Source organism: Pinus tabuliformis, chromosome J, assembly GCF_031772625.1.
Source record: "Pinus tabuliformis cultivar Carrire ecotype Pingquan chromosome J, CPIR1, whole genome shotgun sequence".
Classification (NCBI taxonomy): Eukaryota; Viridiplantae; Streptophyta; class Pinopsida; order Pinales; family Pinaceae; genus Pinus; species Pinus tabuliformis.
Window position 1 is genome coordinate 1,573,282,485 of NC_142295.1, and position 288,358 is coordinate 1,573,570,842.

General features: G+C 38.6%; 1 protein-coding gene across 1 annotated transcript; it reads left to right on the top strand.

The window, feature by feature from the left end:
- Positions 1 to 81,791: 81,791 nt before the first annotated feature.
- Positions 81,792 to 231,085, top strand: LOC149233497 (uncharacterized). The gene is made up of 17 exons (XM_089376752.1): positions 81,792 to 82,010; positions 104,186 to 104,288; positions 162,533 to 162,602; positions 162,748 to 162,786; positions 162,917 to 163,034; positions 163,159 to 163,216; positions 163,532 to 163,596; positions 163,744 to 163,750; positions 163,875 to 163,935; positions 164,503 to 164,562; positions 164,687 to 164,706; positions 164,806 to 164,871; positions 210,062 to 210,229; positions 210,386 to 210,643; positions 211,091 to 211,303; positions 230,531 to 230,826; positions 230,930 to 231,085. The coding sequence occupies exons 1-17, from the start codon at positions 81,892 to 81,894 to the stop codon at positions 231,075 to 231,077; spliced, it is 1,869 nt and encodes a 622-aa protein (XP_089232878.1). The 5' UTR covers positions 81,792 to 81,891; the 3' UTR covers positions 231,078 to 231,085.
- Positions 231,086 to 288,358: the final 57,273 nt, after the last annotated feature.

A 288,358-nucleotide genomic window follows, 5' to 3' on the forward strand; every position in this document is an offset into this window, starting at 1 on the left:
AATTGGACGACTGTCATACAATTGATTGAACAACAATTTTTTTTTATTGATTTCGTTGTGCAAATGATTGAACGATTGACATTCAATCAATTGAACAACACCTTGTATTTTTTTATTTTTATTTTTATTTTGCTGACTGAGCCACACCTTTTAAGCACCAAATTGTGAATTTTTCTCACTTTTTATCTTGATCATTATGCCATTTCCTTCTTATTTTGTATTGTAAATAAGCACCATTTGCATTTGTGCCTCTTTTAAACAAAAATGGTAATAACAGTATCATTATGACTTCTAAAACCCTTTTGTTGGTTATCTTTATTCATCAAGCTAATACAGTGTATCCTTATAACGGTTGTCTGAACATATTTTCTTGTGGACATATCATGAAATGATTCATTACCTTTAATCTGTGATGGCTTATGTTTATACTTCCCAATGGATAAAACTCATTAATATAATGTTAAGGGGATAAGAGTATAATACTTCCATTGGCATTTTCTTACTTCTTACACCATTCCTGACTCTTAAGGAGAAAATGAGCCTCCCTTTTTCTACAAGAAAGATTTCAAAAGAAAAATAAAATAGCAAAATGCTTAAAACGTTGTCTAAAGAGTATAGAGGGTCTCATCACAAGCCAACCTACCATGCTCATAAGAATGTAACAGGTGACATTCCTATTTGGCTACCAAACCAAGGTAATGACCTTCTTGATAATTAATTTGTCAAAAGAACAGGGGGTCTCATCACGAGCCAACATGATCATCCTTGTTATACTTTGGTGAGTGGCACTATGGTTATCTGGTCACCATGCCAACATAGTGGTCTCTTTGTGACAAAAGAAAGAAAAATTAAACTGTAGAAAGGACTCTGGCTCATTTGGGAGGGTTAAAAAGAAACCCTATCGAGGCTATGAATGCTTGCTGGCAGTAGTGGCTCTGCTATGGTATTGAAGTATTATCTTATATTTCCATATGACATCTACCTCTTATCACCTATGACTGTGTTTCTAACAAAAATTTCCATTTGGGAGCACTTTTACAAGCCACATAGCATGGTAATTTTAATCTATATTTATCATATTCCATACATCCGAGCATTAAATGATAGTCATTAAACATAAACCACCAATTACGTTGATGTGATTAATTCCGATCACGATACAATGTTTGACATAATGACTTAATATTGCCGTTTTTATTTTGATTTGGCTAATTCACATCTGACAGTGGATATCGCTTAAATGCATTACTGATTTGCGTGCTGCATTTTTTAGATTGGTTGCCGACATTTATTTCACATTGGTTTATTTGCCTGTCTTCCATGTGCCGAAAGGACGTGGATGCCCTTTTCTCGTTGGGGGGGGATGGCCTACATATGGATGGCACATATTCCAGTTATGGATAACTATGTGACAATCATTCGGATTACCTCCGGAGTACGAATTGCATGATGTGCAGGAATGTGTAATAATTAGTAGAAAATTCTGATTGGTCGAAGAATGGAAACCATTATGGCAGGCATGCGAACATATGATTTTGCATTAAGTATGGCTGATAGGATGAACGACTTAACTAAAAACAATAATAATTATCCAAGTAGCGTCATTTCCTTTATAGTTGTTGTGATATACATTGTTGTTGTGTTGCATTACAGGGGAAAAACACAGTTGTATATAGAAGAACCAGACTCAATTGCAGCAGCTATGGGTGGAAGAGAAATTCGGAGTGAGCCTCCAATACTGATGGTGTCAGATCAAGCCCACGAAATCCTTGAATGTGTTGGCTAGTTGCAGTATTTAAACAGACTGCAGGGATTCCATGAAGAGCTAACGCTGGAATTTCTGCAAAATCTACAGAACGGTAGTATAGTGGTCAAAGGCATAAGCATGGTGGTTTCAGAAGAAGTCCTGGCCGAAGTCACCTGACTTTTGACAGAAGGGGAGAAACGGGCAGACAGATGCGTCCTTTTATACTACACAATTGAAGCCTTCCAGGACCCAAGTGAGCGGCTGGTACGAACAGGGAAAGGAATTCATCCTTCAACGTTGTAGCAGCCGTGGCAAGGGCTAGTGGTCATCGTCCAAAGATATATCACCTGCGATGGTTGGCATGATGTGGTAAAGCCTCGACAAATGAAACTCCTAACCATTTTAAAGTAAATAATTTTAGCTAATTTACCATTTTATCTAAATTCCTTGTTACATGATGTTGCTTGACGGGTAAGGACAGCCAAGGACCCACATAGTGTAGTCAGACATCATGGGTTAATTAAGTTAATCATCACAAATAGATTGGCACAGCAACAATTAACATGGGACAGTATCATAAATCCTGCCTTGGATCCACCCTCGGAAAATGAGGAAACAGAGCAGTAAGGGCCAAGAACCCCAGGCCCAAAGAAAATATTGAAATAAAAGATCCCTGCTACACCCCTAGAATCAGCTAAGCGTAGACGCTTGGTGAGAGTAAGAGCCCAACGGCACATTCCAATCCAAGCAGAGGAAGTTGGACCATCCCGCACACCTCCTCTCAGCCCTCAAGACCCTCCTTTGCAAGACTCTAAGGAGGAAGTGGCAAGGGTTTTGGGAAACATGGGAATGTTTACCGAAGGCAGGGAACAGCCAGAGAACACTGAAGAGCAGAACTATACCCCTGATCAGTCGATCCCTGCTGACAATTCCGGTCATGAACAAACCCAGCCATGCACTGATGCCATGGAGGAGCAGAGAGAGTCAATTCCTGATATGGAAACACCCCTCAAAGCCGAGGAACACAAAGAAACGGCCAACAGAAAGGAAACTCAAGCCGTAGGCACTGGTCCAGTGGACCCCCTAGCAGAAAGAAACCCTGAAGGTGAAAACTTGAGGGATGCCAATCAACCAAGTGATATTCCCTTTTCAAAGTCCACTGTGGATGAGGCCTACCAAGAAGAAGACCACGAGAATGATTAATGCTCAAGAGATACCATTTCATTGGGGTCTCCTAAACACGAAATGAATAATAATTATAAGTTGGAAGGAGAAATCCCACCAAAAAACATAGTTCCAATTGGGAACAATCCCGATGATGACATAGTGTAGCCTGTACAAGTAGCAGAAGGCAATGCAGCCCCAGATGGAAGCCCTAGAGTAGAAGATCCCTACAAAGCTAAGCTTAAAAAGGTGCTCAGAAAATACAGAAAATAGAAGCAGGTAATCAGGCAGTTGAAATATTGGCTAAAAGAAGCAACCAGAACAAGGAAATTGAAAGAAAGAAATGGAAAATGCAGGGACACAAACAGAACAATGTTCTGCGAAGGATGCTAAGACTCGGACAGAGTTTCTTGAGGTTTTCCGAAAAGAATCCCAGACTGAACCAGTTATCAGAGAAGATACTGCCATACAAACTAAGGAGCCCTGTATCTTTTCACAGGGAACTCAAATAGCCTACCCCACTGCGGACATTGCTATCCAGACTGATATTGAAGAAAATGTTCAAGTTGTAATTCCGGAAGCAGTTGAAGCTGCTATGTAGACTGACCCTGAGGAGACCCAAGATGCAGAAGTCCAAACAGATGAAACGCCTCTTTACACCCCCTTGGTTAGAGAAGTTGTTATTAGAAAATTAAAGAATGAGCTTTTAATAGTTCAACAAGAACTAGCTCAGCACAAGGAAAAGGTGGTCCCTTTTCACAAACACCAAGGGCTAAAGAAGAAGTTCGAGGCACTTACCAGGATAGAAGATGAGACTTTTTCTCAATACAAGGCTGAGAAAAATAAGGTTGAAAATTTAGAGGGACAATTGCAGAAAGCCATAGAACAAATGGAGACTATCTGTTCTCTCTCTTCAAACACTCTATCTTGTCGAGGTCCCATCACCAATTATGCTTTATTTCTTATGGAGAAATATCTCCTCTTAAAAGTTAAGTATGGTAAACTGGTAGAAATTAAAACCACTCCTGATTTTGTTAAGTGTTTCAGAGAACACGATGAGAAGGTTCAACACCTCCTTTGTGATCTCTATATGCATAGTTTTGTTTTAGAGGATCACAGGGATAGCCACCCTGCCCCTTCCATAAGGGACATTCAATTTCAAGTGTTCCTTTCCTTTGCTGCTAATCAACTAAAATGGGCCAAGGCTTACAACACATTCAAAAGGCATGAGTATGGCATTGACCTATGGGTCAGAGGAGAACCTACACAGCCACTACTCCTATCTGTACAACATAAGAAGTTTATGAAAAAAGATGGTGTCGTAGGAAAATTGGGGCTAATCCATACTGATATCATTCAGGCCAGAAAGGAATACTTCCAGGATATTAAAGAAGAAGCCTTGGCTGCATCAAGGCAAATATGGGAAGTTTCTAGTAACACTGTGAGGGGCCGAGAGCCATTCGGATACCATAACTTCCAAGCTGCCTCTTCCCATTTTTATAAATATAGCAATATTATTTTAACAATGGGACCATACTGGATAGGATGCCGCTACAGAACCCCAATCATATGGTACCCTCTTGATCAATACCGTAGTGATTATAACTTAAAAGATCATGAGGCAACCCAGGCTTTCGTTGTCCTCAAGAAAAAGAATGGTTTTATGAATTACAGGGAGGAAGTATACCCTGCTTATTCTTTCACGCAGTTGCATTTTAACTATACTCTTGCACGAGGACGTGCAACAGGGTAAGGTGGGGAATATGTTGCAACAAGAAAAAGGTATGGTTTCTCTTCATTTAATGCTTCATTTATCATTCATCCTTATAAGATTATCTCCATTTATAGAATAAAATGAGGAAAATATCAGTTAAAGTTGGAAGAAACTATTTGGTGATAGAATAGGCGAATTTAGTACAAAAAACTAATTCTTTGCTATCTTTCTATGCAGAGATGTGATTCAACAAAAGTTGTTCAGTTGGCAGGACAACACGAGACCATAAAGGGGAAAATCCAAGGCGTTTGGGGCAGACAAGGAAGCGGAAGATGAGTTCGAATACTCCTGTTTTATTGTATGATCATATTTTATATTGTGAAATCCTCAGGATCTCCTAATATTGAGGATTCGCTTCTATCCAAGTTTCTCTTTTATGTTATATAGGGCCGAAAGGCAACTAGATAGAAGTTCAGACTTTTAATGTGTAATTATTCTTTTTGAAGCAAAAAATATTGTTAATTCAGTGACTCTGTCAGTTGTTACTTTGAATTTAATGAAAGAAGGTTGCATTTTATACATCTCTATATTATGAGTTTTTATTAAGCAGAGGCTTCTGGCAACTCTGGGCTCAGTGACAAGAAGTTCCACTGCTTCTTTGTGTTATATTTTTACATTCCGTATTTGCAATTGATTTAATGTTTAGTTATTTCAATTATCTTGAAGATTTGTGACATTGATTTATACTACTATTCACTTATATTTATATTGAAGCTATGAGATATACTTAAGTAGCGCCTTGATTAGAATGAGTGAATGCATGTTTGATTGTTGTTCAATTGAATAGATGTTATCATAGATCTTGATAGACAAGACTGATTAACTTCTATGGATTGCAACATATAATATTTACCATTTATGAATCCTTTATTGTCGTTGTTGTTCACTTATCGGTTGTTGTTCAATTAACAAATTGTTGATTGATGTTCATTTACTATTGTTGTTCTTTTTTCTTTTGTTGAAACAAGAGTAGTGCCTTCTATATCATTAAGCCAACAAGAATTTACATAGAATACAAAAGTCCAACTAACACCATGGACCTCGGCCAAAAAGGCTTACCGCCTAAAAAATAGACCTTCAACCTAGCAGAGAATGCCACTTAACTCTAGCAAATACGTACAAAGAAAGCGCCTAGTGGGCGGAAAAACAAAGGATAACACAAGCACACCAAACTTGCCTTAAGAACCACAACCTTCCAAACCCCCGAGCCATCCATCGGACGAGAGAGAATCGCCCTACGGAGTCAAACGAAGTTTAATGGTCCCGCCTGCCAAACAATACAGTCATTCCCAACTGTAGATCTACTCCACCAGATCCAACAATCGTGAGCCATATCGCGCAGCACTAGGTTCCCGAATAATAGCGCTCGAGGAGGGCGGTTTACATTTTCTATCTCCTGCCACGTGTAGCATCCCCAATGGAATCGCTCCCAAAACACTAACACCACTTTCTGCTTAAGTGATGTGCAATCTCTAGAAAACCACCAGTACAACTGATTTCCTTTCCGCCAAAGAAAAAGAGGAAAATGCGGTCGCCGGAAAAGCCATGTTTTCCATCCCACTCATTCATTTGTCTATATCTGTAATAAAACTCTGGATTGCTATGAGTCTCTCTACAGTGCTGCCACCTGGGGAACTATGGAAACTTGTTAACGATAACAAAGGTTTTCTGAGGCCGACTTCTGAAAACCTGACTGAGGAACAAAGGTGAAGCTTTCTGCGTTGTAGTCATTGTGTACACTCCTCCTTTGCTCTGTTACCAAATATGTCCATATCCTCTGCAGCTTGCTCGCTACAGAGAGCCTTTAGTCTACCATGAGGTAGCTCCTGCCACTTCCTCCATGCATTGCCTTCCGTGCAACTCTCTCCTTGGTTAGCCAGGATATCCGCCAGCTTATTGGCTTTTCTTCACACGTGGTTGAAACTAATTGTGCGAAGACCTAAGAGATGACTTTGAATTCTTTGGAAAACCCTGATGAGCCTCCAATTTTTTGAAACTTTCTCTAGTTTAGTTCCACAGCTAATTCTTTTCACCGAATTGATGGCTAACTCTAAGTCTGCTTCAATAATAACATTTAAGCGATTGTCCTGCTTCAGAAACTCTAAGCCTTGTTCCAAGGCCATTAATTCTGCCATGTTGTTGGTGGCTTTGCCTAAATGACCATGGAAGATAAAGATGATGATTCGTTCTTCGTCCCTTAAAACTCCTCCAAAACCAGCAATTCCCAGGTTCATTTACTATTGTTGTTCAATTGAGTAATGCAGATTGATTTGTTGCTTTATTTGATTAAGTGTGATTAGTCTCAAGCTTATTTGAATGATTCTCAGTGTAATTCTCATTTGCATTCAGTTCCAATTGGTTTCGGAATAAGTTGTATGGAATTACATAGTGTTTTGTGAGCATTCCTTTCATAAATAGTTCTTTGCAAAGTTGTTTGAATTGAATTGAAGAATTAGCCTTTAATGATTGCAACGATTCATCATTAGATAACCTCTAGCTTCATTGCACATATTGCGTTGGCACTCTTGAAATAGAAAGACTTACCTTGGGTTGACAAACTAATGTAGGGATTAAGATTGCCTATAAAAAGACATCTTAGTGAGCCAACATATGTAAGAATATTTTAGTTCTTTGATATTAATGGAATGAATTTTTATTTCTCCTGCATCTCTTTGTTTCTGTGTATATTTGTATATTGTTGTGTTCCTTCATAAGTCTGGATTAGTGGTATCAAAGAAGTTTTCTCTTTCTTTTCTTTTCTTTGCATATCCCCAACAAAGTAAAAGTATAAGGAGTTAGGGCTCGAACTAGTTGAAGCTTTGCAAGACTAGTCTCACAAACCTTGATAGCCTCCCATGGTGAAAGAAAAGAAAGATGAGGGGGCAGAAGATCCTTTCAAAATATTGCTCGAGGAAGCCCTCTAGCAACAAAGGAATTCTATTATAGATAAATTTTCCCAAATCCTTCGATGGCTACCCGTGGGCAACACATCTTTATCCAACAACCACTCTGGAGGTCACTCCTTTTAAGATACAAGTTAACTTTGACACTCCCATATTCGAAGGACAGATAGATGAAAATGTCATAGATAGATGGTTAAATATGTTGGAAGGATATTTTCAGTTCATGACTTTTCTAATCGGGAAAATATTACTTTTGCACTCGTAAAATCCGCCCAACATGTCAAGTACTGGTGGGAAACCTACTGTGAACAAAAGGATGAGAGAGAATCATCACTGTTTTTAGCCGCAGCCACTTGGAATTATTTCTAAGACGCTATCAAGGGACAATATTACCCTATAAGGAGCTATGCAAATAAATACATAAAGTGGATCACGTTGCGACAGGGAAGGGACCGAGATGTGTCGAAGTTCATGAATGTTTTCCATACCCTTCACATGAAGCTAGGAATCAAGGATTCTGAGCGAAATTTGCTACTCATGTACTGTGACTATCTACACAAGTACATTCAAGAGGAGATGGAGTTCTTATAGATCTCCTCGCTTAGCGTCGCCTATCAATACACTGTCAAGATGAAACAAAAATTTAAACAGAAGAAGCGCTACTTTGAATCTGCAAATCCGAAGTAAGGGAAAGGTGCCTCCAAACCACAGAACAAAGGACAAATCCAAGGTGGGGCAAACCAAGACAACCCACCAAAGCCACAAGCAAAGAAGAACACCATGAAAACAAAGAAGGACACAAGGAAATGGTGTGAGTTCCATAAGAGCCCCACTCACAACATAAGTGAGTGTCAAGCCAAGCAGTCACTAGTGGCCCAGTTGAAGACTTTTCAATCATATGTGTTTTCTGACTCTGAGTCGGAAACTGAAAAGTGGAATGAAAAAGGGAAGCATATTATCGATGTGGAACCTAGTGGCACCATTTCCACCACGAAGTTCCAGAAGGATGAGCCCGAAGATCCAAAGGAGGGGGAGAAGCTCTTCCACTCACATATGTGGATAAAGGGTTCTCCACTGCAATTCATTGTTGATAGCGAGAGCCAAAAGAACCTCATTTCAGTAGAGGTTGTGAAGCAGCTGGGCCTACCGGCCACAACACACCCATAGTCGTACACCACCGGGTGGCTTCTCCAAGGGCGAGATTTCTGCGTCAACCAACAGTTTTAGTTTCCCTATAGCATCAAGCCCTTCACAAATGAGGTATTATGTGATGTTTCTCCTTTTTATGCTTGTGATGTTTTATTAGGCCAACCATGCTTGTGGAAGTTGCATGCCGCGTAAGAGTCTAGGTCTCACACTGGTATTAATACCTTGGGTAATAAGTTTTATAGGATACTAAAGGTACACTACCTATAGTTGTTTCTTTGATCACTGTGAAGCAATGGAGTAAGATCATTTCCCAAACCAGGAAATTTGTTTTCCTTATGATTCATTCTTATGGAAAGAAGAAGATTGTGGCCACACACTCTAGACATGACTCCTTCGCATGGAAGCAACATATGGATAAGGTTGTAGAGGAGTACAGGGACATCTTCATCTCACCCATAGGGGTACCTCTACACTATTAAGCCAAGCACTCAATTGATCTGACCCTAGGCGTGCCACTACTCAATGGAATGATCTATCGATACTCTGTTCTGGAGAACAATGAAATCAAGAGCCATATTTAGGAGCTTTTTTAGAAATGGCACATCAAGCCAAGTTCGTCACCCTGCGTGAGCTTGATCATGTTGGTAATGAAGAGGACGGGACCTGGAGACTCTATATCGACTATCTGGTGTTGAACAAGATCATTATTTGGAATAGGTATCAAATCCCATAGATTGATGACCTTCTCGACTGGCTCAAAGGGGAAAAATATTTCAACAAGATTTACTTGAAGTTCGGTTATCACTAGGTAACAATCAAACCATTGAATGTGTGGAATATTGCCTTCAAATCTATGGAGGGCCTTTTCGAATGGCTAGTTATGCCTTTCAGGTTGATGAATGCCCCCGCAAAATTCATGAGGATGATGGACAACATCTTCCGACCCTTCACCAATTCATTTGTGGTTGTGTATTTCACTTAGATTATGATATTCAACCATAGTTTGGAAGAACACATCCACCATATTCGATAGGTCTTCCAAACCCTGTGGCAACACAAGTTGTTTGCCAATTTCGAGAAATGCACTTTTGGTATGACCCAGGTTTGATATTTGGGGTACATCATTGATGAGAGGGGTGTGCATGTGGACCCAACAAAGATACAAGTCATTCGAGATCGGTCAGCCACAACCAATCTAACAAAGCTCCATAACTTTCTAGGTGTTGCCAACTTCTATTGTAGGTTCCTGTTGGGGTTCCCTCACATAACTTGGCCTTTGAGTCAATTTACCAAGGGAGGAGTGAAAGTAAAGTTCTTTTGGTATGAATCCAAATAGAAGGCATTTTCCAAGTTGAATCATTTCCTCTACTCTACACCAGTTCTCACATTTCCATACCTATCGCAACCATTTGAGATCAAGACAGATGCCTCCGACTATGCTATTCATGTAGTTCTTACTCAGCAGGGGTATCCAGTGACATATCACAGTGAGACACTTTCAGACACAATATGAAAGTATCCCACTTATGACAAATAGATGTATTCCATTATGAAGGCCTGCAGAAAATGGAATCATTACATTCTGGCGAAGGAAATGATCATCCACACATACCACTAACCCCTGTATTTGATGCAGACACAAGGGAAGTTGCAAAACAATTTCCACCAGAAATGGTCCACATACCTGCAAAATATCCACTTGAACATTAAGTACAACAAGGGAAGCACTAACAATGTTGCAAACTGCCTCAGCTGACCATCAGTCATGGCCCTGATCACTGTGCTCAACCCTTGTGGGAATGAGACTACAAGGTAGTCACAAGCGATCCAGAATTTGGAAACACATACCAAACACTCCTGAAAGGGAAGAAAGTTCCAAATTTTCACCTCCAAGATGCACTGTTATGCCACTTGGGACACCTTTTTCTTCCTTCAAGTGAGCGTGCCAATATTATTTGGGAGGCACATTATAGTCGGTTCATTGGACATTTCAGGGTAGCGAAAATAGCGGCACTAATACAAAAGTATTTTTATTAGCTGAACCTTCGATGGGATGTTGGGAAGTAGATCATATCTTGCACTATATGCGTCACTGCCAAACCGACAATCAAGAAGAAAGGCCTATGTACTCCTCTTCCTACTCTTAATTGGCCTTGGAAATCGATCTCCATGGATTTCATGTTGGGCCTCCCTTCTACTAAGCATGGAAACGACTGTATTTTAGTGGTTGTCGACAAATTCTCTAAGATGGTCATTCTAGCGATCTGCAAGAAGAATATCATAGTAGAAGCCATTGCTAAGCTCTTCTTTGAACGAGTGTGGTTACATTTTTGGATCCTATAGTCCATTATCATAGATTGGGACAACGGGTTCCTAAGTACATTTTGGTCAATTCTTTGGTTGATGTTGGATACCAAGCTCACTAAGTCCACGACTTTCCACCCCCAAACTAATGGCCAAATAGAGGTTGTCAACAGGATGATCATACACATTCTTTGTATGTACAAATCGAATCATGCATCCACATGGGATGAAATCCTCCCCTATGTCCAACACAACTAAAACATAGCTCTCCATAGCTCAACTAGCCACAACCCCTTTCAGGTGGAGTTGGGATTCCAACCACTATGTCCCATTGATGTGGCCATACCATTTGCAACTACTCGAGAAGATTGGGCTCATGCCCAGTCTGAAGCTGACAAGGATAACAACTTCATTGAGCTCATTTAGTACATCCTCCATCATGTCCATGACATATTGGACAAATCCAATGCTAAGTACAAGTAGTGTCATGATCAAAATCAGGTGCCACAGAAGTTTCAGGTGGGCGAGAAAGTTTGGTTACATTTGCAGAAGGAGTGCCTCACTGGGCCCTAACGCAAGCTTAGCCCTCTCCGATATGGGCCTTACACCATCACTAAGGCTGTAGGGGAGAATTATTTTGATCTCAACATTACACCATTCCTTGGCCTACACCCAGTGTTCAATGTTGACCGCCTTCGAGCATAGTTTCTACCATTACTAGACACATCAAACATTGCAGAACATTTCACACCAACAAAGTTAAAACCTGACTGCATGGAATATGCCACAACTAATCAGATCATGGACACGCAAATTAAGAACACTCATTAGTAGAATATCCAACTGTATTTTTTTGTCAAAGTTGGCCAAATCTTGCACGAAGGCAAGTGACTCGCCAGGGACCAAGTTCAACAGAAGTTTCCCCATCTCATGGAGGCACTCAACGCAATGGGGACCATTGCTTCCAAATGGGGGAGGATTGATCTAGGTAGATATTGGTGGCCACCCGCCTATCCCACTTGGAACCCCACTATTATTTCTTTTCATTTTTCTTAATTGTAGCACAAATTACTATTTTTGGAAGTTTTTTGGGTCCTAAACTTCTGGAGTCATTTTAAGGGACTAAATGACATTTTTAGGGAAACAGAGAGACCAAAAAAGTTTTAAACAAGTTTCCTTGCTTTTTTTGGCCTTCTCTTAGAGATCTTTGAAACAAGGTATTATGATAGCCAAACAAAGATCGTATGCCAAAGTTATGACCCCAGGAATTCAATGTATCAATTTACTCAAACGAGGCCCACAATTTTGGCGCTTCATCTCCTAGGGTTAGATTTTTCGATTTTATGGTTTTCCATTATTTCTGAATAATAAATAGACCTTTAAGTATCATTTTAACATAGTTTAGAGGCATTTATTCATCACTTCTCTTCTCATAGATAATCTACCATCGCCCGAGCTAGTTTATTTCCATTTTTGTATGTAAGCATATTTCAGTTCTTTGATATTAATGAAATGAAGTTTTATTTTTGTTGCACCTCTATGTTTATGTGTATATTTGTATATTATTTTTGTGTTCCTGCATAAGTCTAGATCACTTTTACATGTTTTTTTTGACATGGTATGGATGAGCTAATGTAATGTTGATGTAAAAGTTCTCAAACACCTAAAAGATTAAGTCTTGACATTCCAGATTCAGCATGAATTTGCCAAAGTTGAACTCTTCTAAGATTCCACGCAACTTCTAAAAGGTAGGAAGCGTGATGTTTTTCAACCCTTGGAGGGCTTCTACTATCAGTTGCAATACCTCCCCCATGATATAATTATTGTAAGGCAATAGTGGCGATGTTAAAGTTACGATATTGCTAAGAAAAGAAGAGACTATGAACCTAACCTCCTCACAAGTATGTTCCCAAAATTTGGGTTGTATTGGCGCAAGAATGTATTGCTTGAGAGCCTAATTGAGTTTCTATTCTGGCTAGCCCACCGTGGATAGTGTAGAATTCCTGCAGAAACTCCAATAGATCTAGAATTCTAGTTGAATTAAACACAAGTAATTTGTTTGTATTCAAGGGAGGAGAGAAAGAATTTGCTCCATAAAATCAATGTATTAAATTAATGAACAATAGTAATACATGAGAAACCAAACCTCTAATCCCAAAGGGAGGTGGTTATATAGAAATTGCTGAATCTAGAAAACTCGGAAAAAACTAGTAAAAAACTAGAAAAGGCTAAGAAAAGCTAAAGGGAGGCCTAAAATAGCAGCAATGACTCAAGACAACCTATGCCAACTATTAGCCACGAGGAAAGCATGAGGAGGGGCACATTTCCCAAGGAAGGAAACTTTAAAACATGCTAAAATGGTCCGGGACCAAATCCCTTGATTTTAAGGGGGAATCTTCATGTGGGACACCAATCCTCAAATAACTCAAGTGGATGAGGTGTGGTTAGGTGTGAACATGAACTTAGATGTCTAAATGGTTTAGGAAAGTGGTTCGACCAATATTTCCATAATATTAATCCTTTAAAGGAAAAAAAAAGGGAAAGTTGGTCCACCAAGCTAGTTTACCAAAAACCAAGTGTGAACATGATTTTTAGTGCATGTGACTAAGTCAAGGATACTTAGGCTAAAAAATAAATGTAGATGTTAGGATTATATTCCAACACTCATCGTTCATCCTAACTCACTTATCTAAACTAAGTCCCGGCCAACATTCCATGTTAGGTACTCAAGTACAATGAATAAAAGATCCTCATAAAATGAAGAAAGAGGGAAAACCTCGTGGGAACCCCCCCCCCCCCCCCCCCCCAAAAGAGGAAAAAAGGGCTAAGTGGCCAGAAGGGCCTAATCAACTATCTCCACCACTCCAAGCATAGCTCTCAATTCTGAAAATTTCTTTTGAATGAAAGACTTGGTGAAGATGTCTGCAACCTACTGCTCAGTGGGGCAGTATTGTAGTGATATGACTCAGTCACGGATCAGGTCGCGGATGTAATGCATGTGAATATCAATGTGCTTGGTCCTCTGCCTTTGAACTAGATTAACCGATATCTGAATGGACCCCTGATTATCACAAAATATGACAATCGGAAGTGGATACTGAATACCAAACTCGGAGAGAATCCCCTGCAACCAAACAACCTGTGTAGCTTCATTCACTACACCTGTATACTCTGCCTCGGCTATAGATAAAGAAATCATGGATTGCTTCTTGCCAGATCAGAGAAAAGGCCCTAAACCAAATCTGAAAACATAACTAGAGGTGGACTGGTGGTCTGTACCATCGCCAGCCTAATCAGAATCTATGTACCCAATCAGTGAAAGTGGGCAATCTGTAGCATAAAAGATACCAAAACTAGAAGTACCTTTCACATATCTAAGGATTCTCTTTGCAGCTTTCCAGTGAAGCTCATGGGGCTCCTGCATATATCTGTAACAAACTCCTATTGCAAAAGATATATCAGGTCGAGTGTGAGTAAGATACAACAAACTCCCAGCCAACTATGGATACAGTGTACTGCCCACCAAAGGTGTGGTACCCACATCCTCAAATCTGATCCCCGAAAGAAAGGTAGATGTTGCTAGCTTGCATTCTGTCATTTGAAAGTAGACAAGTAGATATGATGCATACTTAGACTGTGCCATCTTGATCCCTGAAGTAGACTGAGAAACTTCAAGACCAAGAAAGTAGTGCAACAGTCCCAAATCTGTTGTGGAAAATCGATTATTCAATGCTGATTTTGTCAAATCAATAGCTGAGGTAAGGTTCCTTGTCATCAGTAAATCATCTATATAAAGTAATATTAGCAAAGGGGAATCATCACATTGCAGAAAATAGACATTCAGATCAGATTTTCATCGAATGAATCCAATGGAAGGCAGGAAAGCTTCCATCTTTGCATACGAGGCTCTGGGAGCCTGTTTTAGGCCATACAAATATTTCTTTAATCTGCAAACGAGGTAAGAGTTCTGAATGTATCCCTGTAGCTGCTCCATATATATCTCCTCGTTGAGATCTCCATGAAGAAATGCATTGTTCACATCCATGTGATGAACTGCCCATCTGTGAGAAGCAACAATGGCTAAAACTAATCGAATGGAGTCTAGTTTTGCAACAGGTGCAAATGTCTCTATGTAGTCTATGCCATGTACCTGTGAGTATCATTTTGCAAGAAGTCAAGCTTTGTACTTGCTGATCTCACCATCTACAGCAATCTTTTTTCGATAGATCCATCAGCATCGAACAAGCTTTCTTCCTTTCGGAAGTGGAACCAAGTCCCATGTGTTGTTTTCCATGAGAGCAGAGTACTCTTCATCCATGGTAGCCTCCCAAAGCGGGTTTCCAATAGCCTCAGAGTGTGACTATGGATCTGAACCAAGTGTCATATAGCAATGTATGGGAATCAATGGTTCGGTGGCATCCAGGGATTGAGGAGTCCCAAAAAACTGTGATCTAGTCCTTCTCGCATCTGTAAGATCACCGACTAGTTCACCCGCATCTTGCAGGGTTTTCTCTGCCCAAGCTGGAAGCTGAGTTGGAGTAGCCATGACCTGCTCCTCATCCTATAAATTAGACCCAAGAGGCTTCTCTGATGGCTACTCTGAAGTGGTCGAAGAATTTTCGAACTCCTCCTCATTAGTGGCAACAAGTGGTTCCTCGGCAGGGTCTACTGAAAAATCATGCAGTGATTCTTCTTCAAACTTCACACTTCGAGCTACAAGGTACTTTTCAGTGTGAGAGTCCAAAAATCTATATTCTTTGACACTGTCAGGATATCCAACAAAGATACATTCAACACTTTGAGGCTCCAAAGAATTCCTCTTATCTGTCGAAATGTGAGCCCATGCCCGTGAACCAAAAATGTGAAAGTGCGACACTTTCGGTTTCTTACCAGTCCAACATTCAAATGGAGTGGTGCCTTTGAGTGCTTTGTGAGGAATCCAGTTTTGAATGTATGCTGCACAATTAATGGCTTCAACCCATAGCTTAGGAGCTAATGATTTGGACTGTAGCATACAATTGGCCATCTCTTTTAATGACTGGTTTTTCCTCTCCGTGACACCATTCTGCTATGGTGTATATGGAACTGTGTGTTGTAGCTATATACCTGCATCAGTACAAAGTTGCTGCATATCTTTGTTGACATACTCCCCCCATTATTAGTATGGAGTATCTTAATCTTACACCCAGACTCATTCTCAGCAAGTGCTTTAAATTTTATAAGGCATTCAAATACTTCCTATTTTAATTTCAGAAAAAAAACCCAAGTAAAGTGAGAGAAATCATCTATGAAGGTGAGTACATATCGAGCCTTATTGATTGAAGGCTGCGGGAATGGGCCCATGATGTCACTGTGAATCAGCCCAAGAGGTGAAGAAGCTCTCTGTGCCTTCCCTTTGTCAAACTTTTTCTCTGGATGCTTGCCAAGAATGCATCCTTGACATACACTGCTTGTGAATTTAATAGCGGGCAATCCTTCTACCATGTTTTCCTTGCTGAGTTGATGCAAGTACTTATAGTTTAGATGGCCAAATATTTCATGCCATAACCTGATGATATCATTAGATTGTGACAGAAATACAGTGCTAATAGATTTAGGAACAAAGTGGGAGAAGAAATACAAACAAGAATTGTGATCTGCAATTCCATGTGCAAGCTGTGAGCCCGTGGAAATGTCGGTAATCACTACAGAGTCCGGAGTGAACTCCACCTTCCTTCCAGAGCCGGAATGAGTGATCTGATATATCAAGAGAAGATTTGCGGACAGCGAGGGAACATGAAGCACATTTGTGAAGCAGCCCCCTTTAAGGTCTACAATTCCTTCTCTGCACACCTTTGCGGGTGTGGCATCTCCCAAGTAAATTGGGGATCTAGTGCTTTCTTCGATGGAGGAAAATTCATCTCTTGATGCAGCCATATGGTTCGATGCACCTGAATCAAGGATCCAAGTTGATGGAGTGGATGTTGTTATGCTCCTATACCAATAGGTGTCATATTTCATGATTGACTTGATGAGCTCTTTAATATGTTCATACCTTTCCTTGTTGCAAAGGTTTTTCATATTTTCAAAAAATCAAAAAATTTAAAAAATGTAAAGAGGGTATACCCTAAAAGAAAAATCAAAGGGTAAAAAGAATAAAATGGTCAAAAAATGAGAAAAATTAACCCCAAACAAAATAGACTAGGAAAGTGTGCAAGTCTAAATGCCACTACTTTTTCATTTTCTATAATAAGCAATTGTGTGCAACTTGTTACACTTATGCCTCAATTGATGAAGAGTCAAACTGTTTAAACTTGGCTCATTCATTTTCCAATTTCATGTTGTAGAAATAGAGAATAAATATCTGGCCAAACAATGTAATCTTAGCAGATAAGTAGATAAGTAGAGTAAATAAAGGAGCTCAATAGTTTAATCTGAGCCCTTGGATGTAATAAGGTTAGACTTAGATAGATTTCCATATGTAAAAGAAGAAGTGTGATAAGGGTTTGCCAATCTAAGTGCACCCTAATAAAGAAGAAAAAATGTCAGGGTAAAGTAGGTAGGGTAGGTAGATGATGTTGCAGAATGATACTTGTGATGAAAATGCTTCTAAATGTGTTGATCTTTACTTTTCTCACCAGTGCAAGGCATACATTACACTTGATGCAGTTTAAGCAAGGCAAGGTTAAATAACTAACTTCCATTCATATTTTTCCCTAAATATTTCACTAATTCCCCCTAAAAGTATTAAGGAATTTGAAAATCAAAGGGGCTCAAAGCATTTCTCTGACTTCTGGAGGGACTGGACCCTCAACCCAATGATCTAAAAGCCTAAGTACTCAAAAATCATCCATCCATCATTCATTTCATTTCATAAAGTTTTTCTAAGTAAAAAACCTATTTTAATTAAGAAATGCATAATATCGCTTGGAAACCCCTTTTCCCACTTTAGCCTAAGTTTTAAATGTAAATGTCTAACATTTTAACTTGGCGCTTATCATTTGGTTTCATATTAACTTTAACAATTATTATATAAATCCCAATAAATTTACCCATTTCCCGTATTATGTAATTATATTAAAAACCCCCACATTTTATATAATTCCCACCCCGATAGTCTATAACCATTATATAGTATAAAAAGGGATTAATAAACTTATCCGGAGTTTATTAATAACCTACCCCGTCGCGCAATACAGGATTAATTAACCCTTTAGGTTAATTAATAACTATCCCCGCCGTTCATAAATCACCCCGATATACTTATTAACTTATGTAATGTATCGGGCCCCGCTGTATAACTCCCTGCCGTCTCCAAAGCCCGTCAATCGTCTGATCATCACTTTCCTATCCGACAGTCGACGGCGATATCGCGACCGCCCTTCCCACCTCGTTTTAACCCGCGATCGCCCGGCGATTTTCTGTCATACCCGAAGCCACGCGTCGCCCGCTCCATATGCTCACTCACCCTCCGTTCAAAATTGCCTAGCCCTAAAAAGCGGTGCAACGCTTACCGCTTACCACCCTTCCACATAACGACAACACGTCCCATCACGCTGACGTCATCTGCCTAATAAATGAAAAAAGACCTGCCAAACCGAATTTCGTTAAATAAACGATAAAATGTCATTTTCGCTGAAGTTTTTTGTGTCCAAGCTCCCATGCAAAGTAATGACTAAATCCACTGCACCAGCTTTTCAGCCCACCACCCGACCAGAAAGACTACAACAACGAGCTCTGCAGTCATCATTCAACCTGCAATTATACAGTTTTCCTCCTAATCCAAGTATTTATCCATTTCACCCTGCAAACCTGCAATTTCAGTTTTTCACTGAGAATTCTACCAGCGAAAGCCAAAATCCAAGTTAAAGACAGTCTGTAATTACCAGAAAGACCCTAAAACTGTTGTTTAGTCCATTTTTTCCACAGAAAACTAGAATTCCAGTTTGAATACACAAGAACCAAACATGGAAACGCCCATAGCCCTAAATGTTGCGCCCATAAAGACTTAGATTATCTACCCCTGGCCGACAAAGATTTCCAAATAAAATATTTATCTAGTGATAGGAACAATCTTCAGGCCTTCTTCCAAGTCAGGGATAGCTATCTAAACAATTCTGATATTTTTGGACTGTGGGAATCTAATCTTCCCATGTATTTCCTCCCCTCAGTCCATGTTTTCCCATAAATAATTCATCATTGCTGTGCTAACTATGACCCTGTCCATAGAGCAGTTATGTCCCCATCCCAAACTGTCCTTTTTCCCATAACTGCTAAGTCCATTAATGAAATGATACAGTTCCACTCCACTCAGCCCCTTGCTCCTCTTTCCATGGGTTATCTACTTGAAAAAGCATCTCAATTGCCCACATCAGAGATAAGCCGTATTGCTCAGACCTTCATGCTACCAAAGCACCAACCTAAAGGCCCACCTCCTTATCTGTAGACTTTTTTCACTGACACTGGCAGACTCATTGTTGAAATGATATCCCTGATCATGGGATTCAATTCCAGTGAATATGTTGATGATATCACCTTACTTTTACTATCAATATTTACTCCAAGACAGCCCTCGCTGTCAGATATGACTATGCCACTTTCATTGCCAACAAAATCCATCATCAATTCATAAATTTGGAGAGGGAAGGAGTCTTCAAATATACATCTTTTATATACCATCTTTTGTTGTATCATCAGTCAGACAGCTTTTCTTTCCCCATCAGGAAATTGGACTCAAAAGGAAATCGAAGGTCTGTGATTTTTTGGAGTTCCATCTTTCATAATACCAGTGAGTCCCCTTATACTTATAATGAGTTCATTGACTAGTTTGTACATCCAGCAACCACTTTATTGATAGGAGTTTCCCCTCCTAGGATCACTGGTGATATGAAGAAGATTCTGCAGCTCTCTAAATAGTACAGGATAGGTGACTGGTACCTGTATCAAAATCACACAGAAATCAGAATGTATGGATGTGAACTTTGCCATTTTAAGTTACCTAAATATGTGCCCATGAGATTATTTTCACTAGAATATTTTAGACAGCTTATAAATGCAGACTTAGTCCATTTTTGTAGCACAAAGAAAAAGGCTCAGCTAAGAATCAAGAACCAGTTAGGCCCTTTTATCATCAATTCTAGAGATGCATGGCAAGAAGCTGAAAAGATTTTAGAAGACCACCTTAGATTGAAGAAAAGTTTCTAGTGGGTGCCATATGACCCAAATAGTTTCATATGTGACAAAAGGACAAAAAATAGTCTATTAGTTTATATATATCATAGGATCCCAGAAATTGAATAGTTTGCAAATCATGATGAATGGGTAGAAGGGACCCTAATAGAAGAGATTAGTGAGCAGGAAAAGATGGAAATTGCTATGAAAGATCTTGAGAAAGCCCTTGACCTGGACTCTTTTGGACAGGTATCATTCAAGCTGCCTCAACAATCAGAAATTGGTACATCTTCTGCCAGAACTTCTCAACAGCCTGCACAAGAAACCAGCATACCAGTTACAGGAACTTCCAAAGGCAAAGAAGTAGAGACCACAGAGTAGCCTACAATGACTGATCAGCCTGGAAAGACCAAAGAACAGAGTCATGTACAGATTCCTCCAGCCCAAACTAAAGCAGCAGAAATTCCAGCATTGCAAACTCCTCTAAATGAGGAAAGAAACAAAAAGAGGGACAGAGAAACCACCACACCTATCAGTGGGCCTACAGAACAACCTAGAGCAAAGAGACAAAGATTGAATCCTCTTTCAAAAGAGGAAATCATTGAAGAAACCATAGACAGCCATAGAGAAGAAAGAGCAGTGAGCCAGCAAACTCCCCCATTGGGAGAAACCTCACCTAGCTCACAAAGGCAGGAACTAGAAAGACAGCACAGTGTAGAAGTATCATCCACCAGGCCACAAAGCAAACAAGCCTCAGACATTAAGAAGACATTTACAAAGATAAAAGCCAGGAATGATCCAGTAAGGCTTCAAATTTATAATCAGTATCTGAAGATGGCCCCCTCAAACCAGCAAAGATTGATGTCAGCTTATGATATTAAAGAAGGCAAAATGTTAATGAGTTATTTTAAGCCAAAGGTGCAACAACCTCAGTCAGCAGCAGATTACATCAGAACAAATTTGGAGGTCCTAGCCAAAGATATTCATCCTATGGACCAGATTGAACTTCACAAGCAAACTGGGGAAATGGTCTATTCCACACTGGCTAACAAAGCAATGATGGCCCACAAGCTACAAAATTCCTTGGATAATACAGCTGCTCAACTTCACTTGGAAAAAGCCTCTTCCCTAGCCAAGGATAATAGAATAAAATCATTAGAAGAGATCATCATTGGATTGGGACATGATCCCAAAGATGCTAAAGGCATACAGGCTCTGATCAAGAAGAAAGAAGAGGACATTGCTGCCCTGAGGAAACAGCTGAAGCTACCTCCTTCAAGGCATCCTCAGACAACAGAAGTTATACAACAGAAATCAGAAGAAGATATGATGGACCTGCTCCTGAAACTTAATGAAAGATTGAATGATACAGAGCAGGCATTAGAGAAAGCACTGAAGGAAAAGCAGGGAGAGTCGACCTCCCAGCCTCCTGAAGTAATTCCCATAGTCTCAACAGCAGTCCCTTTTGTACTTGGAACAGCATTGGCTCCAAACATCCCAACAGGCATAGCAGAGGTGATTACAAGTACATCAACAGCAGGAACAACATGAGGCAGCAGCACTAGTTTAAGCACAGAAGAGCTCATCAAGGCCATGGAAGAAATGAAATTAAAAGTTATAGAATTAAAACAAGCAAAAGAACAATTGGCTAATATAGAAAAGAAGTATGATGCCTCAAAAATAAGTGTTGCAGAAAAAACCAGGGAGATTAAAGCCTTAGAAAGGAAAGTTAAAACATTAGAACAAGAGCTCACTTTTGACAAGCCCCTGGCAGAGATCAAGAAAATCCTTTGGGCCAACATCATTCAATCTATAAATGATGTGTGGGCATCTATCCAAGTGATTTATGAACAGATTGATTTAGTGAAAGCAGCACATGGAGAAATTCAACAGACAAGAGCACAGTTAGGACAAATGCCTGAACAAGCCAACAGGCTTATACATTTCTTGAATACCAAAAATAGGGAACAACTGGAAGCACTTGGCATCCCAGATAGGACAGACACTATTTTGGAAATCAAAAGGGTGCTAACTAAAAGAACTTTGATGTAGAATCTAGAGAGAAGATGTCAAGATATGCAGGTGGAAATCAATTCTTTTATGGAGAAGTTCACAGTTTTACAGAATAAAGGGCTACCAAGTCCTTTGGTCATCAATGACAGGTTAATGAAGCACATTGATTATGTAGATAAATTGAATAAGTATGCAGGAGATCAAGCTAGTTCATCAACAAGTGCTTTAGGAATAAAAACACTTCCCACAAGCCAAGTTCTCTATGATAGCTTGGAGAACTTATTCTATATTGAACATGAGGTAAAGCACTTGTTTCAACTCCAGCCTAATTTTGTCAAATATACAGAAACTGATGAGACTCTGAGGAAACTTCAGAAACACAGATTTCCAAAACAAAAATGGTGGGAAGACATATTGAAAATTTGTAAATTTACTGTTGGTAAAATGTAAATTTTGGACTTTTACCATAGCAAGATGAACAAAGATGAAGAGGGGTCAAACAGGTCGAAGTGTATCAAAACAGGTGAAAAGTATTGGTCAAAACAAAGAAGCCAGCACAGAGTTACTAAAAGGATAGTAGCAAGCCAAATAAAAGGGCCTGCCTCCAGCACATTCAGCGAGAATAGGAACAACACAACAACAGTTCACTTTCCTCCTATCTTCGAGACTAGTTGTCTCTATTTTTGTGTAAAAATAATTAGTCATCACTAGAATATATCTCACTCTGTTATGAGATATTTTTGTAAATATTTTTTGTATAAATACCCCCTCAATTGGAGTATTGAGGGTGGATTCTCAGACATTGCTGTAACATTGACTATTTTGGAATAAAAGTGTTGTTGGACCAACTTTGTGGCTTGCTGGGTGAAGAATTGGAGCTAAGGACTTTTCTCAGAATTCCTGAATCAAACACCAAATCAATAAGTTCATCTATACCTTGTGTTTTAAAGTTTTTCTTGTTTAAAATATCATCTATGTTTCATATCCGAATGATGATGAAAAAGAATAACTCAGAATTTTCTTAATTGCACTCTGTTTTCAATCGTTATCATTCTCAATGTTTTCTTCTGAACTAGTATAAACAGTGAATTCTTGATTGCTCCTGTTTCCTAGTTTATTCATCTTAATCATTTAGTAAAGAATTCTTAATTGCTCTTTACTGAGGGTTAGTCATATTCTGCTCTTTAAAGTATCTTAAAGGATTCTTAGTTGCCCTTTAACCCTTTAAGCCCATTCCATCTTTCATTCTTTAATTGTTCCTTGTTTGACTACCTTGCTCTGTTAAACCATCCTTTGTGAAGAAACCAAGTCCAGTTAAGCCATTTTCCTTGACTCCATCAGCCCAATGGACTAAGCTACTCAGTCTTACCCCTTTGCTATTGAATCTCACCACCCAAACTCAAACAAAACCCCCCAAACTTTACATCTAGCCTAATATCTTTTAAAAACCAAGCTAAACCATAAAGAGAGAGCCCTCTCTGAGTACAGATTGGCTAGAATCTGTACTTAAAAGTTGGTTTGTGGTTACCTCAGACCCCTTTCCTCTTCCCAACAACTTCTGGGAAAATCTGAGTGATAACAGATGTGACAGACATTAAATCATGACCATCTCATTCTCTCCCTCTGCCATCTCCCATTCTGTAATCATCCTTCTTCTTTGCATTTTCAGGCACGGTGAGATTGTGCTACTGCAATTGCTTAGCCAGCTCATCGATTTTTTTCATCATGCAATTTTCTTCAAGATGAAAACCTTTGGAACAGTAGCTACAAAGTGTTCTTTCCTTATTCTTATTACCCTTAGGCAAAGAAGAGCTCTATGAATATTGTATGGGTCTCTCCTTCTTCGATTCATTAAATTTACCCTTCCCTTTTTACTTGTCTCTTCCACTGCTCTTTGGAGCATCAGTAGCCGCAAGTGCTTGGTTCTTCGAACACTTGATGGCACCCATTTGAACTAAATTAGCTTGGTCATGAGTCAATGCTGCAATGAAGTCATTCAATGGAGGAATTTTCCATTTTTCCTGAGTCAATTAAGATGCTTGAAAAGACGATACAAATATGGAATATTCAGGGCCTAATTTCGAGAGAATCGAAAGGATGAGTTGATCTTCCTCTTTCTTGACTCCACATGCATCAAGTTCAATGAGGAGGGATTTAAACTTGGTGAAGTATTCTTGCATGTTGTTGAAATGATTTGGACCGAGGCATATGATTTCATTCTCCAAATGATGCACTCTCATTTCATCCTGCTTACCGAATAGTCCTTCCAATGTGGTCCAGACCACATCGGGAGTAGTGGCTCCGTTGACATAAAAGAGGAGTTCTCTGGAAATTCATAGGCATATCAGCCCAATTTCTTCATCTAATTTATTGAAATACTTGATCTTCTCTGCTGCAGAAGTCGATTCAGTCTTCGTTCCCATTGTTACCTATAAAGCCCTTTGCTTCGAAGGAGCAAAGTGATCTCTGTCTTCCATTCGAAGTAATTGAAAGGATTTAGAATGAGTTTTGTGGGCTGAGAGAGATGATCCATTGCTGCTTGCTGCACCTCCTGATGATCTATACTTGCAAATAAAACCGTGTACAATCCACTAGATTCGAACTAGCTCCGATACCATGTAGAATTCCTACAGAAACTCCGATAGATCTAGAATTCTAGTTAAATTAAACACAAGTAATTTTCTGATATTCAAGAGAGGAGAGAAAGAATTTTCTCCATAAAATAAATGTATTAAATTAATGAACAATAGTAATACATGAGCAACCAAACCTCTAATCCCAAAGGGAGGTGGTTATATAGAAATTTCCGAATCTAGAAAACTAGGAAAAAACTAGTAAAAAACTAGAAAAGGCTAAGAAAAGCTAAAGGGAGGCCTAAAATAGCAACAATGACTCAAGAAAACCTATGAAAACTATCAGCCACGAGGAAAGCATGAGGAGGGGCACATTTCCCAAGGAAGGCAACTTTAAAACATGCTAAAATGGTCCGAGGGACCAAATCCCTTGATTTAAGGGGGAATCTTCATGTGGGGCGCCAATCCTCAAATAACTCAAGTGGATGAGGTGTGTTTAGGTGTGAACATGCACTTAGATGTCTAAATGTTTTAGGAAAGTGGTTGGACCAATATTTCCATAATATTAAGCCTTTAAAGGCAAAAAACAAGGGAAAGTTGGTCCACCGAGCTAGTTTACCAAAAACCAAGTGTGAACATGATTTTTTTGTACATGTGGCTAAGTCAAGGATACTTAGTCTAAAAAATAAACGTAGATGTTAGGATTATATTCCAAAAGATAGACATGTGTCTAATTCCTCCAAGTTACAAAGGTCTATGACTGAATTTGTTCATTGTATCTCAGATCCAAGTTTGAAGATCTTAGCCTCTCTTCCTTGTCCTTTAGTCACTTCCCATGGGTGTTTCTGTTGCAGAATGGCATAAACACTTTTGGAGAAAGGTTTGCTACCTTGACCTTTATTTGGGTCCAAGGAGGTATTGGTACGAAAGCGACCACATAGTTTCTCTTTTTCATCATGATTTTTTTGGTTGTTTTCTAGGATCTCTTCAAGACCCATTGTCCCATGCACAATAATATTATGATAGCCCTTAGGAAAAACACACTAGATCTTTTGCCCCACAAATAAAATCCTACCAAAATATTTCACCACATATTTCTCCAACAAAGTTTCAACACACTGATTTTTGTTTCTTAACCCCTATATATATTATTACATATTATATGTGAAAAAATCAACCTATGTGAAAGATCAACCCCTTTATATTAAACATTTATAGCTCCCAAAAATAAACCCCTCATCATCAATACTTTCCCCCACCTAAAGAGATGTTCAACCTCCAAGTACAATTCATTCTCCCTCCCAGATAGGAACAACTTTTTATTAAATGGTGGAGGGTTACAAAATAAACAAAGCAATATTTTATGGGCATTGTTCAAGCATTACCCAGCTCCAAGTTACAATGATAAAGGCTTGACGACTTGAATTTCTCCATTATCCTTGTATGTTAAAAAGAAGGCTCACGGTCTTAGAATTTTGTCCACAATAATCATGATCCCTTAGTGAAATCCTACATAGCTTTGAATATACTCCAAGTCCTCCTGCAATCATCCTTTGCCAAATATGAAACATGTGCTTCAAGAGGCAATATACAGATCAGATTGCAATATGAATTCTGGCCTATACAAGTTGTCTCATCCTCCATATCCTTCAGATTTAAATAGGAACACAATAAAATACAAATATAACCATAAATACAGAGATGCAGCAGAAATAATACTTCATTTCATTAATGTAAAATACTCAAATATTCTTACAAACAGAAATGGAAATAAGCCAGCTAGGGCGATGGTAGCTTATCTCTAAGAAGAGATGTGGCAGCTACATGCCTCTGAATTGTGTTACAATGAGGCTCAAAGACCTATTTATTGTTGAGAAACAATGGAAAACCCTAAACACCCAAAAACCTAACCCTAGAATATGAAACTCCAAATTGTGGGCCCCATTTGGGTAAATTGGTACATCAACTTCCCGGGGTCGTAACTTTGGCACCCGACCTTCGTTTGACGCGTACAATAGCTTGTTAGAAAGGTTTATCTGAGCACTACAACTTTAAAAAGAGAAAAGTCAGTCCATGGACCCATGTTGCTCCAAGATTTCCCAAAAAACGTTGTTTAGGGCCTCAAAACTGCTCCAAAAGTTCAGGACCCAAAAAACTGCTAAAAATAGTAAACTGTGCTACCATTTAGGAAATTGAAAAACTGAAAGAGACAGTTGTGGGGGTCCAAGTTGGATAGGTGGGTGCCCACCAACATCCACCTGGATCATTCCTCCCCCCTTAGGAAGCAATTGTCCCCATTGCGTTGAGTTCCTCCATCAAATGAGGAAACTTCTACTGAACTTGGTCCGTGGTGAGTTGTTCTGCAACCTCTGATGTAACCAGTAATGGTGGGAAGCATGGTCGAGGGTGGTCCATATTGAAAACTCGGTGTAAGTGAAGGAATGGAGGAATGTTGTGCTCCAAATCATTGTTTCCCACAACCTTGGTAATGGCATAAGGACCATGTCAGAGTGGTCTGAGCTTTTGATGGGCTCTTGTAAGGCGTTCTTTCTGCAAATGCAACCAGAATTTGTCGCCCACTTGAAACTTGTGTGGTACGACTATGGGTGAGGAGAAGTTGTTCTTGTGTTCTGTCATGACCATATCCCTTTGTTGTTGCTGCTGCATGGAGGAACCCTTCGCGGGGGTCATGGATGAGGTGACGATCTTCCCCTTACCTTGGGAGCGAAGCAGACATAAAATACATTTCCTTGTTTGGGAGATGATCTTACTGCCTTTCTTAGCAGAGATCCAAGAGGTGGCAGTAGGTGGGCTACCTTTGGTATCCTATATAATGATTACATAAGGAAATAATAACAGAGAGAGGCCTTGACTCATACACAACATGTCGCCTCCACAAGTATGGTTGGCCTAATAATACATCACAAACATCCAGAGGTGCAACATCACACAATACCTCGTCTGTGAAGGGTTTGATGCTGTAGGGAAGGAGGCACTGCTAGCGAACTCCGAGATCTCATCCTTGGTGAAGCCACCTGATAATGTACGACTGTGGGTGTGGTGTATTCGGTAGGCCCAACCACTTCATGACCTCTGCTAGAATGAGTTTCTTTTAGCTGCCACTGTCGACAATGAATTGCAGTGGCGAACCCTTCACCCACATCTATGAGTGGAAAAGACGCTCCCCCTCCTCTGGATCTTCAGGCTCATTCTTCTGGACCTTGGAGGTGGTAATAGTGGCGTTGGGTTCCGCATCAATGATCTGCTTCCCTTTGCGATTCCCCTTGTCGGGTTCTGACTCAGGGTCGAAGCATGCATCTGATTATGAAGCCTTCAACTCAGCCACCAACGACTGCTTGGTCCAACACTCACTTGTGTTGTGAGTGGGGCTCTTATGGAACTCACACCACTTTCTTGTGTCCTTCTTTGACTTTGTGGTGTTGTTCTTTTCTTGCAGCTTCGACAGGTTGTCTTGGGTTGCCCCGTCTTGGCTTTGTCCTTGGTTCTGTGATTTGGGGAAGCCTTTCCCTTGCTTCAGATTCACAGATCCAAAGTCTCGCTTCTTCTATTTAAACTTCTGCTCGATTTTGACATCGTATCGGTACACTGTGCCGAGTGAGGACATTTTCAGGAACTCCATCTCTTCTTGGATGTACTTGTGTAGGTAGTCGTGGTATTTGAGTACCAAATGTAGCTCAGTATCCTTGATACCCAACTGTGTGCGAAGGGTATGAAAAATGTTTGTGAACTCCGGCACATCTTGGTCCCTTCCCTGCCGCAGCATGGTCCACTTTATGTATTTGTCCTCATAGCTTTTGACAAGGTAGTACTTCTCCTTGATGGCATCCCAAAATGAATTCCAAGTCGATGCGGCTGAAAATAGTGAGCCCGTACTTTCATCCTTCTACTCGTAGTAGGTTTCCTACCAGTCCTTGACGTGGGGGTCTGCTTTGAGAAGAGCGAAAATAATCTTTTTCTAACTAGAAAAATCATGAACAGAAAAATACCCATCTAGCAAATTTAACCATTTATATATGGCATCTGCGTCTATTTGACCCTCAAATATGGGGATTTCAAAATTAACTTGTACCTGAAAGGGTGTGGCGTTTTCAGAGTAGCTGTTGGAAGCTAATGCGTCGCATCTGGGTAGCTGCTGAAGGATCTGGGCAAAGCTACCCATCATCGCATTCCTTTGTCGCTCGAGGGCTTCTTCAAGCAAGATTTTGATAGGATCTCCTGCCCCCTTGTCTTTCTTTTCATCCGCCATGAGAGGCGTCGGGATTTACGATTCTGGTCTTGCAAAGTTTCGACCAGTTCTAGCCCTAACTCCTTATATCCTGACCTCATTGGGGACATGCAAAGAAAAAAGAGAAAGAGCAGACCGCTCTGATACTACTGATCCAGATTTAAACAAGAATGCCATAAAATATAGATATAACCATAAATACAGAGATGCAGTGGAAATAATACCCATTTCATTAATGTAAAATATTGAAATATGCTTACAAACGGAAATTGAAATAAGCGAGCTAGGGCGATGGTATCTTATCTCTAAGAAGAGATGTGGCAGCTATATGCCTCTGAACTGTGTTACAATGAGGATCAAGGGCCTATTTGTTGTTGAGAACAATGGGAAACCCTAAACATCCAAAAACCTAACCCTAGAAGATGAAACACCAAATTGTGGGCCGGGTTTGGGTAAATTGGTACATCAACTTCCCGGGGTCGTAACTTTGGCACCCGATCTCCATTTGACACGTACAATAGCTCGTTAAAAATATCTATCCGAGCACTACAACCTTGGGAAGAGAAAAATCAATCCATGGACCCATGTTTCTCCCAGATTTCCCAAAAAACGTTGTTTAGGGCCTCAAAACTGCTCTGGAAGTTCAAGACTCGAAAAACTGCTAAAAATAGTAAACTGTGCTACAATTTAGGAAACTGGAAAAATGAAAGAGACAGTTGTGGGGGTCCAAGTGGGATAGGTGGGTGCCCACCAACATCGACCTGGATCATTCCTCCCCCCTTAGGAAGCAATGGTCCCCATTGCGTTGAGTTCCTCCATCAGATGAGGAAAATTCTACTGAACTTGGTTCGTGGTGAATTGTTCTCCAACCTCTGATGTAACCAGTAATGGTGGGAAGCATGGTCGAGGGTGGTCCATATTGAACACTCGGTGTAAGTGAAGGAATGGAGGAATATTGTGCTCCAAATCATTGTTTCACACAACCTTGGTAATGGCGTAAGGACCATGTCAAAGTGGTCTGAGCTTCTGATGGGCTCTTGTAAGGCATTATTTCTGCAGATGCAACCTGACTTTGTCACCCACATGAAACTTGTGTGGTACCCATATGGGTGAGGAGATGTTTTTCCTGTGTTCTGTCATGACCATATCCCTTTGTTGTTGTTGCTGCGTGGAGGAACCCTTCGCGGGGGTCGTGGATGTGGCAACAATCTGCCCCTTACTTTGGGAGCGAACCAGACAGAAAATAAAATCCCTAGTCTAGGAGATGATCTTACTACCTTTCTTAGCAGAGATCCAAGAGGTGGTGGTAGGTGGGGCTACCTCTGGTATCCTCTATAATGAATTACACAAGGAAATAATAACAGAGATAGGCCTTGACCCATACACAGCATGTCGCCTCCACAAGTATGGTTGACCTAATAATACATCACAAACATCGAGAGGTGAAACATCACATAATACCTCATCTGTGAAGGGTTTGATGTTGTAAGGAAGGCATCACTGCTGGCGAACTCGGAGATCTCGTCCTTGGTGAAGCCATTGATACTGTACGGTTGCAGGTGTGGTATAGTCGGTAGGCCCAACCGCTTCATGACCTCTGATGAAATGAGGTTCTTTTGGCTGCCACTGTCGATAATGAATTGTAGCGGTGAACCCTTCACCCACATCTGTGAGTGGAAAAGACACTCCCCCTCCTCTAGATCTTTGGTCTCATTCTTTTGGCCTTGGTGGTGGCAATAGTGGCGTTGGGCTCCGCGTCAATGATCTGCTTCCCTTTGCCATTCCTCTTGTCGGGTTTTTATTCAGGGTCAGAACATGCATCTGATTCTGAAGCCTTCAACTCAGCCATGAACGACTGCTTGGTCTGACACTCACTTGTGTTGTGAGTGGGGCTCTTATGGAACTCACACCAATTTCCTGTGTCCTTCTTTGACTTCGTGGTGTTGTGCTTTTCTGGCAGCTTCGATGTGTTGTCTTGGATTGCCCCATATTGGATTTGTCCTTGGTTCTGTGATTTGGGGAAGCCTTTCCCTTGCTTTGGATTCGCATATCCAAAGTCTCGCTTCTTCTGTTTAAACTTCTGCTCAATTTTGATAGTGTATTGGTACATTGTGCTAAGTGAGGAGATTTTTAGGAACTCCATCTCTTCCTAGATGTACCTGTGTAGGCAGCCGCAGTATTTGAGTACCAAATGTAGTTCAAAATCCTTGATACCCAACAGTGTGCGAAGGGTATGAAAAATATTTGTGAACTCCGGCACATCTTGGTCCCTTCCCTACCACAACATGGTCCACTTTATGTATTTGTCCTCATAGCTTTTGACAGGGTAGTACTTCTCCTTGATGGCATCCCGAAATGAATTCCAAGTGGGTGCAGCTGAAAATAGTGAGCACGTACTTTCATCCTTCTGCTCACATTAGGTTTCCCACCAATCCTTTATGTGGGGGGCTGCTTTAAGAAGAGCGAAAATAATCTTTTCCCTATTGGAAAAATCAGGAACAGAAAAATACCCATCTAGCATATTTAACCATTTATCTACGGCATCTGCATTTATTTGACCCTCGAAGATGGGGATTTCAAAATTAACTTGTACCTTAAAGGGTGTGGCATTTCTAGAGTAGCTATTGGAATTTGATGAGTCGCCTCTGGGTAGCCGCTAAAGGATCTGTGCAAACCTGCCCATCATCGCGTTCCTTTTTCGCTCGAGGGCTTCTTCGAGCAAGATTTTGATAGGATCTCCTACCCCCTCGTCTTTCTCTTCATCCACCATGAGAGGCTGTCAGGATTTGCGAGTCTGGTCTTGCAAAGGTTCGATCAGTTCCAACCCTAACTCCTTATATCCCAACCTCGTTGGGGACATGCAAAGAAAAACAGAGAAAGAGCATACCGCTCTAATACCACTAATCCGGATTTAAACAGGAATGCAATAAAATACAGATATAACCATAAATACAGAGATGCAATGGAAATAATACTCATTTCATTAATGTAAAATACTGAAATATGCTTACAAATAGAAATGGAAATAAGAGAGCTAGGGTGATGGTAGCTTATCTGTAAGAAGAGATGTGGTGACTACATGCCTCTGAACTATGTTACAGTGAGGATCAAAGGCCTATTTGTTGTTGAGAAACAATGGAAAATCCTAAACATCCGAAAACCTAACCCTAGAAGATGAAATGCCAAACTGTGGGCCCGTTTGGGTAAATTGGTACATCAACTTCATAGGGTCATAACTTTGGCACCCGATCTGCGTTTGACACGTACAATAGCTCGTTAGAAATATCTATTTGAGCACTAAAAACGTCGTTGCTCCCAGATTTCCCGAAAAACGTCGTTGCTCCCAGATTTCCCAAAAAACGTCGTTTAGGGCCTGAAAACTGCTCCGGAAGTTTAGGACCCAAAAAACTGCTAAAAATAGTAAACTGTGCTACAATTTAGGAAACTGAAAAACTGAAAGAGACAGTTGTGGGGGTCCAAGTGGGATAGGTGGGTGGCCACCAACATCCACCTGGATCACCATACTTTTGAGATATTAGCCTCACTGTCAATTAATTGTTAGTTAGGTGTCACAGACCTTTCAGTTTTACTTGAGTTCTACTCCATAGGTGTCGAGTTTTACTTTAGTCATTTATTATTGATGTTTACAATGTAATCTATTTAGCCATTTTGAATATTGAGAAGAGGAATATCAGATCCAATTTTCGGTTTCATTCTTTGTCATGGTATTAGAGCTTAGACTGTGTAAGACTCTTTGAGAGAGAAGTAAGACTCTTTAAGAGAGCAACAGAGATAGAGTGAAGTCTGCATAAGACTCCCTAAGAGAGTAGCAATGTGAGCAAGGTGAGAGAAGTGATTGAATCTTGTCGAAGCGTAGAGATAAAAAATATGTAAAGGATAACAAGAGAGTTTTTTCGTGAAGGGTATCCAAACCAAAGTACCCTATAACCTTTAAGGTAACGTTATTAACACATACATAAGTTCCCATATCTGCGTTAGTCTGAAGCGTTACTAATGTTTAACAGTCAAAAGAGAGCTTGCATTAGTCGATAATACTTGCACCATTTCCGACCTCACGCTCCATGGTAACGATGCATAATGCTTTATAGTAATTTATGGCAAAGGTACAAGACAAAATGCTCTAGTTTTTTTTTTATTCAAAAGTCAAACTTCATGAGTTTTAAGAAAGGTTTTTGAGTCATTTAAAAATACGTTTGTTTGTTTAATGATTTTTTTTTGGAAATGTATGATTTAAAAGAAGGGAGGTTGCTTTGTTATATTTTAAAAGGGTATTAAAAAGAGGCTTTGTTATAAACAAAATTTAAAGTTTTTTTTTAAATAAAAAATTAGAATGGAAAAGCATATTATTTTTTTTAAGTTTTGAAAGGAGATTTAAAAGAAAAGGTGCACATTTTTCATTCAAAGGAATGGCATCCTCTAGAGCTTTGCCATAGACCCCGACTCTGCTTACCAAACATTATGAGTTTTGGTTTTTGAGAATGAAGACGTTTTCGTAAGCCCAAGAGTGTTGGGATACACTTTAGACTGCTTATGTAGAGTCAACTCAAGAAGCATGGATGGCCATGTCCAATAATCAGAGGAATATTGCTATTGAACTCGGAAAGAAAGAACACAAAGCCAAATGTTGGATAAAAACTCAATCAATGACTCTATTTTTGAAAAGATAACTCACACATCCACCACATGAAGCTTGGGAAATCTTGAAAGTTTTGTATCAAGGTAATGATACAATGAAGACAGTGAAATTACAGACATTGAGATCATAGTTCGAAACCCTAAAGATGAATAACACAGAAAATGTGGATCAGTTCGTGACTAGAGTTATGGGAATGGTCAATCAAATCAAGCTCATCGGTTTAACCATTTCAGATCAAAAAATTGTTCAAAAAGTACTTTGAAGTTTGCCAGAGAAATACGACATGATTGTAATAGCCATTCTGGAATCCAAAGATTTTACAACTTTCTCAGTAGAACAGTTGATTGGATCACTTCTAGCACGTGAAACAAGGCTTAACTTGGCAGAAGATTCCATGGAACAAGATTTCAAAGCACAACCTTATTTTGGAAGAGGCAGAGGTAGAGCTAGAGGTAGAGGATATAGAGGCGGCAACAAACGAGGCAGGGACTGAAGCAGAGGCAGATCAGAACATCGTTGTTAGAAAATTATATATTACAGAGCAATGGAACACATACAATATTGCAGAAATATAAACACAGAAACGCATAAAACAAGAGAGACACAGATATATGTGGTTCACCCAGTTTGGGCTACGTCCACAGAGAAACAACCAATCCTTCCTTTTATATTATCCAGCAAATTGAAGAGACACAACCTACAACAGATCCGCTGTAACACCCTCTTCGCTCTCAATCTCCTCTCTCTTTCTCACTCAGAATACCGATCTACATAGACACAATACAATTCCCTTATATATAGTTAGGGGTTGCCTTCTAGGGCAAAAGAACCCTAAATTAAACATAACTTCTATCATCATATCTATGCCTAATGAATGGCCCAGATTGACTAGAAATTACTATACCTTTACAAGGAAATTTTACATCTATTCTTAGCTTCGGGGGCGCTGCCCCCGAAACCCCCCGCCAGGGGGGGCTCCCCAAAGGTCGCGGTCGCCCCCCCTGGACCCCCCCTGCAGCAAATATTTTACGGGCAGCGTTGCCGCCCCTATTTCAAATTTGGGTCCAATGTGGCAATACCTTTGAATACAAAAGATAGTCAGGCTCCACACCCAACAATCTACCACTTGGAGACTGATTATAGCAACTCCACTACTGCTTCATTTGCTGGACAATGACTCCTCTTTGGACCTGGCTGTTTCTCATCTTTTTCATTATACTTGAAGACCAATTGAAAATGATCATATTCTTAGTTTCTCCCTGGTTACAACTTTTGTTAGCATATCTACAGGATTCTGGCTAGTGTGTATCTTTTCCAGCTTCAACTCTCCATCTTCCAACATTGATCGTATGAAATGGTACTTGAGTTGTATGTGTTTAGTCCTAGAATGAAATGTTGAGTTCTTTGCAAGATGAATGGCACTTTAGCTATCACTGTATAACGTGCCCATATCATGCTCCTTACCCAATTCACCCATGAACCTTTGTAACCAAATCATTTCTTTACTAGCCTCTGTAGCAGCAGCATACTCTGCTTCTGTTGTTGAAAGTGCAACAACACTTTGGATTTTTGAAACCCAACTAATAGTTGTTCCACCTACAGTAAATACATATCCTGTAGTGCTCCTCCTATTATCTCTGTCACCTGCCATATCTGCATCAACATATCCCTGTAGAGAAATGTTTGAACCACCAAAGCATAATGCTTGATTTGTGGTACCTTTCAAATATATGAGAATCCATTTCACTGCCATCCAATGTTCCTTTCCTGGATTGTTCATGTACCTACTTACAACTCCCATTGCATGTGCAATATCAGGCCTTGTGCAGACCATTGCATACATTAAGCTTCGAACTGCTTATGCATATGGAACTTTAGACATATAATCCATGTCTTCTTGGGTCTTTGGGCACATTTCCTTACTAAGTTTAAAATGGCTAGAAAAAGGTGTACTAACTGGTTTTGCATTGTGCATATTAAATCTTTTCAACACCTTTTGTATGTACTCATTCTGAGACAATGTTAATTTGCGATTTTTCCTGTCTCTAGTTATTCTCGTACCAAGGATTTGTTTTGCAACTCCCAAATCCTTCATTGCAAATGAATTTTCCAATCTTCTTTTGAGCACATTTATTTCCTGCATGTTAGACCCTGCAACAAGCATGTCATCTACATACAATAACAATATAATATAGCTGCCATCATTTTGCTTTTTCAGATAGACATAATGATCAGAGTGACATCTAGTATAACCTTGTTCAGACATAAACTTGTCAAATTTTAGATACCACTGCCTTAGAGTCTGTTTTAAGCCATACAAGCTCTTCTTCAACCTGCACACTAGTTTCTCCTTCCCTTTTACCTCGTATCCTTGTTTCTACTACATATATATCTCTTCCTCCAAATCCCCATGGAGAAAGGATGTCTTTACATCTAACTGCTCAAGATGCAAATCTTCAGCTGCTACTAGACTTAGAATAGTTCTGATTAAAGTCAATTTAACAACAGGAGAAAATATTTCATCAAAATCAATACCTTTCTTCTGTGCAAACCCCTTCACCACAAGTCTAGCTTTGTACCTCTGTTTTCCTCCATCTTCTTCCTTCGACCTGTAAACCCATTTATTCTGCAATGTAGTTTTACCTGCAGGCAACCTGACTAGTCCCAAGTCTGGTTATGCATTAAGGAGTCCATCTCTTCTTCCATGGCTAGCTCCCACTTCTTCCTACTTTCAACCTGCATTGCTTCTTCATAACATTCGGGTTCACTAGAATCATTCAACAATAAATAATATAATGAAGGAGAGTATCGTTCAGGGGGTCTACTTGTCCTGGTAGATATTCTAACACCACTTTTAGGTGTTTGGGGTGCCTGTTGCTGTTTTGGTGGTTGTTGTTGTTGTGGTTGTTGATTATTATTATTTTCAGGCACCTTTACTTTTTCAGTGATCTCATCAAGAACTGTGTATTCCTTGTTTTCATTTTCATGTTTCTTTTCCTGCAACTGATTCTTATACAAGACCTTTTCATTGAATATAACATCTCTTCTCCTAATGATTTTGTGATTTTCATAATCATATAAGCGATAACCAAAATAATTAACACCATATCCAATAAAGGTACATTTCTTTGATTTTGCCTCAAGCTTTGTTCTATTTTCTTTATTAATATGGACAAAGGCCTCACAACCAAAAGGCTTTAAAAAATAGGAGTTTACCTTTTTACCTGTCCATGCTTCCTCTAGAACACCACCATCCAATGAACTTGAAGGCCCTCTGTTTATTAGATAAATAGCAGTATCTACAGCCTCTGCCCAAAATTGTAAAGGCAATCCTGCATGCAATCTCATGCACCTTGCACGCTCCATGATTGTTCTGTTCATCCTTTCTGACACACCATTTTCTTGTGGTGTTCTTAGAACTATCTTCTCTCTGCGAATTCCATGCTCTGAATAGTACTTATCAAACTCGCTGCTACAATATTCACCTCCATTGTCTGATCTGAGACACTTCAATTTCTTTCCTGTCTCAATCTCAACCAAATCTTTCTATTTCTTGAAAGTATCAAATACATCAGATTTATTCTTAATACAATAAATCCAAGTTTTTCTAGTTGCATCATCAATAAAAGTAACATAATAACGAGAGCCACTGAGAGATGATACCTGAGCAGGTCCCCATACATCTGTATGCACAAGCTCTAATTTTTCGCTCTTCTTTTCTTTCCCAACTCTAAGAAATCTGACTCTCTTCTGTTTTCCATAAATGCAATTCTCACAGAAGTCCAAATCAACATTCTTCAAACCCGGCAACAATTCCTTGAGTGAAGGATCTTCATCCCCTTCTCACTCATGTGTCCGAGCCTATGATGCCATAATGTTGCATCTGCTCCTTTGGAAGTTAAAGCATTAACAGAGTTAGAAATACCATTGCATAAATACAATGTACCAACCTTTTCGCCTTTTGCTATTACCAAGGCTCCTTTGGTGACCTTCCAAGCTTTATCTATGAAAGTTGTCACACAACCTTCACCGCCTAACTGCCCTGTTGAAATCAGATTTTTCTTCAGATCTGGAACATGCCTTACCTCCTTTAGTAGCCATTGGTTTCCATTCTATTGTTTTACAAGAACCTTACCCATTCCAACAATTTTACAGGGTTTATCATCACCCAAACGGACTTGTCCAAAATCTCCTTGAACATAGTCATGAAAGTATTTCTTATCAGGTGTGGCATGGAATGAGGCCCCTGAATCTACCACCCAGGAATCAGTAATATTTTTGAAAGAAAGAATCAAAGCATCTTGTAACACCTCACCTGTCACATTTGCTTCATGATTGTTTTCTTGTTGTGCATCTCCTTCTTTTCCCTTTCGAGATCTACAGTCTTTCTTTAGGTGTCCTTTCTTTCCGCATTTCCAGCAAACTATCCCCGATCTGGACTTGGATCTGTCTTTCCTTGATTTACTACAATATCCTGAGCTCTTTCCTCTTTCCATTTTTCTTCCCCTAGACTCTGCACTCAAAACATTACCCAATGTCTCACCGGAGCTTTTCCATCGCATTTCCTCGCTAAGGATAGCACTGACAACATCATCAAACTTTAAAGTACTAAATTCAGAAATAGAGTTACTAATGGCCATTACTAAACCATTCCAACTCTCTGGCAATGAGCACAAGAATAACAGAGCTCTAACTTCATCATCAAAGTTTATCCCTACAGAACTTAACTGACTTGTAACAGTATTAAAATCATTTAAATGGTCTACAACAGATCCACCTTCCGACATCTTCATATTAAATAAAAGCTTCATAAGAAATACCTTATTTGAGGCCGAGGGTTTTTCATATAGTTTCGCCAATGCCTTAATCAAACCCTCCATCGTTCTTTCCTTCGAAATGTTGAAGGTGACTGACATTGTGAGGCACAACTGTACTGTTCCGAGTGCCTTTCTATTGAGAAGGTTCCATTCTTCATCTATCATGCCCGTTGGAATCTTTGTTTTTCTGCCCAATGGTAGGTACAGATCTTTCTGATACAGATAATCCATCTGCATCTTCCACAGCGAGAAGTTTTGGCCGTTAAATTTCTCGACCCTAAACTTATCATCTTCCGCTATTGCTCCCACTCAAACCAGGAATCCTTTTCTCTTGCGAGTTTGTCAGCCAAAAAGACCTTTGGCTCTGATGCTAGTTGTTAGAAAATTATATATTACGGAGCAATGGAACACATAAAATATTATAGAAATATAAACACAAAAACGCATAAAACAAGAGAGACACAGATATACATGGTTCACCCAGTTTGGGCTACGTCCACGGAGAAACAACCAGTCCTTCCTTTTATATTATCTAGAAAACTGAAGAGACACAACCTATAGTAGATCCGCTGTAACACCCTATTCGCTCTCAATCTCCTCTCTCTTTCTCACTCAGAATACAGATCTACATAGATGCAATACAATTCCCTCATATATAGTGAGGGGTTGCCTTCTAGGGAAAAAAAACCCTAAATTAAACATAACTTCTATCGTCAGATCTCCGCCTAATGAACGGCCCAGATTGACTAGAAATTACTATACTTTTACAAGGCAATTTTACATCTATTCTTAGCTTCAGGGGCGCTGCCCCCGAAACCCCCCGCCAGGGGGGGGCTCCCCAAAGGTCGCAGCCACCCCCCCCCCCTCTGGACCCCCCCTGCAGCGAATATTTTACGGGTGGCGTTGCCGCCCCATTTCGAACTGGGGTCCAATGTGGAAATAACTTTGAATACATAAGATAATCAGGTTCCACACACAACAATCATCATGCAGCAGATTAGTGGAGACCTCCACAAAACCAATCTCATAGAAGCAGACCATGGAACATATCTAATGTCCAATGTTATTACTGCAAGAAATTTGGGAATTATGAACATGAATGCAGAAAGAAACAGTTAGAGCAACACAGAGGCATTGTCCATCTCTCCAACAATAAAGGAGAATCCTCTGAAACAATGTTCCTTTCATGCCATCTTTCTGAAGAACCTCACAACAAGGATCTTTGGTTGTTGGATAGTGGCTGCGACAATCATATGATAGGTAAGCAAAATCTGATTTCTTATCTTGATGCTTCCATAACATAAAAAATTATTCTTGGAGATCGTGCTTGCATTAAAGTTGAAGGAAAAGGTAAACATAGTTACCTCAAAACGCGTACTTGAGCCCAAAAACCACAAAAAAACAAAAAACAAAAAACAAAACATTATAAAAAACCCTAAAATAAAAAGTGATGATTCTGCATCACCATTTTTTCTTCGGAGTAAATTTTCAATATTTTTTTAAAATAACGTTTAAAAATAAATAAATAAATAAATTTTGTTTGGTGCAAAAAACACCTTGAAATCGAAAAGTGTTGATGCTGGAATAATGTTTTCTTTTGTTTTTTTTTTTTCAGGATACATTTTCAACATTTTTTAATAATGACCTGTAAAATAAAATATCATGACTATGAAAAGCTTTCAATTTCCAACAATTTTCGAGCATGATATTAAAGTAAAATATCACGTCTTTGAAAAGCCTTTAAATTTTAATGATTTTTAAGCATGACATTAAATTTAAAATATCACTTCTTTGAAAACCTTAAAATTCCAACAATTTTCAAGCATGGTGCTAAGAAAAAAATGCTTATAACTATTTTCAATTATAACATTAAAGCTAAAATATCATGATTTAGAAAAACATTAAAATCTTGACAATTTTTCAACCATGGAATTAAAACTAAAGATTATGATTACAAAACAATCTTAAGTTTTCAAAATATTTCAAGCATGGCATTATGGAAAAATCTTACGACTAAGAAAACTTTAAAAATGAACACTTGAATGAAAGAGTTATTATACCAAGAGTAATTTTTATTAAATGCTAAATGTATGGTGATTTTAAAATCTTAGCCTAAAACAACTTGATACATTGCAAAAAAAAAAAAAACAACAACAACTATCAAATTGACACACAGTGTAGGTGAGCTCAACCCATTGTAATGAAAACTTAAAGACCAACCATGAAATTAACACATTGTGGGGCAAAATCGATTCATTATAACGAAAAATTTAAAATCAACTATCAAATTACATATAATGGGATCGGGTTGTTAGACAAGCATCCACACGGACCCTATATATGTATGAAAGATACATAAGAAAACAAAAATTCAAATATTGAAAAAAAATATATAAAAAATACAAAAATACAAAAGAAAACAAAAATCGAAATATTGAAAAAAATAATAATAATAATAATAATAACAAGAAGTAATAAAACATAAAAAAACATGACAAAAAATTCAGATATAAAAAATATATAGAAATGCAAAAATTCAAATATTGAAAAAAAACACAAAAATACAAAAGAAAACAAAACTTCAAATATTGAAAAAAAAAAAATTTAATAATAACAATAATAAAACATAAAAAACATGACAAAAAAATCAAAGATAAAAATATATAGAAATAACATAAAAAGAAAACTATAAAATGTAAAAAATATTAACCATACCATGTAAAACTTAAAAATAAATAAAAATAAAAATAAAAAAGAAGAAGAGTAAAATAAAATAAAAACCGAATAAAAAAATAAAAAATAACAAAAATAAAAAAAAAGTTACAAAAAAAATAAATAAAAATAAAAATAAAAATTCCCCGACCACCCAGAGTGCCAACCGGCCAGGGGTAGCAAGGGGATCGATTCATGACAAAAAATAAATCAAATATCAAAATATATATAAAAATTTAAAAAAACGAAAACAAACCATAAAAGAAAAAAATTATAATTAACTTGTAAAAATGAAAATTTTAAATAATAAATAAATAAATAAAACAAAAAGTAAAATATAAAATTAATATATATATATATATATATATATATATATATATAATTTAAGAAAAAATTAAAAAATTAAAAAAAAAATTAAAAAAAAAACATCATTTAAAAAAATTTAAATAATTACCCAAAAAAGATTAAATAAAAAAAATTAAAATTAAATATATATATATATATATATAATAAAAAAAGAAAAGTTAAGAAATATTTAAATTTTAAAAAATATATATATTAAAATTTAAATTTTATATATATAAAAAAAAAGCACCCCCTCCCTCCACACCACCTCACCCCACCACCTTCCTCCCGCTCCCCACCCCGCCTCACTCCCCCTCTCTCCATGCCCGCCCTCTCTTATCCTCCCCACTCCAGCCCCCCCTCCCACGCTCCTTGTCCACCCTCTCCATCCCCCCCTCCGACACTCCCCGTCCACCCTCTCCATCCCCCCCTCCTCTCCCCACCCGAACCTCGCCAACCCCTTTGCTCCCCCCGTCCCCTCCCCACTCGGTCCTCCCTGCCTGCCCGCCCGGGCCCCTAGCCAGCGGCCAAAGGGTCACAGGCCGATTCTAGGAATGAGCCCACGGCCCTTTGGTCATGCTAGCTAGGGGCCTAAGTGAGCGGGGAGGCCGAGTGCGCCGAGGAGCGGGGGGAGGGAAGGGGGGGGGGAGGGAAGGGGTGAGCGAGGATGGGGTGGGAAAGGGAGAGGGGGAGAGAGCGGGTGGGTGGACAGCGAGGGAGGGGGGCTGAGGTGGGGTGGGTAGCGGAGAGTGGCGAAGGTGGGGTCATGTGGGGAGGCAGGGGGAGCGAGGGGGGTGGCGAAGAGGAAGGAGGTGGTTGGGTGCGGTGAAGGGAGCGGGTGCAATTTTTTATTTATTTATTTTTATATATTTTTTTCATTTTTATTTTTTTTTATTTTTTATTATATTTTTAGTTTTTTATTTTTATAATTTGTTTTTTGTTATAAGTTTTTAATTTGTTTTTTAACTTTAATTTTTAATTTAATTTATTTTTTTTTAATTTTAAATTTTAATTGTTTAGATTTTTCTTTTTTCATTTTAATTTAATTTTTTTTATTTTTATTTAATTTATCATTTTCTTTTCATGTTTTTTTTATAATTTTTTTTTTTATATGATTTTGTCTATTTTCTTTTAATTTTATTTTATGATAGTTTTAGATTTTTATAATTTCAATTTTATTTTTTATTTTTTATTTTTTTTATTTAAATTATTTAATTTAAATATTTTAATTTTTTTTATTGATTTTTTTTTATTTTAATTTTTTTCTCAATTTTTTTTTTAATTTTAATTTTTTTGGTAATTATTTTAATTTTTTTTAATGAGGTTTTCATTTTTTATTTGTTTTTTTAACTTAATAAAGTGGTTTTAGCATTTTTTTGTTTCATTTGTTTTTCTTATATATATGTATATATTTTTTATTTTATTTATTTATTGATATTTTTTAACTTATTTTTTGTGTTTTTCTATTGATTTTTTAATTCATTTTTTATCTAATTTTTACAAGTTAATTTTAGTTTATTTTTTTAGCATTTTTATAGTTTTTTTTTCCTTTATTATAATTTTTTTGTCATGTTTTTCTACTTTTATTTTATGTTTTATTACCAACATGAAAATCACCAATGTTTAAAAAAATGTATCCACACTTAATACATTAGAAAATTTAAAGTGTAAAAAATAAGCCCTCTAAACAAAAAGAGTTGATGCTCATCAACACTTTTCAAAATCAAAATGAAAATCACTAACAAAAAAAATGTTAACACTTGATACATAAAAAAATTTAAGTGTCAAAAATAAGCCCTCTAAAAAAAGATGATGCTGCATCAACACTTTTCAAAATCACCATGAAAATCACTAACATTTAAAAAAATTGTTCATACTTGATACATAAAAAAAGTTAAAGTGCTAAAAATATGCTCCAAAAAAAAGATGTATTCTGAATCACCATTTTTCAAAATCGAGTAATTTTTTGCTACCTCAAAAAAACAGATACTAGATAATTTTCTCGTTTGATTGGTAACTATGTTGGTATTGTCCCTATTCTTACTAAACATAATCAACATAAATAAATTCCTCATGTTTATTATGTTCCAAATATGAAGCATAACCTCATTAATGTAGGACAACTGATGGAATATTGTTATGATGTAATATTTCAAGGAAACACATGTTATATCTATGACAAACCTCCCAATAGATGACTAATAGAAAAGGTTGAAAAAACCTTGTATGTTTCCTTTGACTCTTAGAAGTTGAAATCTCTCACAGGCTTTTGTCCACAATGTGTCAAGAATAGATGAGTCTCAGCTATGGAATTCTAGATATGGCCACATACCATTCAAGAGTCTAAGTCAGCTTCAAAAACAACCAATCATCATTGGTCTCCCTACTATGAATGAAAAGGACTGTAATTGTGAAATTTGTATTTTGTCCAAGCATAAAAGAGACAAATTTCCTACATCTTCCTCTAGAGCAAAAGAGCCTTTAGAGCTTGTCCATACATATATATGTGGCCCAATGAAGACACAATCTATTAGTGGTAGTATTTATTTTCTGGCATTCGTTGATGATTATAGCAGGAAGACATGGGCGTATTTTCTCAAAAACAAATCAGATACATTCTCAAGATTCATAAAATTCAAAGCAGAAAAATAAAAGAAGAGCGGAAAGCCTTTGAAAGTAGTCAGATCTAAGAGAGGAGGAGAGTACAACTCCAATGACTTCAAAGCCTTTTGTCAAAAACTAGAAATCATAATGCAGAACATAGCAAGATATACTCCACAACATAATGGAGTAGCCGAAAGGAAAAATCAGTCAATCTTGAACATGGCCAGATATATGCTTCATGAGAAGATGTTGTCAAACAGTTATTGGGCTAAAACAGTTTTGACAGCAATGTATGTTCTCAACAGATCTCCAACAACCACTCTCCAAGGTACAATACCTCAAGAAGAATGGGATGGTAAAATGGTAAATGTATCTCTTTAGAATTTTTGGATCAGTAACATTTTCACACATTCCTAAGAAATTAAGAAAGAAGCTTGATGATAGGAGTGAAACATGTATTTTCGTAGGCTATAGTGAGTAGTTAGAGGCCAACAAAATTTATAATCGAGTTACAAAGAAGTTTGTTTGAAGCAGAGATGTAATTTTTTTTTTTAAATAAATCTTGGTCTGATCAAGTTGATGAAGCTTCAAATCAATCTTTTTATCCACCACAGCCACCAAGATTGCAGGTTGAAAAATATGCATACCATTTTTAAAATGGTACGTCTTCAAGTAGTGAGTCCACCAGTTATTCAACATCTTCAGAAGATAATTAGAAAACAATAAGCGTGAGAGAAATATACGAGCAAGATCATGAGTTTGACCACCATAATATGTTTGCATTTCTTTCATGTCAACCAAGTCATTTTGAAGTAGTTAAAGAAAAGCATTGGGTAGGTGCAATGAACCAAGAAATTTCCGCCATGAAGAAGAATGAGACTTGGGAATTTGCTGATCTCCCAAGAGATAAAACCAAAATTGGTGTAAAATGGGTATATAAGACCAAGTTGAATGAAAAAGGAGAGATTGAGAAACATAAGGCAAGGCTCTATGGTGAAACCTTTGCTCCAGTAGCAAGGTTAGACACTGTCAAAACCATTTTGTTGACAATAGATCAACATAAATGGAATGTCTATCAGCTTGATGGAAAATATTCCTTCCTAAATGGTGTATTGCAGGAAGAAGTATAAGTAGAGAAGCCTCCTGGTTTTGAAGTTCTATGACAGGAGCATAAGGTATACAGATTCAAGAAAGCCTTGTATGGTTTGAAACAAGCTCCAAGAGCTTGGTATAGTCGCATTGACATCTATTTCATCAAAAGTGGTTTTTACAGAATAAATCATGAGCCAACTTTGTATACCAAAATGCATGAAGGTAAAATTCTTATTGTATGCCTTTATGTAGATAATCTTCTTTATACGGGAAATATGATGTTAGAAGATTTCAAAGAAGTGATGCAAAAAGAGTTTGATAGAGTCATGAAATACTTCTTAGGCATTGGAATTCACCAATGTGCTAATGGAATTTTTGTTGGTCAACAAAAATATGCCACTGATATCATCCAAAAGTTTAGAATGAACAATTGAAAACCTGCAGATACACCAATTTCTCAAGGCACAAAAATGAGCAAAGAAGATGTAGCACCACTAGTTGATTCCACATTGTATAAAAGTCTAGTTGGTAGCTTGTTATATCTCACTTCAACTAGACCTGATATTATGTTTGCAGCAAGTTTTGTCTCCAGGTTTATGCAGTCACCTAAGATTTCTCATTGGAAGGTTGCAAAAAGGATCTTAAGGTATATTGCAGGGACAATAGACTATGGTTTGTTCTATACACATTCTGAAAATTGTTCACTTTCAAGTTATATAGAAATCAATTATGCTGGGAGTTTAGAAGATCACAAAATCACCTCAGGGTATGCTTTTTCATATTGTAACCAATTTGATTTCATGGGCATCCAAGAAACAGTCAATCATTTCAATATCTTCTGCAGAGGCAGAATATGTAGTAGCAAATGCAGGAGCTTGTCAAGCTCTGTGGTTGAGAAGATTATTGAAAGATATTTCAAATATTCAAAAGGGGGCAACTCCAATATACTGGGATAATAGTTCAACAATTTCTTTATAAAAAAAATCATGCTTTCTAAAAAAAGAGCAAGCACATTAACACTCGTTTTCATTTCATCCATGAGCTTGTTAATGATGGGGACATAGTACTTTCTTTTTGTGGTTCCAAATATCAACTAGCATATATTTTCACAAAGCCATTGGGCAAGAATGTATTCGAATTTCAAAGAGAACAATTAGGCATTGTAAGTGTCACTACATGTAACAGTTGAGATTAGGAGGGGATGTTGAGATATTAATCTCACTATCAGTTAGTTGTCATCACATTTGATTATGTTGTCTGCTAGGTGTCATAGACAGTTCAATTTTACTTGAGTTCTACTCCATAGGTGTCGAGTTTTACTTCAATCATTTATTATTGATGTTTACAATGTAATCTATTTAGCCATTTTGAATATTGAGAAGAGCAATATCTGCTCCACTTTTCGGTTTCATTCTTTTTCACATATAATTAAGTGCTGAAGCAATTTGGTCAATTCCTCTTATCTATAGAAAAAATCAACACACTCGTTTAGTCTTTGACTTTTTCTAGAGATGATGATATAGCCCTAGTGAATGCGACCTCAAATAATAGAAATAACTCTCTCCCTTTTTTGCACTAATAATTTAATGAATCCAGCTCATGGATTCGACCACCATTAGAGAACTTTATTAGGGAATTGGCCTCAAAATAAATCAGAGAACTGGTTCTTGGACTCATCCTACACAAGGATATGAAATCCATCCTTTAAGGCATAGAAATGTGTCCAAAATTGCTCAGATTCAGCTTGCAGGTAGTGGCTTGGTCAACAATGTGGCCTCCTCTTTTAATATTCAAGTTTTGGAAATTCCTCTTGATCACCCTCTCTCCTAACTCAGAGAAAATATACCAACTTGGCCCTTGGGGTAGAATAAATAATGCTGCTTGTAAATAGCTCTTGGCCCCGAGAGACCTAATATTGGATTGGAAAGGAAACACTCTAGAATTTTCCTCTCTAATCTTCTACTCAATCTCCTTGAAGGATTTTGGCACTTGACCCTTGGTATTGAAGAGGTAGACCTTCAAATCTTAAGGTGAATACATACAATCACTCTAGGAGAGCTCAATATTCTCTAAAGATCAATTGTTGGAGAAACAAGATTCAACCCAATGGTGTTTCCTGAATCTGCTTAGTGAAGAATCATATCAAGAAGATACACACGGCTTCCTCTCTGTAATGTAATCCACATTTCAAACCAATACTGAATGACCACTTCTGAGCTTGAGATAGTAAGGTACAACGAAGCAAATAATTGGCCTCCGTGAGAATTGAAGTGCAGGAAATGATTATGAAACAGATACATGAGGGATTCGACCCTTCCCTTGTAGACATAGATGGGGTTGGATGATTCGATTCCTCTTGGATTGATTAGTTTACTCCAGTGACAAAATTGCAACCCAGTGGATATTATATTTGGAATCAATCTATTTGCCTCGAAGTAATGGATTCTCTCGGGTTGGGCAATAATCTAGTTTAGAAGTTACAGTCAGTGCACAAGGCTTTCGACCCCTAGAATCATTGACAATACACAAATCATATTGACCTTGTAAACCCACTACTAATGCATCATGAATTCATCCTTCTATAACCTGCTCTCTGACTATTGGGATTGATGTAGAATATGGAAATTTGGCTTTTGAAAACCCTCAATCCACAACTCCTAGCATACACGGTTGATCACAATGTAGGTCGCTCAATTTGATACCACTGGGTGGCAAATGATAGTCCTCGACGTCTCTTTATTTGTATTGCTTCCAATCAGAAGTTTCGTCCTTGAACAATTCTGCTCCAACAAGAAATCGATTCCTCAATCCTGACAATTTCCCCTCACAGAAAATATTTTCACTCGGTTGTGGGATTCCTCGTTTGTTGATGTGGATCTCTATTTAACGCCACAATCACATTTGTTAATTTACATCCAAACCGTGGCGTATCCAGTGCCAACGTGGGCCCTCAGTCCTATAGTCCCGATCTACGATTGAGATCAACCCCAGAATTCAACGACGATTCACAGCGCTGGTATGACTCAGTTAGCCTTGATCCGACAATGCCACAACTAACTTATTTTCCCAATCTCCACACAGTCGTATCAACCCGGATATTTGGCTTAATCAGGTAGTTTTGGGACTTTGCAGTTGCTACATTTTGCTGCATGTAAGATGCCTGGACCTGCGCCCATAACGCCCCACAACGAACACGTCCCTCGTTGTTTATTTCATCGATTAGTCGCTAGGTTGGATGCATCACCCTTTTCGGCCCAATACCTAGAGGGATTTTCCCTCTTGAGAATAGAGATGCTCTGGGTTTTGTTTTTAATAAAATTTGTCCCCTTTAAAAATTAGAGCATGCTAAATATAAATAATAATTGGACCAGAGCAACATTTTTCCCTAAAAATAAATATTTATTGTATAACACACTATGGGGTTTCTTCAAAATCCCCTGCAAAACAATAAACCTCGACAGAATAATAAACCAATTAAGGTGATTATAGAAAAGCACCAAAATTGTTGAGATTTTAGCTAGGGTGATTTTGAAAAATAAACGAACTTACACCCTCAATCTTCTTCCAAATTTTAGCGAGGTGATTATGAAAAATAACTGAACCTAAACGCTCAATCTTCTTCCAAATTGATATAGAATAAACCTAGAGGCTGGCAAGATGCACAACTATGATACCATTGTAAAATCTCAAATGTTAAAATTTTTAACATATCTAGCACACTTTAGTGTTCTAATTAAAGTAAACTTTCAACAAGAATATGAACTCAAAGGGATCAGAAAACACAACCACTTTATTTAATTAATAACTGTAAACAATACATGCGAGACTAACATAGACACCCTTGTCTATGACATGCAAGGCTGCTCATCAACAGACTCTATCAACTGAAGCACACTTGTGGACCTTAAATGGATCCACCAAACAAACTAGAACTAGATAGATAGACCACTGAGGATGATCCAAATACCTAGCTCATATCCCTTTTATAGGCTTAATGGACTCTCTGGAAACCTTATTTTAATGTTTTCCCAAAACCAAGGGAGATACCATAGGCACATATCATGGGCAATTACCACGTAAATACCATGGGCAAATTCCATCCATTTTGACTATATCATGAAAGGGGAATATTACACAGAATTAAGCAATCTTGGGAAATAATGAAAATAATTGGACTAAAATGGACATGCAATTATGTCAGTGGGAATAAAAGAAACATAAATAGAGCTGAATACTAGAGGCGTAATAAAAGAAACATAAATAGAGATTAATACTAGAGGTAAAGTAGGAAACGATTATTGTGTGATAAGGACAACTTGTTAAAGCTAATAATTTTGCTAAGAGCTAAGTTGGTATGTTTGTGAAAAATTTTCATTGTTGTTTTCTGTATCAATTCTTTATACGTTGATGTAGAAATAGCAGTTGTCTATAATGCGATTTTTTGGAAGCTTTTCAGGTAGGTTTTTCTGGTCAAAATCCGGTAGCAATTTATTGGAATCGCAAGTTTGATAGCTAGTTTCTACACAATCAAAGCGTCCCATGGGTTTTCCAGGGTGCTGAATCCAAATATACAGTTAAAAAACTATTTTAACTACAATAAATCAAGATTTAACCTCAATTTCTTCTGCCGGATTCCATCACCGGAATCTCCAAAAAATCACATTATAAACAACTCCGTAGAAATATACTAACTAAACACGCTGTTTTCCAACCTGAAACAAGGATATTACTAAAGCAGGGCTTTCTCGTAATATAAAAATTACCTCCGCACACACATTTCGAGTTGGAACCTCCAACATAAAACAACGACATTACGAAAGCTGGCCTTTTTCTTATGTAAAATATATGTGTACACACATTCCGAGTTAGAATCGTTGACTAAAAACAAAAATCATTACGTCAATAACTTAAAAAACATATCCCAAACACAAAAGTCTTTACGTCAACGAGTGATTTGCATAAACAAGTGCCACGTGCCATCGATATAGAATTAAGTATACTGTGAACGTGCTGTTTTCCATAATGTTGAAAGCCTCAGTTTTGTGGAGTGTTAATTTCCCATACAAACGACGTGGTGAGAAGCATGTCATCGACCACGTAATTCAGATGATGTCACATTAATCCATTTCTCATCCAAATACACGCTTCTCCAATGTCGACGGCATTTAAGCCTCAAGGTGGCTTTTAAAATAGCCCTCCACATTTTCTACCTCCATTCAATATGAAGTGGTTGGTTGAATACCTTGTTATTGACCATGACGTGAATGACTGATTTGCATAACGAAGTGCCATGTGCGTCAAATCTCCATTTTATATTGATGTAGAATTAAAGTAATACTGTGAACGTGCAGTTACATATTGATACAAAAACTCATTACGTCAATGACTGATTTGTATAAAAAAGTGCATCAAATCTCTATCTTATATTGATGTAGAATTAACTATAGTGTGAACGTGCTGTTTTCCATAATGGTGAAGGCCTCGGTTTCTGTGGGGTATTAATTTCCTAAACAACGTCACTTGCAGCGGTGAGAAGTCATTGAGCACGTAATTCACATGACATCACATTAATCTTTTTTCTGTCTAAATACTTGTTTCTCTATTCTCGATGGCATTTAAGCTTCCAAAAGGTAGTTTTCAAATATTATTTTACATTTTCTATAGTTTGAGTGAGCCTAATGGTTAAGAGCATGTATTTCTTCTTAAAAGGTCATATATTCAAAAACAAAGGGATAGATTATGTATGCTTTATAGACTTAATAGTCAAATCACTGCTAGGAGGTAGGTCCCTTGTTCCACAAACAAAGAATCTCATACACCAATAATTAAAATTGGATAATAATAATTAAAATATCTTTCATCATTCAATATCTTAAAATTGGATAATAATAATTGAAATATCTTTCATCATTTTAATATAATATAGCTCATTGAATGCCTATTATTGTTGACAATTATTTACACAATAATAAAATGTAGCTCAAAGCCATATCTTTCATCATTCAATATAATAAATTAGATAATAATAATTAAAATATCTTTTATCATTCAATGTGACGTGGGTCCTTGAATGCCTATTATTATTGACAATTATTTGCATAATAATAAAATGTAGCTCAAACCATTTTTCCCTTTAAACTAAAGCTTTCAATGATATATATATATATAAAACTTGAAATCACCTTATATTTTATATATTATTAGTCCCTACCATTTTGGCACTCCAAGAACTATAGTAATCAGTTGAGTTTTGCTATTACTCATAAAAAAAATGAATCTTTGATTGTTTTAAGTCAAAGTGTTATTGATATTTATTGACTTTTTATTTTTAAGCAAAATTCATAACCAAAGTTTCAGTTTACCATATTTGATTCATAACCAAAGTTTTCGTTTTACCATCTTATTTGGCCTCTTCCCTAGGTCATAGGCGAACATTGGTATTATGATAAGAGAAAAATATTTAATTACATTCCTATGATGTGAAATAATGCTAGCATTACTTCACTAACATTTGATGTTAGTTATAAACATTTCACATTGCTTGATTTATTATGCCTTTCATGCTTGACATCTAACATCTGGGTTTTGTGACACTTTAGGTACCTATATGGTCACAGTCTCCCACGTCGTTCGCCTACACTTTTGATTGAGGTTATCCCAACGTTGCCTTGAGGGAGGCACTCTTCTTGCTCCAGGGGAAGCAAACCATTTAGGACTTGATATGCATAGAACTAGCTTGCTTATTCCACTTAAGACCTTACCTCAACCCGCAACTAAAGTGATTGTATGGTCCTAGATGCAAGCAACATTCAAACCCCAAAAATCCACAGAGACTCAGAGGTTGCCTCCCTCCTTTCTTATTCCTATTTCATATTATATTATGAGCCAACCAGACCACCATTCCTCCCTTACTTCTTTGATATGTAATATTATGAGCCTACACATGAGGAATACTATTTCTTCCTAGCCTCATCCTATATATATTCCTCCTATACTCCTACCTATATCTACTATGAGTAATAAATTGTTTCAAAGGGGTAGGGAGGTAGCCACTCTAGTCAATTATTTCAAGATGGAATAAAGGAGAAAAACAAACTTGCATAGCATGAATGACCTTGCTTTTGGAGAACTAATTAAAGGAGCTAAAGGTACCTAACTTGTCTTCTGGTTCCCTAACATTACATTTAAACCCAAACTTTAGGATCAAACACCTTCACTTGCACTTCCAACGAAGAGGAAGCTCGCGGCATCTAAGAAGTTTTCAATCAATGAGTTGACCCCGGATAAATATGTATTTTTTATAGCTTATCTGCCCTAGCCCCTTCGTTGGGAAACACCCCAAAAAACAAGGGTACCTAGTCATGGATCTAGAACGGGCTATGGTTCTTCAATTATAATTAGGAAGGGGTGCTACTCGGTAAGATGGTGGTGTTATTGCCTTTGTTGTAGCTACCCCTTATACTTGTACTCTTGTTGTTGGTAGTGGTGATGCTTCAGGTGTCGTAATATTTGTTTTTTTTATCTTTTGTATAACAACATAAAGTAAAGGTGTTAAGGTAGCATATGCACCACCTAGATATGGCACTACTTAAACTGCAACCTCAATGGCTTAAGCAATTGGTGTATATGTCCTTGCTTCCTCTGATTTCTCCACTACTACTGGTTATATTTATAGGTATTGATCGATCTAGAGCTAATAGTTTTTCGGTTAGATCAAGGGCTTCTATACATGTTCCTTACACTTTAGCTATGGATACTGTATTTCATTTGGATAATCCTGAGATTATGGCTTTGTCTCTATAGTCTTAGTTATATATGCTTCTCTAGGATCTGCATCATCAGCTGGTAAAACTAGGTAAACTAGCTATGTTACTCATACTCGTGCATCAGATACAAAATAACTTCGTGCTTAGCTGACCAACTTTACTCTCGAAAGTGTATCCACTACCCACACACCTAAGCTGTTAATGAAAGCCTAGCTCGTTCTACCCTGTAGAAGGTGTGGCTACTCTTTTTTGAATTTGAACCTATAATTGCTCCTACTTCTTTAGTTCGTGCTCACAATCCATCTCAATTATTAATATGTACTTTTGCATCTCGCCTCAATGGTGGATGATTTCAAACCATGCAAGGGGAAGCATGCACCTTGTCAAACATGCATGATAGATCTTATGGTAGACTGGACAAGTGGTCACGAGATGGGCTGGTCACGAGATGGGCCCATAAATTTATTTAATGTTTAATTAAATTAAATAATACAAAATTATTGATTAATTGTTTTTTAACACCAAGCATAGAGCATGATGTATGTATCACATGTGGAGCATGGAACATGTATTACATGTGTTACTTCCAAGGGAATATCTGGAGGTTACACTGCTTGTATCATTTTCTCCTTTTCTAAAAGCGATTAGTTACTCATGATGGGAGATGCAAACCTGGTCAAGGATTTATTTTTCTGCTTATCTGACACTGTTCAAGTGTCTCAATTAAAATTTGCGAATTTCGCGCTCAGATATGCTTGGGGAGAATGTAGGATCTCTGGATTTTTATATTTGATTACAATGTGGAATTTAATGTAAACAAAAAGATTTAGCAAGTTTACCTTTTACCATTTTTCAGAATTTGTTAATGAGATTTCCTCGCAAGCTTACCTTTTACCAATTTTCAGAATTTTTTAATGAGATTTCCTCTTTGCCACTTTTGTTGATAATATGCATATGAAATTTACATTTTTGGATGACAAAACCGATTCTTATGGGCATCGTCTCACTTGTAATGAAAATTATAAAGATTCCCATTTCTAAGATTTGTGTACCAGAAGAAATAGCCTATACGATGCTTCCCTGTGAGAAGAATGTCTCAGGTTCTAGTGGTAGCGATAATTGTTCCAAACAGGTAAACACTGCAATTATAGATCATGTTGTCTAGTATTTTTCAGTGTATTCAATATTTTAAATGCAGTTAGGGATCGTGTTGTCCATTTGATATGAATTCCAGATATTTATGTTACATTGATAATTTTTCCTTGCCCTCTTGATTCAAGGGTAAGTATCCTCTGGTCTCCCTAACCGGTATGACCCAGCTCCACATCTTCATCTTTACATTGGCGGTTCTCCATGTGTTATTTAGTATCCTAACAATCGCCCTAGCAAGAGCAAAAGTAAGTGCAACCAGAGATATATTGATTTTTTTCGATATGATTTGGTTTAAATTATGGCTTAAATTCTATTTGCTTGGGTATATTCATGTATTAAATTGGTGGTTCTCAATGTGTTATTTATTATCCTAAAAATCGCCCTAGCAAGAGAAAAAGTAAGTGCAACATGAGATATACTGATTTTGTCCAATATGAATCAGTTTAAATTATGGCTTGAATTCTATTTGCTTGGGTATATTCATGTATTACATTGGAATTTCTCAATGTGCTATTTAGTATCCTAACAATCACCCTAGCAAGAGAAAAAGTAAGTGCAACAAGAGATATATTGATTTTCCCCAATATGATTCAGTTTAAGTTATGGCTTAAATTCTATTTTCTTGGGTATATTCATGTATTCGAATCATGTTTGGCTTAAACATTTACGTCATTCTCATACTTATATGATGTGTTGGAAATCATGGGATAAGGAGATATAAACATTAGATTATCATTTTTCATATGGTAAGTTGTTCATTGTTGTTAGTTTTTCCATGCATAGAAATCCATCCTAGCAGTTGTTTGCGTATTTAATTGTTATACTTAGACAACAAGTCAATTTATTGGTTGACAACTAGTTGGTACAACAGATAACTAATTCTTTCTAGCATGAGTTGGGGGTTAACAGCAGTTAGAATTAATTCATGAATGAAATACATATTTTGAATTTTGAAGCTCTAAAAGGGATTAGTGAAGGAGGCCAGATTTTGGGGGAGAGTTCATTGAGTAGTCATCTTCATCAATGCAACCTTGTCTTTCTTTTCTTCCATTCTTGCTTTCATTGTTTCCTCCACATTGTAGAGTTCCCATTATGCACCCATGTTTTTTCTCACCATCATGATGGAGACAAAATTTTGGTCAATACAAAATAGGGTTTAATTATGCCATATGCTCTAGCTCTTCAAATCTATTGGTTGAATAGATTTTCTTTTGGACAATGGTATGGATAGCCTAAGTGCCATTACTTCGATGTTATTCACTTGTGGCACATGTCCATCTCTTCTTTCAACTTTCATAGTTTACTATTTAATGAACTGAAATCTCTCCCATATTATTAAACTTAAACTTTTTTGTGTCCTTATTTCCTTGCGCACACATCAAGGGAAACTATTTCATGTGTTGTCGCTCCTACTAACCACAAATATTTTCTAAGAATTCAAAGAGAATGAACACTAGGGACATCCCCTTGTGACTGGAACAACAACAATCCACAAAGAGGAATTAACAATGACTTTATCCCAATTACTTATAGTGGTTTCTAGGTTTATATATGAGAGATAACAGGTGTGTGGTTTCTAGGTTTAGATATAAGAGATAACAGGTGTATGGTCATAGAGAAGCATTAGGAGCATTGAAACCCACATAGGATGTAGAAGAGAACAAATTTCTAATCCAATCAACCATGCTTTGCAGACAATATATGTGTTAACATAAATTTACATTTCCTTTTGTTTATCTTTCATGTATATTCCATCTATATAATTAACATACAAAAATAGGATATAATCCATATCCATAAGCATGCAGAAATATCAATATAAAGTATAAATTTATAATCATCTCAGAATTATTAAAGCAAGATAAACATAATACCTCCTGATACTCTCGATATGGGTCATCCTGGTCTTGGAACTCCTGATCTTGGAGCTCTAATCCTGTCAATTCCACCTTTATTTTTCGTCCTTTCTCAACAGGATTTTCATAAGCGTCCAGCACCTTGTTAACAACCAAAGAACTAAAATAAAAAAATTGCAAATTACAAATAAAATTGCAGGATACTATTCAAGTCTGAAAAATATCCCAAAGGGTGATCTATGTTATAGTTTTCATCTTACTTAATAGAAAAGGGGAAACTAAAATATTTTAAAACGTGTATGCTTTGGTAAGAACTATCGCTTAAAAAATTATCCATCATATATAGACTAAACTTGCAAACATTTACGAAAACCCACATCTCTCTAAAACTATCAAAATATAATCCATCATATATAGACTAAACTTGCAAATCTTCACGAAAACTCACTTCTCTCTAACACTAAGGGAGAGATGTCTAATATTGTGCAAGGACCAGTAATTGTTATACTATCGGTCCCATCAAGCCACCATAAATTAAGAGATGTGTAACAAATATTTAAACAAAAATAAATAACATTAAGTATAAATATCTTTTAATTTCTGTCCAAAATTTCCCAAAACATTAGCTAGACCCACAATTATCTATAAATAGTATTTTAAGTATCAACGGTACAAATCTTCTTTTCCCAACTAGAAAACAAATAAGACCAGAAATCCTTCCAAAATGGTCTGTTCCAAAAGTACAAAGTAGTAGTCACTTCAACCCCCACTAATTTGAACTGGAGCTATGTATCCAAAATGCATATTCATACATGCACATACTAAATTTGACATATGCCATCTATAAATACTGTTTTAATCAACATTTAAACCCACTGTGTCTAATAAATGACACCCAACCCATTAAATTTCCCATTAAAATAAATCAAAGAAATGGATCAACAATAACGAATTCCCAGCCATTGGATCACATCCAAATCAATCCAAATCACACATGCGAAATGAAGCCATTGCAATCCATGTCAATCCTTGCCACCAATTAAATTCAAGTGCAAAAAATATAAAAGAAGTTCAACCACTGCTGAAGTTGCATGTTTAGCATTCGAACTATTCACCATCCTTGGAGACAAACCATCGCAGACCATTTCACAGTATATCCAGGTCATTTATTTCAGTTTCTGCACATTTTTCTTACAGTTTTGTTTTCATTTCTCAATCAAAAAAAATTTCACAGTATATTGAGATTATTTATTTCAGTTTTTTGCACAATTTAATTAATTTTTGAAAACCTTTTTTCCACAACACATGCCTTAAGTTTGTCAATAAACTCATTTTCTACATTAGTGGGAAATCCAGTTATATAATTCAAGGTCTTACATAGTCCCACTAGCAGCAAATCCATATCCTATTGAAGAACCAATTGACTCAGGATGTGTATGAAGCAACTAGAGCACAGTAAGCTAGGATAGTAGCATAGGCAACGGTTAAAACAATACAGTTAATCTAGTCCCAGAAGCATCCTCACCACTTTGATATTAACCACCTCCCTTACTTTCTTATTCAAATACCTTAAATGGATGAGATGATAGATGAGATGAGAGTCTATAATATTAAAACAGTTGGAATTTTCTTGCCATAGAACTAAGTGAGTGCATGGACTCTTTTTGGATGGGAAGACCTTACTTTCACTCCACAACTAAGAGTTTTGAGTGTGAACTACAAACATCTACTCTCAAGATTTCGTTTGTAAACCCATTTAGAATGAACCAAGTTTCATCCATTCAGAAGAGGAACGAAATCCATGTGAAATCAAAGGATACAAAATTGTGACAATCTAGGGATTACAAAACAATTAGATGATGGAGACAACATGATTCTCAACCAATATAATATAATTAGATAAGATCCCATATAATGAGAACAATTTATCAGCCACATTATCAAGAAAATGGAGCTCACAATGGGGATAAATAAATTAAAGGAGAAAATAGACTCCTAATTATCAATTTAACATAAAGCAAACTTAGGCCAATTTGAATTAGAAAAAGTATTTCACTGAGAAGAATTGAGTTACAACATTAACTTTGAGAAGATGGATTTGGAGCATGTCTAAAGAAGCAAAAATTGTCTAGTAGATCAACTAGTAATAATTATAAGAGAAAACAATTATTAGTATCCTATGGAGAAATGTAGTGGAGGAAGAAAGAGTAAACCTCTTTTCCAGTAAGGAGTATTTTCTTTATTGTTAACAAGAACAGTAGAGTGAAACCAAAATCTATTAAGATGGGTATCATCAACTCTAGACTAGTATTGTAGCGGCTACAACCACCCTCCAAAATTTTTCCAGCTTTGTTTTGGATCCTCCCTACCAACCTTCACAGCACCATGTCTTACTTCATCAAGTACACAAGCTTCAGTGATTTTCTTGCAAAAAGACAACATGTCCATCAAAGCTTGTTGCATTCCCCTCACAAGTTGATTCTACGGACTTGGTCCAGCTGCAGGTTGAGAAGATCCCTCAAGAAATTGTGCAATTCTGGAGGGTAGCTATCCTTCCCTCCATAAATTGTGCAATTATGTCTGACAGCTTGCTACGCTCCAAAATTGCGCAAATATACTAGTCAAGCTTCATCCAAAAAATTGCAATTCCTCCTAGCAAGGCTGCTCAGCCCAGGAATTGCGCAATCATGGGCAGCACTTAGCTGCTCTACCCTGAAATTCTGCAAATCTCCTGGGCAACAAGCCTAGCTCCCTCCTAGAAATGTGATTTTTTCCCAGCAGTTAAGCAGGCTCTTGCATGTGTAGTTGGTTTGACCAGTTCCACCTGGGACCAAAGAAACTTGACTTGCATTCATGGGCTGCTTTTTCCCGGAATAGAAAAAGCAACATGCAAATGCATCCCTAGATTTTAGGGAGCTATTTTTAGTAGTCGGAGGTTACATGCAAAGATCGTTTTAGAATATTTCCTCCAAGTTTCGCTTTTTCCTAGATTTGTGGCATGTGCATCATGAGCTTCAAACTTATTTATTCGACGCATCAAAGCTCATTTCTTCACATCGATTTTGGATCTCTGACATTCCACAGCACATCCAGGACTCTTTGACACATCCAGTAAAGCTATTCACGGGTAAGTGGTATTAACTTGTCTTTTGCAGCATTTCTATCACTTTTTGTATTTTCACTTGTGTGGGTGTTGTTTGCTTGATTTATTTGAACACTTGTTGTCGTTTACATGCATACTAGCTTGTACTAGCCTCATTTCATTTTTCGTTAGCATCTCATTGTTGTCACATGCATGAAACTGTTTTGCATGAACGGTCGTAGATTCAGCGACTTGCTTCACCCACATGCATGTTGTTCTGTTTTCTAAATCTTTCATTCACTGTTTTCATGCACGGTCATTTTACTTTGCTTACACTCAGTATCACCATGCATTCACAATCACATTTTATTTCAGTTTCCCATCGACGGGTCTGGGCAGCCTTGGCCCGGACTCTGCCTCACCAAGACAACATTACGCAATCTTGAGAAGGAAGGCTCTGTCTTCCTCTCAAGAAATGTGCATTTCTACCTGGGATCTATCCTCCAGGCTTGCTTTACGCAATTATGAGGGATAGTGATTACTGACTCAGAAAATTTCGCAATGTAGTCACTAAGCCTGCAACCACTGGTAGCTGAAATTGTGCATTGCGCAATTCTAGTAGCCAGCAGGCTAGCCTGGATTGTGCATTGTACAAATCCAGCAGCCAACCGGCCTCCCCAGACAACCCAAACTAACTTTTGTGTAGTTTTGGTAGCCAATGAGCAAGCCTCCGCAAAAGAAATTGCGTAATCTTTTCCAGTCAATCCCCAAGTATGTTGCATGTCTTTCCTCAGGTTTTCTTTGGTTTTTGCTGACAGATTTCTAGTTGTGCATGTCGCTTTGTCTCCAGACCTTGCAGGTGTTCATCCACCTCTTAGCAGTTCAAGATCAATGGCATCCAAGAGAGCAGGATCAAAGGACACTGACGAAAGTGCAATTGGAGCAGTAGTTGAGTGAGAGTCCACAAGTCTACCGATCTATAAAGTTGAGCGAGTGTCTGCAAGTCTACTGATCTATAAAGATAGCAAGTTGATTCTAGACAAGGACATCAAGCTGAAATGGCAAGAGGTTAACGATGCATTTGCAGGCACATTTTGGGAAGACCTCGAAGACCGCCAGGTGTATGTGAACATTCACAAGTTCGGCTTGTATCGGATTGCATGCATTTATCCTGTGTTCCCATGCGCGGACATGATACATTGGATTGTCTCACACAATGATCCTGAGATGATGACATCTTCGAAATGAGGTATTATGATAGCCAAACAAAGATCGTATGCCAAAGTTACGACCCCGGGAATTCGATGTACCAATTTACTCAAACGAGGCCCACAATTTTAGTGCTTCATCTCCTAGGGTTAGGTTTTTGGATGTTTAGGGTTTTCCATTATTTCTGAATAATAAATAGGCCTTTAAGCCTCATTTTAACATAGTTCAGGGGCATGTAGTCATCACATCTCTTCTCAGAGACAAGCTATCATCGCCCGAGCTAGTTTATTTCCATTTTTTATGTAAGCATATTTCAGTTTTTTGATATTAATGAAATGAAGTTTTATTTCTACTGCACCTCTATGTTTACGTGTATATTTGTATATTGTTGTGTTCCTGCATAAGTCTGGATCACTTTTGCATGCTTTTTTTGACATGGTATGGATGAGCTAATGTAATACTGATGTAAAAGTTCTTGAACACCTGAAAGATTAAGTCGTCACATTCCAAATTCAGCATGAATGTGCCAATGTTGAACTCTGACATGAGTTCTAACATTCTATGCAGCTTCTGAAAGGTAGGAAGCATGATATGGGCTTCTACTATCAACTGCAATATCTCCCTCATGATATCATTATTGTAAGGCAATAGTGGTGATGTTAAATTTATGATCTTGCTAAGACAAGAAGAAACTATGAACCTAACCTCTTCACAAGGATGTTCCCAAAATTTGGATGGCTTGAGAGCCCAATTGAGTTTCTATTATGGTTGGCCCACCCTGGATAGACATGTTTCTAATTCCTCTAGCTTACGAAGGTATATGACTGAATTCATTCATTGTAGCTCGGATCCAAGTTTGAAGATCTTAGCCTCTGTTCCTTGTCCTTTTGTCACTTCCCATGGGTGTTTTTGTTGCAGAATGGAATAGACAATTTTGGAGAAAGGTTTGCTACCTTGACCTTTATTTCGGTCCAAGTAGGTATTTCTATGAAAGTGACCACATAGTTTCTCTTGTTCATCATGATTTTTTTGGTTGTTTTCTAGGATCTCTTCAAGACCCATCATCCCATGTGAAACAATATTATGATAGTTCTTAGGAAAAACACACTAGATCTTTTGCCCCACAAATAAAATCCCACCAAAATATTTCACCACATATTTCTCCAATGACGTTTCAACACATTGATTTTTTTTTAACCCCTATATATATTGTTACATATTATATGTGAAAAATCAACCTATGTGAAAGATTGACCCCTTTATATTAAACCCTTATATCTCCCAAAAATAAACCCCTCATCATCAATACTTTCCCCCACCTAAAGAGATGTTCAACCTCCAAGTACAATTCGTTCTCCCTACCGGATAGGAACAACTTGTTATTAAATGGCAGAGGGTTAAAAAATAAGCAAAGTAATATTTTATGGGCATTGTCCAAGCATTACCCAACTCCAAGTAAATATTATAAAAGCTTGACGACTTGAATTTCTCCATTATTGATCCAGGTGGATATTGGTGGCCACCCATCAATTCCACTTGGACTCCCACCATTGTTTCTTTTAGTTTTTCAGTTTCCTTAATTGTAGCACAATTTACTATTTTTAGCAGTTTTTCGGGTCTTAAACTTCCGGAGCCATTTTGAGGCCCTGAACGACGTCTTTTGCAATCTACTGCCAGAAACTGTAGATAAGTCATTTTGTTGATGTAATCATCAAATAGATATTTCCAACGGGATATCATGCGTGTCAAACGGAGATAATATGACCAAGTCATGACCCTGTGACCTTGGTTGCCCAACTAACCCCAACGGGGCCCATAAACTCTTGGTTTTACATCTCCTCGGGTTAGGGTTTAGGTTTTTTAGGGTTTTCTCATATTATTCAATATTGAAAAGGCCCTTGAGCCTCATTGTAGCATAATTCAGAGGCATGTAGCTGCCACATCTCTTCTCAGAGATAAGCTACCATTGCCCGAGCTAGTTTATTTCCATTTCTATTTGTAAGCATATTTCAGTATTTTACATTAATGAAATGAAGTATTATTTATGTTGCATCTCTATATTTATGGTTATCTCTGTAATTTGTTGCGTTCCTATTTAAATCTAGATCAGTGGTATCAGAGCGGTCTTCTCTTTCTCTGTTTTTCTTTGCATGTCCCCAACGAGTTCAGGATATAAGGAGTTAGGGCTTGAACATGTAGAACCTTTACAAGACCAACGTCGCAAATCTCGACGGCCTCCCATGACTGATGAAAAGAAAGATGAGGGGGTAGGAGATCTTGTCAAAATCTTTCTTGAAGAAGCCCTCGGCGACAAAGGAACACGATGATGTACAACTTTGCCCAGTTCCTTCAGCGGCTACCCAGGGGCGACACATCTAATAGCTACTCTGCAAACACCACACCCTTTAAGGTACAAGTTAACTTTGAAATCCCCATATTCGAGGGTCAAATAGATGCAGACACCGTAGATAAATGGTTGAATATGCTAGAAGGATATTTTTATGTTCATGATTTTTCCAACTGAGAAAGGATCACTTTTTCTCTTCTCAAAGCCGCCCCCCACGTTAAGGATTGGTGGGAAACCTATTGTGAACAGAAGGATGAAAATATGAACTCACTGTTTTCAGCTGCTCCCACTTGGAATTCATTCCGGGACACCATCAAGGAGCAGTACTACCTTGTCGGGAGCTATGAGGATAGATACATAAAGTGGACCACGTTGCGGCAGGGAAGGGACCAAGATGTGCCGAAGTTTAAAAATGTCTTTCATACCCTTCACACAAAGTTGGGTATCAAGGATTCTGAGAAACATTTGGTACTCAAATACTACGGCTGCCTACACAAGTACATCCAGGATGAGATGGAGTTCCTGGACATCTCCTCGCTCGACACGGCATACCGTATGCTGTTAAGATCGAGCAGAAGTTTAAATAAAAGAAGCGAGACTTTGGATCTGTGAATCTAAAGAACAAAGGACAAAGCCTAGGCAGGGTGACCCAATATAACCTGTTGAAGCCACAAGAAAAGAATAACACCACGAAGTCAAATAAAGACATAAGAAAGTGGTGTGAGTTCGACAAGAGCCCTACTCACAGCACAAGTGAGTGTCAGGCCAAGCAGTCGTTGGTGGATGAGTTGAAGGTTTCAGAATCAGATGCCTGTTCCGACACTGAGTCAGAACCCGATAAGAGGAATGACAAAGGGAAGCAAATCATTGATGCAGAGACCAGTGCCACTGTTTCCACTGCTAAGATCAAGAAGAATGAGCCCGAAGATCAAGAGGAGGGGAAGCCTCTTTTCCACTCACAGATGTGGGTGAAAGGTTCATTGTTGCAATTCATTGTTGACAGTGGGAGCCAAAAGAAACTTATTTCAATAGAGGTCATGAAGAAGCTAGGACTACTGACCATGCCACACCTGTAGATGTACAACAATAGGTGGCTTCACCAAGGACGAGATCTCCGAGTCCGCCAGCACTTTCGCCTTCCCTACAGCATCAAGCCCTTTAGAGGCATGTAGCCGCCACATCTCTTCTTAGAGATAAGCTACCATCACCCCAGCTAGTTTATTTCCATTTCTATTTGTAAGCATATTTTAGTATTTTACATTAATGAAATGAAGTATTATTTATGTTGCATCTCTGTATTTATGGTTATCTTTGTAATTTGTTGCGTTCCTATTTAAATTCGGATCAATTATCCTTGTATGTTAACAGGAAGTCCCGCGGCCCTAGAATTTTCTCCACAACAATCATGATCCCTCAGTGAACTCATACATAGCCTTGAATACACTCCAAGTCCTCTTGCAATTGTCCTTTTCCAAATCTGAAACACGTGCTTTAAGAGGAAATATACAAGATCAGATTGCAATATGAATTATGGCCTATACAAGTTGTCTCATCCTCCATACTGTTGAAATAATAATCTCATTGTCAGTTAGTTGTTAGTCAGGTGTCATCACATTTTATTCTATTGTCTGCTAGGTGTCATAGACATTTCATTTTACTTGAGTTCTACTCCATAGGTGTTGATTTTTACTTCAGTCATTTATTATTGATGTTTACAATGTAATCTATTTAGCCATTTTGAATATTGAGAAGAGAAATCTCTGCTCCACTTTTCGGTTTCATTCTTTGTCATGGTATCAAAGCTTAGACTGCGTAAGACTCTTTGAGAGAGCAACAGTGATAGAGTGAAGTTTGCATAAGACTCCCTGAGAGAGTAGCAATGTGAGCAAGGTGAGAGAAGTGTTTGAATCTCGTTGAAGCGAAGAGATCAAAAGTCTACAAAGGATAACAAGAGAGTTTTTGCGTGAAGGGTAGACAAAAGAAAGTACCCTATAGCCTTGAAGTTAGTGCCATTAAATCGTACACAAGTCACCATATCTGCATTAGTCCAAAGCATTACTAACGCTCAATAGTTAAAAGAGAGTTCGTGTTAGTCAATATAATTACATTGTTTCCGATCTCATGCTCCATGGTAACAATGCGCAGTGAGTTATAGTAATTTACGCCAAAGGTACAAGACAAAACGCTCCGTTTTTTTTTTTTATTCAAAAATAAAACTTCACGAGTTTTAAGAAAGGTTCATGAGTCATTTAAAAATATGTTTGTTTGTTTAATATATATTTTTTTGGAAACGTATGATTTAAAAAATGGATGTTGCTTTGTTATATTTTAAAAGGGTATTAAAAACAGCCATTGTTATTAATAAAAAAAAAAAAAAAAAAAAAAAAAAAACTTGGAAAGGAAAAGCAATTTAAAAAAAAAAAAAGTTTCAAAAGGAGATTTAAAAGAAAAGGCACACATTTTTCATTCAAAGAAATGGCTTCCTCCAACACTTTTCCATAGACCTCGACTCTGCTTGGCAAAAATTATGAGTTTTGGTTTTTGAGAATGAAGATGTTTCTGCAAGCCCAAGAGTGTTGGGATACACTTCAGACTGCCTATGTAGAGCCGACTCAAGAAGCATGGGTGGCCATGTCTAATAATCAGAGGAATGCAACTATTGAACTCAGAAAGAAAGAACATAGAGCCAAATGTTGGATACAAAACTCAGTCGATGACTCTATTTTCGACAAGATAACTGGTGCATCCACAACACATGAAGCTTGGGAAATCTTGAAAGTTGCATATCAAGGTAATGATACAATGAAGAAAATGAAATTATAGACATTGAGATCATAGTTCGAAACCCTAAAGATGGATGACACATAAAATGTGGATCAGTTCATGACTAGAGTCGTGGGAATAGTCAATCAAATCAAGCTCATCGGTGAAACCATTTCAGATCAAAAAATTGTTCAGAAAGTCCTTTGAAGTCTGCCTAAGAAATATGACATGATTGTAATAGCCATTCTGGAATCCAAAGATTTTACAACTTTCTCAGTAGAACAGTTGACTGGATCTCTTCTAGAACACGAAACAAGACTTAACTTGGCAGAAGATTCCATGGAATAAGATTTCAAAGCACAACATTCTTTTGGCAGAGGCAGAGGCAAAGGATATAGAGGCGGCAACAAGTGAGGTAGGGGCTGAAGTAGAGGCAGATCATAACATCATCATGCAGCAGAGTAGTGGAGACCTCCACAAAACCAATCTCATAGAAGCAAACCATGGAACAAATCTAATGTTCAATGTTATTACTGCAAGAAATTTGGGCATTATGAACATGAATGCAGAAAGAAACAATCATATCAACATAGAGACAATGCCCATGTCTTGAACAGTGAAGGAGAATCCTCTGAAACAATGTTCCTTTCATGCCATCTTTATGAAGACCCTCACAACAAGGATCTTTGGTTGTTGGATAGTGGTTGCAGCAATCATATGATAGGGTTGGGGTAGAGTGGGTAGGGGAGGACGGGGGTTAGGTGGGGCGGAGAGCGGGGGTGGGGAGCGAGAGGGGGGTGGTGGAGAATTTTTTTTTAATTTTTATTTTTTAATAGATATATAGTTATTATATATATATATATATATATATATATATATATATATATATATATATATATATATATATATATATTAAATAAGGTTGCCCCTGTTAGGATATTCCGACACATAGGATATAGTTAAGTTCAACTTGGTCTAGTGTAGAGTTAGGTATAGAGTTAGGTAAAGTTTGTTTCTTTACCATTGTACATTTTGTAACTTACAATCCGACGGTCACGATATGTAGTGATTCGACGGTTCATTCTCTCCTCGGTATTACCGACACTTGATCCGTGGCTTGACACCCGATTGGTCCATGAGTTCTATTTAAAGCGCATGGAGGGTCATTGTTCATGTAATCCGTGCATGAGAGAAGCTTATGTAAATTTTCATTCTTTGATTAATAAATTGCCTGTAGTAGCCACGTTGGCGCAGGCCGTGGACTATTTCCCTCTTTGAGGGTTTTAACCACGTCAAAAATACTAGTGTATTGATCTGTGATCTGGTTGTGAGCGGTGTCCTTTTGGTGTTCTTTCTGAGGAACTTACCCTGTAAATTCCTACATGGTATCAGAGCTATTTGAGGGCCGCGTCCGTTGGTGATCCAAATCTGAAGCCGGTAGAACTGCATCCGACTGTCGTTTCCTAGATCTGCTGTTTCTGACTGCTTTCGGGCCGAGAGGACTGCTCTTTTGCGTTCGGAGCATCTGTTCCAGTGAGGAACCCCTTTCGTTTCACGCGAAAAGGTTTCTCGTAGCCCTAGCTGCGTCATTTTTCAGATCGGGAGGTATACAGTGTTTATTTGCAGTTTACTGTTATTTTCTCTCTGCTTATTTCGGTTTCGGTTTATTTAGCCTTTTTTTAACCGGATCTATACCTTTCATTTCTGCGTATGCTCTTTGCCCTGCGACTCTGTGCGATCTGGGCAAATCAGAAACAGAAAGGAAGGATTTTTCTCATGCGTATGCTCTTTTCCCTGCACCTTAGTGTGATCTCGGAAAATCAGAAACATTGAGAAAAATATTTAGTTTTTCGGCTAAAGCTAACTTTGAGCCGCAAGGTTCATTTTTTTCAATATATCTAGTTTTTTGGCTAAAGCTAACTTCGAGCCACAAGGTTCGTTTTTCTTTGCATATTCGTGTTGTGTTTTGTGTTTTGTAGGGAAAAAGAGCTTTCTCAAGGCAAGCACGCAAACCAAGGCCTCTCTCTCTCTCTCTCTCTCTCTCAAATTTTTTGTATAGATCAATTGGTTCAAAGCTATTTTAAGAGAGTAGAGGTCTTGGGTTCAAGTCTCCGTTTTTTTTAAAACAGCCTAATTTTTCGAGATCTATCCATTGGAACACTTACTTTCAGCATCTTCAGCTTCAGTTAAAAAAAAAAAAATGGAAAGTCCATGCCAAGTCATTCTTGACAGCACTAACTACTTCCAATGGATAGCCTACATGGAAGATTTACTTAGAAGTAAAGGTCTCTACAGAATAGCCACAGACCAAGAGAAGAAACCAAAAGATGAAGACAAGGCTGCAAAATGGGAAAATAGACAAGATCAAGCACGTGGTTTGATAGGGATGTCTATTTCTCCTGATCTTAGATTCCATATTGCAGAACTTGAGACTCCTCATGAAGCATTGGAAAAACTCACTAAAGTTTTTGGGATTAAAAATGAAATTAGAGCCCATCAACTTGAAAATGAGTTTCTTACATTGGATCCTAATAATTTTTCTTGCATTGAAGATTTCTTGTCCAATTTCAAGACCCTTAGATATCTTTTGGAAAGTGTTAAGGTTAAGAAAGAAGATAGTAACCTTATTTATTCCATCCTTACTAAGTTGGGACCAGCCTACTCTGTATTTGTTTCCACCTTCCATTCTACAAGGGAAGCTTTCATTTGTCAAGGAAAAGACTACAAGGCCCCTTCCTTTGACTCTTTTTGTGATTCTTTAATAAGAGAACAAGAAAAACTCTTACACCTTGGTCTTCTTAATCTTGGAAACTCTTCCACGAAAGCGTTAGCCGCCCAGCAGCAACCAAATTCAAAGAATCCTAAGAAGTCATATCCTCAAAAGAATGGTCCTAAACCAACTCAGCCTCAAAATGAAAGATCATTTCAGCAAAATGATAAGACCAATAAAAACAAATGGAAGAAGACTGATAGACATTGTAACTTTTGTAATCGAGATGGCCACTTAGAATCTAAATGCTTTAAGAAGATGGAAGCCTTGGAAGCCGCAATGAAGAAACATAACATCCATGTGGAGCATACTTCAACTTCAACTTCCGGAATGGCACTTTCTGCATGTCGTTGTCAATCATCTCAGTCTGGTTATGCATTAAATGTATCTTCTTCCTCTCCTTCTCATGAGTGGCTCATTGATTCTGGAGCCTCTTATCACATGGCCAAAAACCAAGCCATGTTTTCTTCTTTAAATGATTGTAACACCAAAAATATATATGTTGGTGATGATAGATCTCTTAATGTTGTAGGGACTGGAACTGTTCATCTAGACAATGGTCAGTTTAATGATGTATTATGTGTTCCAACCTTATCCTGCAACCTTCTATCTGTATATCAGATAACTCATTCAGGTGAAGGTAAAATTGTTGAATTTTCACCTCATGATGTTGTAATCAAGGATCTAAGAGATCCTAAACAGATTCTAGCTACTGGTATTGCTGATGATTCCACAAGGTTGTATAAGTTTCACAACTTTGGGTCATCAAATCTTCCCTCAGTATTTGTTGCTCATAATGATGAAGTGAGCAAACTTTGGCATGAGCGATTTGGTCACTTAAACTATCGCTCCCTTCAGCATCTATGTAAAGAAAATATGGTGACAGGTCTTCCTATGGTATCTTGCAGAGATGGTGTTTGTTCCGGATGTGTACTCGGAAAACATCATCGGGACAGTTTTGACAAACGTGCCTCTTGGCACGCCTCAGCCCCTTTACAGCTTGTGCACAGTGATTTATGTGGTCCACTTCCTGTTGCTTCATTCTCTGGTTGCAAGTATTTCTTAACTTTCATTGATGATTTCTCCAGACGCACTTGGGTATACTTCTTAAAACTCAAGAGCGAAGTATTTAACACTTTTTTGGCCTTCAAAGCCTTTGTTGAAAAACAATCTGGACATCAAATTCCTAAGAACTGATAATGGTGAAGAATATGTTAAAAACACATTCATCAACTTTTGCACCGAAAATGGGATTCAAATGCAACATACTGTTCCATACACTCCACAACAAAATGGTGTAGCTGAAAGGAAAAATCGCACCTTAAAGGAAATGGCTAATTGTATGCTGCAATCTAAAGGACTCAGTCTTAGTTTTTGGGCCGAAGCAATTAATTGTGCAAATTATATAATCAATCGCACTCCTACTAAGGTTCTAGCGAATATCACTCCAGAAGAAGCTTGGAGTTCCATTAAACCAGATGTAAGTCACTTTCGTGTTTTTGGAAGTGAAGCATGGGCCCATATTCCAGATGAAAAGCATAAAGCTTTAGAACCTAAGAGTGAGAAATGTACTTTTGTTGGATATTCTAAAGATGTAAAAGGTTATAGACTTATTCCATTTAAGTCCAAAAATGTTATCATTAGAAGAGATGTAAAATTTGATGAAAATAAATCGGCCTGCGAGCCTAGTCCGGCGGATGTGCCACCTCTTCCTATCTCTTCTACTTTTGAAAACATTTCTTCTTCAGATGATGAAAGTGAGGATGATAATCCTCCCCCACCTTCTCAGGATCCTCAACTTCCAAGATGGGTCCGTGCTACTCGGGATGCAGCAGGTGATCTTGCCGGTGATCCTACAGATCAGGACGTACACGTTCTCAGTTTGAAAGAGCCTCTTCTTTACTGGCTCAAGCTCCAGTAAATCATGATCCTGACACTTTTGCAGAAGCTTCAGGCCATCCACATTGGGAAGCAGCTATGAATGAAGAATATCATTCATTTTGGCAAATGATACATGGGATCTTGTTCCTCTACCAAAGGGACGCAAACTTGTTAGATGTAAATGGGTTTACAGAACCAAGTATGGACCAGATGGGAAAGTTGATAAACATAAAGCTCGTCTTGTTGCTAAGGGCTTTTCACAGGTTGAAGGCATTGACTACACTGAAACCTTCTCCCCTGTTGCCAAAATGAACTCTATCCGCCTTGTTCTTTCCCTTGCTGCCTCTTTAAAATGGGAAGTCCATCAGATGGATGTTAAATCTGCCTTCTTGCATGGGGACTTGCAGGAATAAATCTATATGGAACAACCCATTGGCTTCATCCAAACAGACTCCAGCCTTTTATGTCGACTTAAGAAATCTCTTTATGGTCTCAAGCAAGCTCCTCAGGCTTAGTATGCCAAAATGGATAGCTTTCTTTTAGAATCTGGATTTTCTAGGTGTCATTCTGACAATACTGTCTACACCAAGAAAGTGGGAAACTCTCTTATCATCCTTGTTCTTTATGTTGATGATCTTATTCTTACTGGTAGTGATCCCAACCTTATCAACCATGTGAAGTCCAGCCTTAAAAAGAAATTTGAAATGACAGACTTAGGACACTTACACTATTTTCTCGGTCTTCAAGTCTTGCAATCCAAGGAGGGTATTTCCCTTTCCCAGTCCAAGTATGCTTGTGATATTCTTCGTCATTTTCACATGGAAGACTGTAAGCCAGCCCCTTCTCCCTTTCAGTCTGGAGTCAAACTTTCAGTCTCTTGTACTTCTCCTGAAGTTGATGCTACCTTATATCGTCAACTTGTAGGAAAACTCTTGTATTTAACCCATACTCGTCCTGACCTTTCCTTTGTTGTTGGTCTTGTTGCTCGTTTTATGCAAAACCCCCGTGAAAGTCATTGGAAAGCAGCTAAAAGAATACTTCGTTATGTTCGAGGTACAGTACAGTTTGGGATTCATTACATTGCCAAAGCAGCTCCTCTATTAGTTGGTTTCACTGATTCTGATTGGGCTGGTGACCCTGATGATCGAAAGTCTACTGCCGGTTATGTCTTCACTCTTGGTTCAGGACCTATTACATGGGCTTGTAAGAAACAGGCTGCCATTTCTCTTTCGTCAGCAGAAGCAGAGTATCGTGGTGCCGTGGAAGCTAGTAAGGAAGCCTTGTGGCTTCGTCAGATCCTATCAGAGTTTGTCTTTGAGCAGCAGCATCCAACCACACTTTGGTGTGATAATCAAAGTGCCATTTAGCTATGCAAAGATCCAGTCCAGCATCAGCGTAGCAAACACATTGAACTACACATGCACTTCATCAGAAAGCTCATTCATGACCATGTTCTTGAAGTGCAATATTGTTCAACAGATGATCAGGTTGCAGACATCTTCACAAAGGCTCTCACAGAGGTGAAGTTCACTAAACTTCGATATATGCTTGGAGTTCAGGAAGTTGTCACTAAGGGGGGATAGGCTCTAGTGCCTCCTTCCTTCTCCTATTGTGTCATATTTGTAAATCCTTCAATCCTATCCCAAGTTGTTCTTAAGGGGGGATGTTAGGATATTCCGACACATAGGATATAGTTAAGTTCAACTTGGTCTAGTGTAGAGTTAGGTATAGAGTTAGGTAAAGTGTGTTTCTTTACCGTTGTACATTTTGTAACTTACAATCCGACGGTCACGATATGTAGTGATCTGACGGTTCATTCTCTCCTCGGTATTACCGACACTTGATCCGTGGCTTGACACCCGATTGGTCCATGAGTTCTATTTAAAGCGCATGGAGGGTCATTGTTCGGGTAATCCGTGCATGAGAGAAGCTTATGTAAATTTTCATTCTTTGATTAATAAATTGCCTGTAGTAGCCACGTTGGCGCAGGCCATGGACTGTTTCCCTCTTTGAGGGTTTTAACCACGTCAAAAATACTGGTGTATTGATCTGTGATCTGGTTGTGAGCGGTGTCCTTTTGGTGTTCTTTCTGAGGAACTTACCCTGTAAATTCCTACAGCCCCCTCTCCCCTACCCTATTTGGCATTTACATAAACAAGCTTGAAGGTTATTTAGAGGAAGTAGGATGTGCTGGCACGTTCTTAGCTGGGATAATCATCATCCTTCTTCTCTATGCTGACGATATTTTTCTTCTCGCAAGGTGCCCATCTGATCTTGATAAGCAACTTAGGCTTCTTAAGGATTTCTGCTCTACCATGGGTATGACTGTTAACACTAACAAAACAAAAATTATGATTATCAAATCCAAGAAGGACACTTACACTAATTTTATGTATGACAATAATAACTTGGAGGAAGTGTATTCTTACAATTACCTAGGAATTGACATTCATCACAAGCTCAACTGGAACTATAGCATTGAGAAAAGGATTAATGGGGGGTGGAAAGCTTATTTTGGTCTTGAAAATAATTGTAAAACGGCAAACCTCGTAATGTGGGATAAAAATAAGTTCCTCTTTGAAACTTTAGTCACTCTTGTTGTCTTATATGGATGTGAGGTCTGGGGTTGCAGCATCTCTAGAGAATCTTGGAGAAAGATTGAGCAATCCAGAAGCGTTTTATAACGTATAACTTGAAAATTAAAAGCAATACACCCTATCCTATTCTCCTTATAGAAGTAGGTCTTTCCTCTATCGAGAGCCTAGCTATGACTAGGCTTCTATTGTACAAACAGAAACTCAATAACATAGGAGATCATATACTTCCTAAGCTAGCTTTAAATTCCAGCCAAAACCACCTAAGGCTCAAGCGGGGGTGGTATGAAAACACGAGGGCCTGGTTAAACCATTGTGAGATCAACGAGAATGATGCATTGTAAGACATTAATAACATTAAAAATATTGTTACTTCTAAGTTCAAAGAAAAAATGTGGTGTGAGAAAGATTTAGTAGCTAAAAGAAAATTTAGTTATTATAAGAAGGTCATCAACCCCACCCTAGAAGATCAAAAGTATCTCTCTGTTTTAACTAGCTCAAAGAAAAAAATTAATATGGCGAAGATTAGAACGAACTCTTATGATCTCCATAGTGAAACAGGTCGTTGGGCAATTCCTAAAACACCATGGATGGAAAGGATCTTCCATCTCTGTGAGAATAGGAACATCGAGGATGAAAACCACTTCCTCTTAGAGTGCCCCGCATACAACCACATTAGATCTCAGTTTCATAATCTTTGTCGCAATACTGACCTTCCTAGCCTTTTACGATGTCAAAATTATAGTGAGCTCGGGAGGCTTCTCTCCAAGCTTTTTGAGCATAGGAATAAAATCTTAAATCAAACTAAATAATTTGTTTCTTTAGGTCCGATAGACCAAAGTTTGGTCTCAGTGGACGTTAACCACCACCACCATCATCATCATCATCAACAAAATATATAATTTAAAATAAAATACTATTTAAATAATAATCAGAAATGGTTAAAATACGTAAAAATAATAATCATTAATGTATAGTTTGTATAATTGTAAATAAAATACTATTTAAATAATAATCAAGAATGGTTCAAATAGGTAGCGTTTATGGACGAGAAAGCGACCAATGAAAAGGTTACATTTTATAATTTAAAATGTTATTTTAAAATAAGTTTTATTAATTTTATAATAAATTTTATAGTTATAAATTAGTTTGTGTTTGTTTATAAAGTTGTCAGTGATTTTTGAAGTTTAATTTATAGTTTGAGGTACTGTAATTTAGGGGTATTTAATTTGTTAAAGTCATTTGGGGATCGTATTTGGTTTGGGCTACATTGGTTCTAAAGTGATTGGAATTTTTTAACATGTTTCTTCCTCTAGCACAAGGCATAACAATCTCGTAAGATTTAATTCTAGTTTGTCTTGCTAACTAGGTCCATCTCAATTGTACTAATAAAACTTAACAAAAATAATTCATTTATATAAATAATATTTATATTAAAAAATATTATATAAATAATTATTAAGAATAAAGAAATAAAAACGTCACATTTAAAAAAATAAATATCAATATAAAATATTTTTTAATTATAAAAATGACATTGGTTAATTTGTAATTATTTTATTTATAAACAAATAAAAATATAAAAATATTATGCCGATAATTGATATAAAAAAATTAAAATTATATTTTATAATAAAATATTAACATAAAGAAAATCTTATATTTTTTAATATAAAATGTTATAAATATATTTTTTAAATTATAAAATATTATAAAAATAATCTTTATTAATTTATAATTATTACAATTATAAATGAAATATCATATAATGAAATATCATATAATAGTAAGCATTTAATTAGTTAACCAAATAATTAATTATGTGATTAATGTGAAAAATAATAGATCAAAATTTTGAAATAATTATTAAAAATATAAATAAATATTGTATAAATAATAAGTATCTGCTTATAATAATGTAATCTAACTAAAATTATTATTAAAATATAAATAATATTGTATAAATAATAAGTATATGTTTATAATAGTGTAGTTTAATTTATAGACGAAATAGATTTTTTCACGGGATTCAACAAAATATTTTCAAGAAAGAATGTGATTTTTTGTTATTTAAAATGCATCTTAAAAACCTGGGGCAATCAAATTCTATAAATTAAACAACTTAAACTCAAGTTTTTGAAAATCGTTGTTGGATTCACGTTTTTGAAAATCACTGTTAAATTTTAGTTAAAATTAATCAAAAAAATATATCAGGAAAAAAGCCATTTCATCTTTAAATTAAACTAAACCACTTATAATTATTAAAATATTTCATAATTAATAAAAAACTTAAATAATACACGATACGATTTTTTTGCTAGAGTCTCGCACTTCCACCACGAAAATTTAGGGAAGCCATCGAGATTGAAAGAAGGCCAAGAAATCTCAATAGAGATGACAGTTGGAAGATCAGTAGTCGCTGGGTACCGGCCATCGCCTCCTAGTCATTTCCTCCACTTGCCCCCTCCTTCTTTTAATAGCTCATCCCTGGGACTTCCCCTTGTTATTCTCTTGAGCCATAGTTCCTTGATCCTCTTAGGATATCTCCCTTGATTTCTTTTATCCTTTCCTTCCCTTTTTAGGGTTAAATTAGATAGCAGAAGACTTGTTATTAGCATATTTAGACGGCCTTTCCATAAATTCTATGATGGGTAGCTACCCATTAGTTAATAAAATACTTAACTTAAAATATTAATTTATAATTTATAATATTACTTAAATAATTTATTGATTAACCATAATTTATGGTTATGTAAATTTAGAAGATAAAAAGTAGGTTTTAATTAAAAAGACTAATATAGTTGTTATTAATAATATTCATATACATGAATTCCTTATTAGATTAATAATTAAATTAATATAATATATAATTAAGTAAATTATTTAATTTGAATAAGTTAAATATAGCCACCCATCCCTTAATAAAATACTTAACTTAAAATATTAATATATTAATTTTTAATTTAAAATATTACTTGAGTAATTTATTGATTAACCATAATTACATTATTATGGTTATGTAAATAATAAAATATTTTTAAAAGATAAAAGAGTTTTTTTATTGAAAAAGACTAATATAGATATTATTAATAATTTTCATATATTTATATGTATGAATTTCTTATGAATTGCATGTTAGACCAAACAAGGCGCAGGGAAATAAAACCTAAACAAACATACACAACACGTTAAAAAACACAAAAACATAACACACAGATTTAACGTGGTTCACCCAACCAATCTGGGCTACGTCCACCAGAATAGAGGCATCAGCAATCTTATTATTCAAAGGAGATTACAACAATTCTATTTCTTCACACATACTCTCAGCTCGCCCTATTTTCTCTACACACCCCTATCCTCAACGGATTTACATTTCCTTTATAGCTGGAGTATAAAACTAAATCATAAATTCCCTCACAACAAATATAGGATGCACTAACTCCTCCTCAAAAAACACTGGAGCTAATATAGCAACTAATCCTATTGTTGTCACATACATGAGATTTTTCCTAAATTAATTAAAACAGAAAATCTCAACAATCTCCACCTTGACAACAATTAACCTGATGCCCTGTTCATTTATTATTTTTATCTTTTCTGCAAGCCATGAGAAGCCAAACACCAACGTAGCTTCTCTAACAAAACTGGTTTCGTGAACATGTCTGCACAGTTTTCCTTTGTATGCACTTTTTCAAGAGAGACTCCCCTTTCAGTGATAACATGTCTTACAAAATGGTACTTTATAGGTATATGCTTTGATTTACTATGATAGGCCGGATTCTTAGCCAAATGAATTGCACTTTGACTATCACAAAATAACTTGATGTTGTCCTGCAACCAACCAAACTCACCAATCAAACCTTTCAACCAAACCGCTTCTTTGCAGGCATGCGAAGCAGCTATGTATTCTGCTTCAGTAGTGGATAAAGCAACAATAGTTTGTAGCTTTGACATCCAGCTAATAGCTCCACCTGCAAGAGTAAAGACATACCTTGAAGTTGACCTTCTCTTATCCAAATCACCTGCAAATTTGGAATCAACATATCCACAAACAAATTCACTACTTCTGTTATAAGTGATACAATAATCACTTGTGCCTCTCAAATACTGAAGCACCCATTTCACTGCTGACCATTGTTCTTTTCCTGGATTTGCCATATACCTGCTGACAACCCCAACTGCATGTGAAATATCTGGTCGAGTACAAACCATCGCATACATCAAACAACCTACTACATTGGCATATGGAATTCGAGACATATATTCCTTTTCTTCATTTGTATTAGGACATAAACTCGAAGAAAGCTTAAAATGGGAAGCTAAAGGGACTGAAGTAGGCTTCACATTGTTCATACCAAACCTCAAGAGTATTTTCTCAATATACTTCTGTTGTGATAGCCACAGCTTACCATTGCTCCTGTCTCTGAAAATCTCCATGCCCGAAATTTGTCTTGCTGCTCCTAGATCTTTCATATCAAATGTCCTAGCCATCTGAGCCTTTAACCTGTTGATCTTTGTTATTCTTTTGCTTGCTAAAAGCATATCATCAACATACAACACTAAGATAATGAACATGCCATTACTTAATTTCTTAAAGTAAACACAATGATCATATTTACTTCTTATATAATTTTGACTCAACATGAAATAATCAAATTTCTTGTACCATTGTCGAGGCGACTGCTTCAGACCATACAATGACTTCTTGAACCTGCAGACAAATTTCTTGTTGCGATCTTGAACAAACCCTTCCGGTTGTTCCATGTAAATCTCCTCATCTAAATCTCCATGTAAAAATGCAATTTTAACATCTAGTTGTTGTAATTCTAAATCAAGTAAGGCAACTAATGCTAATAAAATCCGAATTGAAACAATTTTTACAACTGGTGAAAATATCTCATGAAAATCAATGCCTTCTTTCTGAGAAAAACCTTTTGTGACCAGCCTTGCTTTGTACCTGTCCACTGTATCATCAACACCCCTTTTCAATTTGTAAACCCATTTACATCCCACAGTTTTTCTGCCTTTAGGAAGTTCTACCAGATCCCATGTGCCATTCTTGTCTAATGCCATCATCTCGTCCTTCATAGCTTCTTTCCACTTTTCACTTTTAGAACCTTCTACAACTTTCTGATAGCACAAAGGTTCATCATCGTTAGCATTTAAAGCAACTGAAGTAACATAATCATCATACCTTCTAGGAGGACGTTTAATTCTCGTGGACCTCCTCAAAGATGTTTCTAGTACTTCCACAATTTGCTGATTATTATCTGTAGGAATTTCTTCATGATCTGCATCTGAAACATGTTCATGATCTACATCTGAAACTTGTTCATAATCTCCATCTGAAACCTGTTCATGACTTACATCTGAACCATGTTCATCTTAATCATCATCAGTGTTTGAACTGGTTTCAAACTAAATGTGTTGAAGCTTAGATACATTATCCTGTTTCAATTTATCATCTACATATGAACTTTCAAGTGAGGATTCATTAAATTTAACATCTCTATTAATGATGATCTTGTGAGTAGTAGGATCCCACAATCTGTATCCCTTAGTCCCATCACCATATCCAAAAAAGATATATCTTTTTTATTTATCATCTAATTTAGAACACTGATGTTTTGGAACTAAAGCATATGCATCACAACCAAAAACTTTCAGTTTAGAATAATCACAAGGATGACCTTTCCATACCTCTTGAGGAATTTTGCATCCTATTGCAGTTGATGGTGATCGATTTATCAAATAGCAAGTTGTAGCAACCGCTTTTGTCCACAGTTCCTTCTGCATATTGGCGTTACTCAGCATACTTCTTGCTCTCTCTAAAAGAGTCATGTTCATGCGTTCAGCAACTCCATTTTACTGAGGAGTATATTCAGTGGTTTTATGTCTTTCGATCCCAACGTCCTTGCAATAATTATCAAATTCCTTTGAAGTAAACTCACTTCCATTGTCAGTTCTTAAACATTTAATGGTTCTTCTAGTGATGTTCTCAACTAATGCTCTAAATTGTTTGAAAACTGTAAACACATCAAACTTCTTCTTTAAAATGTAGACCCACACTTTCCTAGAGAAATCATCAATAAAAGATACAAAATATGACGAACCTCCATATGAGGTTGCAGGAGACGGACCCCAAACATCAGAATGGATATAATCAAGGATTCCTTTACTAGTATGTTTTCCTGTTTGAAACTTTTGCTTGCTTTGTTTCCCAAACAGACAATGTTTGCAGAAATCTAACTTGACAGACTTTAGATTAGGAAGTAACCTACGATCAGATAAAATCTTTAATCCTTTTTCGCTCATATGGCCCAACCTTTGATGCCATAAACGAATAGAATTATTGTCATTTTCAGACACAGTAGAAACATGATCTGACTTTGTTCTTCCTTCTAACTGAAAAAGATTTCCAACCTTCTTAGCTTTCATTACTAGTAAAATTCCTTTATAAACTTTCATTACTCCACCTTGAATAGAGGTTTTATATCCATTAGTGTCTAGTACTCCTAATGAAATGAGGTTTTTCCTTAATTCAGGTACATGTCTTACATCAGTTAAAATTTTATTTGTCCCATCAAACATTTTCAGCTGAACAGTTCCAATTCCCACAATGTTGCATGTGACATCATTTCCCATGTAAACTACTCCATCATTGATTGGTTTATAAGTTTTAAACCATTCCCTATGAATACACATGTGATTTGATGCACCAGAATCTAACAGCCAATGTTGATCATGACTAGACAAATCAACTGATAACACTTCATCACTCATACCTGTCTTGGATGCCGAACCTGTATCTGTGGTGTTTGCCTCTTTCTTCTCTGTCATAGAGTCTTCTTTGGATGCTTGCTGTCTCTTCCAACAGTCCTTCTTCAAATGTCCCGATTTGCCACAAAACCAGCACTTTACCTTACTCTTCTTCCCTTTCGATTTTGAACGCGAGTCGTTGTGCTTACCGGAGCGTCTTTCTCTAGAACGACCTCTAGCCATCATTGCTTCTGATGTAGAGGTTTCTGAATTTGACCTCTTCCTTGTCTCTTCGGACAACAAAGCTCCAACAACATCATCAAATTCAATGGTTTCTGATGAACTAAGACTTATAGAAGTAACAAAATGATCCCATGACTCGGGCAACGAGCACAATAAAGTTATAGCTTTATCTTCTGATTCAAATGTTACTTTTGTACTTTCTAATTGCACCAGGAGAGTATTAAAGACATTTAAATGATCAGCAATAGTTGTACCTTCTTTCATGCGCGGAATGTACAATTGTCGCTTCAGAAGAATCCTATTGGTCAAGGATTTTGTCATGTACAGCTTCTCCAGCTTCGTCAACAAACCAGCAGCAGTTTTCTCTGACACGATGTTAAACAAAACATCATCCGCCAAACACAGTCGAATACCGCTCAGAGCTCTTCCATCCAATTCATTCCATTCATCATCTGTCATGGTGTAAGGTTGTTTGGATTTTCCCAACAGTGCCTTCGCCACGCCTTGTTGCACAAGCAGATCATGCATCTTCACTTTCCAGATTTCGAAGTTATTTTTGCCATTGAACTTCTCGATCTCAAAACGAGCACTTTGAGTTTTTGCCATGTTGTATCAAACAAAATCTCCAATTCCAAATTAAAAAATGCCTCTATCGTACTGTGTAACCACGATTTGAAAAGAAAACAAAAAAACTGTAGGTTTACCAGAGAGAAAAATTGTCGGTCTCTCCTTGACAGCGGAAAAGCCGTGCCTAAAATACAATCCACTGCCTGGCGCTCCTTTGACAGCTGATGATCTGCGCTAGAACAAAATCCGTTTAAGTGACAGAAAATTGGCGCGCTTAAACCCGTCGATTCCGCGCCAATCGGGATAATGGAGCTCTGGCGCGAGTAATAAACTCATATTCGTGCCAATTGGCGCTTCTGTTCCAAAATAAAACGCGCCAACCCGTTCACTTTCAGAAATTTGCGCCAATGTCTCTGCCGAAACCACGCCAATCGCCAAAAACTCCACCTTCAGCAGCTCTGTCACACGCACCAGCTCCACAACCAGAGACCTGTAGGTTATGGGCCCTCCACGCTTCCGCTGTGCCGCTTTGATACCACTTGTTAGACCAAACAAGGCGCAGGGAAATAAAACCTAAACAAATATACACAACACATTAAAAAACACAAAAACATAACACACAGATTTAACGTGGTTCACCCAACCAATATGGGCTACGTCCACCAGAACAGAGGCATCGACAATCTTATTATTCAAAGGAGATTACAACAATTCTAGTTCTTCACACATACTCTCAGCTCACCCTATTTTTTCTACGCACCCCTATCCTCAACGGATTTACATTTCCTTTATAGCTGGAGTATAAAACTGAATCATAAATTCCCTCACAACAAATATAGGATGCACTAACTTCTCAAAAAATATTGGAGCTAATATAACAACTAATCCTATTATTGTCACATACATGAGATTTTTCCTAAATTAATTAAAATAGAAAATCTCAACATTGTAGCAATGATCTGATTCTTCAACTTGTCCTCACGATGAATCACACTTGTTGGTTTGAAACGCATCGACAAATATTCTATCATGTGATTTACGCCAAAAAACTTTTCTCAATCTTGATTTGGATCACAAAAGCCTCAATTCACCGATTTTTTTTCCATGATACCAAAAAATGAAAACCATATATTGTATCATAATAAAACAATAAAACATAAAGAATAGTATAAGCAACCCAATGATGCTTGAACGAATTTTAAACTTGTTCGTACAGACTACAGACCATTCCATGATACCAAAAAATGAAAACCATATATTGTATCATAATAAAACATAAAGAATAGTATAAGCAACCCAATGATGCTTGAACGAATTTTAAACTTGTTCGTACAGACTACAGACCATGCTTTTCGTTTCTTGATTTTAAAGGAAGAGCGAGTCAATCGAGGGAAAGGCCTTCCGAATACAAAAAGTTAGAAGGAAGGAGTAAATTGAAACACATTTCATTCCATATGTTTGTATATATAATCATGGAGCCCGCGAAGCTCTTCATGTGGTGTGTATCTCATGTGACCTAGAGCATTTGTGTGGATGACGTGACCCGGGAACTAGTTAGCAGGCCAGATCTCAGAGAGACCCGAGTGCGCTTGTGGGTTTGAAATTGAGTTAGGATTGTAGACAGACGAGACAGCAGCAGAAGAAGCAGAATGGCATATGGGCGTCACCATGTATGGTCATTGATGCTATTATTATCATCTACATGTTGGCTGGGATGCTCGTCCACTCTTTCACAGCACGGAGGAGAAGGCTCCTATGATCACCGAGCGTAAGTGATCCCTTACTAACGTTGATAATAATAGCTTAGCTCATCTTAGATCCTATCCAGTTGTTTCTCATTAAATTTATTTCTTAAGATGATCCAATGCCACTCATAGAATAGAATACATACTACACTGATATGGATTCCAATCTTAGTTTAAGTTCAGCCCATTTTGATGGTCGATGATGATCCAATGGAAGATTAAAAGATCCAATTTGACTATTGTACTGCTCTTTAACGATTTGGATGTTTTGGGTTTAGTTGTTGGTTTTGATCATTCAGGCTGTAAGAAGAATCCTGGTAGTGTATATTTGCAGAGACATATGTATAGATGGGTATGTTGTTAAGTTGATTAGATGAGCGAATATGTCTTTAATTTGGGTATCTTCTGCATTCAATTTTCATATCATATCAATGGATCGAAATTACCCATTATATTTCAACTTTTCTGTGTGTACTCCATTGTAGATGTTACCTTGAATTTATTGAAATGCTAACTCGTCCAGGTCCTCCTCTTTCATAGGGCAAGGGGTTGTAGTGGGAAATGAAGACATTCAGAGATCTTGGATTGAGAAACCAAATAAGCTGAAACTGTCTTTTGTGAAGCCATGATTCATGAAAGTGCTTTGTAGATTTGCTATAAATCCTCGCACTTTTTTCTTTGATAGAAGAATGTAAGAAAAAGTCTGCCAAGGACGATCACATGTTGGTCTGAAAGTTGTCTCTCGGGATTTAAGGATGAAATAAACTCTGTATGTATTGACAATCAAAATCAATCAAGGAATTGTGGGACAATCCGAGTACCCATGGTCATCATAAACCTGATCTATCAATTTTACGTTAAAAGTATATTTGAAAGTTGTTGCTAGCACATTCAATGCTGCGCTACTTTTCTAGTGTTGTATATTGTGAAATCAAGAATTATCCAGTGCAAACTTTTTTTTGGGTCTTTCTCTGTTTAAAAATGGAAGGTAAATGGGATAGACATGGGAGTAAGGGCTTTAGATGGAGACAAAATAGCATCAATGAAATTCTCATGCAATGAGTAAAATTTTAAAAATAACTCAGATTTGCAGGGGAGACAAAATAGCATCAATGAAATTCTCATGCAATGAGTAAAATTTTAAAAATAACTCAGATTTGCAGGGCTTCCTCCAGTTAGAGTTAGTAGTGGGCAGCGTCCACTCATCTTTCTCTGAAATCAACAGTCCAGTGTCAACAATTGAGGACTGTTTGATAAATTCTCTCAGTAGCTATGCAGACTCACTTTCAACACCTCAGTATCCTTACTATGAGATAGAGTGAAGTGATTATAGGATCTAAAATAGGGATTTTTTTTAATCTCATGAACTATATCATTTATTTTCCTGCAAATAACCTAGCAACGATGCATTTTTTTATTATCTATTATCAAGGAATCTGAAATTCAATTGAAGTTCAGTATAACTAATCAGTGTGCAATCTGATTTTCTTCTCTTTTGATTTTGTTTTTTCAAAATGTATTCTCCATGAAGTTTCATTTGGAATACACCTTCCTACAAATGGCTTTGTCTGCAAATGATCCAGTTGACAGTGTTTTTGAAGTGAACAAAATTCGTTTTTTTGGTTAAATACTCCAAGAAAACTTGAATATAAAGATCTCCATTGAGATTCAAGAATATATATTATAAAGTATGAATAAGATGATGATATTTATATTCCAAGTCTTCTGGAGTATTTAATAAAAACGAATTTTGTTCACTTCATTTGGTATGAGAGCTTCTTCTGATCCAGCCTTTAGCCATCAATCTGTCGTCAACTGTGTTGCAGTAGTGATTCTAATGTTTGGCTATCAATTTTGGAGTTTCTCCAACTTGCTATTAAGCCTTTGGCCATTAAAAAAATAGAGAAGTTAATATATATATATATATATATATATAAAGAAAGTCAAATAGATATAAAAATAAAGTATAACAAAAAAAACGGTCATACCTGGTTGACTACAGACCATTGGCATAACCCTCTGACCACATCGCAGCCACCAAAGAGCCATAGCTCTGCTGCACAACTTCGAACCCGACATTTGATAACCGACCAACACTGGTGCCAATACCGTCTTCAACTACCATCATTTGCATCGACCGCCGACGAAGGCACAACCCTCACAAACCGGAAATAGAGACGCTGCATACACTGTCACCACTATCGATTCAACTCAACGCGGTCATTCTAGTGGTCATTTGTCTAGCGTCCTACCTGCTCCCATCAAGCCACTGTGACCGTGCCGTATTCAATTCCCACGACCGGTTGTCATCACCACTGCATACTCTGCCATCGAATTCTTGCCGCCGACGATCTTTCCCTCTGTCATCATCGTGAATTCTACATTTGCATCCTTGTTGCCGCCTACGTCTCTCGTCCCCCACCGCATCTTCCTTTCTGCATCTTCCTGTCCGCTTGGCCACCATTCCCGTTGCTGCGGCTCCACACCCCCACGTTTTCCCTTGCATCCATCCGGTACCCACCGACCGCAGCCACCTGTAGCATAGTGGTCCGACCAGGCTTGGCTCCCACTCTGCTCCCCCAGTCAACATTCCGTCCGCCGGAATCCACTCAACGTACGCCAGTTTCACCCTGGTTAAAAAAATCTATTCAGGGTTAACACTGACTTATAGTTAAAGATTATATATATATATATATATATAAAAGTTAGTTAAATTAATTATTTGGATCCTATAAATTAATTAATTAAGTTAGAAAAAAAATTATTAAAAGGGTGAACCAGAAAGAGAAGAGAAGTAGAATTTAAAAAAAGAGAGAAAAAGAAAAAGGGTGTTATATTAAAAATATATATATATATATATATATATATATATATATATTTAAAAAAAAAATGAAAAAAAGAATAACAATAAATACAAAAAAGAGAGAAAATAAGGGAGTTGTCTATAACGCGACTTTTTGAAAGCCTTTCCGGCGGATTTTTCCGGTCGAAATCCGGCAAGAATTATTGGAATCGCAAGTTTGATAGCTAGTTTCTGCACAATGAAAGCGTCCCAGGGGTTTTTCAGGGTGCTGAATCCAAATATGCAGTTAAAAAACCATTTTAACTGCAAGAAATCAAGATTTGACCTCAATTTCTTCGCCGGATTCCGTCACCGGAATCTTCAAAAAGTCGCATTATAGACAACTCCGAAAATAAGTGGAAAAAAATAAAATAAAATAAAAATATCGAACTTCCAAGTAATGAACAAAAAATAGATATAAAACATTTAATTACAATACTTAATCAACAACGTGCTAAGGAGAGAAAGAGAATGGAATCCCTATTCCAAGTTGAACATCCACCATCATCATTCCTGCAGAATAATGTAATCCAGTGTACCGAGAATGGCAAAATAGCCAAAAGTCAACAAAACAAGAAAGCCTTAGAACACGAACATAAAGATTTTGTGGAGAATGGAATCCCTATTCCAAGTTGAACGTCCACCATCATCACTCCTGCAGAATAATGTAATCCAGTGTACCGAGAATGGCAAAATAGCCAAAAGTCAACAAAACAAGAAAGCCTTAGAACACGAACATAAAGATTTTGTGGATATGCATTACAAATAAATAATGGAAAAGGACGAAGAAATTTCTCGTCTCAAGGACCACGTCGAAAAATTACTTGCACAAGTGAAAAAGACTAACGTCACAAAAAAAAAGTCGAGAAACACTTATTAGAACAAGAAGAGGAAACTTTCCGTTTAAAAAACCTTAATAAAAATTTATTAGAACCAATCAGTCGAATTAAAAGTCTAATTTTTTATAGGTTAAAGAATAAAGCAAATTAGTTATCATATCAACAATTCTTAAGGGAATATAATCTACTCCTATTTCAATAAAACAAATTGCATAAATAAATAGAGATTATATGCTGAGATAAAGAAAAGCGGAGATTATAAGTTGAATCGTTACAAGTATAGAATTATAAAGGTGAAAAAGTGAGGAAGTGAAGTAATTAATTTGTATAAAGAACTTTGTTTGCTTCCGTTTTCAAGTTTTGAAGAGTGGTTGATTTCTTTGAATCTGAATAAGAGCCAACATTAGAACCGTGGTGTCATTTGTACAATCTTGTTGTATGAGTTATTGTAAAAAGTTAATACAGTCGCTAATGTCACTTTTCCTATATATAGATGTAGATATAAAACAAAGAGTCCTTTATTTTTTAATTGAAACCTAAAATTCTGTCATTATATGAATTATTACGGGCATTTCATTGTTGACTTTGTATTCTACTATGAAATAAAGATCTCTACCAGCCAATGATGTTGATAATGCGATGAAGACTTGCAACCAGATTTTACATCAGGATTAATGAATAGCACAAATAACAGATTTTTTTTTTCAAACGCGTCTATCCAACCATGCCTATGTCGTGAAAAAGGAATTTTTTGGGAGGTATATGCTGGGTGATACTAGATCACTGATCACTATTGAAGACTGTCAGATTTTGTCTTTTATAGGCATCACCATGGTGTCTGTTTTACTAATCATTGCAATGTGATGGCTTCTACGAGTCTTTATATTGCAAAACAGTGGTGGGTTACCAATTAAGTTTATTCGGTTCAGGGATCTTTTATAGTGTTGGGAAAATGACTATTTTTTAACAGGAATCCTGAAGTACTGTGAAAGTCTCTGGATCAGACAATTTGTCCTGTAACCCCTGCTGTTGCCCACCTTGTCTTTGTATCTCTCTGGTTCTGACCTGATTGGCATTGTGTGTCTCTGTTGTAGGATGTATTGCACCCATGCGTTGAATCTGAATTGTGGGAAAGAGTGTTAAAATATGATATCTGAACAATGTTATCAGACTTGGCCGAGTCAAACTAGTTTTTGGAGAAAAACATTCTGAGCTGGCTGTCGAATCAGCGTGACTAGGTCTGGTCAACATGAAATTCGTTAGTTGGCCAAGTCTGTTTCAGCCTGCCAGCAGGTCCAAGGCCTGGAGAAAATTAGAGAAAAAATTCATAACCCAACTACACCCTAATTCTGCCTCGGTAAAGGCCCCCCACCCATCACTCCTCATTTCGACTTTTTGGAGCTGGAGGTTAGATGATGGAGGAAACAGAAGGAAAATCAAAGGAATGGAGAACTTGAAACCTTGAAGGCATAACAAAATCTTGACCCCCTACAGTTTGGTCACCATTCTGCTGGACCTTGCAATGGAGGTGGCGATTTGGCACTATGGAATGAAATTAAATCTTTGGCATCAATAGTGGAAGAACTACAAATGAGCAACTACAACAACCCAGTACCATCGAGGACCTAGAGTTTAGGTTGGGAAGGATGAATTGGACAATCAACAACTCAGAACATAAGGTCAAGCAATCCCAATCATGGAACTGCACCTTGAAAAGTTTGAGTGGGGAAATTAGCACCTTATGAAACACAAAACAGTCTCAAGAAGAATACTCCTTGTTACAACAATATCTAGCACTCATAATGTGTAAAAGTCCCGAGCACAAGGTGTTAGTTTGTGTAACAAGGGAGGTAAACTCACTGTCAACACAATAGCACTTCCTCTCTTTAGGTTGGTTCCTCTCCAACTCAAGGGGGGCGCCTCTACAAAATCCTAAGTCTGATTAGTTCAAGTGTATCAATGTAGTGTTTTTGGATCAATGTGTTTGGTGTTGGAAATCTTATTAAGGTGTTTAAAAGAAAGTCTTGTGGAGGTTCCAAACAAAGTTTCAAGTCTTATTTAGGTAGCTTGCAATAGGTTCCTAGACTTGCTTGATATCTGAAACTTTAATGACATTGCAATGAAGTTAAGTAAACGCACAAGTAAAATAAAGTAAATGAAAGTACAATGCTCAAATACAATTCTACAAATAAATCTGTGTTCAAATTAGAATGCAATATGCAGAATTTAATCATTGAAACTTTCAAATGCAAATTTCAGAATGCTTTCCTTATGAATTGAGGCTAAATTATGTTCTTAAGATGCAAATTTTAGACCTCAAAAAATTATGGAAATTGAATTTTCTGCAATAAATCAATTGTTGGAAACAGCAATTAGTTTACTGCAGAAAATAATACGCAACTTCCAAAATGTTGGAATTGAGATTTTGCCTAATTATGATGCAATAAATAAGTGTCCTAGGGAAATGCAATGTTGACAATAAATTTCTGAATTGGAAGATGAAATCTATGAAACAGCAATCAGAAATTTTAAGTTTTAAATTTCCAGCAGGCAAAGAGATGGTTGTGATGGTTGTGATCTAGCTTATAATCCAAATTCAAGAATCCTTGGTATATATGCTAGCTGGAAAATCAAATCTCTGAACTAAGTTAAATGTTGGAAATGCACCAAACATAAGACAAAAGTCCAAGTAAAATTTCCAGCAAGCCTAATGGGTGATCTAGTCTAGTTTAGGATTAACAATTTAAGTTCATAGACTAAAACTATGGTTAGAAATTAAGAAATTTCTGAAATAGATAATAAATAGAAGTTAAAAATGACTTGAAACAGAAATGAAATTAATTTTCAACAAACTAATTATAACGAAAGTAATTTGAAAAATCTAAATTTAGATGGATGAGGGAGATAGACTACTGCCTAGCTAATCCTTGGTCTAATGGGTCTTTTAACTTTAGTCGCTGGGCCTAACCTAGTCTAGATGTAAGGGTTCTAAAGGTTGGGCTAAAGCATGCCACAAAGCTTCCTATTTGGCTGGAAATTAGAATATAATTCATGCAAGGAAATATTAAAGATGATCACTTCAGGAATTAAATTAAGTGATTTAATTCCATGGGTTTCTAGCCTAGTTACTACCATTTGTGAAAGCAACAAGAGTAGAAATTGCCTAAAGTATTTGAACAAAATAGAAAGGGTTAGAAAAGATCACACTTAGCTATACACCTTGAAGAATTTCTTACGTGATGTTCTTGATCCAATCCTTTGTATGCATCATAAATGCTCCAATCCAACACAATTTACTCAAAATATTGGCCTTACACAACATCAAAGGAAAATATACCCAAAATACCTTCCAAGAGAAAGAGTTCTACTATAGCTCACTCAACAACCCTTACAAATGATGGGAGCCTCTTATTATAGAGTTCAACGCTCAACTATCTCAAATAAAATAATTATATCTAAGTGATCATTTTGATGAGTCAAACAAATATTAAAATAATATTATAAGGCTTTGGGAATTGGTCATCAAATAATTTTTTCAACCCTTTCATGTGAGAGTTGAGAGACCTGCTTAGGAGAGACATCTCACAAATAATAATAAAAAAACAGTAAGAGAGGTGTGCCCTAAGGAGTGTTGCAAAGTGGCTGCAACCACCTCCCAAAATAGTAAGAGATATCTTCAATAAGTGCACCCTCCATGAATAACAAGAACCCTGTCAAATATGGATGTGCAAATAACTAGTAGTCTATCAAGGAAGGCATGCCACTCCTAAACTAGCAAGAGACCTAGTCCATGGAATAAATTAATGATATCAATGAGATCCCTACTCAATGCAAGTCTTGAAATGTTTGAAAAATCTTTTCAAAATAGTAAGGGAGCTTAAGTTCCAAGTCATACTATCATCAATGTGAAAACTGTTAGGATTCCAAGAAACTCTCCTAGGTTGTAGCTTGGAGATGCCTGGTAACATATAAATTCAACTATTGTTGCAGGTTTAATGGAAGGAATGATGGTTTGGTTCAAGCCAGATAATCACTTCTACTTTGTTTCACTCCAGACATGCGTGAACACCCCCAGACTACAAGGCTTTAGACCACCAATTGCTCACAGTTTGAGATATTAGGTGAATATGGAGAATACTAACCACACCAGCAGATACACAAGACCATGTGATGGCCAGCTGCAACTAGTAAAAAAGTCTGTAAATATAGTCTACTAATGCAAAGACAGGATGACAACTCTCCTGCATTAGCTAGAAAGAAACCTGGACTACCTATTCAATGATGCATACAAGATTCTAGCATAGAGATAAGATGACAGTTATCTAGTGTTAAACCTTAAAGATCAAGAACATAGCATATCAGGCACAACTTAGAACAGAGGGAAATGGAAAGTGAGCAGTTAACAGCAAAAGAAGCTTGTATTAGCTGAAAATGAAGACGAGACGCTGCAAGTGACAAAATATCTACAGTCTCTAGAAGTTGAACTTTACATCAAATGCCAACCCTGATTACATCTTGCTTCTGGGTATTTATAGATTTACATTGCAAGGGCACTTGGCCATTTAGGTATGGAGGGGTCATAATTGACCACCAACTGCATTTAACTGCCTGATGGAGTCTCTGAGTGTGTTTGCTTGCTTCAGTGAATGAATTTGATCTGCTCAGGTGTTGTGCTGTCCCTTTTGGCTGTTGGAGTGCTCGTACTAGTGGAGTCCATAACTGATAAATTCAGTTACAGGGTCGTGCTGCGTCCTTTTCCCTTTTGGCCATGTCTTCTATTAAATATGGTTGTTGGGAACTAACTGTGACTAGTACTGGCAAACTGGTTATCTCCTTCCTCGGGCAACAGAGTGGTCAAGGACGTGGAATGCATGGGCAAATAGTCAATCGGGATGAGAAGGAAGGATGATCGTCGGATCGAGGAAACGAACGGCGGAGATGGCTCGACGGAGGCTATAGGCCAAGGTGGGAGCGGGGTGAATTGGGGCCGTCAGATCTTCAGCAGACAAATCGGACAGTCATCGGGCTAAGGAGCTGCGCGGTCGTTTAACGGGCGCGGGTGGTTTGGATGGGCGGTAATGGTATTCATCGCACCGCTTTCGGGTCCTAAGCGGTAAAAGCCGGGAGTCGCGCGATTCCATTCAGCGATCGACACGTAGCAGCGGATGAGAGAGAAAAACCGCTCTCATCGCGCGCTATCGTTCGATTGAGTTGTGGGCGCGGAAAGAGCGAAAAGCGTCGGATCGTGGCAGAGAAGGATCTGACGGTGGAGAGTAATCAGACAGGTTACTTTATCAGGTGCGATGTGGGCCGTTAGATCGACGGGGGTTAATCAACGACAGGAAAAAGGCGCGATGGGTTTATGAGCGCGAGGGCATATGGGTGTGGTTCTATGACGGGATTGGGGTTTGCGCTCGAGGCTAATGTCAAAAGGGGCTTATTTTGCAGGGTTTAGCAGTAAAATAGAGGAATGGAGGGCGGAGAGAAAGCGGGATAGAAAGATAGAAGGGAAAAATGACCAAATATGAAACCTTGTTGAGCACCACCAAACAGACCAGATCTCTTCTGTCCTTGGAAAATCAGCATTGCATAGTAGAGCTAACAAAAACAAGGTGTGAAAAAAGTCATTTCATACCTGAAAGTTGACCTTATAGTGGAGCGTGTTACTACTTGTACTAGTACCCTTGTGAAAAGTCCCAATGTATGTGTTAACTAGGGAAACAAAATGGGAAATGCCCATTGTCACCTCAGTACAATTTCCCATTCACTTTAGGTCGGCTCCTAGAAGCCAAGGTGAATATCCTATTTGATTAAGTAGATCTCTTCAAGCTTATTTATGACCATATAAGCTTATGATTTAATTTAATGAAACCACAATATGTGTATGAAAATTAAACAATGTTCCACCAAGTTTCTTGGATGGGGGAGCACAGCGCGGGGAGACACATATAGGGGACATGTGGAAGCACCCCCGAAATTTAAGGGGAATTTAGGGTGGATGGGAGGACTCAAGGTCGCTAGCATATAGGTCCACATCGTTAAAAATATAAAAATAAAAATAATAATGATAAAATCCCAACAATAACAATTCATCCCATGCAAATTCATCATTGTGCAAAGCGAATAGTAAATAGTGATATAGTACTAAATTCAAATTTGTAAATGTGATAAACATGATTTAGATTTAGATTTAGAAATGGAATATATTGATTCATAAAGCATATACTAAGAAAAATAGTAGTTGCTAGAGTTTGAAATAGTAAATTGACATTACTCAAAGTAAAAAATATTAAAGACTGACAAGTCAAGGACTCAACTTGAGGTCATTAGTATCTAAAATAAAGACTCAAAAGTTAAAATTGAAAATTATCAATTGACAATGGACAATGGACATTGAAAATAAAATGAGCATCAAGGAATGAATGCGAATAAAAGGTGAATAAAAGTAAAAGCAAGGTAGGTTTTTTTCATATATTATTTTGTTTGTTTTTTTTTTTTTTTAATTTTTTATGCCTTACTAGACAAATTTTATGGGGATGCCTAGAAGCACCGATTTTCTAGGGGGGGCACCCATAAGTCCCCCTTTTCTAGGGGGAAATCTATAAGTTCCCCTTTTGTGGGGGGATGCTTAGAAGCACCCCTTTTATGGGGGAACACTTAGAAGCACCACTTTCTAGGGGAGACACTTAGAAATCCCCTTTCTAGGGAAACACGTTGCCCCTTGTGTTTCCCAAAAAAGGGGATGTGCGGAAATGTTTCCATTGGTTTCTCCCTATCCCAGTAGTGTGGGAAACGTAGGGGGTGTGTCCCTGTGGAACATTCTAATTAAAAGCAACATGATTTTAATAAGTGATAAAATGCTTTAAAGATGATCGGTTATAAACAATAGCATAAATCACCAATATATCCACTTGAGAACGAGGGTAGGAGCTAGTGGATGTGTGTGTGAAATCTAATTTAAAAGATAAACAATGTTGAACACTTTAGATTTGAATTTAGATAATTATCTCTCAACAAATAAAACTTCAAAGAGAGAAGAGCCACTTTTAAGCTACCTTTAAGGCACAAGAGTTAAACCAACTATAATAAATCAATGGTGCAATATGTGCTTTGATTACCAATTGATCATATGCTAAATAAAGGACAAAATCAAGGATGTCCTCAACTTCTAAGTCTCTTATATGATGAAATAATGCAAAAATTTCAGATTAGAAGCACATAAGAGACCATCCAAGGGAGAGACTTCAAGAGAGTATGCACTAAAAGCAAGACGTCTTGAATGATTTCACTCTGGAAAGAAATAATAAATATAACATGTAACAACAACCCAACAATTGTTAGAAACAAGCTCTAAAGATGTATAACAAAGAAATAAGCAAGAACTTGTAGAATAGATGGTGGATCCCCATAGGGTTTCCAATGTTAGCACTTGGAATTCGCTAATAAAATCTCCAAATGAAAGATAAATATTATTTCCCTTTGGCTGAAATCTGCTTTTCCTTTCCAACTGAAGGACTTTATTTTTCATAGCCTGGTTTTGCTGTTGGAGAGATTTACTCTGTTTTGAAAAATTTGCCTCCATTCTTTTTCATTGCATCGACGAGAATTGTAGCATCTTAGATGTTGATTCAATAGTACTCGCAGTATTCTTTTTAGGCTTCGTTTTGGATGAAGAAGGCCTAGAAGGGTTGAATGGTTTGACCTTAGATGATTACAAGTTCTCTTCTATCTTAGTAGCATACTCCTTGGCTGCCCCTAGAGTTGTTGGGGCCTTATCTCGCAACATGAAACCAGGTTGTCCCTCAAATGATTTGGTGTAATGGAGCAAGATCATGTCATTGTTTGGTTTCAAGTTGTCACGGAAATCTGCTATTAATTTGTCAAACCTATCATCAATTCCTTAATAGTTTCATTGTCCTTCTTCATCTCATAGAGTTGCATGAGTATTAAGATAATGTCCTTTCTAATTGCCCATTTCTTCATGAAAGCATCATGGAAAGCTTTCCAATCATTAATGCTATTATTAGGGAGACAATTGAACTAAGTTCTAGCATTTCCAACTAAGTCTAAAGAGAACAACTTCATGACCACGTCCTCTTCTTCATTTGATACATTGTGTTCACCTACTTCCTTGTAAAAATTCTCAAGGTGTGTTTCAGGCTTCAGCCTTAACTGTGTCATCACCAACAAACATGGGTAACCATTTCTCATATATTTTAGGTATATTGTGAGGATAACCCTTGATTTTGGACATGTCAAATGGTTTGTAAACAATCTTTACCCAAGGCTTAACACTTTACAGTAGCCTTTCAGACCCTGGAAAAGTCTATAGAAGAAGAAAGAAAGATGTTTCCCACACTTCCTCTGTTAGTATTCCTATGAATCCAAGTCCTTTTGTGAGCCAAACTCAAACAGTCATCATATGCGATAAGCCTTGGGTAAGGAATGTTTACAAACGACTTGACATGTCTAGGGTTAGGGGCAATGTTGCACAAAGCAGGGATGCGGAAGCGTCATTTCCCAAAAATCTAGAAAGAGAAGTGTCTCAGAAGTGTCTATTATATATATATATATATATATTTATTTATTTATATTTTTTTGCATTTATGTTAAAAAAACATCAAAATACCAAATTAGTTGTAGAAGATATGGAAGCATGCATATTTGTACATAAATCAAGATAGATATATTAAAGATTAATTATTCGAGCATCAACCATTTAGATGCATCAACCATCTAGAATCTAGATTCTTCTCCTCTTGTCTAGCCTTTGCCTCTACCTCTATTGTCCAGGGATATTAGTCAAGATTGCCCAATTTTGATCAAACTACCTAATCCAAGCCTTAAAATATGGTAGAAAAAGCTTAACATGCTTGATCGATGATTTTGACTTGATTGAAAGGTAATTTTTTTCTAAGGGCGTGACAAAGGAGTTCAACAATTAACACCACCAACACCAGGGTACATATAGGGCTTGGTGCTCTTGATTAAATGCTAATCACATACCCTCATACATGATATAATCTAATGAAATGCCACAATCCCATTGATCCTTAATTCCTGAAAACTGTTAAGTCTGCCGAATTTTGAATATGATATGAAATTCTATTTTCTCTGTAGAAATTTCTTTTTTCCCACCCCGGTTTTCAGTTTCTCCTTATTTCTCCCATGTAGTTAAATGCCCATTCCCATAACCATACATTTAACAGACTGAAAAAATAAATATTGTTGAAAACACAAATTCTGGAAATTTTTTAGAATGCTGGAAATTGTAGAATTAAAAATCAGCGACCAAAAACAGCCATTAAAACACTGATATTTTTGGTCAACTTGACCCTGGAAAAACCCCCTACAACTCTTGGGGAAAACCAGTTTGAGAGCTCTTCTTTATTTCTGAAAATTGTCTTTTTAGAGTGAGAATTATTCAGAAAAAAATCAGCAAACAAATTTACAACTTATCTCCTTTCCCGTGCCTCACAGCAATCTGGAAATTACAGCAAACAGGACAACAATAAATGTTGTACGGCCTCCGTTTTGTGTGCAGAAAAATCAGCAAACTGCTCCTCGATTTTTGTGCAAAAATCTGCCTTTCACTATGTGCTGAATCAGTTGTACAAATCTGCTCAACTGCTGCCTTGGAATGTGTGCCAAGCTGCTGTCTCCTCCTCCCTGCTCAGAAATCTCTCTTGCTCTCTTGCTCTCCTTCTCCCAATCTGCTCATGAAAGAATGAATGACCTTTTCCTCCTTTTCCTCCTTTAATATAACTTCAAGTGACTTTTGGGTGATCCAAGTGACTTTTGGGTGATCTCTAAATCCAATGGCTGAAATAGATTAAGATCAATGACTGAGATTAAATGCTCATTTAAATCTCACTTTCTATTTTTTAACTCACCCCACTTTAATAAAGACCCACTTAGTCATTTATTTCCAAAGTCACTTTTCCTTTCTAATTTTTCATTGACTTTATAAAAGTCACTTTAAAATTAGACTTAATAACTTTATCACTTAAAGTCACTTTTAAATTAGATTTAACTTTATAAAATTATAGTCACTTTAGGAGAAAAATTAAATTCTTTTGGACACTTTTCCCTAGGCCAAAGATCAAATCCTAAGGGAACCACCTATCCTCCGGTACCAAATTTCAACACTCCCTCTTACCGAGGAAGGTGTTCCTCACCACACCCATCTTGTCTCTGAAGTAGACATGCTTGCCCCGTGGTAAGGCTTTGGTAAGGATATCTGCAACCTGCTCATCAGTGGAAATATACTCAAGCTTCACAGCTCCCTTCTGAACATAGTCTCTGATGAAATGATATCTGATCCCGATATGCTTTGACCTGTCATGAAATACTGGATTCTCCGTGAGTTTAATGCAACTCTGATTATCACAGTAAATCACTGAAGGTCTCAACGGCTGACCAAATAAGCCAAACAACATCTTGCGAAGCCAGATAGCCTCACAACTAGCTAGACTGGCTGCCATATACTCTGCTTCCGCTGAACTCAGTGCTACTGACTGCTGCTTCCGGCTGAACCATGACACTACTGCTGAACCCAACCCAAAACAACACCCTGAAGTGCTCTTCCTATCAGAAGCACAACCTGCCCAATCAGAATCAGTGTACCCTGCCAATCTCACTCCATCTCCCTGCCTGTAGTCCAGACCATAATCCACTGTCCCCTGCAAGTACCGCAGAATGTGTTTTGCAGCCACCCAGTGAAGCTTCCTAGGCTCACACATAAACTGACTCATCGTGTTGACTGCAAAACAGATATCTCGTCTAGTGTTGACCAAATACATCAAGGAACCAATCAGCTGCCTGTACAATGTGGAATCCACCAACTCGGAATCCGAAGCATGAAGCTTCTTCCAATTGGTGATCATCGGTGTCGACATGGGTCTACAATCCTCCATGTGGAATCTGCTAAGGATGTCCACAATATACTTCCCCTGCCCCAGGAAGAAATGCCCCTCCTCCTGCCACACCTCTAAACCCAAAAAGTAATGCATCAAGCCGATGTCCTTCATCTCAAACTCCGCTGCAAGATCTCTCTTGCAGTGCTCTATGAGTCTCTCTGCACCTGTAATGACCAAGTCATCCACATACAGCACCAGAATGAGAGGCTCCTCACCAATCACAATAAAGTAAAGGTTCGGATCTGCCTCACTCTTTGTGAAACTCATCCCCTGCAAGTATGCATCTATCCTGGAGTACCAAGCTCTAGGAGCTTGCTTCAGGCCATAAAGGGCCTTCTTCAATCTGCACACATGGGACTCCTTCCCATGCACCTCAAAACCCTGTGGCTGCTCAATGTACACCTCCTCCTGTATGAAGCCATTGAGAAATGCGGTTTTCACATCCATCTGGTGGATCTTCCAACCCATCTCTGCTGCTATCGATATAATGGAGCGGATCGAAGTATATCGAGCCAGGGGAGCGAAGGTCTCCTCATAATCAACTCCCTCTACCTGGGAGAACCCTCTAGCCACAAACCTTGCTTTGAATTTCTCAATGCTGCCATCTGCAACATGCTTTACCTTGTAAAGCCATCTGGAAGTAACCACGGATTTTCCCTCAGGCCTCGGCACCACCTCCCAAACATCATTCTTCATGATAGAAGAATACTCCTCCTGCATGGCCTCTCTCCAGACCTGCTGGCTAGCTGCCTCCTCATAGCTAGAAGGCTCAGAGTCAAGGATGCTGGTAACCATCGCCATATAACTACAAAACCTCTCAGGTGGTCTACTCTCTCTGACCGGTCTCTTCAGCTCAGCAACAGATGTGGCATCTCTCAAGGTGTCCTGAAGCCACTTGGGCTTCCTCTTCCCTGAGCGCACTTCTCCCACCGGAGAATGAAACTCCTCCTCATCATCATCAGTAGCCTGAACTCCTGACTGTCTGTCTGCTGTCCTCCTGCCTGCACCTGAACCTGTAGAAGTTGCGGTACCGTGTGAACTGTCCATCAGTGGACTCCCTAGTGAATTGCTCTGCATGCTGCTCGGAGCACCACCCCTCTGGCTCGGTGAGCCATTGCTCACTGACGAACCTGACATCCCCATAGATGTACCTCCGGATCCTCCTGATCCCTGCCCACTGGATCCCTGCGACTGACTCAACTGCTGCTAAGGGTCTGGCTGATCCAGATACTCTAACTCCCGTGACCTCCTAAAGGCCCTGTCCTCCTCGAACTTCACATCCCGTCTGACAACAACTCTCCTCTGTGCAGGAATGTAAATCCGAAAGGCCTTTGAGGTCTCACTGTAGCCCACAAAGATACTCTTCTCTGCGGTGGGCTCTAGTTTGGTCCTCTTCTCCTTGGGTATATAGGAGTATGTAATGCATCCAAAGATATGAAGATGACCAATATCATGCTTCTTCCCAGAGAAAGCCTCCTCCGGAGTCATGTGCCCCAAGGCACGATGCGGACTCCTGTTCTGCAAGTAAACAGCTGTGTTGCAGGCCTCTGCCCACAAGAACAATGGCAACCCCTGATCATGTAACATGGCTTTGGCAGCCCCTATGATGGATCTGTTCTTCCTCTCTGCAACCCTGTTCTGCTGGGGGTTGTAAGGAACAGTGAACTCCCTCCTAATGCCTGCCTCCGCACAATAGTCAACAAACTCTCCAAGGGTGTACTCTCCTCCATTGTCCGATCTTAAGGACTTGATCTTTCGACCTGTTTGAGTCTCCACAAGAGCTCTGAACTCCTGAAACCGCTTGAAGACCTCACTCTTGGTCTTCAAAAAATAAATCCAGGTCCTCCTGGAGTGATCATCAATGAATAAAACATAGTACTCATATCCACTCAAGGAAACATGAGACATCCGACCGCTCACATCGGAATGAATCAAATCAAGTATCCCCGTCGCTCTGCTGTCACTGCTGGGAAAAGGGGATTTGGCAAACTTGCCCATCGCACAACCTCTGCAAGTATCAAAGTGATCAGTACTGAAATCTGGCACACCTGTAGTGATCTCCCGCAATGTCCTCAAGGCTCCATGATACATATGTCCCATCCTGCGATGCCAAATCTCACACAGCTCAGAACTACTAGCTCTGTTGTCGGTACTACTGCTCATTGCCAAAAGGGGCTGAAATGCAAACTTGTACACCTTTGCATGGCGTACACCTACCACTCTAGCTGAATCAGCTGGAGTGCCCCTGGGATACATCAACACCTGTCCTCCCCTGAACAGTACCTCATATCCTCTGTCCTCCAAAGTTGAGACGGATATGAGGTTCTTCCTCATCCCTGGCACATAAAGAACCTCTGACACCTTCAAGGGAGGTTTGGACTCCCTCTGAAATGTCACTGTCCCCACCCCGACTGCTCTAACAACTCTGTCATCACCGAGTACTACCTCAATATCAGTGCCACTCTCTGAAAGCTCTGAGAAGTACTCACGGACTCCTGTCATATGACGTGAAGCCCCATTGTCCACATACCAGATACCTGAAGATGCTCCGCTAATCGAGGGAAAAGCATGCTCCCTCTGAACCTGTGTGGCAGGTGATCCTGCACTAGAGGACTCACACGTAGTGAACGCAAACTCTCGGTCAAAACGACCAGCAAAGTCCTCAATCTCTGCTGAAGCTGCCACGTCCTGGTTCTTCCCCTTCTTCTTCTTCTTCTCCGGACACACAACTGCATAGTGTCCCATCTTTTGACAATTCCAACACTTCACCTTGGAATAGTCCTTCTGTGTGTTCCCCTGTTTACCTTTACCTTTGCCTTTGCCCCCACCACTGCTTGTGGAAGCCTGCTTCTTCCCTTTGCCTTTCTTGCCTCCTGCCACCAGTGCTACATCCTCATCCTGCTCAACTGGCTTGGCTGCCCCAAGCTGACCTTTCCTGATCTCTGTCTGAATGCAATCATCCCAAAACCTCTCCCATGTGGGAAGGGTCTCACGTGCACAAACCCCATCAGCAAAGTTCAACCATGAACGGGGGAGGCCATTCACTGCAATCCGCACCAACTCAGTGGGTGGAATGGCCTCTCCAATCGCTGCCAACTCATCTCTCACATTGGTAATCTTTGTGAGATATCCAGCTGCACTATCATTCCCCATCTTAATGTTCTTCAGCTTCTCCTTCAGGACCATCTTCCGGTTCTCATTGGTACTCTGGTAGAGATTGGACAATGTTGTCCACATCTCATGGGCATTGCTCTTTCCTCTCACATGAGGAATGCAATGGTCTTTGATTCCGTCTAGAATCAGCCTCTTACCCTTATTGTTCTTCTTTTTATACTCAGCCAACTGAGTAACATCAGTGGGCACAACAACAGGGTTCTGTGCGGTATGCACCATGATATCCCAGACTTCTGCCTCCTCAAAGATACTCTGCATTCTCTCCTTCCAAACACTGTAATTTGTATGCCCATCCAACCTATCCTCCACCCTCAATCCCAATGACATTCTGCTGTCCTAAAACTGAAAAAATAGCACTGTTGTAGTAAAGATAAAACTGTTGTTTATGAAAAAATCAGCTTGCTGGAATTTTCTGAGTGAAAAATCAGCAACTGTAATTTTTCCTTTTGCTATCCCAAACTGCCCTTCAGCACTCAAGCTCCGATACCATGTAGAAATTTCTTTTTTCCCACCCCGGTTTTCAGTTTCTCCTTATTTCTCCAATGTAGTTAAATGTCTATTCCCATAACCATACATTTAATAGACTGAAAAAATAAATATTGCTGAAAACACAAATTCTGGAAATTTTTCAGAATGCTGGAAATTGCAGAATTAAAAATCAGCAATCAAAAACAGCCATTAAAACACTGATATTTTTGGTCAACTTGACCCTGGAAAAACCCCCTACAACTCTTGGGGAAAACCAGTTTGAGAGTTCTTCTTTATTTATGAAAATTGCCTTTTTACAGTGAGAATTATTCAGAAAAAAATCAGCAAACAAATTTACAACTTATCTCCTTTCCCGTGCCTCACAGCAATCTGGAAATTACAGCAAACAGGACAGCAATAAATGTTGTACGACCTCCGTTTTGTGTGCAGAAAAATCAGCAAACTGCTCCTCGATTTTTGTGCAAAAATCTGTCTTTCACTATGTGCTGAATCAGTTGTACAAATCTGCTCAACTGCTGCCTTGGAATGTGTGCCAAGCTGCTGTCTCCTTCTCCTCCCTGCTCAGAAATCTCTCTTGCTCTCTTGCTCTCCTTCTCCCAATCTGCTCATGAAAGAATGAATGACCTTTTCCTCCTTTTCCTCCTTTAATATAACTCCAAGTGACTTTTGGGTGATCCAAGTGACTTTTGGGTGATCTCTAAATCCAATGGCTGAAATAGATTTAGATCAATGGCTGAGATTAAATGCTCATTTAAATCTCACTTTCTATTTTTTAATTCACCCCACTTTAATAAAGACCCACTTAGTCATTTATTTCCAAAGTCACTTTTCCTTTCTAATTTTTCATTGACTTTATAAAAGTCACTTTAAAATTAGACTTAATAACTTTATCACTTAAAGTCACTTTTAAATTAGATTTAACTTTATAAAATTATAGTCACTTTAGGAGAAAAATTAAATTCTTTTGGACACTTTTCCCTAGGCCAAAGATCAAAGCCTAAGGGAACCACCTGTCCTCCGGTACCAAATTTCAACATTCTCCATATGAAGTCCGATGTGGCTAGAACCACTCTCAAACATTCTGAGTCATTTCATGGTAATGTTAAAAATTTAAGTGAAAGGATGAAAATGAAAAATAAAGGAGAATGTCAAGAATTTAAAATTACCATGAGGGAGCATCTAGGAAGCATCTAAGGAGCACCTTGGGAGTGTCCGAGAAGCCCCAACGCAACTTAAGTCAAAGAAAAAATAAAAAAATACTTAGAACCCTGTGGAACCGCCTGTCTCCCTTCAGATCTGTGCTCGATCCGTCGCGGATCTGGGGAGGATATGTCGTTGGATCCGTGGTTCGGAAATCCAGAACCGCGGATTGAGCCGACACAGTTCTGAATTTCCTGGAATTGCCTTTGCCGACCCGATCTGTGGTTTCGAAATTCCAAACTGTGAATCCGACAACAGATTCCTCACGGATCCGTACGGGACGCGATTCCTGGTTTGGATCCTTGGGCCTAGGGGGCGTTTCGTGCAACACTGGTTAGGGGTTATCCTCTCAATATGCCTAAAAAATATGAGAAATGGTTACCAAAGTTTGCTAGTGATGACACAGTTAAGGCTGAAACACACCTTGAGAATTTTTACAAGGAAGTAGGCGAACATGATGTGTCAAATGAAGAAGAGGATGTGGTCATGAAGTTGTTCTCTTTAAGCTTAGTTGGAAACACTAGAACTTGGTTCAATGGTCTCCTTGATAATAGCATTAATGATTGGAATGCTTTCCATGATGCATTCATTAATAAATAGGCAGTTAGAAAGGACACTATCTTAATACTCACACAACTCTATGAGATGAAGAAGAAGGTCAACGAAACTATTAAGGAATTTGATGATAGGTTTGACAAATTAATAGTAGATTTCCATGACAACTTGAAACCAAACAATGACATAATCTTGCTCCATTACACCAAAGAATTTGAGGGACAACCTGGTTCCCTGTTGCGAGACAAGGCCCCAACAACTCTAGGGGCAACCAAGGAGTATGCTGCTAAGATAGAAGAGAACTTACAATCATCTAAGGTTGAACCATTCAACCCTTCTAGGCCTTCTTCATCCAAAAGTAAGGCTGAAAAGAATACTGCTAGTACTAGTGAATCAACATCTGAGATGATACAATTTTTGGTCGATGCAATGAAAAGAATGGAGGCAAATTTTTGAAAACAGAATGAATCCCTCCAACAGTAAAACCAGGCTTCCTTCAGTTGGAAAAGCAAAGCAGATTTCTGCCAATGGGAAAACAGAAAAACCTAAGCGATAACAGTGCTCAAAGTAGAAAGTCATCTTGGGATTGAGACCCTTGGGGGGGGTTGTGAATCCAAGTGAACTGAATATACTTCTTGTAAATGTATTCTTTGGTTTTACTGTTCAATTGCTGCCTAGTGTGTAGAAGCTGATCGAGTGTGTCTAAGGAGTAACAAGGAGGCCTCAGTGAACCAGCAATGCTTCCATCCCAAGGAGTTATGTAGAAGCAATATTCTTGAAAAGCAAAGAGCCAAGAAGGGCTTCCTCCCCCTCCTTGAGGTTGAGTCCCCCAACGTTCGAGTCCTATGGAGGAAAGAAACAAGTCTGAAGATAGTTTTGAGGTGGAGAGGATGGGCTTCATCCTTTCGCTGGATGCAGGCTTGAGGAGCTGTCCATTTGTAACAGATCATAAATTGTAGTAGGAGTGTTTGGACTCTTTGAATTCTAGCCTAGTCAGAGGACAACAAGGTAGGCCCTTGAATCTGAGAACCATAAAGGATAATAGGTCTGATGATCATGTCCAAGAGGTGCGTCTTGGATGAGATGGCCTGAAAGTGTTGCCTCTCAAGCATGGAAAGTGAACCATATCCCTTGTTGAACGGGGGCTGAAAAGTATCCCTCAAACTAAATTGTGTGCTTGATAACTGCATGCCAAATATGTGTAAGTCGTGGTTATCTGAATCTCAGTCCCGTAGAAGGAGAAGTGGTAATATGACAAAGAGCCCTTGGACACATTGAAGATCATGACCTTAATTTTACTAGGGTGAACCACCAACTGTCTAAGATCAACGATCACAGAATCTGGCCATGGTGTCTATTTTTTTTAAGCCCTTAGGAGAGGAAGCTATGAGGACCACCACACCAACAAAAAGGAGAGAATAAGTCAGGACATGATGCAGAAGACAACCATCACGCCATTTATTTTCTCCCAGAGAAAAGATTCCAGCTCGCTGCTCATCTATGTTGACTCCTTGAGAAGTCCTTTTCTCTATTCAAAATATGGAATAACTTTTTCAATTTTGTCCTTTATAGGGAAAAGCAATTATTTTCTTTTTATAATCTGTAGCTTCTAGACTTGCAAGAAATTTAGTCTAGCACATTCAATTGATCAAACTTTGTTGAGTTCTTGCCATAAATGCAACATTATCACCATATAGCAGTAATTTTATGATAAAAACATTAGTAAGAACACCATTCCGTCCTTTCCTTATCAGGTCTTTGAGCTTATCAACATATATTCCAGGAATCCAGACAGCTGTGTTTAGCACAAATTACATGCAGCAGCAGCAGCCAATCTCCACAATTTAGTATCCGTGAGCCTTTTTAAAGTTTTTCTCCAAATAGCTCTTGTAAGAAGATTTTCGGTTTGCTATCCTGGTCAAGGTTTGGTCCTTTGTTTATGTTTTATAATGAATAAACTAGGGATATGGTTTAAGTATCTAGTAAATTTTGCATGTAGGACAGAATGGATATATAATAAATTTTGGTTTGATGTTTTACTTGTTTTTATCTCAATACAATGATGACAGTCTATTTTCAAGATTTCCTTCTTGTCAATCTTGAAATGGCTGTATTGTGATTGGTCAAATTATTGTTTCATCCCAAATTCTAACAATGCAACTGCAAATAATCTGGTGCAGGCTACATATTATAGAGCCAGACTCTGGGCATACAAAACTAATTCTTGCAAAGGGTGGGCTAGATGCAATTTCGAAGTTAGAAACTCCTATTGCGGCAGTTGCGGTATGTTTATGCATTGATATTTTTTGAAAAACTATTGTGTTAATATGGCATATTTGAATATGTTTTGTAGAACTCGATACGTCCTTGTGCTATCAATACAGGCATATTGCAAATAATGTTGCGTTCCTTGCACCATAGTGCCTTGCTTGTGAATTATGGTGTTCAGCGTGGATGGGTTTGCATTTGAATGTTGACCAAACTGCGAAAAAATTGATTCATCAGTTTCAAGGGCAGACCCTCTGGATTAGGAGGCCCAGAATTGAATGGGCCAAGTTGGGATTTTGCGATGCCTATATGCTGTAGAAGTTTTAAATTTTTAATTATATGCTCCATTTGACATAGGTTATGTAGTGGACTGAAGTAGTTTGTTTCATACCTTGGTCTGGGAGAAAATATACAGAAAATCTTATGTTACAGACGAAATATCTGTTACTATTTTGTATTCTACTTTAGGAAAGTATTTTATAATAATTAAATTCCTTGCTTATACGATGAATATACTTCCAGAGAGTTAAAACTAAGTGCTGCGAATTCACAAATAAATCAAAACTGTCAAATGGAAGCTATCCTAAGATCATATGGATTCGTATAATGACCCTTGAGAGCAAATGATGCAACCTGAAATATGAGATGCATACAGAAAACACTAAGAGAGGGTTATATTATTTCTTGAACATTTTCATCGGTTATCTGTTACTGTAATCCTTGACTCTACCCTTAGAACTTATAATAACATCTCTGAAGTTTGAACATTATGTCGTTTTAGTTAGCATTATTATTCAGCGGCCGTTCATTTTGGAATTTTAGAGTCTTGATGATCATTAAGTCCATGGTTGATGGGCTTGTGCTAGAGAGAGCTTCACCACATATTTTGTCAAGTATGGGTGTGTAATTTTGGTTGTTATAGCAGAGGTGTAGAATACCATAGTATTGTCAATGTATTGCAGTGGCCAACTTTGAATGACGACAAAATTGACAGACGCCTTCATGTTCTAGCCAAGTTTTCTCCTTTTGTAGCTTAATTGCTTGGGTTTACTTGTTGAAGACTAAGGCATGAAATGTTCTTATCAAATGGGTGTTGAAGGGCTGAAAGTGACTGAAACATAGGTAACATTATTTGTTATCAAGAAGATTGTGCCTTTGTTAAGATCTTAATTGTGGTTTATTTCCTTTGCATATCTCTGTGTTTATCAAGGAGATGTTTAATGTATATCTTCATCCTAATCAAGAATTAGCTACATCTTTCATCCTAATAAAGAGTTAAATTATGGTATGTTCTATGCTTAGAGCAGTGTACTTATTTTTCTTCTTATTAGCCACAGATTAGCAATCACATATACATTAAGTAAAGTGCATATAGAACATTAAATGATCAACAGAAAACAAGCCAAGGCAAGAGACACAAGATGTGGCGACTAGCCAGGGACAAACCCCAATGTGGGGAAACCCTTTGATCAAATCTTCTTTTATCTTCAATAGTTCAGTAGAGAGAAATTGTACAAAATCTGAATTCTGTAATTTTATATCAGCAGCAGCAGACCCTAGATCAGCGAAGTCAAACTTGGTCAAACTAGCTGAAATTGACCTCTAAAATGTTTGGTCAATTTCTGGTCAACTTGTCCTTGAACAGTCTGAAGGAACAACCCTTGAACAGCCCCAAAAGTACAGTCAATTTGCAGATTTCTGAAGTCAACTGCAGCCCTAAACTGGGGCAGTCAACACCGGTCAAACCAGACGTCAGATCACCTTGGTTTTCATGCCAAAAATTGCGGCCTGCCTAGGAGAGGCAACCACACCCAATCCGTACTTCTGGAAGGTCAACGTTTGGTCAACGCTGGTCAAAGAGATGACCTGCTGCCCTAGTGTCCTTTTTGCGTCTTTCTTGCCCTAGGACGTCTTCTTTTCAGCCACACATGTGAGAGAGAGAGAGGCTCCTTTCATGCATAGGAGAGAGAGAGAGAAGATGAGTAAATTGAATTGTCCAAATTTAATGCTCCTTGTATTTATATGCAAACTTTGAGGATGAATAGACTTGACTGTTGGGCTTCTGAGCCTACATAAGTTTGCTGGCCGACCTTGACAATTTGTCCATAATCAAAATAAATTCATATCTCCATAAATACTTATTGGAATCGGATGATCTTTAGATCAATCCTACACCTCTCGATGAGAGGAATCTAGGAAAAATATTAGAAGCTATAAATAAGGTGATCCACATGGAGTTTGGCCCTAGTTGCCTATTTTAACAATAGTATTGTCAATGTATTGCAGTGGCCAACTTTGAATGACGACAAAATTGACAGACGACTTCATGTTCTAGCCAAGTTTTCTCCTTTTGTAGCTTAATTGCTTGGGTTTACTTGTTGAAGACTAAGGCATGAAATGTTTTTTATCAAATGGGTGCTGAAGGTCTGAAAGTGACTGAAACATAGGTAACATTATTTGTCATCAAGAAGATTGTGCCTTTGTTAAGATCTTAATTGTGGTTTGTTTCCTTTGCATATCTCTGTGTTTATTAAGGAGATGTTTAATGTATATCTTCATTCTAATCAAGAATTACCTACATCTTTCATCCTAATAAAGAGTTAACTACCATTCACATCTACCTTGGGTAAATGCACCCTCACACTTGTTTTGACTCCACGAGTTGGGGTTTTTGCAAATAATTTGCTACATTAGTGGACAACCATATAGGTGTGTTTGTAGCTTCTTTATTCAGGCTATATTCACTCTTAATGTCTTAGATTATTGCCCCTAGTGGTTGATGCTTGACTCCACTTGTCCAATGGACTTGGTACTAGTCTTAATTATCTCGTCACTCCATTTATAAAATCGCTTTTGATATTTCTGTTTTGCTAGAGCTAACTCTTCTTAATCATCTTGAGCCACTTTGTAATATGTTTTAATAATCCTATGTTAGGGAAACCCTCTTTGAGTTGGAGAAGAGCCAACCTAAAGACTGCGAGAAGATTATTGTGGTGACTTTGGATAGCCTCTCCAAGTTGCCTTTGGGTTCTCACCTTGTGCGCAGGAATTCTACACATTGGGTACGAGTTTGAGTGGTAACAAGCCCAAATCCTCTTATTCTGGAAATAGATTAGATTTGCCATGATTGATTTTCATAAATCAAATGACCAATAGAACCATGTAAACAAGTGATTGATCTCGTGGGAAATATCAGCATAGTCAGCACTCCCTTGCAGTCAGTCATGAAGTCTCTTATGGTGGAAATATGTATTCACATGCTCACTGCTCAAGCAACCAAGTAAGTCTTTTGGGTTAAATTTGGAACATGGCCCCTCACTAGTGATCGAGAAGAAAATAAAAGAGCCAACTCTCTTCCAATCTACCTCCTGAAACATTTCCATCCTCCTCATCTCCATCAAATCACAACTATTCTTCATATCCAAGCAATGATCAAACTGAGGATGTCCTTGCTGACACAAATCTACAAGGCTGATTTGTTGCTTTTCTTCTTGACCATTGTCTTCATCATTGGAAAGATCCAATGAACCAACCTATAAACTTGGCTCTTCAACTTTATCTTCATGGAACTCTATGGCTGAAGCGGTGCAACTATCGGTGGACAATTATCCAACTATGAGTCATTGTCAATCTCTTACACTATTGGAAACTTCATCAGGTGCAAAGCTTCCACTATTCTAGTCCTTTTTAGTAGCAAGGAATTGTTGTACTTTTAAGGCAATGCAAAAAATTTACCCTAAATTTGTTTGATTTTCACTTCATAAGAGGAAAAAAAACTTTGAATAGGAAGTAAAGACATAATCCACTTAAACGCTCCTTAGTCCAGCTGATGGATGAATCTTATGCAATATTGTGACAAATCTAACATGGAAAATGAGAATAGGTTCATTTTTTGCCTTCTTAATGTGAGAGAACTACTTCACCAAAGAAATCATGTTGCACCCATGTTATTGATTTAGCATCCATGATCACTCATGACCCCATAGCTCAAACATGATAAGACATTGATATTCCCTTTCATTCATCAGCCCAAAACCATAAAATTCTCAAAAAACCTTTTTTCCTTTTTGTTTTTCTGTTTCTAAGCTCTCCCTTTCTCCCAACCTATGCTATAAGAATTGAGATTAGTAAACCATAGGGAAGCTCCCTAGGTCAGGATCATCTACTTTTGCCTAGTCTAAAGTGAGAAAGGAAAAGCTACTGAGGTAATAGTGGGCAGCCTGCGTAAGTTGCCTTTGGGGTCTTACACTTGTGATTAGGACTTTTGCACTAAGTTTGAACCTGGGAGGTAATAGATCCCAACAACTTCTAATTTTGGTAAGTAGTTGGTTGAGGATAAAAATGTAATATTTTATTATATTCCTTGGAGAACTAATGGATCTATTAAAACAATTAGTTGTTTATTGTAAAATGAGTTGTGCACAAACCCTATATAAGGGTTTGCTAAGCTGCCATGCTATTGCTATGAAGCGGGGAAATGACAATTACAAAGAAATGTAAATTATTTTTATATTAAAAAAAATAGAGTTAAGAATCAAACCATTTAGGAATCACAACAGTAGAACTATAAGTTATAATGAAAAAGAGAGTTCTCATGCATATTGCTAGTAGCCATCCATGTACCATAAATGATAACCAATGATTTGATAAGTTATAACTATCTTTGTTAATTGATAATTTTGAAAACCATTTCTGTATGAGCATGAAGCAGGTCATACGAGTTTTTTTGTGAGCCACATCCACATCTCCGCATCAACAATGAATAAATTGGTTTTCTTGAAGTGAGCAATAGTGTAGCACATGACGTAGATCAGACCTTGACCATAATAACCTTGAGAGCAGACCTTCATAGAGAAGACTTTGAGGTCAAACCTTGAGAGTAGATCTTGACATAAGGATAGCTCAGACCTTTGACTAGGTGGCAAGAATGGAGTTTAGGGTTTGAGCCTTTAGGCATTTAGGGTTTTGGGATTTATTCTATTAAAATTTGATTTCTTTGGGGGATCAATGGTGTAGATTTTGGGTAGCTCAGAAGGTATTTTCGAGAAGGATACCCGCCAAAAGTAGTTGGTTGGGAAATTTACCCAAAGGCGGCGGGGTTTTGGACCCAAGGATGTAGGTTGACCTGTTGCTGCACAAACTAGGAGGCCTAGTATACATGCTAGAACTAGAGGGCACAACAACATTTTGGGACAGAGGCCCACTTCACCATAGCATAAGTCCCCTTCTCTTCTTGGATTTTCACCGACAAGAGGAGTCCCAGTATGGAGGAAATCACTTAGGATGATAGGATCAATGATGTGATATGAAATGATTTCCAAGGCCCATTCAAAGAGAGGCTCAATTAATGGTTCAAATGCTTCAAGGGAAGCTGAAAGGCTCTCCAAGAAAGACCTATGAAGGATGACTAGATCTGGTCTCAAGAATGTTCAATAATGATGAGAGCCTAAGATTAAGACTTCTAATATTCCTCACTTGTGATTAATGTCTATACTAGGGTTCAAAGTGAGGCAAGGATGACTCATTCAATGGAAATATTCAATTAAAGGATGAGCTTTGGGAGAAGCTAGGATGATTTTCCACGAAAAACCCCTTTGAGAGAAATACTGTAAGATACCTAGGGTTGAGAGATATACCGAGGTAAAGGCTCATCCAATGGTCAACTATAGTTAAGAGAAAAGGTTTTGAATGATGAGCTACAAAGTGCAAACCTTCAAGAAATCCCCAAGTCAAAAGCAACTTCAAGGGTTCCCACTTGGTGTGATAGCTAGGGCATCAATTTATTTGAAATTCCACCATTGGAATTCATTCAAAACTGGAGGATGCCTAGAGGAGACACAAATGAAGAAATTTGTCCAGACGGAATCCCAAAATTCCTCCTCCATAAAATTCCGCACCAAGCCTTATAAAATCTCTTTATCCTTAGAGGGACGAAGAAAAGACGAAGAAAAGAGGTGAAAGAATGATTTTTTGTTGAGTTAATGTGATCACCAAGTATCTAGGACTAGTGCTTAGCTATTGGGAAGATTGGAGTCAAAATGATCAAGATTTGGGAACTTCGCTCTTCAAGGGGGCTTAAAGTGTTGGAAAATCAGAAAGACAGTAAATATTTTCTTGATCTTGATAATTACTTGTGATGTTTCTTATTATTACAATTCTTTATATCTTCTTTCTTTAGTTCATCAAGCAATTACCAAAAGTAGCAACACATAAAACAATGAACACAAGATGTAGGCACATGCCAGGGCAAAACCCCCCTCGAGGGGAAAAACCTAGTCAAAGTAATTCTTCCTTTCAATAGTATCCCTTGAGACTTTTCACCCTAGACCAAGACTAGACCTTCCCTCCACACCAACCCAACAACTTCGACTATGCAGTAACTTGCAGCAGCCAACAGCTTCCAGCAACAGTCCAACTTTGAAGACTTCAATCTCCCAATCTAGAACATGAAACAGAGAGAGACCACCACCAAAATTTTGATTTTCCTTGACTCCTTAGACTCACCTAAACTCACATTCACTTCAGCTTCTCGACAATAAACTTTCTGTTAAAATTGGAAACTAGGGCCAAACTCCATGTGGGTCACCTTATTTATGGTAGCTGATATTTTTCATAGATTCCTCTTGTCAAGAGGCGTAGGATTGATCTAAAGATCATTCGATTCCGACAAGTATTTATGGAGATATGGATTTATTTGTATTTACTTGACAAATTGTCAAGGTCGGCCAGCAGCTAAATGTGTGGCACACACGCCCAACAAGTCATATAAGTATAAGTGAGGTTGATTCATTATCAACTCATCTCATCTCAACTCATCTTCTCTGTCCTCATCTTATTGGGCAAGCAAGAAGGACGAATTAGGGCAACTTCTCTCACACGTGCAAGAAGAAGGACGAATTAGGGCAGCGTTGACTTTCTGGGCAGCGTTGACATTTCTAGGGTTGCGTTGACCAAATGCTGGGCTGTTTTATGGAGTGTTGACCAACATTGACCTGGAATTTGACCAACGTTGACTGGTTAGGGCTGACTGCAGATTGCTGAACTTTTGACTGATTATTGTGGACTGTTTTGGGTTGCTGAAGATAGTTGTTGAAGACCGAGTTCTTCAAGTTGACTAGAAGTCAATCCGGGGCTGTTTTGACCAAGTTTGACTTTGCTGATTTAGGGTTTGCTGCTGCTGTTATAAAATTACAGAATTCTGAATTGTACTATTTCTCTCTGCTGAACTATTGAAGATTAAAGAAGAATTGATCAAAGGGTTTCCCTGCATTGGGGTTTGTCCCTGGCTAGCCGCCACATCTTGTGTCTCTTGTCTTGGCTTGTTTTCTGTCAATCGTTTAATGTTCTATCTGCACTTTACTTTATGTTTATGTGATTGCTAAACAATGGCTAATAAAAAGATTTGAAGTAAACTGCTCTAAGCATAGAACATACCATAATTTAACATGGTATCGGAGCTGAGGTGAAGACAAAGCCCAAGCAAGAGCAAGAGCTAGAGCAATCACCGAAGGCTGTTGAAGCAATCTTAAAGAAGTCATGGGGTCCTCAGCACACTTCCCCGCTGAAGACAAACTCCGTGAGAAGTCTGACTATCACGGATGGAAGATGTCTCTCGATCTGACATTAGAAGAGCAGGAAGTGTTGGACCATGTGAGAGGCAGAATTGTTGAGCCTCCATCAAATGCATCTGCTGCTGCAAAGAACAAGTGGACCAGGGGAGAAGTCAAAGCAAAGAAGATCATTTGGGACTCTATCGACAAGCGCCTGGTGGCCTATGTTTCCGAGCTGACCACCTCCAAGGAAATCTACGATACACTGGTGAGTTTATTCAAAGTTAATGATGCAAATCAAGTTTTGTTCCTTAGAAATAAGCTAAAGGAAATTAAGAAGGGAAAAGATGAGAGTATGCAAGCATATTTCTTAAGGATCACCAAGATCAAGAATGATCTCCTATCTATTGGGGAAGTAGTTCCTGACAGGGAAATGACTATCACAACTCTTGGAGGGCTGCCACCTGAATGGTATATATTCAGGACTACTCTTCTCAACAATAATGTAATTCCTGGATTTGAGGAATTGATGGCAAGATGCATTCAAGAAGAAACAAGGATGGAAGAGCAAGAAATGCCTGCACTTAAAGGAAATCCCTCTGCCTTTTCTTCTCATGCTAAAGGTAGAAACCATTTTGGGGCTAAATCCAAAGGAAAGGTCGGACCGAAAAGTGGAAGAAAAGGACAATGTTACAATTGCAACAAAATGGGCTACTATGCGAGGGAGTGCCTTGATAAAAGGGACTCACACCATGACAATGACCAAAATCACTCTCAAGGCAATCAAAGGAATGGCAGGTCCAATGGTAGAGGTAAAAGGAATGCTGGAAATCAAGGAAGAGGTCAACCCTTCAAGAAGGCAAGAAACTCCAGGTATGAATCTAATGTTGTTAACAATAAGCAAGATGAATATTATCTACCAGCGGCCCTCTCTACTACTGCTCCCCCGAACTCGCTGGGAAATTGGCTTATTGATAGTGGTGCCTCAAGGCACTTCACTGGTTACAAAGAAGCTCTCTCTAATCTGATAGAGAAGGAGACCAACCTGGAAATTGTTCTTGGGGACAACTCAAAATATCTCGTGAAAGGCATAGGGAATGTCACTCTTCAATTGAATTAGGGAAATACAATTCATTTACAAGAAGTCCTATATGTACTTGATCTCAAAAAGAACCTGGTGTCCATTTCGGCAATGGAAGACAAAGGCTACAAGGTGGCCTTCATCGATGGCAAGGTACGTGTATGGAAAAAGAACTTTAAAGATGCTTTCACTCTTGGGTTTCGAGTTGATTCATTATATCAGGTCGGAGGAAGTCCGCTGGGTGTCATGTCTTGTGACACATCTCTTCAATGCGAACTATGGCTTCGAAGGTTTGCTCACCTTCATTATAAATATCTACCCGATGTGAGAAAAATGGTGACCGGGATGCTCGAGTTCAAATTAGAGCAAGAAGGTGTATGTTCGGGATGTGCTGAAGGAAAGCTCAAAAGGGGACTATTCCCCTCAAGCCAAAGCAAGACCTCCGATATATTGCAGTCGATTCACTCAGACATATCTGGTATGATGCATGTGAACTCCTTGGGAGGATATTTATATTACCTCACTTTTACAAATGATTATTCTCGCAAGACTTGGATATACTTCTTGAAAAAGAAGGATGAAGTGTTCTCTTGGTTTCGTTACTTCAAAGCCCTGATCGAGAATCAAACTGAAAAGAAGATCAAGATCTTAAGGACTAATAATGGGACTAAGTATGAATCCAATGAGTTCCATGACTTTTGCAAAGAGGCTGGCACTAGGTTGCACGAAACGGGGAAACGAGTACGAGTTTCCGAAACGGGAACCGATACGAAATGCGACCTCCCCAAATTTTGGAAACGGGGAAACGCGAATATATATATATATATATATATCTATTAGGACATTTAAGAAATATGTGCAATCATAAAGCATATATGATACATTCTAATTTATTACATTATGATAAAATTGTCAATTGTCAATGCATAAACTATAAGTCTCTAAATTTACATCACATTTACTCATGAATGATCACATAATGAAAATAGAAATATCCAAAATCAGCCACGAGAAATTTCTAATTTCTTGTCTCGTGCTTGATTGGGAGTCTCCTCCTACATAGTCGAACGACCTTAGTGCTCTTGATTAAATACAAGTTTCATACCCTAGTACCCTACATGCTCTTCATTATTGGGAGTCTCCCCTGCATAGAGGGCTTTGTTCTCTTGATTAAATACAAGTTCCATACCCTAGTACATGATAAAATCTAATGGAAACATTGCAATCCCCCCAATCCTGAAATCCTGAAAAACAGATAAGTCTACTGGATTTTGAGTGAGATCTAAAATCTACTTTCTCCATATGAAATCCAATGAGGGCGAAACCACTCTCAAACATCTTGAGTCATTTCATGGTAATGTTAAAAATTTAAGTAAAAGGATGAAAATGAAAAATAAAGGAGAATATCACTTTTACTTTAAGAAAACATTACCATGCACTGCATATCAACACTAGGGAAAAAGTTCACTTTTATAACTTTAGACAGGCATCTAGAAGCAACTAGAAGTCACTAGGATAACTTAAAAATAAATTAGAAAAGAAATTTAAAATTAAAAAAAAAAAACACAAGCAAAAAGCTGAAACGTGAGTAGTACGGCCCTGAAATGCGTTTCAGGCCATACTGGCCACGTTTCAGTTTCGTGAAACATGGCAGTATGGCCTGAAACGCGTTTCAGGGCCGTACCATATGCGTTTCAACGTTTCGTACCTGTTTCTGTACGGAAACGCCCCCTTGCCCTATGTTTCCTGCAACATAGGGCTGGCATTAAGAGGGAGACTACAACACCATATACTCCTGAGCAAAATGGTGTGGCGGAAAGGAAGAATTGTACGATTGTGGAAGCTGTCTGTGCTATGCTCCATGATCAAAGACTTCTAAAGTTTCTATGGGCCGAAGCTGCGAATACCACCGTATATGTTCAAAACTGATGCCCTCATCAAGCATTGGGTTCCAAGGCTCCCAAAGAAATGTTCACTGGCAAGAAACCTGACATTTCTCATTTTAGAATTTTTGGAAGTCCTGTATATTTTCATGTGCCGAAAGAGAAAAGGAATAAATTGGGTGCATTTGGAAAGAAAGGAATCTTCGTGGGCTATAGTGAAAATACTAAGGGCTATAGAATCTATGTGGCTGGTCAAAGGGAAGTCGAGATTAGCCATGATGTCACCTTTGATGAAGATATGGCTCTTAGCAAAGTTGACAATCTTCCTACTCTAAGGGAATCTAAAGAAGACACCAGGAAACCGAAGGGAAAGGAAGATGAGACGATGCCCGATGTGGAAGAACCTATGGATCCTATTGATCCCCCTCCGCAAGAGCCTTCCTCTTCTAGGAAGAGGCCTTCATGGCTTAGGGGGACACTTGATGATGCTGAAGGATGCATTGCACCCAGAGGGACTTTATGGGAAAGTAAGAAGTTGGCCAGGTATCAGGGATACCTGACCATCGGAGCACGATCATCCAAAATGAGCCTTCATCATTTGCAGAAGCTATCAAGCATCAAGTCAGGAAGGATGCTATGACTGAGGAATATGAGTCCATCATGAAAAACGATGTCTGGGATGTGGTCCCTAGACCCCAGGACAAAGCTGTTGTCACTTCAAAATGGCTTTACAAGATAAAGCATGGAGCTGATGGAAGCGCTGACAAGTACAAGACTCATTTTGTCACTCGTGGCTTCTCTCAGAAGGAAGGTATAGACTATGACGAGATATTTGCACCTGTTGCCCGATACACCACCATCCGCTCGATCATAGCCCTCGCTGATTCGCAAGGATGGAACCTACATCAGATGGATGTCAAGACTGCATTCTTGCATGGATCGATCAAAGAGGAAGTCTATGTGGAACAACCCGAAGGATTTGAGATTCATGACCGGGAATCTCACTTGTGCAGGTTGAAGAAAGCCCTCTATGTGCTGAAGCAAGCACCCCAAGCATGGTATGAGAGGATCGATAGCTACTTGATGAAGCTGGGATTCACTAGGAGTGAAGCCGACCCTAACCTTTACTTTAAGGTTGAAGATGACAAACCTCTCATACTGGTGCTGTACGTTGACAACCTCTTTCTGACAGGTGCAGACCCTCTCATTCTCAAATGTAAGAGGGAGTTGGCTTCCGAGTTCGAGATGAAGGACCTAGGACTGATGCACTGTTTCCTAGGATTGGAAGTATGGCAGAAACTAGGGGAGATTTTCCTATCTCAAGGAAAAAATGTGGTGAAGATATTGGAGAGATTCGATATGGTGGACTACAAGCCCGTGACTACCCCGATGGAGCTTGACTTCAACAAGTTAAGTGGTAGTGCTGTCGGACCTGTTTTACAAAATGCTACCGAGTATCGTCAACTCATCGGAGCATTGATGTTCTTAGTGAACTCCTGTCTGGATATATGTTTTGCAGTCAACACGTTGAGTCAACATATGGTTGAGCCTCACCACACACATTGGATTGGTGCCAAGAATCTATTGAGATATCTTCGTGGCACAATCACTCATGGGTTGAGATACACTGCCAGAAATGTGAGATTACATGGATATACCGATGTTGATTGGGCAGGCAGTGTGGTGGACCGAAAGAGCACTTTCGAGTGCTGTTTCTCTTTGGGATCTGCCTCGATATCTTGGATGAGCAGGAAGTAGAATTCGGTGGCTTTGAGCACCGCCGAGGTAGAGTACATTGCTGCTAGTATGGCCTCTTGTGAGGTGGTCTGGTTGCGGAAACTCTTAAGTGAGCTGTTTGGATTTACATTGGATACCACCGTGATCCTGTGTGACAACCAGAGCGGGATTCGTTTATCAGAGAATCCCATATTTCATGATCTCTCCAAGCATATCGATATTAGGTACCACTATATCTGGGATATGGTGCAGCGGGGAGCAATAAGGCTCCAACATATCGGTACAGATGAACAGGTCGTCGACATTTTGACTAAACCCCTAGGAAAGGTCAAATTCTTGACTTTTCGAGAACGACTTGGTGTCGTTGAGAGACCCTCTTATGAGGGTCATGTATGATGCATACATTAAGCTCTGGGAGCTCTAGGGGGGCGGGGTACTTCTTGGAGCGACATGCAACCACAGGGCGACTCACCCTCCCTTGGTGGTGCGCTAAGTACAGGGTGAAAGGTTCAACCTTCCCCTATGACACCCCGTGGCGACTGTGGGACAGGATGATTAGTTCTCCTGTGGGCCAGGATGATTAGTTCTCCCATGGCGACTGTTGGACAGGATGATTCGTTCTCCTGTGGACAGGATGATTAGTTCTCTTGTCGAGGCATCCTACCCATGCAGTCTGGGACTCATGGGAAGTACCTCTCATCTGATCAATGAGTAGGGAAATGGGGTTAGGGACCATTAGTAGTACTATCGATGGACGCATCGTTGTATCTACCGTACTCCCTATGCTAGGATGACCTCCATTGATCTGGGATCAGTGAGAGTGGTATGACACACTCTGAGACTGACTTTGGGTCAGTGGAGGATGGTATGATACATCCTCGATCATTTCTTCTTCTTCATAGTTCAACAGAGCAGAGCAGAGCCAAGCAGTGCAAGGTAGTGCATTTGATGGCAGCGATAGGATTGATGCTCAGACGGATTAGTAGATGGAGTTCCCCCTAGTTGAGAGGGAGTGTTAAAATTGGAAACTAGGCCAAACTCCATGTGGGTCACCTTATTTATGGCAGCTGATATTTTTCCTATATTCCTCTTATCGAGAGGTGTAGGATTGATCTAAAGATCATCCGATTCTGACAAGTATTTATGGAGATATGAATTTATTTCTATTTACATGACAAATTGTCAAGGTCAGCGAGCGGCTAAATGTGTGGCACACATGCCCAACAAATCATATAAGTACAAGTGAGGTTGATTCATTATCAACTCATCTCATCTCAACTCATCTTCTCTCTCCTCATCTTATTGGGCAAGCAAGAAGGACGAATTAGGGCAGCTTCTCTCACACGTGCAAGAAGAAGGACGAATTAGGGCAGCGTTCACTGAATTAGGGCAGCATTTAGGGCAGTGTTGACTTTCTGGGCAGCATTGACATTTCTAGGGCTGCGTTGACCAAATGTTGGGCTGTTTTATGGAGCGTTGACTAGTGTTGACCTGAAAATTGACCAACGTTGACTGGTTAGGGCTGACCGCAGATTGCTAAACTTTTGACTATTGTTTTGACTGATTATTGTGGATTGTTTTGGGCTGCTAAAGATAGTTGTTGAAGACCGAGTTCTTCAAGTTGACTAGAAGTCAATCCCGGGCTGTTTTGACCAAGTTTGACTTCGTTGATTTAGGGTTCGCCGCCGCTATTATAAAATTACAAAATGCTGAATTGTACTATTTCTCTCTGCTGAACTATTGAGGATTAAAGAAGAATTGATAAAAGGGTTTCTCCGCATTGGGGTTTGTCCCTGGCTAGCCGCCACATCTTGTGTCTCTTGTCTTGGCTTGTTTTCTGTCGATTGTTTAATGTTCTATATGCACTTTACTTTATGTTTATGTGATTGCTAAACAATGGCTAATAAAAAGATTTGAAGTAAACTGCTCTATGCATAGAACATAGCATAATTTAACACTTTCCCAGCTATTCACTTCGCACTTCTGCCCAACAACAGACTTTCCCAGCTACTCACTTCGCACTTTTGCCCAACAACAGAGTTTCCCAGCTACTCACTTTGCACTTCTGCCCAACAACATGATTTTCGCACTTCTGCCCAGTAGAGAGAATTTGAACTTGATGAGAAGTGATGCTCCAAATGAATTTGATGTCCTTCCTTTTATAGGCTTCTTGTGGGGTCGAATAGGGTCTTAGGCCGACTTGATCTTCCCTTAGGCTGACATGGTGTGGAGGTTACATAATTCATATTTGACTTAATACTTAACCTTTTTACACGATTCAAAAGCCCAAGAAGGGTCTCTTTAAATGTACAATAATTCTATAGATTTAGAATAAATCCTAGAAGTCCACAATGGGGACTTTGACCTAAAACATGGTGACCCAAGCATGAAACCCGTGCTTTAATAAGTCACAATAATAATAATAAAAATTCTTTTCTTTATTCTTTTGACAAGTACATTACATAATGACTCAAGTACATTATTGAAGACTAAACATAATTACATTTTCCAACAGAAATAAGCAACTTCACTATCTATGGATGCAGCTACACGACAACTTTATAGTTTTACACTTCGATGGCAATTATTATGGAGTTTCATGGGTTAAATGTCATTCTTTGTCCAATGAGTAATAGATGCAAAAAACTCCAATAGTTTCAATGATTCCACTAATTCACATTAATTAGGGCACATTATTTGACCATAAGAAAATAATTCCATGCATTAGACATCAATTAAAACAAAAATATAACATTATATTGCACTTACAAGACAAAGAAGAGTATGTCCATCCAAAATCTTGCCAAAAAGAAGCTCCAGGAGAGACAGTGAAAGTTTTCCATACATCAAAATGCATTTATTAATCCAAATCATTCCACAATTGCAGGTCCGAATTCTTTAGAGAGAGATATCCCAAATCCAAGTGATGATGAGTTACAAATGAGGCTCTCCTTCTATTTATATGAGCCTCCACAAGTTCGATTTGGTCTAATTAGCCTAATGAAGCCCCTAGAAATGTTTTAATGTGCAAAATAACAACCCTATTGGTGATAAGCCCACCAAATAGCTCAAAAGTATAAAATAAGCCTTCCTAATGAGGCCGAAATGATAAAATAATGGTGCAAAGGGCCGTTGGAAGGCCAAGGTAAGTCCTCCATGTGCCATGATGAAGAGGAGGGCTCCCAAAATGATGACCAAGGCGGTGGCCCCTCAGTTTCCAAGCAAAACATCTGTGGTGCTCCCAAGTGGCTGTGGGGCGCAATCAAGGGTCTCCAATTGGATCAAACATGTCAATGCACCATCAAGAAGGTCTAGAATGATGACATATGCCCTCCCGTGTCTCTCTGGATGAGATAGAACCCCATCTGGGCCCTGGATCAACTGCCAAGTGTTAGGTGCAAGTGTGTGGCCGACTGGGCAACATGGTTCAAGTACATCATCATCTCTGTATAATTGGGGCATGAACAAGCAATGTGTGGTGTTGAAGAAGCCCATGGCATGGCAATCAATGCTTTGTTGTGGTGGAGGCCCATGGCTCTCAACGCTCACCCTACAAGTGCCATTATGATCCTTTGGGGGGCTTAGACCCCGTATAGGGAGACCAAGTCCAAATGGAGACCCATCTGCAATCTTATATAAGATCCAATGCGTCTCCTCACCTTCTAGTACAACAATCCATTAGTGCAATTGAGTAAATAAGCTTGCTAACCAGGGGCAAAAGTGGACACTTCATAGTGGCATGCCCTTCCAAATGGGCTTTAGAGTGTATAAGTGTCACCAAGCTCAACAAGAGAGGTTAATAAAGGACCCTATTAGGTGGTTTCAACCTCTAAGGGAGTGACAAGTCCATGGTACATCCGTCAAATGGCAGGTGTCATGTGAAATGATGGTGGAACGGAGTGGGGCAACAGGGAAGGCTCCAAGCCACATGCCATGGTACAAGGGTAGCTATAATGAGGGAAGCCCACACATTGGGTGTATAGATATAGGATGGAGCAATCATGGTACATAAGTTACCTTGACCTTTGTTTTTCCACCATTCTTCATATGCCTTTTCGCCTTTTATTGTTTTTTCTTTCTTTTAACTGCTCGGGGCTCCAAGGGATGAGAGCATGATGTGTATGATAAAGCAATGATTACCCCCCTTAAGGTTGGGCAGTTCATCGCTCACTAGGGATTGGGACAATCATGGGTTCCTTAATGATGCAGGGGGTGCTCATATGGGCCCTAGGAACCAGGGTGATGGCCATGATGATAAGGGGGTAGAGCTCATGTTTGGCTTTTGCCCACGTGCTAAATTTTTATGTCCCGACCATCTTTTGCATTTTATGGTACATTTCCTGTTGTAAGTGGCCAAATTATGCTTTTAACTTTTTTTTAGCTGCATCAACCTCTGGGGCATCATTCCAAGCCCGACCCAAAGTGTGGACAAGGGGAGGGGGAGGCTAACTCCTTGTGGACCCAATGGACAAATGTGGACCTGGATGGGAAAAGTGTGAAAAGGGGTTATAATGAGCGAAGGGGAGTGATATATATGGTGTTGGGAAGCGGGACCATGCAACCAAAATCAGGGTTTCCCATATAGTGTCACTCCTAAAGCTAGTAGCCAATAGAGGAGATCCCATGGGACTAGGATACAAGATTAACCACCAAGTTGGGACAAGGGAACAAGAGTACAGACCAAGTCCATTCTTTCTGCCAAATCGCTCCACTAATCCATGTCCAAATGTGTCCAAGAAAAGCAAGCATAAACACCCAATTACATAATGAAAAGGCATATCTTAGGGGTTGGAAGGCCCACCTTCAAACATACAATCATAACAAATGGGCGAAGGCACATAATGGTTGGCTCAGGTGACAGAGAATGTTGGCACATCTAGCTATCTGGTGGCTGCAAGGGGCTACTCGTTGAAGACAAATCTAGGAAAAATTTCTCCTATAGGGGTCACCCACTGGTGGTGGGTAACAGGCCCTAAAAGAAATAATTATTTATTCTAATGGGTTGAGAGGCTAAAACCCTAGATCTAGAGGTTTCCTACATGACCCAAGAGAAAAGGATAAATAGAGGAGGATGTTGAATGGTGTTGTCATTGATGCCAATATCGTCTTTGAATGCTCTTAATATTCATCTATGGATTATATTAATTGGAAACTCCACTGGTCAAGAAACCTTGGAAGGACATGGAGCTCTTGCGATATGGCTATGATGTCTTATGTTTGATGAGAAGTTTGGATGAGAGGATCAGTAAATTTGTAAGCCCATCCTCATCATGTTGTCCTCATTGCGCTGATTCCAACGGTATGTGGCATGCCTCGTAACTACTCCCGATTGAAGAGATATGGCATCCCAAAGTTGATGCCCCGAAGTCTGGGCATGATGCCTCAAATGGATGATATCTTGGATCAATATTTTGGCATTAAAATCTTATGAAAATATGTTGGGCTTTGGATAATGTTTATGGGTCCTGGCAGTTTCTAATCATTGACCAAGTCAACGTTGGTTGAAATATTCTTTTCAAATATGCTATGAGCACAAGTTTTCGACTCTTATGATGAGGATTCATGGTCGGCCGTCCTAAAGCACCAACATTTATTAAAATGTGCGTGTTTAGTGGTGATATAAACTATGGTTACACTGGAGTCTCGTTAATTGTCTCCTTGATTATTGTTTAATAAAAAATAATTACACGTACTTCAGTGGTGGTCACAATCCAAGCTTCGACATATTGGTTGGCTTGAATTTTTAATTATTTTGGGATCTATTTTTAAGGTGGCTATGGGCATGTTTTCCCTCTCTAAACTCCACTCGCTCTATATAAATAGAGAGCTCATTTTCCCTAAGAAGGCATGGAATAAAAGCTTATCATTGGTGATTAAGTCTCTTTGAATTTCCTGAGGCTAGAGTAGTGACATAATATTTTTTTTTTACATTGGAGACGGAGGATCAAACTTTGAGGTCTGGTATATAACTTTTGATTTCTTTTTAGTGTTTCGGCACAAGTGCGATGGGGACAATTAAAATTATCTTGGTTATATTGTTTAGGCACCGTCAGCAGAAGCAAAAGAACTGATGTTAAGGTTGTGAATTTTATTCCTGTTGATGGCTAGATGGTCTCACCAAATTTTGAAGCAAAAGATTGGTCATGGTATTGTTTTGAGAAATATTGAATGAGTTTTTCATCAAGAAGTTCTGGTTGAGGAACGATGTTTGAATTCTGATTTGAGGAGTAAATAGTTATTGGTTGGAGCCCTGGTTCGAGTTCTACGTCAAAGAAGTCTTTTTGATCAAAGAAATGTTTGAAGTCTAGTTCAGGGAATGAATTCTTATTGGAACAAAAGAGAAACCTATTAAATCTGATATGGTTACATCGACCTGTTTGTTTTCTAAATCAGTTAGATATTATTGCTTTGTGATTTCTCGAGGCTGTTTGGGTTGCTTAATGGTCTAAGTAATGATGTCGATCTGGTAACTACAATGCGTGTAAAATTCCAAAAGGAAGATGCTATGAACTCTCTGTGTTACGTAGGCACTCACTTCCATTTTGGTCAGCAGAACTTGAAGTCAGAACACTGAAAATCTTATGACGCGTGCTTGAAGTCTAGCAATTTGTTGTTTCTTTTGTTGCTACAAACCTCTCTTCCGATTTTAGTCTCGAACCAGGCAAAGATATGATCTGCTTCCATAGCGACAAGTGGGAATTGGAGTGCGAGGAGCTTCTCCCAGTGAATCATTATGTATATTGTTGTGCAACCCATTTATTGTTACGAAGAAAAGCATGTGGGAGATAAGTGTGTTCCCCATCTGCAAATTTTGTGCATGGATTGTTGTGACAATGTTATGTAGACTTCGGTCAGTCGAGCCCGAGGTGGTCTTGGAGACGAAACTTACCTCCACCATGATCGCTTGACAATATCAATGTGCGAACTTCGAAGACAATGATAGGTTGACAGCCCACGAGCTTACTTCCATAGTGATAGTTTGATTGTGTTTTGCTGAGAATTCCAGCTTTGGCAGTGCTGAGTTTGAGAACTTGTACTTGTAGATTGATGTTAATTACCTTCTTGCATCTTTCATAAAGAAGCTTTCCCACACATTTTGTAGTCATGTAGACGCGCAACATATGGGGGTTTATAATTGGTGGATTGAGAGAGCATTGTTCTGAGGAATCATTTGATGGAAAAAATGTAAATTAGATTCATGGCATGATATGCATCATATGATAGCACATTTGGCAAAGTATTTGTGTGACATTTTGATTGTCACAAGATCGATTCCATTGAGTGACAGGTTTGACCATTATTTTTTATATATATTACCATTTTGTCTGCCTGCAATATTCAACTGAAATTTTGTAGTATCGGCGCCGATGTTTGAGCAGTTTGTAGAACAATGCCCAGAAAGTGATATTTTGTAGATTGGTTAATATATTGTATGGTTGTATATGGTTAATTTGGGTTTTTGGAGTCATAACTTATCCAAATTGAGACCCGGAAGAAGTTGGGCAATCATAGCTCAGAGACGCATGCAACTAGAGGGGTTTTACAGTGTTACTTTTCAAAGAACATATTGTCGAGAGTATTTTGTTGTTGTTAGGTTTATCAATTTAATGCATTATTGAGCGGTGTTGATGTGCCAAGCAGAGTTAATCTTGTTGCTACTGGTCAAAATATGATGATGAAGAGTAATGTTGTGACCTGTTGCTGCTAGGGTTTGACAGAGACATGTATATGTCTTGAGCAGAGCTGTTGAAGACAAGTGTAGTGGTAGTATGGCATAGAAAGTGATGATTGCTGGTTGACACAATGACAGAGATAGCAACAAAATCTCATTCAGTTATCTTCTATCTTTAGGGTGGCAGGGTGGTGCAAGGTGGAGATTGGAGTCTCCTTCAAGTTGGAGCATAAGAACACTTTAGGGCAGCAGGGTGGTGCTAGGGCAGTTTGGAGCTTGTGCAAGGTGTTGGGGTATCCTTTCAGTTGGCGCTGATAAAACCAGGGTGTTGGAGCATCCTTCCTATTTGAGCTGGTAAATTAGGGCGTTGGAGCTTCCTTCCAGTTGGAGGTGGTAAACCAAGGTGTTGGAGCTGATAAATCAGAGGGTTGGAGCCTCCTTCCAGTTGTAGCTGGAGAATCTTGGAAGTTGGAGCTTCTTGTTGGTGTAATCTTTAACGACCTATATTAAGAAGCATTCGGTGGCCTTTCTCTTGGAAGGGTTTCCACCTAAAAATCTCTTGTGTACTGCCTTGATGTCGTGCATTGTTGAATGGTGTTGTTAACTATAAATGTGTTGTGATGCTGATTTATGTTTTGATCTAATACTAGTGTGAATTTTATACTCTGAAGATTAAAATATAAATAATTGAAGTGAAATACCAATTCACCCCTTCTCAATATTTCCAACAGAGGAGCCAAAGCAGAGGCTCAATGTGTGCAAGGAGATGTGACCTATCATATATAGGAGTGCTGTAGGAGGGCCGAGTTTTGTTCATGGAGGTCGAGATACCGTTGAGTGAATATGCAGTCCTATTCTGAAAAGGTCAAGTCAAAGATCAACTAAGGAACGAGGTTTTGGAGGGCTGAAGATTAGGCTGAGTTTGGTTTAGGGATTGATCTAGGCCAAAGAATGAGATTCATCCATGTAGTTGAATCCTTGAAGGAGGCCTTGTGTGAACAAGTGCTGAAGAAGAGGGTCGAGGGCAAGCACAAGAGTTTCCATGAATGAAGATAGAGCTTAAACATTGCAAATCATCTTGTGAAGATCATTAGCCATAGTGAAGAAGCGACAAATCTAAGGAGGACAATTCTTCTGAGGTTTGTGGAAGAATCTGTCAACTGAAGGAGGGTTGAGTTTCTCTCTTAAGTCTGATCTACTGAACGTGGTTCTGTGCAAGGTATAGAGGGCCACAACTGAGGTTGTGCATTTTTATCTACGCTGAGACTGATTCTATGCACTGGGAGATGACTGAAGCCTTAATTATTTGTGATAGTTAGGCCATAAGGCCTGTGAAGTAGCTAGAAGATGGGTTGAGTTCCCTCAAGATCATATGCAGAGGTATAGAGGGGCTGCAAGTTGAGATTGGAGGGCTGCAACTAAGGATAACACAAGGGGGTCTGTTTGAAGGCTGAGAAGTCTCAGAAACTCTGTGGCACAGGGCTGAGTAACCTCAGGCCTAAGTTGAGGCCAACAAGGGGTATAAGAGGTGTAATACAAGAAGTCTTTTCAGCAAAGGATCATTGGACACCTGACATTGGAGGTTGATATATAGTGAATTAAAGGGTTAATTCATTGTGAGTGCTGAGTTATTTTGAAGGCTAATTATACAGTGATATTATTGGACCAAGATCTCTGCGAGTTGCTAATATTTTAAGGTTTGATTTGAAGTGATATAGAAGGGCTGGAACACTGTGAATAACTGAGTAGATTGAAGCTGATATATACAAAGTATTTGAAGGATTAAATACCTTGTGAGCAGCTGATGGGATAGTGATAAGAAAGGACCCTAATCAATGTGTAGAGGAGGCAAAGGACTGCCAGAACAATGGATAATGTGGACTGAAAGGGCGGAAGGAGAAGGGCTTCTCCAACAAGTAAGTCATATTGTTTATCTTTGTATTTTGTGGGTAGATTGTTGATATGAAGAAGCAAATCAAAAGCCCTAATCTTGTATACTATGTATACTAGTTATAATAGTGATCTGAAGGGCCATGATCCCTGGTATGGGAGCCCCATGATTCTTTTATTGAAAGACTAATAAAATAATCATACTTTTGGCTCAAACCTTTGTGTACTTAATTGATTTCACTGCTGGAGATTTCCGTTATGCAAAGTGCTTGTAAGTTGGGGGTTCCTAGTGTGTTTGTTGTTAATTTTGTAGCATTGGATGTGTTCTAGCTACGAAATTTGGTGGAGAGGCTAGAATACATGAGACCTATAAAACCCAGAAATCGTTTATGAAAATTCCACCTAGAGATGACTTAATTAGATTATTAACCTATTTTTTAATGTTTCCTAAGTCTAAACTTAGGAAAACTGGTTAATTAATCAAAATTAATTAAGTCAAGGTGAGAATAGTCTAGAAACTCACACAGATCGACTTCAAGATGATCCTAGCCCTTGATTAAGTTTTAATCTTGGCCGTTGGTGCTCCAACAGAGGATTATAAGAAGAAGTCGATGGGCACTTGGAGGGAGGTAGTTCGATTTCCTTGGCAAATCCATTTCCAGAGAGCAACAGTAGTTGCCAGAGAGCTAGAGATCGAAGTAGAGACAGTGAGGGGCAGGGAAAATGTGGTTGGAGGAAGATTTCCAGATTTAGTGAGTGCATTTGCAGAGAGGCATAAGAGCCACAGTGAGGCTGACGTAGAGATTGCGGAGTAGCCTCTAGAGGCAGTTCGATTTGTAGCTTCAGGAAGTTGTTTCAAAGTTCCGGTGGCAGAAGAATTTTGCAGAGTCTGGGAGAAACATTTCCAGAGTCAGTGGAAAGAAGAAGAGGTAGCTCAGTGTGAGATCCAAGCCATACCGATTTGTGCCTGCGCAGAGCCCACACAGAGCAAGACGTAGAGGGTTTGAGATGCTAGTCTCCAGTGTCGGATTTGCCTGTGGGGTGAGGAAGACTCCTCACTAGATTTTTGCCAGTATTTTTCTTTGTAGGATTTCTAGATTCAACATCCAGATTATTGTACTTAGATTTCACTGCTGCATAATGATAAAACCCTCAGTTGCTGCACCGGTTTTCCCGCATTGGGTTTTTCTGAGGACAACTGTCCAAAAATAACTATGTCAATTTTATTTGTGTGTGCTAGATTTTCTCAGTTTCCAACACTATTTTCTTCCGCAGTTTATTTGTGAAAATCACAATGTGAATTATTTGGTATTTTCTGTAGCAGACAATAGATAAATTGTTAGCTAAATTAACAATTAGAAAAATAATTTCCAGTTGTTGTGATAGATGAAATTTTTACATGGTATCAGAGCATGAGTGGTCAATCGGGAAGCTCAGAAGTGAAGGAGAAAATTTCGCTGCTCAGAGGGAGCAACAGGCCAAAATTCCTAGAGGCTGTGCAGTTCATTGATAGGCAGGTCGAATCGCTAGGGCAAAAATTCGATTTTCAGTTGCAGGACTGTAGAAAAGTCAAGTTGCCAAGGTTAGTGATTTTAGCAGTCAGAGGGAGCAACAACAACTCAGATTTTCGTGGAGCAGACTTCTGGTTGGACGCAGAAGTTTTTGCAGCAGCAAAATCAACATCAGATAAAAGAAGAATAACACACATATTGTCCATTGTATGACCATGGACAAGATGACATTCAGGAGGTTTCAGATTTGTCTTGCAGGTTGGAGGACGAATTTTCTTACTTGTGAGGATCAACTTCACAGGGTGTCTGGTATATAGACAGTGGAGCATCAACTCATATGATAGGGGTTAGAGAATATTTCTCTAGCTACAAGGAGGAGCAAATGGACTTCCAGATTATGATGGGAAACAAAACAAAGTGTACTCCAGTAGGGAGAGGTACCATTGATTTTTAGAGGGAGTCAGGAGCAAGCACCAATGCTACAGATGTATTGCATGTGCCAGGATTGGGTATGAACCTGATTTCAGTATCCCAGTTACAGGATAAGGGATATGATATCCACTTTGTAGGGAAGAAAGTGTTTGTCAAACACTCAAGCTGGAAGAGGGTAAGACAGATTAGAGTTCGAAGCAACAAATTATACAAGTTGCAGCTCGACTCTCCAATGACACTAATAGGCAGTGACAATAGCAGTGGGAAGGAACTGAATGAGTTATGGCATAGGAGAATGAAACATATACACCATGGAGCACTCAAGATGCTCAAGGAAACAATAATAGGGGTTCCAAAACTTGGCATGGAACATGATGATATGTGTAGAGGATGCACACTTGGGAAGTATGCTAAGGCAACATTCCCAAGAAGTGACAACAGAGCAGATGGCGTGTTAGGACTTATACATTCAGATATTTGTGGCACGATGTCCATTAGAGCTCTCAGTGGTGCTGAATAATTCATCACCTTTATTGATGACCATTCCAGGATAACATGGATCTACTTCTTGAAGACTAAAGATGAGGTCTTCGATCGTTTCAGAGAGTGTAAGGCTCTCGTGGAGAATGCAACAGGGAAGAAGATCAAGGTGCTTTGCTCAGATAATGATGGAGAATATATTGATAAAAACTTCATAGATTTTTGTGCGATGGAAGGCATCATAAGATAATGGACAACTTTGTATAATACACAACAAAATGGGGTAGCGGAGTGAAAAAATAGAATCATAGTTGGGGCTGCAAAAGCTATGATATATGACCAGGATTTGCCCAGGTTTCTATGGGCAGAGGCATGTAACACAACAATCTATATTCAAAATAGGAGTCCTCATAGAGCATTGGGGAAGAAAACGCCAAAAGCGGTCTTCACAGGGAAGAAACCAAAAGTTTGTCACTTTAGAATCTTTGGCAGTGTTGCTTATTGCCACATGCCAGATGAGAAGTGCACCAAATTGGATCAGACCGTAGAGAAGGGGTTTCTCATTGGGTATAGCGAGACCTCCAAGGCATACAAGATCTACATTCCTAGCAATAGGAAGATTGTAGTGAGACGGGATGTAAAGTTCATGGAAGATCGAGCTTTCAAGAGATCTCCTGAGATGCCTGTAGGTGATCAGAATGAGTTAGCTGAAGCTCCATTGGTCTAGCAACAAGGGCATCCACAGGGGCAACCAGTGGGTGTACAGTGACAGGGATCCAATACAGTAACTAGTACTAGCATTTCCCCAGGAGCAGGGAATCTAGTGAGATCTCAGGAAACGAAGCAGCAGGGGCAGGATGAGGAGCTAGTAGAACCTCCCACTACTAGTGGTTGAGCCAACAGAGAAATTCGTCAAACATTGAGAGATGCAGAGGAGTTTGTTGGAGCTCCTAGGATGAACAAAAGAGAGCACAGACAACCTGACAGATATCAAGCATTGGTAGCTCAGGTTGCAGAACCTTCCAACTTTCAGGAAGCCGCACAACATCAGGTGTGGGTAGATGCCATGGTAGAAGAATACAACTCTATCATGATGAATGATGTTTGGGAGGTGGTGCCAAGGCCTGAGGACAGGTCAATTGTAGGTTCTCGATGGATCTACAAGATCAAGTATGCTGTAGATGGCAGTGTGGAGAAGTATAAGGCTAGGTTTGTGGCAAAGGGGTATGCACAAAAAGAAGGAATAGACTATGAGGATACCTTTGCTCCAGTTGCCAGATACACCTCTATTTGGTCAGTTATATCCCTAGTAGCCCAGATGGGATGGCAGATTCACCAGATGGACGTCAAGACAACATTCTTGAACGGGGTGATAGAGGAAGAGGTGTACATTGAACAACTAGAGGGCTTCGAGACTCATGAGAGGCGCACTCATGTGTGCAAATTGAAGAAAGCTTTATATGGGCTCAAGTAGGCTCCCAGGCATGGTATGGCTGGATCAACAACTACTTGCAGCAGATGGGATTTGTCAAGAGTGATGCAGATCCCAACCTTTACTATTTGATGGTAGAGGGTGAGCCACTCATCCTAGTGTTGTATGTGGATGATCTTTTCTTGACAGGATCATCAGGGCTCATAGAGGACTGTAAGAGGAACTTGGCAACAAAGTTTGATATGAAGGATTTGGGGTTGATGCACTATTTCCTAGGATTGGAAGTATGGCAGAAGGACAGGGAGATCTTCCTTGGGTAGGGAAGATACGCTACAAATATTCTAAAGAGGTTCAAAATGCAGGATTGTAGACCCATGTCTACGACTTTACGTCCATGATCACCAATTGGAAGAATATAGATGCATCAGATGACAAGGATGTCGACCCCACCTTGTATAGACAACTTATCAGTTCTCTCATGTATTTGGTCAACACTAGGCCAGATATTTGCTTCGCAGTCAATACCCTCAATCAGTTTATGGTAGAACTGAAGAGGGTACATTGGGCAGCAACGAGGCATATTTTGAGGTATGTGCGCGGCACAATCGAGTATGGGTTGAGATATACCCGAGGGGATGATGTCAGACTATGTGGGTTCACAGATGCAGATTGGGCAGGCAATTCAGTGGACAGGAAAAGTACCTCTGGGTACTGCTTTAGCGTTGGATCATGGATGGTTTCTTGGTGTAGCAGGAAGTAGAAGTTAGTAGCACTGAGCTCTGCAGAAGTAGAGTATATGGCAGTAAGTACAACTACGTGTGAAGCTATATGGCTTCGAAAGCTGCTAGTAAGCTTGTTCAAGCAGAGGATGGAGGCGACCAGTGTCTACTGTGATAATCAAAGTTGCATTAAGGTCTATGAAAATCTAGTGTTTCATGACAGGTCAAAACACATAGATATTCAGTGTCATTTCGTCAGATATTGTGTGCAACGTGGAGTAGTCAAGCTATAGTATGTTCCCATAGAAGAGCAGGTTGCAGATATACTCACGAAAGCTCTAGGCAAAGCTACATTTGTCTATTTCAGAGAACAAATGGGTATGGTGGAGAATCCGTTTCAGTAGTAGGGACAAATTATTTCGGATGCTTCTCAGTTGCAGTAGTTGCAGTTGCAGCAACAACAAATGAGAGGGAGTTGCAGTACAGGTGCAGATTTAGCAACAATATAACAGTGTCAGTAGCAACATAGATGTAGCATCAAAGTTGCACAATAGTTGGTGGGCAGCAACAACGTGACAGGAGGTGATATAGAGACAGGGTGTTGTGGCAGGTGTGCAGCACTAGAACACAATTCTCGCTAAGAGGAAGTGTTAGTTTTTGTAGCATCGAATGTGTTCTAGAATTTGGTGGAGAGGCTAGAATACATGAGATATCCAAAACTCAAAAATCGTTTATGGCAATTCCACCTAGAGATGACTTAATTATATTATTAACCTATTTTTTAATGTTTCCTAAGTCTAAACTTAGGAAGACTGGTTAATTAATCAAAATTAATTAAGTCAAGGTCAGAATAGTCTAGAAACTCACACGGATCAACTTCAAGATGATCTTAGCCCTTGGTTAAGTTTTAATCATGACCGTTGGTGCTTCAACAAAGGATTATAAGAAGAAGTCGATGGGCACTCGGAGAAGACACAGGAGCAGTTCGATTTCCTTTGCAGATCGATTTCTAGAGAGAAACAGTAGTTGCCAGAGAGCCAGAGTTCGAAGCAGAGACAGTGAGGGGTAGGGATAGTGAGGTTGGAGGAACATTTCTAGATCCAATGAGTGCATTTGCAGAGAGGCAGAAGAGCCACAGTGAGGCTGACGCAGGGACTGTGCAGTAGCCTCCAGAGGCGGTTTGATTTGTAGATTCGGGAAGTCATTTTAGAGTTCTGGTGGCAGAAGGATTTTGCAGAGTTCGGGAGAAACATTTCCTGAGTCTATGGAAAGTAGAAGAGGCAACTCAATGTGAAATCTAGGCCGTACAGATTTGTGCTTGCGTAGAGTCCACACAAAGGGTGACGCAGAGCAAGACATAGAGGGTTTCAGATACCTATCTTCAGTGCTAGATTTGCCTGTGGGGTGAGGAAAATTCCTCACTAGGTTTTTTCCAGTATTTTTCTCTGTAGGATTTCCAAATTCGACATCCAGATTTTTGTACACAGATTTCATTGCTACATAATAATAAAACCCTCAATTGTTGCATTGGTTTTCCCGCATTGGGTTTTACTAGGGACAATTGTCCAAAAATAATTGTGTAAATTTTATGTGTATGCTAGATTTTCTCAGTTTCCAATGCTCTTTTCTTTTGCAGTTTATTTTTGAAAATCAATGTGAATTATTTAATATTTGCCATAGCAGACAACAGATAAATTGCTAAATAAATTGCTGTGATAGATGAAATTTTCACATTTGTGTGCATCATTAGCCTCAAACTAGATCCAGGGCCTAAGGAAAATTCAACATGGAATTAGAGCTACTTTGAAGACATGTGGATCAGAGTATGCGTAGGAAGTAAAGGAAGCCAATGAAGGTTGTGTAGACTCATAGGGAGACTGCGAAGGGTTGTCAATTGCCTTATGGAATTTCAAATCTTTAGGTTCTAACGAGATAGACAAATTTTCAGCCCAACCAAGGACAATCATGGACCATGCGAGAACAGTTATGGTGGTGCAAGGAAAAGTCATTTTGCATGCGAGGACATTCATTTACCATACAAGACAAAGCTAGACCTAGTACAAAGAAGACGTGGCACATGTAAGGATATGTATGGCTACACAAGGAAAGTCATGAATCGTGCAAGGAAGGTCATGGGCATGCAAGGAAAGTCATGGAGCTGGAAGCGTGAAGGAAATACCTTCCTCACTAAGAGGGAGTGTTAGATTTTGGGTAGCTCGGAAGGTATTTCTGAGAAGGATACCCACCAAAAGTATTTGGCTGGACAATTTACCCAATGGTGGGGTTTTGGACCTAAGGATGTGGGTTTAGGACATACAAGAAATAATTATTTATTCTAATGGGTTGAGAGGCTAAAACCCCAGATCTAGAGAGTTCATAAATGACCCAAGAGAAAAGGATAAATAGAGGAGGAGCCAAAGGAGAGGCTCAATGTGTGCAAGAGAGATGTGACCACTCTTGTGCTAGGAGTGCCCTAGGATGTCTGAGTTCTTCTCATGGAGGTTGAGATATCTTTGAGTGAAGATGCGACTCCTGTTCTAAGAAGCCCGAGTCAAAGATCAGCCAAGGAATGAGGTTTTGGAGGGCTGAAGATCATGCTATGTTTGGTTTAGGGCCTGATCTAGGTGAAAGAATGAGATTCGTCCATGTAGCTAAAGACTTGAAGGAGGCCGTGTGAACAAGTGTTGAAGAAGAGGGCTGAGGGAAAGCACAAGGGTTTCCATGAATGGAGACAGAACTTAAACATTGCAAATCATCTTGTGGAGATCATTAGCCCTAGTAAAGAAGCCACAAATCTAAGGAGGATTTTTCTAAGGTTTATGGAAGAATCTGTGAAGTGAAGGAGGGCTAAGTTTCTCCCTCTCAGTTTGATCTGTTGAATGTGGTTCTGTGCAAGGTATAGAGGACCACAACTGAGGTTGTGCATCTTTGTCTTGGCCGAGACTGATTCTGTGCATCGGGAGAGGGTCGAAGCCCTAATTATTTCTTATTGGGAGGTTGTAAGGCCTGTGAAGTTGCTGAAAGGACGACCAAGTTCCCTCAGGATCGTACACAGAGGTATAAAGTAGTGTTAATAATATCAATATCAACAAAATATTGACGAGGGTCCTCAAAACACCTTCATAGGCTCTAATGCCTCCTTCCTTCTCCTATTGTGTCATATTTGTACATCCTTCAATCCTATCCCAAGTTGTTCTCAAGGGGGGATGTTAGGATATTCCGACACATAGGAAATAGTTAAGTATAACTTGGTCTAGTGTAGAGTTAGGTAAAGTGTGTTTTTTTACTATGTACTTTTGTAACTTACAATCCAACGGTCACGATATGTAGTGATCTGACGGTTCATTCTCTCCCCGGTATTACTAGCACTTGATCCATGGCTTAACACCTGATTGGTCCATAATCTCTATTTAAAGAGCATGGAGGGTCATTTGTAGGGTAACCGTTCATGAGAGAAGCTTATGTAAATTTTCATTCTTTTATTAATAAATTGCATGAAGTGGCCACGTTGGCTCAGGTCGTGCACTGTTTCCCTCTTTGAGGGTTTTAACCACATCAACAATACTGGTGTATTGATCTGTGATCTGTTTGTGAGTAGTGTCCTTTGGTGTTCTGTCTGAGGAACTTACCCTGTAAATTCCTACATGGTATCGGAGCTATTTGAGGGCCGCGTCTGTTGGTGATCCAAATTTGAAGCCGGTAGAACTGCATCCGACTGCTGTTTCCTAGATCTACTATTTCTGACTGCTTTCGGGCCAAGAGGATTGCTCTATTGTGTTAGGAGCATCTGTTCCAGTGAGGAACCCCTTTTGTTTCACGCGAAAAGGTTTCTGGTAGCCCTAGCTACGTCATTTTTAAGATCTGGAGGTATACAATGTTTATTTGCAGTTTCTAGTTATTTTCTCTCTGTATATTTCAATTTATTTAGCTCTTTGTTTTTTTTATTACCGGATCTATACCTTTCATTTCTGTGTATGCTCTTTGCCCCGCGACTTTGTGCAATCTGGGCAAATCAGAAACAGAAAGGAAGGATTTTTCTCATGCATATGCTCTTTTCCGCCGCGCCTTAGTGTGATCTCGAAAAATCAGAAACATTGAGGAAAATATTTAGTTTCTGGCTAAAGCTAACTTCAAGCCGCAAGGTTTGTTTTTTTTGCATGTCCGTGTTGGGTTTTGTGTTTTTTGTTTTGTAGGGAAAAAATAACTCTTTCAAGCAAGCACGCAACCCAAAGCTTTGGTGACTACAAAAAAAAAACCCCTTTCCTCTTTTCCAAAAATTGTTAACCTTTTAATCTAGGTCACTTGGTCCAAAGCTACTTTATAAGAGTAGAGGTCTTGAGTTCAAGTCTTCTTTTTGTTGAGCTAATTAGATTAAGTTTGGAAAGGGGGCAAATTTTTTTTAATATAACATTATCATTCATTTCCGCACATTCTCGTAGTTCGTCGCCATCTTCAACAACTTTTCTTCAAAAAGCCATAACTTCTTCATCGGAAGCCGTTTTTAGAGCCGTTTTTTTTTAATCAGCCTAATTTTTCGAGATATTTCCATTGGAACACTTAGTTTCAACATCTATAGCTTCAGTTTTTGTTAAAATGGAAAGTCCATGCCAAGTTATTCTTGACAGCACCAACTACTTCCAATGGTGGTCCTACATTGTGGATTTACTTAGAAGTAAAGGTCTTTACAGAATAGCCTCAGGCCAAGAAACCAAACCGAAAGATGAAGATAAGGCAGCGAAATGGGAAAATAGGCAAGATCAAGCACATGGGTTGATAGGGATGTCTATTTCTCCAGACCTTAGATTCCATATCGCAGAACTTGATACTCTTGATGAAGCAATGAAATAGATCACTAAAGTTTTTGGAATTAAAAATGAACTTAGAGCCCATCAACTTGAAAATGAGTTGCTTACATTGGACCCCAATAATTTTTCTTGCATTGAAGATTTTTTGTTCAGGTTCAAGACCCTTAGACTTCTCTTGGAAGGTGTTAAGGTTAAGAAAAAAGATAGTAACCTTATCTATTCCATTCTTACTAAGTTGGGACCAGCCTACTCTGTGTTTGTTTCCACCTTCTATTCTACAAGAGAAGCCTTCATTTCTCAAGGACAAGCCTACAAGTCCCCTTCCTTTGATTCATTTTGTGATTCTTTAATAAGAGAAAAAGAAAAACTCTTACACCTTGGTCTTCTTAATCTTGGAAACTCTTCTAAGAAAGCCTTAGCCACCCAGTAGCAACTAAATTCAAAGAATCCTAAGAAGCTGTATCCTAAAAAGAATGGTCCTAAAGCAAACAAGGGTTCTAAGCAATTTCAGCCTCAAAATGAAAAATCATTTCAACAAAATGATAAGGCAAATAAAAACAAAGGGAAGAAGACTGATAGACATTGCCACTTTTGTAATCGAGATGGCCACTTAGAATCCAAATGCTTTAAGAAAATGGAAGCCTTGGAAGCAACAATGAAGAAGCATAACATCCATTTGGAACACTCTTCAACTTCAACTTCATCTTTAGGAATAGCACTTTCTGCATGTGGTTGCCAAGCATCTCAGTCTGGCTATGCACTAAATGTATCTTCTTCTTCTCATTCTCATGAGTGGCTCATTGATTCTGGAGCTTCTTATGACATGGCCAAAAACAAAGCCATGTTTTCTTCTTTAAATGCTTGTAACACCAAAAATATATATGTTGGTGATGATAGATATCTTAGTGTTGTAGGGACTGGAACTGTTCATATAGACAATGGTCAATTTAATGATGTACTATGTGTTCCAACCTTATCCTGCAACCTTCTATCTGCATATCAGATAACTCATTTAGGGGAAGGTAAAATCGTTGAATTTTCACCTCATGATGTTGTAATTAAGGACCTAAGAGATCCTAGACAGATTTTAGCTACTGGCATTGTTGATGATTCTACAAGGTTGTATAAGTTTAACAACTTTGGGTCATCAAATCTTCCCTCGGTATTTGTGGCTCATAACGATGAAGTGAGCAAACTTTGGCATGAGCGATTTGGTCACTTAAACTATCGCTCCCTTCAGAATCTATGTAAAGAAAATATGGTGACAGGTCTTCCAATGGTATCTTGCAGAGATGGTGTTTGTTCCGGATTTGTACTCGGAAAACATCATCAAGATAGTTTTGAAAAACATGCCTCTTGGCATGCCTCAGCCCCTTTACAGCTTGTGCATAGTGATTTATGTGGTCCACTTCCAGTTGTTTCATTCTCTGGCTACAAGTATTTCTTAACTTTCATTGATGATTTCTCCAGATGCACTTGGGTATACTTCTTAAAACTCAAGAGTGAAGTATTTAACATGTTTTTGGCCTTTAAGGCCTTTGTTGAAAAACAATCTGGACGTCAAATTCTTAAGCTAAGATCTGATAATGGCGGAGAATATGTTAACAACAAATTCATCAACTTTTGCACTGAGAATGGAATTCAAATGCAACATACTGTTCCATATACTCCACAACAAAATGGTGTAGCTGAAAGGAAGAATCACACCTTAAAGGAAATGGCTAATTGTATGCTTCAATCTAAAGGACTTAGTCTTAATTTTTGGGCAGAAGCAATTAACTGTGCAAATTACATAATAAATCGCACTCCTACTAAAGTTTTAAAGAATATCACTCCAGAAGAAGCATGGAGCTCAATTAAACCAGATGTAAGTCACTTTCGTGTTTTTGGAAGTGAAGCTTGGGCCCATATTTCAGATGAGAAACATAAAGCTTTAGAACCTAAGAGTGAAAAATGTATTTTTGTTGGATATTCTGAAGATGTCAAAGGATATAGACTTATTCCACTTAAGTCCAAAAATGTTATCATTAGAAGAGATGTAAAGTTTGTTGAAAATATATCGGCCTACGAGCCTAGTTCGGCGGATGTGCCACCTCTCTCTATCTCTTCTACTTTTGAAAATATTTCTTCTTCAGATGATGAAAGCGAGGATGACAATCCTCCCCCACCTTCTCAGGATCCTTCTTCAGCTCCTCAGCTTCCAAAATGGGTCCGTGCTACTCGGGATGCAGCAGGCGCTCTTGCCGGTGATCCTACAGATCAGCGACGTACACGTTCTCAGTTCGATAGAGCCTCTTCTTTACTGGCTCAAGCTTCAGCGAATTATGATCCTGACACCTTTGCAGAAGCTTCAGGCCATCCAGATTGGGATGCAGCTATGAATGAAGAATATCGTTCATTATTGGCAAATGATACATGGGATCTTTTTCCTCTACCAAAATGACGAAAACTTTTTAGATGCAAATGGGTTTATAGAACCAAGTATGGACCAGAAGGGAAAGTTGATAAACATAAAGCTCGTCTTGTTGCTAAGGGTTTTTCACAAGTTGAAGGCATTGACTATACTGAAACCTTCTCCCCTATTGCCAAAATGAACTCTATCCACCTTGTTCTTTCCCTTGCTGCCTCTTTCAAATGGGAAGTCCATCAAATGGATGTTAAATCTGCCTTCTTGCATGGGGACTTGCATGAAGAAATCTATATGGAACAACCTACTAGCTTTGTACAAACAAACTCCAGCCTTATATGTCGGCTTAAGAAATCCCTTTATGGTCTCAAGCAAGCTCCTCGGGCTTGGTATGCCAAAATGGATAGCTTTCTTTTAGAAACTAGCTTTTTTAGGTGTCATTCTGACAATACTGTCTACACCAAGAAAGTGGGCAAGTCTCTTATATTCTTGTTCTTTATGTTGATGATCTTATCCTTGCTGGTAGTGATCCCAACCTTATAAACCATGCGAAGTCCATCCTTAAAAAGAAGTTTGAAATGACAGACTTAGGAAACTTGCATTATTTTCTTGGTATTCAAGTCTTGCAATCCAAGGAAGGTATTTCCCTTTCCTAGTCCAAGTATGCCTGTGATCTTCTACGCCATTTTCACATGGAAGACTGTAAGCCAGCCCCTTCTCCCTTTCAGTCTGGAGCTAAACTTTCAGTCACTTGTACTTCCCCTAAAGTTGATGCTACCTTATATGTCAAGTTGTAGGAAAACTTTTGTATCTGACCCATACTCGTCCTGACCTTTCCTTTGTTGTTGGCCTTATTGCTTGGTTTATGCAAAACCCACATGAAAGTCATTGGAAAGCAGCTAAATAAATACTCCATTATGTTCGAGGTACAGTCCAGTTTGGGATTCATTACAGTGCAGAAGCATCTCCTCTATTGGTTGGTTTCATTGATTCTGATTGGGTTGGTGACCCTGATGTTCGGAAGTCTATTGTGGGTTACGTGTTCACTCTTGGTTCAGGACCTATTACATGGGCTTGCAAGAAACAAAGTGCCATTTCTCTTTCTTCAGCAGAAGCAGAGTATCGTGGTGTCGTAGAAGCTAGTAAGGAAGCCCTGTGTCTTCGTTAGGTCCTGTCAGAGTTTGGATTTTAGCAGCAACATCCGACTACACTTTGGTGTGATAATCAAAGTGCCATTCAACTATGCAAAGATCCAGTCCAACATCAGCGTAGCAAACACATTGAACTGCACATGCACTTCATCAGAAAGCTCATTCACGACCATGTTTTTGAAGTGCAATATTGTTCAACAGATGATCAAGTTGCAGACATCTTTACAAAGGCTCTCACAGAGGCGAATTTTACTAAACTTCAATTTATGGTTGGAGTTCAGGAAGTTGTCACTAAGGGGGGATAGGCTCTAATGCCTCCTTCCTTCTCCTATTGTGTCATATTTGTACATCCTTCAATCCTATCCCAAGTTGTTCTCAAGGGGGGATGTTAGGATATTCCGACACATAGGAAATAGTTAAGTATAACTTAGTCTAGTGTAGAGTTAGCTAAAGTGTATTTCTTTACTATGTACTTTTGTAACTTACAATCCGACGGTCACAATATGTAGTGATCTAACGGTTCATTCTCTCCTCGGTATTACCGACACTTGATCCGTGGCTTAACACCCGATTGGTCCATGATCTCTATTTAAAGAGCATGGAGGGTCATTTGTAGGGTAACCGTTCATGAGAGAATCTTATGTAAATTTTCATTCTTTTATTAATAAATTGCCTGAAGTGGCCGCGTTGGCTCAGGCCGTGGACTGTTTCCCTCTTTGAGGGTTTTAACCACGTCAACAATACTAGTGTATTGATTTGTGATCTGTTTGTGAGCGGTGTCCTTTGGTGTTCTGTCTGAGGAACTTACCCTGTAAATTCCTACAATCTTTTCAACAATATCAGTGAAAATATCGGCAAGCATAAAACATGCATAATATATTCATTTTTTTTGCCAGAATTTTCAACATATAAAGCAATAACAACATGAAATAAACGCATTTGCACATAAATATGAAGAATACATTGATATATATGATGTAATGGATGTAAAATAAAAATGATACATCAAAGGCGATACCAAATCCTACTGATCCCTCATAATTTTCCAATCAAAGACTCAAATGTGGAGAACTGATACAAAATAACATCACATATATAAAAGTATCTCATCATCATGAATTATGTGTAGCAAAACAAATAAAACTAGCAGCTAGCTATCTGAGATCAGTGCCCTCTCCCCCTTTTACGAGAAAACATGATGGGTTGTTTTCTAAAACTGCTCCTAGCAGTAGAAGGTCCTGACCCTGCACCTAATGTCAAATAATGACTGTTGGGTATGGAGCTGTGCTCTCCTATATTTGTAGCAGATGGTGCTGATGTTGGAGCTCCCACAGTGTCCTCCTGCTCCTCCTGCTATTCCTCCCCTGAGTCCTCCTCCTCTTGTTGCCCCTGTACTAATGGTTCCTCCTCTAACCATGTAGGTGACTCCTCCATGATGGGCACCTCAGACTCCACCCTCCACTGAGACAATACATCAATATTGTCTAAGGAAATGGCATTTGGATCCATTGGTTTCTCTATTTGCTTCACTCAAAGTCAGAGATTGTAATGCACATACACTAAATCATTGAGGTGTGAGAACTCCAACCTGTAAGAGTGTCAAAAAAAAACTAATGAGTCTTGACACTTGAGGGTCATAAATTAAAATTACAATAAATGTAATTGCTCAATTGAAGGTTGAAGCTCAAAATTATACTTGTTGCGCTTCTTTGAGTGTATTTTTTCAAATACACTCCAATTGCGCTCACATCCTGAAGAGCTACATGTTTGACTCAAGATTCTTGTGGCCAATTTTTGCAAATTTGGTGCCCTTGCACCATAGCTTCACCACCAAATATCTACAACAAAATAAAGAAAAAAAATTAAAAACTTAAAACATAATTAAACTTTCAAATAAAACATAATTGAATTTAAAAAATCTAGAATTATAAATCAGTAAATTTAAAAATTCTAATGAGTCATGACTTGTCACTTACATGGCATGAAGAGTGTCATTTCCCGAATAGCATCATCAAAGCCAAATAGGCTAACACAATCTTGATAATGCTGTATCTTGCAATTGTTTTTGCTGTGAAGCTCGAGATCAGGTACCATCCTATGAATATAGGAATGGAGCCCTTCCATCACCTCACTATTAAAATCAAAGACGCATTTGTATGAAAATGCGGGGTTGAGGAAGAGTGCGACTGTATGAATGGGTCGATGAAACATCCCTGTCCACTGACTATCAATCGTATCCCATAACATCATCTGTCTATTAAGCCTAGCAGAACCCTTGTCTACATAATAAGGACGAATGGTCTCCTTGGCCTTATACATGGGCTCATACAAATAAGCCATTGCAGGCTTCTCCCCATCTACTAATCTCAAAACCTTTACTATAGGTTCACTAACCGAGCACAGTTCTCCTACTCCTTGCCAAAATGTGTAAGTGTACACCATTTTTGAAATGATTCTCCCATCATGTCTCCTGTTGTATCTACAATCATGCCACTCATCATAAACAAACATTTGCTTCAACTCAAATTGGCATCGAAGCAAAAACTGAAGAGTAATAAAGTTGGTGGCAAAACTTGTGATTGCAGAACGCCGCAACTCCTTGTTTCTAGTGTATCTCCTCATGAGGCTAAGAACAAAAGCATGGTTATATATAAACTTGGGGATTCTCCTAGCCATATCAATCACCTCCTTGATGTAGAGTTTCCCCATATCCTCAAGCAGCAAATTGATACAATGTGTTGCACATGGAGTACAAAAGAATGTGTGGTGCCTCTCCATAAGCATCCCGCCGACAACCACATAATTAGCTGCATTATCTGTTATGACTTGCACCACATTCTGCACACCAATCTCCCAGACGAACCCATCTAATAACTCACATATCAATGTTGCATCTTTTATATGTACTGATGTTCCACTAATTTAATAAAAATGGTACCTTTAGGACAATGTACCAAGAAATTTAGAAGGGTCCTACCCTTCCTATCTTTCCAACCATCACACAACACTGTGCACCCAAACACCTCCCATGTATGCTTCAACTCTGCCAATCTAGAGTTGATGTCTTGCTTTTTTGCTTGAAGGATTGGCCCCCACAACTCCTCATGTGTAGCACTTTTGTACCCTGGGCCCACAATAGCAATAACATCACACATTGGTTGCCAAAATGGATTGTTTTTGTTGATGCTGAGAGGTATGTCAATCCAGAAAAGACACCTCCCCATAACTCTATTTGCTTCTTGTTTTTTTTTAACAACTGATTTTATGGAAGGTTGTGCTCCGTGTCCAGTTCGTGGAACAAAAAAGGACGACTTCCCACTTCCAGTAACATCAACTGGTGATGTTGTGGATCCCCTCCCACTATCCTCAGCCTCAAACTCGAAAGCAAATATCTCGAAAGATCTACCTGCAATGTAAACCTTGTTTCTTTTTGCCTGTTCTTTTTTTCCTGTCTTTTTCATCAATTGCTTCAAGAGATTTTTGTATAATATCTACAGTAGAAACCATACAAAGCCAACATCATGTCCAAGGAGTCTAGCTAGATGGTATTTCAATCGCGTAACCCCTCTTGTCACCTTAGTCCCACACAATTTGCATGATAGATATGCCTGATTTGTCCCACCATCAGGTTCCCCATACTCCCAAAATGGGTCCAAGGGCTTTGGAATATTTGTAGTGGATTAATGGACAATGTCGAAATTCAAACCTAGGGCACCAAAAAACAAAAAATTGGCATTAAACCCCCATACACAAAAAAAAACAACCACCTCATTTAAAAAAATATTTTTTTTACTACATTATTTGCAATGAAAAACGGAAATAAGAGGGTGCATAAGAAAGTTAATGTAACGAAAGAACATTTCGTATACTCAGAGGAATGCTATGATACCAATGTAACGAACAGAGTTCGTATACTAAGAGGAATGCTCTGATACCAATATAACGAACAAGGTTCATATACTCAGAGGAATGCTCTGATACCAATGTAATGAACAAGATTCATGTACGCAACAAACTACTTCAGAAGATCTGAAATATATTAGTATCCATGATAGGACAGTAATATTATATAAGAATATTTGAATACAAGTGAGATGATTACAAATGAGGGTGAAGGCCTGCTTATATACCTAGGCAGATACCTTTTCACCAACGGTCATGTCCTTAGGGACATACCTCTTCATTAACTAATTACTAGTTAATTAATCATTATTTATTATTATTATTGTTTACATTGTTTATATTATTATATATATTTTATTCATAACATTGCCTTTCTCTTCAAAGCTTATAACTGACAAGGCATGTCATCTGTTTCTTTGTCTTGCAAACTATTTGCATCTTTCGGTATTCTTTAAGTTGTCATCTTCGTTGAGACAAAATAATAAGATCCTTGGAGTATTAATAAAATTGTCGAACTAAGGAGGGATCTGACCATACTAAATCAATCTTTTGTAGGATCTTGTGATTACTGGAACTTGTGATGAATTGTTTTCACAGGACTAGATGGTGCAAACTTTAGTATTCTTCAGAACATAACTTTGTTGTTTATGTTATGAGTGATATAGATTCGTAGATTGATTGATGTGTTTATTATTGTGATTTGGATGTAGATAAGGAGTTCTTCTTGTTTGACTTCCCTTTAACATGTGTGTGGTAATTTCCTGAGACTGATGTAGTTATAGAATCTTCACTTGAAATCTCTGATGTTTGAATTGCAACTTCTAAGTACATATTCACTTCAATTGGTTTATCCTCTTCTTGAGTTGTGATATTTACTAGATCGACATTTTGTTCCCTTATCTTCAACTTGGATTGTTACGACTGGAGACTTCGATACTTCTTCTTGAGTAAGTTGTTCTAACTTGTCTTTTAGCAACTTCTTGTCACTTTTAAGCTTCTTAATTTGCGTCAATAATTTCTTGTTGTGGTCCTTGAGGCGAGTAACTTCTTCATTTTTTCTAGCGGTGATTTTGTCAACTTCCCTTTGCATATTTCGTATCACTACTTTCTTGAGAAATTACTTTTGAGATATCTTGTATGTCTTCTGGTGTTACTAAATTTGGTTTCAATGTGACATCTTGTAGCGTTATTTTTTTTTTATTTTTGTAAGAAAATGTCAAAAACTTCTTTTTTGTATTTAGGATAAAAGACCTTAGTGATTCCATCCAGGGTGAACCCAAAATTATATCAGTATTGTCGCAAAATAAAGTTTTAATAGTGAATTGTGAGACAAAAATAATCCCTGAACTAGGAAACAAGGGTCCCTCTTTGTATGGAGTAGTTGAGGCCATAAGAATTAGGCTAGCCGCTCGCATGCCGAAACCCATATATCTCAGAACCTACTCTATTAACATTTAGAAGGAAACCAACTCTACGGTGCCAGGGGCAAGGCCAAGAGGAAGGCCAGGAACAAAACAAAGGACCTGCCCAACAAATTCCCATGCGCGACAAGAGAATTCCAAAATATATAGACATAGGAATAAAGAAAAACAGAGAAACCCTCGTACAATTCTGTGATTTCCATGTGATATTTCTAGTAGAACACCTTCCAAACCATCCAATGTATAATATTGTCATTCTTCCCAGAGACCATCAAAACTAGATAATTAGCCATGGGCACAGAGAGACAAAGTTTAAGACCGAAAACATACCCGTATGTGGTGGTCTGAAACGACTATGGATGAGTCGACGCCCAAAAATATCAAATGTTATGTCCTGTTGACCTTGCCGCCTACACCTACCTACAAGTTAGTGAGAAAAGCCTTCAACCCCACAAGGTGTGGTTGGTGGCAGGGAACTAAGAGAAGTGGCTGTCACACTAATCCAACTCTCTCCGTTTGATCTATCTCCTAGGCTAGCTAAGGGGGGTGGTTCCTAATGAAAAATTAAGTTAAAAAAAGATGTGAGTTTCTAGGAGAATTATCAGAGTTAAATAGATTATTTCTTTAAGATTTATAAACAAAATTGATATGAGCAATAACCATAAATACATAAGATAAACATGAAATTCATAAACAACGAGTGCCTTCAAAGTATTGTTCTTTAAGAAATGAAATTGTAATTGCTTAGAATGAAGTGAAATGCTTTCAAATGGAAAACCAAAATAATCTTGAAAAGTGAAACAATAAATTGTTAGCACAAGATATTATAAATGCTTTCAAGATGAATAAGTCTACAAATCAAAGCATGGAAACTATCTTGTTCAAAAGGATACAAAACTAACTCAAATGTTAGACCAAGATGACAACATGCAATTAAGTTTGCAACCCAAAATAATAGTACTTGAAAGTGAAATCAACCATTCATGACAATATGCAATTAAACCAAAAGATAAGCCAATTTCCAAGTACAAGAAAATTAAACTTGTTGCAAAATTAAAAGAGATTACAATGCTTGCATCCAAAGTGCCTCTTGAAATAAGATTTGCATGTGAGACTTTAAACCATCAAGATAGCAAGAAATTTAAGAACTTTGCAAACAAAGCAAATGTGATGGAATGAGTTCTTGGTTTATTTTATTAATTAGTGCTAAGGAAAAGTTACAATTGAACTCTAGTCTTCAGACCTCATCCTCGCCCAAATATTTGGATCTCATAATGAGGAGTCAATAGAGGTAGAGGGTCCCTAAAAGTCTATTCAACTAACTTAAGTTGGAGTTAAGTTTTAGTGAGGCTTGGCGCCTTCCAATACTAAAATTCCTAAATGAAGTGCAAATTGTGTTAATTCCTCAAATTAAACTAATTGTTAATGCAAATGCTTCAAAGATAAATAGTTTGAAAAACTTGAGAGTGTATGCATGTGGGAATTTAAATACAAGATTAGTAAAAAATTTCATGTGGAGTGAAATGTGTTGATTTTAAGCATGCATAATATGAAATTAAAAACTAGAAAGCTAAGAAAAACTAAAAGCAAGATTAAGCCACCCACAAGAATCCCTCCTCTAAATGAGGAAGGGGGATGCCATGGGAAAAATCCCAAAGTCCCTCCAACATTTTTTTATTATCATTTATTAGCGTTTAAAACGGGTAAAAATGCCTCTAAGAGGGCAACCCACAATACAAGAGAGATCTTTACAAAGATGGGACTCTAACAAAGCTAGACTCTCTCCCCCAAAAATATAGCAACAACAAATTTGAAGATGGAAAAATCTCTCCAAAAGAGATTCACAAGGCTCAAAAAGCCCACGGCCTCGATGATTTTGCAACTCTCTCCCAAGTGCTTATGGCCTCCCTAGAAATCAATCTTTGGATAGTGTGAGGGGGTCCTGCATACACACGAGTGAGTAGTTTTCCAAAGCTTCTCTTCAAACTCCTTGTTGCCCAATGCTCAAGCCTATGGGCTATAAAACACAAAAAATACCAATTGTCAGTGTGAAATTATGAAAAAGAAACCAAAACTAAACCTAAAATTTAATTTACAAAGTACTAGCTCAAGTAATGGGAGTGAACCCTATACTTGCCTAACTTTAGAAATGACTCTTGAATAGGGGATATAACTTTGAAAGAACTAGAATCAAAGAAGTATTTTTGAATTTAAATGGATGACCAAGTAGCTATAGACTAAGAAAACTCCCTTTTGCTCTTCGTTAGATGGAAAACTTGGAGCGAAAAAATGGTCGAGTCTTGGATCGCTGTGACTCTAGGAGTGAGTTGATCTAATTGAGATTTCTCCCATTTCTAGATGGATTTCTGCACACAATACAAAAGATCTTTCCCACGCACTTGAACACATATTAGTTTGCACAAGATTAGAGCAATATAATGAATAGGATAAACCAAACATTCTTCCTAAAATGAATTGGCAAGCTTATCCCTAGAATACTACTCTAAATCAATGATATGTGCAAGATAACTTGCACACATCAATCCAAACAAGATGACAAGCATAAACTAATATTAATTCAACATGAAAATGAAATTAAACATAATAGCAGTAGCATGAAAGGACATCACTTCAGAAACGCCAAGGTAACACCAACCAAATATCTCCAAAGTCTTGATTGTATTAAGAAAGTATGCAAGTACAAAACAACAGAGTTTCCTAAAGCCCAATAGCTTATTACATGATACAAATGAGAGATCAAGGCTTTATTATATAGAACTATGGGAGCCAATCCCAATGAAGAATGACAATGACAAATGGAATTGGAGCCAATCCCAATGTAGAAATGACTAAACAAGTGGCATGAGGTGACAATCCTAATGAGAAATTTGAATTTGTTGAATGGAGCTCCAATGCCAAGTGTAAAAATCGAATTCTGGCAAAGTGGACATCATTTTCTTCTTCCCTTATGTGCCAAATTCGAATTTTATGATAGAATGACAAGTGTATATGGGTGGTAACCCATGTTGGGACAATTTCCCACAAAAATCTCCACCAAATATTTTCCCAAATGTGCATTAACTTCACAAATTCGAATTTCCAAGTAAGCAACTTTCTCCTTTAATGCCAGAAATTCAATTTTATTTGAGCACATGTCCTTTCTTTGATTTTAGGAGTCCACATCACCTTGGGACTTCACTTTAACTCCCCCATAATTTTCCACCTCATTTCCACAACATTTAGCATGTGTGGATATTTATTTTTCTCTATTTATTTAATTTATGGCTTAATTAATTGCCAGATTTCCCACTAAACTTAGGAAAAGTGGGTTTTGAGGGTTCAAAACACATTTTTAACCCATCAAAGTGTGTCATAGTAGAAATTTGAGGGTGAGAGGTGTAAATTTCATTACTCATACCCCATACAACTTCTCTAGACATCACTTATTACATTACAAGTACAATTTTATTTGCAATTTTTGATCTGCGGGAAATTTAAAAAAATAAAAAATGACTACCTAGACCTAACCAAATTCCACAAATTTTTTTGTGTGACCTAATATGGTAAGATACAAGGACTCTAGACACTAAGATGTGTTAGGGGCTCAACCTTCAAACCGTCAACCCGACTTTGGGGTAAAAAGTGAGTGAAAAAACCTAAAAAATTATCCGCCTTTGAAAAAGAAATGATAATTAACCAGATAAAAAAACACTCCAAGGTGTACTCATTTGCTGATCGAGTCCCAACATCCTAGGCCTGTTACATACTCAAAACTCATCATTACTAGTATTACTTATTACAATTCCCCGCAGGGTGTGGAATTTGGGTACAAGAAAGATGATGAGAAAATAGAAGTAGAGTTAAAAGATTTTGTTGATTGATGATATCTGATGGTACAAGTGTCCTCTGGATCATCCTTGGGCATGGAGTCTTCATATAATCATCAGGTGCCACTCCAGTGGTTAACATGTTCAATTGTGTCGAATCACCTCACAGATTCGACTAGGTATGTCGTATCACCCCAAAGCTCTGGCAAAAATATGCTTTATGTTGGAACCTTAGTTTTTGGTTTGTATAAATGTTGACTTTAATTAAATTGAACAGGGGCTTGAACCATCGCCGCTTATAAAATATGAGTTGTGGTAGTTTGTACAGAATGGTCAGCCGCTGTATGAAACAAAGTGGTGAAGGGATGCGATGGCCTTACGAACAATACAGACAAGTGATGCCTTTATTTTTCTGGAATGTTCTTAATTATGAAATCTGCGACTGTACAAATGTGAATTTAGGTAGACAACGGTTGTACTGATGTGATGATCTGACTATACGACTGGACAGATGTGATGCGTCTCTGTGTGAACTACGTGTTGTAGGTAGTGGTGGCTCCGACTTTGTATCACAACAATGGCGGCGCTAGAGAAGTTTGAGGGCGATCGTCGAGAGTGAACGGATGGTGGACAATGGCAATCTCAGGTTGTAGCGGACAAACAGGTTACCATGGTATCAGAGCAATGCTCTGATGCCAATGTGACGAACAAAGTTCGTATACGCAACAATAATCTTCGGAATACTTCGAAGACAAAGACATCCATTGTAGGACAAGTAATTGTATATTGAATACTATATAAAAGAATTAATGAGATTACTCTTGCTGCGTATAGGAACCTTGTTCATTACATTGGTGTCATAACATTCCTCTGAATATACGAACTTTGTTCGTTATAGTTAAAAAAATGAGCTCACTGCCCAAATATGGAGAAAACCCTTGCATTGGTTCATGGGCATGAAAATCATAGTAAATGACAAAAAAAAGAAGAAAAATGTTGATAGGCAAAGAGGCAAATAAGTATAACCTTAAATCTATGAAAAAAGTCATTAACATAGGGGTTTTTAAGAACATACTTGTTGATGGAAGAAATGAAGTTTGTTCACTGATCTTGAATCATTGATCGCCAAATTTTTATTGATTAATGATGATAATGGTTGTTTGATCCTCAATCCCTCCTTGACAGCCACCACAAAGCTCTTCCCCTTCCTTCTCCAAGACAAACAACGCAAAATGAACAATTAAAAGGCCAAAAAGCCGTTTTGTAGCCCTGACCCCGCTTAATTAGTAATAAATAGGGTTGTCGCACGATATTTTGGCGAAATATTGCTGATGTATCTTAAATATCGCGATATTTTAAAAACGGAAAATATCGCGATATTTTGTCGGCGATATATCATTTTGCCGAAAATATCTTTATATTTCGATATGTCGCGATATTTTGGTGATATTATCAACACTGGTATAAATAAAGGGGCCATAGGCTAATATAGAAGGGCCAAAGTTGAGGATAAGAGGCTACAGGGGGTCTGTTTGAAGGCCGAGAAGCCTCAGAAACTCTATGGCACAGGGCCGAGTAACCTCAGGTCTAAGTTGAGGCCAGCGAAGGGTATAAGAGCTAGTGATTTGTTGAAGGTGATTGTAGAGGTGTAATACAAGAAGTCTATTCGCAAAGGATCACTGGACAATTGGCATTGGAGGATAATATACAATGAATTAAAGGGTTAATTCACTGTGAGTGTTGAAGTTAATTTGGGGCTAATTATACAATGATCTTAATGGACCAAGATTCTGTGACTTGCTAATATTTTAAGGGTTGATATACAGTGATCTAGAAGGGCTAGAACATTGTGAGTAGCTGAGCAGATTGAAGTTGATATATACAAAGTATTTGAAGGATTAAATACCTTGTGAGCAACTCATGGGACAATGATCAGAGAGGACCCTAATCACTGTGTAGAGGAGGCAAAGGACTGCAGAACAGTGGATAATGTGGACTGAAAGGGCTGAAGGAGAAGGGCTTCTCCAACATGTAAGTCAAATTGTTTATTTCTGTATTTTGTGGGCAGATTGTTGATCTGAAGAAGCAGATCACAAGCCCTAATCTTGTATACTGTGTATACTAGTTGTACAAGTGATCTGAAGGGCCATGATCCCTAGTATGGGTGCCCCATGATTCTTTTATTGATCGAATAATAAAATAATCGAGCTTTGGGCTCAAATCTCTATGTACTTAATTGATTTCATTGTTGAAGATTTACGCTATGCAAAGTGCTTGTAAGTTGGGGGTTCATAGTGTGTTTGTGTGTGTGATTAGCCTCAGACCAGATCTAGGACCTAAGGAAAATTCAACAAATGGGCCAGGGAAGCATTGAAGCCCACGGGAGAATGGTCTAGCGGCGAGCAGCAAGGTGATTGGGCTTGTAAAACGCGGAGAACCTGGTTTAAAGTCCCTTGAGTGGGTGCGGATGAGGCCAGGTGTAAGTCCTAGGCGACTTTGATGGCATAGATATGCCCCTCATAGTATGGTAGCTTAACCAAAGAGATTATATAAGAATTATTTGTCAAAAAGAAAAGCACTGGAAGTTTCGGCTTCCTTTTCAAAATCCCAATGTCTGTTTCATTTCCCACAGGATCCATTTTATGGGCTCAGGATCTGTTTCCTTCTCCACTGGATCCACTTCCATGAAGGATCCTGGATGAATATTGGTGGATCCTAGACATAGGGATGGTGGATCTGGGAAAATGGTAATTATTTGATCTTTAGCAGGTGCTTATCAATTTTGTATACATTTTAACTTTTAGAAATGTGTTAGAGCTACAGGTAATTTGGTTTGCAAATCTGGGAAGCTTAGTCTTTGTACAAGCACATACCACATTTTACTTGTGTTGGGAATTATAGTCAGTAACTCTACTGCTAAAGAATGAGCTTCAACCCGCTTATGGGTATTGGTAATTGTAATGTCCCATCTTATATTATGGATAGAATATGATGATTAACATGCATACGAGACATGCATATGATAGCTACAATGCATCGCATGCACTGCGCTATTATATATTGAATATATTATGGGAAACTTAAAGTATGTACTACCATCGTAATATATATAACTATACAAAATAAAAGGGTAAAGACAATGTATCATACAAAATAGCAAGGGAAGTACAATATATAATATACAAAAAGATTATAATATATTAATTGTTATACAAACCAAAAGTAAGAACTTATAATATATATATTAACCATAACATACAAACTAAAAATAAGACATTATAATATACATATATATTTTGCAAACTAAAAGAACCTATAATATATATATATTAGACAATCAAAGGTGAGCATGATGTAAAATCTCAAAGAACTTTAACAAAGGGTGAATACTCTATTACAAATCATAGCAAGGGTGGCGACTGCTTGAAAATTTTGATAATATTATATGGAAGGCGTGGTGAAATTTTGGGAATATAAGGAGGGAATCTTGGCATTCGGAGGGTAGGAATTTTTTTTCGAAGCCAGGGAAGTGAAGACAAAGGAGGTTACAGAGGGGAGCAATAGACAGGAGGAGAAAGCGAATCTGTGCAGAGAAATTTGATACTTGAGTAATTGTTCTTGGGGTTTTGGGCACGGGGATCAGAAGACCTCCAATATGAAGTCTTCTGGATCTGGGAACCGGATAGGTTGATCCCAGATAGGCTGGGAGGAAAAGAGTTGGTTTGGTAGAAAGAGCAGGAGATACAATAGACAAGAAACGTCTCCAAACTGATTTCCAGATATTCTTCTGCATTAAAATTTTTAAATTCCAATTCCAATTCTTCTCTCTGGTTAATTGTCAAAATTATACGCATTAAACTCTGCCATCTAATCAATTGATAAATTTAGGGCTTTAGACTCAATCTGGCATTAATTGGTAAAAGAAAATGAGTTCTCTGGTTAAATTGCTCAATTAGGGTTCTACAGTAATCGTTACTCAAACCTTCATAGAAATGGAATTGCCTAAAGCATTTCTTAGCCTGGCATTTTTAGACTAAGAGTGCATGTGTGTATTCAGAAATTCAAACAATCATTCTCAAGCCACATTTGAATTTTGAACTGGCATTAATAACCATAAAAATTGGTGCATTCCATAATTGGTTGGAAGTAATCCATCATGGAATTAATTGCAGGATCAAAGTGAGGAAAGCTTACTTTTTATATATTGCAAAAAAAAAAAAGAAAAAAAGAAAGGGAAAGGAAGCTAGTTCCTTGTACAATCAGATGAGGGTTGGTTCAAAAGTAGTGCGCAAAATGGGAGCGCAGTCCCCACAACTAATTTTGCAGCCCTGTTTCTAAAACTTCAAAAACTAGAGTGCTGGTGTCATGGTTCTGAGCTATGGGATAACTTTCCATATTTTGACATGAACTCCTTATGCCTTGCGTGGTAACCAAACCCGCACTTAACTTTGGATAAAGTAGACTTAATCAAAAACCTCTATCCTTGAAAAGTGGGAAACACAAACACACGGTAAATAACATTTTTCGCATTCCAAAGCCATGGCGTGATTTTCAAAGATTACTTTTATTAGACTCAATCTCGACTGTAGATTTTCCTCCGTCAAATCTGACGGACACCGCCGATCGTTGATCCATCAACTAGCACTTCACTTCACCACCATCGATCCACTTGTGTAGTTCCAACGACTGTCAGGGATTTTGGGTGGGCAAATCGCCCAGAGAATACCCGCCCGATAAAGCGGTATTCTCACTCCCCCTCTTGCTACGTGTCCAACAGTGAGTGGAATCGGATGGTTCCCTCCTAAAACCGCTTACCACTTAATCTCATCCCGAAAAACCATCCTGCTTATAATCCCGCCTTTTCTCTTTGACTAACTCTCGAGCATGTTAGCACCCGATGACCATAGATCTGCCACCATCGACGACTTCTGCGAGTTCCTCTTCCGCTGTTACTGAAGTCAATCCTCGACCGTTGACACTGGGATCCAACGGTTCATGTGTGAAGTTTCTTCATCTGTCTCCTTACTCTTACTTTGCAGCATTTCTTCAGTGTTTTGTGAATTTTGTTCCTAATTTATTGGTCTCTGTTGAGGAGAGACCTGCTGTTGTTTATTGCCATACTGTCTCGGGTCGCCTGGGAGCCTGCGCAGGTGTACGTGGAGACCTGACTGTTACTTGCAATACCATTACAGTCCAGGCGTTCGTGAATGACATGACTAATGTCGTCTTCGCCTAGGAGAGGAGGACAATTGAAATCTTGATTCATCATATAGTGTAGCTTTTTTGGGATTGTGAGAATCGTGCGCTCTGAGCAAGGCTGATTACAGTTGAGAACCTTTGCTGACATATATTCTCTGTTTTCCTCATGCAATCTCCTTCTTGAACTAATGTTTTGATTCTTCTTTTTTATTTTTTCCAATATTTCTTGTGATATTCTTCGAATCTATATCTTCTTTCTTGATCCTCATACTGGGTGAGGGGGTCATGGTATACTTTCTTCATAAACTTCATTATTCTCTTTGACAATCCCAACTGGTCTATCAATTTCTTTGTTGGCATGGCTATTAGCATCCTTATTTTGGTTTCTCAGGACATGCTTTATGGTTATTTTTCCCAGACTTTCAAAACTTGTTCTGATCCTTTAATAGATTTTGTTGATGGCTATGCTTTTGAAGTCCCTTTTGGCATCCAATGCAGCTATTATGATAGCCGAGTCCCCTATTATTATAGGGTCCTTGATTGCATTTTTGTTTGAAAACCTTGTGCCTAGGAGGACGTTGTATGCTTCAACCCTATTGTTTGTCATTTCTCCAAGGCTCCATTCATAGGTTATTATTTTTTTTCCATTTGGATTTAATATAACTCCGCTTGCCCCTGCTTTACCTAGGTTATTTTTTGCAGCTCCGTAAAAAAAAAAGAATGTGTCTCTTTTGTTCTTTTATCCATTCTGCAAATTCCTTATCCTCCAATCTTAATTTCCATTTTTTGTTTGTGTGAAATTCTTTATTTTTTGCTATAGCTTCTGCGTTGCTTTGTTTTCTAACATTGCTTTGTTGTACCAATCTTTCTCTTCTTGTTGTAAATTGTTCTGGTCCATTTTTGAGATTCCATTTGTACTTATTATCTCTGCAACTTTGCTCCAAGTTTTTGTTAGGATCTTGCCTAGATTTGGCTTTTGTTATTTGAAAATGCATTTGTTTCGGGCTAATCAAATTTGCCAACATAGGATAGAAGGGAGACATTTCCATATCCTATTTATTGTTGCCTTTTTTTCTTTGTATATGAGTAGCTTTTATCCCAGTTTTTATGAAGAGTTGTCAACTGAATTGTTGGATTTATGTTTATTTCCAAAGGACTTGTTGCCCGTTTCCAGCACTCTCTTGCCACCATACAGTTTATGAAGAGGTGTTGGATTGTTTCTACCTCCTTTGGACACATGACACATTTTGAGGGCCCTTGAATTCCTTTTTTTTTAATTTTCAGAGGTAATAATTTTACCTTTGAGAAGGGTCCAAGTGAAGACTTTAATTTTGGGCAGACTCTCTGATTTCCAAGCTGCCTTCCAAAGACTCCAATCATTTTGATTGTGAAGTTTTTGGAGGAGGTTGTACCCCGATTTCACTGTGTAATCCCCTCCATTTGGGTCCCAAACAAAGTCATCCTACTCTTCTTTGTTGATGGGCGCGGCCCCTGCCAGATGAACTTTTAAAATTTCCCACTTACTTTTTAGTCTTGGTGGTGTAGCCAACTTTTTCCATCTTACCCAGTTATTCTGATCCCAATCCGAAATAGAATAAAGAGTGTTAAAACTTTGCTCTTCCATCCATCTCTGAAGTCCTCTTAAATTTTGTTGCTGGTTTAAGGGGTTTTTCCCCATTATTCTAGCCTCCCAGATAGAAATTGTTTTGCCATTCCCTGGATTTTTGGATATTTGATCTCTAATAAGACGAATTATCCTTTTAAACAATTTCCAGATTTGGGTGCATGGCCTGTCTGGAATAGTATCGGTGAGCAGCTTTGTTCTATCACAATTTAAGTATTTCATTATTAAAACTTTTTCTCACCAGTGACCGTTCCCATTTATCATTCTCCAGATAATTTTTGTCCCTAGAGAAATGTTCATTAGTCCTGGCAGGCGAATTGCTATACCTCCTTTTTCATAGGGAAGAGTAACTTGCTCCCATCTAACAAGGCTGAATTTTTTATTATCTTGTTTTCCTCCTTACCAGAGGAAGCTTCTAATTATCAGTTCCATTTGCTTGTGGGCACTTTCCAGAGCCATAATGATTGCATATTGATATATAGGCAAGGCCGAGAGAAGTGCTTTAATCAGTGTCACTCTTCCTGCCAGGTTGAGCCACATCACTCCCCAGTTATGAATTTTTTCCCTCATTCTCTCCACTTGCTTGTTCTAGACTTCTGATTTTACCACTTCCTTTGCTAAGGGCAGCCCAAGATAAGTGAAGTGGCTCCAATTTATTTGTAAAGGTATTTCTAGAATTTGTGAGACATGTTGCATTGATTTTGTTGGGGTATTCCAGCAATAAATTCTGTATTTGGAGTTGTTTAAAATTCCTCCTGATGCTAGGAGAAATTCATCCAAGACTTTTTTAAATCGTTTTGCTATAATGCAGGATGTCCCACCTATGAGAAGGGTATCATATGCAAAGAGAGAGTGGTTTATATCTTTGACTCCTCTCGAAATTTGGATCCCTGTTATTTTTTTCTCTTTTCTCTGATTTTCCAGCATAGCACTCAGTGATTCAGCCATGATGATGTACAAGAATGGAGAAAGCGGACAACCTTGCCTCAACCCTCGTGTGCTTTGGAAAAATTTACTGGGCCAACCATTGATTAATGGAGCTATCCATGGATTTGATATACATGCCTGGATAATCTCTATGAAATTTATTGAAAAGCCAAACTTTTTGAGAGCCACTGCAAGAAAGTTATGGTTAACTCTATCAAAAGCATTAGCCATATCTAACTTAACAATCATTCCTCTCTCCTTTCTTTGGATACTGCTGTGAATAGCCTCTTGAACAATTATCACATTGTCTGTGATTTGTCTCTTGGGGACAAATCCTCCTTGGTTTTCTGAAACTATTTTCGGAAGTAATTTTTTCATTCTGTTTGCTAGAATTTTGGTGAGTATCTTATAAGACGAGTTGCAAAGTGTGATTGGCCTATATCTGTTAAAAGTTATAGGATTGGGTTCTTTGGAAATGAGGGCTAGGAAGGAGGATTTTGTATTTCCTACAATGTTTTTTTTTTTTTTGGAAAGCATTTTTGAGCATTCTCATTAGATCTTTTTTGATAATTTCCCTATGTTGTATGTAAAAGGCCATTGTAAACCCATCTGGACCTGGTGCCTTATCAAGGTGGAGATTCCACATAGCTTCTTTGACTTCTTCCTCAGTAATTTCTTTGTCTATTTCCTTGTTTTGCTGGTCGCTTATCTTGCTTTTTATATGCTGCGAAATTTTTTCATTAGCTGCCTGCTAGTCACTTGTTGAGAGGAGTTCTTTAAAGTGTTTATGGGCTGCATTTTTTATTGCTTCAACTCCTTTTATTTCTTGACCATTTACTTGAATCTATTCAATCTGATTTTTGACCTCTTTATATTCATTATATTATGAAAGAAGGATGTATTTTTGTCTCTAGATTTTAGCCAGAGGTATCTTGATTTCAGTATGCTTTTCTCTTCTTCTTGCCTATTTTGCTTATATATTTCCAAATATATTTCCTTTTCTTGAATATGATCTTGCGTACTTTCTTCCTTGTTCTATTTTTCCTTGCAAAGATTATCCATTTTTTTTTGCAATTCGATTTTCCTAACTTTATCTTGGAGATCATTTTCTCTTGCCCAATTTTTTAATTGCATCCTTAGGTTCTTTAGCTTAGTTTCCCAAACATATTGGGGAGATCCTGTGACACTTTTTTTCCAATTGTCCTTTATTTGTTTGCCAAAATCTTCCTTGCTGTCCCAAATTGAATTATATTTGAAGGGAAGGGGTCCTTGATTTTCCAACTTTCCCAAGGTTAGCACCATCGGCTTGTGATCTAAAGCTGAGTTGTGAACAATTTTACTTTTCACAAGAGTAAAAGCAGCCGCTATACTTTCATGAATAAGAATTCTGTCCAACCTTTCTTTTATGTTTTTTTTCCTATTCTTTTGTTGTTCCAAGTGTATTTTCCATTGCTTAGCGGAATGTCTATTAATTTGTGTTCTTCTATTATTCCTTCAAGAGCTTCTCTTGACAGATCATTGTGAAAGATTCCTCCAGATTTTTCTTCTGTATTCCTTATCAGATTTAAGTCTCCTCCTAGGATTAAGTTCCCACTTTCTCTCTCTGTTATTTCTTCTTTAACTGATTTCTAGCATTGTTCTTTGTCTCTATAGTGATTTGGGGAGTACACATTTATAATGCTATAGTGTTATTTTGTATTGAGATTTCTCAACTCTGTTCGAATCCAGTGTCTGCTGATTTTTTGGGTCATTAATTCCCATTTTTTTTATCCCAAATTGTGTTGATTCCTCCTGATGCTCCTGTGGCTTCTAACGCTACTCCTTCATAATTTTTGTTATAGATCTGATCTGAAAATATATGATAATAGAAATAAACCCAAGAAATAACAAGATCTGAAAAGATATAGAAATGCTTCTTTATTAATCAAAACCCTTAAAGTAGGGCAACACCATACATTCACTCCTTAAGGAAGGAGAACGCTCCACAAGCCATATGCTTGTTCATACAATAATCCTTGACATCTTTCAATGGGGAGTCTCTAGCCTCTATATAGGCCTCATACATACATACAATGGGTCATTACCATGGTTCCCTCAATACCATCTATCTAATATACCATGGGCTTATTACATTATTGCTAACTACTTGTGGTCTCTTACATGATACTGGTTAACCACCTTATTTATTACTATGGCCCATCCATTATTACATTATTCCCTTGGGTACCTCCCTTTGTACCCCATATTATCCCCCTTAGGTATACTACATTCCACCCTCCTTGACATGTTTCGTCCCCGAAACATGGGAAGAACACAAATAATAAGATCTACTTAAAATAGTAGTCCACTGGTACCATGCACGTGCATCTAGGCATCCAAGAGAAAGGTGAACTCTCGATCTAGCTGGTGCCTCGCTTGCTTGAGATGGAAGTTGATCCTCGTAGATCTTCTGTGTTGATGCCATGCGGGGGCTATTGTCCTTGTAGCTAATTTGTTGCCATCTTGTTGGTTGTTTTCTTGCTGGGTGATATAGGTGGTGATATGTTGAAGTTTTAACCAACAATATATCTTTATTTAATTTACCACTTAATGGAGCCTGATTGTTATCTGGTACATGTTGTGGTGCCTGCTGTTGTTTCTTATCTTCCAATATTACTTCAACCACTGAATCCCCATCTGATGTAACATTTTCTGCTTCAGCCTCCTTGGACTCTACCTGTTTTTCTGGTACCTGGTTTGACGTTTGTATTTGATTGTCGACCATCAGTGGCTCATCATATGATATGTCAGTCCTTGAAACATCTTCTGCTTCAGCCTCTGTGGACTCTACCTGGTTATTGATGGAAATATCCTGTAATGTAATTTTCTTTTTTTTATACCAAAGCTTCAGGAATTTCTTCTGCACATTAATATTGATAGTACCCACCGATTCCATCTAAGGGTATCCCAAAACAACATCCTCATTAGCTATATCTGAAGCATAAAAATCAGAATGCAATACATACTTGTCCATAGAAATCTTCAAATCTTTATAAAATTGAACATCCTCATTATCAATATGTGCGGTTTCAATGTGTTTTGTTGAAACTTGCAATCTTTTTGCCAAATTAACATTTATAAGATTTTTCTTGCAACTAGGATTTATAGACACAACGATCTTCTCCTTCTGAATCAATCCATGAACCTGCAATAAGGAGATACCAGCAGAAAATAACCCTTTAGGTTTCTTAGTTTCCTTCTTTCCTGTAAAAATAAAATTTTTGCTAGGTTTTGTGGTTTTCTCCTTTTTAGTATGAGACGATTCGTCCAAAAGTAGTTCTTCTATTTCATCAGCGCTACATAACTTCAGAAACTCACTGTCAAGTGATTGCCACCACATAGCGGCCTCATTTTTGAAATAAGACCCTATTTTGTCCTTCCAACACCCTGGACGGTCCAACTTATGATATGCTATAAAATTTTCAATAGAAGTCCAATCATATTGTCCTTTAAAAAACTTACTGCTATAAGCCATGAAGAGGGTTTGTAAAAAAAATCGCTTAATTGACGAAAATTTGAAATGGCCACAATTCCGTCAATATTGCTCAGAATCCCTATTAGGACCTGTTTTCGGAAATGTAACAACCATTTTGCATTTTCCCATGTGGTAGAAATCCCGATCTAGGCACTGGAATTTCAAATCTGCGCTGCAACTGTCTCGCCGTCACAAAAAATTTCTAAAAAAAGTGCTGATTTTAAGTCAAAGATATCTCCCTCATTCGGACTCTGATTCGACTGATTTTTTTTTTTGAACTTGGGTATTTTTTCACAAACAATCCAGATCTGCAATTAGATTTTGCAGATTTTGCACCAGAACGTACAGATCTGCTCTGCAAACTCGCCGCCCCGAAAAATGTCTGCAACCTAATTGATTTTTAAATCAACAATATCTCCTTCATCCGAACTCTGATTCGACTGATTTTTTTTTTTTTTTTGAACTTGGGTATTTTTTCACAAACAATCCAGATCTGCAAATAAATTTTGCAGATTTTGCACCAAAACATATAGATCTGATCTGTAAACTCACCGCCCCAAAAAATTCTTGCAAAAATAAAAAAAATATTCTCCACTTTGCCCAAGAAAGTGCTCTGATACCACTTGTTATAGATCTGATCTGAAAATATATAATAACAGAAATAAATCCAAGAAATAACAAGATCTAAATAGCTATAGAAATACTTCTTTATTGATCAAAACCCTTAAGGTAGGGCAACACCATACATTCATTCCTTAAGGAAGGAGAATACTCCACAAGCCATATGCCTGTTCATACAATAATCCTTGACATTTCTCAATGGGGAGTCTTTAGCCTCTATATAGGCCTTATACATACAATACCATGGGTCATTACCATGGTTCCCTCAATACCATCTATCTAATACCATGGGTTTATTACATTATTGCTAACTACTTGTGGTCCCTTACATGATACTGGTTAACCACTTTATTTATTACTATGGCCCATCCATTATTACATTATTCCCTTGGGTACCTCCCTTTGTACCCCATATTATCCCCCCTAGGTATACTACAATTTTTTAGTTTTTGAATCTTTTTTTTATTTTCTTGTTTGTTTAGTTTGGTCTCTTGGATCATATATATGTCTGGTTGTTCCTTGGCTAAAATATCTCGAGCTGCATTGACTTTAAAGGAGGTGCCAAGGCCGCGACAATTCCAAGAGACCACTATCATTATTTACTGTTGTGTTGGTGTGGTCCTCCCTTTCCTCTTTGCTGAGTTTTTTCATGACTTCCTGTTTGTTTCCCAAGGAATGAATCCATTAGTTGTTGCGTTCCTAGGGCTATTTTTTTAGCTGCTGCATCATCTCTAATTTCTTTATTGGATTGCCTTCCCACTTTTTTTTGCTGATCCCAGGCTTGGGGGATTTCTTTGGCTTTGTTTCTAGTTAGAATGTGGTCCACTGAGGGAGGAGGTGGAGAGGATATAGGGTTAGGGGAGGATATGAGAGCTAAAGAGATGGGGTTTGAAGGTGGGGATTTGGGAGAGGGTGGATCAAAGGAGTCTTCTAATGGCTCAAAAGGATTCGGAGTTGTGTGATCAGGAGGGGTAACCTTCGCTGGAGGCTGAGAGGTTGTTTCATTTGCTTCTTGGGACTGATAGATATTTGATGCGGTTTGCTTATTGGTAGGTTTTTTCCTTTTCACTTGTTCCCATGTAGGTTCTTGCTCTTCTACATTTTCATGCTCTATTTTTTTAGGACACCTATTTGCAAAATGACCATACTCGTGACATACCTTGCATTTAAATGGTATTTGCTCGTAGTCCAGTTGCTGAATGTGTGTCCACTGGTCGAACTTAATCTTTATTGCCTCTGGGAGGCCTTTTCTGAGATCTACTTCCACACATATTCTTGCACATGCGTGCATGTTGTCTTTTGGCTCACATCTGTCAATATATTTTCCCACTGCGTTTCCTATAGCCTTTACAGATTCGTCTCCCCAGCAGTGAAGAGGAAGATGCGGGAGCCTGACCCACACAGGCACTGCATTTGGGACATCCATCTCCGGATTAAAGTTTGGCATGCACCTATTTAGGTATAAACCTCTAGAGTCCATGAAGTAAGGTCCGTTTCTAAATATTAGATCTCTATCCTCCTTTGTTTCAAAGAGAAAGGTGTAGTATCCCCTTCCACAGAATTGTATTGCTATCTTCCCCTGTGTGGTTGCATTCCAGTTTCTTTCCACCCATTTTTGCACTGATTTGGGTGAAGGCCATAGCCCTGTGAACTGTCCAACAAGTCCGCGTTCTGCTAGAGAGATGGCTGCTCTTCTTGGAAGTGCTGGAGGGAGAGAAATCTCTGGGATACTTTCAAGTTTCTTTACAAATTTATTGACTGATGGCCTGTTCCTTGGAGCTCCATTCTCTGCGATCAAAGATGCGAAGGCTTCTGCGTTTTCTTCATTCCCTGGCTGCGTGGAAGAGTGAGGATCTCCCTCCTCAGAGGGCTGCATGGTTTGGTTGGCCTCAGCAGCAGGAGGCTGCCGAGAGAGGGATCTGTAGGGGCAGCGGCAGCTAGGTCAACGCAGGCTCGAGCTGGGCTGTTGCATGCGCGGTTTTTTTCTACAAGACTGGTATCATTATTGATTGAATTTCAGTTTAACAATAGATGGTGAATACTATTATAGTATAAGAAATGTTGAGAAATTTTAACCTTAATCTATTTTATGCAACTGAATTTCTTATACGGATGTAACTGTTGAAGTATGCACTCTTTTGTGTGATAATGATTTATAAATTTTTGCATGGGATTGAATGTTAGCTGGGTGAGGATGCTGAATTTTTTCCACTAGGATGTGTATGCTGATTTTCCTATATGTGTGGATCCAACCTATGATCATTGTTTCAGACAAAAGAGGGTTATGAATATTGAACATCGGCTATGCGTGAGGAAATTTACATGGAGATTATTTTTGTCTTCTGGCTGTTATACTGCATATTTTGTTTATACTTATAATTAGACATACTAAATGCCTACAATATATTGACCTTCTGCAGCTTAGATCAAAATTTTACCTGCGTAAGTTTGTCTTTCTTGACATGGGTTGCAGGTCATTGGTGCATACCGTTCTGGAAAATCATTTCTTCTCAATCAGCTTCTATCTCTTTCTTGTGAAGAAGGTTATACAATTTTCCACCACTAAAATTTATGATTTAAACGAAGGCTTGAAGTTTTGAAGTCTTTCACTAAAGTTACTTCTTTTTTAATTTGTATGGAAACTAGATAATAGTAGCTCAGGACTAACTGAGGCATCTATGTGTGCAGGTTTTGGTGTTGGGCATATGCGTGACACGAAAACAAAAGGTTAAACATCATCTAGGCGCATTAGCTATTGAAATTTTCAAATACGTATATGCTTTTATATTGCAATGACTGTATTTTCTCCCATTTTTCATGAGTGCAAGGGAGGTGTATTTCATCATTGATGCTGCAGGTATTTGGGTTTGGGGTAAACCACTAGAAATGGATATTGGAGGAGTGAGGACATCTATTTTATTTCTTGATACAGAAGGTTTTGAAAGCGTTGGAAAATCGAATGTCTATGATGACCGGCAAGTTTTTAGCTTTGGTTGTGAATTACGGTTGCACATAAGTAAAAGATAATCTGAAATTGTTTCATATTTAATTAGAGTCTGAAGAACTGAGTTATTTTGATGATTGTTGTCCCTGTTTCAGGATATTTGCTCTAGCGACAATCATGAGTTCTGTTCTCATCTACAATCTGCCTGAAACGGTTTGTTTACCTTAGATGGAAACTTTGTGTTATTTCTCTGGGAATTTAATAGTTGAAGATCTCTGTAAGAGCAGTAATTCAAATCTAGAATTTATGCTATTTTATTCCATAATACTATAGTTATAATGTTACAGAAACTATTGCTCATTTTCTTTGAGCCTATTTTTTGACTTGTATGTTGGTGTTAGAAACAATAGACACAAATGGTGGCTAGTTATCTACTCTGCTCTCCATGGCATCCTTGAGGATTGTAGCATAATGCCATAAAGTGGATGAGGTATTGATTCTTTCTCAACACTTGACTTGATATTTCAGGTCCGTGAAGCAGATATATCTCGACTATCCTTTGCTGTTGAGCTTGCACAAGAGTTTTATGGCAGGTCTCCAAAATATATCTTGTTATTTAATACATGCTAGATATAAGCAATCCTTTTTATCTGTTTTGGTATAAAGCATCTTTATGTGATATTTTCTGATGCTGCCTTTTCTCTCTTGTTTGAATTTGTTTTACTTGGGACCATCTACAGAGTGAAGGTAAGGAAGACAAGACTGACAGACTACCATTTTGATAACATCCTCAAATACATCTTACTTTCATTTTGCTGTTAAGCTATCATAAAAGTTTGGAAATAATTGAACATCAAAATTGATTTTATAGGGACGCGACATTGCTTTCCAACCTGCAAAGCTTTTATGGCTTATCCAGCGTGATTTCCTTGGTAATTCTGAAGGATACCCTTCTAGTTGTTTTTTGTTCAAGTAGACTGCACATTGATTTAATTGTCCTGGATGCAGTGATATATATATATATAATTTTGTTATTTAGAATCAACGGGAACGTCTCATTAATTTTATAGTAAATTTAGGAGTTTGAATTCATAAAACTTGTCCTTTTACAAATTTTTTACTTTTTTGAAATTGAAACAAAATTTATATATAACTTACAGAGCTACGTTTGTAGCAATAGAGGATCCAGAATCGAACTGGACACGTATTTTGTTATGACTATCAAAGTGTTACTTTAGCAATGGATAAAGTTGACTACTTCATACATATTGAACTATCAAAATAAGGCTAGTAACAACTAGAAACCACAAAACAACAAATGTAGATTCCCACGGTTGCTTGCTACTATCATCATCATTTTGGAATGTGATTTTGATGAGTTGGGTGTTGAATTTGAACTTTTCCTGTTATAAACTTATTAATAATCCCTTGACTTTCCTTTGAAGAAATATTTTGGTTTCCCTTTGAGATGCATTAAATGCTATGTGCAATGTCCACAGAAGGAAAGACTGTGCAGCAAATGGTGAATGAAGCTCTCCAACAGGTTCCCAATCCTACAGGTTGGTATCACAGATATATCTCTTTTTTCTTATCTGGATCTTAAACCTTGAAATAAGTTTTACATGATTCATGTGGAGGAACCGTCTCTAATCATTATACTAAGAATTTCCTTCTTGATTGCAGGGAACAAAAATATTGAGCAGGTATTTAAAACTTAATATTGCACTTGAAAGGGAATTCACTTTGTTGTTACCTTTATAACACTTTCACTTGTAACATTGCATATTCTCTGGCTGATCCAGGTTAATCAAATTCGAGAATCTTTGGAAATTCTGGGAGAAAACAGCACAGCTTTCAGTTTACCACAAGTGAGTGTGTAGGTCCAATCTAAGTTCTAACTATTTTTGGAGTCATGAAACTGATTGAAGAAATGAGAAGTATGTTGATTATCGATTGTTCTTATAACTTTATATGACAAGTAAATGAAGCCGATGTTGAACAACTATTCGTACGTTTCTGTTTCCCATCTTGGGGGCCTCAAGTTGCTTATGCTGCAATGGTGGAAAAGTCTCCAATTTCTCCCAATTTTTCTAATTTTTAAAATATTAGCCTTCAGAGCATTTGTGAGTTTTCAGATCTGAATATATGCCTGCTGAGTTTTGCTGATTTTTCCCAAATTTTCTGATTTTTCCGAGTTGACGACCCTTGCTGATTTTTTTCATGCTGAGTTTTGCAACGCTGGGTTAGATAAAGTTATTTTATTTAAGTCCAAAAAGTTACTCAAAACTAGGTTAAAGGGACCAAAAGATACACCCAGTGTAAGTACAATGTGGGAGTGCAAAGGCAACTCATAAAAGTGCTGAAAGGAAAAAAAAAAACTAAAGGAGGTAAACAAAGAATTAGGTATCTATCCAAGAGCTATAAATAAAAAAAAAATTAATAATGTAGATGTCGTGATATAATCATAATCCCCCAGATTGGAGATCTTACAACTGTATGAGACAGGGAGGGAGATATGATGTCAAACCCTGCTAATCCTTATGGTTGAGGGTGAGGGAGGGTACCAAGATGCGGGCTCGCTATCAATGTGATTGGTCATAATGGAGATGATCTACTTGTTAGCATTATAGGCATAATCTTCACATCTAGGTATTGTTATCACAAACTCTCACTTGTTGAGATAAAGTCCAAATGTTCAAGTGCAATCTGAGTGAAACTCATAGGAAGGTCACTGCCACCTCACCAACCCTCACTTTAGGCCGACTCTCCTCTGGCTCAAAGGGGGCTTCCAAGAATAATACAAGATAATGTCCGCTCAGCACTAGACAAGCACATTTGCACTTAATGCATCCAACAAATGAATCCATACGACTTCAAGAAACCACTTACTTAGGAGATTTTTGTTCATCCATAAACCTTAGCATGAAACACCAAAAAAATCACAAAAAATCATCCACAAATAGTCTCCTAAATGAGGTGCCATAGTTTTCCATCCATAGCACCAACTCCAAGACGAAAGAACAACAAATTTCAGAAATTTTGAGACTTGCTAATGGATTTCTCCACCAATTCATAATTTCAACCATGAGAAAATGATGAGGAAGTGCATCTCTATTTATAGGGGAGATGTTCAACTTCCTTTACATTAACATGTTGATTTTGTAAGCCAAAATCCCCTGATCTAGCCTATGTACGGACAAAAGAATCTCCACAAATGAAGGGAATAGGGGGTGGGCCATCTCCACAAAAGAAGGGAATAGCCTTCAAAGGCCCTTCAAGAGTGCAGCATCCATCTTCCAAAGGTGCTTCAACAATGTTCATTCCTCTAATCAAACCTTTTTATTACACTTCCAAAGTGGGGTGCATAGGCCCCAAACGTCCAAAGAATCATGTGAAAATGGTTGTTCTGCTAATAAATTCTTTCTTACTGTCCAAGTAACCATCCAAACAACGACAATGGCCTCCAAACCAAAATATATTTGTATAGAAAAGCTCCAAGTAACCATCCAAACAATGAGAGTGGCCTCTAAACCAGAATATATTTGTATAGCAAAGCCTCTATAATGCAACATTGTTATATACCTAGGGGGGATAATATGGGGTACAAAGGGAGGTACCCAAGGTAATAATGTAATAATGGGAGGGGCCATAGTAATAAATAAGGTGGTTAACCCATATCATGTAAGGGACCACAAGTAGTTAGTAATAATGTAATGGGCTCATGGTATTAGTTTGATGGTATGAGGGAACCATGGTAATGACCCATGATATTGTATGTATGAGGCCTATATAGAGGCTAGAGACTCCACGTCAAGGCAATGTCAAGGATTATTGTATGAACAAGCATATGGCTTGTGGAGTGTTCTCCTTCCTTAAGGAGTGAATGTATGGTGTTGCCCTACCTTAAGGGTTTGATCAATAAAGAATCATTTCATATTATTTCTGGGTTTATTTGCATTATCTTATATTTTCATATCAGATCTATAATATTTTTGGGTTAGATCTATAACAAGTGGTATTAGAGCTCTTTCTTGGGCAAAAAAGTAGAATTTTTTTTATTTTTTGCAGGATTTCTGAGGCAGCAAGTTGTAGATCAGATCTGTACATTTTGGTGCAAGATCTGCAAAATCTAATTGCAGATCTGGATTCTTTGTGAAAAAATAGCCAATTTCAAAAAAAAAATCGGTTGAATCGGAGTCCGAATGAAGGAGATATCACTAATCTAAAAATCAGTGGTGTTGTAGACAATTTTTCGGGGCAGCGAATTTGCGGCGCAGATCTGGACGTCCTGGCACAAGATCTGCAAAATCTAATTGCAGATCTGGATTTTTTGTGAAAAAATACCCAATTTCAAAAAAAAATTAGTCGAATCGGAGTCCGGATGAGGGAGATATCGCTGATTTAAAATCAACTCTTTTTTGTAGAAATTGTGGTGACGGCGGGAGAGTAGCAGCGCAGATTTGAAATTTCAGTGTTTGGATCAGGATTTCTATCACATGGGCAGATGCAGAATGGTTGTTCCATTTCCGAAAACAGGTTATAATAGGAATTCTGAGCAATATTGACGGAATTGTGACCATTTCAAATTTTTGCCAATTTTTTCTGTAATGGCGGGCCTAGGTCAGAATTTCAGGGACTTGTATAAATTTGATGGCTCTTATCCAGCCAAATGGCTAGCACAAATGGAGAAATATTTTAGATTGAATTACATCATGGATGATGAGACTTAGTTGAGTGTGGGAACAATGTACTTGGACAATGAAAGACGACAATGGTAGCAATGGCATCAACATTGCTATCGAAGGCCCTTGACTTGGGACACATTCACAAAAGATCTTATGGACCACTTTGACCGTAAAACTAATCTTGTGGATAAGCTCACACAAACAAACACACAACCTAGCAAAGATTTTATTTTAAAGAAGGAAACCAATGAACCTAAAGAGTTATTTTCTGCTGGTATCTCCTTATTGCAGGTTCATGGATTGATTCAGAAAAAGAAGATCATTGTTTCTATAAATCCTAGTTGCAAGCATAATTTCATCAATGGTAATTTGGCAAAAAAAATTGCAAATTCTAGCAAATCACATTGAAAACACACAAGTGGAGAATGAAGATGTTCTAGTGTATAAGGATTTGAAGATTTATATGGATAAGTATGTGTTGCATGGTGATTTTTATACTTCAGAGATGGATAATATGGATGTTGTTTTGGGATATCCTTGGATGGAATCTGCGGGTACTATCAATATTAATGTGCAGAAGAAATTCCTGAAGCTCTGGTATAAAAAGAAGAAAATTACATTACAGGATATTTCCATCAATAAACAGGTAGAGTACATGGAGGCTGAAGCAGAAGATGTTCCAGGGACTGACATATCAGATGATGAGCCTTTGATGATCGACAATCAAACACAAACAGAGGCTGAAGCAAAAAAGGTTACAGGTACATCAGATGAGGGCTCAGTGGTTGAAGTCATATTGGAAAAGAAGACACCACAACAGGCACCACAGCAGGGTGAATTAAAGAAAAAGACACCGTGGGTTAAAACTTCAACATATCATCACCCACATCACCCCGCAAGAAAACAACCAACAAGATGGCAACCAATTAGCCACAAGGACAACAACCCCCGTATGACGGATAGCGAGGAGCGAAGATCCACCTACTACACATCAACACAGAAGAGTTGTCACGGTCAACTTCCATCTCAAGCGAGCGAGGCACCAATGAGATCGAGGGTTCACCTTTCTCTTGGATGGCTAGATGCACGTGCATGGTACCAGTGGACTACTCTTTTGAGTAGATCTTATTATTTGAGTTCTTCCCATGTTTCAGGGATGAAACATGCTAAGGGGGGTGGAATGTTATATACCTAGGGGGGATAATATGAGGTACAAAGGGAGGTACCCAAGGTAATAATGTAATAATGGGAGGGGCCATAGTAATAAATAAGGTGGTTAACCCATATCATGTAAGAGACCACAAGTAGTTAGTAATAATGTGATGGGCCCATGGTATTAGTTTGATGGTATGAGGGAACCATGGTAATGACCCATGGTATTGTATGTATGAGGCCTATATAGAGGCTAGAGACTCCACGTCAAGGCAATGTCAAGGATTATTGTATGAACAAGCATATGGCTTGTGGAGTGTTCTCCTTCCTTAAGGAGTGAATGTATGGTGTTGCCCTACCTTAAGGGTTTGATCAATAAATAATCATTTCATATTATTTCTGGGTTTATTTGCATTATCTTATATTTTCATATCAGATCTATAGTATTTCTGGGTTAGATCTATAACAAACATGTTGACCTTGCCACCTACACCTACCTACAGTTAGTGAGAAAAGCCTTTAACCCCACAAGGTGTGGTTGGTGGCAAAGAACCTAGAGAAGGGGTTGTCACCTATTCCCAACTCTCTCCATTTAAGCTATCTCCTAGGTTAGCTATGGGGGGTGGTCCTTAAAGGAAAACTAAGTTAAAGATGTGAGTTTTCTAGGAGAGTTGTTAGAGTTAAATAGATTACTTCTTAAGATTTATAAGCAAATGTGATATGAGCAATAACCATCAACAACCATCAATATAAAACATATGAACAACTAGTGCCTTCAAGTAAATTTCTCTAAAATGAAATTATATTTTCTTAAATGAGGTGAAATGCTTTCAAATGGAAAGCAAAAGTAATCATGAAAAGTGAAACAAGAAACTGTTAGCACAAGATACTATAAATGTAAAATACAAGAATGCTTTTAAGATAAACAAATTTATGAATCAAAGCATGTGAAGCTATCTTGCCCAAAAGGAAACAATTAGTAATCTACTTATGAGAATGTAAATGAGATGATAGAAAAAACTCAAATGCTATACCAAGATGACAACATGCAATTAAGTTTGCAACTCAAAATAATAGTACTTGAAAGTTGTTAATTTTAGGTATGTTCTATGCTTAGAGCAATTTATTTCAATTTTCACAGTTAGCTCCATATCTTTTCCAGATTAGCAATCACATCAGCATTAAAGTAAACTGCAGATAGAACATAAACATAAATCGCAGAAGACAAGCCAAGACAAGATGACACAAGATGTGGCGCTAGCCAGGGACAAACCCCAATGTAGGGAAACCCTTGATCAATTCTTCTTATATATTCTTCAATAGTTCAGCAGAGAGAGAGATAGATAGTACGTTTACAACAGAAGTCAACACTTTGACTTATCTAGATAAGAGCATAGATCATCTCTAAGAAGATGATACATGAGATCAGTTGAATACATGCTGCTTCAACTAATTCTCCAAGGTGACTCCTTCACCTATCATTGTGCTGCATTTCGTCATCATGCTGCACCTCACCGCGCTGCACCCATCATCACTATGTTGCATCTCATCACGCATCATTAATCATGACTGTACCCATCACTGTGTTGCATTATGTGCCATTGCTGCACCATGTTGCCATCCTGACCTATGTGTTGGCTACACCTTGCTTGCTTGTTGTCCCTAGTGTTAGGATTCCAAGAAACTCTCCTAGGTTGTAGCTCGGAGATGCCTGGTAACATATAAATTCAACTATTGTTGCAGGTTTAATGGAAGGAATGATGGTTTGGTTCAAGCCAGATAACCACTTCTACTTTGTTTCACTCCAGACATGCATGAACACCCCCAGACTACAAGGCTTTAGACCACCAATTGCTCATAGTTTGAGGTATTAGGTGAATATGGAGAATACTAACCACACCAGCAGATGCACAAGACCATGTGATGGCCGGCTGCAACTAGTAAAGAAATCTATAAATCTAATCTACTAATGCAAAGACAGAATGATAGCACTCCTGCATTAGCTAGAAAGAAACCTGGACCACCTATTCAATGATGCGTACAAGATTCTAGCACAGAGATAAGATGACAGTTATCTAGTGTTAAACCTCAAAAATCAAGAACATAGCATATCAGGCACAGTTTAGAACAGAGGGAAATGGAAAGTGAGCAGTTAACAGCAAAGGAAGCTTGTATTAGTTGAAAATGAAGACGAGACGCTGCAAGTGACAAAATATCTACAGTCTCCAGAAGTTGAACCTTACATCAAATGCCAACCTTGATTACATCTTGCTTCTGGGTATTTATAGATTTACATTGCAAGGACACTTGGTCATTTAGGTATGGAAGGGTCATAATTGACCACCAACCGCATTTAATTGCCTGATGGAGTCTCTGAGTGTGTTTGCTTGCTTCAGTGAATGAATCTGATTTGCTCAGGTGTTGTGCTGTCCCTTTTGGCCGTTGGAGTGCTCGTACCAGTGGATTCCATAACTGATAAATTCAGTTACAGGGTCGTGTTGTGTCCTTTTCCCTTTTGGCCATGTCTTCTGTTAAATATGGTTGTTGGGAACTGACTGTGACTGGTACTGGCAAACTGGTTATCTCCTTCCTCGGGCAACAGAGTGGTTAAGGACATGGAATGCATGGGCAAATAATCAATCAGGATGAGAAGGAAAGATGACCGTCAGATCGAGGAAACGGACGGCAGAGATGGCTCGACGGAGGCCGTCGGCCGAGGTTAGAGCAGGGTGAATTGGGGCCATCAGATCTTGGGTGGACAGATCGGACGGTCATCGGGCTAAGGAGCTGCGCGGTCATTTAACGGGTGCGGGCAGTTTGGATGGGCGGTAATGGTTTTCATCGCACCGCTTTCGGGTCCTAAGCGATAAAAGCCGGGAGTCATGCGATTCCATTTAGTAATCGACACGTAGCAGCGGATGAGAGAAAAAAATGCTCTCATCACGCGCTATCATTCGATTGAGTTGCGGGCGCGAAAACAGCGAAAAGCGTCGGATTGTGGCAGAGAAGGATCTGACGGTGGAGAGTAATCGGACAGGTTACTTTATCGGGCGCGATGTGGGCCGTTAGATCGGCGGGGTTAATCAACGGCGGGAAAGAGGCGCGATGGGTTTATGAGCGCGCGAGGGCATATGGGTGTGGTTCTATGACGAGATTAGGATTTGCGCTCGAGGCTAAAGTTAAAGGGGGCTTATTTTGCAGGGTTTAGCAGCAAAATAGAGGACTGGAGGGCGAAGAGAAAGCGGGATAGAAAAGACAGAAGGGAAAAATGACCGAATATGAAACCTTGTTGAGCACAACCCAACAGACCAGATCTCTTCTGTCCTTAGAAAATCAGCATTGCATAGCAGAGCTAACACCTAGCATGCTTGTTGTTGCCTAGTTGTCCCTTGCATGCTAGCTGTAACATTGCATGCTTGGTGTATTTGCTGCTAAGTATCATACAACTGTCCCAATGTTAGTTAGTTGTCCCTTGCATGTTGCTCTCCTTCGGAGACAGATGCTCCGGTTGTTTTAGTAGTTCCTGGCAGTTCTGGTAGTTCCAGCTGTTCCCAGCAGTTTCGGTTGTTCCCGGTAGTCCCGACAATTCCGGCAGTTTTGGCATTTTCGACTTTTCTGGCAATTTCGCTTTTCCAACATTTCCATCTTTTCTGGCAGTTCCGGCTTTTTTGGCAATTTCGTCTTTTCCGGCAGTTCCGATTTTTTCAGATTTTTTGGCAGTTCCGGCTTTTCTGGTAGTTCCGGCTTTTCCGGCTTTTCCGACAGTTTCGTCTTTTCCGGCTTTTCTGACAGTTCTGGCTTTTCCGCCCTCTGGATCAGGGCAACGTTATTCCTTAGGATCTCTCCTCCTAAAACCCAAAGACAAGTAGAGAGAGGAAGAGATCCCAAGTGTGTTGAAATGACTTGAAGGCCACCTCTATTTATACTAAAACGTTGAGCACAAGTGGGATTCATTTGGTTGCTGGCTGATTTTGACGAATTGTCCCATAACACAAATAAATTCATATCTCCATAAATACTTATCGGAATCAGATGATCTTTAGATCAATCCTACACCTCTCGATGAGAGGGATCCAAGAAAAATATCAATTTTCATTAATAAGATGACCCACATGGAGTTTGGCCCTAGTTGCCAATTTTAACAAAAGTGAAATCAACCATTCATGACTATGCAATTAAGTTACAAAGGTAAGCCAATTTCCAAGTACAAGAAAAGTAAACTTGTTGCAAAATTAAAAGATTACAATGTTTGCATCCAAAGTGCCTATTGAAATAAGATTTTCATGTGAAACTTTAAACCATCAAGATAGCAAGAAATTTGAGAACTTTGCAAGTAAAGTAAATGTGATGAAATAATGCTCTTAGTTTACTTTATTAGTTAACTCTAAAACAAGATTTCAATTGAACTGTAATCCTTCGACTTCACCCTCGCCTAAATATTTGGATCTTACAATGAGGAGCCAATAGAGGTAGATGGTCCCTAAAATGTCTATTCAACTAACTTAAGTTGGAGGTAAATTTTAGTGATGCTCATGGCATGTAAGTAAATTAACCAAACAATGAAAATTAAATTCAACTTGAAATGTATTTGCTTGACATGAAATAAAATGTTACTTTATGGAGAAAATTTGCCAAAATACTTTATGCATTTAAGATGTGTTTAATGGTGAAGCATAAGTAAACTTGGAACTATGTTCAAGCCAAATAAGATCAAGCAAAAAAAGGCTTGCATGCAAAAAATCTGAACTTGTTATGGACTTAAAACATGTAAATCAAACTAAAAAAACATGCGGAATGAGTGTGACGCATGATTGTGTTAATTCCCCAATTACATGAGATGCATGCAAATGAAATAGATCAAAGATCAAACCACCAAACCTCTCCAAAAGGTGGAGAGATAGGGATACCAATGGGTAAAACCCACGTTCCCAAAATCAGAAATTTTATTAGTTGTTACAAGAAAGAAAAGACAATGAAGTCTTTTTTAAAATCCAAGGAAAGTCTTAACAATTTGGCTTCAAGCCATAGATATTTCCAAGCTGAAAATTTTTGCAATTTGAGGCCCAAATAGGCTCAACAAAATTCAGATTTTGAAGAAAGAGAAGAGAGGATAAGCCTCCTCTATGGCCACGACCAAGAGAGAGAAAGAGAAGGCCAAAAGAACTCGGCTTCCCTCAAGAAGAAAAAACACGGCCTTGTCCAAGAAGAACTTGGTCTAAAAGTGAAAGAAGTCACTAAATTCGAGCCCCAAGGTCTTGCATGCAAACTTGTAAGTAGTTTTTTGATGATAAATCCTACAAGTAGCTACAAGAGAACAAGTTAGAAATGGCTATGACAACACAACAAATCTTAGTTCAGGAAAACTACAAAATATGTTACAAAATAATCTACAAGAGGCTAGGCCAAAGAGTATGAGCAAGCTTTCCTCTTTGACTAGCCATGACTTGGCTCTTTGAAATAGCGAAATATTGATAAATGAAGTGCAATATGTGAACAAGAAATTTTTTAACGTGATTTTGATGCAATAAATAAGAGCCTAAAACTAAAAATAACGCCTGCAAGAGAAATCAAAATAGATGAGATTTTAGAATTTAACTCATGCGGGTTCTCCTTGAATATTTTCAAGAGGTTTGGTTTCTCTGAGAATTTCCCCACTCTTGAAAGCTTGACCAAAGACGGATTCTTCTACAAAACTTCACCACAACACATTAAATCCACATGAAATTAAATAAATGCAATGGAAAGAACTCCTAGAGATATATTTGACATCAACTAGAATGTTTATTTTCCTAGAGCAATTAAACAATTCCTATGCTAATATGAGATAGTTGCATATCAACATAACTTGAAACAAGCATGAAGGAAAAATAGCATGAAGAAGTATGTAGAAACACAATAACAACATGTCAAGAATTTACCATATGCAAGGAGAAGAACACCATCACAAACAACACCAAAATATCTTGTATTATATTGCAAATGCATGTACAATCTAGCAATGTGTCCTCAAGCCCAATAGCTTGTATTACATGATACATATGAGAGCCCATGGCTCTATTATATAGAGAGTTGGGAGCAAATCCCAAGGAAGAATGCATGTGAGAACTGAACTTGGAGCAAATCCCAAGAAAGAGCAAGTCGAGTTCCAAGTGGAGATGATAGAGACACCAAGGCAAATAGAATTCCATATGTGGCACCCAAGGAAAATCGAATTCTCTATATGGCATAGTAAACATATCCATGAGTGAACCAAAGCAATGAGATAACTCCAGTCGAACCATCCAAACTTGAACCAAGTGTTGCCACCTCAGATGATGATCCCAAAGATGCTCTGCGTAGATCCAAAGAACTGTGTGATCTCCTCCAAGAGAAACTCGTGGTCCTCCAAAGTGAAACCCGTAATCCTCCAAAGTGAAGTGCTAAGTGTAGAAGCACTCGAGCTAATAGTGAGAGAAGTCCCCACGAAATCCTCAGTGCAAATATTCCATCGAATATTCCAATGTTTTAAAAACTGGAACCGGTGACTGGACCGGTCCACCTAATGAATCGGGTTTCGAACTGGAACTGGTCGAACTGGGACTGGTTAGGTCTAAACGAACCAGTTTAAAAAAATACATTAAATAATTAATTTTTAATGAAAAAAAACTATTTTTAAGATTTAAAACCATGATTCCAAGCCAATAGAAACAAAATATGCAAGGTTTGCTCATCTATATACCATGTAAAGGTGAATATATCAAAATGGCATCGAGTGCAATACATATCCGCAACAAAATACATAATCAATGAGGCTCTAAATGGCCTCTAGAGTCCGAAAACAATGCTCTAAGCTATGGGGTCACTGAACTACTATAAGCCTACATATTAGTGATCAACATCATGATCACTCCTCATCATGATCAAACTCATCACCACTACTAGACAAGAGATCATCAGCATGAGCTACATAAATAATATGCCTCCGAGTTTGAGGACTCCTAAAACTCCTCTACAACTTTAGTAGTAGTAGCAAAAATAGACATCAAAACTACAAATCACTAATCAACATGGTCACTCATGAAACTCATCATTGATTCAACGCTACTAGGAATACATAAACATCATCAACAAGAGATACATGAGCATCATCTAGCTCAAAGTCTTCAGACTTGGATTGCTCAACCTTATAACATGATAGAAATTGAAAAGGTTTAACATGCCTTACCAATGATTTTGGTTTGAGGGAAGGGTTCATCTCCTCAACCTTATAATGTGGTAGAAAAAGATTAGCATGCCTAACCAGTTGATTTCCTTTGAGTGAAGGGTGCATTCTTGTTAAGGCCATGGTAGAGGAGTTCAAAAATCAATACCACCAACATCAACAAAGTTCAACAATCAATGCCACCACGATGAAGGTTCTTAAAGGGCTTCATGCTCTTGATCAAATGCCAATCTCATACCCTCACACATGATAGAATCAAATGGAAACATTACAAACCCCCAAACCATGAAATCCTGAAAACCATTGAGTCTGCTGAATTTTGAGTGAAATCTAAAATTTCAGTTTCTCCATATGAAATCCAATGAGGTCGAAACCACTCTCAAACATCCTGAGTCATTTCATGGTAATGTTAAAAATTTAAGAATTTAACATTACCATTAATTGCCAACATTGTTAGGGTTGAGATATGTCAAGAAAGTGAGAGGATAGGCATGTTTTTCTTGGAGGGACTATTTTTGGAGGAAAACAACCCCAAATTTCCCTCAAAACTCACAAAAATGCATTTTGTGGGGGTTATAGTTGCCCTAGCAATAAACTGCCTGATTTAGGACAAAATCGGCCAGTTTTGTCCTAAAACGCTCGGTTAAGGCAAAAAAAAGGCGAAATGAGGAGGTAAAACGAGTTTTTAAGCCAGTTTGACACGGTGGGCTTGCTAACCAGTCAGGTTGACCGGTTACCGGTTCAGACCGGCCAATTTTTAAAACACTGGAATATTCCTTTAGTGCATGAGCTCCTCCAAATAATTCGATTTTCCACATGTGCAACTGCTGCATTAACTCCAAGAAATTTGATTTTATGATATATTGGTGTATTTATGATGTAAGGTGCCCAGTCATTGTCCACATGTCCCTTGACCCAACTCTTTGACTTAGGATAATTTCCAAGTCATTTCTACGTCATTTTGTCACATGGAATAATTTATTTCTCTATTTAATTTATTTCTAGCCTAATTTATTGCCACATTTTCCACTAAACTTGGGAAATGTGGGTTTTGGGGGTCTTGAACACATTTTTGACCCCTCAAAGTGTGTCATAGTAGAAATTTGAGGGTGAGAGGTGCAAATTTTATTACTCATACCCCATACAACTTCTCTAGACATCACTTATTACATTACATATACAATTTTTATTGCAATTTCCGCCCTGCGGAAAATCTAAAAAATTAAAAAATGACTACCTAGACCTAACCAAATTCCACAAATTTTTTGTGATCTAGTATGGTAATATACATCGACTCTAGACACTAGGACTCACCCAAGGCCTCACCATCAAGCCGTACTTCGGCTTTGGTGTATATTTGGAGGAAAAAATTTGATTAATTATTAAGTCTTGGTAGGGAGATGATAATTAACCAAGTGAAAAAAACCTCCTAGAGTAATACTCACTTGTTGGCAAGGTCCCAAGCTACCTAGGCCTATTACAGACTCAATACTCATCGTTACTAGCATCACTTATTACAATTCCCGTAGGGTGTGGAATCTAGGTACAAGAGAAAATGATGAGAAGTAGTAGAGTTTAAAAACTCTAATAATCTGATGATATTGTTGATTTGGGGTAGCATCAAATGTGCTCTAGCCATGAAAATTGGCGGAGAGGCTAAAGCACATGAAATCTCCAAGACCCAGAAATGGTTTGGGGAAATTTTGCCCGGTGAAGGAGATATTAAAATAATTAATATTTTTAATGGGTTCTTAAGTCTAAACTTAGGAAAATAAAAATATTAATGGGTATTAATATAAAACTGGGTTAATTTTTTTGTAACAGTATTGAGCGATTTTTGAACTGGAGCTCCTACGTGCCCTTGCCCTGCCATATCTTCTGCTGCTTTCCACAGGCCCTCTGCCTGGCAGCCCCTGCTGCTGGGCCTCCTAGTTTCGTGTCTGGCATCCCCGCATTCGGGCTCTGCCTCCCCCTCTTTGCCAGATCCGTTTCAGGCCTCTCTGTCTGTCCCTCGCCCCTCATGGCAGGGTGCGACTCCCCCCAGCTGCAGGAGAATGATGATCAAGCTGAGATTTTTGCCTCTCTAATCTCTGAAAATGGTGCCCCTCGAATCAAACCAACAGCAACAAAGTTTGTTAAAAAACTGGCTGATATCCCTGAAATTTCTCTTCCTCCTTGTCTCCCAAGGAAAGCAGCTATCTCTCTAGCTGAAAGAGGTTTAGTCGGTCAATTTACTGGACTGTGGCCCTCCCCCAGAGCTGTTCAGAAATGGGTGGAGCGTAATTGGAGTGCAAATATTCAAGGGAAAATAGCAATAAGATTTTGTGGCAGAGGATACTATACGTTCCTCTTTGAAACCAAAGAAGACCGGAATCTTATTTTTAGAAGCGGCCCGTACTTCATGGACTCAAGAGGACTCTACTTGAACAGATGGTCCCCAGATTTCGACCCAGAAATGGATGTCCCTAATGCAGTTCCGGTCTGGGTCCGATTGCCTCACCTCCCTCTCCATTGTTGGGGAGACGAATCGGTCAAAGCAATAGGAAATGCTGTTGGAAAATACATTGATAGATGCGAACCAAAGGACAATATGCATGCCTGTGCCAGGATTTGTGTAGAAGTAGACTTGGGGAAGGGCCTCCCGGAAGCAATCAAGATCAAAGTGGACCAGTGGACTCATATTCAGCAGCTGGACTACGAACAAATCCCGTTCAAATGTAAGGTATGCCATGAATACGGTCATTTTGCTAATAGATGTAGCAAATTAAAAGAAACTGAAACGGCTGAGAATGCAGAAGTAAATGAAGACACATGGGAACAAGTCAAGAAAAAGAAAACAAACTCCAAACAATCAGGCCCAAATCCAAAACAACCCCTGGCAAAACTTGCTGCTACCTCCACCCCTCCTCTCATCATGGCCCAGCCAATACCCTCATCATCAAACCCTTTCGAATCCTTGGAAGAAGAAGAACCTTCATCCCCTCGTTCTCCCTCTCAAGGCAAAGCTTTAGCAGTCATACACTCCCCCATTCAGAACTTCCCATCCCCTCCGCCCACCATAGACCGAATCCTTACAAGAAACAAAGTCAAAGAGTCAAGCAACACCTCAGAGCAACCAAAAAAAGCAGGGAGAAAGTCGAACAAGGAAATAAGAGACGAAACAGCAGCTAAAGAAATGGCCACAGGTACTCAACAACCAATGGATTCTTTTTTGGCCAAGCAAAGAGGAAGCGAGGAAAAGCAGAAGGAGAAGAGTGGGGCTCATCAAAAATCAAGTAAGTAATGATTTTGGTCTCTTGGAATAGCAGGGATTTGGGCTCCTCTCTTAAATTCAACACAGTCCGAGATATCATTAGACAAGAACAGCTAGATATCTTTTTGATTCAAGAGACCAAAATGACCAACCAAGATTTTCAAAAATTAATGAAAAATAGAAAAGTTTTGAAGGAATAGCGACAGATTCAATGGGTGCTTTAGGAGGCATAGGTACTATATGGAATATTCAAAAATGGGAGCTCACTAGTCAAAAATTAAATAGCTGGTGGGTCAGAACTGATCTGAAAAACAAGATTACAAACGAAGAATTTACAGTGTTAAATATTTACGCCCCAAACCATTACAGGGACAAAGCATTGTGTTGGGACTCCGTCAAAACAGAGGTGCAAGAGTGTCAAAGAAGCAAGCTGGTCTTGGGAGGTGATCTGAATTTAATAAGGAACATTGAAGAAAAGATGGGAGGGAAATATCTCAATGACCCGTCAAGAGCTGCTTTGGAAGAAATTATCGAAGCCCATAAACTCATTGACATCCCCCCAGGCAATGGGAAATTTACCTGGAACAATAAAAGAGCTGGAACCCAAAATATCAAAGAAAGATTGGATAGGATCTTAATCCATGAGAGTATAGCAGCAAGATTCTCATCCATGAAAAGCAAGATTGTCCATGCCACAGCCTCTGACCACAAGCCAGTGGTTCTGATTCTAGACAGACTTGAAAACTTTGGGCCAATCCCCTTTAAATACAACAAAAATTGGGACAGCAAGGAGGAATTCAACAAGATCATTAAGGACAGCTGGGAAATCGATGTCATTGGTTCTCCTCATTTTGTATGGGAATCCAAATTAAAAAATCTAAGAGCAGCAATTAAAAAGTGGGCAAGAGAGAATGCACTAACAGAGAAAAACAAAAAAATCGAGTTGCATAGAAAGCTGGAAAACTGGAGCCAGGAAAAGGAAAACCAACAAATAACAGAGGAAGAACAAGTTCATGAAAAAGAAATTTTTATGGAATTGTACAGGCAGAACAGACATGAGGAGGAGGAGCTGAGACAAAAATCTAGATGCCTCTAGCTGAAAGCGAGAGATAAAAATACTTCCTTCTTTCTTAATAACCTCAAGCTTAGACGAGCTGGCAACCAAATAGATAAAATTCACGCTGAGGGGAAAGAAATAACCGAGCAGGAGGAAATCAAAGAAGCAGCTCACAATCATTTTAAATCTCTTTTATCAGCTGATGTTCAGCCTCTGGACAACGCTGATTTCCTTCAACTTATTGACAGTAAAATCAGTGGACAACAAAACAACGAGTTGGAGAAGGAGGTGTCTGAGGAAGAAATTAGAGAAGCTACGTGGAGCATGCATCCTGACAAAGCACCCGGTCTAGATGGCTTCACCATAGCCTTTTATAAGACACATTGGGATATAATAAAGAAAGATTTCGTCAGGATGGTCAAAAACGTTTTCAAAAAAAACAAGATGGGAGAAAACACAAAAACTTCTCATCTGGCGCTCATCCCCAAGGAGCCAAACCCCCTCTCTTTTGATTGTTTTAGACCCATCTCTCTTTGTAACTCCTCCTATAAAATAGTTACAAAAATCCTGGCAAACAGGCTAAAAAAGATCTTGCCCAGTCTCATCTCAGAGAATCAAGGAGGGTTCGTCCCAAAAAGACAGATAACGGATAATGTAATTCTAGTACAGGAAGCCATTCATAGCAGCATACAAAGAAATGAAAAAGGCATGGTCATCAAACTTGATATGGCTAATGCTTTTGACAGGGTCAGTCATCAGTTCCTAGTGGCAGTTCTTCAGAAGTTTGGAATCTCTAACAAGTTCATCAACATCATAATGGAATGCATTTCAAACCCTTGGACAGCCCCTCTGATCAATGGAAGTCCCAGCCGTTACTTTCGCAGTTCCAGAGGTTTGAGGCAAGGTTGTCCTCTCTCCCCTTTTCTTTTTATCATAATGGCAGAAAATCTAAGTATACACCTTGAGAATCAAAGGAAAAAAAGGGAGATAACCGGTATCAGCATAGCGCGAGGGATAAAAGAAATCAATCACTCTCTCTTTGCCAATGACACGCTCCTAATTGGAGGAGCCTCAAGTATAATAGCTAGGAGATTCAAGAAAAATTTAGAAACCTTCTTGGCTGTCTCAGGGGGTTTGCTCAATAATAAAAAGTGCAGAATATATACTTGGAATGTATCGCCCCAAGTAATGCAAAGGATTTCTCAAATTATGGACATCCCGGTCCAAAGGAATTGGAGCCATTTTTCCTACCTCGGTTTACCTCTGGCAAAGGAAGGGGTCAAGTCCGAGACATGGAACAAACAGATAGAAAAGATGAGAGGGAAACTCCAAAGCTGGGGGTTGATGTGGTTAAATTTAGTGGGCAGAACCATCCTCATTAAAGCTCTTCTATCAGCTCTTCCCATTTATCAGTATGCAGTAATATTGGCTCCCGCCAGCATCCATAAACAAATGGAGCTAATCATGAGAGGATTCCTCTGGCAAGGAGGGAAGCAAGACACCAAAAAATTCAGTTTGGTTCGTTGGGAACATGTGACCCTTCCCTTTGAAAAAGGAGGCATCTCCATTAGGATTCCAAGTATAACAAACAAAGCAATGGGCTTTGTTGTCGCGCAGATTGGCACGACAACGCGCAGACCAGGGGCTGTCACCTTGATCCCCGATCCCTCCGTTTAAGCTTGTCTCCCGCGGCTAAGGGGGGTAGTCCCTGTGAGATGATGAGACCAACTGTCGACCAGTTGGTTGGGAGACACGAGATACGATATAAAAAAAGCACTCGATGGATTTGATTAATTTAGCAGACCAGTGCCTTAAGAGATTGTGGTTAAAATGATTACTTGTTAAATGATATAAAAATATGGACCATGAACAACAATCATCTATCATCAGCTAAATCACAATGCTCTTAGAATGACCAAAACGATATCCAGCAATTGAGAATTTTCAAAAAATGAATGCTATAAACCACCACGAATCATAAACCATTAACCAAATATCAATTTCGCATCTCGACTTGAAAATTTAGATCTCAGCATGAAAGATATGACAATTCCCGAAAATAACTGGATCTAAAAATTTCCACAATATTTTTATATTTTTTCGAATTTCTTTTTTTTTTTAAACAAAATCTAAAAATCTAAAATTCACAAAACGTTAAACTTAAAATCTATTCAAACTAAAATCTAAAACAAAAATATAAACCTAAGCCTAAATTTTTTAAATAAAATCTTTTTATTATTATTTTTTTTATATTTTTATATTTTTTATTTTAAAACCAAAATAAAACAAAAATTTAAATCTAATCAAATCTAAAACATAAAATTAAAACAAAACTATACAAGTTTTAGATTTAAACTAACCTAAAAATCAAATTAAAATCTAAATGACAAAACTACGCTAACCCCTTTTCATTTTTATTTGAAATATGATAAAAAAAAAATCTAAAGTAATTAAAATGAAAAAATTTAAAAAACGCATACGACCCAGACCTATGCATGAAATGGAACTTATAAAACAAAATTACTGTGCCCAGGCAAACCCAAACGTGACCAAACGAAAAACTTTCGCTGCGTAAAAATGCGTTAAGATGCAGAACCCGACCCCGTGTTGAAACGCAGCATGCCACTGTGCATTAAAATGATAGATCCCGATCATAACAAATAGAAACCCAAACGATCCACGGGAAAACGCTGGAACGATGAGGTATTACGGTTACCTGCGGTGATGAATCGATTGTTACCTGCGGTTTCCAGTTCCGGACGGCGGATGATCATACGCACGCCTATCTACAATCTGGGTGCATCGAAAAACTGCTTGGTTTGCGATTTAGCTGGCACACGGGTCGACGGTAGGGACGAAGACTTGCAGCGAAAGGATGAATAGAGATCCGCAGGCAGCTGAGGGAGATGCGGATAGCCACCAGCGAAGAGGAAAAAATCTGAGATTGACTGTGGTGACGAATCGTAACTGCTGCTGCCGGCGGTAAATATGGCTCTTATGATATGACTCGTGAGAAATCCGTGTGGAAACTGCTCGAAATGCAGACAGAGACGCCTCTGGCAAAATCCTTCAAAACATTAAATGATTTTGATCTGAGCACTGCGCAGATATGTACACATTCGAAGAACCCAAGGAACCGAAACGATGATACTCAGCCGGAGGAAGAAAATGCGTGAATGATCTCTGACGGCGGTCCTGCAATTGCAAGGAGACAAAACCCTAATGAAAATTGAACAAAAATTTGAAACCCTAGAACAGAAAAATTTGAAACCCTAAGACAGCTGATTAATTTACAAATTTGGCCCCTTAACAGCCAGATTCATCAATAAGCACAGAAATATTTCAAAGAACAGAAATTTCAGACTGTCACTGTGAAGAACTTCATAAAATCTCTCATGCAAATTAGAAAAATAAACCGAATGATAGACCCAGGATCAAATCCAACTGGGCTCAGCAAAAAATGCTTGTGGGAGTTGGTTGGTTCAGCCGAGAACTTCCCCTAACGCCCACAATTTCCTTCTGAAAAGGTTTTCTGCACAGCTCAGAACAACCATCAGTAAAGAGGGCAAAAATGCTGCTAGGTCTCAAAAAGTAATGGAGATACCTGCCATTATTCCAAAAACTCTAACAACACTCAAACCCTAGCAAGTGAACAAGATACCTGTGCTCACACTACTCTATAATAAGCTATTATTAATGGCTGAAAATAAAATATGCAGAAAACTCAAACAATCTCACAGCATTTCAAGAGAGTAACACCAGCAGGATATGGACTCCAAAGTCTTCTTTTATTAACCAGAAACAGATTTACAAGAGAGCTTCTTCAGTATCAGACTCACAGATCAGATTCCCTGCTCTGAAATGACCCCTAGCACCCTACTTAAAGGAAATGCCTCCAACGGCTAGTTCGAGTGATCCACGTCGAAATGATCTCGACCGTTGATGAAGATCAAGACATCGCTTGATCTCATCCGTCGATTTATTAAAAAATAATATTTTGCATGCATTCACTTAAAATATTATTATTTTATTAGTTAGGGTTTTTGCTTTATTTTTTTATTTTTTATTAATTTTTTTATTTTATTAATTTTATTCATTTTTTATTTCATTTTAAAATGGATCATCGAACTAAGCCTTCGGAAACATCACCTAGGACCTAGGACTTAGGACTCATGAGGGATTTAAAACATTTTTCGACCCTCAGGACACATTACATCATGACTTTTACAAATTTACATCTTAAGGGGACAAACCCATTTAATACATACCCTCACAAATTACCCAGTTTCTGCGACACACTTATAATCTAGCAGATCAACATACTAGGATTCTCGTAAAATTCTAATGACAAAATCCATCCCGGCTTTGGGGTCAGGTTTGAAGGAAAACTCCGCCGATCCATGGATCGGTGAGACAAAAAACCTTTCGGGACGTAGATTACCACTAGAAAGTTAGGTCCACCTAGGCAATTCACATACACGACTCATGTCTGCTAAGATTATTTACAATTAATACATGCAGACTGGGTTTACAATAAAAAATGATCAAGTTGTTGATGATGGCAGGATGGCACGGACATGCTGATCAGGTGCTGCCCCTTTTTGGCAAAAAGGGGGTGCACTGCATGGGTAGTTGACCAGTAGAGGTCAACAAGCTTCAAGCTTGTTTGGCTAATGTTAATTGAAAAAGGCAGCTGGTGGGTCGAGGCTCTCCTCAAAAAATATCTCAACGGACAGCGTTCAAAGATTCTTACTGATCTGATCATGGAAAGATCATGCACTCAAGCTTGGAGGCTCAATAAAAAGGCCATTCCTCAAATAAAAAATTATATCTCAAAGAGCCCTGGAAACGGAAAAGGCACAGATCTATGGACTGATAGAATAATGGGATCGGATCCTCGAATTCAATATCAGCAATATAGACACTTGAAAAATTGGATGGATGCAAAAAGTATAAACACTCTCTACGACATTTTTGTCTGGGATCAAAATAGTTGGTCTGCATGGAAGGACCTTCCTCTCCCAAATAATTTGAAAAATCAGTGGGCTGAATTGAAGACAACGCTGACTGGAGCTGCCCCAATAAACAAAACATCCCAAGACAGTTTTGTTTGGGACCCAAGCGGAGGAAAGTTTACAGTGAAAGCAGGGTACAAGTTCCTCCAACCTAGCACCAACCTTGAAAATTGGAACCTTCGGACAGCTGTTTGGAAGAATGAGTGCCTTCCGAATTTTTTTTTTTTTGCTTGGACCCTCCTGAAGGGTAAAATCCTCACTGCTGAGAATCTCAGAAAAAAAGGGATTCAAGGACCTTCTATGTGTTGTTTATGTCGCAAGGAGGAGGAAAGCAGCCAACATCTATTTTTAGATTGCGCCATTGCCCAGCACTGTTGGAAACAAATTATAAGCCCTCTGTAGTTGCCCTTGGAAAATTTTGATCAGCTCACAACTTTAAACAGGAATTGGGAGAAAAGCTACCCAAATACAAAACAAGGTAAATCTGCTATTATTCGTATTTGGAAATGCCTTCCATCTGCTCTCTGCTGGCAAATATGGCTATCTAGAAATAACTGCATCTTCAAAAACCAAAAGCCAAATCCAGCACTCATTCTAGCTAAAACTATGGGGTTAGTGGCAGAAATGATCAGTGCCAATTCAGTGTACAAAGATGATCAAAATAACTGGCAGAATGAAGAAAAGGAATGGTACAACAAATTCCCTTTGGTGTGTTCAGTGAAAAACAAATGTCAGCAAAGTCAGGGGGAAGAAATAAAGGCTGGAAGCTCAGGGGAAGCCAAAATGAAATTAAAAAGTGGATCCAAAACCAAAAAACATTCACTCTTCATTTCGATGGGGCCTCTAAAAACAACCCCGATAAAGCAGGAGCTGGGGGACTTATCCTTGATCAGGAAGGGAAAGTCGTCTCTACTTACGAATGGGGGCTTGGTAATATGACAAATAACAAAGCAGAGGCTTACAGTTTGTTTCTTGGCACTTGCATTCTCAAAGATCTCCAAGCCAAAGACCCAGTGATAATTGGCGACTCAGCAATAATCATCGCTGCTATGGAATCAGGGGGAGATTTTAAAAATCAGGCTCTCAATAGAATTAAACAAAGGATTGTGGAAAACACCAAGCAGTTGGGAAACATCAAGTATAAACATGTACTGAGAATCCTTAATCACGAGGCCGACTCCCATGCAAATAATGCAGTGAATCGGCCTGTTGGGCAGGTCAAAGACATCAATAAAATCTATGAAAAACCAATCCCTTGATTTTCCATTCCCCTTGGATGGGATTGAGTCACATTGTTCTATCAGTCATATCCGAAAAATGGACACAACCCATCACAGCCAAAAGAACAGGAGGACCTATCATCTCAACACTGACAAAATCCTTGATCATCCTCTTAGATCTGCGAGGAGAATCTATAGATCAAGCGATGATCCGCATTGGAGGGCGGAGTCGGGAAAATATCGCATGAAGGACATACAAAAATTTGGTTTTAGTCATTTCAAAATCAGAAGGGTCTGTGAAAGCAAAATAAGGAATGATTCCCGTGACAGGTTTCACTAACTCCTGGCATGTTACTGTGGAACAAAATGCTTCAAGTCTTGTGGTGAGCGTCTCTCTTCGGTTGGTATCTCTCCCGCTCTGTTACCATTCTCCCATTGTCTTCGCTCCTCTCTCTGTTTCAACAGTGCCATCAGCTCTTGTCTCTAGTTTCTCTTTGTCAAATCCCTCCCTCCCCGCTCCCATCCCCCCCTCCATTCTGCTCCAATTTGTCTTCGGTGCTCTTCAACATTTCAAGTTTCCCCGGGTCTGCATCAGAGCCATGAATATCTGGAACCTCCTGATAACTACTCACAGAATCTCTGCTTCCCACACTTCTTTCTCTTGTAGACTGCAAACCAAGATCCGGTTCAAGCTCAAGGAGCCAAGCAATCTCGCTTTAACAATGTTTGATAATCCCTTGGATTGCATTGAGACTAATAGCAGTTGCGCTCTCTGCAAGGTGCACTGCTTTATGATCGCTTGATTCATAAAATACTTCAATGAACTGAAAGCCGAAGTCGAGTCTGAGAACAAGTCAAAGAAAAAGAAATTTGAAAAACAAAAAGCTGAAATAGAAGGACCTAAAGAGAAGTGCCAACACTTAGAAGAGGCAGTCAGCTACATAAGGACGATGAACCAAAGTGCGCAAGGTGAAGCTTCCACCAAGCATAGCGATAAGAAGGATTAACCCCCTGATGATTCAGTTAATCAATTCTGGTGTTAACTCTTCATGCATTGTAAATATTGTTTTCTTTTAGGACAATTTCTACGGCAATATAGCCGTTATGTCTTTCATAACTTAAGAAACAAGAGAAGTGAGTTGGATTTCGGGCCTGCACTCCTATTTTGCACCAATTCCACTGTGTCACCACAAGCATATGTAATGGGACTCTGTCCCTCTTTTGAAGTTTTTCAATATATAAGTACCCGACCTTGTAAAAAATAAAATATAAAACTGGGTTAGAAGGTTCTAAATGACATGGATCAAGCCAAATCTAATCTTAGCAGTTGATTAGAGATGTAATCTCCGCCGTTGAAGACTCAATAGAAAAAGTATAAGAGGAAGCTTGAGGGTCAGTTGGAGATATACCAGAGTGATCAACCAATTCGATTTTCTAGAGCAGGGTTTGCTAAGAGAAATCGAGCCAATGATCAATATTGCAACGAGGGGCAGTGAGTGTAAGGCAGAGAGGCACAGATAGTGCCAGAAGCCCAACACAGAGGTAGACGCAGAGCCAGAGGAAGCCACGTAGAGGCCAACAGTGACTACGCAGAGGCCAGAAGGGCCTGCGTTCTTGACGCAGAGGCTACATAAGTGACGCAGAGGGCCAGAGAGGTTGCGCAGAGCCTTAGAGGGATGACACAGAGGGTTTCAGGCTGATGCAGAGCCCAGAAGGGCTGACGTTGAGCCTCAGAGAGGTGTTGGAGAGGGTTTCGTGGAGCAGACTTTCAGAATATCTGCTTCCGAAGAGAGGTATTACTGCCAGATTATTTATCTTTGCCGGGTGAGCCAATTTGGCACCCAGTGTATTCAAGAAAAGCTGCTTAATAATAAAACCCTCAGAACTGCTACATTGGTTTTCCCAAGTTGGGTTTTTTCGGGGACGATTGTCCAAAATAAACGGTGTCCCTTGTGTGTTTGTCTATTTCTTTCAGTTGTTGATCTGTAGATGGTTGAGACTGCATTGTGCTTATTTCAGTATTTATATGGTTAAATAACTTGTTTAGTAATTAACAAGTAGGAGAAATAAATCGGAGAATACAAATAAAAATTTTAATGGGCAATACTTAGAAATTTCAACATGGTATCAGAGCATTGCAGATCACAGGAGAGCTGAAGGCACCAGCTGAATCAAAGAATTTGCAACAGAAACAACTGTCTCGAGTGACAGAAGTTGTTCCTAGGCAGAAAGCAGCAGAGAAGGGTTGATGCAGAGGGCTTGTGTCATCAGTTTGAGCCAGAGAGAGGCCAGCGCAGAGGCAGAAGAAGGCAGAAGAGGCTCACGAAGAGCCATGCAGAGACCAGGAGGGTTGATGTAGCTGGCCAAGGGAGCAAATCAGCTTTCTCGGGATTGCACAGAGCCTAGAGGCTCAGTTCTTGAGTTGTTGCCGAGACAGAACAGTACCTAACAGGGCAAAACCAAGGTAGAGGGAGTCGCTACCGAGGCGGATTTCTAGCCAAGGAATCCAGATCAGTGTTGCAGGTGCATAGGAGATTGGAGAGGTGCGATTCGATGGTTGGCAGGAGGATTTCTAGGAGGGAAATCGAGACTCAGAGGGAGTCGAAGAGAGAACTTCCAAGAGGGAAGTAGAGACTCGGAGGAGTCGAAAGGAAGAGCAGAGAGATGGCCATGAATGGACTAAGGGATTAGGACAGGCTGGACGGGGCTTCCAACTTTGTCATCTGGAAGGCCAGGATCCTGTCCGTTCTAGATAGGCATTGCATCAAGGCCTTCGCCTTGAGAACCGTGGCTATCCCAGTGGACCTAGCTAATAATGAAAAGTATGAGGATGCGATGGCCAAGGTGAAGTGCATAATCCTTGATGGGGTCAAGGATCATGTGGTCCAACATATTGCCGAGAAGGAGACGACAAAGGAAATGTGGGATACCTTGAAGACATTGTATCAAGGCACTTTCATGCAGAGGAAGATGCTACTGGAGAATACCAGATGCAGAAGTAGGAGCAGGTAGATCACTTCCTCAGCAGGTTGCAGGAGATCCGGGACCAACTGACTTCCATAGGGGCCACGTCGGATCAGGAGTTGATGGTGAGGACCGCCCTAAACGCAATCTCCGAGGAGTGGGAGACATTCGTCCAGAGCATTCTGGGCAGAGTGAATCTTCCAGATTGGGAAGAATTTTGGGCAACTCTTCTCCAGAAAGATATCAGACGACTGACCAAGACGGGAAGTAGTAGCAAAGGAGCTTGGGTCAAGAAAGTGGAGGAAGAGGACGCAGCTCTAGCATCTGCAGAGGAGAAGGGGAAGAGGAAGAAAAATTACCTCTCCAAGATAAAGTGCTTCAACTGTGGGGAACTAGGCCATTATGCTAACCAGTGTCCAAGGAAGAAGAATAAGGGAGAGGCGTCTGACTCCAAGGCAGTGCCAGCGAAGGTTGAGAAGGAGGTATAGGGTGATGACGATTGTGCCATGAGTGCTTATGTACCTCTAGAAAAAAGGTGGGGAGACATTGAGTTGTATTCAAGAGGACTACAGGTGATGACGGGTGGGATCCTTGAGGTACCCAAACTCTTGGATCATACCTGGCTATGGGAGCCCCGAAGTGACAGTAGCATGATGGCGGATGTAAGTAGAAGCGGATGCGGATGGAGTGACAGAGAGTACTAGAGTGCAGTAGTCCCTAGCAGCGCAGAGAGGTTGCAGCAGTGCGAGAGGCACAGGTTACAGTAGTGCAGGATGGCACAAAGAAGTTTGCAGCGGTGCGAGAGGCACAGAGTTGTTGCAGCAGCGCAGAGGCAACAGTGGGAGCACAAGATAGCGGCAAAGAGAGCTTCAACATCGAGAGGGTTTCTAGCCTGACAAGGAAGTCAGTAGTTGGGTGGATCAGTTACTTACTTCTCAGTAACTGAGTTGCAGTAGCAGTAGCACGATGCAACATGATGAGAGAGAACTGCAGTGCAGATGCAGTGTTGGGAGAAAGGACCAGCAACAGCACGGATGCATAGGGAGCTGCTGTACAGATGTAGTAGTGGCAGTGGCAGAGCCATGGGAAGCAGTATAGGATGCAACAATGTAGATGATGTTGGGCAGGAAGGCCTAGCATCAACATAGGTACCGGTGCTGTATAATCAGGGTGATGCTCAGTGGTGGAGTATTACTAGAGCACATTCCTCGCTAAGAGGGAGTGTTGATTTGGGGTAGCATCGAATGTGCTCTAGCCATGAAAATTGGTGGAGAGGCTAAAGCACATGAGATCTCCAAGACCCAAAAATGGTTTGGGGAAATTTTGCCCGGTGAAGGAGATATTAAAATAATTAATATTTTTAATGGGTTCCTAAGTCTAAACTTAGGAAAATAAAAATATTAATGGGTATTAATATAAAACTGGGTTAGAAGGTTCTAAATGACATGGATCAAGCCAAATCTAATCTTAGCCATTGATTAGAGATGTAATCTCGGCCGTTGAAGACTCAACAAAAAAAGTATAAGAGGAGGCTTGAGGGTCAGTTGGAGATACACCAGAGTGATCAGTCAGTTCAATTTTCTAGAGTGGGGTTTGCTAAGAGAAATCGAACTAGTGATCAGTATTGCAGTGAGGGGCAATGACTGCAAGGCAGAGATAGTGCCGGAAGACCAGCGCAGAGGCAGACGCAGAGCCAGAGGAAGCCACGCAGAGGCCAACAGTGATTGCGCAGAGGCTAGAAGGGCCTGCGTGCTTGACACAGAGGCTGCAAAAGTGATGCAGAGGGCCAGAGAGGTTGCGTAGAGCCTTAGAGGGCTGATGTAGAGGGTTTCAGGCTGACCCAGAGGCCAGAGGGGCTGACGTTGAGCCTCAGAGAGGTGTTGGAGAGGGTTTTGTGGAGTAGACTTTCAAAATATCTGCTTCCGAAGAGAGGTATTACTGTCAGATTATTTACCTCTGCTGGGTGAGCCAGTTTGGCACACAGTGTACTCAAGAAAAGTTCCTTAATAATAAAACCCTTAGAACTACTGCACTGGGTTTCTCAAGTTGGGTTTTTCCGGGGACAATTGTCCAAAAATTATAGTGTCCCTTGTGTGTTTTTCTATTTCTTTCAGTTGTTGATCTGTAGATGGTTGAGACTGCATTGTGTTTATTTCAATATTTATATGGTTAAATAACTTGTTCAGTAATTAACAAGTAGGAGAAATAAATTAGAGAATACAGATAAAATTTCTAACGGGTAATACTTAGAAATTTCAACATATATATGATGTTACAAGTGTCCTTTGGCACATCCTTGTGTATGGAGTTTTCATATAATCATCAGGTGCCACTCCAGCGGTCAACATAACACATTTGCAAATCCTAATAAAAAACATTGTAAAGGAGGAGCCTCTAAAGACAACACCCAAAGTTATGGCCAATAATCATTCCATAGACTTGCATCCTTCACCAATTATGCAAATACAATCCAAGTCTCCTTTCAAAGGTGAATGTATGGGATTCCAATGAGCCTTGAAGTCTTCAATAGTGATAAGGTCCAGATCATGCAAAGTTTGCACACCCCTACAATGTGGACAAGTGAGCCCCAAGGCAACATACTTTAGCAACAATGCAATTCCTCTTCTTTCTAAGTGAACAAAAACTAAATGAATCCAACTTAGCTCATATATTGTCGGCCCTGGGTCTTTTTTATGCATTAAAGGTTGGCCCAATCTTGACAAAGATTGTTACACTCAAAGAGCTTCATGTGGACTATTTTCACATGTATAGCCACCTCAGGATATTGACATAATAACCAGCAAATGTAACAGAGCGCATTCAAACTAGTTTAAGAGGCACGTGATATATATATATATATAAATCACGTGCCTCTTAAACCAGTTTGAATATATATATCGGCAACTCTTCCAAAATCACGTGCATCTTAAACCAGTTTGAATATATATATATATATATATATATATATATATATATATATATATATATATATATATATATATATATATATATAGATATATTACGTTGAATCATCTGTAGATACATTCCTGCGACAATTTCGTAGTATTGTCCACTCATGTTGCACCAAAGACTCGAAAAGGAAAATTTGTTCTGAAGTAACCTTCTATTCCGTAGTAAAAAGATCAAGAATCAATTCCCATTTTATGGTACATGTGGGCGCAATGTTTCTACCATCAATTCATTTGTAAATATTCACTAAATAGTTTGTGTAGATCCGTTCATTACATGAAGCCATTTCCAGTACAAGATCTATATAGGCTACTCGAAAGGCTATTTCCAAACATAGGAAATGTATCAACGAATCATCATCTTTTGTATAGATTTCTTGGATTTGATCAGAAGGCATTTCCAACAAATCTTTTGGATAGATTAGTTTACCAAAAGAAGAATCTATATTTGACAAATACCTTTCAAAGATCTTCTTTTCTTGATTTGGAATTATTCGTTCTGCTAATATATAAATCCATTTCGAAATAGGTTCAACTTTTCCTCTTTTTGATGATTTAGTGATTGGAACAAGCGAACGAATAGTATCTGTAGGTAAGGGTTCCCAGGGTAGTCGAAAGATTTCGTGTTCCAATTCCTGCCAATGATGCGAGATATGGTACCCATACCCAAATTGATCATTCGGGAATTCCTCTTTATGGTCTTTCATAGATACTATTAGGGTCCTATAGTCTAGGAATCAAAGTGTTTTCCTATCTTACTATTTCATTTTGGAGGTTTGTTTGTCAATTTTAGCCTATGAGTCACTATGTGTCATAGTCTAAAGAGTCCCTTGTGTAAAAAGGTCAAAATATTTGTAAAGGTCGAATTTGTAAAGGTTCAATAGTCCATGAGGGGTCATTATTAGAGTGGAAGGGGTCATGTCATGGGTCTATTAGTGGTTTATATCTCTCATACCTCCATGATTTCAAATTTCATCATCATGACATGAGAGGGCTTTAGGCGGCTTAAAAATTCAAAATTGTTTGAAACTTCTCTCATTTTATCTCATCCAAAGTCTGGTTTGAGCTCTGGAGCAAGTTGAAAGTGAAAGACGTCATTGAGAAAGCCAAAGGAGAGGTTGTAGGTCGAGTTCAAAGAGTCGCTGTGAATTTGCTGCGAAACTAATTGTTTTTGTCATCATTTTCAAAAGCTGTTTCCGACCAAATGGAGTTGAATTTTGGAAAACTGAAAGATATTTTTTCCAAGCATGGGCCAAAGAACAAAAACCTCCTTGGTTTTGTAAAATATGTCAGGATTCGGGATATATGAGGAACCCTATTTTTCCATAAATTCGGTTCCCTCTGCTACACAAGTTTATCAGTCATGGTTATTTTCGTAAATTTTTATTTTGGGACCTTCTAGAAGTGATTTTTCTGGTTGGATAAGTGTGGATAAGTTAGTTTAGTTGAGTTTCCAGAAATGATGTTTTTAAACTATTTTAATTTTTAAATCAGTGATGTTTCTAAATTGTGATAACTTCGACATGGTAGTTCTTGCTTTTCTACAGATGCATTGCATCTAGAATCTAGACTATTCTGCTTTTGTGAAGTGAATTCAACCACATAGAGTGGTAATTTCAAATTCCTTATTGTATTTAACAATGTAAAGACATGTAAAAAGGATTTCAGGAGTGAAAAGAGAAAAGTCTGTAAACAGTGGAGAAATTTTTAAAGTAGTGATCAGTACATCAACACAGGGGCTATTTTCTTCCAGGATTCTTGTGTCAGACATAATGGTGATGTGCCTCTCTTTGTGATTTGTCTTCCCTTCTAGTTTTCACTTGTGTCTTTACTCCTTAATTGTTTGAAAGAAAATTATGCTGCAAATTTTACATTGGTAACCTGCTCATGCTTGTCAAACAATTTCAGTGTTTTCTTCTGAAGTTAGATATAAGATTCATTTATACATGCTTTATATTTAATGGATCCTTACCCTCATTTCATCTTAGCCATACTACAACAAATTTTGTAGATCCAAAAGTCTGCCTACCTTGTGTTGATTTCTGATAGCATCAGATGTGCTCTAAGCCTAAAAATTTGCAGGGAGGCTTGGACACGTATTCCACAATACCTAGAAATCGTTTTGGGAAATTCCACCCGGAGACAATTTTATTAAAATAATTAATTATTTTTTAATGGGTGCTTAAGTCTAAACTTAGGAAATTAAAATAATTAAAGGTTATTAATCAAAATGTGGGTGAAACTTCTAGAAGAAGACGAGGATCAAGCCAAAATGATTTGAGCCATTGATTAGAATCTAATCTGGGCTGTTGGTTCTCAACTGGAGGATTATAAGAGGAGGCTTGATGGGCATTTGGCAGACACATCGAATGGGATATCAGAGATCAAATTTCTGAAGCACAGCAGTCGCTGGAGAGAAATTCGAAGTGATTTCTTGCAGAGAGGGGCAATGATAGTTCTGGTGGGAGATTTCTCCTGATCCGGGAATACTCAGCAGAGGAGGTAGGGAGAGATCCGGGAGAGGCAGCGTAGAGGCTAAGTTGGCTAGCATAGGCTAATCTAGAGGCAACACAAAGCCTTGAAGAGGTTCATGTTTTTGTTGAAGTAATCGATTTCTGAAGCCGGAAGCTGGGGTGTGAGACTGGGAGGTGGAAATTGAAGTTCCTGGGAGGCAAATCGATGAATAACGAAGTTCCCTGGGAGGGAGTGACATTGTCCCTAGACATTGTGACGTTGGGCTGACGCAGTGACTGCGCAGAGGCAGCGCAAAGGCAGCAAGGGACAAGCCATTCTGTGGCTGGATCAATCGGGATCACCTGTGATAATGTGATATTCTCTGTATTGGATAGCCAACAAGTCATCCAGAGATTGTATTCAGAAAACTACTGCTTAATAATAAAACCCTCAACTGCTGCACCGGTTTTCCCACATTGAGTTTTTCTGGGGACGTTTGTCCAAAAATAACGGTGTAATGTGTTGTGTATTTCTTTCTTTCTCAGTTTCTTGTTTCCATGTATAATTTAATTGGTGAAGACTACAGTGTATTAGTTTCGGTGTTTACTGTAGGAAACAGTAAATAATTTGTTCAGTAATTAACAAATAGAAGGAACTTAATTAGTTACTATAGTGGTGATTCGGGTAATCGAATTTTCACACCTCGCCCTAGTTCAAACTACTCTATTGATTGTGATTGGTTACTGAAATATTATTTTGACTCCATGCCCAATGGAATCTCTCTTTCACCTTGTAGCCACAATTAAAAAAAAAATTCACTCTGATTATCATAACCAGCCTAAAACCCAAATCCCTTCAGTCATTCAATTGCTTGATAGAAGAACATAGTGAGAGAGCCCTCTCCAAGGCTAGGGGGGCTGGACCTTAGCCTAAAAGTGGTTTGTGGTTACCTCTGGGATTTCTCTCCTCAACCTGGAGAAATTTACAGAGTGCTAACGGATACCTCTATAAAATCCGAAAGATTCAAAATGATCGAATTGTTCAACATTTGTGGGGACTCGAATTGGTTTATTGTTTCACAGAATGCCCCATTAAGCAATGGATCATACATTTCAGTAAAAGGATCTCCCTGAGAATTGGAGAATTTCACTCTCCTTTCTATAACATTTTCAATGGGAGATCCATGGCTTAGAGCTTTCACTCGATCCGAAAATTTATTCCCTAAAGAATCTCTTATTCGTTTCATGGTATTGTTCCATCTATGATAAGGATCCTCAGATGAGCAAGAAGTATATAAAAGATCTCTATATTTCCCGAGCTTTTCCCCAAGGACCAATACACTAGGTAAAAGCATAAAAGAGATTCTTTGTTTTCCATCACTTGAATATGTGCCAAAAAAATATTGAAAGACTTTGATCCTCACAGGGCCTAGGTGAGTAAATGGGCTATTCTCGATATATCGTATCGGCTGATAAGCTCTAGAGTCTATTATGATCAAAGAACATAATGGGCCATGGTTGCTTGAACCCTAAGTTGCAGGAAACGTTGGAGAAGGGTCCGTTTCCGACCAGAAATGAGGAAGCTCGTACCGTATGGCCTGGAAACTCGTTTCCGGCCATACTGGCTCGTTTCTCGAGGAGGAAACGTGGCCAGTACATCCAAAAACGTGTTTCCAAGCCGTACGGTGGAGTTTCCTCTTCTAACTTGACTTTTCCTTGTATTTTTTTTTATTATTATTTTTTTTAATTTTTAATTTTTAATTTTTTTTCGCTTCTAGTTTTTTATTGGGCAACTAAAATATCTTCTTGATGCTTCTAGATGCCTCTCAAGTTATAAAAAAGAGGATTTTTTTAGCGGGGCAGCCTAATGTTCAAGCCTATGGATATGCAGTTCATGGTAATGTTAAATTCTTAAAGTAAAAGGATCATCCTTTTACTTAAATTTTTAACATTACCATGAAATGACTTAGGATGTTTGAGAGTGGTTTCGCCCTCATTGGATTTCATTTGGAGAAACTAGAATTTTAGATCTCACTCAAAATCCAGCAGACTTATCTGTTTTTCAGGATTTCAAGATTGGTGGGATTGCAATGTTTCCATTGGATTTGTCATGTACTAGGTTATGGAACTTGTATTTAATCAAGAGAACCAAGCCCTCTATGAAGGGGAGAATCCCAATAATCAAGAGCACGTAGAGTACTAGGGTATGGAACTTGTATTTAATCAAGAGCACTAAGGTCGTTCGACTATGTAGGAGGAGACTTCCAATCAAGCATGAGACAAGAAATTAGAAATTTCTCGTGGCTGATTTTGGATATTGCTATTTTCATTATGCAATCATTCATGAGTAAATGTGATGTAAATTTAGAAACTTATAGTTTATGCATTGACAATTGACAATTTAATCATAATGTAATAAATTAGAATGTATCATATATGCTTTATGATTGCACATATTTCTTAAATGTCCTAATAGATATATATATATATATATATATATATATATTGCATTTCCCCGTTTCCAAAATTTGGGGGGGTCACATTTCGTACTTATGCCTGATTCGGAAACTCGTACCTGTTTCCCCGTTTCATGCAACCTAGCTTGAACCATTATAATTGTTCTTCTTTCGTAAGTCCTTGAGCACCATGCATCGGCTGATGTCTCCAATCATGGCCATTTCCTGAACCATATGTTACAGCAGTGTCACGTTACATGAGGCGATCTCACAATTGAAGCCAACTGCTATGACATGGCCTTATATTTTCAATAATCACTGCACTATTATCCAGCTCAAAATTTCTGATCTGTTGTACTCACATTGTTACCAACAGATTGGTACAACCTAGCGCTTGATGTTCTCCAAAACACCTTCAATTTCGATGGACAAGCAAGAGGTAGCCTTGTTGTAGCGGTTTCGACACCAATTGTATATCTTGCATGTGCAACTTTCTTGTGCAGGTGCTTTGGAATCAGACAGTTCGGTCATTCCCAAAATTCTTCCATTCATGAAACCCTCTAGCACCTAGCCTTTCATAAGCAGATTTTGTGGTTACTTATATACATAGCATGCCAGCTTGATGATCTTCCTGTCTCAGATGATTTAATTACGTGTCCCATTATCCATACTTGAAGACTTTGACCATCTGTCACCTTAGTACAAGTTCCCACTCTTTAGGCCAGCTCCTAAAATGCTATGAGAAGCTTCCCTACACAAACAAACACTCCACCACAAGATTAGCAGACTGATGCCTATAAATCTCTATTGGGTGATGGGGTCTAGGAGTTAGCTTAGATGATTGCAAAACTGTGAATCGTGTTCCACCACAGAAAATACAGATCAATAGTCAGAACACTCAATTAACTAAAAGATAAACCCTTGAAAAGAGCACAAGATTGAGTGTAAGACAGCCCTTACCAACTTGGATATGATTTTCATTGATTATGCTCTTGGTAGGTGGCCGAAAAAACTCTTTTGGTTGCTGTTTTGGGCCTGTACATCTGTAAGTCTGTGAAAAAATGCAGAAACTAGCATGCCAGGCCTGCTTTAGGGTCACCCACAAGCCTATAAAATGTGCAAGTATGGCTATGAGCTGAAAGTGTTAGTACTCTTAAATAACTTTCCAATGACCCTATAACACCTCAAAACACTAAGTATTCCAAGCAATACGCAAATATGGAAAATGCCACTCAGTCTTGGGGTCAAATCCTCACTAGGGGGAAAACCCAGATTTTTAATCTAACAGTATTTGATGCCAGCAAGCTTGGGATGGATTTTGTACTCCAAATAATATTTAAATAGCTCCTGGAAATAAGAAAATTGGAAAGGATTGAAGTGATATACCTTTGAAAGCTAAATCCCCTTGAAAAGGACTTGTTTTACCTTGTAATAGATGCCAATAACTTGCTGTTGCAGACCTGCAAACACTTGGACAACAACTTGTTTTAATGATTTTAAGCCTTATTTGCACATGAAAAGCCACCATATCTTTCTCGGGCCAATTAGATAGATCTTTGTAGCAAAACCCAAGTGCCAAACTAGTTTAAAGATGTAAAATTTAAGCACAAGCTAGTGAAATTATTTTTTGTTTGTTTATTTTTTGAGTTCTTGTTTTCAAATATAAATAGATAAGGAAATTGAAAAAGATTTCTAAATTTTGAACTTTTTGATGAGGTGAAGATATGAATTACTTTGTACCAATGTTGGACAAATTGGCAAAAAATCGCGATAATATCGTATTATCGCGATTTTTTCAAATTAGCGATTAAATCGGGGGTAAAAATCGGGAATTTTCTTTTGGCCGATTTTTTTCGAAAAAATCGCAATTTTTACTCAAAAAATCGCCGAGGCGTCGGGCAGCGCGTGTTTAATAGGAAAAAAACGATTTTTTTTTGTTCATTTCAACAGCAGAGGGCGCGGTGGAGCTTGGAGCATTGGAGAAATAGAGGCTTGGAGATTTTGGAGCTAAATCAAGTACCTGGAGGCTTAAATCGAAGAGTGAGCTAAGGAGGAGAGTCTAAAACCGGTATGGGCACCATAGTTTTGTGTTTTCATTGTTTTGTAACTTTGTTTTTGTTTTTTTTCATGTTTTTGGTTGGGTTTGGAAGGGGGTTTTGTCCAATGTAATTTTTTTTTAGTTTTTTTGGTTGGGTTTGGAATGGGCCCATGGGGTTTTTGACATTTGTCCAATGTATTTTTTTTTTTTTTTGTGTTTTTGGTTGGGTTTGGAATGGGGTTTCTTAAATTGTATGTAATTTTTTTTTAGTTTTTGTAAAATGTAAATAGTAAAATACTAAATTGTAAGTTTGTAACTTGTAAATACTAAATTGTAATCCTTATTTTCCCATAGGTTCACCGAAACACCATTCAAGTTTTCAACTTCAAAGTTCAAAATCAAACATGCCAAGGAAATTGGACCCTTTCTGGGAATTTGGTGAACTTGATGCTCCGAATGATAGAATGAACTTGTCTTGCAAGTTGTGTGGGCACCATATGTCCGGAGGGGTGTACAGATTGAAATATCACATTGCACAAATCCCTGGATTTGATGTAGGGCCTTGCTCAAATACAAATCCTGAACTCATCCGAAGAGCCATGAAAGCATTGGAAACTTTAGACCACACTAGAGAGGCCAAACAAGAAATGAAGAGGCAACTAAGAAAGTCAGCTGAACAAGGAAGTGGCAGTGGTTCTACTGCAGCATCAACCAACCCGGTAGCTGCCTCATCTTTTTTTGTTCCTCGAACCACACCTGGTTCACAGCAATCTATCAGTTCAATGCTAAAAAAAACTGAAAAAGAACAAGCTGACAAATTGCTGGCAAAATTTCTCCTTTGGAGTGATATTCCTTTCAGCATTGTAAGGAATAATCCATTTTTCCAGCCTGCTCTTGATGTTATTGCAACTGTTGGCCCAGGGTACAAAATCCCTTCTTATCATGACATGAGAGGCCGGATTCTTCAAAATGAAAAGCTTGACTGCACCAAAAGATTGGAGGATTTTAGGGAATCATGGGCACAAACAGGTTGCACTGTGATGTCAGATGGTTGGACTGACCAAAAGGGGAGAACCCTTATAAACTTCTTGGTTAGTTGTCCCAAGGGGACTATGTTTATCAAATCTGTTGATGCATCTGCACAAATCAAAGATGCAAGAACTTTATGTGATTTGCTGGATGTGTTTATTTTGGAGGTGGGTGCAGAAAATGTTGTCCAAGTCATAACGGACAATGCTGCAAATTATGTTGCTGCTGGCAGGATGCTTATGGACAGGCATCCTACTTTATTTTGGACACCTTGTGCTGCACATTGTATTGATTTGATGTTGGAGGACATAGGGAAAATTCCCTTTGTCAAAGATATTGTTGAGTCATCCAAAAGCATTACAAAATTTATATATAACCATACATATGTGCTTAGCTTGATGAGAAGATTCACCAACAACAAAGAGTTGGTGCGCCCCGCCATTACACAGTTTGCCACCAGTTTCATATCTCTTCAATCCCTCTTGAATTCTATGTGGGATGTGAAGAGAATGTTTCTTTCAGAGGAGTGGCGTGCTTTGCCAAAGAGTTGCAAACCAAAGGGAGAGGCTGTATACAGACTAGTTTCATACCAGGAAGACTTCTGGGCGGGAGTGCAGGAGGTGTGCGCCGTTACTGAACCTTTGGTAAAGGTTCTTCGGTTAGTTGATGGTGAGAAGCCCACAATGGGCTATTTGTATGAGGCCATGGACAGGGCCAAAGAAGCCATTCAGGCCTACTATGATGATAAGGGAGATGAGGGGTTTCAGAGACAACTCCTCCTATGGGGAGTGATTGATGAACGATGGAACAACACACTCCATCGTCCCATTCATGCTGCTGGGATTTTCCTGAACCCCGCATTTTCTTACGCATGTGGGTTCGTATTTGATGTTGAGATCATGGATGGATTCTTAACCTGTGTCCAGAGGATGGTGCGATCTCCAACAGAACGTACAGAAATATTTAAAGAAAATGAGACATATAGGATGGCAAGTGGCACATTTGGCTTTGACATGGCTGTGACTGGTAGGACGATTAAAATGCCAAGTATTTTTTAGTTTGTTTCAAATTTCATTGTCTCTTCAAATTCCATTTTTTTCTTATGTTTATTTAAAATTTTATTTGTAATTTTGTTGTAAATGCATGGTGGAGAATGTATGGTGCCAAGGTACCCCTTCTGCAAAAGCTTGCCATTTGGATCCTCAGCCAAACATGTAGCTCCTCAGGATGTGAGCGCAACTGGAGTGTATTTGAAAAAATACACAAGAAGAAGCACAACAGGTTAACACGTAAAAATTTAAAATACTGCAAATTTCCAAATAAATTTTTGAATTCATTAAACAATATTTTTTTTACAATTATTAATTTATTATTTCATGATCTTTGTACAGGTTGGAGTCCCAACGACTTAATGACATGGTCTACGTCTACTACAATCTTCGATTGTGGGTGAGGCAACTTGAGAGGACACCTGATATGGAGGCCATCTCATTGGATGGGATTGACACCACTGCTGCATGGAGGGTTGAGTCCAAGAGGCCTCTCATGGAGTCTGCTGATGATTGGTTAGTGCAGGATGTAGTGGAGGGGGAGGAGGAGGAGGAGGAGGAGGAGCAGGAAGAGTTGGAGCAACAGGAGGAGGAGGTGACACCACCTGCCCGGGCTACCCCTGCCACCAGTAGAGGACGTGGTCTACCTCCTATAGCTCCTACTCCTAGTTCTTCAGGTTCTAGAGCACAACAGACTCCACTGCCAATTCCACCAGCACCAGCATCTACATCTAGAGGGAAAGGGAAAGCTGTGGCATTTTCTCGCAAGAGGGGCAGAGGAAATCAATAGTATTAGACTTTAGTTATTTTGTTCATTTCATTGTATATGACATTATGACTCATGATATGAGATACATTATTATATTTTTTGTTGATATTTTGAGGCTGAGTTGGGACTCAGGAGTCAAGACTTACTATTCAGGACATGATTCACTGTTATGTGTGATTTTAGCACTAGAAATGATATTAAACATCTTATATATTAGTTCTTTTATCATATTTATGTGTCAATGTATTTATTTTATGTTGTAGATGGTTTAGATATTAAAAAAATTGAAAAAAATGAATATATTTGTACCAAACGATTTTTTCCTAATTATTACCTATTTTTTCCCGATTATTACGATTTTTTCCCCGCGCCGCAATTATCCTGATAACGATTAGTGCAACATTGCTTTGTACCACTCTAGTTACCTCTTTATGTTGGATTATCATCACAACTCTCCCTGAATTAACCCTTGATATGATTTGGACAAGTAGTGAATTTGGAGTACTTGCACTAGTTGTCTCCACTCTTCTCTAAGACTTCCATCAGTGCCAAAATCCAACTAGGAGTAGTTCCCTTAGCAGAATAGCTCTGGCCAATGGATCAACTATGAGATTAGAGAGATTTGATCTTTTAAGTAGGACTTCCAATAAGGGTTTGTCCAAAAGTCAGACTTCAAAACCCTAGCTCAATAAGAAAAAGGTGAGGCCTAATATCCTAGACCCCTTTCTCCAAGTGATTAATTAGGCCATCACTGGAACGGTCCACTAACTTTGTGTAGCTTCAACAAAAACTAACAAAATATCTTATGGAACACAATAATCTTTGCAAGATCTAAGAAGAAAAAGAATAGAAGAGTTAATTCACAAATTGAAGACAAGTTGTTTGCATCAAAGAAATTATTGTTATGGCATTCTAATCTCACATTTTCATAACATTTTTTCCTGAGGGAGAACTCTAAATTTAAGATGAGGGTTGTTGTCGCACAAAGTGTCTAGGCACCGCGATAACGCTCAGAGTAAGGGTTGTCACTCTAATCTTTACTCATTTCGTTTGGACTCTCTCCTAGACAAGTCAAGGTGGGTAGTCCCTAAGGTGAATGAATGAGAATAGCCTGTGAAACACAGGCTCTAGGAGACTTAAAGATGGACAACTTGATGAATTTAGAACAAGTCTTGGTCAACTTAGATGGATAGATTAAACAATTAATACAAATAAGACACAACCACAAGATAAAAATGATTCTAGACCAGTGCCTTAATATTCAATTAACCATAGACTAAATAAAAACAAGTTATCTAGAGAAATTTATTGATGTGACGAATAGTGACGATCATGAACGATCAAATGCAAATGCTCAAAACTTTATCATTAAATTTCGAAAGATCTAAATACCATGAAGAACCATGAAATTCAAATACTAAGCATTTCACAATCCTAGAATTAAAATGATTTTTCTTTAATGACCCAGATCTAGAAAAAAAATTGTTAATTTTCCTATAGTCAATGTTTAGAGATGATTTAAAAAATATTAAGCGTGTTTGACTATAGAGAAATTAAATTGTCAATACCACAAAATTTTCCCTTTAAATTTTATCCTTAACACAAAAAGACACCAAGAAGGAACTTTAGATTAACAATTTAATTATTCCTTAGGCAAATTTAATGTGTTAAGCTTATGTGGTAAATGATAAAAAATGGTTTAATGTGACAGATGTAACAAAAAAAAAAGACTTGATGAATGACATTTTTAATGGGCCAAAGGCCACATAAAAATTTAAAGTTTTTAATGTGAAAGTGCAAAGTCCTTTGATTTAATTCGCTCGGAATTTCAAAGTCACAAAAATGATTTTTTTTTTTACTTTTTAGATTTTGAAATGTTTAAAATGCTTTTAAATGAAATCAAAATATAAAAATAAAACATGTAAAACAAAACCTAGAGAAAAATTAAAATCAAAATAAAACAAACCTGGGATTAAAAAAAATAAAAATTAAATCAAAATAAAAAGTAAAAATGAAATCGAATTTGAAAATTAAAAGTCAAAGTCATAAAAAAAAAGAAAAGAAAAGTGAAAAGCCCAACAAAAAATAAAAAAGAATTTAGAAAAGGCCTAAGAAAAAAAATCAAAGTAAATAGATATAAGAAAAAGGAAAAATCAAAACAAACGAAGCAAAACAAAAGAGATCAATGAAATGAAATCGAACTTTAAAGAACCTAACCCTAAAACGAAATACAAAGAGGCAAATGAAATCAAAATGTCTATTTGAATGTTTGCAAGTTGAGGCTGGCGGCGGCAAGGATAGGGAGGAGTTACGGCTTTGAAGATCGAAGGAGAGGATAGAGCAGGTCTGCGAGGAGAAGAGAGGATGCAGGAGAAGGCACAGGAATGCGGGTTGCAAATAGACGCAAAGGGGGGCAGGTTGGGAAGTGAAGTTGCAAGCAGAGCAGAACGCAGGGGACGGGAGCGATGGCAGATGGAGGGGCAATGAAATCTGCAGATCAGGGCCGCAGAGAGGGAAAGATGAGGGTTTTGAGGCCGCAGCTACGCATGGATGAGCCACAACAATGAATAAATAAGGGGTTTCTAAAAATAAATTTTGAAATTTTGCAGCGAATCAAAAAACCTAGTCAGTAGATCAGAAAACTCAGTGAACAGATAAATGGTAGCCAAAAAACCCTTTAAAAAATTTCCAGAAATTCTGATTAAAATGTTGAATCATCTTGCTTCAAATTTATCCTTGAAACCCTTATGAAAATTTCCAGATCCAAGAATTTTTAAACCCTTGGACTGCAAAAAAATTGAATAATATCCCTGGAAAATTATGTTGATAAACCCCAGAGATCCAGATCTTACCCTCCAAGGCCTAGATCTGGACTCTACACAAATTTCTTCCTCAGATTTGTAGCTGCACAACAACAAGAAAACACCCAAATGATATATACAATGATAAAAACTAAAACCCAGAAAAACCCATGTTAGAAAAATAATTACAAAATTTATAAACTACAGGCTCTAATCAGTCAGATCTACCATTATGCTGCACATAAATTAAAAGATTTTTAAATTTTAAAGGTGTTAACTCGAAACCCTCATGCATCAATAAAGCAAAAAAAAATTATGATAAGCTCGAGATTAATTTTGCTGGGCTCTTCAGAAAACACAGATCGAGAGTCCAACTGAAAACTTCCCCTAACGCCTGAGGATCTAAAATCAAGATTTCCCTGCAAAACTCGATCCAACCATTAAAAATAGAGCGAGAAAATATAATAAAACTTAGACAAATAGAGATACTTGCATTTACGTTCAAAATTTAGATTATTATTCAAACCCCAGCAACTGAGCAAGATACCTATACTCAAATCATTAGTTAGAAGCTATCATCAATGGCTTTAGAAAAAATTATGCATGAAAACAACACATCTTACAGTATTCCCATGAAGAGTAACACCAGCAGAACTTAACCCCAAAGTCTTTCTTTATTATCCAGAAAAAGATTACGCAAGAGCTTCTTGCTAAGCACACGACTCAAAGGTCGGATCCATCGATTGACAATTGACCTCCTATTTAAAGATAAATCCTCCAATGACTAGTTCAAATGATCCTCGTCAAAGCAATCTCGACCGTTGATGAAGATTAAAATTTCTTTTAATCTGTCGAAATATTTAAATATTTGGGGGAATTCGAAATTTTTAATTAAATGCATTTTAATTAACTAAAAAATAAAAATTTTGAGTTAATTTCCCAAAAAATTTGACTTTGACTTAACCCCTAGGGATCAAAGGTTTAAAATTTAGCAAAATAATTAATTTACCTTGCTGAAAGAGGGGTAACGAGACAAATAAGAAATAAGGAGATTTGAGCAATAAAGAGACGTGATCTTATATTGGTTTTGACCCCACCTTGCTGTATGTGTTGTTGGTTCTTAGAAGAAAACATCCTGTAATGTAAAGGGAACAAAAGAAGTAAAGGGACTCATTGCACTTGAAGTAGTACAAGCTCTCCAAGGTGATTTATATACAATTTTAATGTCTAAATTGCATTCATTGTCAATGGGATCTCATTTTATTTATGCACCACTTCTTCTCATGTGCTCTATTAATGTGTTTATAGGCAAATGGGTCGAGCTATGAATGAAACATCTAGAGGTTATACAATGGATTCCATTCATTGAATAGATTATTTGAAGATTAAAAATCAATCATAACGTTGATTACAACTCTATGTAGTTGCATTTTGTGCAATAAGATTTTGAATAATGTGTATTGATTCGAGACATCCTTGGGCACATGTGAATTGATAAGAGGCATTTGACATTATATATGGGCGAAGAATGAAGCCCTAAACACTCTTAAGCACTGTATGAATCAATGGATCAACTCTAGGCAACCACAAGGTCTTGGTAAAGTGGCGAAGCTTGGATATGTTTTTGTGTAGTAGTATATAACATCTTTAAATGTGCAAAGATGGAGTGGATTGCTAGGAACTAAATTTCATTACCAAGTTTGTGTATAAAGTAGAGCAATGCATGTGGTTGTATTGCTATTGCAACAACACATACATTTCGTCATGATTCATTAAAACATTTTATTGTGCTAGAATACACTTAGATCTTCAATACACTGTTTGTCACTTGTTTCTTGTTGCTTCATTGCTATTGTAGTTGAATGTTTTAGAAGAGAATAGAGCCATCTACGACTTGTGTAGAGTATCCAACTCATAACTTGATATCTCAAGGGTTTGTGGATAAACTATATTGACCGTTTGAAGCTTAGACAAAGGCCTTCTTCGTTGGGAAGCTTGAAGTGAAGCAAGCAAGCCCCAAAGATCTTAGGATGAACCAAGTCTATGTGAAATACTTCTCAGACAACAAGACACTTATGAGATCCTCTAGGGATGACTTTTTACTTGAAAGAGCATCCAATTTCAGTTTTAGATTTACTGGCGATATGTTTAGTTTCCACACACCCCACAATAGTTAAAAACCACACTAAAGATCATGATCCACATCATAAATAACCCATCCATGTGTGAAAAACATCCATAAGAGCTAGTGTGTTGGAGTAATAGGCTTCTAACCATGTCAAAACTCATTAATCAAGGCAATAAACCATATGAAAGAAGAGGGGTTATATGTCAAGTGCTATCCATAACAATGATGCCAAATAGATGAATATCTAAGTTGCATGCAACGGGGAAACAGGTACGAGTTTCCGAAACGGGCATGGGTACAAAACGTGACCCCCCCAAATTTTGGAAACAGGGAAACGCAATATATATATATATATTAGGACATTTGAGAAATATGTGCAATCATAAAGCATATATGATACATTCTAATTTATTACATTATGATTAAATTGTCAATTGTCAATGCATAAACTATAAGTCTCTAAATTTACATCACATTTACTCATGAATGATCACATAATGAAAATAGAAAGTTCCAAAATTAGCCACGAGTAATTTCTAATTTCTTGTCTCGTGCTTGATTGGGAGTCTCCTCCTACATAGTCGAACGACCTTAGTGCTCTTGATTAAATACAAGTTTCATACCCTAGTACCCTACATGCTCTTGATTATTGGGAGTCTCCCCTGCATAGAGGGCTTGGTTCTCTTGATTAAATACAAGTTCCATACCCTAGTACATGACAAAATCCAATGGAAACATTGCAACCCCCCCAATCCTGAAATCCTGAAAAACAGATAAGTCTGCTGGATTTTGAGTGAGATCTAAAATTCTACTTTCTCCATATGAAATCCAATGAGGGCGAAACCACTCTCAAACATCGTGAGTCATTTCATGGTAATGTTAAAAGTTTAAGTAAAAGGATGAAAATGAAAAATAAAGGATTTCATTTTCATCCTTTTACTTTAAGAATTTAACATTACCATGAATTGCATATCAACACTAGGGCCATAGGCTTGAACATTCGGTTGCCCCACTCAAAAAACTCCTTTTTTTAATAACTTGACAGACATCTAGAAGCATCTAGAGGATATTTGAGTCGCTCAATAAAGAATTAAAAGCAAAAAAAAAAAAAAAATACAACAAAAAGTCAAGTTACAAGAGGAAACTCCGACGTACGGCCCACAAACTCGTTTCCGATTGTACTGGCCACGTTTCCTCCTCGAGAAACGGGCCAGTACAGCCGGAAATGAGTTTCCGGGCCGTACCGTATGGGTTTCCCCATTTCCGTTTCGTTTCCGTATGGAAACAGACCTTGGACCCACGTTTCCTGCAACTTAGATGAATCTACAACCCATGTCTGAGGATCCTCAATATTAGCTAAGGCATTCACTCTATAGAGTCACATGTCCTCATATACCGTCAATTATTAGCATGAAAGCTAGAACATCTCATGATCAAGTGCGATGCTATCACTCTATGATAAGCTAGTATACTGAGCAAAACACTATTAAGACATCCATGATCATATCATCTCATCAACTACCAACCAAGGCATGAAAATCATTGAGTAGATTCATAACTCCTAGGCCATCCAAAGCTCCATCAACTTGTAAACCTGCCTTTGTAATAAAACTCACAGAGTAGTGAAAAATTTCACTAGTGTGGGCCTTATGCAAAATGATGGGAAACAAATTGCATAGTTGTAACTAATTAAGGAACATTTTGGCAATAATTCTTCTAAAATAGTCATTAAATGCAAAATGAGGGGTAACAAATTTCAAAGTCGTAATTAATTAAAGAACATTTTGGCATTTAAATGCAAAATTAGGAGTAACAAATTGCATAGTTGTAACTGATTAAAGAACATTTTGGCAAATGATTAGTGTCAGTTAATGTAGTGGTAGATTAATTCTTAACATTCATTTTTAGAAGAAAACTTTGGTAGTGTTTGGCAATGGTGTTAGTGCATATAATGTAAATTGTTGAGCATATATGTGCATATATGTTGGTTTGCAATTCATAAGTTGTATATATTCATAAGCTCAAGATGACAAGTTACATTGATAAAATCTTCCAACTCAAGATGACAATTACATTGATAAAGTCGTCCAACTCAACTATGATTAAAAAATAATGAACTTTCAACATCCAAACTCATTCATTGCTATGGTCATGTGGGGACATTAATATGATTTCTTTACTTGCTTATATTCTTATCTAATAGATGCCTTATTTTCTAGTTTTTAGTGTTGTTGAACCAACAATATTTTAAATTATAGTTAAAGAAGTCTTCTTTCTTTTTCTAGGTAACAATCCAGGGTAACCTCATGGGAACTTCCCTTTGTTTCAAGGATGAGACCCAGGGTAAACCGTGGGTTCTTCAAGGCACAAGGCCACATCAACAACTCATAAATGGATCATATATAGATAATAAAAATTTGGGTCACTAAGAGCAAACATGCTACAAAGTGGATTTGAAACCGGGTGGGGTGGGTACCAACTTTTGCTCACAACTACTTGAGCAACACCCAATTGACAATTATCTTCTTGGCTTTACACATGCAGCTCTGGAAATAAGAAATTTGTACTAATGTCTACTAGTGACCAAAACAGGTTGATAGGACTCAAGTGTAAATACAGTACTTATAGCCAAGTAGCAGTGTTGGGCATCTCCTCTCTAGGGAATGACCAAAACAATGTAGAAATGTATGCAAAATTATGTAAATGTGTGCTGCTATAGAAATGTTTTACAGTAATGATGTTTTCTTGGAGTGATGTTCTCAAATGCACACAAAATTACCTAACACATGCATGTGATTTGGATTTGATTATGCAAACAGCCTCATCTGTTGCGCACCAAACTTTGTAATCTGCCTGACTCTGATCTGGATCCAAGCTACATAAAACGACGAGAAGAGTTGAAGGGACTTGTGACATCTATGATTCAACCAAAGATGGTTCGTGGGAAATTTCTCAATGGGAAGGAGTTTGTATCATTTTTGGAGCAGGTTTCTTTGTTGACCTTTCTAAACCTGTTCTAGCTTTTCTTGCAGCCTTGTTGAATGTCTTGGCAAAAGCATTATACAAGGTTTTCTTGAGTTTTGTTTTTTCTTTGCCATTTGTTTCAGTTTTTTTCCCACTTGCATGATTACTTCTTATTTCAGATTCTTGAAGCTTTGAACAAGGGCGATATTCCATCTACAGTTTCACTTGTAGAGGTTTTCAACAAGGGAGTGGTGGATCAGTGTTTGAAGTTGTACAATGACATGATGTCAAGTGTGAGCTTACCTCTTTCTGAGGATCTGTTTAGAGAAGTGCATGAGGAATCAAAGACGAAAGTAATGGGTGTATTTGAAGAACAGCGTTTTGGCCGACACCATGCAAAAACATCAGTAGAGAGGCTTGAGTCTGAAATTCAAAAGGTTTGATGGGATGGTAGATTAGATGCCCTTGCTATGATAACCATTCTTTTTTATTTTGGCACCTTGCTAGCATGCAAATTAAGTAAAGTTATTCAACATTATGAGAGAAAATCATACTTGCTGCATTAGTTCTAGCATGTAAACCATGTAAAATTATCACAGTTAATAACATGATAATGAAAAATTCTGGAGCACTGCGTGATCAAGTTGAGGTGTGAGGGATGGGGTAAAGTGTTCACCTGAAACATCGGACACCTCAACGTGATCACACAGTACTCCAGAAGTTTTCATCATCATGTAAAGTTATTCAAAATTCTGAAAGAAAATCATATTTGGTACTTAATGCAGGATTTGTTTCACATGCTTATCAGTTAACATGATTTAATGAGATAAAAGAGTTACAATTTAGCAATTTATTTCTTACAATATAAAATGATTCCAATGCAGATTTATGCAAATCTGTATTTGAAAAATGAATATGAGTCTGCAAAGCTTTGTGAGGGCCTCTACACTAGCTGCGAGGACAAAGTGGATGAGCTTCAAGAATTGAGACTTCCATCAATGGCAAAGTTCAACGCAGTGTTTACTCAATGTAACAGAAATTTTGAGGAAGGTTGTCATGGGCCTTCAAAGGCTGTCTATGAGAAGCGCATTGAGAAGGTAAGACATAACAGAATCAATTGTCAATTTACCTGGTGAATTACATTGTAGAATCGATCCATTCAGTTAATTATCATCTGGTGAATTACAGTGCAGATTCTATTCATTCAGTTAATTATAATGAATAATCTGGTGAATTACAGTGCAGAATCAATTGATTCAGTTAATTATCAGAGTAGATAACTTTTTTTTTTGTAAGCTTGGTAGGACTACATCTTCATCATGTCCAACTTCTCACCCTGATCGGGGGGATAACACAAGATTTGAACCCAAGACTTCCGGTTCGGTGAGACTTCATTTCCACGGCCATTGCCAATTGAGCTACCCAAGCGGACCAGAGTAGATAACTTTGAAAAAAGAGAGAATAAAGAAAACAATTCATCTTGTGTACACAGATGAACAAAATAGGTGAATGAGGCTTTATCACAAACATGCTAGACATAATCAAGGGGGTGCCTTGATTGAGTTACCTTGAAGAACTAAATAGACGTGCACGTAACATCTCAAAAGTGTAAATTATATCTAAACTGTTCTGGCCCCAATCCCCACACACCACCATTTTCTTTGACAGGGAATATGTCAATCATCATGCCACCCACCTTCGGAATTTGCTCCCCTCTTCCCTATTTATTGTCACTGGATACGACAACAACTAAATATGAGATTCCTTCCCAGGTTCTAGGGGAGGCAGTCCTATATTCATATCCGACCTCCATCTGACAACATGCACATACCCCTTCCATCTAAGGTCAGTAAGTCTTCTGCAAAGATGAAGGAATTGGTCCATGAAGAATCCTCTCCAAGTACAACAAGGTGATCTTAAAGGATGGTCATGGCAAGGAGGAAGAGCCCTTGGACGTCTTACCTCAATGCAATGAACAAAAAATTTAATGGTCAAAGGTGAAGGTAAGAGGTCATTACGTTAGCATTCCCTTCCAAGTCGAGCATGGTGCCATTCTTCGGCGTTGATTTAGCTTTGTCCTCTAACAAACTTGCAAAAATGTCGTAATCGAACGCTTGAACAATATCCAAAAATCACTTAGACAATGATAGATGCATAATAGCTTTTAAAGCTAGTTTTCTCATTGATCTCCAAAAATAAAAATGAGATTTATATTGATATCCAACCGATGACCACAAAAGTAGGTCAATGGAACTATATGATACATAGCAGGAGTGCTAAACTGGCTCCTATATAAGACAAAAATTAGGAAATAAAAGAGCATACTAATCTGAAATCCTAGATGACCAACTCCAAGAAATGAAGAGGCAGTTTAGGAGAAGGATGTACAAGATGAGTGTCTCATTGACCTATGATACCAGCCATAAGAGGCTATTCTAGATCACTAGAGCTCTCTCTCTCTTAACATCCAAGGCCAAATGGAGAAAACTCAACATAGATGTCTATCCCGAGGAATAACAAGGCGGGGAGCTCAAGCAAATACTGTGTGATTGTCTGCAAGGAAGGACCCATCGTTGAGGTCTAGAAGGCCTCAATATGCAATTGAATTAATTGTTGGGATGAGGTCTAGCCTGGGGGCTCCTCTGGGATCTCACTAAGATAAGAATGGAGCTCTTTGCCCTCACTAGTTTGGAATCATTTGTCTCCATCCGCCACTTGGTGCCTTGATTTGGGAGCACTGTTAAAAATGAGGTAATCTGTTGAGTAGAAGCTGATCTCTAGAGTGGATTTGGCTCAAGGATGGAAGCTCGAAAACAAGTAGTCTCCTACATATATAAGGCCAAGCATCTTTGGTTGGGGTATCTAAAGAATTGACCAAGTGTCTGTATCTCGCAAAAAAGACAGTGGAATCAACCTCATATTGTTGAAGAATCTAGGGCAATTAGGTATAGTAGGATTCTTCGTTACTTGATAACAATTTGTGGAGTCTTTTTACTTTTTCTTGTTAGCTTAATCTTCTTCTTCTTATTATTAATGCATGTGAGTGTACTTCATCAAACTGCTACCAAAACATAAGAACAAGAACACAAGATGTTGGCTCTTTGCCAGGGCCAAAACCTCTCTTCTCTTGAGAGGAAAACCCTTCGGTAAGTTTTCTCTTATTGAAGCTTCTTTCTTGATCAATGCCAAACCCTAGACCCTTGACTAGAAGATCCTCCAAGCACAAGTCAAGTCCTTCCTTTTCTCTGCACTATGTTCCTCGACACTTTGTCTACCTCCTTCCGACACTTTGTTCCCCTACACTTCGTCTTTCTTCTTGCACTTCGTTCTTCTTTCTACTGTAAATAGATCTTCTAGGAGAGATACTTCTACTTAGTGATATCCTTCACCTAAGGATACTCATTCCTTCTCTAGATCATCCGAGTTCTTTCTTGATGTATGATGGTAGGCTGAGTGTGACAACACTGCAGCCCTAATCTTCGCACGTGTGAGATTTCTTGCTGTAGTTATAGGGCTCCCTCTAACTTCGCTTGAGGTCCTTCTCTCTTCACTTGGATAGGAGGCCTAGTAAGCCTAGTTTGAAGCCCAAACAATGATGGATGAGCAACCTTAATGTTGCTGCTGTAGTGACCACAGTTAGCCCTTCTATTTCTCGCACGTGTGGCTGCAGCTTACCCTAAAACAATCCTTAATACTTCAGTTATCTTTCCTCCTTATTCGCTGCTCTAGAGGCTCTCTTAAACTTGACTTTTCCACCCTTTACTTGGTTGCACTTGCTCGCTTATTTCAGAGATGATCTTCGCTATCTTTGGAGGAGTGGACAACCTCTATATATAGAGGACTGCCCCTCCTTTAGGTCGACTTGCTGCATTGAGGCCGACTTGACTTTTGTTGCTGCAATAAGTGCTTTTAATGGTGCCATTGCTTCTTTTGATGGTGTCTTTGCTAGGAGGAGACTTGACTTTGCTTGGAGGTGTCTTCTTTGACTCTTATACATAAATATACATAATGTAACATGCCCTTAAGGTCTTCAACATAATTCTTTTGACTCTTTGACTTTCCTATATCACTTTGACATGTGCTAGACCTACTTCAATGAGTAAGAAACTCATTGACATATATTATAAAAATACTAATTCTTTTCTTGAATAAATACAAATATCAAAAGTACATTTATGAAGACCGAACCTAGTTAAATTTCCTTCAACACATATCTCATAATAAACTCGACAACAAAAAATGAAGTGCTCCTTAGACTCTGTCTCCTAGAGATGGAACAACTGGCATATCCTATCTAAGCTGCTAATCTAGTGGTCACTCTCAATGCATGATATATGAGACCCAACTCTAAATTGGTCCCGGGGTATCTGAAGAACATGCATCTAGTGGTTAGATGTATAAGGCGGTCCAATAATAAGTTCATCTCTCATAACCATGAAGTGCTCCGCGTAGAAGGCCATCTTTGGGCATAACCCGCTGTGGGGTCGATCCAAGTGACCCTCACAAACTACTAGTAGATGTTTTCTCCGATGATCATGTTCAACTCTTGTTGTGTAGGTAGAAAGTGGCCAGGTGCGTTCAAGGATGTAAAGTTCCTTTTTTCTTGTGTTCCTGGACTTTCAGAGTTGGGGGAAGACAGGTCATAGATGCAGGTTGGTGTCATTAGCAGGCCCAGGGGCTTTTGGAGGGGTTTTGAGGAGTTTCTATGAGGTCCGATGGCATTCGCTTGGTATATTCCATCATCCGCACAGTTTTCCTTTCGTTCCGGCACATTCCGACAACTTTTAAAAAATAGAGTTATTATTGGGTCTGACTCAATTAATTACGCTTAAGGTGGCATTCCGGGAGGAATACTTGACAAAACACCTTAGTGTAATAGCTCGTTGGAACTGAAATGAGAAGATCTATAGGATGGGATGGTTAGATGTGAGTTTCAATGACCTGAGGAGACATGATGGCCAATTTACCCTTTTCCTACATTAAAAATAATATTTTAATTGAAATAAAAGAGGGAAAAGTGCTCCATGATTAAAATAATAATAAAATAGGAGGTTCTAGAGGGGTCCATCATATCTATAAAAGAGGAGGAGGAGGCCATTGGAGGACATCTTGGATTTGATATTACTTCATGTATGAGAGGTTGAGAACCCAGTTCTCTACTTCATTTGTAGCCTCAGGACAGAAACCCTCGGGTGTGCTAGTGGGCGTTGGACGAAAACCCAACACTCTTGACGAGATTTCACTCAGAAATCTCACAGTGCTTTAGTGGAGTTTGGAGAGCATTTTTGCCGCAACCAGTTTGCAGCAGTCTTCTCATCGAGCCATCTACATCATTGCCAGAGCCATTCATCAGTTGGGTTAGAGATCTTTTTCTGGGTTTTGCTCAGTTTGTGTGGCAAGCTCAGGGTCCACTATTCCTTCATGTTGATGTACTCTTTTTAGTGGATTAATAAAATGGCTCAGTGATTTTATCTGCATCTATTTGTGTATTATTTGCTGGCTGTGTGTCTATGTACGTTTATTTTGTTGTTCAATATTATTTATGATATCTACTGTTCAAATTTCCATTAGGAATATTACAAAGGAGTATCTAAAGGGGGGAGGTGATCGATCATAATGCCAATGGATGCTAGAATATCTGAGACACCAACGTACCAACATCAGGAATAAGTTAGAGAATTGATGGGGGTAATGGACTCTAGTGAGTAGCAGGTCAAGTATAGGTACCAATCCCGTCCATTTGCATTATCAAATAAGCCTTCAATGTGGTGCATGTGAAATTTCCATGAATGCACCAACTGTGATTTGAACTTAAACAAGAACGCAACAAAATACAGATATAACCACAAATACAGAGATGCAACAAAAATAACACTTCATTTCATTATTATCAAAGAACTGAAATGTGTTTACAAACATAATGGAAATAATGTAGCTCGGGCGATGGTAGCTTATCTCTGAGAAGAGATGTGGCGGATACATGCCTCTGAACTATGTTACAATGAGGCTCAAAGGCCTATTTATTATTGAGAAACAATGGAAAGCCCTAAACGTCCAAAAACCTAAACCTAGGAGATGAAGTGCCAAAATTTTGGGCCCCGTTGTGGTAAATTGGTACATCAACTTCTCGGGGTTGTAACTTTGGCATACAATCTCTATTTGACGCTCACAATACCTCGTTAGAAAGATCTATCCGAGGACTACAACTTTCGACTACAAACGTTAGTGAAAGACTGACCTTTTCCCGTTAAAAAAAACACCATTTAGGGCCTCAAAACAGCTCCAGAAGTTCAGGACCCAAAAACTGAAAGAAACAATGATGGGGGTTCAAGTAGAATAGGCAGGTGGCCACTAATATCCACCTGGATCAGTCCTCCCCTCTTAGGAAGCAATGGTCCCCATTGTGTTGAGTGCCTCCATGAGATGAGGAAACTTCTGTTGAACTTGGTCCCTATTGAGCCACTTGCCTTGGTGAAGGAGTTGGCCAACTTTGACAACTCGATACAATTGGATCTTCTGTTGGTGAGTGTTCTTGATTTGTGTGTCCATGATCTGATCAGTTGTGGCCTATTCCATGCAATCTGGGTTTAACTTCGTTGGTGTGAGTTGTTTTGCAGTGTCAGATGTGTCAAGTAATGGTGGAAAGTATGGCTGAAGGCAATCCACATTGAACACTGGGTGCAGGCCAAGGAACGGTGGAATGCTGAGCTCAAAAGCATTGTCCCCTACAACCTTGGTGATGGTGTACGACCCATATCAAAGTGGCCAAAGCTTACAGTGGGGCCTAGTGAGGCGCTCCTTCTGCAAATGTAGCCAAACTTTTTCGCCCACTTGGAACTTGTGTGGCACTCGACGCTAATCATGTCATTGCTTTTACTTAGCATTTGTTTTGTCCAATATGTCATGGACCTATTGGTGGATGTGTTGTATGCGCTCAATGAAGCTTTAGATTGTAATGGGCCGAAGCTGCCTAAGTAGCTGCAAATGGTATGGCCACATCAATGGGACATAGTGGTTGGAATCCCAACCTCACCTGAAAGCGACTATGGCCAGTTGAGCTATGGAGAGCTTTGTCGTAGCTGTGCTGGACATAGGGGAGGCTTTCATCCCATGTGCGTTGATGCTTCGAGTTGTACATGCGTAGAATGTGTACGATCATCCTGTTGATGATCTTTGTTTGGACATCAGTTTGGGGGTGGAAAGCCGTGGACTTAGTGAGCTTGGTATCCAACATCGACCAAAGGCTTGACTGTGGGATCCCAAAGTGTACCCACACTCATTCAAAGAAGAGCTTAGCAGTGGCTTCTGCTATGATATTTTTCTTGCAGGCCGCCATAATGGCCATCTTAGAGAGTCTTTCGACAACCACGAAAACGCAGTTGTTGCCATGCTTAGTAGAAGGGAGGCTCGACATGTAATCCATGGAGATGGATTCCCAAGGTCAACTAGGAGTAGGCAGAGGAGTGTATGGACCTTGCTTCTTGATGGTCAGTTTGGCAATGGCATAAACAGTGCAGGATCTGATGTAATTCCCAACATCCTGTCGAAGGTTCGGCCAATAAAATACTTCTGCAACACTGCCACTGTTTTCTCTACTTCAAAGTAGCTAACGACTTGACTGCAGTGTGCCTCTCAAATCATCTTGGCATGCTTGCTTGAAGGAAGACAAAGGTGTCCCAAGTGACATAAAAGTGTATCTTGGAGGTGAAAATTTGGAACTTTCTTGCATTCCAGGAGTGTCTGGTATGTGTTGCCAAATTCTGGATCGCTCTTGTATAGATGTGGCCACCCCGAAGTCTCGTGCCCACAAGAGTCAAGCACAATGGTCAATGTCACAATCGACAGTCTACAACATTATTGGTGCTGCCCTTCTTTTACTAAATGTTCAAATGGAACTGTTGCAAGTATGTGGACCAATTTTGATGGCCATCGTTTTGAAACTTCCCTTGTGTCTGTATGGACTGCAGGGGTCGGTGGTCTGTGTGGATGACTGTTTCCTTCCCCATAATGTAATGCTTCCATTGTCGAAAGACTTGCATGATGGAATACATCTCTTTATCATAGGTGGGATACTTTCGGACTGTGTCTGTAAGTGTCCCACTGTGATATGCTACTAGATGCCCCTGCTGAGTAAGAACTGCACCAATAACATAGTCGGAGGCACCTGTCTCAATCTCAAATGGTTGTTGCAGGTCTGTTAATGTGAGCATTGGTGCAGAGTAGAGGCGATGCTTCAACTTGGAAAACGCCTTCTGTTGGGATTCAGACCTACTCTGCGTAGGCCCTGTGTCACCCTAGCGCAGACCCTCTCACGTTTAGCCTAGAATTTCTGCAAATCAAGACGCCCTGCCTGTTGCTGACTGGGAAACTTTCTCTCTGGCACTCTTGAAAATCTAACCGGCCTCTAGAACTGAAAACAAGCTTCTCCTTAGATAAATCAAACTGCTCAATTGAGGCTTTGTGCTGCCCCTGCGCAGCCTCCTGGAGATAAAGTTTGGCCTCCTCTTTTTGACTCTTCCAGAATTGGAAACTCCTCCAGAAATTTGCTATGCTGCCCTTTTGACACCTGCTACTCGATCTACTAGCTTGATTTCTCCCGCTGAATAACTTGCACTGGAAAATCAAATTGTCTAGACCACTGAGTATCTACACTGGTGTGTTTTGCATCTACCCATCGACCTCTTCTTATGATCTCCAGTTGGGACTCCAACGACCCAGATTAAAACTTATTTGATGGCTGAGATCATCTCTAAGTCGATTCGTGTGAGTTTCTAGATGATTCACACCTTTCCCAATTAATTCCTCTTAATTGACCACTTTTCCTAAGTTACACAGGAAATTTTTAATTACGGTCAATTAATTTTACTGAGCCATCTCTAGGTGGAATTTCCATAAATGATTTATGGGTTTTGGAGAACTCCTGTGTTTTAGTCTCTCCACAAAGTCTTGAGTGTAGAACACGATCCGATGCTACAAAAACTAACACACCTCTTGCCATCTTTGCCAAGTTTTTGCCAAAGGCAGTGTGGAAAAAGTCAGGAAAAAATCGGGATTAAATCCCCAAAACGCGATTTTTTTCGCTGGCCAATTATATCGGCCGATTTTTTGCCGATTTTTTCCCAGTCGAAAAAATCGGGATTAAATCGAAAAAGTCGGGATTAAATCGGGACTTTTTCCAAAAAATCGTGGTGGTTTTTTAATGATTTTTTTTGCTTTGAAAAAATCGGGATTTTATTGAAAAAATCGGGATTTTATTGAAAAAGTCGGGATTTTATTGAAAAAGTCCGGATTTTTAAAAAAATGAATATTTTTGTATTTTTTTTAATTTTGCCGACTTTTTGCCGACTTTTTCGAAAAACTCCCGACTTTGCCGAGTTTTTCAACTTTTGGACCCTTGCCGAATTAATCCCGACTTCGACTTTTTCCACATTGGCCAAAGGTACTTGAGGCCTTACTATAAAGATAGATTTGATTATGTATTTCCAAATGGTCGGATTGTGTTTGCACCATGCTCTCCAAGAAATTGTACAACCCATCTCTGACCTCCCTAGTGTGATCTTCTCGTTGTTGAGCTTTATAATGATACTTTGGGTTTAGGAAATACCCGACTGCATGTATAGGATGATGGAGTTGATTGTTCCATTTGTTATCAATGATCTCCCAAATAGGCCCATATTTACCTACTCTATCCTTGTAGGCTGCCTTTATCTACTTCGTTGCCTGATCCGTAGCCTCATATATGTAGCCCATGGCCAAATCCCCATACACCAGCCATAACACCTTAACAAGGGGCTCATCCTTTGCAGAAATTTTCCAAAAAAGTGTTGTAAAAAACTTTCTTTTTGGTGTCTTTTCCATCTTGTCTATGAGCCCCCCGAGATGAATTCCATTCATCAGGAGAACTTTTTTTTCAAGTTTTGTTACTAAGAAATGAGAGATTGCAACGTAAGGAAGTGAGTTGCAAATCTCGTAATTGCAGACCTATCAAGCTCCTTGTTGTTAGTTTTTGTAGCATCGAATGTGTTCTAGCCACGAAATTTGGTGGAGAGGCTAGAATACATGAGATCTCCAAAACCTAGAAATCGTTTCTGGAAATTTTGCATAGAAGTGTCTCAATTAGATTATTAGCCATTTTTTAAATATTTCCTAAGTCTAAAATTTTAGGGAATATGGTTAATTAATCAATATTAATTGAGATAAGGTGAGAATAGTCTAGAAACTCACATGGATCGATCTAGAAATGATCTTGGCCATCAATTATGTTTTAATCTTGGTCGTTGGTGCTCCAACAATGCATTATAAGAGGAGGTCGATGTGGTGATGGAGAACGCACTTGAGCAGTTTGATTTCTTGGAAGATCGATTTCCTGAGTAGCGGTAGTCAGTTGCCGGAGAGAGCAAGAGATCGAAGCAGTGAGTGAGGGGCAGGGGCAGTGATCCGGAGGAAGATTTCCAGATCCGGAGAGGCAGCAGCAAGAGGGCCGAGTTATCCCAGTGAGCGAGCGTCGAGCACTGCACAGTAGCTTCAGAAGGGGCAGTTCAATTTGCTGGAGAGAAAATCATTCTAAGTTCTAGAGGTCGAGCAAAGGTTCCAGAAGGCTGGAGAGACGATTTCCTCGATAGCTGCAGGCAGAACGACTCCATCAGAGACTGGATGGAGGCTTGACGTCAAGTAAAGCAGCGTAGAGGCTGACGCAGAGGGTTAGAGGGCCAAGTTTTTGAAGGCAGGTTGTGCCGAGATTGCTTGTGCAGGAAAGGTAAATTCCCTTCAATAATTTTTCTCGGAATTTCTTGCAGTGGATTGCCAATTTCAGGCATCTAGATTGTACTCAAGTTTTCACTGCTGCATAATAATAATAAAAAAACCCTCATTGTTGCATCAATTTTCCCAAGTTGGTAGCATTTCTCAATTTCCAGCGCATTATTTTCCCGCAGTATTTTATTTGTGAAGGTTGCAGTGTTTTTATTTCGATATTTTCTATAGCAGATAAATTGTTAAATTAATTAACGATTAGGAGAAATAAATACCAGTTGTTGCAATAAAATTCCAGTTTGGAATTTTCACATGGTATCAAAGCGCAGTTGATTAGCTCGAGAGCTTAGAAGTGAAAAGAAGGAATTTTCACTGCTCAGTAAGGGCAGTAGGTTGCAATTCCCAAGGGCAGCGCAGTCGTTTTGCCAGAAGGCCGAAATGCTTGAAGAAGTTTGATTTTTTTGAGAGGGGAAGAAAAAATTTGATCCTTCCAGATTGAGTGATTCTAGAGGCAGAGGGAGAAACTCATATTTTCATTGGGCAAATCTCTAGTTGGACACAGAGGGTTTTGCAGCAGTTCGCTAGAGCAGAGCCAACGTCGGGGTAGAAGGGAGAAGAGCACACACAGAGGGAAAATTTTCCTCAAGGAACTTCTAGTCTCAAGAAGTTTGTTTTTCCTTGCAGATTGGTAGTAATTATGAGCAAATATTCTCACTCCAGAAAGGAGTGCGAGTAGCTAAGCAACAACCAAGCAGAAGGAAAGAGGGAGTTTTCGACAGTTCATTGAGATGGCCACTGCTAGTCTTTGTGATCAGGATAGGTTGGATGGAGATTCCAACTATATCATCTGGAAGGCTAGGATGTCCTTCCTTCTAGATGAATATGGCCTGAAAGACTACATTGATAATGTAGTGGCAATTGCCTAGGGTGCAGATCAACATAAAGCATACAAGAAAGAGATGGCATGGGCAAAGCAGTTGATCTTGGATGGAGTCTGGGATCATATTGTCTCACATATAGCTAGGATGTCCTTCCTTCTAGATGAATATGGCCTAAAAGACTACATTGATAATGTAGTGGCAATTGCCCAGGGTGCAGATCAACATAAAGCATACAAGAAAGAGATGGCGTGGGCGAAGCAGTTGATCTTGGATGAGTCTGGGATCATATTATCTCACATATAGCTAGAATGTCCTTCCTTCTAGATGAATATGGCCTGAAAGACTACATTGATAATGTAGTGGCAATTGCCCAGGGTGCAGATCAACATAAAGCATACAAGAAAGAGATGGTGTGGGCGAAGCAATTGATCCTGGATGGAGTCTGGGATCATATTGTCTCACATATAGTTGGCAAAGATACTGCCAAACATATGTGGGATGCTCTCTCCACGTTATACCAGGGAACTTCTGAGCAGCGGAAGATGTTTCTTGAGGAGAAGCTGAGATGCATCCGGATGCAGAAGGGGGAAGGCATAGATTCCTTCCTTACTAGGATTCAGGAAGTCCGAGACCAGCTGTTAGTTGTTGGGGCAGCGCCTCAATCCATGGAGCTAGTGCTATTGACACTCAATAACGTCTTAGAGGATTGACAGGTTTTTGTCCAAAGCATATTGGGCAGAGATAGGCTACCAGACTGGGATAGAATGTAGGCCGATTTGCAGCAGGAGGAATTGAGGCGAGCTCTGTTAAAGAGCTCCATCAGTGGCAGCAGTAGCAATAGATCGAAGATGGTGAAGGAGGAGGAGAATGTGGCCCTCGCATCTAAGGGTCCTAGTCAGGGGTAGGGGGAGAAAAGAAAGAAGAAGAAGGACCTGTCAAAGGTCAAGTGCTTCAGGTGTGGTGAGCTTGGTCACTACAGTACCCAGTGTCCTCTCAGGAAGAAGGACAAGGAGGAGAAGCAGGACCAACAGGCAACTTCTACAGAGATCGACAGGTTGTCCTCCAGATTGGAGGAAGACTTCACGATGTTCGCAGATATACCTCCAGGAGTGAGGTGGGGAGATTTGGTGCTGTAGTCCCAGAGAAATACAGAGATTGGGCAGGGTCCTTGAGGAGTCCACCTCATGGATCAATACCTTGCTACAGGGGCCCACAGTATTCAGTAGCAGGATGGATCAGTGGCAGTTGATGCAGTCAGTACCAGAGTGACAATTGCAAACTAGTAGCAGTCAGATGCTGGGGAGCGCCATGTAGTGTTGACAACAGAGTAGGTGGCTCAATGCAGAGTTGGTAGCAACACAAATCCTTCAGCGACAATGCAAATGCTAGTAGCAGTCTGAGACTCGGGAGACATATGCATCATATTGAACACAGTTGATTCAGTATTTTGGATGCTTTTCAGTTGTAGATGTTGCAGTTGCAACAACAACAAATGAGAGGGAGTTGCAGTGTTGGCAACAATATGGCAGTGTCAGCAGCAACACAAATGCAACTTATATCAGAGTTGTGTAGTGGTTGGTGGGTAGCAACAACCAAACATCAACGGCGTGACAAGAGATGATACAAAGACAAAGTGTTGTGGTAGGGTGTGCGGCACTAGAACACATTCCTCGCTAAGAGGGAGTGTTAGTTTTTGTTGCATTAGGATGTGTTCTAGCCACGAAATTTGGTGGAGAGGCTAGAATACATGAGATTTCCAAAACCCATAAATAGTTTCTGGAAATTCTGCCTAGAAGTGTCTCAATTAGATTATTAACCCTTTTTAAACTATTTCCTAAGTCTAAATTTAGGGAATATGGTTAATTAATCAATATTAATTGAGATAATGCAAGAATAGTCTAGAAACTCACACAGATCGATCCAGAGATGATCCTAGCCATCGATTATGTTTTAATCTTGGGGGTTGGTGCTCCAATAATGGATTATAAGAGGAGCTTGACGTGGTGATGGAGAAAGAACTTGGGCAGTTCGATTTCTTAACAGATTGATTTCCTTGAGTAGTAGCAGTCAGTTACCAGAGAGAGCCAGAGATCGAAGCAACGAGTGAGTTGCAGGAACAGTGATTTGGAGGAAGATTTCCAGATCCAGAGAGGCAACAACAAGAGGGCCGAGTTATCCCAGTGAGGCAGCGGAGCGCACTGCGCAGTAGCTTCAAAGAGAGCAGTTCAATTTGCTCGAGAGAAAATCGTTCTTAGTTTTAGAGGCCCAATAGAGGTTCTAGAAGGCCAAAGAGACAATTTCCTTAGTAGCTGGAGGCAAAACTACTTCATCAAAGACTCGTTGGAGGCTTGACGTCAAGTAGACTGCACAGAGGCTGACGTAGAGGGTCAGAGGGCCGAGTTTCTAAAGGCAGGTTGTGCCAGGATTGCTGGTGGAGGAAGGGTAAATTCCCTTCAATAATTTTGCCCAGATTTTCATGCTACGGATTTCTAATTTCAAGCAACTAGATTGTACTCAGATTTTCACTACTGCACTGGTTTTCCCAAGTTGGGTTCTAGCATTTCTTAGTTTCTAGCGCATTATTTTTTCGCAATATTTTATTTGTGAAGGTTGCAGTGTGTTTATTTTGATATTTGTCGTAGCAGATAAATTGTTAAATTAATTAACAATTAGGTGAAATAATACCAGTTGTTGTAATAGGATTCCAGCATATTGGAATTTTCACACTTGCCTCTAGTGTTTTTCCTATTTAAGCTCAAAACCCATGAGTGTTGTAGATGTATTTTGTGATACACTTTGCATGCTCTACTATTTACCCACTCCACTTCACCTATGTCCTCAAGCATGAGGACTATGCATGTGCAACACATGGAATCCAAAATATGGTCCTATATTTGGACTCTAGCATATTTCAAGCAAGAACATAGTTTGAGGCATTATCTATGATGGTCTGCACAACATTCTCCTCCCCTACTGTCTTAACCATGTTGATTTGGGGTAGCATCGGATGTGCTCTAGCCACGAAATTTGGTGGAGAGGTTGGAGCACATGAGATCTCCAATACCCAGAAAGAATTTGGGCAGATTCTAATCAATTCAAGAGATATTAAAATAATTAATATTTTTAATGGAGACCCTAAGTCTAAACTTGGGGAAAAATAAAATATTAATGTGTATTAATATGAAACTGTGTTAGAATGGTCCAAAAGACATTGATCAAGCCAGATCTAATCTTAGCCGTTGATTAGGGACTTAATCTCGGCCGTTGATTTGTCAACGAGGAAAGTATAAGAGGAGGCTTGAGGGTCACTTGGAGCACACACTGAGGGAGACCAGTCAGTTCAATTTCTAGAGTGGGGTTTGCTGAGAAATTGAACCAGTGGTCTGGAGAGCAGTTAGGAGGCAGCAAGTAAGGAACAGAGAGATGCGAGATTAGTGCAGAGGCGGAAGAGGCAGACGCAGAACCAGAGGAAGCCATGCAGAGGCAGCAGAGACTACGCAAAGCCAGAAGGGCCTGCGTCATCAACGCAGAGGTTGCAGGAGTGACACAGAAGGCCAGAGAGGTGCGTAGAGCCTCAGTAGGCTAACGTAGAGGGTTTCAGGCTGACGCAGAGGGTTTCAGGTTGACGCTGGGCTTAGAAGAAGTGTTGGAAATTTGTCTATCTGTGGGTAAGCCAGTTTGGCACCCTGTTGTACTAGAAAATTGTTGAATAATAAAATCCTCCCTTGCTGCACCGGTTTTCCCACAATGGGTTTTTCCAGGGACATTAGTCCAAAATAATTGTGTCAATGTGTGCATATGTTTGTTTCTATATTATGGTGTGATATCTGCAGTGATATTTATTTTAATGTTTGTTGAAGTAATTTCATGAATAACTTATGATGAAATAAGTAGGAAAAGTAAATCAGTTGCTGCAGTGATAGAATTTTCACAAATCATCTCATCCAAAAAATCAAATAGAAGGTTTGCATCCTTTACCCTATCAAATGCATCAACTAATTTCAAAAACATTGTTCCTTGAAGGCAAGAAACAAGGAAATTAATGATAGTGTGGTTCTTTCCATTGGTCCATCCATCTGACTTGATGGAACAACCTCTTTTAATCCATGACTCTCTATACTTAGTCAAATATTCTTCAATGCAAAAAATATATTTTTGCAAAAGACTTCCCCACAAGTCATGCAAGAGGGCCTTTGAAGCCCTTTCCTACATATATAATAGAGTCCCACATAGCTTTGTAATAAGGTAATAAGTAACATTAAAGGGGATATCTGCATCATACCATGTAACAATGTATTGAAAATCAACTTCTTTGCATTGCTTTTACCAATGGTTATCCAAAGTGGGTTGAGTTAGACTTAGTTGGGAGGAAGTGGCATTAGCATAGCTAGTGGTGGGGGAGCTTAAGAAATAACTCTTGATATTCATCCTCTTTTTACCTTTAGATTGTAATGCCCAAGAGTAGGAGGAACATAATGGATGTGATCATGGACATTAGTGGAAGGGATAGAAGAAGAGTCTTTAATCTCAAAATCTTCACACCCACCTACTCTCATGGATTGTAAAATTTCCTTCTTCCTTGCAGTTTCCACTTGGATAGCTTTATCCCTAGCCTTTATGCTCCTCAAACTTCTCAAAACTCTAAACGAATTCTGCCCTAATATGCCCTATCACTTCATTTGGTGCTTTACATGGCTTTACTTGGCCTCTTATCCCTGCCAAGTGTTGTTTCAACATGTGAATACCCCCTCATCCAACATATTTTTGACACTATTTGAGAATCATTTTGCCATTAATCATATCACAATGAGCCCATGTAGTATCTTTGGCTTTTGGAGGCATGGTGGCTAATAAAATGTTTGAAATTTGCAAGGAAATAAATTCGCAAATTTTTAAAAAATGTAGCCAAGTAAAATGGAATATCCAAGATAAATTTGAAAAATAAATGGGGTAGATTTCGCTTACAAACAAGTTGAAATTAAAATTTTTTAAACTAAAAGTTGAAGCTTGAAAGAACAAAAAAAAAAAAATTAAATACATGGACAACAATGAAATATGGATTTTCTCAAGTGAAAAGCTTTAGAAAATGAAAACTTGTTGTCTTAGCCTCCTCTTGAAGATGCCAAATCCACTAGATTGCTCCAAATCAACTTGAAGATGAAAAAAATAAGCCAAACTCTCTGCGGTTACACTACTTTAGCAAAAACCAAGCACTCTCCAAGTTCACAATGAAGTTCACAAAAAATCCAAATGAGATGTGTGAGGCAAATGAGAGGGGAGGAATGATTTTATAGGCTTGGAGGGACTCTTTTTGAAGGGAAACAACCCTTAGTTTCTAACAAAACCACTTACAACTGCCAAAAACAACTCTGTGTGGGTTTGTGGTCCCACACTTGGGAGTTGGCAATGACATGGGTGGGTTATGACAAAGCCAACCGCGTTATACTAGTTCATTATGGTTTGGTACCAAATAGGTGTATACTTTGCCCCAAATTGGGGTCATTGGTCGGGTTGACCTCCAACCCTAATGAACCAACCGATTTGACCAGGTAGTGATTCAACCCCACTGGGTTTTAAAACTATGGTTAAAATATGACCCAAATCCCACTAGTTGCACAATGGAACTAGATGTTGGACATTTCCAAAATGTGTGGGACAAAAAAATCTATTGTCTTTGTGACACTAAGAGTGTTGAAGATAAACATTTTATCCTACAGTAACTTGTGTATACCCAAATTAAATTCCAATTTCAAAATATTAATCACAATACATTCCTAACCTCCCAAGTGATGGAAAATTCAAAACTATAATGACATTGAAACACTTGTCTTGATGTTATTATAATAAAATTTTAAAGAAACATAAATAGCCTCTTGCCTTTCTTAAGATTACATAAATCATCATGTCAGTGAATGTTAATCATTTTCATTTTCATAAAACTTTGTTTTTTTTTTTTTTTTTTTTTTACATAAATACTTTAAACACATTACAATTGTTGATGTGAGTAGCATTGGAAGGTCTTCTATAATTGCTTGGTGTCTTACCACATGGAAGAAACTATTTGCCTCTTTTAGTGATTTATGTTTTCTTCCCTAAGTATAACTTAGGAAAATACAATAATTAAATTCACTGAATTATTGTGGACTATTGAGTTATTTTCTAAGGATAAATAATTTAATTATTTAAGTGAATTACAAATAATCTCAAGTTGATCTGCAAGATGTTTAAAGAAGGAAGATTCAAGATGTTTCTAGGGAGGAGATTGAGGTTAGAGATTTGGACTCGATGAAGATTATAAATGGAGGCTAGCAATGGAGGTGAAGACACAATGAAGAGCACAAGTGTGTGAGCGAGTCATCATGAGAGAGAGTGATTTTCTTTGCAGTGCGAGTGGCTCAATGACCAGTTCGTAGAGGAGGAAAAGTGCGAGTGGGTTTTAGTGAGTCCAAGAGGGCCGAGTTGAATGAGATTGCAAGGCCAAGTTGTCAGAAGGAGATCGAGTTTGTTTGGAGGAGGCTGAGTTGCTGGAGTGTTGGGGTTTTTCTAGTGTGCATTAGTAGCAAGGCGCAGATCGAGTCGCTGGGGAATTGTCTGTGGGTTAATTAATTTTGCACTGTGTGATTGATCTTTCTTGTTTATTTCCGCTGCACATTTTTAATTCTAGAAGCTAGTGACTTAGTTATTATTTGGGTAAATAATTAAAAATTGGGGATAAATTAAATTTCCATGAGAAAATAAATCTAGCTGGTAGTAAAAATTTAACAATAATTGTGAAACATTGACTCAACACAATATGAACATAACTCTAAGAAAACATGTATGATGATGAACATAACTCTAAGAAAACATGTATGATGACCAAAATGTGAAGCATTTTAGAAACTAGACATATGCTTAGTTTTAATGATTCGTTGTGTGCCATCATTTTTTTTTGTAAGATCAACATTGGCGAGGCTACATCATGGTCATGTCCAAGAATAACACCTGAATAGAGTGGGGAATTGAACCGGTGACTTAACATCTAGGAGTGTCTTAACTGCCCACCCGATCACTGTCTATCCAAAATGCCGTCAACTAGCTATCTGCCATCATTAGTATAAACAAACCTCACCATAAATTTCTTAGAAATAGGCCAGAACCTTTTCTTATAACTAGGCCACGGCTTTTGTGATTACATTTAATTAAAAATCTCTCCACATGCTTAATCAATGAAGTAAATGATCATATCATCATGATTGAGATTGAAGGACTCATGTCTAAAGGGGCCCTTAACCCCACTGGACCTTATTAAAAATAGAAATAACTCGTAAGTTGAAGGAAACTCTAAATTTATTCTAAGAAACGAAGCAAGAACTACGGAACTCCTCCTTTGATAAACTCCCTTTGCTTGTGACACAGCTCCCAAACAGCAGTTGGGTTGCACAAGGCATAAGGCTCTCCAAGACGAGGACATACATTCTTCTCACCCTCTTCATCAGGGTCTCTCGTGTCCTTGCCTTAGAGCACCCGTAACAAACCCTTCTGCTCGAATATGGCAGCCATGCCGTGCTTCCATAAATTAAAATAGTCCCCGTCGAACTTCTGAAAGGGGTCCAGCATTATATTCGAGAGACTCGCCATTTTCTGTAACTACCAAGCACCAGTAGCACAGTTCAGCTAACCACCCAACTCACCTACTCACGTGCTCGCGAGGATTGGTTGTATCACTGTGACGTTACAGCAGCATTATCATCATGGTAAACAATATGCACACCATAGCACAGTACAATAAATTTTATATAAGTTGAGATATCTCCTAGATTGCCTTTCTTTGACTCCCCATAGCTCTGATACTATTTCATAATTTACATACTCAAGTGCAGATTTGCTGAACAGCAAATTAGGAGAGAACAATTCATGTTTCAATTTTTTTTTTTTTACATATTTTCAAGGAGAGTGGCTGTTCGTTTAAATTTCCCATACCGAATAATTAAATGTGACTTAATTGGTGTTAAGTCATTACAATCAACTTTACATTTTCGTGGGATGCATAAAATATCAGATAACAGTTCAACTAAATTACAACTCCACCACAGATGCAAGGTACACTGTACAGTAATTAAATGTGACTTAATTGGTGTTAAGTCATTACAATCAACTTTACATTTTCGTGGGATGCATAAAATATCAGATAACAGTTCAACTAAATTACAACTCCACCACAGATGCAAGGTACACTGTACAGTCTACTGCTAGCATGTTGTGTACGGAGTGGGTTTCCTGTATATTATATAACATGTCTTAAGGTTAGATATCATTACTTTGGGATGTGGTCCTAAGAGTGGTTCAACTTCAAACGAATTTTAAATCCCCTTTGTCCTGCAAAAATTTGGTAGAGGATTACGGTTTATAATAAGGTCGAAAAAGAGCTTGTAATTGGGTGAGGTCCAGTTTTCAAACCTCATATATTGCACATTGTCTTCTCTATTGCTTTCTAGATTAAAGTGATCCTTATGTAAGATAGTCTAAGGGTTTTGTCAAGCATATCAGGTACATGTTAATCTCCTTTCTTTTGGCATGGAAATACTCTGCTATCTTATCATTTCATTTGTTATTTTAAATTAACATAGATCACATTTCACACAAAGTACAAGCTATCAATGCATCTGTTGCGAGTTTAACGTAAGGTTGTCCTTTTAATATTGTTGGCAGATGCTAGGAAAATCCCGCTTACAGTTTATCAAGAACTACAATAACAGGCTTTTCAACTGGCTTGTGGGGTCCTCCATTGTCATGGTTGAGGGGTTCTCCCTTGTCATGGTTTGTGTGGGTTCTTTTACCCTCAAATTTTTCCTTGTGCAAGCAGGTGCTGGGATCTTGTTTATCTTCTTTGAGACATACACTCGAATTTTTTGGTCTCCAGAATCATTGTACTACAATCCAGTATGGCATCGGGTAGTTACCGTTTGGGAGAATGTAGTATACAGTCCAGTACTTGACTTGGATAGGTATCTTTATCTTTTGCACTAATGTGTATTTGTCTTTTGTTTATCAAAAAATGCATCTATTATATAGTTTGATAAATAATTTTATTTTTTCTTATATTGACAGATGGGGAATTCCTTTGGCTGGGGTGTCCTTGACATTGCTGCTTTTCTGGCGTTGTTATGGAAAAAGGAAATGTTCCGGAGGTGCATTGCTTCCTCTGTATGCATTCCAAACGGGGAGTTCCAATCCCCGCGTTAGGAGAAGTGACTAAATTTTGCATATTAAAGCATGGATTCATAATTTCCTGGTCAAAAAGCATCTTACTTGGGGGTCGAGTTGCAGCAAGAATAAAGCATTTGTGACAACTTAACTGGAAAGGCCAGAACCTGGAAAGTGTCTTGGGACTTTCATTTGCTGTAGCTTTCCTTCATGTTGAACTAATTATTGTTTGTAATAGTTAAGATTTGCTAAGAGTGATTCCTTTTACTTGTGTTTCATTTCAGTTCTCCACATAATTGATTAAAATAGATTCGAAAACGCTTTAAATATTTCTTTCAGAATTGTTTTGGATTGAACTTCAAGAATTAGATATTAACCATTACAACATAATTGATTAAAATAGATTCGAAAACGCTTTAAATATTTCTTTCAGAATTGTTTTGGATTGAACTTCAAGAATTAGATATTAACCATTACAACGATTCTAAATCATTTCACTATGAATTATCCTTTGAATTCACTTGCATAGACAATGTTGAACACTCTTGAAATAAATAGAGTTACCCTGGGTTGATAATTAATGTAGGTATTAAGATTTCTTTTAAATAGTCATCTTAATGCACCAACATTTTGGCGTCGTTGCCGGGGAGAGTGTTTCAAAGTGTTTTTTATTTTTATTTTTTTATTTTGCTGTAAAAGAATTGGGTTTTAAAAAAAGGAGGTAAGAACCTGCGTAACCAACAAGTAAAGTGCTTTCTCATCAGCTCGCTTTTCAACAAATGCATAGAGGTTAAATAGGAGTAGGGGTTTTTTATGAATGACTAGGAATAAAAAGATAGAAAAAGATCAAAACTCCCCACCTAAATATGCAAAACCCAAGGGATCGGTGAACCTTGGGAGATTAAATTTTATAGATGAAATCGTAAGAAAAGAAGAATCTCAGGCATCAGTAGGACCCTAGACTATATCTGGAAAAATCCCTACTATAATCCCTCAAGCAGCAGACTCACTATCTGCAGCCTACACTGAGATTCATAGCCAAACCGAAGGATCTGGACAAAGCTTTCAAGTTACATAAAATTTACATTCTGATCCTTTAGAAGAGGGAAAATCGTGTAATCTAAGAGGATAGGGAGAAACCAGTGGAACTGCTAAGGCAGAGCCACAATTGTCTGAACTAGGATCTCCTGTGATTCTAGATCTGGGCAGTGCTGCAAAACCACTTCGGATTGAGAATACTCCACTTACTCAGATAACATCCCCTGAAATTCCCGAAGGATATTGGCACATTTTTGACCAAATGGCGAATCAAGTACCTCAAGGTCAGACCTCAACATTGGAATATCCCATAGTCGACCCAGTAGCCAATGCCTTGATGAAATCTATTCCCTTGCAAAACATCCCAACCTTTCATGGGATGACCACAGAGGATCTAGACGCTTTCTTATTCGAGTTTGATGTCCTGTGTAGAGGATACGATTATACCACCGACCCTCAAAAACTGAAGTTGTTCCCTTCTACCCTAAAAGGAGCAGCTTTGAGGTGGTTCATGGGTTTAGGTGGGCACACTATTAACTCTTGGGATGACATGAAAACTTATTTTCTCACAAAATATCAGGACTATTGTAGGACTAGGGAATTAAAAGATGAAATCTTTAAGATGTCTGCAAAGGATAATGAAACTCTAGAGGAATATGTCGAATGGTTTCACTACAATTTGCAGAGATCCCCTCACTCCACATTACCAAAAGAAGTTCTGAAAGCCATCTTAATTAAAGGAATGAAAGAAGAATGGATAGAAACTCTAAATTTGATGGGGAAGGGAGACATTTCTCAAGAGGATTATGATGAAATCATTCACTTGTGTATCAGGTGTTTGCGAGGTAGCACACACACTGTGTCTGGAAGTCAATATATTATGGCTAGAGGAAGTAAATCACACAGTTGAGGCATAACAAGAATGGAAATCGGTAACCTCTTGGAGGACTTCAAGACGGAAATCCTGGGCACCCTTACAATGCAGTTGGACATCCTGCAGGCCAAACAGAAACAAGCCTTAGCAGAACAGAACTTGGTCGTTTTTTGCCCACGCTACCGAAAGAAGCACAGTCAACGGGAGTGTCCATTGGACATGGTCCAGACATGCGCTATCTACACCAAGGACCATGCCTTTGAGCAATGTCAATCACTTCCAGGGCTAAAACAAGTTTTTAAAGAAGCAAAAGAAGAGACAGAACCAATGTACTTAATGAACCAATGTTGACAATGGTAAGGCTGACCCACAGGTATGTCACAAGACACATCTCAGTGTTGGAAATACTGAGAGGGGGGGTGAATCAGTATTTATTTTCAACTGTTATTTTACCAGTTAAAACATTTATATTCAGAACACAAGATGAACAACAAGAATAAATGATTTTATTAATATAATCTTTGCAATAAAATAGATACAAATATATATGGTTCCAATCTGTTGCCAAGCACCAACTTGGACTTTTGTGAGGCTCCAACCTCCAGAGCACCAACTTTGTTTTGTCAAGGCACCAACCTTGGACTTAGGAGCACCAACTCCCAGGACACCAATCCTTCCAGTTCTGAGGCACCAACCTCAAGGGCTCCAACTCTCTATTGTCAAGGCACCAACCTTGGATATAGGAACGCCAACTCCAAGGACACCAATCCTTCCAACTTCTGAGGCACCAACCCTAAGGGCTCCAACTCTCTGTTGTCAAGGCATGTTTGATAGTAATGTTCTGCTCCCAAAACTCTTCTTTACTGAATTCTATCTGTTTACAATTTCACTGTAGTCTCCATGCTACAACATCGATGGCAACCAGTCTTCATATGAAGAAGTCTTTACAACTCTTCATACTGTCCACGCAGAGTCTAAAAAAGTTATCTCATGATGATATCAAATAGCCATCATGATCTCTGATAATGTCTCCACACAACTTTAGTGAGTCTACTATTAGCTGCATTAAGCTCTGCACAATAACCAACTCTCTGTTTCAAGCCTCTGTTATCATTGTCATGGTGAATGCTTCCAGCGTGACTACTGCACACTATTCTTGCTATTGCAATCTCTTACTTCCCAGAAATACATTCACATATGCTTCAATACTGGTGTTGGCTACTGTTCCCTTCAAACGATATCAAATGAAACTTTATTTATTTTGTCACAGAATTGTTTTTTAGTATGCATTATGTACCTGATTAATTCATCACAGGTTCGAGTCTTTCACAGGGTAACACGATCAACAGAGTTGCTCGTCCTTCGATTGACTCCTGTCCGACTGGACCTTCGTCTTCCTTCTGTCCTGCTGGACCTTTGACCTCTTTCTATCCTGCTGGACTGTCCGCTTCCTTCTTTCTTCTAGTTCCCCAATTACACTTTGAAACTTCCTTGTTCACTGTTATAGAAGCCTGATACCCCTGACCTTTTGGCTTCCTCCTTGCTCGCTTGAGCTTCGACTTCCTCAACACTCACTTGACCTTCTGGCTTCCCTCCTCCGATCACTTGAGCTTCAGCTTCCCAATCTACGCTCACTCATCCTTTCATCTTCTTTTCATAATCACGAGTTGTGAACTACCGTTCTATTCTGTGATTGATGTCCACAGTAGATCATTCGAAATGATACGTCTTATGATAGATTTATATGAGTTTCGCCAATGGAAAAACGCGTTAAGTGGAAGAAGGCCGACCGACTTGAATATTAAAAACATAGTGAAGAGTCTTCCATATTCACGGAAATCATATAGAATAGGCTATACCCATATAGAGGTCCCACATGCCACGTCATCCTTTTATCGCAATCACAGCTTCCGGAGGTTCGCACATAACATAGCCAATTCCCAACTGCCGAAGGAGTGGATGTGATATGATATTAAAAAGTTATTAATAAGTCCATCGGATCCACACCCTTATCCCAATCACCGGTTTGACATTCCTTTGTACAATGCGATTACCGCGGATGCGACATTTGATTAAGCCATGCTATAATGGTGTAGTTGGGTCCGCAATTATATCGCAATCAGCAGATTTCAATGTGGCAAAACTTTAACAAGGCTTGCGATATTGCGACGGATGTGATATTACAATAGGGCATGTTATAACGTTGCAGCGGGTCTGCATACGTATCCAATTGGCATTTTAATGTGGCAAGGCTTTTAAAGAGGCTTGTGATATTGCGACGGACGCGATATTATATTAAATCATATTGTAATGGTCTCGTAGGTCGATATATATATATATATATATATATATATATATATATATATATATATCACAATCGCATATTTTATCATGACACGACTTTACACTCTTACGGTATTCCTTAGTGATCCTCCATCGTTGATCTTCTCTCCAGATCTAATGGTTCCGTCTTAACCCGATCAACCCAAAATCGTCCATTGATCCTTCGCTGTCGATCAACCCACGCTAGATCCAACGACCTACATGCATTTCGATTGAGCCACTTGCAAGAGAAATAACCACCTGAAAAAGTGGTTTTTTCTCTCCACCCGAGTGCTACGTGTTGCTCGGTTAATGGAATCGAGTGCTCTCCTCTAAATACCACTTACCGCCTAGCGTCCCCCCGATAACCACTGCCGCTATTACAAACCCGCCGGTTAACTGTTGAACGTGTTAGAGTCGGTCTAGTTATCCCTCCATCAGAGATCAAAGCTCTTTTGCATTTCATGATTAGGTGTCCCATCAGTTTTGATCAGTTGCATTTCGTTAGGCATGCCATAACTTTGATGGAGTGGGTTGTGTCACTTATTCCCCTCGTGCTTGGCACTGCTGGTTCAGGCCTATTTATTAAAATAAGTCTTCAAAGGTCATTTACAATCATGTTTTAAAATTTTGAGGTCTTAGGTCTAGGGTTGAGTCAATTTTGTCTTGAAAAGTATTAGAAGACCAGCAGGCCAGAGGGATGTCTTTGATAGATCATCACTTCAATAATTTTCATCATTGTACAGTTGAATAAGGACTTCTCTTCAAAACTCTGTTTTGAAGATAAGTCGCTATCTCATTTTTGTAAAAATTGTAAAAATTTTCAGTTCTTCAAATGTTCAAGCGCAGCCTTGGTCTCCTTTGCCAAAGCATATCAGAGCTATCCCTGCAAAAAATTATAAGAAGAAATCATTATTTCAACCAATTTGTTTTAAAGGGAAACCAAAAAATCATAGCTTATTAATTTGAAAAAGTGTCAACATCCAAACATTAGAGAGTGGGTTTTGGTCAAGTAAAAATCAAAAGGGAGTCTATATAAAGGCATCTCTCCTCATAACCAACCCATTCACATCTCAAGAGCAAAGTGCATCCATGCTAGGGCAATTTTACAAGTTATTGAGAAAATCGGGCTAGTTCCAGGGGCGCGCTATGCATCAGCTGAGGCGCGCTACGCACCCAGGGCGCGCTACGCATCAGCACAGTTTTTCCTGTGTAAATTTACTCGTGCGCTACGCACCAGGGGCGCGCTACGCGTTGGGTTTTTTGCTCAGAAATTCGCCAGCAAGTGTGCAATTCCTCCTCTAACTCAGTTAAAGCACAGGTAGGCTTCATGTCCATGGCTTGTACTCAGTTTTGCAAGATGTATGTATATAAATTATGCTAGCTATGCCATGAAAATTAAATGAAAAAACCCTCAGTTTGCTGTGTGGATTCAAAGGCCTAGTTTGCTAGGGTTTTCAAAATTATATGCTGCCAAGGTTTTCCCCCTTTTGTGTTTCCTACCCCCCATGTTCACCAACATTTCCCTTAAAAAATTCCTCATAAAATTCTACACTATCCCTCTACAAAATCCCAAACCCTACTTCACCCCAAACCCTACTTCATCCCAAACCCTACAATATCATAATTTCTATGCCCTTTCCCTTCCCTAAATTCCTTGTTTTATTCTCATTGCCCCTATTTCCCTAATGTTTCCCCTTTCCTAACATTTTCCTTGTTACATTTGTTTTCCCCTTGGTCACAACATTGTTTAGATCAGAAGAGCAGTTCACATTCAGTCGTATACAACAGTTTCACATATCAGCATTCATCCAAGGCAGTCGTGCAACAACAGTTATATGATCCGGTCATTCATCCGATTATGAAATAGAAACCCAAAGTGACTCACCCTTGGAAGGACATGCACTCATGAGGCTTCATAGAGGTGGCAGAAATATCATTACTTGTCCCGGAACTTGGTGTACAAAGCGAGAATCGGAAGTTTGAAAGCAAAGGTAAAGAGAGCTTCAAGGAGGCAAAAAGTGGATGAAGGACTCTAGATATTGGCTGAGGCATCCTTGGCTCATCATTGCCCTTGATGAAGAACCTACAGTCCAAATTTCAAGAAATTTGGAGAAATTTTTGACATTTTGGAATTTTTGCACTAAAAAACAGGTTTTTCAGCTCAACGCGTAGCGCGCCGCGCGCTACCCTTAAAATTGGGAGGTCCAAATCACGAAAGGTTTGTATTTTTGGATTTTTCATGATGAAATACACCTGCTAAGCCACTGCCAAGGCATTTCATCAAGGTTTGGGTCCCCAAAAGGTCAAAAAACATGCAAAAAATGACCTCACTGCCCCTTTTTGGACACACAGGTAGCAGCCTTGGGAATGGACATCAAATTGGAAAATTCCACTTGGGTTGGAAAGTAGACATCCAGGGCTTTCCAAAAAGCCAACCTGAGCTCAATTTGGATGCCGGGAAGTGCCCCAAAATCAGGTGGAAAGGTGCGCTACGCATCATGATTTTTTGCAAAATTTTCATCTTCAGCTCAAGAATTCGGCCAGTTTTGACTTGTGATAGGATTTTTCACCCTCCTTGATGTAATTAATGTAACTTTATGTTGACTTGACACTTATTTACCTATTCTAGATGATTCATTCATAAAATAGCAAACATTTAATGAATGAATTGGTTTCCTAGCTTATGGAGGCAAGTTGTTTTGATTGCCTAGATTGTAGTGCTTTGTTTAGAATTGGTTGAAACAGCTCCTAGGATGGTGAGCTCGACCCCTAGAGGCAAGGGAATGAGTTAGATTGCCTATATTATATATTTTCTTAGTCATTTTCATGGTTGGACTCTTTGGGAAGAGGCTTTGAGACTTCATTGTTTATTTTACTTCAGCATTTTGGCAAAGGGAAGACCAGGGATTTGCAGCACTATTTGGAATTCTTGTGGCTTTATGTCTTGATGGTGTGCTTCTTTCAGTACTTGTAAGTTTGTTATGTGTATCATTTTCCCTCTCTCATCTTCTGCAATTGAACAAATGAAGTGTTAAGGTAGAATCCATAAATTTGCTATGCTCTGCCTTTAAATTTGTTTAATTTTCCATGTTTTATTCAGTTTAAGGAGAACCCTTGAGCTTGCTTTCTCTCCTTAGCTCCTCACCTGTCTGATCATTTCACCTCATCACTTTAAAAGCATCAAAACAATTGCCTACCTTGCTCCAAGCAGACCTCTGCAGAAACTGTGTCTCATCCCCGCACCCAAAATTGTTTTTTCCCTTTGATTCAACAAAAAAACCCCCCCCAAAAAAAAAATCACCTTTAAACCTCTGTACTTAATATCTAGCCTAAGATCAGTATTCCTTATTGGTCATCTCAGCCCCTTTGAAAACCTTTTGCCGAGATAGACCCGGAGAGAGCCCTCTCCTGCCCTTGTAGGGCTAGCTACGAGGCTGAGCGTGGTATGATGTTGCCTTGAGTTTTGCCTTCTTCATCCTGAGGCAGATTCGAGTGCTAACATAGTGGCGACCATACTGGGGAAGAAAAAATGGTTTGCTGGTTGATGTCATTTGTTTTATAAGCTACAGACGGAGCTTGAAGTTATGTCAGGTAGCCTTCGAAATGCTTTTGTTTTGCATTAGCGAAAGTAGATAAACACTGCTTCAGTCAATCTCCGGTCTATTGTAAACGTGACATTTAACTTGTTAATTACCCCAGTACATGTATCAAGTTCAGATCTGATGGTTGATGGTGGACAACGATCAGACACTTGAAATGCTAAAATCATTCACCTGGTGACTCTAAATCATTTTCAAGATTAGATCCAAAGACTCCACTGGAGGATGATCCCGACCAGCAAAAACATGAAAGGACAACATGGACATATCAGGTATTCAAGTTGGAATTTCATCCAAGACATTTTGTTCTTTGTCATAAATTATTTCTTCTCTTTTCCCAAGAATGTCAAGAAGGCTTTGCAAAGTATACTATATTTGAGAAGAGATCCTCGGCCTGCAGTTGATTCTTTCCCTTTGAAGATTGTGAATACCAAAGATTTGCATGCCTTTGAGCTTGATCAAGATCCTTTTTCCGAATTTTGTGATGACCATCTTCAAATTGATGAATCTCAAGAGACCAAGACTGATTCTATACCTGCTGTACATACCCCTACACCTTGTAAAATTCCAGATCGGTATAAACCTCTTGTTTTACCTTCTTTTCTTCATGCTTTCCCCAAAAACTATGATCTATACTTGCCGAGGTTTGATGGTGAATGTAAGAATGTCAACGTTGAGAAACATGTGAAAAATTTTGCGTCTTTTCTAGATCTTTTTGAAGTTGATAGTGAAGATGTTAGTATAAGGCTTTTTGCTCTTTCTTTGCAAGCTAAAGTGAACAGTTGGTTCAAAGCCCTGCCTGATGCGAGCATCTCAGATTTCCAGCAGTTCGTCAAAGTTTTTCTCGACAGGTGGATGATCGAGCAAAACCTTTTCTTGATTGTAGAAGAGTATAATCAGCTAAAAAGACTACCAGGGGAGACAGTACAACAATTTTCTGCCAGATTTAACCAAGTTTATTATTCAATCCCAATTGATATAAGGCCTACTCCTAGATCTGCTCTCTTGCACTATTCGGGTGCCTTTGATCTGGAAATGGAGTTTCAGCTGAGAGAAAGGAATATTGCAACACTTCACGAGATGCAAAACAGTGCAGTAAATGTAGAGGCGCATCTGCTGATCCGACGGGCAAGGTTGAAAGAAGAAGAGACGAAAAGCATAGATCCAGAAAAATCAACATCTCTAGAGGTGAAGCTTGACATTTTGGTAAGTGTAGTAGAAGAGATGATGCAGAAGATCAACGCAAGGAATGATTATGATTTTCAAGCTCATGGCACACTAATTGAAGAAGAACAAGTTGCTGATCCAAAACATTTTGTTTCTTATCCTAGTTGTCATAGATCTGATAATGATTGTTTTGTAGATCACCTTGGTGAAGAAAGCACTGTTGATATGACCTGCATGCTTGATGATATGTTTTATACCGATGATTTGCCTCAGTTTGATCAGTATGATGATGATTATGTTCTCCAAACAGAAGCTAATCTTGCAATCAAACAAGCAGCTAGTTTGTGGGAGGAAGAGGTTCACTTACAGCAGCTCGAGTACAATGACAAAATGATGCATATCAGCTATGAAATTGAAGAGGAAAGTGTAGCAAAGTTTGAAGTAAGTGAAGGATCTTTGCCTTTTTGTTTTGATTCATTTCAGTTCATCAGAGATAACTTCCATGCAATCAGAAATCAAATGTCAACAAGTCTTGATTTGAATCATCTTGAGAGCAATGAAAATTTTGTTCAAGACTTCTCATATTCAGATTTGCAACCCCCGAAAGCCATTGATTGTCAAGTTGCAGCTGAAAACTTGGAAGTGGACACACATGATTTAATGATTCAAGGTGACTCCGTACCATTCTGTTTTGAATCATTTCAGTTTTTGAAGGGTAGATTGCATAGTAAATCTTCAAATGAATAGCCTTTAACAAATCAGCAATCTCTCAGTGCTAATGTTGAGGATGAGACAGATAACAAAATTCTTGAGCAGCCTGTAGCATCAGATTTACAACCACCAAATGAAATTGAAGGGAAGATTACAGATGAAGTTGTGGAAGATGAAATACATGATTTGATGATGCAGGAAGATTCTATACCCTTTTGTTTCGAAGCATTTCAGTTTATAAGGCAGAATCTTCGTAAAATCTCTCAAGAAAAAGATGAACAGCTAGAAGGATGTCATACATTTTCAATGGATACATTACAGCAGTGTTTTCAAGTTTTTCATGATCCAATAGCTGATGTTTTGGATGAGGTTTGCAGTCAAAGTCTTTCTCCATTGACTACATGTGAGCTTGAAACATGTGCTGATATGAATTTGATCCGGCGGCTGGTTTCTTTCTCATTTTCAGCAGAGGTCTCGTCACAAGGCTCAGATCAAAGTTTGCATTCATGGTATGAGGAAAAGAGAAGTAATCCATTGGATGAGCTAAGTTCCAGTGCGCTTGAATTTGAAGATCCTTATGCAGTGTTTTTGGAGACGGATAGAGCATCCATATCATTCAACGGATCTGTTTCTAAGTTGTCATTGGAGTTGCCTTTCAGTAGTTCTCTCTTGTTGTTCATAAGTGAGAACTTGTGGAAAATTCGAACAGTAGATGGAATACTTACTTGGTTGCATTGGTTGTTTCATTTCACTTGATCAGGTGATGAATGAAACTATTAGAGTAGGTTTTGATGAAAAAGCTCCACTTTGAGCATCATTTCCAGTTTTTCGGTTGCGTTTAAGTATTGAGTCAGTTTTTAGTTGAGTGAGAGTCAATTTGTGTTGTTGTCATCACTTTTCAATCACGCATTTTAGTTTGAGTTTTTGACTCCGTTGCCCAATGGATGAAGGCACTCTCTAGCTCTTACAGAGATCTACGGTTCTTGGCATCTCCAAGGAGCTACCATCCCCATTGGAGCCAATGTTAGAGTCGGTCTAGTTATCCCTCCATCAGAGATCAAAGCTCTTTTGCATTTCATGATTAGGTGTCCCATCAGTTTTGATCAGTTGCATTTCGTTAGACATGCCATAACTCTGATGGAGTGGGTTGTGTCACTTATTCCCCTCGTGCTTGGCACTGCTGGTTCAGGCCTGTTTATTAAAATAAGTCTTCAAAGGTAATTTACAATCATGTTTTAAAATTTTGAGGTCTTAGGTCTAGGGTTGAGTCAATTTTGTCTTGAAAAGTCTTAGAATACCAGCAGGCCAGAGGGATGTCTTTGATAGATCATCACTTTAATAATTTTCATCATTGTACAGCTGAATAAGGACTTCTCTTCAAAACTCTGTTTTGAAGATAAGTCGCTATCTCATTTTTGTAAAAATTGTCAAAATTTTCAGTTCTTCAAATGTTCAAGCGCAGCCTTGGTCTCCTTTGCCAAAGCATATCAGAGCTATCCCTGCAAAAAATTATCAGAAGAAATCATTATTTCAACCAATTTGTTTTAAAGGGAAACCAAAAAATCAGAGCTTATTAATTTGAAAAAGTGTCAACATCCAAACATTAGAGAGTGGGTTTTGGTCAAGTAAAAATCAAAAGGGAGTCTATATAAAGGCATCTCTCCTCATAACCAACCCATTCACATCTCAAGAGCAAAGTGCATCCATGCTAGGGCAATTTTACAAGTTATTGAGCAAATCGGGCTAGTTCCAGGGGCGCGCTACGCATCAGCTGAGGCGCGCTACGCACCCAGGGCGTGCTACGCATCATCACAGTTTTTCCTGTGTAAATTTACTCGTGCGCTACGCACCAGGGGCGTGCTACGCGTTGGGTTTTTTTCTCAGAAATTCGCTAGCAAGTGTGCAATTCCTCCTCTAACTCAGTTAAAGCACAGGTAGGCTTCATGTCCATGGCTTGTACTCAGTTTTGCAAGATGTATGTAAATAAATTATGCTAGCTATGCCATGAAAATTAAATGAAAAAACCCTCAATTTGCTGTGTGGATTCAAAGGCCTAGTTTGCTAGGGTTTTCAAAATTATATGCTGCCAAGGTTTTCCCACTTTTGTGTTTCCTACCCCCCATGTTCACCAACATTTCCCTTAAAAAATTCCTCATAAAATTCTACACTATCCCTCTACAAAATCCCAAACCCTACTTCACCCCAAACCCTACTTCATCCCAAACCCTACAATATCATAATTTCTATGCCCTTTCCCTTCCCTAAATTCCTTGTTTTATTCTCATTGCCCCTATTTCCCTAATGTTTCCCCTTTCCTAACATTTCCCTCGTTACATTTGCTTTCCCCTTGGTCACAACATTGTTTAGATCAGAAAAGTAGTTCACACTCAGTTGTATACAACAGTTTCACATATCAGCATTCATCCAAGGCAATCGTGCAACAACAGTTATGTCATCCGGTCATTCATCCGATTATGAAATGGAAACCTAAAGTGACTCACCCTTGGAAGGACATGCACTCATGAGGCTTCATAGAGGTGGCAGAAATATCATTACTTGTCCCGGAACTTGGTGTACAAAGCGAGAATCAGAAGTTTGAAAGCAAAGGTAAAGAGAGCTTCAAGGAGGCAAAAAGTGGATGAAGGACTCTAGATATTGGCTGAGGCATCCTTGGCTCATCATTGCCCTTGATGAAGAACCTACAGTCCAAATTTCAAGAAATTTGGAGAAATTTTTGACATTTTGGAATTTTTGCACTAAAAAACAGGTTTTTCAGTTCAACGCGTAGCGCGCCGCGCGCTACCCTTAAAATTGGGAGGTCCAAATCATGAAAGGTTTGCATTTTTGAATTTTTCATGATGAAATAAACCTGCTCAGCCACTACCAAGGCATTTCATCAAGGTTTGGGTCCCCAAAAGGTCAAAAAACATGCAAAAAATGACCTCACTGCCCCTTTTTGGACACACAGGTAGCAGCCTTGGGAGAATGAACTTTTGGAGGAGCAAATGGACATCAAATTGGAAAATTCCACTTGAGTTGGAAAGTAGACATCCAGGGCTTTCCAACAAGCCAACCTGAGCTCAATTTGGATGCCGGGAAGTGCCCCAAAATCAGGTGGAAATGCACGCTACGCGTAGGGCTCAGGCGCGCTACGCATCAGGATTTTTTGCAAAATTTTCATCTTCAGCTCAGGAATTTGGTCAGTTTTGACGAGTTTTGACTTGTGATGGGATTTTTCACCCTCCTTGATGTAATTAATGTAACTTTATGTTGACTTGACACTTATTTACCTATTCTAGATGATTCATTCATAAAATAGCAAACACTTAATGAATGAATTGGTTTCCTAGCTTATAGAGGCAAGTTGTTTTGACTGCCTAGATTGTAGTGCTTTGTTTAGAATTGGTTGAAACAGCTCCTAGGATGGTGAGCTCGACCCCTAGAGGCAAGGGAATGAGTTAGCTTGCCTATATTATGTATTTTCTTAGTCATCTTCATGGTTGGACTCTTTGGGAAGAGGCTTTGAGACTTCATTGTTTATTTTACTTCAGCATTTTGGCAAAGGGAAGACCAGGGATTTGCAGCACTATTTGGAATTCTTATGGCTTTGTCTTGATGGTGTGCTTCTTTCAGTACTTGTAAGTTTGTTATGTGTATCATTTTCCCTCTCTCATCTTCTGCAATTGAACAAATGAAGTGTTAAGGTAGAATCCATAAATTTGCTATGCTCTGCCTTTAAATTTGTTTAATTTTCCATGTTTTCTTCAGTTTAAGGAGAACCCTTGAGCTTGCTTGCTCTCCTTAGCTCCTCACCTGTCTGATCATTTCACATCATCACTTTAAAAGCATCAAAACAATTGCCTACCTTGCTCCAAGCAGACCTCTAAAGAAACTGTGTCTCATCCCCGCACCCAAAATTGTTTTTTCCCTTTGATTCAACAAAAAAAAACCCCCCAAAAAAAATCACCTTTAAACCTCTGTACTTAATATCTAGCCTAATATCAGTATTCCTTATTGGTCATCTCAGCCCCTTTGAAAACCTTTTGCCGAGATAGACCCGGAGAGAGCCCTCTCCTGTCCTCGTAGGGCTAGCTACGAGGCTGAGCGTGGTATGATGTTGCCCAGAGTTTTGCCTTCCTCAGCCTAAGGCAGATTCGAGCGCTAACAAAACGCGGTTACACAGAGTAACGACTCTCTGCTCTTTGCTTCTCGTGGTTTCAAATGACTCTTCCTCTATGCTTCTCTTGCTCCTCTGATTGGTCTTCCCTTTGGATTCCATTAGTTCTTCTTTGGCATACATTACATGCAATGCTCCTCCGTTAATTGCTCTTTCGTTGGCTTCTCCTCTTGATGTGTGTTCCTCTTTGTTCCTTCTATTGAACTTCTTCCCTGATTTGATAGCTCTGCTCTGATAGCTCCTATGACTTCCGATATTCTCTCCAATGGCTTGACTGTCTTGGCTTTCCTCTAGTTTCTCCTCATGGCTTCTTGCTCTGCTTCTCCTAGACTATTGCCATATTGACATCAATGACAATCTAGGTCAACATTCTCCCGCTTTGTTATTGATGGCAATATTCTTCTTCTCTCCCCCTTTGACATCAATGGCAAATGAGTGCTCAGGGACTCCCCCCATCAAACTGCTTTTGTTCTTTATGAATAGTAGATCTTCATGGGTATGTTACTCCGCCTATAATAGTGCTCTTCTTTTTACTCAAGATAGAAGGATTGATGCTTTATCACCAATCAGCACATTATCCCCTCTTCATGTCTCAGAACTACTTTATCATGGCTTCAACAATGCTTAAAGATGCTCCACTTCAATGCTTTCAAATAGATTGCAAATAGCCACACACCAAGTGTCCAGGTTTTTATGCTTCAATCCATATTCTGTTGTCTCCACAGTCAGAATTAAGAGGCCTTCATAGTCTAAATCAAGAGAAAATGCCACTGAAATTGTCTTTCTTGCTATCTCTCTTTAGATCAGAGTTCCTTTGTATTTATGTGCTTCTCCTTAAGTTACTGAGCTATATTCAACTGCACAACATTCTCCTTTATATAGTCTTTTGATGAGCCATCTTTTCCTTGTGTTCTTGAAAAAATATCTCTACAAGTTATCTCCACGAGCAGATTTTGATATCCAATCTGCGACTGTCTCTTAAATTATTTTTACTGGTTGACATCTTTTTGCAATGCTTCAGTTTTGTTAGATGCTGCCAACTGCTCTTGCTTCATGCTTCATTCCCAGATGTATCTGTTTGTTTGAAGGTTGCCTCTATTTGTGTCCATAATCTACCTGTTCTCACATCAAATCCCTGAGTCAAAACATTTAACATCTGTAATATCAACAACATAGTTATTTGCCCTATTTCTCTAGCATTGGATGGCCTTCTCTGCTGCTCCAATTTCTGCTTAGTGATCAAGTGGAAAGAAACTTCAACAACAGTCCAAAGAATGGTTACAAGATCATGTTCTTCAATGGAGTACTCCTGAGAAATGATCTTTATCAAAGAATGATAGTTAATATAGCTCAACAAGGATTTTATAAGGACCCTCTCATGAATAGCTTCTGCAATAATGATCAAGAATCACAGGCTCCCCCTAACTGTATGCATCATCTCTTTTGGCAGAGTCTTCCCATCAAATGCTCAGATTGTCGAAGATCAGGTCAACAACATGTGTTGTTGGCTGGAGATTTTAAGGGACTTTCGGATTGTATTAGCTTCCTTCTCCATACTTGTGTAACTTTCTTCTTTTCCATGGTTCTATCTTGTGTAAGAGCCCAAGTTACGTTACAATCATGTGCCATATGACCAATGTTATGACACTTGAAGCATTCTACGTTGTTCATGAATAAGAATTCATGATTTCTTCCTGCAAAATTGTTCCTTGGAGATTGTTGGGGACCATAATATATGTCTTTATGATATGGTTGGGGACCATAACATTTATCTTTATGATATGATTTACAATCTTTTGCCATGTGACCAAAGTTTGTACGAGAATAACAATATTGAAGAGAGATTCCATACAGGCTGGTAGAGAATTTTAATCAATGGAAAAAACCCGTGAGCAAATTTTGAAACCGACGTTTCGGACTAGTTAGGTGAGTCCATCATCAGGGTAATGAGATCTGCATTTTGAGAAGAGAGAGTCTAGAACTTGTGAACCTATTAATAGGATTCTGGCTCTTGACATTCTCATCTTCTCAAAATTAAGAGCATTGTTCTACATGTCCCTTCCATGGTGGGACTTAATGGTGTTGAAGAGAGATTCCATACAGGCTGGTAGAGAATTTTAATCAATGGAAAAAACCTGTGAGCAAATTTTGAAACCGATGTTTCGGACTAGCTAGGTGAGTCCATCATCAGGGTAATGAGATCTGCATTTTGAGAAGAGAGAGTCTAGCACTTGTGAACCTATTAATAGGATTCTGGCTCTTGACATTCTCATATTCTCAAAATTAAGAGCATTGTTCTGCATGTCCCTTCCATGGTGGGACTTAATGGTGTTGAAGAGAGATTCCATACAGGTTGGTAGAGAATTTTAATCAATGGAAAAAACCTGTGAGCAAATTTTGAAACCGACGTTTCGGACTAGCTAGGTGAGTCCATCATCAGGGTAATGAGATCTGCATTTTGAGAAGAGAGAGTCTAGCACTTGTGAACCTATTAATAGGATTTTGGCTCTTGACATTCTCATCTTCTCAAAATTAAGAGCATTGTTCTGCATGTCCCTGATGATGGACTCACCTATCTAGTCCGAAACGTCGGTTTCAAAATTTGCTCACAGGTTTTTTCCATTGATTAAAATTCTCTACCAGCCTGTATGGAATCTCTCTTCAACACCATTAAGTCCCACCATGGAAGGGACATGCAGAACAATGCTCTTAATTTTGAGAAGATGAGAATGTCAAGAGCCAGAATCCTATTAATAGGTTCACAAGTGTTAGACTCTCTCTTCTCAAAATGCAGATCTCATTACCCTGATGATGGACTCACCTAGCTAGTCCGAAACGTCGGTTTCAAAATTTGCTCACAGGTTTTTTCCATTGATTAAAATTCTCTACCAGCCTGTATGGAATCTCTCTTCAACACCATTAAGTCCCACCATGGAAGGGACATGCAGAACAATGCTCTTAATTTTGAGAAGATGAGAATGTCAAGAGCCAGAATCCTATTAATAGGTTCACAAGTGCTAGACTCTCTCTTCTCAAAATGCAGATCTCATTACCCTGATGATGGACTCACCTAGCTAGTCCGAAACGTCGGTTTCAAAATTTTCTCACAGGTTTTTTCCATTGATTAAAAGAATAACAATAGCCAAGAAATAAACTTTGGTATCTGGGATATGGAGATTTCCTTGATGTACTTCTGAAGTCTTTCTATCTTGAGATCCTTTGATGATAACCATTGCTTCTAGCATCCTTGACATTATCTACATTTCTTCTTGGAGTAGGATTTCTTCCATTTTTGCCTTGATTTTTTTCCTTGCCTTTGTTGGAATTGGGAGCATCACCATTTATTTATGGCTTCTTCACATCCCTTTTGTTTGAAGCATTATCATTATTGTTTGAGGATTCACCTGCATACCCGAGACCTGATTTATCAAATGGACATCTTTGATGGCTGAGCATGTCATCCAAGGCTTGAGAGCTCTTCAAGGTTTTGTTCATCCCTTCAACATTTTTCCTGAGGAAGACAATCTCTTCTTCCAATCTTTCACATTCATTATTCTTCTTATCAAGTTGTTTCTCAGTTTCTTCCTTGATATGAGTAGCTTCATTGGCTTCTATTTTAAGGGAGATGATATCTGAGTTCATTTTGAAGATTTCTTCATTTTCCTTTGCTAGACCGCTCTCCATTTATTCCTTGATCCTTGTAGCTTTACATGTTTCAGCCTTTAGAAGTTTGATGTTTGATTTTAATTTGAAGATTTCTTCATCCTTTGCTTTTAGTTGACATATCATGGTATTTCTCTCATTTTCTGCTTCATCGACCTGTTCTTCTATGATTGCCAATATTTCCATTGTCTTCTTAGCTCCTTGTGCTAACTTTCTTGCTTCTTGTAGTTGAGATTTGAGATAGGAGACCTCTACCTTGTACTGACCAATCTCTTTTTCAAGTTTGTTCAAGCTATTGTGCCTTTGTTCAAGTTGACTTGACAAGGTATCTTCTCGTTTCTTTGCTTTATCCAATTGATTTGTCATGGATATGACTTCTTCATGATGCTTTCTTTTGCTTTGATGAAATTCATTCTTAAGCTTGACAAGCTCTTCATCCCTTTCCTGTATTTGAAGCTGGACAAGGTCAAATTTCTTCCTTGTTTGGTCTTGGTCATCAGCTAGTGCTTTCTTCTTAAGTTCCTTGTTTTCCTTTTTCAAATTGATAATCTCTTCCATGGTAGTTGTAAGTTGAGCGAGGAGATCTTCTACAAAATCTTTTTCATTCTCTTCATCTTCTAGGTCTTCTTTAGCCTTGATGTCATGATTCTCATTTTTAGCTTCTATGATGGGTTTGTTAGAAAGTTATATATATTACGGAGCAATGGAACACATAAAATATTGCAGAAATATAAACATGGAAAACACATAAAACAAGAGAGACATAGATATACGTGGTTCACCCAGTTTGGGCTACGTCCATCCCGAACAGCCAGTACTTCCTTTCTATTATCCAGCAAAATGAAGAGACACAACCTACAATAGATCCGCTGTAATATCCTCTGTTTTCTCTCACAGTCTCACCTCTCTGTTTCTCGCTCACCGAATACACATCTATTACCCAGCCTCAAATACAAGAGGGGTTGCCTTCTAGGACCAAAAACCCTAAACTAAACATAAGTTCTACCGTCAGATCATCCGCCTAATGAACGGCCCAGATTGACTAAAAATTACTATACTTTTACAAGGCAATTTTACATCTGTTTTTAGCTTCGGGGGCGCTGACTGCTGGCCCTCGGACCCTCCAGGTGGGGGGGATCGGCCCCTTCGGACCCCCGCGGGGGGAAAAGTCCCCCCCGCACCCCCCCGCGTGGAGGGGTGTACAAACTTCCTGGGGTATACATCCAGCTGAAACAAAGACCTCTGAACAATCATGCTCCACACACAACAATCTCCCACTTGGAGAATGATTGTAGCAACTCAACCGCTGCTTCATTTGCTGGACAATGACTCCTCTTTGGACCTGGCTGTTTCTCATCTTCATCGTCATCCTTGAAGACCAATTGAAACTGAGCATGTTCTCAGTTTCTCCCTGGTTACAACTTTTGTTAGCATATCTACAGGATTCTGGCTAGTGTGTATCTTTTCCAGCTTCAACTCTCCATCTTCCAACACTGATCGTATGAAATGGTACTTGAGCTGTATGTGTTTAGCCCTGGAATGAAATGCTGAGTTCTTTGCAAGATGAATGGAACTTTGGCTATCACTATATAACGTGCCCATATCATGCTCCTTACCCAATTCACCCATAAACCTTTGTAACCAAATCATTTCTTTACTAGCCTCTGTAGCAGCGACATACTCTGCTTCTGTTGTTGAAAGTGCAACAACACTTTGGATTTTTGAAACCCAACTGACAGCTGTTCCACCAACAGTAAATACATATCCTGTAGTGCTCCTCCTGTTATCTCTGTCACTTGCCATATTTGCATCAACATATCCCTGTAGGGAAATGTTTGAACCACCAAAGCATAATGCTTGATTTGTGGTACCTTTCAAATATTTGAGAATCCATTTCACTGCCATCCAATGTTCCTTTCCTGGATTGTTCATGTACCTGCTTACAACTCCCACTGCATGTGCAATATCAGGCCTTGTGCAGACCATTGCATACATTAAGCTTCCAACTACTGATGCATATGGAACTTTAGACATATAATCCATGTCTTCTTGGGTCTTTGGGCACATTTCTTTACTAAGTTTGAAATGGCTAGAAAAAGGTGTAATAACTGGTTTTGCATTGTGCATGTTAAATCTTTTCAACACCTTTTGTATGTACTGATTCTGAGACAATATTAATTTGCAATTTTTCCTGTCTCTAGTTATTCTCATACCAAGGATTTGTTTTGCAGCTCCCAAATCCTTCATTGCAAATGAATTTGCCAATTTTCTTTTGAGCACATTTATTTCTTGCATGTTAGATCCTGCAACAAGCATGTCATCTACATACAATAACAATATAATATAACTTCCATCATTTTGCTTTTTCAGATAAACACAATGATCAGAGTGACATCTAGTATAACCTTGTTTAGACATAAACTTGTCAAATTTTAGATACCACTACCTTGGAGCCTGTTTTAAGCCATACAAGCTCTTCTTCAACCTGCACAGTAGTTTCTCCTTCCCTTTCACTTCATATCCTTGTGGCTGCTGCATATATATCTCTTCCTCCAAATCCCCATGGAGAAAGGTTGTCTTTACATCTAACTGCTCAAGATGCAAATCTTCAACTGGCACTAGACTTAAAATAGTTCTGATTGAAGTCATTTTAACAACAGGAGAAAATATTTCATCAAAATCAATACCTTTCTTCTGTGCAAAACCCTTCACCACAAGTCTAGCTTTGTACCTCTGTTTTCCTCCATCTTCTTCCTTCAACGTGTAAACCCATTTATTCTGCAATGTAGTTTTACCTGCAGGCAATCTGACTAAGTCCCAAGTCTGTTTATGCGTTAAGGAGTCCATCTCTTCTTCCATGGCTACCTCCCACTTCTTCCCGCTTTCAACCTGCATTTCTTCTTCATAACATTCGGGTTCACCGGAATCAGTCAACAATAAATAATATAATGAAGGAGAGTATCGTTCAGGGGGTCTACTTATCCTGGTAGATCTTCTAACACCGCTTTCAGGTGTTTGAGGTGCCTGTTGCTGTTGTGGTGGTTGCTACTGTTGTGGTTGTTGATTATTATTATTTTCAGGCACCTTTACTTTTTCAGTGATTTCATCAAGAACTGCGTATTCCTTGTTTTCTTTTTCCTGTTTATTTTCCTGCAACTGATTCTTATACAAGACCTTTTCATTGAATATTACATCTCTACTCCTAATGATTTTGTGATTTTGATAATCATATAAGCGATAACCAAAATCATTAACACCATATCCAATAAAGGTACATTTCTTTGACTTTGCCTCAAGCTTTGTTCTATTTTCTTTATCAATATGGACAAAAGCCTCACAACCAAAAGGCCTTAAAAAAGAGTAGTTTACCTTTTTACCTGTCCATGCTTCCTCTGGAACACCACCATTCAAGGAACTTGAAGGCCCCCTGTTTATTAGATAAACAACAGTATCTACAGCATCTGCCCAAAACTGTAAAGGCAATCCTGCATGCAATCTCATGCACCTTGCACGCTCCATGATTGTTCTGTTCACCCTTTCTGACACACCATTTTCTTGTGCTGTTCTTGGAACTGTCTTCTCTCTGCGAATTCCATGCTCTGAATAGTACCTATCAAACTCTTTGCTGCAATATTCACCTCCATTGTCTGATCTAAGACACTTCAATTTCTTTCCTGTCTCAATCTCAACCAAAGCTTTCCATTTCTTGAAAGTATCAAATACATTAGATTTATACTTAATACAATAAATCCAAGTTTTTCTAGTTGCATCATCAATAAAAGTAACATAATAACGAGAGCCACCGAGAGATGATACCTGAGCAGGTCCCCATACATCTATATGCACAAGCTCTAATTTTTCATTCTTCTTTTCTTTTCCAACTCTGAGAAATTTGATTCTCTTCTGTTTTCCATAAATGCAATTCTCACAGAAGTCCAAATCAACATTCTTCAAACCCGGCAACAAGTTTCTTGAGTGAAGAATCTTCATCCCCTTTTTACTCATGTATCCGAGCCTATGATGCCATAATGCTGCATCTGCTCCTTTGGAAGTTAAAGCATTAACAGAGTTAGAAATACCATTGCATAAATATAATGTACCAACCTTTTCACCTTTTTCTATTACCAGGGCTCCTTTGGTGACCTTCCAAGATTTATCTGTGAAAGTTGTCACACAACCTTCACCACCTAACTTCCCTGTTGAAATCAGATTTTTCTTTAGATCTGGAACATGCATTACCTCCTTTAGTAGCCACTGGTTTCCATTCTGCTATTTTACAAGAACCTTACCCATTCCAACAATTTTACAGGGTTTATCATCACCCAAACGAACTTGTCCAAAATCTCCTTGAACATAGTCATGAAAGTATTTCTTATCAAGTGTGGCATGGAATGAGGCCCCTGAATCTACCACCCACGAATCAGTAATATTTTCAAAAGAAAGAATCAAAGCATCTTGTAACACCTCACCTGTCACATTTGCTTCATGATTGTTTTCTTGCTGTGAATCTCCTTCTTTTCCCTTCCGAGATCTACAATCTTTCTTTAGGTGTCCTTTCTTTCTGCATTTCCAGCACACTATCCCCGATCTGGACTTGGATCTGCCTTTCCTTGATTTACTGTGATATCTTGAGCTCTTTCCTCTTTCCATTTTTCTTCCCCTAGACTCTGCACCCAAAGCATTTCCCGATATCTCACCAGAGGGGGGGACAAATCCCCCCCGCACCTCCCCACGTGGAGGGGTGTACAAACTTCCTAGGGTATACATCCGGCTGAAACAAAGACCTCTGAACAATCATGCTCCACACACAATAGGGTTCTTGATTTTCTTCTTGATTTCCATCATCTTCTTGATTGATGGTCATGGTCAATGCTCCTTTTGAGTGAAGGTCATGAAGTTTGTCCCATATACCCTTTGCTGACGAACATTTTCCTAAATTGTTCTTTATAGAATCAGGTAGCCCATTCAAGATTTCCTTCATTGCTTTTTCATTGTACTCCTTGGATTCTCCATCCATCATGCTATCAACAATTACTGATTTCTAGATTTCAATGCCTTGAGTCTTTAAGAAATTCCTCATTCTTGCTTCCCATATATTAAAGTTTCCATTGAACCATGGAGCCTCCTCAAATTGATTGTCTTCTATTTTAGTGGTAGAGGGAGACACATCCTTAGGAGGATTGGAGACTTTCTTCCTTGACTTCGCCATTTGTGTTCTAAAGATCAACCTTCAAGTTGTTAGGCTTTGAATGAAGGTACTGGCTCTGATACCAATTGTTGGAAATACTAAGAGGGGGGGTGAATCAGTATTTCTTTTCAATTGTTATTTTTTCCAGTCAAAACATTTATATTCAGAACACAAGATGAACAACAAGAATAAATGCTTTTATTAATATAATCTTTGCAATAAAATAGATACAATATATATATGGTTCCAATCTGTTGCCAAGCACCAACTTGGACTTTTGTGAGGCTCCAACCTCTAGAGCACCAACTCTGTTTTTTCAAGGCAACAACCTTGGACTTAGGAGCACAAACTCCCAAGACACCAATCATTCCTATTCTGAGGCACCAACCTCAAGCGCTCCAACATTCTGCTGTCAAGGCACCAACCTTGGATATAGGAACACCAATTCCAAGGACACCAATCCTTCCAACTTTTGAGGCACCAACCCCAAGGGCTCCAACCCTCTGCTGTCAAGGCATGTTTGATAGTAATGTTCTGCTCCCAAAACTCTTCTTTACTGAATTATGTCTGTTTATAACTTCATTGTAGTTTCCATGCTATAGCATCAATGGAAACCAGTCTTCATATGAAGAAGTCTTTACAACTCTTCATATTGTCCACGCAGAGTCTACAAAAGTTATCTCATGATGATATCAAATAGCCATCATGATCTCTGATAATGTCTCCACACAACTTTAGTGAGTCTACTATTAGCTGCGCTAAGCTCTGCACAAAAACAAACTCTCTGTTTCAAGCCTCTGTTCTCACTGTCATGGTGAATGCTTCCAGCGTGACTACTGCGCACTGTTCTTGCTATTGCAATCTCTTACTTCCTAGAAATACATTCACATATGCTTCAATACTGGTGCTAGCTACTGTTCCCTTCAAGCGATATCAAATGGAACTTTATTTATTATGTCACAAAATTGTTCTTCAGTATGCATTATGTACCTAATTAATTCATCACAGGTATGAGTCTTTCACAGGGTAACACGATCAACAGAGTTGCTCACCCTTCGACTGACTCCTATCCGGCTGGACCTTCGTCTTCCTTCTATCCTGCTGGACCTTTGGCCTTTTTCTATCATGCTGGACTGTTGACTTCCTTCTTTCTTCTAGTTCGCCAACTACACTTTGAACCTTCCTTGTTCACTGTTATAGAAACCTGATACACCTGACCTTTTGGCTTCCTCCTTGCTTGCTTGAGCTTCGGCTTCCTCAACTCGCGCTCAACCTTCTGGCTTCCCTCCTCCGGTCGCTTGAGCTTCAGCTTCCCAATCTGTGCTCGCTCGTCCTTTCATCTTCTTTGCATAATCATGAGTTGTTAACTACCATTCTATTCTATGATTGATGCCCATAGTAGATCATTCGAAATGATACATCGTATCATAGATTTATATGAGTTTCACCAATGGAAAGACGCGTTAAGTGGAAGAAGGCCGGCCGACTTGAATATTAAAAACATAGTGAAGAGTCTTCCATATTCACGGAAATCATATAGAATAGGCTATACCCATATAGAGGTTCCACATGCCACGTCATCCTTTTATCGCAATCGCAGCTTCTGGAGGTTCGCACATAACATAGCCGATTCCCAACTGTCGACGGAGCGGATGTGATATGGTATTAAACAGTTATTAATAAGTCCATTGGGTCCACACCCTTATCGCAATCACCGGGTTGACATTCCTTTGTACATTGCGATTACTGCGGATGCGACATTTGATTAAGCCATGCTATAATGGTGTAGTCGGGTCCGCAATTATATCTCAATTGGCGGAATTCATTGTGGCAGAACTTTAACAAGGCTTGCGATATTGCGACGGACGCGATATTACAATAGGGCATGTTATAATGTTGAAGCGGATCTGCATAAGTATCGCAATTGGCATTTTAATGTGGCAAGGCTTTTAAAGAGGCTTGCGATATTGCGATAGATGCGATATTATATTACATCATATTGTAATGGTCCCGTGGGTCCATATATATATATATATATATATATATATATATATATATATCACAATCGCATATTTTATCATGACACGACTTTACACTCTTGTGGTATTCCTTAGCGATCCTCCACCGTTGATCTTCTCTCCAGATCTAACGGTCCTGACTTAACCCGATCAACCCAAAACCGTCCGTTGATCCTTCGCTGTCGATCAACCCGCACTAGATCCAACGGCCTACATGCATTTCGGGTGAGCCACTTGCAAGAGAAATAACCACCCGAAAAAGTGGTTTTCTCTCTCCATTCGAGTGCTATGTGTCGCTCGATTAATGGAATCGGGTGCTCTCCTCTAAATACCACTTACCACCTAGCGTCCGCTCGATAACCACTGCCACTATTACAAACCCATTGGTTAACTGTTGAACGTGGTTACACAGAGTAATGACTCTATGCTCTTTGCTTCTTGTGGTTTCAAATAACTTTTCCTCTATGCTTCTCTTACTCATTTGATCGGTCTTCCCTTTGGATTCTGATAGTTCTTCTTTGGCATATATTACATGCGATGCTCCTCCGTTAACTGCTCTTCTGCTAGCTTCTCCTCCTGATGCGTGTTCCTCTTTGTTCCTTCTAATGAACTTCTTCCCTACTTTGATAGCTCCTATGACTTTCGATATTCTCTCCAATGGCTTGACTGCCTTGGCTTTCCTCTAGTTTCTCCTCATGGCTTATTGCTCCACTTCTAGAATATTTCCATATTAACATCAATGACAATCTAGGTCAACTTCCTTCTTCACCATTAATCAGCAACATAATTCTGGAACATCGTGGCAAGGTCAATCACCTTTCTCAAATTGGCAGTCCCAACCATTTCCTATGTCACCTTGGCCAACTTAGTCCTTTCTGGGTAATGGTTGGTCGAATTCTCCTTTTACTCCTTTTTGGAAAAGTAATCCATACCCATCCCAATGGCTTGCCTCTACTTCACAAAATTCAAACTGGTCTCCAAATTGGGAACGACCTTTAGGGATAACTAATACGCCTATGGGGACAGGTCCTCAACCTTAACCCACACTATCAGCCCCATATCCATTACAGAAAAATCCTTAGCCCCTTCTGCATCCCCAACTTCGAGCTCAACCGAATCCAAACCCCAATAACAGATTGGTTCAGCTCATACAAATTGTTGAAAAGTCAGACTATGAGACCGAAAAAAAAGAATGTAGTGAACTTAGATTGAGGTCAAGACACATTATCACTCTTGAGGAAGACAGAGACCAACCATCAATTGAGTTAGAAACCCCACCTGTACATACACCATCGACTATGATTGATACAAAATAAAACAAGGAGAATATACAGTTGAGCATAAAGACCCTGAAAAACTTGTAGTTACTTCTTCCCCATTCCCTGAAATATTAACAATACATAAACCAGTTGTTTATCCAGACTTTGATCTCATAAGGGAACTAAAAAATATTTGCATTAAAATTCCTCTCCTCCAGGCCATCCAAGATATTCCTATTTATGCTAAAACAATTAAAGAACTATGTGTGAAAAAGCCTGTGAGGAAAGTAAAATCTCCACCCACTATTCATGTTGTAGGGACCTTGTATGATTTCTCTTGGGCAGGGAAACACCGATAAAATATGAAGATCTTCGTAATCCCATAGTTACAATCCAAATATATGGCTGCTCCTTTCCAAACACACTAGTTGATTTGGGTGCATCCATTAACATCTTAACAACGGAAACCTGTAAAACACTTGGTATCACATCTCTGGAAGCAACCACCACCCTGCTAGAACTCGCTGATCGTTCGGTGGTAAGACCAGAGGTAAATTTACAAGATATTACAATTTTTGTTGATTCATGGGAGTACCCAATAGATTTTCTCGTCATAAACCAAAAAAGTCGATTAGATGGGCACCCTTTAATTTTGGGCCGACCTTGGCTGGAAATAGCTGATGCTTACATAGGTTGCCAAGAGGGCAGCATGACCATTGCTAAGGGGGACGCTGTAAAAAATATTGTTTTATATCCTCCTGCCAAACCAAGTCCACCCATTGTGAAAATACATAAACAACCACCCTCATACCTAGAAGAAATCATTCGTTCACCGCTTACAGTAGCAGAGGCACTTGAGTTCAAGAATCATACTGAAGATGATGTGATCAATAACTTTATTAAACAACCAACAACTGTGAATAATGTAAAATGTAAAATGTTAAAATAAATTCTTGACAATGAAGCCTTGGAAGACCCTTTGAAAGATACTGATGATCAACATATCCAGACAACTGCCATTCATAACAGCAAGCTTGTTGAAATTGAACCAGGAAAGATTTTAAACATTAATGATAGTCTAGACAATGAAAAACAGGAAAAGCTCATTCAAGTTCTGCAAAAATATAAAGGGGCTTTTTCTTGGGACTATCCAAACATGAAGGGCATAGACCCACAGTTATGTATGCATCATATCTACACCGAAAAGGATTCTCATCCTATCCATCAACCTCCGCAAAGATTGAATTCACATCTCAAGGATATTGTAAAAGAAGAGCTACAGAAGTTGCTAGATGTGAATTTCATTTATCCCATTTCGAACAGCAAGTGGGTCTCTTCATTGATAGTTGTTCCCAAGAAAAACGGGAAGTGGCGCATCTGTGTGGATTATCAGGAATTGAACAAGGCCACACAGAAAGATCACTTCCCTATTCCATTTATTGATCAAGTCCTTGATACACTAGCAGGAAAACAATTCTTTTCCTTTATGGATGGCTTCAACGGCTACAATCAGATCCAAATCACCCTTGAAGACCAAGAAAAAACCACCTTTACCTACCCGTGGGGTACATTCACTTACAGAGTGTTACTGTCTGGCTTATGAAATGCTCCAACTACGTTTCAGAGGCCCATACTCAGTGTTTTTGCTGATTTGATAAATGAATGACTTGAAGTTTACATGGATTATTTTACCCCATATGGGGATGACTTTGATCAAGCACTACATACATTAAAGAAGGTTTTAGAACGATGCATCGCCACCAGGCTATGTTTAAGCAATGTCAAGTGTCACATGATGGTGATGGAAGGCATAAACCTAGGACACTACATTTTTGCAACTGGGATATAGGTAGATCCAGAAAAGATATAAGTAATTCTCCTACTACCTACACCCTGTACTCAGACAGAGGTGTGTAGCTTCCTTGGATATGTAGGTTATTATTGCAGGTTTATAAAAAAAAATTCACAAATTTCTGCACCTTTGTATGCTTTAACAGGAAATGTTGACTTTAAATGGTCTAATAAATGTGACACAACTTTTACAGATTTGAAGAAATTAGTTTCGACGACACCAGTATTGCATGGACCCAACTGGGAGCTGCCCTTTCACATCTCTACGAACGTGTCAAATGCAGAAATAGGCGTTGTCCTTGACCAAGAGGAGGACATAAAGCCTTATGCTATTTATTATATCAACAAAAATCTTACTGTTGTTGAACTTAATTATATAGTAACAGAAAAGGAATTCTTAGCTGTCATTTATGCCATAAACAAATTTAGACATTATATAACTGGCTATCAAGTTTTTTTGTATACTGATCATTCCACCATTAGATACTTAAATAACAAACCAATTACAAATGGTTGAGTGACTCATTGGTTGTTCCTTTTGTAGAAGTTTGACATCACCATTAAAGATCGTCCAGGGAAGGAAAACCTAGTTGCGGATTTTCTGTCTCGGGTTACAAAGATAAATGATCCGTTGGTAGTAGATGACCAGTTTCTGGACGAACATTTGTTTGTTGTAGCAATTAAAATGCCATGGTATGCAGATGTAAAAAACTATCTGGCTATAGGAAAGATACCCAGACACTTGACAGCAAGGGAAATGAAACAAATTGTTCAGCGCAACACCCAATTTTCTTGGATTGGCAGATACCTTTTTCATACAAGGTTTGATATGTGCATACATAGATGCATTTGTGAAGATTAAATCTACGACATCCTGAAGGCTCGCCATGACGAGCCCTGCGGAGGACACTTTGCAGATTGCAGGACTAGGCATAAGGTACTACATATGGGCTATTATTAGCCCACTATTTTTAAAGATGCTAGGAAATATGTCCAGGCTTGTGATAGTTTCCAAAGGATGGGTCATCCTGGTCAATTTGACGAAATGCCACTGCATCCCCAATTGGTAATAGAACCTTTCGAACGATGGTCATTGGATTTTGTTTGCCCATTTCATCTGCCATCAAACCAGAAGGCCTACATACTAGTTGCTACAGACTATGCAGCAAAGTGGGTAGAAACCGTAGATTTGCCAAGAGCTACAGAAGAAGTCGTAATCAATTTCCTTTTTGGGTTATTTGTGTAGTATGGTTTACCTAGGGAAGTGATAACAAATGGAGGGGGGAAATTAGTAGGGCATAATATTACAACCACTCTACCGAACCACCACATCACACATAGAGTCACTTCCTCGTATCGCCCACAGGAAAACGGGCAGGTTAAAAGCACCAATAAGGTCATTGAAGCAATTCTGACCAAGACAATTTAACACTTCGGCGGGACTAGGCTGCTAGACTGCTAGAGGCCTTGTGGGCCTATCGCACAACCTGGCAAAATACTACTAGATATTCTCCATACCAACTTTTATTTGTCAAAGAACCTATATTTCCTATTGAATTTGAAATAAAGACTCTTATAACAACCCAGGAAGTGGGATTGGATATGACAGAGGCCCAAACTAAGCGACTTCAACAAATAAATGAATTGGATGAGGCTCGACTACTTGCTCTACAACGCACCACAATTATTCAGCAGCAAAGGGAAAAGTGGCACGACAGTCTTATTAAAAAGAAGACGTTTCAGAAAGGAGACTGGGCGCTCCTCTATGATTCCAGATTCCAAGACTTTTTGGGCAAGTTACAGACAAGGTGGCTTGGCCCTTATGAAATTCAAGAGGTACACAACAATGGCACTCTCACTTTGACTACCATTGATGAGTTTGGCCATTCTTTCAGGGTGAATGGACATCGGATGCGCCTTTATCATAAACCACTCATTGAAGAGTCTTTCTTCCAACGAGTACGTGATGATCCCACTATGAAAATTTTAGCTGCAGGGAGTGATGACCCAACAACTTTAATTTCATAAAAAAATATTTTTCTTCAGCTGTAAATAATGTATATATTCTTTTTACGGTTGGTTTCAAGTTAGTTTAGGTATCACTATGTAAATATGAGGATTTCTCTTGTATTTTTGGGGTGAGTTTAATAATTGTTGTTCAATCAAATCCATTTTTCCCTTTTGCGTATTTTGTTGTTTAATCAATTGAATAGATACTGTTCAATCAAATGAACAACACCGATTTATTTTTGTGTGTTTCGCTGTTCAATCAGTTGAATAGCTGTTGTTCAATCAATTGAACAACACCAATTTCTTTTTGAATTTATTTTCGTGTATTTTGCTGTTCAATCAATTGAACAACACTGATTTATTTTTGTGTGTTTTTTTGTTCAGTCAATTGAACAACTGCTGTTCAATCAATTGAACAACACCAATTTATTTTTGTGTGTTTTTTTGTTCAATCAATTGAACAACTATTGTGCAATCAATTGAACAACACCAATTTATTTTCGTGTGTTTTACTGTTCAATCAATTGAACAACACCAATTTCTTTTTGTGTGTTTTGATGTTCAATCAATTGAACAACACCGATTTCTTTTTATGTGTTTGTTGTTCAATCAATTGAACAACTACTATTCAATCGATTGAATAACTGTTGTTCGGTAGAATGATTAGCTGTGATTTCTTTTTGCTGTTCCATCACTAGTTATTCTTTTTTTCCATTTTTCTCTTCCATGTCTTCTTCGTAAATCCATTTGTTTGGATTTGGAATTTGTACCTGAGATAAAAGAAAAATAGTAATATTAATACCATTATGACTTGTAAAACCTTTGATGGTCATCTTTATTCCGAAACTGACATGGTTCATCTATATAATGAGTGGTTGAATATCTTCCCTTTGGACATATCATAAAATGATTTACTATCTTAATACCATGATGGTTTATCTTTCACACTTTCAATTGATAATTCCCTTTGATCTGGTGATATAGGGATGAAGGCATAATTTTCATTGGCATTTTTTTACTTCTCACGCCATCCCTCACTCTTAAGTGTAGGTTTTAGCCCCATACAAAAATTACCTGCATATGAATTCTAACAACAGAAAATAAACAATGCGAGAGCATAACATATAAAACACATATACACAGATATTTTCCCCTGGATCCCAAAATTGGGACTACCAGCTTGATTTTTCATTATATTCCTTTCAATTTTACAATACATATTTATACATGCCGAAGCATCCAATACCATGGACTGAAAACCATCACGTCCAAAACCATATGCGAAAACCATGCACAAAACCATAGGTAGGTCCGCCAACTTAATATAGGGTCCAAATTTTTTTTCCCCGGGGCATTGCCCCGGACCCCGTACAAGGGGGTTTGTCATCCCCCCGTTGTACAGTCAACATAATGAAGGGGCGGCTCCGCCCGCCCTCTAACCCCCCCGTAAATTATGTGGGCTAGTCTTGGAAATAACATAACACAACCCAACATTAAGGAGTAAATGAACCTCCCTCCCTTTACAATAAATATATGAAAATATGAAAATGCAGCACACATCTTCTTAAAGAGGATAGGGGGTCTCATCATGAGCCGTCCTACCATGATCATAAGGGTGTAACAAGTGACATTCCATTATGGCCACCACACCAGGGTAATGAGCTTCTTGATAGCCAAAACTGTCAGAAGGAAAGGAGGTCTCATCATGAGCCAACCTGATCACTTTGTTATATCTTGGTGAAAAACACTATGATTATCTGGTTACCATGCCAACATAGTGGTCTCTTTATAGCAATGAAAATAAAAATCATCTAAATACTAAAAGGAGGACTCAGCCTCATTTTTGGGTTTAAAAAGAAACCCTGTAGAGACTATGAATGCCTTCCAACAGTAATGGGTCTGCTTGTGGTATTGAAGTGTTATGTTACATTGCCAAATATTCCTTATCCTATTACTTCCTATTGCCTCATTTCTAAAGGTGAATTTACCATTTGAATAACATCTATAACTAAATTAACCAAAATGCATGGTAAACAATATCTTTATATACATTATATCATTATTGTTCGACCAATCGATACCAACAATCATTATCATTTACCGCCTATCATGCGTTCGTTACCTTTTCCACCTAAGGAAAATATCTCTTCACATAATGATCTAGTATTTGTTTTATTCATTTTTATGAGCATTTCAAATCTTTTGTCACCTGTACTGCTCTCACTATTTTTGTCGTAATTACACCACTTTGATTGTTGTCCGGCTACATTTATGAATTCCCGATGCCCTTTCCCTTTTTCCCATGATTTGTGGATGTGGAATCCCTTTTCTAATTAGAGGCGGGAAGGTCTGCATTATGGATATCATGTGTAATGATTAATTAAATTGTTTTCTGATTGGAGGGGGGAAGCACTGCATTATGAATGCAAGCACGTAATAATTATTAAATTGTTTGCTGATTGGAGAGGGGAAGGTAAGCATTATGGATAGCATGCGAATTAATTATTAAGTTGCACCAAAAACTGCTGATGAGACAAACAACACAATTGCCTTTAATATTAATTCTAAAACAGCATCACTGCTATGTTAATAACGTTAATGTTTTGTATACAGTTCATGGTGCTATTCCAAACTGTGAAATTGTGAGAAGAGTGCATGCAAAAGTGTAAGTGAAATAGCTACTGAGAAATAGCAACCATGGAAGGAAAAGCCATTCGCAGTGAACCTACAGTACTCTAGGTATGAGAACAGGCTCGCGAAATTCTTGAGCGCACTGGCTGGCTTCAATACTTGACCAAATTACAGGGATTCCATGAGGAAATAACACTTGAATTTTTGCAGAATCTACAAAATGGACGCACAATAGTAAAGGGCATAAACATAACATTTTCTGAAGCTGTTATAGCTGAAGTATCTCAACTTCTAGTAGATGGCACAAGATGGGCGAATAAGAATGTTCTTCTGCAGGACGCGGTCGCAGTATTCCAAGACCTAGATGAACAATTGGTACGCAAAGGTAAAGGGATTCACCCCACAGCTTTAAGGAAACTATGGCAGGAATTGATGACCATTGTTCAGAGGTATATCACTTGTGACATACGTCAAGATGTGGTAAAACCTCGATAACTCAAACTGTTAGCTATTCTGATGCAGAAAATTATAGTTAATTTGCCATACAACTTTAAGGCAACTATGGCAGGAATTGATGACCATTGTTTAGAGGTATATCACTTGTGACATACGTCAAGATGTGGTAAAACCTCGATAACTCAAATCGTTAGCTATTCTGATGCAGAAAATTATAGTTAATTTGCCATTTTATTTAAATTATTTATTGCATGCCATTGCTAGTCAGGCCAGGAAGGCTAAGGAACCACATTCTATCATCAACCATCATGGGATGATCAAATTAATCATCATTCATGGACTAGCCCAACAACAATTAACCTGGGATAACCTTGTAAATCTTGCTTTAACCCTACAGAAGAAACCGTGGAAGATGAAAATCAACCAAGGGATGCTGTTTTAATAAAGTCCCCAAAGGAAGAGGCCCATTAAGAAGAAGACCCTAAAATGACAATCACTCAGGAGATATTATTCGATTGGAGTCTCCTGAGAAAGAAGCACATGTAGAAAAAGACCTAGAAGACGAGAATCCATCGGGAGACACTGTTCCATTGGAACCTCATCCTGATATTGGCACAACTCCTCCTGAACCTGAAACCAACACAGCTGTGCCACCTCCGATAAAAAACCCCATGACGAAGAAAACATATAAGGATAGATTGAGGAAGCTACTTAAGAAGTACATGAAGCAGAAGAAAACAATTAAGCAACTGAGAGAATGGTTAAAGGAAGCAGTTAGGGTCTGAAAACTGAAAGTGGAATTGGAAACTGTAGGGACCCAAATGGAACACTGTTCTTTAGAGGATATTGAAACCCAAACTAAGAGTCCTTTTGTTTGTTCAAAAGGGACCCAAATAGAGAAATTCCCTTTGAAGAATACTGACACTCAGACTGAAGGTCCTTGTGTTTTCTCAATGGAAACCCAAATGGACTTTCCCACTACAACTGCTGCTGTCCAAACCAATTCTGAGGAGAATACTCAGGAAGATTGCTGTATGCCCCAAGGAATAGTGGAAGTTGCTGTTCAAATTGATTTTGAAGGAAATGCCCAATCATATTATTGTGTGTCCCGAGAAGCGGCTGAAGTTTCTATTCAAATTGATGCAATGATAACACATGATGATCAAACTTTGACAGAGGAAACACCTCACTACGTTCCTCTGGTAAGGGAATTTGTATCATAAAATTGCAAAATGAATTAACCAAGACCCGGTATGAGTTAGCTTAACATAAGGAAGAAGTAGTGCTATTAGGTCCCTATACTACTAGTGTAACCCCTTATTCTTATTAGTGCAACCCCATTATTATATTGTTGTGTCCATATAGTCCCCATGTTGTTATTATTGTACCCCATAGAAGCCAACTATTGTTATTGTTGTGCCCCTACAATATTATTGTTATGTAGGCTTTGATTGTATTGGGACCGCTTAGACTGCTATATATAGAAAGGAGGTCATGTCATTTGTATCATCCAAGAATTATTCATTTGTGTAATGTAAAGGAGGTCGCCCTCTCGAAGAGGCTTAGTTTGAAAGTGTCGATCTCTCTTTTCTATCTTTTTGTGATTTGGTTTCATAACATTTGGTATCAGAGCTTTGGATTCTAGGGTTTTGTTGCTCCAAAACAGGCCATTATGGAATTTTCACTATAACTTTTTTTCTACGACTTTTTAGAAGCTAAAAAAAAAATCCAATTTGAGACAAAATTGCGATGATCCTCAGGTCCAAATTTCAGATCTTATCTCGCTAAATTTTTAGAGATATGATCCGAGGAAGGTAGGGCTTTTGCAAGTTCTAGAATTCCATCTCAAACAGGTCATTGTGGAATTTTCGCTATAATTTGTTTTCTAAGAAGGTTTCGATTCTAAAATTAAAACCCATTTGAGATGAAATCTTGGTGAAGCTTAGGCCCAAATTTCAAATCTTGTTTCACTACATTTTCGGAGATACATTCCAAGACATTTAAGGTTTCTTCAGGCTCTAGAATTACATCCCAAACATGTGACCACGGGAAAACCATCATAACTTTCCTTCTGAGCATCGGATTGAAGTTTCTTATGAATTTACAGAAATAGGACGACCTATAGTTTTCTGTGTATCAGTTTCAAGTCCGAATGTAGAAACAATGACACTTGGAACTTCTTACAAGTTCACTCTTCTGAAAAGGTATATAATCATGTCATATTGGGAGATTGTGCATAACTATTTCTTGGAGAATCCAATTTCGATCAAACTGGTGGCATTGGAAAGAGGACGCAGATGGATACCACAAGTCTCAATTTTAGAACTGGGAGATCCGAAATTACACAGTTATAGTCGTTTCAACATTGGGATCCTAAAATCAAGAAAAAGCGATATGAGGAAGTTTGATGGCAAGGATCCGGTAAATTGGATACAATAGATAGATCAATATTTTGATCTACATGATGTACAACTGTTACAAAAGGTACATATTGCATCTTTATATTTAGAACCAAATCATTTTGTATGGTATAGAGGGCTTTGTTCTCGTAAACCACTTGTCACCTAGTCAATTTTCATGGAGGAAATGATAGCACATTATGAGGATACAAAGAGAAACACCTTATTTAGCCAATTGATAAATCTCAAACAAAACGGTTCAATGGCAGAGCACATTGAGGACTTCCAAAAATTGAATATAAGAGTAAATGATATTTCAGAGAAGTAAAGGATTGATGTCTTCATAGGGACTTTAAAGGATAACATTCAACATGAGGTTCGTCTTTGGGAACCTGATTCATTGGAGAAGGCATTTAGGTTGGAAAGAAAAATTTAAAGTGGAATTATGGAAACAAGGAATCCCACCACTCACAACTACAAATATGGAAGTGTTTTTTCTCCTAGCCTTCCACAACCTACAAGGTTTACACCACAACAATTGGAAGAAAAAAGAGAAAAAGGGTTTTGTTACATTTGTGATAGCAAATACACTAAAGGTTATAAGTGTGCTGAGAAGAAATTATTTTACATAGATTGTGAAGAGGAGGAAGAAAAGGATCAAGAAACATCAAAAGAATAGGATATACACCAGGAACCAACCCCAAAGAAAGAAGAAATGAATCCGACCATATCTTGTAACTAATTGGCAAGAATTACCACTCAAACTCTCAAGATAGAAGGACACATCAAGAAGAAAAATGTTCAAGAAGTGAAAGATCACATCAAGAAAGAAGAAATGAATCCGACCATATCTTGTAATGCATTGGCTGAAATTACCACTCCTCAAACTATTAAGATAGAAGGACATATCAAGAAGAAAAAGGTAATAGTGTTGATTGATTCGGGAAGTACCCATAATTTTATTCACTGTAAGATAGCCAAGGAATTGAATTGCTTCCTATATCTAGCACCAGAGTGTCAAGAGATGGTTGCAAGTGGAGGAACCATAAATTGCTCTGGAAAGTGCCATAATATCAAGCTATCCATGGGAGAATATGTATTGAATATCCCAATTCTTTCCATTCCAACGGGTGGTGCTGATGTTGTACTAGAAGTCCAATGGCTACATTCCTTGGGTACAATAGCTTTTAATTTTCAAGAACTTTTCATGAAATTTTCTTCGGAAGGAAAGGAAGTTGAATTAAGGGGTATCACAGGGAAAACGGGAAAGATAATCAGCTCTAACATAATGAGAAAGATTCTAAAGAAAGAAAAACGAGGCGTAATTGCACAATTATGTTCGCCAGAGGTTCCGACATCGAAATCATCTATTTCTCCAGATCTCCAAAAAGTCTTGGACAATTATTCAAAGGTATTTGGGACTACCAAAGGCATCCCACCTATTCGTGATCATGATCATTCTATTCATTTGATTCCAGGAAGTGTTCCTCCAAACATCAGGCCTTATAGATATCCATATGCCCAAAAGAGTGAAATTGAATGTATGGTTGCCGAAATGCTAGAGTTTGGTATAATCATCCAACAAAATTTGATAAATGAAGCAAGGGATGAATGAAAGAATGATGAAGCAGGGTGGGAACTCATTCAAAAGTTGCAGAAGATCCGAGTTCAAACAATATTTCCAGAACTTGACAAGGAAGGAAAAATGATATTGGAACCTGAAGCAACCACAGAACTGAGAAATCGACAGCTACGACATCGATCAATTTCAGAGTATCTCATCAAGTGGAATAACTTAACCGCTGAAGATTCCACATGGAAGGGTGATAATTTTATACAGAAGCATCCAGAACTACTCAAGCATTGAGGACAACACTTTTTGAAGGAGAGGGGCATGTTAGGTTCCTATAATACTAGTGTAACCCCTTATTCTTATTAGTGCAACCCCCTTATTATATTGTTGTGCCCATATAGTCCCCATGTTGTTATTATTGTACCCCATAGAAGCCCACTATTGTTATTGTTGTGCCCCTACAATATTATTGTTATGTAGGCTCTGATTGTATTAGGACTGCTTAGACTCCTATATATAGAAAGGAGGTCATGTCATTTGTATCATCCAAGAATTATTCATTTGTGTAATGTAAAGGAGGTTTCCCCCTCGAAGAGGCTTATTTTGAAGGCGTTGATCTCTCTTTTCTATCTTTTTGTGAGCTGGTTTCATAACAAGTGCCATTACAAGTACAACAGGAATTGTGGAATAAATTTGAGGCACTTACTGTAACAGAAGATGAAAATTTCGTCAATTTCAAAGACGAGAAGAAGAAAGTAGAGAAAGCACAAGCCAAGCTGCAGAAGGCCAAGGAGAAAATTGAAACTATTTTTTCTGTTTACTCTGATGCGTTGTCTTGTTGATCACTTGCCACCAATTATGCACTATTCTTGTTAGAAATATACCTCTTACTGAAATTGAAAGCTGTCAAAGCTGGTAAGTCAGAGAAATTCAAGACCACTCCAGATTTTGTCAAATGTTTTAAGGAAAAAAAATAACAGGTACAACACATTTTATGTGAATTATACATGAACAATTTTTTCTTGGAGGATGAACTAGATAGTAATCCTAGCCCCTTCATTGGGGATATTCAATTTCAAGCTTTTCTTTCTTTTGCTACCAATCAGATTAAATGGGCTAAAGCCTATAACACTTTTCAAAAAAGGGAATATGGTATAGACTTATGGGTTAGGGGAGAACCCACAAAACCCCTACATATTTCTATCAAGCATAAACAGTTCATGAAACAAACAGGAGTCATGGCTCAATTAGGACCACTCCATACATATATCATATAGGCAGGAAAGGAATACTTTCAAGAAATTAAGGAGGAAGCTTTGTCAGCAGCAAGACAAAGATGGGAAGCTTCCACTAACAATGTCAAGAACATGGAGCCATTTGGGTATAGAAATTTCAAAGCTGCCTCTACTCGCCTACACAGATACAACAATATGGTCCTAAGCATGGGCCCTGACTGGATAGGGTGCCGCTACAGATGTCCTATTATTTGGTACCCTCCTAATGGGTATTACAATGATTATAATTTTCCAGATTACCATGTAAACCAGGCTTTTGCAGTACTTAAACAGAAAAATGGTTTTAGGCTATATAAGGAAGAAGTTTATCCTACTTATTCCTTGACACAACTGCACCTCAATCATCTTATTGCATGAGGACATGCAAAAAGGTAAGAAGGGGAGTATGTTGGGCCATGGAAAAGGTATGTTTTATCCTCATATTAGCTTAATTAATCATTTGTCTTTATGTGTTTATCTTCATTTTAGGAATAAATATAGAAGAAACAATTGTAGAAGCTAGATAAAACCGATCATTAACGATTTGGGTAAATCTGGGCATGAAAAACTAACTTTCGCTATTTTTATATGCAGGGACATGAATTGAATGATTGTTGTTCAAACGAAAAAACAACAACGACCAAGAAAGGAAAAGGACAACATCTCGATTACGAAGGACAACGGAAGACCAGGAGAACCAATTCTATTCTGTGATGAAATCAGATTGTTGGTTGCGAAATCCTCAGGATCTCCTGATCCTGAGGATTCGCTTTTATCCGTTTATCTTTCCAAGGTTATATAAAGCCACCAGGCGAAATGAACAGCTAGTTAGAAATTTCAAGATTGTAACTATTCATTTTGGACACAGAGTACTTTCATTATTGTGACGCTGTAACTCTATTATCAAGTTTAATGAATAAGACTGTGTTTTACCCATAATCGCATTCTGAGTGTCTTTCGGTAGTGACTTCTGGAGAATTTGGGCCCGGTCGATAGGAGATTTACTGCTTTAATTGTGTCATATTTATTTCTGTTTATTCTTACAATTGTTTATTACTGTTAGTTCATGAAATTAGAATTATTCCGATTGCTGTGAGTATTGATTATTACGATTTTATTTTGCCATTCAAACTAGATTCTAGATCTTGCTGTGTTTTACATCTGCGTGTTAATATTTACTGAATTGATCAGGTTAGTTTAAGTATTTGATTGTTGTTCATTCCGAAGTAGTGTTATCAGAAGTCTTAAGATTACAGTTGATTTCTTTCCGTGAGATGTTTGAATAATTACTTGCTATTCATTTGTTGTAGCTTTCCTTCATGCTGAACAAATTATTGCCTGTAATATTTAACATTTGCTAAGAGTGATTCCTTTTACTTGCGTTCCAGTTCAGTTCTTCGCATAATTGATTAAAGTATATTTGAAAATGCTTTAAAGATTTCTTTCAAAATTGTTTTGGATTAAACTTCGAGAATTAGATATTAATCATTGCAATGATTCTAAATCATTTCACTATGAATTAGCCTTTTAATTCACTTGCATAGATAATGCTGAACACCCTGGGTTGATGATTAATGTAGTTATTAAGATTGCTTTTAAATAGTCATCTTAATGCACCAATAGTTTGCATGTGATTTTCTCCCCTTCTTTATTCACACTTGCATTCTTCTTTCCCTTCCCTTTTCCACCCTTCTCTTTCTCCTTGCCCTTGAATGACTTCCTCTTACTACCCTCTTCCTCAATGTTATTTCCTCTAGATTCACCGTGCATGGCTTGCACACATACCTCATCTAAATTGTTTGGATTGAACATAAGGATAGTATGTTTCAAATAGGAATGTAAACCCCCAATATGTTTCAGCAGTGTATCTTGGGAATTCAAATTTACTCCTAACAACAAAGCCCTTTTCCTAAAATCCCGTGTATAATCTTGGATTGTTTGGCCTTTAAGTTGTCTAAAATTCTGCCAACTCATAATGGATTTTTGCATATAGGCTAAAGGATAAAATAGTCTTTTAATTGCAGAAACAAATTCAACCCAAGTAATGGATATCTTACCCTAGATTCGTATTTCCTCTTGAGCCTTTGCTTCCCACCAGACTAATGCAACTCCTTCTAGCCTCAGTGAAGCCAACTGGATTTTTATATCATCTTCTTGAAGGTTCTGAATTCTACAATATACCTCCAACTGGCAAATCCAATTGTCCAACTTTTCTGCATTCACCTCTCCATTGTACATGGGAAGTTCAAATTTTATGTCCAATTTGAGTAAGGGAGTCTTTCATTTTGGGGTTTTTGAATGAGTATGGGAAGTTTTAGTGGTGGTAGTGGAAGACGATGTTGTGTGAGATGATGAAGATGATGAGGATGGTGGAGATGGAGGTGGCTTTCCACCATTCCTTTTTGAATCCTCCTTCTCATATTTTTTATCCTCTGAGCTTCCTTCTCCTTGTGGAGGTTTAGAACTCTATCCAACCATTATAGTGTTCCTCTCTTCATAGAGGACATTAACCATCTCAGTTAAAGTGAATAAATATTTTTTGAATTCTTTCACTTCTAAAGAATGACCTTCAGGCTCTCTTTCTGTAGACATAATGGCTATGGATTCAGGTTCAAAAATTGGTATTGCATGTACCTTTTCAATCTCAGTTGAAGGAAAAACTTGAGGAGTTTCAAGTGCAGCTAGAATTTGAAATTTGGGTGGTGGAGAATGCGGCCTTGTGCCTCTCCTTCTTCTAGGAATTACCTTAGGAGTTGAAACCAATAGCTTCCCTTCTCCTTTCTGCAACTTTAACTTGTAAGCATCACAATTTTGCAACCATGAAAACCCTAATTTCACAAACTCAAGCAATCAGGAAATTTAACCTTTGCTCTGATACCAACTTGATATGGTTTTGATTGTTAGTTTATGCTGTGCTAATATCAATTATAGATTCTAAACGTGTGCTTGCTTATTGCTTCCTGTGTTGAGGTTTTATTAGTTGTTTGTGTATGTAATTAGGTAAATTTCCTTAAGTTCAAAATGAAATTCATGAAAAAAATAACTTCAAAAACAAATACTGAACAATAGACATTCAAAGTACAACAAACCATCAAAGAGACACTTTAACACAGTGTTTTGATGATGGAGTTCACCCCTCCTGGGCTACATCTCCTTGGTCCAGCGTCCACGGCTTGGGCCTTTGTATTATCTCAATGGAAAAATGTTGTTTTACAAAGTTCTATGGCTCCTGATACTTGCACCAATGTGTTCAGAATGTCAAAATTAGCCAGGAACACCTCTTCCTGAGCTCAATTTGGTCGAAAATTTCCTTCTCTATGACTTAGACAACCTTTTCCTAGAAAAGTTCCGCTAAATCTGGAATGACTCTAGTTAACACGCTAAATGTGGAGGTAGGCCCGAAATTGGGGGCTCCGTTGTTTTAAACTTGGGCTTAACTATCATTAAACTTTGCTTAATTAAATATAAGCCTGGATTAGTGGCCCACTAATCCGCAATTAGCGATAACCGCGAAGTTAGTGCTGACCACAACCGCCAGAGTTTTATGTCGGTCACATGTTGTGGTTAATTAACCCACATAGTTTTGGAGCCCGTTGCCTAACCATTTGGTGTTACCTTCTTTGCATTCACATGCAGAGACTGACCGTCGCGGTGTTGGTGAACTGTCCACCAGATAAACCGCAACCTTAACTGCGTTGTAGTGTTCACATGCGGAACCGTTGTGGTGTGGTGAACTGTCCACCGGGTTAACACTTAATAGTGACCACCAGCATTTGGGTTGTGTTCACATGCAGAGGGCTGGCCTGCGGGCTGGCCTTCCTAACCGCCCATTCCCATAATGCTTAACTGTAAATACAAATGGAAAACATATGGTGTAAGGATCACCTGGTAGCAGAGGCGGTTAAGGTATGTGGACGGTATGTCGGAGGTCGTGGGTTCGACCCTGACCTCCACCATAAAATTTTGCTCCTTTGTCAAGACTTCCAAGGCCTTTGGAAGGTGCCACGTGGTGGCCTTCGGGCTTTCCACGTGGCATTCTTTCATTGGCCCAAAACGAACCAATAGAAACGTGCCAACACACCACTTGAAACCCAATGAAATAATGCCCCTTGTCCATCTATGATTCATCATTGACCACCATTGACCCTGCCTAGTTACTTTCCATGTCAGCAATACAAACTACTGACTGTGCAGTGACTGAGCATTTTTTTTGCAAATTTTGCCTATTTAGCAAAGCAATCATAACATAATAACTTTCTTATACGAACTCGGTTTTTGACGAAACGATTTGCATTAGGATCGTTTTTTAGAGACGGACGCGGTATTTCAGGTTTCGAGCCATTCTAAGAAATTTGATTTTTGAGCTAAATATTGAGCCCCTGATCAGAACTTGCATTGGTCGATTGCATATGACAATTATATGAATTTTCCAATAATAGAGAAGAACAATAACAAGATTTGGACTAGTGGATTAGCAAATGCTGCATGTGTGCCAAAAGTTTTTGATTTCAGGGAAATTGTTCATTTGTGCACAATTTTTTTTATTTAGAAACAAGAACAATTATGCTACCAATGAAAAGGATTCCTTTGAATGCGAAGACATTCAGATGAATATTCAAGTTACTAGAACCTAATATGTGTTTAACAATTATTTGAAGCAAATAGTTTCGTGATCTTAGAAGAAGGTGAGGCTAATGTTGTTGGAGATTTCTTTTCGCCAAGTTACCAAGTTCTTTACGATCTTTCTATCCTAGATATCTCTTTGTTTAAACAACCATTTAGGGACTTTGGTTGGCTTTATGCATGTGTCATGGGCCAAGAAACTACAACAAGTGTTTCAAAATGCATTCTCTATATAATTTATCTCACATACAAAAAGGATTATGTATTCGACTGGGTTGATATAATTTCTAATGAATTAACTTCTCAGTTAGCCAATTTTTCTAGACCAATAGGTTCTTCATGATGGAATATCTCATAGTAACTTTGATTTCTAGCGATATCTTTCACAATTTTCCATGTAATCCTAAATTCAATGTGAATCAAGAACCAATGCAGTTCTGGTAATCTATACTGTGGCAACATAATGCTTCTTTAAATTTTTGTCTAATTCAAGATGTTTTTGTAAAACAAATCAATAACATGATAATTGGACACCAACCTTATCGAATATCTACATATAAAAAAGTTTTCCTATGGGGCAAAGGTATGCATGAAGAAAGAGAAAGTATACGCTAATTTGAATTTATGGATTTCAAGATAAGCCATTTGTATTACTGAAACTTGTTATAGTTAGAAATTTTGTTGATGGAGTCTATAGGCAATACCTTCACTGGTTAAATATATTTCAAAGCAAAAAGACAAACCAATTCATTTCTTTGTCGTTTACTGTTGGAGAAATCACAGTGAAGACTACGACTCATGTTACAAAGTTCACAAAGACTTTGCATCCTTTTAACTTAAGTGAAGCTGAAGCAATTAAAGCCTTCGATGAGGAGGGTGTATTTGGTGCACACTTGGAAACAATTGGATACAATTTTTTTTTCCATAAATTAGAGAGAAAAGCAAAGAAAGTTAAAATGCATTGAAAAAAAATTAGGTCTAATCATAGATGTTAATGAAATCATCGAAGAATCTGGGATACTGCCCCCAACATATGTGATGGGGGGATTGATTAGGTATGAAAAGGGTGGGAATGATGCCCCCAACCACCTTCTCAATTGATTAACATAAGTCTTAGCCTAGACCCCATCGATCTAGGTATGATCAATTATCCTTTCATTCCTTGGATATTTTGTCCTATCGGACATTGCGACGAGCCATATATGCATCACATATTGTAGATGCTTGATACCATATCTTCAAATATTCTACTCTATGTGATGCCACACTTACCACCTGGTCCCCATGTTTGACTTGGTGGGTGGGGATGATCCTAGACCTTCTCTAGTAGTTCATTCCTGTATTCCTTTATTACCTTGATTCTTCACCAGGAACCATCCTTCTAAGAAGCTTTAAGGCCATCCTTAGACAAGTAAGGCCCCATACTTGAAAGTCGCAGATCCATATTTCGAAAATCAATTTGTCTGCTACGATATTCTCAAGATTTCAGGCCTTCTCCTCCTCTCCAAATTCTCCAACAACTCACTATGCAAATGAATTGGATTTAGGGGCAAGAAACTCCTTTTATAGAAAACCATAGTTTTTCTGTCACCCATTGTGACCAAACCATAGCTCGGTTTGAAGAACCATCAACACCATTGGAAAGATATCATCGAGTTATATAATGGGTCTCCTTTTGTTTTTTTGGTAATGTGACACTTCACCAAGAAGCCATTTTTTCCATAAGGTCTCACTTTTCCGCCTATTAAAATCGAATCTCTTCACTTGAGTGACCTATACTCTTGTAAAACTCTATCCGTGAACTGCTTGACTCACATGTCGATTTTTGTCATGAGTAACCATTATTTAATAATGTTTTTATGCCCCCCTTCGGGCCTCCCCCATATGGCAGCATCATCGCCTCACCCTTGTTCAGATAATTTGAGATGAGTCACCCTTCTATATATGGAGTCTATTCCAAATCTGCTTGTGTCTAGTTATAGTATTACATACATTTTTTCATCACATTCATCCCATCATGTTCATATTTAGCATCCAACTACACTGCTCCATCTTTGAAAATCCTCCATCTTGTTGGGTGTGGAGCCTGATTATCTTCTTTATTCAGAGGTATCACCGCATTGGACCCCATTTCGTAATGTTGTAATTTCGTACTCAATTTGGGCAGTTCATTAGGCGAAAATTTGACGATAGAAGTTATGTTTAATTTAGGGTTTTTTTTCCCTAGAAGGCAATCCCTCGCTATATATATGAGGGAATTGTATTGCGGCTATGTAGATGTGTATTCTGAGTGAGAAAGAGAGAGAGGAGATTGCGTGAGAGCAAAGAGGGAATTACAATGCATCTATTGTAGGTTGTATCTCTTCATTTTTCTGGATAATATAAAAGGAAAGACTGACTGTTTCTCCATGGACATAACCCAAATTGGGTGAACCATGTATATCCATGTCTCTCTTATTTTTATGTGTTTTCTGTGTTTATATTTTTGCAATATTCTATGTGTTCCATTGCTCTGTAATATATAATTTTATAACACGTCTAAGTAATTGACCATCCCCTCCAGAATTGAGTTAGTCGTTGGACAAGGGAAGTGGTCATCCCACCACTCATTTTGTTTCCTTCCATCATCCTCCCTAGTGTCAGTCCATCGGTCACTCTACTATGATACCTCGTGCCTTTGTTGAGGATTCCTCATTGCCTTAACTCTGGCGTACCCTCTTCTGTCAAATTCAACACATTTACTCTAGAAGTGTGGTCTAGAGGGCGGTGTGTCATGGTTCCAGCCTTCATATTTTTTCAATGCCTTAGATCAAGCAAAGGGAATCATCATTTCCCTTTGACTTTGTTTTTTCTCACGTGCTTGACGCGAGCTCATTATCGCACAATTTAGAATTGTACACTTGATGGGTCAGTGATCCAGACGATTGTCCCATTGATTGTCGGGTGTGTGTGAGATGTTCAAGACATCATGAGTGGGTGGCCCTTCAAGTAGCCCCCCACATGTACGGATGTCCACAGATGTTGATCCAACCTCAAATTCAGTTTCGCAGATGTGATGGGTTTGGTTTCAGCTGCTTCAGCACCCATAGCATGCAAGTCTACTTCAGATCTTCAACGCCTTTTCTTGTTCAGCATGGATTCTTTGGTTGTGACTCCCCCTCACCATGTCAATTGGAGGGGAATTATGTCTCATGTACTCAGATGTTATTGTATGCAGTCCCGGTCTCTATTTAACGAGGCGTATTATGTATATGGGATTCATTGTATTATTTTATGGCCCATTGATGCCAACATATCATGTATCATGTACTTTGTAGCTCAGTCCCACATTGTTGGGCTCACCATTATTCTTTGTACTCAGTTATGTCGGTGGGTATGGGTATGCCTCCCCTGCCTCATTTGAGATCATGTACTCCAACATAAAATGAGACTTCTATCAATTTAGTAGGTCTCGCCCCCTCCATTTTTTTCCTTCCTTGCATTTCTTTAGTTCTCTCTCTCTCTCTCTCTCTCTCTCTCTCTCTCTAAATCCCCTTTGGTGTCTCGTGGAAGTGTAACCTACAACGTATTTCAGTCATATAATTTTCTCGTAACACAAATACATTGGGGGAAATCTGTTATCACCAAAAAAGGATCACCTAGCCATTTCTAACTAGGCGGATTGAAATACATCATGTAGGATTAATTTCACCATAGTAAAATCACTTTCACCATGGGAAATAATTTATTAAACCATATAATCAAATTATTTCTAATTAGAATTAAAAAACCCTATGAGAATAATTGAACAAACCATTATCTATTTAATTTTCTCTAGGAATAATTATTAAATCATTGTTTGATAATTATTCCTTGTCACGTTTGACTAAATCATGTAGGAATAATTGAATAAATCACTATTTATTTATTTTCCTTAATTATATTATTGGAATAACTGTTAAATCACTATTTAATAATTATTTTAATTCCACACCATTCTTAATCCTCGCGAAATAGTTAATAAATCATTTTATTTGTTAATTATTTCTAAATAAAGATATTTGACCATTTTGAATATCTTTTCCTTCTCCAAAAAAATATAATAAAGTATTCCTAACAGATAGATCTTGATTTGGTCAATATTATTTTATTACTTTCCATTTTCGAGATAAACCCAATACTTTGTTATAAATAAGAGGCTTTTCCATTCATTCTTCGCCATGATCATTAGCATAGTCACCATTATCGTCTTCTTGCATCTGAGATCCCACTTGAGTTCTACACATTGTTTTGGGTTTTTCACACATTGAGAGAGAGAATCGATTACTAAAGCATCAAGGACATCAAAGGACCCTTCCCACGAAGGGGGATTTGCAGACCCGTTTTTGTAGATCTCCTTCACCAAGTGTTATCAATAAAGATTATTATTCATTTAAATGTTTTTCCATATTGGGTTATTACATTGGATATATATTATTGTTTTTTGTTTTGGATCACATATGTCTTTTTGTTGTAGGTTTTTCTCATTTTATTATTGCAGATCTGAAGCGTAAGCAACCACAAATTGTTGTTAGGGTCACGTGTCACCAATGACTTAAGTGAGATATTTTTGATAGGCCTTCCAATAAATTTCATACTAACAAATAGTGACTCCACAGGTGAATCTCCTCATAAAGATGCCTTAGGTAGCTCCTTTTCATCATGTGGTCTCTCTTCCTCCATTCCTCCCATATTTCATTTTGATGAAGGCATCATGGAAGCCATGACCACCCTTGATTATCCTTGGGATGATATGCACCATCATGCGTACTTACTTCCATAGCAAAGGCACGACCAATATGTTGTGGAGTCTAAAGACTTCATCCATGTTGAGGTCAATTTGTTCAATAACCCCTTACTTCGAACCCATGAATTCAAACCACATACACCTTGTGGCCATTACATTTCCACACAATGTTTGGGTAAGGGGGCATCCACTTTTGAGAGTCTAGGTGAAGAAATTCTCCTCAAACCTCCTAGTGCATCTAGTAGTGTCAAATCTAGTCCCATCCCTCTTCCCCATGTCGAAGAACCTCCAAAGTCCCATATCACTCCAGATCACCATAGGGATGATCCACTTAATAATTCCTCCATCTTATACCAACAACCCAGTCCCTTAGACATTTTTGTTGTTCAACCATAATGTCGTTTAGGTGTGCACCAATTCATTATATCTGAAGCCAGTCTTTCATATAGTGACACCATGTATGCAAACCCAGAAATTCAGTCCATTTGACTTATATATGCAATGTTAAGCAAGATTGGTAATCCACTATTTCCTTTCTCTAACTGTATCTATCCAATCTTCTCACAAGAAGACATCCATAACATAAACAAATGTCAAACCACATCGTCAGAATAAGTTTAGAGTCCATTATTCTAAATGCATTCGCCATGTCCATAACATGATACCACCATACATACAAAATTGGGGTCACATATGCCGCTACATCTTCTCATAATCCTTTGGAGGATCCCGTGCCGGTAGGACCAAATACTTGAATCTATTATTTGAGCACTTGGAACACCATGACACTCCACAAACACAACTAGCTAGGGGGCATCATTCCCACTCGATGAGTCCCCTCCATCATCATATGTTGTAGGGAAGTATCTCATGCTTGAGGGCATGATGACCCCTAGGCACCTTCTCACTTGATTAACATAATTCTCGGCTTAGAGCCCAACGATCTAGGTATGGTTGATTATCCTTTCATTCCTTGGATAGTTTTTCCTACCGGTCTCTTCGGTGAGCCATATACACATCGCATATCGTAGATGCTTGATACCATATCTTCAAATATTCTAATTTATGTGATGCCATACTTACGACCTAATCCCCATGTTTTACTTGGTGGGCAGGGATGATCTTAGATATTCTCTAGCAGTTCATTCCTGTATTCCTCTCTTACCTTGATTCTTCACTAGGAACCATCCTTCCAAGAAGCATTAAGGCCATTTTAGATAAGTAAGGCCACCTACTTGAAAGTCGCAAATTCAAATTCTAATGTCAGTTTGTCCACTAAAATCTCCACAAGATTTAGGGCCTTCTCCTCCTCTCCAAATTCTCCAACAACTCACTATGAAAATGAATTGGATTTGGGGGTAAGAAGCCCTTTTATAGGAAAAAAAAACCTAATTTTTTGTCGCTCATTGTGACCAAACCGTAGCTCCATTTGACTAGTTGTTAGCACCATTGGAAATATCTAACCGAGTTATATAATGGGTCTCCCTTTGTTTTTGGTGATTTGAAACTTCACAAGGAAAGAATTTTTTCCATGAGGTCTCACTCTGCTGCTTATTAAATCAAATTTCTTCATTTGAACAATCTATTTTCTGGTACCACTTTACCCACACATTGGTTGACCCACGTGTCGATTTTCATCATAAGTAACCATCGTTTTTTCATGTTTTTATGGTCCCCTCAGGGCCTTCCCCTTGTGTTAGCATCATCGAGTCGCCCTTGTTTAGATCATCTAAAATGAGTCACCCTTACATATATGGAGTCCATTTTGAGTCCCCTTGAGTCCATTACAATGTTACATACATATTTGTGTCACATCCATCCCATCGTGTTCATATTTGGCCTCCAGCTATATTGCTCCATCTTTGAAAAGCCCTTGTCTGAGTAATTGACCATGTAGTCACTGCTAGGTCAACCGTGCATATTATGCTTTGACAAGGGAAGTCATCAGTGTTGGAAATAATACTGAGGGGGGGGGTGAATCAGTATTATCAAGTCACTTATTTTATTTTTCAAACCCAGATCATATACGCTACTTCAGTTAGATAAAACCACGTATATACACAACTACAGAGAAGGAAACCCACGTATGCAATGCAGACTTATAATTTAATTTATCTTACAGATGTTGATCATTAATCTGTGTATCAGAATCAAATAAACAATAACCAAAAACAGTAAAACAGAGCTGAAGACAATCACACACAAGAACACAAGATATAAGGTGGAAACCCAATGTGGGTGAAAACCACCTGCTGCAATTCGTCTCTATCTTCTTTTAATTAGAAACTTCTTTTTACAATGTACTGGTGCAGTCCTTTACCAGTACGCAGGCTGCAACCTGCAGAGAGCTACAACCCTCTCTCATTCTCCAGCTTCTCCTGGAAGGGAGCTACAACCCCCTTAGCTCTTGCACTAGCCAAAATATTAGTACGTAGGTGCTGGCCTACTGAAGGCTACAACCTTCTCTTTCTTCCAGGGACCACGTTTCATAAATTTTCAGACTGGATCCATGAACATCAATCAAGCATCAAGAATCAAACAATCTCCTTTTCACCAATTAGAACTGAATCAAGTAGATACTTCTCTGAGAACTGTACCCAAAACACTGTAACAATAATCACACACCAAATTCTGAACCCAGAACACTGCAAAAATAAACAGAAGCAGCTAGAACACAACTCAAGAGATGTACGCTACTTCAATAACCAGAAACCTACGTGCATACGCATCTGTGTGTGGACCAACCTATGTATACGCTATTTTTATTCACTGAACCAGTGTGTATACACGCCTTCGCTTCACTAAATCTGCGTATAGATCTATAAAGGATAATTCACTCTTTCAAATATTCAGACACTAATTAACCCAGATTATCATATTTATAGATCAAGCATGCGCCACATATAACAGATCAAAATCATACAAAGATACTATCATTCAAGCCTAAAGATTATGACCCATCAATAGAACTTATCCTTCTCTTTGCGCTAAGGTTTCTCCTTCATTCAGATCCAGTTCTGCACCATAACCCCAATCACCAATATTTCAGATATAGCACTTATTAGATATTCAATTAATTCAGATGATCCTTTGCCAAATGATCTCCTTCCTCTTTTATAGTCTTAGGCCTTTCACAATACCACGGTCCAAAACCATAATAAAATAATACCATGGACCCAATACTTGGGATCAATACTTCTGACGAGATACCATGGTCCAAAACCATAGGTTCAAATACCAAGGACTAAATACCATGAACCAAAAGTAAGTTCTCCAACATATACGCCCTTTTCCTTGCGTGAAAGTGCGTGTATACGCATACATGCCTTTGTAACGTCTATCCCACGTGTATACGCACCTTTGTCTAGGTGAACCTGCGTATATATATTTTTCCTTCATTCTGAGAGCCTGTACTGAGATCTGTCACCAAAGTGAGTTGCCATCAAGGAAAGCACCTGTGCCATAGCTCTAAATCAGTGCCACAATGCCAACAATCTCCCCCTTTGGACTTGATGGCAACCCCAAGATCCTCAAAGTCATTCTCCCCCTTTGTCATCAAGGGCAAAGGGTTGTGATCCCCCTGAGTACATGCTGAAATCTCTGCCCTGCTGTGCTGATCATGCTCCCCCTGACTGTAGGCAAGATCTGCAAAAATATGTTCTTCAAGAAGAACCATGACTTATACATCATAAAAGACCTTCCTATCAACAAAAGACTCAATACATACATCCATCACCCAACCAAGTGGGGATCATCTACCCAACCAAGTGGGGATACATCAGAAATTTACATATGACAACCAAGTACATTACATCTTCATCCCAGGCATAGTGGGGAAACCAAAATAGGCCGTTACATGACCTTGACACCATAAAAGAGATACATGACATAGAGACGAAATATCTAGAGCAAGACTTATGAAAGTCACCAATAACTGATATCAGCAACATCTGTCAATCACCATTCAGATCAGCAACCATGATTTCCTTCTGTTCTCCCTCTGCATTTGTTCCACCTGAAACCAACAACAGCTGTGAACTTGAACCAAAAGCTTCTAAGATAATTCCAACAATGCATCATTAGAAGTTTATCTGCTCCCCCTGAACCTGTGCCAGATGGTCTCTGTCAGACCCATATCAGACTATCTTCAACCAGAGCCTGTCCCTTCTAATATCCATCAAGCCTCCATATACGCGACTGTATCTATATAAACCAGCGTATGTATGCGGATCCTCTTCAGCCAACTCGCATACACCCATTTTTCTCTGAAACAGACAAGTTTTAACAGCAAGATGATGCATCAACTACTCCCAGCTTCTGTCTGAGGTATTCAAAAGTTTCCCTAGGCAGTGGTTTGGTGAGTATATCTGCAATTGTTATTTAGAGGGAACATACTCCAGCTTGACCTTTTTTTCCAGCACTTGTTCCCGGAGAAAATGATCTTTGATATGTATGTGCTTGGTCTTTGAATGCATGATTGGGTTCTTTGAAATGTTGATTGCACTTGTATTATCACAAAAGATGGAGATGGGTGGTGTACAAGTGATTTGAAAATACTGCAAGGTTTGCATCATCCAAAGGAGTTGAGTGCAACAAGATGCAGCAGCCACATATTCCGCTTCAGTTGTAGATAAAGCAATCGAACTCTGTTTCTTGCTGAACCAAGATACTAATCTAGAACCCATAAAGAATTCACCACCACTTGTGCTCTTTCTGTCATCCACACTTCCAGCCCAATCTGCGTCTGTATAAGCATGAAGAGTGATATCTGTATCTCTAGGATACCATAAGCCATAGTTTTGATTTCCTTGAAGATACTTGAAAATTCTTTTCACTGCCTGTAGATGAGTTTCCTTTGGATTTTCCTGAAATCTTCCAACCATTCCCACTGCATGCATGATGTCTGGTCGGGTACCTATCAGATAAAGCAGACTTCCAATCATGGATCTATAGGTTGGTTGATGCACTGCTGCTGATTCATCATTTGCACTGAGGCTGCATCCTATAACCATAGGGTACATACTGGTTTTGCATCTTCCATGCCATATTTCTTCAAGATCTACTTGAGATACTTGGTTTGAGACAAAAAGATACCACCTTCATTTTTTTGGATTTGTAATCCAAGAAAATATGTTAGTTCTCCAAGCAAGGACATTTCGAATTCTTTCTGCATCACCAAGGCAAAGCTTTGACTCATAGCTTCTTCATTGCTGCCAAAGATAATATCATCTACATACACAACAAGTATTAGCAATTTGTCATTTTCAATTTTTATATAAAGATTGCTATCTGCTGATCCTTTTGAAAAACCTTGTTGATGAAGATATTTGTCCAAACGGTAGTACCAAGCCCTTGGAGCCTGTTTAAGACCATAGAGAGCCTTTTTTAGTCTGCATACAAGATTTGGATCATTCCCAAGAATGAAACCATCTGGTTGCTCAATGTACACTTCTTCTTCTAAGTCTCCATTCAAAAAGGCCGATTTCACGTCCATTTGAAATACTTTGAACTTCTGAAAGCTAGAGAGAGCAAGGAACATTCTGATGGCCTCAAGTCTAGCAACGAGAGCAAAAGTTTCTTCAAAGTCTATTCCTTCTCGTTGAGCATACCCTTTACAGACAAGTCTGGCCTTGTTTATAATCACTTCCCCATTTTCATTCAACTTGTTTTTAAAGATCCATTTTGTCCCTATGACATTCTTATCTTTTGGTCTAGGAACCAACTCCCAAGTGTTATTCTTTTCGATCTGCTCTAGTTCTTCATCCATTGCCTTGACCCAACATTCATCTTTACATGCCTCTTTTACATTTTGTGGTTCAGTGGAGGAGAGTAAAGCCAAATAGCTTGAGGCTTCTGCAATTGTTCTTCTTGTTTGTATACCTGCCTCTTTTTGCCCCAAAATTTGAGATTCTGGATGATTCTTCTAAATGTACCTGGATGGAGTCTTATCTTCTATCCTTATCTGTTCTTCTGGTGCCTCTTGAGCTTCTTCTTCATCATAGTTCTGATTTGATGTTGAAGGATAGTCCTCATCATCTTCGAAATCTTCGGAATTCACTTGCCTAGGAATGTTTCCTTCTTCATCAACCACTACATCAATGCTATCAACAATTCTTCCAAGTCTTTTGTTGTAACACTTATATGCTTTGCTATGGGGAGAATAACCAAGGAGAATGCCTTCATCTGCTCTAGGTTCAAACTTTCCAAGATTTTCATCATTATTTTTAATACAGCATTTGCTTCCAAAAATTTTGAAATATTTTACCGAAGGAGTCTCACCATACCAGAGCTCATGAGGAGTTTGAGTGCTGTTCACCTGGACATTTGTCTTGTTGAGAATCACAACTGCAGCAAATGCAGCTTCACCCCAGAAAGTTGCGGGAGTTCCAGATTCATCAAGAATTGTACGAGCCATTTGTTGAACCGTTCTGTTCATCCTTTCCACTACTCCATTTTTCTGAGGAGTCCTAGCTGTAGAGAATTCCCTTCTTATTCCATGTTCTTCACAAAAATCGAAATATTCATTCGAGGTAAATTCTCCTCCTCGATCAGACCTGAGGCATTTGATTCTGAGAGCTGATTCATTCTCCACCAAGGCTTTGAATGATTTTAACTTTTCAAAGGCTTCGTGTTTGTGCTTCATAAGTCCTATCCAACACATCCTGGAATAGTCATCAATGAATAATATAAAGTATTCTTCTCCTCGAGGTGACCTTTTCCTAGTTGGACCACATACATCAGTATGGACAAGTTCAAGCGGCCTGCTGGCTGATCCTTCCTTCTCAGGGAAGTTAGTTCTGGTTTGCTTACCAAACTGACATGATTTGCATATTGTATTGTCTGGGATTCTGATGTCTGGAAGACCATGAACTGCCTGGTATTTGCATGCTTTCCTTATCTGTGAGAAACTAAGATGCCCCAATCTTCTGTGCCATAGCCAATGTTCATCATTCTTGCTCAGATAGCATTGATGTTGTCCTTCTTTGAATATGTATAAATTATTTGGAGTCCTTACGCCTTTGATCACTATTTTTCCTGTATCAAGATCACGAACACTACATCCATTTGATTGAAATATTACCTCAGTTCCTTGATCACACATCTGGCTGACACTTAATAGATTATGCTTTAAGCCATCAACATACATGACATTTCCAGCTTTGACCCTTTCTTTCAACTGAATAGAACCTTTACCTTTTATGAGAGCAGGGGTGTCATTTCCAAAAGAAACCTTCTTCTCCTTCTCTAAGGCACTATATGACTGAAGTTTTTCTTTATCACCTATCATATGTTTCGAACATCCACTGTTGATGTACCATTGATTTTCCTGCCCTTCTGCATATAAGGCTATACCACATCTTTCTGGTTGGGGTTCTTTTATTCTCCATGATTTGACACTTGAGGCTTGCTCCTTCTGAGTTGTTAGCCGAAACCTGCTCCTGCATTCAGAATATTCATGACCGAAATTGTTACAAATAGAACATTCTATTTCATTTTCAAGAGCAGAGAAGTTGTTGTAAGTCCTTTTCATGATCCCAGTCATACTCCTCTGTTTATGAGCTTCTCTAGTCATGATTGTCTTATAGGAAACACATTGAGCTGATTTGTGACCAAATTTATGACAAGAAAAACATTGGCCATTGAAGAAACTCCTGTGATTATCAAATCTACCAGCCAAATGATTGTAGTTCCTATTGACATCCATTCTTGAGACAAATTGAGAAGGTTTTACCTGTGGCTGGTTGTAGCTTCTGTTTGTCCTTAAAGTAGATTGCCCCCGATTTACCTGATAGTCTTTGTTCATTCTTGAGGTAAATTGTCCCTGATTTACCTGGTGATTTCCATTGGGTCTTTGTTCACTTCTCCTTGCGGCATCAAGATAACTCTTGGAGGTAGATGGTTTTTGCGCTTGAGTTGTTTCTTCATTATATCCCAGACCTGTCTTGATTAGTGGAGAGCGCTGCACTTTGATAGTCTCATCTAACTTGTTAGATCCTTTAACAAATCTAAGATTAAGAGCTTTTGTTTTCTCAATCTCTTTTCTCAGTCCCACAATTTCACATTCTAACTTTTCATGATGTTTTTCCTTTTCAGCAAGTTGGAATTGTAGAGTATCTATGATCACATTCTTCTCTTCTAAACAGATTTTGAGTCTAGAAATCTCTTCATAAAGACTTTCTTCATCTATAGCATCCACAAAATCATCATCTTCAAAAGCCATTAAAAGTTTATATTTATTACCTTGTTCATCTTCGTCACTATTTGAAAGTCCATCACTATCTTCATGAGTGTAATAGCTTTTCTTATTTACATTCTGTTTCTTGTTCCATCTAACAGGTTCCTTACCCTTGTCAATCTTATCCTTATGAGGACATTTGGCAGCATAGTGACCGACTCTTCCACAAGCAAAGCATTTGAAAGGTAACTTACCTCTGAATCTTCCAGCACCCCGTTGAAGGTTCTTGACAAAATTTGATTCTTCCTCTTCTTCTGACACGTGTCCTGACTCATAGTAATCTCCTTTGCCTGAAGCCTTGAAAGCAGCTTCTCTCCTGTCTGATGGTCCTCCTTTCCTCATTTCATAAGTAGTCAGAATTCCGTGCAGCTGTGACATGGTAAGGTTTCGTAGATTCTCTTTTTCTTCTATTGCAGAAACTTTAGATTCAAACTTAGGGGACAAAGATCTTAGAACCTTTTCAACCACAACAGCCTCTTTTATTTCTTCACCCAAGTTTTTCATACAATTAACAATCTCATCTACACAAAGGAAATAGTTAGCCACACTTTCATCATTGTGCATTCTGATATTTTCATACTGAATTCTGAGGGTTTGAAGTTTTGCTCGTTTTACCTGTTCATCTCCTTCATAGCTCAAAACAATCTTTTCCCATATCTCTTTTGCGGATTTATACTGCTTAACCTTGACGAATTCTAATTGAGATAGACATCCTAATAGAGTATTGAGAGCATTTGCATTTGTTTCATATTGCTTCTTACTAGCCGGATCTGTAGGAGTTACTGAAGGAAAAGTGTACCCTGTATCTATGATATCCCAGACTTCTGTACCAAGAGATTGAAGATAGGCAGTAACTCTTACCTTCCAATAGATGAAGTTGGTCCCATCAAAAATTGGTGGCCTGATTGATGCTTCTCTCTCGTAGTTGCTCATGATGATAGATCTTCCTTCAAGCGATCAAGCTACTTCTGAAGGACCTGCTCTGATTCCAATTGTTGGAAATAATACCGAGAGGGGGAGGTGAATCAATATTATCAAGTCACTTATTTTCTTTTTCAAACCCAGAACATATACGCTACTTCAGTTAGATAAAACCGCGTATATACGCAACTACAGAGAAGGAAACCCGCGTATGCAATGCAGACTTATAATTTAATTTATCTTACAGATGTTGATCATTAATATGTGTATCAGAATCAAATAAACAGTAACCAGAAACAGTAAAACAGAGCTGAAGACAATCACACACAAGAACACAAGATATAAGGTGGAAACCCAATGTGGGTGAAAACCACCTGCTGCAATTCGTCTCTATCTTCTTTTAATTAGAAACTTCTTTTTACAATGTACTGGTGCAGTGCTTTACCAGTACGCAGGCCGAAACCTGCAGAGAGCTACAACCCTCTCTCGTTCTCCAGCTTCTCCTGGAAGGGAGCTACAACCCCCTTAGCTCTTGCACTAGCCAAAATACTAGTACGTAGGTGCTGGCCTACTGA

What these genes read in the sequence shown, in the direction of transcription:
- LOC149233497 (XM_089376752.1), top strand. Translation starts at nt 81,892, where the DNA reads ATGGCATATGGGCGTCACCATGTATGGTCATTGATGCTATTATTATCA. An exon ending in ATCTCTTTCTTGTGAAGAAG is followed by an intron (nt 162,603 to 162,747) that starts GTTATACAATTT and finishes CTATGTGTGCAG; the next exon opens with GTTTTGGTGTTGGGCATATG. An exon ending in TCGAATGTCTATGATGACCG is followed by an intron (nt 163,035 to 163,158) that starts GCAAGTTTTTAG and finishes TCCCTGTTTCAG; the next exon opens with GATATTTGCTCTAGCGACAA.